Here is a 288,358-nt window from a genome sequence, read left to right as displayed (position 1 = left end):
GCATATGCACAACAAGGAGAAGGGAAGAGAGAGACACGGCAGGTGCGCGAGGAGGATACCGCGGGGAATAGCATCAGAGGCCGAGGACGTGAAGAAGATTCCCACCGGAGTTGGCGAGGCAGGGGACGCCACACGGAGCAGAGAGATACCCCCTCCCAGTGGCAGGAGCCTCAAGCTTTGCTCTGGCGGTGGGGGGGCAGGGTGTAGTGCTGTAATCATAAAGTTCAGGGAGCGGAGGCGTTCAACTAAAATAGTCGTAAAGCGTTTTGAAGAGGTCCTATAAGTTTGAGATCAAGTTGCGTTACTGAGAAAGAGAAGCGACAGGGTTTTCTCATCCGCGAGGAATAGAGGGCGCTAGAGTTGGCCATGAATCGGAATCTCTAATTAGTGGCACAGCGGGAAGGTTCTGCGGAGTTGATACAGGCGTGTGGACCGGTTTCTGCATTAATGATCTGGAAAACACGGAGACGCGCTAAACGCGCAGTGCTGCGGGGGATGACGCCGAGGTGGGTGGGTGTCCTGTCCCCTCTCACATCCCAGCAGGCCAGTGAACATGTTACAGTAACAAGAGCCTCCTAATTAGACCCCGACAACTCGTGAGGGTCTGATATTAATATTAATCGACCTCTGTGCACTGCAGTTACATTTGTGGTGCGTATGCAAATGGAGAAGGAAGCCACCTAATACAAAAGTGATGGGGCAGGAAGGTAAAGAAAGAGAAGATTACGATAGATAGAGCACTCCAGGGGTATCATGCCACTTATTTATTGTAGGGTACATCACTCCTGGTTTATATTCAAAGCTCAGACTAGATGTTCTATAGATCTATATTAGTGTCGCCGTACAATTTGGTTGATTGTAACACCGTTTGTGTTCCGTTGGGATAAAGTTCATGAGTGACTGATTTCCAGAAGGTGTTATTTAATTCAAATGAATTTGTGATTCAGTGATTCTGCCACAACATTGAATACTTCAAATACATGTCAGGGGTCTTAAGTATGGGTGTTATACCCTCCTAGAGGCATTGATGACTATGTGCATGGCCTCACAACTACAAATATGTCAAATGTGAATTTTGATTGAAAACAGAATGAAGTTGTGATGTTCAGGTGCTACAGAGCTAGAAAACACAAAGACGAGAATGGGGCCTTCTTGCAGTTGAGGAAGAGGTGAAATAGTGTTAAATGCTGGTGTGAAAGTTCATGAAAATTCTTAACGTAGCCTGCGGGTGACTTGTAAATGAATCAGTGAACAAAAACTGGTGTTAGAAAAGGTAATAAATTATATAGATGTAATAAAACTACATTCATCTCAAGTAAAAACTAAACCGCATAAATTCATTTTCAGGCAATAGCTCACCCTCCTGTGCTTCCGAACCCATTTGAACCAAAAGACATTATACACAAACAGTAATCACTTTTGCCATATGGACAAATACAAAAAGAGAGAAAACAAATGATACATCCGTAGAAACGTCTTAAAGACAAATAAATAATGACACAATTTTCATTGTTGTCTGAACCAACGCTTTGAAGCAAACTCTCCCTGTCTGAGGACACAAAGCACATGTGAGGGGACCGGGGTAAAAATCATTGTGCATTCCAGAGAACCACAAAGCCGAAAAACCAGACAGAAGATATGGGGGGAGTTGGCAGATATTTGGTCCCAGGGAGAGTGCTTAAAGACAGTTTGGTGTCCTTAGTCGTTGGACATTATTGTCAGGAGAATGCATACCTGAAGGTGAGTGGGATTTGAGCTGTACAGGAAAGCAACTGTTGTTATGGTGGAGCAGGCTGTTTGCCCCGCTGGGAGGTCTGGTGCACAGGGTACTTATTAGTCTAAGGACGAGACTTTGTGGACAGATTTAAAAGCTTCAGCCAGGATGATTCGCATTGGTGCCAAGTAAAGCCACAATGTAATTAGTGAACCTCAGAGGAATGTTCTTGATGTGGCCCAAGGTAGTACAATGGCCTCTTAGATAGATGCCGAAACATGCTCCTGCACTGTCCATGCATGCACATACAGTACCGCTGCGATCAGCTTCACACACTCGATCTCTGTCTGCCACGGTGATACACGCACAGACGTGCAGAAAGGACAATTACTCCCGTTAAAGAGGCCCAGATGCTTCTGTGATTACATTTGACCACACATACAAAAAGGAAAGCAAACCGGCGCACATGAAGGGCTCCCGGGCATATGTTCTGTAGGTCGTATGTTGCACGTGATGGGGCGACAGGAGTATGAAATTCACAGCTCAATTTGTGTGGGATAGATTAGCTCTTAAACTTTGTCATGTTAAATGGATAGAAGGGTAAAACTGACCTCAGTGGTCTATAGCGTAAGTGTGCGAGAGGAAACAGAAAGAGAAACAGTGAGCTTGAATCAGTGAATCAACCCATAACCTTTGCACTGGTAACACAAACACTGCAAAACTGCAACAAAGAAGGTTTATGGTGAGGATATAGAGCCACTTGTTAGCCGGGTGTAATATAAACCTGGAACTGACTTGGAAATGCCTTTGTCTGTAGACATCAATAGTTTGTGGTTGACAGTATTGAACGTTGCAGACAAATGCAGAATAATTAGTATGGAGTTAAGCAAGGATGTTTTGTCTGATGTGAACGCCTTAGAGGCTCGTAGGACAGCTCCACTAGATAAGGATGTGTTGACAGCAGAGAACAGGTTAGGCAGAGGATCAGAGGACATCACTTTGATCAGAGAGGATAGGGTTGATGGGAAAGATTTTGCACAATGCTCGGCGAGAAGAATATTGTTTTATTCAAGACTACAGTATATCGGAGATTCCGTTTAGGTGGGGTGCACCAGTATCAGTAGATATAGAAAGAGTTGATGGCATGAGGGGAAACTTTAAATGCAAAACTTTTTACAATTTTGCCCATAGTCAGTAGTAGAGATATATCGGCCAATAGTATGTATCGGTTGATAAAAGCAATTTTTCAAGCTATCGGCCAATAGTTTAAAAATAGCCTATTATAAGAGATGACTTATCCTGTCAATCAAAAGAGGACAATAATTCATTAGGAATTAATTACATTCAGAAAGTTAAGAAATATTAATTGAATCTTCAGAAACGGTATCGGCAGATATTGCTCTGAATAATTGTCTATCAGTACCAGTGGAGAAATGTAGTACGTGAGCATCCTTAGTTAGTGCTTTGACAATAAAGTCAGATTTCTAACCTATTCAACAGCTGCATCATTAAATGTACAAGTTGTGGACCACAAACTAGTTTTTGATTTAGGAGTATCTTTTGAGAGTTTAGATCATCAGCTTACCTTTTTAAAGTTATATTTAAGGGGTTGTTTATGTGTTAAATGGGATAGGACAATGGAGATGCGTATGTTGCATAAAAGAACATAATACTGTCTAAATTCATCTTCCCATAATCAACCACTTTAAAAAAATCAGGCAAATAATATCACACAAAACAAAGATTTGTCATATATCAAATGAAATCTCTCACTCTCAGGAACATCCCTTCACACTCTAAAAATTGTTGGGTTATTTCAAACCAACGGTGCATCAAAAATGGACAAACCCAACCGTTGGGTTATAAATTAACCTATGCTTGTATCAACCCAAAATTCTGCATTGTTTTTACCCATTGCTGGGTCAAATATTACCCTATTGGATAATTGAATCCAACAGTTGGCTTTGTCTATATTTGACTCAGCGATGGGTTGAAATAACCCAACATTTTTTAGAGACTACATTGTACAGATTTAATACTTGTTATAGAGTTGTTATAGACTAGCATAGCAATGAAAATAGTAGTCAAATTGTTTTGTCTATAATACCAGACCATGTTATCAATTTACTCAAATGTATGTGGGTAGACCACTCTCAAATTCAGTTATGCCCAATTCTGTAAGATCACAAAATATCCACCAGAGCTGAAGAGGTTAAATCTGCCATATACGCACAATTCTGTACTGACTTCCATATTGATTTCTTAACCCGTATTGTCTTAATAGCTCCTAAACTGGGGGCACCAAAACGGATCCAGGGGACCCACAAATTATGTTTAATAAAATATAGAAATTTTTCATAGATCTTATTCAATCACACATAAGAAATATAAGACTACCAACCAAAGTTCCTGCATTGTATAACTGAATATGTTTTTGGTTTAAAACAACTGGTGAAATTCTACGTTTAAGATTATAAGTCTCTATTGAGGGGGCCGCAAAGTGGCACACTCTAAACAAAGGGGGCTTAAACTGAAAACTTTTGAGAACCACTGCTTTATAGACTCAATAAGGCCATCAATGATTGTACGTCATGGTTGAAAATGCAAACAGGCCAAATCTTCTACAATCTAGGCCATATCAATGAACTGATTATCATAAAGTGAAATATTTTTGCTAGAGTAATGACGTAACTCAACTCCGGTCTCTCCAGCCCTCCTGAAGCGTCACATTTAAAGTTGTCTCCTTCAAATTACACAATTTACCCATGCCTCATTGCTGCATTAAACACCAAAGAATATAACTCCCAAGCTGGAGTGCTTTTCAAGTTAGGACTCCATTAACTTGGCAAGTGGCAAAATGAGGTTTTATCCCAGTTCTGCTCGGTTGAACTACAGACCGTTTGAAGCTCTGAGTGAATGAGTGTTCCTGCACTCACAGAGAGGCTCTATTAATTACCCCGGCTGTGTTGAAGCTCGGCTGCGCCAGGGGGTTCAGGAGCTAATGCTTCCCGTTTGACCGTGGATGCTCTGTCTAATGCTTCCCCCGAGAGGAGTTTCACTAATTAATCCACCGTCTTCAGTAAGACGATGCCCCCCCCCTCTCTGAACAGATCTTTAGGGAGTGAGAGCAGGCAGGACGGAAAGCGATTTCAATTATGCTCATACAATACTCAAAATCTGGAGGTGTGGCTGTGGAGTGGATTGTGATCAGAAAATCAGAGAGATCTCTCGACTGCTGTAATGTTAAAGCAGTGAGAGGAAAGGAGATCACTGGTACGCAAAATATTATTTTTTCACGCTGTTTTTAGGGTGTATGTGGATGTAAAGATCATATTATTTTTTTTGTTTAATGATACCAAAAGTTAAAATAAAATGATGCACTACATATTTTCGAAAAACTGATCTTTGAAAATATTAAAAACGAGTTGTGAATGAACATATAATACCAACATTTCAATTGAATAATAATATTGTTTTAAAAGGGTATTTTTTATTTATTTACTGTTTATAGTATTTGTGTATATTATATACAATATATGTATATATATAGTATATTATTTGTTTAGGTAAAATGGTAATTGTTTCATTCTGTGAACTACTAACAATGTTTCTTCAAAATTTGAGAAAATAATTTTGTTTATATTTGCATTTATTTGCTGAAAATGAAACTTGAGAACCAGGTCAAAGTAACAGAATAGATGTTCTGTACTTTTTCAGACCTCAAATACTACAATGAAAACAAGTTCATATTCACTTTTGAGCAACACAACAGTTATATTTTTATGCGATAACCTCACCGTTTTTATGTGTCTTGTTATTTGTCAGCCTTTCACATTGCTTTTGGATGACTTTGTGTCACTCCTGGGGTTTGATTTTGTTGAAATTCAACAGAAAACGAACTGAAATAACCACAATACATCATAAATGGTGATTGGAATTGTTATTTGGAATTGTCTTGGCTATATACTGTATAAACTATAGGATAACATCATAGGATATTACCAAAAACATAAAATTATAAAAAAAAATCTAAAAGGACACCTTAAAACTACAACTTTAATACTTACAGATTTTAAAACTCCCAGAATGAGTGAGCCTTGTACAAAATGAAGATGTGACAGATTTGACCACAGTACATAACCTGTGTTTGTGTTGAATCTTGGTAAATTCCATCATGTTTAGTCATGGTAAATTATCAGAAATGATGGCCTGGATATGGTGACTGTGCATTCCTATGAAGTGAGCAAATACCGTTTGGACCTCCAGCGTGTTTTGGCACGAGGACCATGAGATGGTGCCAGTCGCTTAATAGGAGAACCCAAGCGTCTGGCCAAAGCCTGAGGTAACAGAGAGGACAATACCTACTTAATTTAGAGAAACACAATACAGAATAAAGGGTAAATAATGTCAATGAAATGCATGGCAGTCAAAAGATTACTTAACTCAATTCTTTTAACAGTTAATTCAGAAAGCAATTGCTTTGGTCTCATTTGATGTGACACAGCGAATGTTGCATAATTTGCTTGTTTCAACCAACTCTGGGTTTCAGTGAATCCCAAATAAAGTCCAGCTCCACTGATCTGTATTGACAAGAAGCCAAATATAGCTTTCTAGGAACAAACACGTCAGCGCATCATGAAGGAATTTACTTGAAAGTTGCAATTTGGAAGCATAAAAGGAGATAATAATCTCATAGTAATAACAGGAGCTTCTGTGAGCAGCTGGGAGTCACATCAATAGAGTAGACTGTGGTTTAACAGCAATAAAGCTGGGGCTATTCCTAATAACAAGTCAGTCAATTCAGCTGGAATTATGTTTCAAGTTGTCATAGATGTCAAATGTTCTTGCGATTTCTTTTTTTATCAAGAAATCGTGTCATTTAGGTTATTTGAAGTATGCATGCCAGCACGCAGGCACACATGTTTCTTAAGGCTAAAAAGTGAACACAAATAGAAGGAATAGAAAAGTCTAAGTGTCTGTCATTACTGAGGTCTTGGACCTTTTTGGTTTTTGGAGTCACTAAAGTATTCTTCCCATTCAATATTTTCATAGAGATTTGAAAAAAGATCGCTCAGTAAAGACTTCAAAGCAGTGAAACAAATTAACCTGCTTCAGAATTTTTTAATATTACGGCATTCAATTTGATGCCAAAATTAAGGCATTTCATTTAAAACAAAAGAGAAAACTATGAGGCAAAGACATATTACTGTACATTATCTTATTGTCTAATATTGTATGAATGCATGAGCTACTCATGCTATAAATCATTCGAAAGACATACACCTATGTTATATTATTAGACAATACACAATAAAAACAATATAGTTATATAAAATTGAATAAAAACCAATGTGCTATATAAAAAACAACAGTAAAAACAACATAGTTTATATTTGCATTTATGTTTTAATTGCTACTACTTTCATTGCTGGAAAGTCGCTCAGAATTATAGGTGACGTGCTTGTTTTACAAAAACCTTAACAAAAGAAAAAAAATGTGCATCTCAAACAGTTTCATCAGGTAGTAAACCATTATTGTGTGTGTACGAGTTTGGGCACTGGTAAGGACCCCGGCTCACACGTGCCTAGACATGAAAATTTGCTGTTTTCACCACCACTGGTACTTTTTGACAACAGGCAAGAGACACTATCATGCTTACATTCATTTGTCTTATTTTTAAAGTGAAAGATACTTATTATACCTCGACTCCCTAATCTGTGACTATACTACTGAACCCAGGGTGTATTGAGGTGTATTTATAGATTTAACACCCTTGGAACTCATGGTAGGTCTGTCTTTATTGAGTTATTAATTGTTATTAAGATTGAAAAAAGATTGAAAAAAGAATTTAGAATGGTTGGGTGCTTGTACTTTGGTGTATACACCAGAATTGTATTACCTATTATTTGAATCACCTTTTGATGTATGACCACATTGTAACTTTATTTTCCTCTGCCGATTCATTCAGATGCTGATTCAAGTTATTAAACAAACTGGAAATGTAACCAAAATGATGTCAATATTATCTTTTTGTTATTTGACCATTTAAAATCACTAGTATCTAACAGACTTGGATTTTTACACACAAAAAAAGCAATAATCCCACGTTTTATTGCTGAAGCAAGTGGGCTGGTGGTATCGCAGCATCAACACTTAATTCACAACAGGCTTTTGAAAGGTCAGGGCCCAGTTATAAAAGCCATGCCCCTTAAACAAACTTTAGCTATAAACACTGTGACGCCAGTTAATTGTTGGTTGCTCTCTCTCTTTCTCTCTCTCTCTCTCTCTCTCTCTCTCTCTCTCTCTGTCTGCCTCTCTCTCTCTATCTTTCTCTCTCCTGCTCTTATTATGATGCTCTGATCGCCGTGGTGCTGCCCATACCCAGAGAGCAATAAAAGAATGCCAGGTCTTGCGTATGGGAACCATTAGTTTGTTTATTAAAAGCCGTTCTCTCTTCTCCAAGGCACTAAACCACAGACTTCTCTGCATGGGCCTGAAGACCCAGATGCTGGAGGAGATGAGAGGACTCTGGTTAGATCACAACTTATTATACTAACAAAAAAGTAGCTGAAAGTAACATTACATGGTTTTGGACATGAGACATAGTAAGATTTTTGAAAACCTTGGTGTATTTCCATCTGCTACTATCACATATCATTTTTTTGTAATTGTATCGTATAGTGTATCGTGTCACACAAGCCTCTCGCTTCATTAATCTGATAATTGTGTAATATTTTCAGACAACCTTTATCTGCATTCCTACCTATATGGAAATTACAGGCCATTAGGCTATAGTATAATTGTTCATACATCAGGGGTGATGTTGCAATATATGTTACATAAGGCAGTATATTATTACATCATATATTCAACCTCTGGGTATATGAAGATGTATGTTTAAGACATACCATTGGTGTCATTCCGGAACCTTGGATGTGCACTTTTTAAAGGAAGTGAACACCAAACTGTTGTTTTTAATTTATGAAATACTGTGTTGTCAAAGTTTAGAAGCACTTTTTAATACTTTTTATTGGTAAGATATTTGCTAAACCCGGGTCAAACCCAAAAGGTGGCTACTAATAATGATTTATGGCTAAAAATAAAACGAACTATGGAGATTTGTGCAAAGTGAAATTTGTGAAATAATAAACATTTATTAAAAATATTTATATGATTCATTTTAGTATGGTATTATATGATGACTAGGTATTGTATATTTTGATAATTTCTATATGGTATTGCATAACATAGTCTATGTTTCATGTTCACCAAATAATAAAACCGTTTATTCTACTGCAGAACACAAAAGGGGATATTTGAAGAAATTTGGTAACCGAACAGCACTGGACCTTTGATTTCATTTCATGGATACAAAACCAATGCATCTGAATGGGGGCCAGTTAACAACATTCTTCCAAATATCTTATTTTGTGTTCTGTGGAAGAGAGAAAGTCACAGAGGTGAGTAAATAATGAAAGAATTCTCATTGTTGGGTGAACTATCACTTCAAGACCATATGTTAACAATATATGAATAGTTTATTTTAAATCATGTTTTTCACGATTTTATGTTCTTATTGTGTTTTATTTTAATTATTATAACTTAATCAAAACAACCCAACTGCAGTTTGATTCATATTAATTGAAATGCACAATAAAAAACATGATTTGTAATTTTTCTGTAAACGGATCTGTTTTTGTAAATGATCACTTCATATTTTTTTATGTACGTTTATTAAAATTACATGTATGCCTAAAAGATACTGTTACTCTATACATAAATAATTTTTCATGGTTTCAATTAAATTTTGAGTGAAGAAAACCTATGGCTTTGGCATATATGTACATGTATTTCATAAATGGCTATTGAATAGTTTTACAAATATTACATTAAATGTGTTAAGCACAACTGTAAAAAAATATTAATAATTTTTTTTCCTGCAAAATAACAGGATATAATAAATAGTTATCCCTGTTTTGCTTGTAAATTTGCTGTCTTTTCTGTCATTTTACAGTTTATGACCGAATTCAAACATAAACTGTAAAAAATTAAATCTTGTTGAAGAACACTGCGCCAGAATTAAACTGTAAAATATCTGTAACATGACATGATTTTGCTGCTTTTCTGGTATATTTGCGACTTTTACGTAGTATCACGTTTTTTGACCAAATTACTATATTATTAGTAGTAATACACTGAGATGCTATAAAGTTCACTTACTTAAAAAAACAATTGTTCCGACTTGACCTAAAGGCAAAATTTGTCCATTTGTTTGACATTTGTATGACAAAGACATAAGAGATTGAGGACTCACTCACTGCGGTGTTGTAAAATTACTCTTGCATATCCAATTACGGTACATTCTTAAACTCATCGTATTTGCATGTTATTACACTCATGACCCTATCCCTAAATCCACCCTATCCACAAATCTCCCCAGATCAACACAGTAGGTGCACAATAAGTGCAATATATCAAATGCATGCTTCTTATGCAAGTATGCAGTTTTAAAGGCATCTCATATAAAGCGAGTCTAAAATTGACTTGTTATGAAACTACAGGGAGAAATACAATGTTATTACACAAATGCTAATATTTTCTCTGATTTGAATATACACACAAGCGTTATTTACTTCAGTACTTCAGTCCTATTGCTGCTGGCAGCATGACTCCAGATGTGACGTCTGAAAAGACTTTCCCTCACTGAAAAGCGTTACAATGTTATGACTTAATAATTTCATCAGCAAAACCGCCACATACGTTATCTTTGACACCATCTTGCACATTCTGGGGTAGATTTCACGATAATCTGAACAGTTATTCCACATGACCACAGGCGGTTGTAGCGCATTGTAGGGCAATGTATCACAACAGATTTGCTGTCATGATCGGTCCCCCAAAATCATGCATTAGGTCAAATTAGCCTCATTTGACACGTTTCTTTCTTTTAGATAAGATGCTAGATTGCCTGTGCAACATTGACTGCCAATGCATTTTTATTCACATGGTGAGTTTTCTTTGGATAAAAGGATAAATGTACATGTAAACTGCGACTGGGAAGCTTGTGCCGGGATTATTTACTTTTGCTGGTTTAAATTTTGGTTCAGCCACTGGCCATCAGATCGTACAATCTGAATGATGTGCTTGAGGTTATTGCTTTAAAAGCAAGCTCCAGCACCACAGCACATGTGGTGACCAGACCAGAGGACGATAGCCCGCAAAATTGGATTAGCCTGTAAAACAAAGATATGAATCTATAGGAAGATTTCCATACTAGATAATAGACAGAGAACTGCTTTCAGTCGTCTGAGGCGGCACGCGGGTGGTCCTGGGGGGCTTAATTGGTTGAGCTGAAGGACTTTACGTGTCCAGGGGTCCAAGTTAAGTGTGACATGGCGCTGTTTGTGTGTCCTGCTCACTGATCCACTTTAATTGGTCATCATTAAACCCCTATTAGCCACTTTGGCGATTGCAGGAATGGGCACCAGACCGTGGTGGAGAACAGTATGCTTTGCCAGATCTGAATTACACAACTGTAAGGCCACAAAATATATATTGCTGTGGCAGCTAATGTTCAGAACACGGCCAATGATGTTTACATCAATGAGAAAATTTGAGAATAGCGATCCGAGCAACTGAAGATTATTATCAGAGAAATTAGCTGTTTAATGGGAGTTTTTTAGGGATATGGGAGTCTATTTCATGAATGTGGTACTGTAGCTTTACCGTCGCTGAAGGTATAATCAGCAAGAAAAATAAATATGTGATTATGTAAGTAGAGTAGGCACTCCAAAACAGTCGTAGAATAGGCACTTTTTACATGACGTCATGCATCTTCCGTTCTGCCGTGAAGCAGTGTAGCGTTAATACGGCCAAATGGTATACAACATATTGCAGACAATATTTTCGCTTACGACAATATCAAAGCTAGATAAAGGATACTAATTCTTTGTTGAAGAGTACCTGTTTGATTATGAAGGTAAGTGTTTTGTTTTCTTTTTGTGTTAGCGATAGGGCTAGGATAAGTACTTGAATCCGTGGTCTGTCAGTTTTATTTCAATGTTATTAAATTCCAACGCGACAGTAAATGGAAGTTCTTCTTCTTCTTGTCCTTGTTTATTGCAAGACCGATGTTACAATACACTGCTTTGCGAAAAGTCAAAAGTTAAGATACGTCATTGTGAAAAGGGCATATTAATGAGGGCTTTCAGACAGAAGACATCCACAGCCTTAGCAGCAAGTGAATTGTTATTTAATTCATTTGTGTTAATTCGAGACCTATTAAAATAGACTTTCAAACACAAAACATGGAAAATGGCTGAATAGCATTTTGTTGACATGTACATGAGTAAAGTGTTTCAGGTAAAGCGGTCAATCCCTATAAAATTGTAACAAATTTATATGTGTCAATTGCTAAATACAAAATTGTTAACATGACTTGCATTAAGTTAGTACTTAAATTACTCGTATTCATTTGTGTACTGGTCAGGGGCGTGATCAAAGTTTAATTAATTAAAATATTTTTAATTAGTTTGACATCATTTGAAGTATAGATGCACGGCAATAATCTGTATCGGACGATAAAAGTATTTTTCAAGCTAGGGGCCGATATATCCTCTTTTTCGAAAGAAACAAAGATGCTTAAATAAAGGCAAAACGGTTGAACCAACAGCTTCGATTCTTAGATTGTAAACTTGTGTACGTTGTGTCGATCAGTGCAGACATTTAAAGCTGGTGAAAACACAACCTATCAGCACCATCTTCATTCTATGTATCTCACGAGTCATGACCCAGTGGTTGGAGCTGTCAGATAGTGATTGAAAGACTCCACACATGACAAGACCAGGCCCTTGTTTCTCTTAAAGAAATGAGCTGACCCAGAGAGCAGGCTGCCTTTGAGCGGAGGCCAAACCATCTGAATCCACTCTCTCCAAATGAGAGCTTAACTTTCAAAGCAGATCCACCGAGGTCAGGCCTCAGCATCCCCACACCATGTGAGCGAATGAAAGGGACCATGAAGCTTCTAAGTCATAATAGATGGGATACATCATTTTGCTTGATGCTTGTGTCTTCATCATGATATCTGGATGTTACAGCATTAAATGCTAATTCAGCGGGTTATTTTTGTGGGAATGACTTGTTGAAAAATGTTAGTTTACGTTTTTTTCTGGCACCACAGATGCCAGAATTGTATGGTTTTACAGTTTTTGTGTAAAAATAATTAAACTATTGGTTCACTGATGTAATACTTCCTGGAAAATGAACATGTCACTACTGAAAAATACAAATATATACTTTGGTATCTTATGATTTTATCACTACGTGTTTCTTGGGGATCTAATTTTCTGTGATGGTCATGTTATGCTCTACAAATATGAAATTTATAAATGGGTATTTGGCCACAAATTACTCTAGCTAGACTCTAACTGAGTGATAGTTTAATTTAAGCTATATTTGCAAACTTTCCTTGCAACTTTACTGAAACCTATGCTATTTATCAAACAAATCAGAATATTCGGACGCAATCGTACAGCTGTATCTATCTTTTATAAATGTGATCAAAATAAATACTCTTTGAAGACACGACGTATGCAATACTACTCTATAATATGAGATTTGCAGATACCCCATGTGTTAGGGTCGCTTTAAAATTGTGATGTTTTGTCTGATATTGTGAGTTTGAGATATTTTAAAGGGATGAAATGACATGATTAAAATCATCAACTTGTGTTTTTGGCTTTAAGGAGGAAAACAATTTTTCACATACTGTACATATTGTAGCTCATTTATGCCCCGCCTATCTAACACATGTCGATTTTTACAAAAACCATCGCTCTGAAAAGCAAAGTGTGCTCTGATTGGCCAGGAGACCAGTGCATTGTGGTCGGCTGAATACCTCAAGCTTGTGGTGAAAATGTACCATAACTGCAAACTTCCAGGACGAGGCCGATTGTCAATTCATCTGACCTCTTACTAACAGTTAATAAAAGTTGCAGAAACCTTACGCCAATAACAGCAGTGTCAGTTTAAATAATGAAACAAACAGATCAAAATCCCATATGCAAGACAGTCCAGACATTGTGTGAAAGCCCAGTGCACGCATCTCTCATATCAGGAACAATCATCCGTTCGCCTCGCCACCCACTTGAAGTGGATTTGCTTCATAACGGTTATAATAAATATGCAGGGTGTTAGAGGGAGAGATGTTGCACATCAGAGCGTCTGTGATGTGGTCTGGCTCCTAGTTCACAAGTCAATCCACACATAACACTCATTTATCTCCAAACAAGACGGACGCAAAGGAAACTTAGGCGCATGCAGTTATGCACATGAAGGTCTGCCAAGCGCTGCAGATCACATAGGCATTGGCTTTGCAGTGATGCTGATCTCGTCACATCTGAGGTGACTCATTGATGTGACAAACCCAAACAAATCAATTTTCGCTCACCGTGCCGCTTTTGGCCTCTCAGCGCTGAGAGAATGTGCCATATTCTTGTTTTCCAACACTTTGAACATTTTGTGAAAGATTTGTTGTCAGAGGGTTGAGTTCTGAATGTAAGAGGCAGTCAAACACCAGGGGATATGAGAACTGAAGAGGCGTAGCCATGTGGTTTAAATTATTCTGCTCATTTTTCTTTTAGATATTATTTTAATTTTTTCAGCATGCATTTTGCAATTTCTTATTAATTAACTTGTTTATTTATTTTACTAGAATGTTTTTTCTTTGATGATTGATTTCTCCCCCATAGAAAATTCGGTAAAACTGTACACTATTACAAGTTTCGGTATACTGTACAAGGGACACTGTATGAAGCATGTATACATGTGTTCATTAATGATTAATAAGTAATTTACAAATGCATTATAAATTAGTTATACCTACATGAATAAAACGGGGGATTCTAACGAAATACCTCCCAAAAAGTGAGCAAAAACAACATAACACCCTACTGTGTCCAGTCTGACAACCCATATTGCAAATAACATCAAGATAAAAATGAATCCGCTTTTCGAATCGAATAAATACATTTATTAAGCATTTATAACACTAATAAATGGTTCACTGTTTGGCAGGTATTTTATTAGAATCCCTCTTTTTATTCATTAAGTTATAACTGCTTCATAATGCATTTGTAATTGATTTGTTAATCATTAATAAACACATTTAAAGTTTTACCGAAATTCCTTCTGTTTTGAATCTGCACTGTTAATGCAGTTTTGTTATAGTAGCATATGATGGGCAATTTAGACTACAGTTTTTTTCTGTGAAATGCTTAGCATGTTATGCAAATTCACAAATTCCAGACTACTGTACATTACAGAACTTTACCTACTGAATATCTACTGGTATAAAGAAATGTCTTGCTTGTATAATAACGTGTGTATTAAAGGGACAGTTAATCCAAAAAAATAATTCTGTCCTCATTTACTCATCCTCAATTCCAATAGAAAAATAACAATGGCTTCTGTGAACAGTAATTCACAAAAAGCATTTCCTACCATGGTAGTCAATGGTGGCCAAAACCTATTCTTTCTTATAACTTTCTCTGTGTTCAAAAAAAAAGATTATACAGATTTGGAACAACTCGAGGGTGAGTTAATAAAGACTGTCCCTTTAAGACCAACCTAACTAACCATGACATAAAACATGAAAAACATACTGATCTCATCTTTCCATTTTCAGCTTTTTGTTATAAACTTTAGCAGACCTATAACACATTCATTTTTAAAGACACACTTTTACTGTTTCTTTTACTTAAAAATACTCCCCACACAAACAAAGAGACAGGTGTCACACCCACACTGTGCTGTGTGGCGTAGAGCGCAGGCAGCCGGGTAGATAAAGTGAGCTCTCTTCCTGTGTGAGGTTAAACCATGAGCCTACATTGCTCTAACCACAGCCAGTTGTCTTAAACACTGGTTTGGGACCAGTATCTCCCAGCCAGATCCTAGCTTTAACCACTACAAGCAAAACTATGCAACAGGTCACAGATCAGCATGTAAGGATAACATCTAACAACATCTCCACATGTCGGCAAAGCGACATGTGTGGTTAGACGCCCAGGTGCCTCTAAGTTCGAGATGCTTTGAGAACCTCCGTAAGTCTCTGGTCTCATGTGTAAGCAGGTTACATGTCATCTCAAGGGTTGAGGTATTGCCGTTGAGACGGTGGTTTAAAATTGTAATCGTTTATGTTTCTTCCCTCTAAGACCCAATGAGGTGACTTCTTATCAGTTAGTGGCTTTATAAAAACAACAGTGCTATTTATATGACCTGATCTTAAATTACCTAGGTTGGCGTAGATCATGAAGTAATATCACACATTTGGTCCTTTGAAGTTTAAATGACACTGGTGGATGTTGGTGTAGAATGGAAAATTGCTTTCTATCACCATAATGAAGGTAAAGGTTTTTTTACTGTTTCAAAATAGCTTTTATGTCATTTAGCTTCCAAGAGCTGGGCTTTGATTGCAGTAATCCTTTCTTGAATGTGGTATTCATTTCGCATTCTGAATAACAGTTAATGAATTGAACTCATTTCAAGAGTGTTATTGAGCATATGCACACAGCTAGAGCTCAGGCATGACCACAAGGCCAAACATTCCAGGTGTAACAATACCTATCACCACGATGATAGGTATTGTGCTTAAAAAATATTTTACATGGGGGCAGGGGAACTGCAGACTTCTGACAAATAGCTTCCCCTTTGGATGGGACTTTACAGGTCACAACCAATCCCTGCAATGACACTGCAATTGTGGCAAATCAAATGTGCATCTATTAATAATTTTTCCAGGGTTCCTTTTGGCAGAGGTAAGTGTCTTCCTCATGTCAAGGAGTGTGTGATAGAGCGTCGTCTTTATCCTATACAGTGTTTCTGTCATAGCGATAAACAATTTCTATAGCACTGTGAATGAAGACCTTCATTTTAGACCTCTTGCTAAATAACTTTCTCTTTTTCTTATGGACAATTTACATTAGCTTGTTATTGTAATTTTTTTACTTTTTCTGAGGTTATATAAGTTGACTGGTATGGTGTGACCATTAGGTTTGGAGTGCCACAAAGCTCTGTTTTAGGTCCTTTATTGTTCTCTTGCAAATGCTTCTAATAACTGATATTACTAGGAAACCAGGAGTTGAATAAGCTTTAAATGTTATGCTGATAACATCCATATTTCCTCCAGACAATTTTCATAGTTTCCGTTCATATAAATGTAAAAGTTTCTAATTCCCAAAGAACACACAAACTGATTAGATAAAGCTTAAATGTGATGTTCTTTAAGTTAAGTTTATATGAATGAGCAGGTTAATATCATAGTAAATAAAACAAAAATCTTCTATGAACCATTGCTTCGCACAGTGTTTGCTATCCATTGGTTTACTATATCCTCTCAAAATACAGTTAATAAAAAGAAGTATAATACAGCTTCTCCAAAGTGGCAAATGACAGTTACAAGATGAATTATCTGTAAATAAGCAGATACAAATGTATGGTAAGTGGATAATATATATATATAGAGAGAGAGAGAGTTGAGTGTAAGTCTCGGAGGAGGGAAAGAGGGAGTGCCCTGGGGTTGTCATCCTTTTTTCAGGCCAGCAGTCATGGGAAATATGTGGTGGCAGCAGGATCAGCGGGTTGAAGTGGGACAGGTCCGTGGCGAGAGACGCTCTGCCATGACAGACCCGACAGAGTGAGAAATGTGCTGCACACCACCAAGTCCCACAAACATGCCAAATTGCTCCGCCTCTGTCTCTCTCTCTCTTCCACTGCCTTACCCTACAGTGCTTCTCTGTTTGACTTGATATCTCTCGTTGTCTGCATCCTTCTCATTTCCGTTGCACTGGTATAATGTTTATATAGTCATTAAACTTGTGAGACGTAATAGTGTAATTTGTCTACTTACAGACTTAAATGTTGCAATTTATGAGAAAGTGGACTCAAACACTGACATACAGTAAGGCAAAAAATGCTGGAGTTCATCTAGCTACGAATCCTTTTTAATGAGTACTTGTTATAAAATGAGTTTGGAAATGGAAGCGCATGTCGCAATCTCCGCGTTGCCACATGGGGCACTATAACGGTGATTAGCGTAAAGTCTGCTACAGTCAGATTCCTTTTAAAGGGGAATTACGGTCATACCAGACTTTGAAAAGAGAGTTGTACTGTAAGTGTATCGTTTAAACTGTTCTAAAATGTTGATACCTACACATGGTTTATCGGTGCACTCAAGTAACTTATTGAGTGCTGGTTTAGTGTAAACAGAAACATTGCACAGTTTAAACTTGTTCGTCATTCATATCTACATTTGCTTACTTTCATAAAGTATGTGAGGTAAGTATGTGAAGTATGAAGAATATACAGCTATGAAATGTGGTTTGCATAGCTCAGATCATTCGAACTTGAATCTTCCTGACATTTTTAATATCTTTAAAAGACTTTTAATGGAAGACTGTTAACAGTTTAAACGTTGAGGCAATCTCTTCATCCTATAGACTTTTTTTACACAGTTCATTTTTTACATATCCAAACCCAGTATGGGTATATTTACCCTCACATTTACAGTACTGCACATGTATTTGATTTCTGGTTGGCATTCTGTTGAGTGTTTTTTACTTCTTTAGATACTCATTATAAGAAAAATGTGATATTTTTCTTACATTTATATTGTTCTGTTTCACACTTTCCCCTGACGCATGAGCTCTGACTACAAAACTATGCAACTGTGTTAAAAATGGCACACATTCCCAGCATTGCAGTAATCATAAAGAACAGATGTTTTAATATAACTGACTCCACTCCTTGCGTCCCATATGCAATTCTGTTCGACATGCAAAAACTCGATGGACGAAATATAGAAATTGCTTTATGCATATTGAAGACACTTGTCATCAGCATGTCACATAAAGCGTGGAAGGACAAGAGGCAGCGTCCCTCTGAGGCCTTTTTCTTCTCAAAAGTATCAAATTAGATTCGAGGAAATGGCCTTGTGTCGGCATGCAAAGCGGAGCGTTTTTGTGTGCTGTTTTGCATATAAAAAAATGGGGACCATGTAAATGGTGCTCGATACACAGACAAATTGGTCATTCCGGATCGGAATGAAAATGACACTTGAGTGCAAACAGGAAATGGAGCCGTGCACCGTGAGAATTAGAGCCGTTAAAATGTCACGCCTTTCAGGTGTCCAGATGTATGGTTGAAGGAGACGCTGAAAAAAGAGAGATGTTGATGATGGTGACATATTACTGGTCGGGAAAATGCGCCGGCCGGAATGCATTGTCTGTTAGAAATGCTCTAGGTGGGCTGCAATTTGTACCCAATCATCAACATCACTAAACAAGACATGGTGACACTGAAGGGAAGGCCACGCTGGGTACGCGTTTCAATTGTTTCCATATTTTTTAAATCATTCTCGCATCTCATTTAGGGGTTATGGCAATCATTCCAACCCGAGTCATAATTCACGACTCTGTTTTTCTTTTTGGAAGCAAATGATATCCGTTCTCAAGACAGAAGACTAAATGACCCCTTTAACTCCCACTTTGTGTTTTAAATGAGTCACTGTGGCAATTTGCCTGTTCAAATGGACATTACTGCAATGTAATGCCAAGCTCAACAACACGGCTGCCCCGTTCACGCTGAGCCAATCATCATTTGGACATTCAGGGGTCATGGAATGGAACGCGGTGGAATAGAGATATTTTCGCAGACGGAGTGTGCATTCTGTCTGTATGCAAGCGAGGCGGAAATAAAAGGCTTCTAAATGTAATAATCCATATTCAGTGCATTTTAAAGTGTGTCAGCACAACATTGGCAGCTCCGACTACAGGCCCATGGTCTACTAATCTCGAGGGTCTACCCATTCTGAGACCCCCGCCCGAGGGCTGACAAATGACCTTAATGAAATTGGACAATTCAGCACACATGCATAAAAAGGGACCTTAAATATTGATGCTGTAGATTAACCTAGTCCTGGATATTCTGACGTTTAATATTTTAAGTACCTGGCATTACCCATGTGATAAATAGAGCTGAGTATAATTGTCTGGTTTAAGTTTTTGCAGGCCCCGGAAAGTGGACGATACGTGCATGAAAGGATGTTGATGTGTGATAATTGTATCTCTTCGGCAATAAAAAATGAGTATGCACATATTCTTTAGAACCACCGCGAGGCATTTACAAGATTGAATTAAAGCAATAGATTTGCACCAAGAGCGTGGACAGATCTTTATTACAGAGTTTCATCAAAAGACAATACAAGCGTGATTGTTCTAAAATCAAAAATCGTGATCTACTGAATGATGGTCCCTGATGTCAAGGAACCACAATCTTCAGTTGCTTCAGCTACTCTAGATGTGCACTCTGTCAATTTTATCACGCTTATTACGGTTTGAATTGTATCAAAGCAGTTGTAAGAGTAAAAAGACACAAAAAAAATGTTAAGAAGAAAACTATACTTTTTTTATTACTTTATCTACTTCATCAACATATTTACAATTTTTTTATATAAGGTCAACCCTGCTTGGGGTTAATAGTTTAAGATCCTGATCTTTGAAATTTAGCACAAAAAATAATCAATGAAATAAAAGAAACTCATATGAGAGCAGTTTCAAAAATACCCCAGAATGGGTTGCAAGTAACAGGGTTGAATTTATTTATTCCGCTGATATTTGTTACAAGTCTAGAGCAACCATGCTATAATAGGTGAATTAATCATTTTCTTTACCTAAAAACGCTCCATAAAAAATGAATCAAGTGAATGTATAATACTGCCAGAAAAAATGCCTTGGATATAAAAAAAAGAAAGGAAATAATGAGAAAAATTAAACGTGAGTAAGATTATCTCCTCTGCTCCTGTCACGGCCTCATAAAGATGACATGAATAACAATTATTCAAATTCACTCTGATCTGGGTTCTCACAGCAATCAGTTAATGTCTTAAAAATCAATTTCAGTCCCACACGGACTGCCGTTGAATGCCCTCGGAGCAGGCAATTATTAAACACACACACAGACCAAAGCCATAATTAGGGGAAGATCATAATAAAGCGTATTCACTGAGAGCGACTGGCGTTAATAAGTGAACGCAGAGCGGTACGCATGGGAAGCACAACCAGGCCTCATTTACTCACTTACGCCAGGGTACGTGTAATAGTGTGAACTTGGCCGAGGCCCAATAACAACATTTAAAATATGACAGGCTTAAGAGTCTTTTTTTGTATTTTCAGATTTTTTGGCATGCTACAAGTAGCAGCTTCAAACAATTCCAAAATAGAAATCTGGATAAAGTGGAGATTTTATTTTACTTATTTTTTACGCTGTAGAAGCCAATCAAATCAAATCAGACAATATGTATTAAAATTTATATTTGTGAATTTTGTGAAACTCTCAATAAAACGTTTTATATTTTTGCGAGAGGACCTGGCAACCCTGATTTTCTTTCCTGGCACAGCTTGTGGGCACCTCCCCCTGCCCCGCCACTCCTTCAACCCCCACCCCTGCGGACCGCCATAACAGTGGTGGTGACGCTCCAGAGGGATGACCCTGACAATCTCATTATGCATGTACCCAAAGAAGCCTCCGGCATTTGCATACAGAAGACAGACCAAATAAGGTCATAAATCAGTATCCCATATTCAAATGAATTTGGGGTGGGTGAGGGAGACCCCTGGCTTGCACTTTAAAGACCTATATGCCACATACAGCGTGTGAGGGACTCATTCTCATTAAGAGACGAAGCCCATCTGACCAGCAAGCTTGTTTATATCCTACTCATCACATTGCCCAGGGACAAGCCATCTCCCCTAAACATCAATACTCAAACCCAAATGCGACGTAATAATTTCACGCCGCTTCTGTCTTCCGCTGAGAAGTGAAGGTCATGCATTTTTGTATGGAACAGAGAAACACTTTGGACCTCTCGGGTTTTCTATTCACATTAGGCAGCATGTGTTTTGAGTCACACTACAATGTGATACACAGTATTAAAGGAAGCGCATCTGCGTTTACTGTAAATTTCTCCTAGTGTCAAGGATAATACAGTTGCCTCATGCATACCAAACACTTAAAACACAAAATATTGAAGCTGTGGTATTGAAGTCATCAAAGCACTTTAAACATACAAACACAAAAAAGAGGCACGTTTAAATGCTTTTTATTCACGACAACGTAAAGCAAGACAGATTTAGCTGTCAGCTAACTGCAGATAAAAGTGAGAATGTTTACATTTTACAGACAGTCTATACTTGAAACAGAATTTACATACGAGAATAAATCTCTCTAATATGACTTTCTCCTTGTCTCCAGGTGGGGATGGGCTTCATTTTTTTTGTTACATGTAAATAACTATCCATCAGTCAATTCGGAGCTTCCAGATCCACCATCGGTTGAGCAGAGGCTGCGAAGTGTGCGATTCAACGCCAACAAAGCACAATCCTCAGAGATTAATTCCAGACCTTGCTCTATTGCTTAGTTTGTGTAACTTGTTTCGAAACCAAATGTAAGATGCCCTCTTATGAATCTCTGCACAGAATTTGCTTGTTCGACATTGCTGGTCTTGATCCTGTGCAAAACAGGAGGCAACAAACTCTGCCTGTTTTATTACCGGCCTTGAACCGGCTGACAGTATCATTATTTCTTTCCGAACACATCGTGATGCAAATGTGCTTGCTAATAATGCAGGTTGGAGGCGAAGATCACTTTATCTACATGTGAGGGAATGAACTGAAGACTAACCGCAACAACAGGCAAATGGAAATATTACAGAACTGGTTTCCTTTGTAAGTCCATGTTTTTTGTGAGGTAATGCTGAATACAGTGGTAATGGGTATATAGTAACGCTCGATAAATCATAAGATTCAACATTTATGAACTGTTTATTATAAAGAACTACAGTGATTTGAAGCACTAGCCGCTTAGTCCATGATGCTAACCCTGTTTCTGATCCTATCGTCAATAGAAACTGAGCCTTTGTGGCATCATATCATTACCATTATTGTTCATATACACATATGAAACTCTGGACTACAAAACCAGTCATAAGTAAAAATTGAGATTTATACACCCCCTGAAAGATGCATAAATGTGCTCTCCATTGATTTATGGTTTGTTAGGATAGGATAATATTTGGCCAAGATTTCTGGAATCTGAAGGTGCAGAAAAATTTTAATGTTGAGGAAATTGCCTATAAAGTTGTCCAGCAGAGGCACGGTAGCAGGCTGTTGCTAAGAAGAATTACAGGTTTGTGTTAATGCTCTCTATTGGCATACTGCTGTAATGGCATTGTGGAGAGTAGATGAACTCGAAAGCAGACATTCTAACCTTTACATAGATACCAAACTTGAGTGGGTAATTCCTAGATAGCAGGCAGCAGCCAGTGAAGTTCGTAGGCATGTTTCCGACCATTTTTGTTTACAATTTTGTTGCATCGACTCACAAAAATAAAGTTTTTTTATATTTTTTTTTTTACAAAATATCTTCATGCAACATGATCTTTACTTAATATCCTACTGAATTTTGACCTAAAAGAAAAATTGATCATTTTGCCCCCCAAAAATATTAATTTATTTATATTAATACAAATATACCCATGCTACTTATGGTTTTGTGATCCAGAAAAACAGAAAATTAAGCACCCCTTCAAAATTTCATCTTAAGCAATGAGAAAAATAAACAAAAATTATAGACACTTAAATTAAATAACATTTAATATGATGTATGTATGATATCAACAACAAAAAATGTAGGATTAGGACGTAGATCCAGAAGTATTTTAACTTACATGTACGTCACAAATTGTAAAAAAACACGTTCACAACCTCTGTTTCATAATAACTTCAAGTCAAGTCAGTTAAGATGACGTTATTATAACTGATTTCAGTGCATTTTTGGGGTTATTGAGTAGTGACGGTCTGATATCGTGACAACCCTTGTGGACTTTTCCACACCAATTAAGATCATATTCAGTGAATATGATCACTTACATATCAGCAGTCTGAAGACTGTTCAAAACAATCTCATAGGAGTTCATAACTATTTTACAAGGCTAATTCGTTCAATCTTATTTGTACAGTTTATTACGATTCAAATTCCCTGCAGTCACATTAGGTTTAGAGGTGGGGTTAGGAGTGTGGCTTCCGTATTGCTTTTTTCTGATAGTCTAACATTTTTGTACGATTCACATAAAACATATACATACAAATTAGCCAACCCTTAAAATATTTTGTTTTCTTTCTAGATTTTTTACTATATAGATTTCCTGTGAGATTAGATTGGATGGTTGAATTCTAAGGTAAGACGTTTATTTGAGATTGACACGTAGGATTGCAGATACTGTGACGGATAAAAAGATTGTGGAATAAAATAAAACTTATTAATATGATGGAAAATAATGGCAGATCTTTCATTTTTAGTGAATCGTTCCTTCGTAAAGAAACAGAGTGACAGGTGGTCCATTTTCAAATACAATTCTTGCGAAAGTTGAAACACAGAATTCAGATTTCACACCAGGTTCCCAATTATATCTTGGTAAACACAATCCCAACTCCAAAAATGTATGTAGAGCCAAAGGCCCTGAAGTTTACTCAAAACCTTGAATCTCGTTTTTGGAGAGAACTAAATGAAAATGAGTCAGAGTAAACAAAACATGATTAAATTTCTCTCTGTCAATTGAAGAATGTCTTCCTCCGCTTGAAAACCGAAGATCTCTTGAACTAATAACTTGTGACAGAGAGCAACTCAAACAAAAGATCAGTCCAAAGTTCATTTGGATATTCAAATCCTCTCTATAAAAACCCTGCATGATCCCTAAACCTCTTCCCTGATTTGGATTTTTTAGTGGAGGTATTCGTGGCTGCAGAGGTTACGAGTGGTTGAAACCTTTACGCGTTTGGCCTAGTTAAGATCCGTTGGCTCGGACAAACAGTTTGACGTTCATTTGTTTAAGGATAATTCAACAAAGCATCAAAGAGGTAACGGTGAGCAACCAGGCACAAACCGACATTGTGATGTATGGCACCCTCTCATATACTAGGAAAAGTATTATTTTGTGTACTGATAGGCTGAGAATGGGAGCATTTGATAAATCGGTGACTGTGACGACTGAATCACTCTGTTTATTTAAGGGGTATTTTGAGCCAACCTTTCAAACCAGTGTGCAAGTTAAGCAACGGTCCTTAGCTAAAACAATTAAGCTCAGTAAGTGGTGGGGTTGACTACGACATCCCCTGTGCGTGCTGAAAGGTATCAGCTCTCAGATGACTCGCTTCAGTGGTTTAGATGTTTAACTGTGCAAACATGTGTCTCCTTTTGTTACGTCCTGCTTAACAGTTAATTTAGTCATCAGATGTTCATGGCTAAACTTCTGTCACTTTTAGAGAAATAAGTCTAGATAAATCACCATCAGATGGCTAAAGTTTTTAGTAATTGCCTGAGAATTTAAGTCCTATAACCGTTCATGTAGCTTTAGCAAACATACATAGTTTTTTATTGTTAAAGGGGTCATATGGCATGAACATGTGTTTTACGTGTCTTTGGTGTGTTATAAGTTTCCCGTGTATGTATTAGACACGTAAAGTTGCAAAAAGGAAAGTGTCTGAACAACAGTTGCATTCTATCTAAAAGCGAATGCTCACCCAGACCTGTCTGAAACACCTCCTGTAACCACACCTCCACAAGTCTATATCAGTTCGTGGTATGATTTGACTAAGACCGCTCAAATGTCTCCTTAAGTAAGGTGGCGTACCTGTCAGTACAATTGCTTTGGAACCTGATAAAAATTTGGTAAGAGGCGTTACATTTCCGTCACACGCTTGCAATTTTCGACCAATCACCACGCACTGATTATCTGGCCAATCATAGCACACCTCGCTTTTCAGATTGATGAGCTTTGTTAAAAATCTGTGCATTTCAGAGAGGCGGGGCAAAGAGGAGTACAGTGAAAATACAGTGTTTTTGAACCTTAAATTGTATATAAACTTTGAATTACATCTAAAACAAATGATAATATTCGTTTAAGCAGTGTCATATGACTCCTTTAAAATGTCTACCACATAAATGTAATGTAAGAAATCTTTTCACAGCTTTTCCCTTATATAACTGCTAACAGTGACCATGGCTGATGGTTTCTTCAAGAGAAATTCTATCATTAGTTAGACATCTTCATGTCATTCCACAACCGTAATACTTCCATTTATCTTCGCAACACAAATTAGGATAGTTTGGATGAGGTCAGAGAGGTTTTTGACCCTCATTGACAATAACACAGCGTCATTAAAAATAGTCCATGTGACCACAGTGATTTCACCTTCATTGTAAGGAGCTACAGCAGTACTTTTTGTGTGCAATTAAATAAAAGTAGTTTCTGCCCTTCCGCATTAGTCACCAATGTCCACTTTTATTTTGTCATATTATTGATCGGAGCAGAGCACAATCTTCCTGTCTGCATAAACAATACTTCAGGATGTTCAATTAGTTTCGCTAAAGGCGTTAGGCATCTGCCATTAAACCGTAGCTTCAGGGCGCCCAAGGCTTCGGTACTCATAAACAAATGATTTATCTGAAGTTTCCGCATCAAAAATCTACTACTTAATTATTCGGCGGGGCGGGCAGATTCATCTCGAGCTGAGTTATGGAGTGGCTCCTTTATGAGTGAAGTTGATGGAATATCTAGCGCAGAGTCTCGCCATAAATCCTCAATAACGCAAACGTTTGAAGAATCTCTCAAAATAAAAATGCAAATGTGATTAAGAAACGGTTACCTTGCGCTGATACGGCAGCTCATTTTCAAACCCCCGCTGCCTCGTACGCCGCTGGCGCTAAGGAGCCACGGCGTAAATATAGCATCAGACGCGCGATAACATCTGCTTTTACTATGCGCAGCAGAGAGGGCTCGCTGAAAAATAAAAGTGTCCCGCATTTTTAATCTTAGACGACTGCTTCGTCTAATGAGGGGGCATAAACTTTTAGAGGGGTTGCGATGGAGTGCAGGCTCTGACATGCAAATGGAGGCCGTTTGAAAATGGCATCTGTACAATGTGGCGGCTTGTTAGTGAGCGAGAGCCAAACACTGAGGACAATCAAGACACCTCGTCACTTCCTTTTTATCTCTCATCACTCGCAAGATGAAAAATCACTATGAATCCGCTACATCCCTCCACATTAGCATAACAAAGCCCCAGAGGGGGGAGAGAGAGAGTGAGAGAGAGAGCCAGGGACAGAAAGAGAGGGAGAAGGCAAAAAACCTGTCTTTTTCAAATCTCCCAAAAGTCCCACCGACATGCTTGAAATGAGCAAACTCTCTCTATCTGCTGCCTTTCTTTTTCCCAAACAGACGCGCACGCTCGTAAACGTGTATAGAGTGCAGCTGTCTGCCAGGCACCTCGACATCTCCCACCGCAGCTCCTCACCAGTGCTACGCTGTCAGCACAATAGATTAGAAGCATTAAAGACAGCCGTTCCTGAAGAGGAAGAGAAAGAAGAGTAAAACACACGCAAAAATCCCCGCCATATCTTTTTCCCTTCCCCATCGCCTGTTAAGACACTGGGTGAAGAAACATTATGCATATGAAGATATGCTGTGATTTACAGTATATACGCGTAGCTTACACATTCCATTATGGGACACCAAGGCTCAGCTCCAAAATCTAGTGAGCTAGCTTGCTAAAAGGAGCACACAATAAGTCACACAATAAGTAAAAGGAAGGCAAACAAAGGTTTAACTTTGGTTTTAGAAGTGGGGGGGACACAAAATTGGGGGAAATGTTTTTGATTCGAATCCTATTGCAAATTCAAAATACCTATATTTCGCGTTGTTTTTGATTGTTTGAATTTAATAAACCATGAAAATCAAAATGTGTTTTTACTGTGTAGCAAAACTTGATGTTCATGAAGTGGGAAAATGCAAGTATTGACTGAGAAATGGATGACTTTCAAAAATGCTTAACGAGGTTTAACATACCTAAACAACAACCAGGGAAGCCCACGTTTCTGTCAAGCCTTGTCATAAACACTGACGTTCAGTGATCTATTTCACGTGACGCGTGCATCGAAAAAGGCAGACTCTCTGTGTCCTGCTTGGTCCTAGTACTTCCCCATGGAGATGACAGCGAGTGGTTAAAAAATAATTGCAAACTAATTTTAAATTGAGGGGGACAGGAAAGGGATTTTGAAAAATGAGGGGTACATGTCCCACCTGCCCCCAATGGAAATTACGCCCCTGCGTGTCGCGCACATCCTGAAAAGTGAGTCCAAAGCAATCTGATCGCTCCCTTTTGACTATAATCCCCGCCCACTCCATGTAAACTATCTGGAATCACAACAAACAAAAAAAAATTGCACTTCAAATATATTTTTGCCAAAGATCATTTATGTCATTTTAGTTCGTTCGTATCACACTGATGTATGTTCAAGTTCGTTTTACTAATTAGTTTGGTTGTAGTCATGTTATACAAATGGGCGTGGCAGAAAGATTTTTTCATTTACGATTGAGTCATTAGGACACATGGATGAGATCTTGATACCGCGGCGCCCAGCACTGCGCAGCCTCTGGTTCCAAATGACGTCAACGTTTCTTAGCCACTTTGGGTTCATTTTTCTTTAGCGGAAGTGAGTGGGGGCGTATCATCCATCTTTTCTACGGTTTTGTCTATCACAGCTTGTTGCAATGCATTCTGGGATTGTCTACACAGGAATAGAATCAGTATGTACAGCGATGGACAAGGATGGCCTTGTGCTTGTGCCGTCTAGGTAGGAAGCTCAAAACATTTGGGAACATAGCCACAGCTTAAACGTCTCCTCATTTCTCCTCTGTGTGCACTGGGCCACACTGATCCAACCAGTTCTCATTATTTTTTCAAAGCAGGTGAAAAAGAGCAGTTTATATACAAGCCTTAACACATGCCATCCTCAGGGAGAGGATCTGCTCCAATCTGGCCAGGTTTAAACACGCATTAGTACGTCTGTACATAACAGCACGACCAGCCAACAAAGCGCGTATCGCTCGCTAATTCTCACGCACACAGTCTCGCTGACATGTTTGGTTTGTTAATCACGTTATTGTGAAGATGAGGGACAGGTGGTTTAGGCAGGGAAAATGCAGTACCTCTCCTGCTTCTTCTCTCCAGCCTCCAGTGATTGAGGTCAGGCAGCCATTTCCTTTCTGGCCAGCTAATGTGATTGCATCTGAGCAATCCTGCTAAACCACATCCTGCTCTGATCTGCATAGTAATTGGCTGTGCTCTCCTTGGATGTGACCTTGGTGAGGTGCTCTGTCACTTTCCCCTACACCGCCAATCATGCAGAGACACCCAGCTCTCTCTCCATCTCAAGTCTTATCGTTTTTTGCTCGCTTCTTTTGTTCTTAGACCCCCTCCACACACGTGCACACACACACAAACACACTCCCAGAATGCACTTCTTCATTTTCAAGACATCAGGCTAACAAATTGGCCCCGGTCAGTAAGACAAATCCATCAAACATTTGACTGGAATTGGAGGCTAATGGCGGCTTTGCTGATCGGCTGTAATATTTTATATTGAATGTGGAATTCAAGGTTTCACTCAATTGTCACGTTAACATTTATGACTGCAGTAAATATAGGTTTATTAATAAAGGCATCACAGTGTGATTTTTTCAGACACCTGGCAGTGTGCGGCTGACCCGGGTTCAAATCCTTTGGGTAAAACTTTTCTTGTTCTCTGAGTCAAAATGTATAACTAACAGTTGATGGCAGGGTGCATTTGGTCTGCGTCAATCGTCATTTTTACTCTCTTCCACAAGCTTCCACTTCCCCCTAAAGGCGTACAAAAATGACACGGCATATCTCTCCGCATAGATTGAGGCGAACTTCTAAATCTCACTTGTTTGTGTTCTTCAGTGAACGGCTGGCCAGTGCTCCCTAGTCCAATTCCTCCAACGTTCCTCATGTTCCTTTAGCAGTAGTTGTATTTATGATTGATCTTTAGTAGAGACCGCAGTCATATTTATGTTTTATGAATGTGAGCCTCTGGAATGACTTCCAATACACCCCCCAGTCGCACATTTGAAACAAAGGCCTCCAGATTCATACGTCCCCAGATGTCACTGACGAGGTACGTGGCGTCTTTTTTTGCTGATTTGATGTGCATTTCAAACAGAGAACTTCACAATGCCAACGCTGATTTGCAATGGAGATTCTGCTTTTTTCCATTATTCTCTCCTTTGGAAGCAAAACAGAGTGTCAAGTGAGTGACAAGTTTGTTTTCCTGTAAAGATTCCTACAAACTCTCAGCCCGTTGTGTTTTGTTCTCTCCGTCAGTTTGACCTAGTTGTAGTCGAATGCAGCGCCTTTATTTTCTCTCTCCATCTTACGCCTTGTTGGGTCCCCAGTGCTTTACGTCTATTGTTTATTAGAATACAGATGACTGCCAAACAAACAAATAAATGACTCGATACCACTGGAAGTGATGGGGAATATGTTAAATCGATATCCAAAATATTTCGGCAACTGTGCCAACTACGGAAAAAATTCAGTCTTTGGTCTAATGCGCATTTTTTTTTGAGGAACGTTAACTTATTTTAATTGTGTACAAGTGATGTCCAATTTCATTGTAAACATTATGCATGAGGCCGGCAGAGGATGCGTTTTATTAGGTCCCAGAGAAAGATGCTGCTGCCAGGGGACCCACACGCCCAACGCACCCAATGGATTTAGCTGGAATGTTCTGAACCGTATGCAAAATGGAGGAATGCTTTGTTACGAGAGCAAACTGCATCCCCTGGGCTGTCTCTTAGCATAAGCCAAAGGCTGTGATGACTTTTCTCACACCAAAGCAGCACCCCCCCTTCTTTATCTCTTTCTCTTCTTCCGTCTATCGCTCACACTCAGAGCAACAGTGGCATAATTGTGCCACAGGGCTTTAGGCGATGACATATTTGTCACCTGGAGATGTGCCATTGCAGTCTCAAAAACAAGGCCCTTCTTCCTGTTCGGGCTCTCAAAGATAAAGTCTTCTTGTTGACTCGAACTCTCTTTCTCTCGCACACTTTTCTTTTCTCTTTTGTTAGAGCTCTGAGGAAAGTTTTCCTCCAAGTGCTTCCGTGCCAGCACGGGAGCTGTCAGAAGTCGACCTTCTCCTCTGAGACCCGGCTGGGTGTTAGTTACATTTAAATGCATCTGCTTTTTCATCACTGTCTTGGGAAAATTGTTTGTACACGGTTTGTGCAGTGATTGAAAAGGTCTTACACACATCTCCCTTAATTGAAACATCTAAAACTAGGATTGTAGCCATAGTTTTTTCTAAATGTGACCATAGACCATCTTGGTCCAAACGGTTCAGCAGGGTGTGGTTTCAAAATTAAACTAGAATTTCTTTAAGATTATGTCGTCATATTGGATCACATAATGAGTTTATTTTTCAGTGTCATTTCAATTAATTTTACATTTTTACAAAAAAAATTAAGCAGTGTTCCATTATTTTTAAGGCAGCGGCTATTTGCTCTTAGTGTTAATAGTGACAGATGCTATTTACACTAAGTTTAAATAGTATTGTGTGCTATTTACACTAACCGAAAATAGCTGTATTTTCTTTGGATTAAGTAGAATAGTTAGATGCTATTGGTACTTATATTAGTGGCAGATAACTGTTGAGTAGTTTATAGTTATAGTAACACCATTATTATAGAATAAAAAAGTAACATAAATCAATAGTAATATAAATTAAATATAAAATACATTTTAAAAGTGAAATGACACTAGCCACTAGCCAGACCGATTAACCAAACGCAGACCAGAAGTTAACTTCGGGCAAGTCACGTGCATGTAAACCGTCTTTTTTAACATATAAATTGGCACTAGTTTTTATCATAACTATTCCTGCCACTATCCAATAATATCCCTAGCCCACAACACTTGTATCAGTGTTCTTATAATCTGCTAAAATTGATCAAATTAGATTAGAAAACATTGTACTTTTACTGCTTGTTCATTTTAATGAAAACAGTTATCTCCCAATCATCTCCCACATTTTGCCCACCGTGTTATTGCATGATTCGGATAAATTTATGACTCCCTATTGTACTCTTTGTGCAGCATTGTAACAAATAAATAATCCATTTTTATTTTTTAATTGGGACATAGACTGCATTTGTTATTGTACATTTAGGATCTATTTTGAGGAAAATTGTGTAACATCCAGTAGCAAGGGGCCTGATAACACAGGAGCTATAATCTGTATAATAGTTTCAAACACTATAGTCAGTTTTCAATGGTCAATATGGATTACAGCAATCTGACTGCCCGTTTTTAGCCATCTATCATACTGGTGCCCTCCAGATTTACCTCTCTATGCAATAAAAGCGTGCAGAGTACTCGGTGGAGAAGGTTTAAGCTGCTCTGTTTGGTGACCTAATTGCATCCAGTCTTATCCTCCTGTTTGTGCTCCGTTCCATCACTTCACATGGCTTCATTTCTTCATTCAAGTTATTCATCAGGCATTCAAGCGTTTGGGTTTAGTTCTCCCCTGCTCTTTTAGTTTCTGATACCTTTGGTGTGCTCTGGTGGGATTTCAGCAGAAGAAAAAAAGTGGTTCTTTTCTCCTCCCGCGGTACGTTATTGTTGAAACACCTTAAGTCCCAGGTGCGAGGGGGTGCATGCAGGACTGACAGACATGCCTGGCCTATTTAAATGCTTCAAAGGAGGCAAGCAATGAGCATCTGTGTGCCATAACCCTCAGTATCATCATACATGTGATTTATTTTCTCTTTCTGTCTATAAGAAAGTTTCATGTGTTACCGGGTAACAAATTTGGCAAGACCCTTTGAGACACACTGGAAATGTTAAGCAATTAGCTTAATGACTATCGACATCATGCAGGTGTTTAGGAAATGTCTGTGAATATATCTTTAAAACGGCAAGCACGATAGCAAACTTCTATTGTTTTTGTTTTCTATTATTGGTAAACCATTCTGTAAATATAGAATAGCTTATTGGAACAGTTCACCCAAAAGGAGGCTCCTGTCATAATTGTGTAACTCTTTTCATTCCCAAAGATATATGTTGTATACTGTAGTGGATTTTTATTCATTTTTTACGATTGAGCTCCTAGTGATCAATGGTTGTCACTGTAAAAAATGTGTGATCAAATATTCCTTTATGATATAGCTTTTCTTACACAAATGGCCATTTTGGTCAGTTCCTAACACGAAGTGTTTGCATGGCAAGAGTTGAATAAAGTTTTTTTTCATTCCTTTTATGGCTAAAAAAGGCGTTTGGTACGACTGACAGAATTGTCATTTTTAGGTGAACTGTTCTTTTAAATAGATAGTTGGAACAAGCACACAAAACATCACAGAATATTGTAAGGGCCAGGAACGTGTATGCTGTGCCAGACAATTGAAATGTCAAACAGACAAAACAGCCACACGCATAATCGTGAGTAAAGTGAGTGCCAAAGGTGAGAGAATAATCTGACATACTCTGCAGCATGCTGGCTTATTAGTATGCACCCTATTTATTGGCACACTGGCTCAGGGTTGGGCTCGGCACTGCGACCCCGCAGGGGGTTCTGGGAAAGCGAAATCCACAGCGAGGCGGGTGACAACAGCTGTTGTGTGGCAGGGGACGCGTGTAGCACTGCTCATCAAATCCTGTCACTCACATTTTCCCCTAATTAACAAGCATCTGCTTCCCTGCTTCATTTACACGCTTTCCAGCGACCCCTGACCTCGGGAGAGGCTGCGGTCGCAAACGGCACTGTGTCAGGAGAGACCAAAAACAACTTTCAATCAAAGTCCACAAAACCCGCAGGTTCCAATGAGAGTATTTCTTACTAGAAAATGACTGCATAGGTGTGACAGATGAGGTGGAGCTGTATCTGTCTTCATCTGTGTCAGGTGTCTGCTTCTTGACTATTCAAAAATTGTGTGTTTTATAAATAATTGTTTGAGCTGAGTCAGTGATATTCCTGACCAACAAAAAGGAAATACTAACAAAAGGTCTTATTTTATAATAAAAAATACTTTTTTGTTTGAGTGCACGTACAGCCTTGCACATTTGCAAACTTAAATTGCACAAAATGTATATGTATGTGGGTAGATAACAAATAAATTGAACGAGTGTTATACGGTGTGACAGCAAAAGATGTACAATGAAGATAAATTAATATATACAGTACAGTATATATAGAAAGTTATATAATTATATATAGTTATATTATATATAGATTATATTTATATTTACACTTTTATAAATATAAATATTAATCACATTTATTAACCATATGTTTTCTCAATTTTTCTGTCACACCATAGGACACATGGTACGGTTTATTTGTCAGCAACCAATGTGCTTTGAATATTTTACTACATGTGAATTAATATGCAAGATTACTGATGTATTGGAACTGACAATAAATAAGACATAAATGTCATGTTTGAAAAAGCAAAGGTGGCGGCGTTTGAGTTTTATTTTATTTGAAGCAAAAAAAATTGACTTGATCGCATTGTTCCTTTTTTTCCATTCGTCAAAATTGTTTCGCAGCCAAAAAGTGACTTGATTGAAGCTAGGATTCATTAAAACTTAATTAATATGCATCATTATGTAAATGAGGGTGCTGTTAATGAGTTTTTAAAAGAAGCATTCCTTAATTAGTTCACTTTTAATGGCATCACCATTTATCTTCCTCTGCTTTGAAGCAAAATGATGAGCCAGACCAGACAGTATCAAAATGCTAATCTATATTTTATCATTTGGCTATCTCTGATTTGGTTGCGATTGGAGGGGTTGTTGCGACACGCGCTGAGGAACCACATTATGGAGCATGAACTTGAAACGTACCTAATGACAATTTTATTATTTTTAGTAGCAGTTTTAGAGCAGCATCCTAATGTAACCAGCTACAAATAAAAAGCAAGTGTAGTTTGCATAGAATAAGAATAGAATAGAATAGAATAGAATAGAATAGAATAGAATAGAATAGAATAGAATAGAATAGAATAGAATAGAATAGAATAGAATAGAACAGTTTTTTTCTAGTTGTGTCTCTGTTGAGGTAAAGCTAGGGCTCATTATGCTCACGAATATCAAGAAAACAATTAACAACATGTACATCTTTGCTACTCCTAATGGCTGTGAAAAGTCATCAACAGCTCCTTTTAAAAGAAAGAAAACAAGAAAAAAGAGAAAGAATTTCCATTGGCCCTATTGAGAAGGTTGGTGTTTTCCCCCTCGCATCACACCATGTACCTGCACCTCATCTTCCTGTGAAAGCCCATCAACTTCCTGTCTGAAAACGGTGTGAGCTAACGCTCTTAATTGCAGCTGGAGATCCGTTCTGATCTTTGTTCATTTTGTTCTTTGTGTATCAATCACTACACAATAAGCTGTACACTCCTCCTATATATGGGTTGGCAAATGTTTTCAGTGCATTGTCAGGTCTACAGACTATGTTTGTAGTGTTAATAATATGTTATTTATCTAAAGCAGAAGTTTTTATTTTATAAATACCATTTCATTCATTTCTGATGATGTCATTACGCCTCTCAGTATTTGTACAGTGACTTATTATTATTAAATAATAGTATATATAATACTATAATAATATTAATAATAATTCTTATTGTCATTATTATTATTATTGTAATTGTATTATTATTATTATTGTCAAATTCCATCACAAGTATTTCGGCTTGTGTTATTTACATATGCATGGCTGCAGAACCTATTCTGTGCGACACATATAAATTACTGTTTAACGAGAAGCCGTATTCCATAAATTATTCAAAACACCTGGGATTACAATATGAGATCAAATGATGGTAGAGGAGCCGCTCTCTTCTGGGAGCCGCATGCGTTCTGCTTCACATCCTCCTTTTCATCTTAAATAAGAGGAGAATTCGGCGAGGCCAGAGGAATGAATGACACGGGCACACCTTCACAGCAGCTTCTACAGGACCCCAGTTCCTTGAATCCCACCTGCAAATGTTTCTTTTCTTTATATCAGATTTTACATGTTTGAAGATGACATATTTAACCGATGTAAGAACGTTTCTGTAGGGATGAGCATTTTGTCCCAGGATGGTGATTTTTAACTAACACATTTCTCATTTTATTATTTGAAGGTCATAATAACACTTTCTTAGAAACGTTTTACCATGTCTTCATCAATTATTTTTGCTACTTTTCAAATACATTTTTATTTTATGGATTTTGTATCACCTGAGGCTCATATGAAATCCCATAATAAAATGATTGATATTTATTTTTTATTGTAAAGATCTAAACCGAAATGTATATAAATTAGCAATATTGTGTACATGATTTATCTTAATTTTACACATATACACAATCTTGACTCAAATATAATTTCCAAAATGACCAACATGAAAAGTTTTTTATGAGTTACAGCTTATAAAGTTGTCAGTGACGTCTGCGATGAAGTGTGAGATTTTTTATGTTTCAAGACAAAAAATCACTGTAAATACCCCCTGCGAACAGAAAGTTTATTGTGTGTCGTTTCCAATCAGGCTGTAATTTTGTCAAATTATGCAAAAAAGCATGAGAATGTTATCAAATAAAATGCTAACTACAAGATTAATCATAGTAAGACAAATCAGTCTGTCATTTTTTACAGAAAATGTTTTTAAAGCTCATTTCCACCACAATGTTATCAAACAAACTATTTAATTTGAAAATGACATTTGTTGGTTCGATAATTGATGGTTTACAAGAAAAATTGTCCTGTGAAAGTCAAATGCTGATATTTATTTTCTAATAAATGTCCCCTTATATTTGTTATCAAAAGAAATTACTATATTTTAACTGAAATAATTTGTCTAATCGTTTTGCTTTATCTCATTTATTTGCACCAACACAACACATGAGTCACAAAATATAAATATTTATTGTATTAAATCAAAAACAAAAATTCAACTAAACCATATCACATTTAAAAAATATATTTGAATGCATGCATAAAACAGCAAATTGCAATATTATAAAAGAAGTAAGAAATACCAGGGATATGACAATAAAACAATATAAATGAATTAAAATACATATATAAATATATATATATATATACAATGTTTTGTAAACAGTTAGTAGAAAAAGCTAAAGTTTAAGACTGTAACTGCTTTTGTGTGTGAGAGGAACTCCTCACCTGACAACGGGCGATGTGCAGATTGATAATGAGAAAGCATAAGAAAACTGGAGGAGTTATGTGTGTATATGTGTGTGTTCGTGCGATGGTACTGTACACAAAAATCAACTGTTTTGCAAGATTTGCATCATACTCAAATGATGTACTTTAGCGCCCCCTATAGGTTGCAACAGTCTACATTTGTCACAGTTGTATTCCACACTGTGAAGAATTTTGATAACACAGCTACTAGGCCCTTTTCTTGTAACTTTCAAACACTTTCCCCAGTTTTCCCAGTTGGCATCTCCGCTCAGTAACACACACAGAGCGCAGCTTCTTTGGCTAAAGGAATAAAGTCACAAAGCATGTAGAGATGCTTTTCCGTTGTATTATTCATCCCAGGGACAATAGCCGTACTTCCTGTAGGCCAATGTACCCCCACAATGTCACGTCAGGGGACTACACATGACACTGAGAGTGAATTAGCAGCATAGCATTAGCCATCTGCATATGGGTAGGGGCCCAATTTCAAGGACGACACTGACAGTAATGTTAAACTGATTTCCCATGGGATAAACCGGAGCGCAGTTTACAGAAAGCCAATGAGAAAGTTGTGGAGATGAGATGGGGAGATGGCCGGGCAGGATTATGATTATTGTCATTTTTGGTACTTTTTTGTTTATTCGGATAAGCAGGGTGGTTGACAGAGCACTAATAGACTAATAGTTTCTTCAATACTTTTAAATACACTGATGTAAAGTTCATGACAGTTGTTTAAATAAAACATTTGATTGTTTGCTCATCTGCAATATATGTCTTTAAAATGTCTCCTGTCAGATGTCATATAGACATCAAGAAGATGCCTGCACAATGTTCATGATTTAAAATGTAGGCTATGTAAATCTGCCAAGACGTTTGTAAGATGTTTTAACAGCAGATGTTCTCCAGATCTTTAGCAGACATCTTACAGACGTACCTCTGCTATCTTGGATGGCAAGATTATTATTGGCAAGTAGCCCATACTGTTGTTAGCAAATTATAAACAAATAAAGAAAATACAACATTTCATAATTCAAATATTTCTAAAAGATGCAGCAATGGGTATAGACTTTCGGTGGTCATTATAATTCTGTGCAAATCTACATCCGTCTAACTATTCTCTATTAAATCTGTACAAAAACAAAATAGGCCTAATTGAAAATAATCTTGGGTTACAATTACAGAGAACAAACTGGCATGTGTGATTATTTGCAAATGAAAATCTGCATCAAATCTTCACCTTCGCCTCGCCATGACTGTCATTGTACATTCAGTCAACACGCAAGACACGAGCTCTGTTCCTTCTGTGCGGGTTTAAAAAGTCTGACCAATAAAAACCTTCTCATGATACATGTTGCCTCTACTGAGCCTCTGCTTACAATTACATTCGTTTATGAGATGGTCCAGTCAACATTCGCGTATTGCTGTGCTCGCCTAACAGCGCTGTCACACATATTTATCCTTCGATGTTCAGAGGATTTCTCCGAAAACGTGTAAAAAACGAGGCGCCGACAGAGAAAGCGGGGCCGCATCGCGCCAGCGAATGACAAAATAACTGCAGATAATTAGAAGCTTTTGTAGCGTGAGCATCTTTCAACAAAGACACCTGCATTTCCTGCGACACACACGGTGATTGTCATTTTTAATCTGCCTCTCCTGCGGGGCTCCCTGAGTGGCTGCGGGGAGCCTGGTGGGTGTGTGAGTGCCGGGACGAGACGAGAATTCACACAGCGTTCCCGAAGCGTTCCGCTCTGACAGGGCCCCTGCTGATGGATTAATCTGCGCCTGTGCGCGGTCCACGATACCGCTGCAAAGTCTGGAGCAAAAAAAACAGTAGGGTCAGCTGTTAAACTGTCATTTCAATGTCTTTTATTTCAGCGTAACAAATTAAATTAGCGTGGAAATACCCCAGGAACGTTTTAGCGTTTTTCCAGCTAGGCTAGGTGGTGGGAACGGTTTGCTTTTCTTGAAATTGTCATGTTACAATGTAATGAAGCGTCAATAAAATAAACGTATGGTCTGTTTAATGAGCAAGTCATTTTGTTCTCAGCAAACGTGGGTAAGGAAAAGCGCTTCCACAGCCCAGGCCCGAAGCGATCTTTACCCCGGGAAATTAGCGTGGCTTGCTCTCCTTCATGTCTTCTGCTGAATGGAACTCCGTGTCTGATCGCCAAGCCAATTTGCCAGCCCATGTGGCACCCCGCCCCTCCCCAAATGAAAAACATGCCGATATGCACGGCTGCGTCCGAATGCCCGTCTCTGGCATTGTCAGGATCATTTTGGCTTGATTCCAAACGTATTATATTGATCTCTCTTTCCACGCACTTCAATGGATTCAGACAATGCAGATTTCCAGCAGACATATTAGGCAAATAACGTGAGCCCAGAGGCCGGCGCTCGGAGACCTGCGTCCTTAACATCAATGCCTCAGTCTCAGCCTGCAGCTCAGAAGCAATCAAGACGCTGTGCTCTCGATTCCATCACCATTCACTGCAAATTCTCCACTTCAAATCACGTCTTGTGTTTTGAAAAGTCTGTGCAATTGGGTGTTTCGCCAGCTATGGGAACTTTTGACCCCATGGATATTGAGAACATAAAGTCCTATAAAAACACCTTGGTTTGTTTGCTTACAACATGAAATAGAAATGCGTTGGATGCAAATTCTGTTTTGGCACAAAACAAACAAATGGCATTTGCATCGTATCTTAAGTTATAATGTTTGTTATTCTTTATTTAGCTACGTGTTTAGGTAAAATTATGATCAAAGTCAAAGTCTGCTTTATTATCTATTCTACAACACTTACTGTAGGCCTACATATCCTACATATAGGCGGTTGAAATTGCATTACTCTCAGGTGCATACAAATAACACTACACTGAATAAAAAATATAGAAAAAATACAGATACATTTAGATTAAACATGTATTTCAAATACAACTATTGCAGGGTTATTTAAAAAAAGAAGCTAGGTAATGGCAGATAGAGTGCAAACCTCATATTTTTGTTTCATTCTGTGATCTTACTTTTGTACCAAATTTTAAATATTTTTTTTCTATTTGCATTTATTTGCAAAACTTGAAAACTGGAGATGCTCTTTATTTTTTCAGAGCTCAAATAGTGCAAAGTGCATATTCTCTTTCAAGCAAAACAACATTCACATTTCTACACGTATTTATGAAAAGTTATTTTTTTACGATAATCATTTTACCACAGTTTTCATGTCTCTTGTCATGCTGCAGTCATTCACGTTGCTGTTGGTTTGATTGTGTTGAAATTCAACAGACACTGGACTGGAATGCATGCACAATAGAAATGCAATTAAATTCAAATTTGGAATGGTCTCTTAACTTTTTTCTTAAAAAAAATACTCTAACATTAGATAAAACTTTAGAGGACCAAATGTTGGCTGCTGTCCAAATGCCATGAATGTGATTCTGTAGCAGAAAGTAAAGAATTCATTTAGTTGGCTTTTTAAAAAGCCTCTTGTTGAACACAATTCTTATAGTCCCAAGGAATTCTACCCTGCTGTTTCGGATTCTGTTGTCTCTGTCGGCTTTTAATGACACTTATCGGCTTCTATCTGCGAGCAGGTCCGCTGGGTGTCCAGTTGGCATGGGGGTCTTTGGTTCTTTTGGCACGCTCCAGTCTTCAGTGCTTTCCAAAGCAAACGCGCAAGCAGCCGTCTGCTTAAACTGGCTGGGCACAATACACCCCTTAATGGGTTTGTCTACGAGAGCATCCCCCCTGCTCCTGAGAGATCGGGGTAACATTCAACGGGAATCCTCAACACACTTGGCTTGCCAGCCTGGCAGCTAGTTACATCCGTGTCTCGTGCCTGCAAATGTGAAACGAGTAAGCGTCGGAGTCTTTTTGACATGTTTAACGGGCGTCATATGCCTGTGATTGGCAGAACTGTGATGAGTTTGCTTTCAGGCAGAAAAAGGCCAGCCTTTGACTATCATTCATAACATGTGTATGTGTGCTTACGTTATTTCCTTTTGTGAATTATTTAATTTGAAATGAAATCATTTTTTCTCAGGAACTGGTTATAAATAGTGTATATATTATAAAAGTTTTTGTTTATCCTTTTTGTTTATTAAACTGGCTGTAGAATTGGCTGGTTATATATTTATTGACTGATCTGAGTCGGCTGTATTTTTTACCCATAAGATGAGATCTTTTTATAGCTCAGTTATTCCTCCTGGACATCAATGAGATTAAACAAATGGGCACATTTGCTTTACAGTAGTTTAGTGTGGAATGAGCTGATTATGAACTTCTAAAATGAATAAAACGAGTTGCTAAAAATGATACTCTATAATACTCTGTTATGTAAAAAATCAGATAAAGATCGATTTCTGTTTAATACAGAATTTAAATGTGATATACAGTCATTTATGTTACACAACATTACGGGCACCACATGGTCTGGTGGGAAATGATGTGGAATAAGTGGGCTAATAAAAGACTGAAAGAGAAACAGTAATAGCATTAGACATAGATTCATTTGTCTTAGGTTGAATAAGTATTTGCGCGATTCATTATTTATTTAATTGAATGTGTGGACCTAGACATTAAGACATCTGTCTGCAGTTAAACCGTCCAAAATGAATTAATTTATCAATTAACTCACCTTGTCGGAATCAATCACTTCCCCATTAGACGGTGGTTTCCTTGTCTAAGTCTTCATGGTCAACACCTCTCCGACTTCACAGAGGACACACATGTGGGATTTTAATTCCGAATTCATTCGCTCAGCGGCTGGTAAGGGGACTCTGGGGAGCCCTATCACAGCTCTATATGCAAATGTCCCTGCACCTGGGCAGTGGTGCAGGCAAGCTGCAAGGTTATTTATGCAAATCTGAGCGCAAGCACACAGACACTGGCGCTATGATTTTAGATGAGCGTTCTCCGGTTCGGACAGGACGGTATGGACAGAGTACATGCAAACACAAAAAAATGATTTCTAAAACATGCAGTGGAGTCCCGGGGACTTAAATGCGCCTTAAGTCGAATGTGACACTGTGTCGCAACCAAATGTGAGGGGACACACATTTAAAAATGTATCTCAGATGTTACCCTGGATCACAAAGAAAATTAAATTGAGATGTATAAATCACTATAAGCTTTCCACTGATGTATGGTTTGTTAGGATAGGACAATATTTGAAAATCTGGAATCTGAGGGTGCAAAAAAATCTTCATTCAATCGCATTTTTTGTCCATCAGGGGCGCTGTAGCAGGCTGTTGCTAAGAAGAAACGTTGTTATGACATAGTGAAGAGTAGATGAACCTGGAAGCGGAAATGCTAATATTTACATAGATACCAAACTTGAGTGGGTAATTCCCAAAGAGCGGGGAGCAGCGAGTGAAGTTTGTATGTGAAGGTTTGTTTCTGGCCATATTGTTCAAGATTTTGCATCTTCCACTGGCAAAAAATCAATTTTCAATCTATTTACGCTATAGGAAATCTTCAAAATATCTTCATGGAACATGATGTTTACTTCAAAGCCTAATGATTTTTGGCATGAAGTGAAATTGATCGTTTTAAACCATATAAAGTATTTTTGATTATTGCTACAAAATTGCAAATATACCCGTGCTACTTATGACTGGTTTTGTGGAGCAGGGTCACATCGCAGAGTTTTTGTCCTAACCAGCCGCGACAGCGAAACGCGGTGGACGATTTTCTATGTTTGCGACAAAGGCTTACAGCTCCGGCCAAACAGCAATGGCATTTGATTGAAGTTTTTTGCACCTCATGAATATTCATCATGTAACATGGACAAGGAGAGACTGATTATATAAATAAGAATGTGAAATATCCATTACAGCATAGTATCCGGTAGGGCATCATGGAAGTCACAATAAGAGGATGCATCTCTGTACAGTATACTGTATATACAAACAGAGACTGTTCTTATTGTCTGTGTTTTGTGATTGATTCCCGCAACATTTTTTCACGTTTCATCTAGTCTCTGGAATGCATTGTTCCACATTTAGTTAGAAAGGTGGATAGGAAGAAAAGGAAAAACAACTGTTTTATTGAAAATGTACTAATGACTATGGTATTTTTTACATTTACAACATTCATAAAAAGAAAATCATGGTTATAAATATTGTTCAGGTTGTGAAAAGCGTTTATTTTTTTACATTAAGATAGGATTTAAGAAAGTATTTGAACATACTGTATATATTAGCACACAAAATATTATTGTACACACAGCACGTCAACTAACCAAGTATCTCCCTGACTTACTGTAGTCCGAAAACAAAAACCACAAACTAATTTGAGCTTGTCAGTAGACACAAGTCTCACTTTCTCTCTGAATGATGTGGTCATGAATGTGTTAAAGCAGTGGGTTGTAAATGAGGACAAAACAAATGATCAGCACGCGCAGTTGGAACGCCACCCAACCGCGTACCACTCCTGTGAAAAACATCACACAGGAAATGTCTTTTTAAAATAAACAAGCTCTCACAGCAGACAATGGGCAAAATTAATGTGCAAATGTATGCAAGAAATTAAAAGGCAGAATTAGGCAGGCAAATGAGGAAGCTACTTTCTCAAATTGTTAGAATTACGAATGATTGTGGCAAATTCACCGCTTCTAATATGACTTTTTGAGGTGTAAACAAAAGCTTAATTGTGGAAATTCATAGGTGATTGTGAGGGGCCTTGAATTTTCTTCCATAACTACTGATGACAGTAAATAAAGGGGACAATCAAAAGTTACTTGCTACTTTTGCCAAAAGGTAGTTAAGACAACTTCGGTTATCATTTCTGACTCGTCTTTAAGGTCAATGAGGGCTGTTTTACATCTGGTCCGATGACAGTGACCACGTTTACATGGACAACAATAATCCTATATTAACACGATTAAGGCAATACTCTGATTAAGAATGGACCATGTAAATAGAGATTTTTGATTAGCTTAATCCGTCTAAACTCGTAATCGTAAACTTGTAAACACAAATCAAATTAAGACGGGTGGAGTACTCCTATTTTAGTCGCATTATTGCATTGCGTATAGACATGTACACACCTTAATCGCACTATTACCGGCGCGTAGGAACCTTCGGTTACACAGGTTACACACACATGCACGGCAGTGGGGAGCTGTTTCATTTTACGGCAAACAACATGGCTTTAAGCAAGAAAGCGCATTTTGTAAAAACTGAATGTAGTACCATGGCGAAGACAAACTATTTGTTGATACATGAAATTATGGAGGAAACTTCGAACGGCGTCACTAATGGACCTAATCCAACTATGTAGTGTAACATGTCATACGGGAACATGAAAGGTACATCTTAAAGCAACTCATGTAAACACCTTTATCATAATATTAGCTTACTCAGAATAAGGAAAATAATTTGATTACTGACGTCCGGTCAATCTCCTAAAGTTGTCCAGACTTTTGTCTTCGCTTCTCAAATAGCGCCTGTGGGTAGACCGGCAGCTTCACCATCTTCACCATCAGCAGGGCGTTTCATCTTAACGTAGGTAGAGGTAAAAGCAACACCGATCCTTGCGTTTTGATTGACTGCGTGAGCTAACAAACTCATGGTTGCAGGAGCGGCTGTCTGAGAAGTGATCGGACGATTGAACATTAGAGGAGGATAAAGAAGAACGGGAAGAGGTGTCGTGGAACTCTCCGGAGACTGTGAGGTGCTGGTTTCTTTTTATGTGGTGCTTGACAGACCTTAGAAGTGCTCACAACACGCCGTGCCAGAAAAAGCCTGTTATATATGCGTGTATAATGCATATAAATCATTCTTTTGAGAATACATCATTATTGTGTGTACTGGTGATTATATGTACCAAGACAGGTCAAAAGCATATGGGTGTCACCTTATGGACTGCTTGTACAACTCGTTCTGCATCGCCTTTTAACGCGGAGGGGACCCCTTTGCCGTTGTTTTTCAACGAGCGGAGTATTCGGTTGCTTTGGATTGTTTGCTAACACTCCAGACTGAGATATATTAAATTCGTTGCATTTGTAAAAACATGACTGGTTTCATAAATATTTATGGTTTCAAAGATATTTGAAGAACCTAACCCCACCCTAAACCTAACCCCTTTTCAACCATATAAATCACAACAGACAAATAAAAGTACAGTCACAGGTATTAATTGCACACACGGACCCAAAAAGTATAAAAATATCACAAACAAACAACCGCGTTGCAGACTTTTTGCCATACGACAACTATACTGAGAACTCCGCGTTTGTGAATGCATGAATACAGGAAGCAGCGCCAGTTGAAACTTAAATCAGAACGTAAGCATGACGCAGTTGTTCACAGGAGCCAATACTGTATCACGTTTAAAGCAGACACAATGATGCAATCGATCACGAGCCACACAGGAGCCAATGATTTTGTACAACAGAATTGACGTGACTCTTTCTTCTTGGCGGCAGTTTTTGAACATCTGTTCACCGGAGCTGAGATGGTGATCGCTTTCGCATCTGTTCCTCATACTCATCAGTCGTATGGCTTTGGTACACTTATTTGTATATATATCTTTTTCGAACAACACTGTGACTGCTTGTGTCTTGTGTTTTTTTTCTTGTGTTTGTATATTATATAATAAATAAACTGTTAAAGAATGGCGTCCAGGGGCGCCAGAAGGGGGGAGGATTATAACGATTCCAAGGGCCCACGCACTTTGAGGGCCCCTGCCAAGGTCTGTGCCGTCTGCACTGCGGTCGTACCGAAACACAAGTGCACGGACGCCTGGAGACATAGCAATGGGGCAGGCAATTGCCTGTGGCGGCGCTTTTGAGGGGGCCGCCGAGGGCTGACCATTGAAACAGTCAGAAATTGTGATTTTAACATAACGCGAAACAACATTTCGGCAACCCCCTTTGCTGAGCCCTCTCTCCCGCTATGCTCGTTATGATATCCGCAAAACATGCGTAACGTAAAACATATGACAACAGTTTCCCATCCACTATAAAGTTTTCACTCTATTCACCCCTCATGAACATATATAATTTTACCTTCGAATAAATCTATTCACATCCATGAAGGCATACTTTAGAAAACGACCCTGATGCTCTTTTCATTTTGATTTAAAATATTTTATTCTGTGTGTGGCATTAGATGAGCTCAGTCTTGCACAGATGTGACGGACAGCTTATCAGAGTGAATGGCAAAAAATATATATTTTCCTTACTGATAAATAATGACCCAGCAGCTGATTGTGACATTTATTATATTATGACAGGGATTTATGCTTGCCATGACCCTTTGAATTAAGAAGTGTGTTCAAAATAATGTGAAAGTGGAATATTAAGATTAATTAGTTAGTCCATCATCCAAAAATGAGCAATTATATTTAAGAAATACATTTAATGTAAATATTTGGATTTTTGACAAACACACATTTTAATGTTGTAAAAGTAAACACTTACTGTTTTGTCACATGTGTTTTGACTACACTTTTATTTTAACATTGCACAAATTATATTTTTTGGACAATATATCCGTCAAAAATGTCTGTGTTACGGTTGACATTTGAGGCACTCTCAAAAGCTTATGAGCCGGAACGCAAACCTCTGCATTCAAGTGGTTCTCGAAGCTCCTCAACAACAGTGAATTTCGAGATTCACACGTACGAGTTCCACTGAAAGGACAGAGCGGCTCATTCTCACTTTTCCACTCTTTCCTCAAAACTGACAGGAAATAGAAACAATACAAGATGAAGTGAAAACTTTGTAAGAGCTAGACAGCAATTAACAGAGTGTTAATGAATTCTGTTTCATTATCCGTGAATCAACAGGCTTGTGTTAATTACGAGCAGAACAGGCTCTTCTCCTCCACAGCTCTACCCTGAGACATAAAGCACACTCGGCTCGTACCTGGAGCCACAGGTGGTCCTCAGATGAAATGATGTCCTCACTCAATTTGACTTGATTTACCTTCATCATGAAACAAGAGCCTTTGAACCTGATTGAAGTTGAGTGAGAAAATTGTGTGTGGCGTACAGAGCTGCTGGGGCGCGAAAGAGACACACTTCCACTGTTTTCTTTTCTTTTAATGAAGGGGTCGGTATGCCATCACCGTTAAGCTTGGGTGTTGTTGGTTTAGTGCGCATCATACTGAGGGAACACAATGGTAGACACAGCTAAGGAAAGAATTTACTATCTATAGGTTTGTATTTATGTAAAATTATCGTTTTTGCCTCATTCTGTGAACTATTCAAAAAAATTCTAACAAATGGCACACAACAATATTTTTTGTATATGTTTTTATTTACTGAAAATTCAAACTGGAGAAACAGGTCAAAAGAATAGAAAAGATGCTCTGTATTCGTTCAGACCTCAAATACCTAGAAATGCGTATTAAATGAACATTTGGAAAGGTCTCTTAATTTTTTCCATGGCTGTATGTTACATAGTAACAACATGTGTTATTACATAGTAGTAACATGTTAATTATGTATTTTACTCCAATCATGTTATAGATAAGTCTGGAAAATTATTTTTATAATGAGCAAAGCAATAATCAGATAAACACAAAAGATAACTTTGTTCCTTTCTAGACCTGTGTAAGTGTTATAACACAAGTGTTACTGCAAAGCACATGTGAGAATTGTAACAGATTTTAAAGCAAGACTTGAACAGAACCTAAACGTTTGTTTGTGAAGCGCTTTAGTAGCCAGCTGGAAATTCCATAGTCACCTTCTGCTCTGGCTTCTTTAGTTCAATAGCTTTATATTGAAACACTTAACGTTTCAATGTTTCAATGTTAAGAGCTTGCCGTAATTGTCTTTAATCATCAAGTAGGCGGCCTAGCGTCACGTGATGAAGAAACTTTTCAAATTTTCCAGTCTGAATAGTGACCATCATTATTCTGTCTACAAGCCCTCAAAGAGACTGCATACCTTCCCATATGCAAATCAGCAACCTTGAGATTTCTGACTCCTCTATTGGCTATTGAAATCTTCCCACAAATAACATAGACAAAACAATTGTTCCCAAAAGACCAGAGAAACCTCTTAGTAGAAGGTCAAATCATTTGTATTTGACCATCCGATCAGAAGGGTTTTTTGGCGCATTTGTCAGGCCAGCTGATCCAAAACATTTCAGAAAGTCACTTTGCTCAACAAAACATTTGCGTCCCGCCGCTATTTTTCAAATGCAAAAATAAGTTGCTAATTTTGTCAGTGCTCTTTCTAGACAGTGCAGGTTTAATTGCTAATTGTTAACTGGGAATGAATGCATTTGCATATTAATTAGGAAGGCCATTTACATTTTTAATTTGCTGCCTTCAAAGGGGGTGAGATAAAAGGTCGCACAATTTTAAATAATTTATGCTTCACCACTGAAAAGAAACTGAAAAGAAGAGCTCAGCTCATTTTAACCCCTGAGAGCTTTTACAGAATAAGGCTCTCCAAAAATTGTTTTTACAAATCTAATTAAACGGAAGATGGCTTGGAGCAGACAGGAACTCAGTTGCATGTCGGTATGGCGGGTTTTGAAGATCTGTGTGATACTTTTATATGAGAACTTTACTGTTTGTTTTATTAACTTCAAGGTCTTATATGAAGTATCGGAAGATCGAGGCAATCGTTTTAACACTTTATACATACAACTTTATTTAGTGAGAGTGCTAATAAGACTGTTACATAACTATAATACATCATACAATAAGAAAACACAACTATCATGTCTCTAACAGTCCTTATTATTTAGAAATTTAATGCAAACCTTAAAATGACGTTTTTTCACGATCAGCATCGCAAAGTGGATAGAAGCATATGTCCTTTTTATTATGACATATAGACTTCATCTCCTTTGAGCAAACTAAAGCAGCAACATACAGTGCATCCTATATCCATTGTTCTAAATATATTAACATTTTTTTTGACATCTTTTAGTTTTTTAAGAAAATACTAAAGCTGTTTTTTTGAAGATTGCACATGAACCTACATGCTCTAGGACCCTGGTTGGAGTGACGTTGGAGGAAACTTATGAATGAATGACATATCGTGAATTAAAACAACAGAAAACAGAAAATAGGCTATCGAAAGTGCCGTTAAATGCAATGTTGCAAGAATTTGACAATAATTCGATCTGAACGTATTTATTAGTAAACATCATTACTCCACCAACTGTATGGCGTCATCATCTATTGCTGAACCAACTTGGTACAAACGATTGATCTCCGACAGAGTAACTACAATTTCCCCAATGATGCATCGTTCTATGGTGGTTAACCATCATGTTCGGGAAACACATAGGTCAGATGTCATCATTTGGTGGTTTAAATACTCATGTGAAGTCTCTACTAAAGTATTTAAAGCTCTTTTTATTTGTCTTTTTAAAGTATAGTTTTCCATATTCAGGTAAGTGAATTGTCACATGCATAACAGAACTGTTACATACATAACCGTCCACATTTCTCATAAATGGGCACATTAAAAAAAAAAAAAAAATTGTGGTCCATGAGGTGCCATCCCTTCCCCTGTTGCTGGGTATTATTGCTTCTGGTTAATACATTTTCATTCACAGAAATCCTACAAATTATCTCATCTTTCAAAAATGTGCATCCTTTTTTGTTACATCCATAACTTAAAACAAAATAAAAAAGCTCTTCCATAGACTGATCTTTTTCTGATGTCTGGTTCACAAATATATAAACAGATGGCTCACCATACTGGTAATAAAAACATTCTCAGCTAATTTCAAGCTTTCTTCGAAAATGTCACATCAATATCGCTACAATTTCACAGCAACACTTTCATATCGATCAATATCGATAATACTTGATGTTGTGTTATCATGACACCAGTTTTGTTCAACTATATAAAAAAATCACGGTACTTTCGTTTTGAACCTTCAAGTCTCGAACCTTTTGTGGGCAGGCTTTTAATAGCCTAGCCTATTAAACTATGTGTGTTGGTGCTTTGAAACACTAGCCTATACGGTCTGTGGCGTGCGTTCATTTCTTTCATTCGGTGCGATCGTTCTTCCTGCGTCTGAAGCACATTGTGATTTTTCTGATTCCTTTCTGTACCACTGATCCTAATTACACACCCCAAATGAACCAAGAGCAGCTACGTTTAAAGCCGAATACATCTTCATTGTCTGTTTGGCATTCGCTTTCTATGCCCATGCACTTAAATTACATCCTGACAATCCCGGCATGCATTAGAGGACTGGGAGTGAGAAAAGAGAAAGGGTGCGCGTGTAACTTGTGTCATGCCTCTACGAGCCAGATTCCACGAAACGTCCGGTGAGGAGAAACGTAACATTCAACTGAATTTTGGGTGTCTGAAAATGAAAGGTCTCTCCAGTCATTCTCACCGGACCTGAAACGAAGTGAAGAAACTCCATTCAGCAACTTTTGACTGAAAGTGAAGGAGGGGTGCCCTCTTGATTGAATAATTGATTTTCTGGAGCGGACTGTGTTTAAGAGGGATAAGACGACATCCTTCAGGCTGTAATGATTGTAATTACTGCAATGACTGGTCATGTCAAATATGACACTGAAAGGACTGTTATTAACCTTTATTATCCAGCCTGAGAAATTTGGGGGGGAAAGCGACTTCGGGTTCTCTTTGGGTTGCTCCGAGACCCACCTCAGCTGAACGCGTGGATGAACCGATTTGAGATCAGCTCGTTGGCACTCGCGTTCACCGGCTGGTTAATTGACTGTGTAGACGGAGTCACTGAGCTGTCCAAAGTATTGATTCTTAATGTGTCCCTCTCCATTTTAATCAAGCATGATCGACACTCAGCGGGGTGGAACTTCAAAAACAGGTTCGCAACGATTCAGTCGTCAATATGTTTCAATATTTATTCGTGCAGCGAACCAGAGGTCAGGTGACCCCCGCCATCTGATGAACCCAATGATGCTTTAATCGGCTGGTTTTGGGCCTGTCGAAAGCTGTTTCACCACCGAACCAAAGCTTCATTGAGCTTCTAATGAGTTTTAGGAAAAAATGCCACGCTTTGGCAGCTGTGCTCATTTACATATTCAACCACTAATTAGCCCTTTGAGCAGAGGGGAGTGCGGGACCAGGGGGCATCGGGCAGGGCAGTGGGGGGCACACTCACCCAGATGAATGGAATAAGGGTTGGTGGGCAAGTCCTGTGCATTATGTTTTTTTGTGCTGTTATTTCTATAAAAGGATATCACAGACTTACAGAAATACACTCAGAAATATAATCAAATACACAAATAGTTATTGGAAGTTCAACATCAAACCGTTGATTCCATCCATCCTTATCCTATACTGGATCGTGGGCTCAAGGCTGTAACCCTCTGTCCATATGTGGAAGAACAAAGAAAATATTGTTTTTTACATATAATCATTGTATTTTATTTTACTCTTCTTTATATTATTTTATTTAATTAACATCAATGTAATTGACCCTATGCATTTATAGGATCAAAACAACACTTCGAAGTACCAAACTAAAACAGCTGCCTAGTAATCAGCTTGAAAGCGACGAAGGAAAAGGAATAAAACACAAATTTTGCCTTAAATTTAAGCAAACAATTTAGTTTGAACTCCAGTTGGCAGTTTTTCTATCAAACACAGCCATGCTGCAGGATGTTTTGCATCTAAGTTCGACTGGGGAGGGGGGGGGCGTGTTCCGGTGGGAAAGTGATGCAATCACAGTGTCTGTACCTTTGCGAAAAGCAAACTTGAACTTGTAAGCCAATCATATAATGGCCCTGGTGTGATGTCATTGACTCGCTATATGAAGCTAAGTGTTTCCAGATAGAATTGAATGTGTAGTGCCATAAAACTTTATATTTTTTCTTATTCATTTACAAGCTGTTTGCCCAGAAAAGTTCATTGAACATACTAGAGCATCTCATTGATCGAAAATGCCTATTTTGTCCCTTTGCCAGTGTACTGCCACATTACATTTGTTTTGCTGACCTTGGTGTCACCTAAGAAAGCACATAACAAATATGAAGTCACTTCCTGCAGGACATTTTTATATCTTTATTTCTAGATAATAAAAACGATTTAAAAATAAATTACAAAAGTGTGTGTAAATTGATATTGAGGTCACATGAAAAAATCTATAAATGAATCAACAACAAAACAATATTACCAAGAAAGAATAATGTTTGAACAGTCTCAAATAGGAGGAAGAAATTTTAAGCGAGTAGTTTTTCGTTTCTTTTATCCTTTTTGTTAATTATTGTGCAAAACATCGAAAAATGGCAATCTGCCCGAGCCACCGTAGTTCATTACAAAATGTTCCGTCCAATCATCACTGATTGTGATGCAATCAAACAAGTACAAGTTGTGGTCCAGAAACACTTCCGGTTTTATTTTAATGACATTTTAAAGATATTCATTAACCTTTTTTATGGGTTATATATGTAATGTTGGTCGTTTTTGTTAAAACGTTTGTGTGGTGTAAAAAATTAATCCGGATGTTTTTATAAATGTGTTCTTATTTTCAGGCTTAAATGATGAGGACCGGAAAAATCCTAGTCTCACACCTGTAAAAATGTGAAAGCAAACACACAAAATAAAAAAGCTGTTCTATGTTACATAGATCAACAGCTAAAAGTCATTAGAAATACAGACTTTGAGAACAGTTTACCTGCACCAGTGACGATGTATGTTTTACAGACCACCCTGTGTCCTTATTAAGAACTTTAATACTTACTTATAAAGCCCCCTCAGTCAAGCTCACGCGACACCTCACTCCGGAGACTGGCGTTCAAATGCATCACGTGCTAATAAAGGCCAATTTGCATGACGTGTGAAAAAATATCCAATATTTGCAAACAGAAAATCATTTGTAAGACAAAAGTCTAGTACTGGGGTTTGTTTGTGGGTTTTGAACATTTCGACAGCTAACTGAAAATTATAGAAAGTCATTTTTCTTTTACATTTTCGCTGAAGAAAAAAACATAAATTAGCAGCAGTGCAAGGAGCCTGGCAAATGTGAAAACAACAGCGACACCTACGGGTGGTATCATCGCACTACACACTAATTTCTGTCCCATTTTATTATGACATTTTTGTCTAAACAAGGCTACAATAAACAATTTAATGTTAGGTAAATTCTTAATTTTGAAGACTGCTAATGCTTTTCCATACATGAAGGCAATAACGAATGAAAGAAATTGTTAGCCTATTTTAATGACATGAGGATAGATTTGTCCTTTTGGAGAAAACTTCAAAACAATGTATGGCCAACAAATCAAACCTCACTATTATAGGGTTGAGTGCTTGAGAAAATACCAAAATTATACACATTGAACTCGCAGCTAAACATTGCACTTAATATGGGAAAAGACCTCAGGTCTTCATTTCAGTCGGTCTAACTTGATAATGAAACAATCCCCTCTAGTACCCATAATGCTTTGCTCTCATTAAAAGCGCATGTCTTCGTGACACAGTGTGTTTTTAACTTCTGAAGGGTTTGATCTGAATGAGAAGACAACTCTCTCATTTCATGAACATGGCATCTTACTTTGAATACAGCAATGTTTTAGCGTGAGTGCTTCATTAATATGAAGGTTACGCTTTTATCACCTGTGCTAGAGCTGTCAGCAACCGAGAGAACAGTGAGGTGGATAGACAAGCTTACTGGAACAGAAAAAAAGAGGTTCACAGAGTGAAGTGTTGTGTTATTGAGCCTCACAAGAACTCTTCAGCACTTACAAAAGGGAAAAAGGGGAACATGCTCCTCTGACCCGTTTGCTAGCTGACTAGGACCAAAAGTTGGTACGCAGATCCAAACCTATAGCAACTATCCTGTCACTTGAAAAACAGATTTCATAAACGGTAGCATTCACACTTGTATCCACTAAAAGTTCATTTATAAATCTGCCGTTTTCTGAAGTGTGGCTAAATATGGAAAAGTTTGAAGTGCACATTAAACAATACAGCCTGACTCACTCGACAGCAGTTCTTTCAACGGCCGTTATCACGTCAAGTTAAATAATACATTCAAATTAAATTATGGGTTGATTATATGTTTATTAAATTTGTTAATGTTTTATAGTTTCCTCGTAATCATGTAACATTGTAACAAAAATGTAAAATTTAGCAAACATTAAATTGGAGGACAGACGATTTCTGAAGGACACATGTTTAATATTGCCGGGAAAATGTGATCCAACATTTACAAAGGAAACATTAATTTTTTTATATTTCAAAACATTGAACATGTTCAACGCATTAGTGATGTTTCCCATCGTTGTTGGTCGTACTAAGATTAATTTATTTTGATTGTTTCATTTATCTTCAACAAACTCATATCTTGGCAGCTCGTGCTTACAAATGGATAAAATCACACCTTGGATTTTACGAAAACATGACAGTTTGTGTTTTTGTCAACATTAACTCACCCACTCTCATTCCAAACCTGTGTGATTTTCATTTTTCCGCAAAACACAAAAGAAGATATTTTGAAGAACGTTGCTCACCAATCAACAACATTGACTTCTATGGCACAAAACCATTGAAAGTGTAGTGGTTACGTGTTGTTTGGTTACGAACATTCTTCAAAACATCTTTTGTGTTCTGAATAAGAAAAGTCTTACAGGTATAAATAATAGGATGAGTAAGTGATGACAAAATTTCCCTTATAATGTAATCCAATGGTTTTATTCTGCACGCTAGTTTTTACAAACAAAAGTTAGGTTACCTCTCCAAATTATGCAAACACAACAAACTAAACAGTTTTGCAGTTGTTGAAAAGCCACATACATTTGCCAAACTGAAATCAAAAGCTTTCAGATCTTTATCCCCTGTGACACTACCACCAGCATTCCCTATACATTAAGATTTATTTTTGTTCTTTTCAACTTGCGTAAGCACACTCGCAGCAGTTTTTAAAACTTTCATCTGAAATCCAAAGAGACATAATAATGAACAGATCACACAGTGAGGTTTCTTTTGCAACCATGTAGATCTTTATTTGTGAAAAAGTACAATACCTTGTCCTTACAAATAAGCGTATGAAAGAACGGAAAGAACATCGCAAGGCCGTCGAAGGCGTTATACAGACGTGAATCTGTGCTGTGACAGTGCTCCTGGGTCGGCAGATTTACTCGTACACAAATCCACAGTTAACACAGACCAACAAGACAAAACGTGTCTCTGACAAAATCAGCAAAACAGAGTAAGAAAAGTTTTCAAAATAAACGAAATCACTCGTCGGCCCCAAAAGACATCATTACAGCTAAATTCAAATTAAATTTCTCACATCCACAACCTCAAAATCAGGTGAACGGTAATAAGTTGAAGTGCCATTTTACCGATGTTAGTCATTCAAAATGCACTTTTGATTCCACATTAGGGATAAAACAGCATTTTAATAGGAAAACTAAGCACATAAAACTGTCATTATTTATTATTTAGATTTCCATGAATATATATATAATATATATATACATACACCCGCCATCTAAATTAACAGCCAGCGCTGGTCAGTTAGCGGAGATCACTGGAATCCGAGCATCCTGGGAAAAGTAGCTATCCCACTCCTAACAACCTGATCTAATGCCAAAGGCAAAAAATGACACGAACGCTAATCTCAGCCTGATCTGGTTCGATGCATTTCTCACGTCAGATCAATATCGTCATTAATTCACGCTGATTCAATGCATCTCCACCTACCGAGCGCAGTTTGATGCTCATCTAACACCTTCAGCTCTGTACAATATGATGGACTGGTCGCCAGTGGACCGACTGTACCCTGGAATAAAATGACAAGCCTCTTTATTGATTTACCAACAAAAAGAGAAAAAAGCAAAGCGTCATTGTCTTTAAGGTCGAACAAAGGGATGTGGTTGATTTACAAAGCATGTGCACCTAATCACACGAACACAATTATGAATCACATTGAGGTTGTCGGGTGTGACTTTTTTTGCATTGTATCGGGAAGGGGGAGGAAGGGAGAGGGCACAGGGAAGTTTGTGGAAGAACAGAGCTGCCCCCTAGTGGAGAGCCGCGTCGAACGTGGCCGGAACGCGACCAAACGTTGGCCTCCTGAGTATGAGAAGCAGAGGACTGCAGTTCTATCTGCTGAGTCTCAGCTTGATAGAGTTCTTCACCACAGCGATGGGGTTCGACGGGAGAATCGGAACGTCCGACAGATCCGCATTGGCTGCTTTCTGAACAAAAAAACATCATCACGTCACACAACTGTTTGACGGAGTGGAAAGACTTAAACCTGTAAGACTAACTTCCTTCTGTAGAACACAGAAGATGATCATTTGTAGTGTGTTGGTAACAAAGCCGTCGGTCCCCGTTGACCTGCATTGGTTTTGTGTCCATACAATAGAAGTAAATGGGGACCAACTGGACCGAATTGGTTTTTGCTTACTGAATTTCATCTTTCGTGTTTTGCAGAAAGAAAATCACACAGGTTTAAAATGACTTAATCATGACAGAATTTGAATTTTCGGGTTAATCGTCACTTTAAGTGTGCTTTGTTGCACCTTTGTACTGATTTTAGCTTCTAGTTGAAGACAAAAATGTTTCTTGATTTTAAAGGCAAGGCAACAATAATGAAATAAAAATCATTGTTCGATACCTGGCTGGGAGTCATCATCTCTGCTGTGTTCATCTCCTAAGCGGGACAGGAAATGAGATCAGCAATGACCCATGCACCCATCAAAGTATCAATGTTATGTACAATTATTTTAAATAGTAGAATTCTTCAGATTTCCAGTGATTATTTACCGTTACTTCAGTCTCCATTGTGGGTTCAGCCTCTGAAGGATCCGTTTCACCCGTCTATGCAAACACATTAACAATACCGTAATGATAGAAAAACACTAAGCTATGGATATTATGAAAATACAGATAAACTCTACAAATTCAATTACAAAAGAGAATAAAATGGAAACAAAATGTAGTGCAGAGAGCTTATAAAGAAGGAATTACCACTGGATCCACTGCTACGTGGCAGTTAGCATCACCGGAGGACTCTTCTTCTAGTGCTGAGTGCTGGAAAGGATGAATTCATCCATTAGGGAACTTTCCATGTTGAAAAATGACAATACAACCTAAAGGTCCAGTGTATGAAATTTAGCAGAATTTGGTGGACTGGTTGCGAATTGCAACCAACAGCTCACTCCACCCCTCCCTTTCGAAGCACTACAGTTCATTATGTAAGCTCTTTATACGCCTCTGAAATCATAGTTATGTGTATTATATTGCATTTTCAATAGAAAATTACACATTGGATCTTTAAATACACTAGTTATTTAAAAAGTCTAGGTAGAGGTCCGGCCCAAAATTGAGAACACAATTTAAACACATAAAACACATAGGGACTAAACACTCCTGCTTTGCAGCACAACTTTCTCCATAAAAATAATAACAGAACGAGAAATAGAGACCCATTCTTTCCCTAAATGTCCCTAAAATGAAAATAAATAGCATGTTAGAAAATGAGCGTGTTGCCTTACGTCCTCTGCTTTGGCTTCCTCCGACATCTTATTCTCGAGGGGTGAGTCAGGTCTCTCCTCGGCAGGTTCAGATGATAAACAGGGACTCGACTGAGGGTTCTGCTCTACACTGTCGTCCACTTTGGGTTTCTTGCTTGCAGTGCCCACGTTGCCATCCCCTAAAATAAAAAAAAACGATCTGTTGGGAAAATGTCCACCATTTGTTCGCTCTCATTCAAAATCCATAAAGAACAAACAGATGGTCCCCAGATCAAAGAAATGTGAGTAAATGACAAAATATGATTATTAATTGATTTCTTGTACAAAAACGAACTATTCAGAGCAGAATAAACAACAAGTTGTTACAAATCTGTATACATTTTACCATTTCACTAAACACAAAAAAAGATTTTTGGAAGACTTTTTGGAAGCAGTTCTGGGTCACCATTGACTACTATAGTAAGAAACCAAACTACTATGGCAGTCAATGGTGCCCCAGAAATGTTTGGTTTATCCACGTTCTTCCAAATATCTTCGTGTGTTCAACATAAAAAATTACTACAGATTTGTAACAACTTCAGGCCGATTAAATGATGACAGAATTTTTATTTACGAGAGACCTGTCTTGGATAAACATACCAGCAGCCGGCTCTGTGCTTCCACTCAAAACATCAGTTTTACCCTGCGACTCTGAGGCGCCTGACACGATGGAGCTATGTTCAGAGAAAAAAAACTCAGAAGTTATGTAATGGAACAGCTTCACAGTTAAAGTGAACAGATGAGGCGATGGAGATGTTTTACCCCTGAGGACTGGTGGCACGGGCACACCTGGCAGTTGAAGCTCCAGTGGGGGACGGCACTGACATGCTGTTGTCACTGTCAACCGATAGATCGAGACTGCCCTCATTCATCGCACGCAGGCCATCAGACAAATGCTAAAGGAAACTCAGTTAAATAAGCATTACATTGGAATTTTATAATGTATGATGAACTCAAGATTACACTTCCGAAAAACTGTTTTAAAGGGATAGTTCACCCAAAAAAGAAAATAATTTCATTATTTATTTACCCTCGTATCATTACAAACCTGTAAGAGTTTCTTTCTTCTGCAGAACACAAAATGAGAAATTTTAAAAGAAGCTTAATAATCGAACATCACTGATCCCTATTGACTTACATTGCATGGATACAAAACCACAGAGACATTTCTCAAAATATCTTCTTTTGTGTTCCACATAAGAAAGACGTGGACAAAATTGTCATTTAGGAGTAATTTATTCCTTTAATATAGTTATGACGCTTGCCTTTCTCTTGCCCCTGGGAATGGAAACTTTGGGCAGCAGCTGATGGAGTTGTTTTCTCTTCACATGCATGGCTGTGATTTTCATGTCCTGTTCAAACATCTTACTGGTGATGGCCTGTCTGTAAACTACAGCCATTCAGAAACAACACATGATCATTAATAAACCTGAATATTATATTTTAAAAGTGTGCATTGGAAGTATATCCCTGTGGATTAATGATGTCATTAGCGAACCATAAAAAATAGAAAAAAGACTTGAATGCTTGATGATGGTGGGATGCAAAGAAAAAGGTCTTACCTGTGTCTGTAAAAGACTGGATGTCAAACGTCAGATCCACGTTAAGATTTTCTGATCCCTCCATTTTTTTGAACACAATCCCTATTACCCACATTGTAGTGAACTCCTCCCTGTACACAAAAACAAATCAGACCTTCGTAAAGTAGCCCTGATCCACCTTTTGGATCCCATCCTTATGTTGTTAATTGTCAATAAAGGCATCCAGACTCACTTTTCATTTCCCTCTTTTGCTCCCGGGAACGACTGCGGATTAACGTGGGCAAGTGTGATGAACTCATTCTTCTCCAGGCTTCCCACCAGGATTCGGATCTTTGACTCCACGAGGCCCACCCTGTCAGGCAGAACGCAAGTTCAGTTCTAATCCCGCCACATTGCGAGTCACGCAGGGGACACGAGCACAACACTGATCCCACAAAGAGCGGAAGATATAATAGGAAAATCTACTCACCATTCTAAGTGCTGCTTCTCTGTCTGTGCACTTGCTAGCAACACTATATAATGCCTTGGGACATAAAAGACAGAACAATGCCATTACATCTTTTAGTCTACAGTTAATCATTCAGACCCGGCAAAACCTACAGGGCCGACCCGCCCCATCTCAATGACACCGTACACTGTACACCCCTCCACAGACACATACACACAGATTCATACACATTTGAGATCATTCAAATCCTCTTTACTCTGAAACTCGACAGTTTCAGATTTTCTTTTTTAAAGGGACAGTTCAACCAAAAATGAAAGTTCTGTCTTGATTTACTCCCGCTCAGATTGTTACAGCTAAGCACAAAGGAAAATATTTGAAAGTATAACCAAGCAGAACTCATCGCCCATTGACTCCTATAGTATTTATTTTCCCTGCTATTACAGTAATTGCGGATGAGATCTGTTTGGTTACTGACATTCTTCCAAATATCTTCCTTTGTGTTTAGCAGAACGAAGAAATGGATACAGATTTGGAACTACCTGAGGGTGAGTAAAACATGACAGAAATTTTGTTTTCGGATGGAGAATCCCTTAAATGCCGATGAATTATGTCTGCTCTTGTCGTCATACACTGCAAAACAAAAAACTGTGCATTTGCCTTAAAGAAAATACTTAAATCGACTAAGAGACAGTGAGGTGGAAAATATAAACGCGACAAAAAAAAAAGTAATTGGGAATTTCGTTTTTGCAGTGTAAAACACAAACTCCTTCAAAGAAGATAATGAAGCGATAGTTCAGCCAAAAATAAAATGACTTCTAAATAGATTATTTAAAATCATATCATTCAAAACCTGTATGACTCAATTTCGATTGAAAATGAAGGAAAATATTCTGAAAAAGTTTTTGTGGTTTAGTGACCATACAATGAAACTCAATGGAGGTCAGTGTTGCTTGTTCTGCAGAAAGGTTTGGAATGACATGAGGTTTTCGCGATCTTAAAACTTAGTTTAACATGCACACCACCATCAACTTTCCATTTATACAGCACATTGCCATAAATACTTACATACTTATATGAATAGGTATATTGATATATTCCACATTTTGACCACAAAGCACATTATTTTTCTCTGATTTATTTGTGGCTTTCTTTACGGAGCAGCACACATGCGATATTGACGGATTAGGTGCTTGTATGGACAGAATGAATGTTTCAAACCTTTCTATACATTTAAACTCAAGTGTGTTAATCCACAAAAAGTGTTTTTCACATTCCTGTAACCTACTGTAATCTAATGCTGCCATGTTGGAATATATTGATAATGTTTTATAGATGCAAAGCCAAATTGTTATAATTTTATTTTACAGACATCATCATAGCTTGGTTGTAGTAGTCTTCGTATTCAAGGCCGGATGAAGTATTCTGGCATCAAAAAAAAGTTTCAGTTTTATAGAAAAAAGTTGGAGCGATAATTAATCCTAAAAAATATTCTCCACAGAGTCACTGCAACTCTGTGTTTAAAACGATTATTCCGAGGGGTAAATAACAACCCACATCTAACCCACCCACAAAGAACTGAGCATCATGATTTTGAGAAAGTGGGTCTTCAATAAACAAATGGCAGCCACACAAAAATGTTGACTGGCAAAACGTCAAGCAATGTGAATTTAAACCTCCTTTATAAAAATATTTAAAAAATGCGCGAAAAGATAAAACTTCATAACGCTAATCTCAAATAAAAGAACAAACACATACAGACTTACTGCTAAACATTGAGGGGAAGTTGAACATAAAATAAAATTATGAATACTATAAAAACCACAGACTAACAAGAAATACATTGTACGAATTGTGAACTAAAACATTTTATTTTTGAATTGAATACAAATTAATATGGCACAAGAAAACCAGTAAAAACCTTTTAAATCAATCAATATTAAACTAAAATACCTACCTTTGAAAATGTTATAAATGTACCATCTCAACAATGTGTTACGTACATTTCAAGCACACTCTACAATTTTGTTTAGCCAGACTATTACACACAAACTTTAAGGCATTGTTTTGTACTCCAAATCAATAGACTGCTAGTATGCAAAATTCTGCTTTTATTTCAAACTGATTGTACCGATTACATAACAATATCAGAATGAATGTGGGTGCGGTTTTGAAAAATAAATCTTTATTGAAACGATTTAATCTCACCATGTGTGTCCAACAGGATAAGCAGCTTAATACATACTTGTATTTCTGAAAGAAGTTTGGTGCTTCAAATAGTTTGGACCAATCTGCTTTATTCAGCAATATTTCATCGGTGATGGCGAGACCTGTGGAGAATTCAACAATCGGATATGCGAGTCAAACGACAATGAACTTAAAACCATTTTGATTCAAAATAAAAGAAAACTCTGGCATCATTCTTTCTCCTGCATGTCCTTCTAAACTGGTGCGACTTTCTTGATTGTTCTATCAAATGGACTGAAATGGTGAAATAGTGCCTGAAGGATTTTTCAAGTAGAGATGCAATACTTCATTTCTCCACCCATCCCGATTATTCAGAGTGATATCTGTCCAAACGGATTCTGAAGATTAAATTAATATTTCTTTAACTTTCTGAATGTTATTAATTCAGATAATGACTATTAATATTAAGCATCAAACTGGTGATGTTTCTATACTTTATCTATATACAGAGCACAAATTCACTGCATATTCCTATATCGGCTCTGGTCATCGGCTGTTTTCAGACTATCGGTCGATAGAAATTGAATTTGTCGAGTGATACTGATTATTGCCATCTGTCATCTGTCCATCTCTAATTTCAAACTGTGACGGAAAGATTTGAATTAAGATTATATGCTTTCAGAAGACACCAAGCATGCTAATTTAATAGGCATGCGTGTCATTTTCGGAGCTTGATATCAGTTTGGTGAGTCTATATGGCTAAAATGGTTCTGCGCTGATAGGTTTCACTTCAAGCTTACATTTCTCAAACGGCAAGAAAACTTCCTTTAAGTAAATCACATGTACGTGTTGCAACGCGTTGACATGACACGAGGAAGAGTAAATAATGCCAGAATTTTCTGATTTGAGTAAACTACGACTCTGATGAGAATGTGTGTCTGAAGATGTTCGGAAATGAGACTGACCACGCTTGAACTCTTCCACCATGATGGCTCGGGTGGACGCTGAGACATTGTAGGTGGAGTTTTGCTGGGGATAGGCTGGTGTTATGATCGGCATGAGGTGGTACCGGTCACTAGGGGTCACCTAAAATGTAAAAAAATAAGAGGCTAGATAAATAATGACAGTCATATAGACAAAATCTGAGAGCACACTTAAAAAATTATTTGTGTTCTTTTTTATGTTCAATTATTTAACCAGATTATTGCTTTATTTTACTTAAATTAAACCACTGTTTGTTTAAAATTATTTACATCAATAAACAATAAGTACAACTAAAGTACCCTCGGATCCCAGACTGGCAGGTTGAGATTGCAGTCTTCAGGCTGTTTCAGAAGAACTGGGTTTGGCCATTCCCTATAAAGGCGGGAGAGAAATAGGTTTAAACAAGTCTGACTCTCTTTTACTAATGACCAAATTGCTTTAACGTGAAATGCTTAGTTTGTGGAACTCACCACTTTGAGAAAACCAAGAAGAACTTATGGACCAGGGTGGCGGCCACAGCATTGGGGTAAAGTTGGCAGGTCCTTGCAACCAGCATAGCCCACGACACGCCGCCCAGAAAACCCAAGATGTTCGAGTAGATATTGTGACCTGTAAGAGTTTCAAATAGTGTCTGACGTTCAAAATGCAATAACGTAAACACGGCAAAATCCGGCTTACAATTATAAATGTCCATTTATTTCAGTCATAGGTCACATTCAGTTTTCACAAGTGTCCACTGTCCAATTGCACATCTCAACTGAAGAATCACATGCAAGCCAAACCATTTTGATGAGGAACAATGAGCAGCGTTGTTTCTTTGAACAATCTAACAGCCCACAAACACAGCACAGCAGGTCATGAAAGGTCACTCTCTGGCTTGTTTTCATGCTGGCAATTCACGTTATCCATTTAACCAACAACAAAATACAACGAAAGGCTGACAGAAAGTGTCTACTCACGTTTGGCCCACAGTTTGATGGCTCTGAGAGTCAGTCTGAAGTTCTGAATGTTGGGCACCAGATGTAGAATCTCATCCGTCACTCTGCAACCTAATGTGACACGATAGATATGAGTCAATATATGATCAAATGTAACAAGAACACCAAAGAACAAGAAATATGCAAACAAGATCCACTGAACTGAAATAATACAAATAATTACCGTTCAAGCTTCGAATGCAGCGAATGTCCAGGTTTCTTAATAAACTGTCGTCTCGCAAATCCAGGTTTTCTGGAATGGTTTGCAGCGCCAGCCGGGCAAACAGTATGTCAATCTGCCACAAAAATATCAATATATTACAAAAAACACACCAGAATTTCCAGAGAACTCAACAGCAAAAAGTACATAAAAGTAGCACTCACTCATGCACAATATTTACAAAAATTTCATGTAACATTAAATAGTTTTGTATGTTTTTTTAATTGTTGGATGAAATATTTCTTTAAGATAATATTCAAAAATCCCTCAAAAAGAGTTCCAGGAAACCAATTTCTGAGAACTTGTAATACAGCGAAGGGCTTATATTTTATGCACAACCTTGACAGCCCTTGGTCACCATATGCCTTCATTACACACAAAAAAGTGAAAACATTCTGCCAAGTAGGGCTGGGACGATATATTCTGTCATTTTTATGCTCAGTTTCTCAATGAATTACGGTTGAATTCCGCCACATCTGAAACCCATAGACCTCTCTCGCACAGAAACTTTGAATATGGGACACAGAAGAAGAACGATTTACACCCGTAGTTCCAGGAAATTGCAACATTCATTTTCTATCGCTGATGATGTTTGACAAGTGTTGCTTTTTTAAATGAACGTTATAAACGATTCTATGTCGTAGAGACTTTAGATCGAGCAATACTTCAAAGAGCTGTATTTCACGGTAGAGCTGTGCATAAAACACAGAATCGATTTCAGAAATGACCTACACAGGTATACTTAGTTGGAATCGTGATGTATATCGTCACAGCCCTACTGCCAAGCACCCCTCCTTAATTTTCAAGAAAAACCGTTTTGATTGAGAATAAATAACATTTTAAAATACCTCGATGCTATCAAAGCACAGCTTTATCACAGGAACAAACGCTTCCTCCACCGCCTAAAAATTAAAAGCAAGTCAGACGAAAAGCAGCAGTGACTGAAAGAACAGTATGGACACAATACTAATATTCTGATTATACCCTCAAATCTTTGACTTCTTCCTGCTCCTTCAATTTGTCATAAAAGGAGGAAAAGAAATCTGTTCTTTCCACATGACGGGGAGTGACGCACAGAGCATCGATATCAGCACCTATAAACGTAGACATATTTACAGATATTTATATAATATACTATAAACATCTGTCTATATACCTCAACTGGTCTATAAATTATTCTAGAGTTATTATTAAAACTTACCCTTGGTATGAACTCCAAGCCTATAGGATCCGAAAGTGAAGATTTTTCCGCCAACGTTGTCAATCGCTGCAGCTGGAATATTCTATACATGTAAAACACCAGTCAGTATCGATGAGTGGTAGATCATACATTTCGATATTACTGTTATTTTATATAATAGAAAAATAAGTATACCTTAGCTTCACTGACTTCACAGATCCACTCCTTAACCAGCGTATTTAATTTTCCAAGCACTAGAATTCTACGGGGGGAGGTACACAATTGTATGCAATACAGTAGACATAGAAAGGGCTGCACAAGATTAAAAAAATGCAAAGTTCAATTTGCAATACACTGCACTATTTACTTTACAGTTTAAATTGTATTATTAATTAGGTTATTATGAAATATCATATCCAATACACACATTTCACATAATTTGCTAAAAGTTTGCATCCAAAAAGTACATGTTGTGACGCATAAACATACATCTCACTCATTAAAGTGACACACACACTTACCTTCGCTGAAGCTCCAGCTCTTCCTCAAAGACTCCGAAAGGTCGGAGCGTCTCCGTCAGCTTCCGAGTGAGGACGAGATCTGCGTCTTTCGGCTGTGCCAGGCTGATGGGAGATGTGATCCCATAGTGTTTCGGGATCTGCTGGGCCGTTTGCACCTGATTGGTTATTGGACTGCGAAAAACAAAAAATATTTCCTTTCAGACTCTACTATACCTGGGAGACTTTTAACATCAGATCAGCGAATCCTGCAACAGTTTTCTCATGACTATAGTAGAGAAAAGGCTGCATCTTATTCTTAAAAAACATCTTTTCAGTTTCATAAAAGATAGTCAAGGTGAGTAAAAAATAGGGATGCAGGAAAATGTATCGGCCATATCGGTATCGGCCGATAAATGGTCATTTTTCCTGTTATCGATATAATAAAATTAAAGCTGAAATATTTTAGCCGATAAACTATGAACCATTTCCTCTGGTTGAACCACTTCAGCTGCACGCTGCTCACGGTTAAAATCCAGTAGAGTACTGTCTTTCTGTCATGATCATTTATTTACTGCTTGTAGCAAAACATTGCTCTGGAAGATCATCTTTACTTTGTTTATTAAATAAACATCATACCAGAAAATTATACAATTTATGCATTTTTGGCAAATATTGGTATAAAGTAGCCTTGCTACATGATTTTCAGCAGAGAAAAATAATTTCAGAAAATGTTATAGTAATATTTAGATTTACTGTACTGTATATCGGCAAATATATTGGTTATCGGTTTCCAATGTATTGTAATAATTTATTGTTCAATGGTATTATAAATGGCAAGGTATATCAGTCAATTTATGAAAAAACAACTTAGAACTTAAAACAACGCAAAAGACACTGACCTTGTTATGGGTAGATATTTACATTAAGGGTTTATTTAATATTTGTTTTTTGCTGTTAACTTGTGTACATATATTTCCTATTCATGTTTTTTCAGTGATCGAACAAAAACTCGTGATAAAAGACAAAAAACCAGGGACGATAAACGAAAATCAAGTTTATCGAAATATACACAGACTAATCGCACAAAAATCACAATACTATCGTGACGCACATGTTGATCGAATCGAGTGACACATTCTTGCATTTATCTCTGCAAGACACGGTAACTTACAACAACTGAGTGTTTGTCCAGACTGTTTCCTTTCATTGTTTACGACGCAAAGGTCACGGGTTCAATTACAGCGATCACAATAAAAAACAGAAAAGTGTGTTTATGTCCACACGGCCGTCTGTGCACTACACGACTCGCCGTTTTTTACCCCTTGTGCAATAATCCAACATTTTTTAAGGCGTGAAAAGTATTTCCCACTTTTTTAAAAGCGTTTCTGGACGTCCTGTTGCGCTCGCTCAATCGAATCGAGTTTTAACGCGTCACGTGAGAGCAGCGTTAACATTTTTCATTGATCAACATCAGCACGATGTATACAACTGATCTCAATCTCTAAATAAAGAGCGCGCCCAATAAAAGCAACCTATACATCATATACGTTATACACGCAAGCCGGCGTGATTACTTTCACCTGAATCTTCTCTTGGTCGTTTTATCGCATTACCAGTGACATACTGATTAACGTGAGTTAAAACAAACACACGGCAACTAGTTAAACAACGTAGTGTGAACATGTAACGTTAACGTTATAGTCTGGACTGATTCGTGACATTAGGCCGTAGACCTGGCGTTTCCACAAATATCATCCACGTTAAAACTCCGGCGACATACTTACAAAGGCATTCTGGAAAGCTTCGGTTTATGAAAATATGAGAAGCATGTTATATTCCGCCATTGTTTTCCTGCTTGCCGTGAATTGTTATGAACCCATTAAAGTTGTTTCTTTTGTTTGTGCTAACATGGCGCTCCAGTAACAACGGCTTCCAATTGGAACGGGAAGTGACGCCATGACGCACGCCGTGCTGACGCATGGGTGTTGTTTTTTTAACGTGAACCTGGGAAACTCGTGCCATCTATTGGACACGTAGTGTTAACCGTTAAACTTATTTGAACAAAATCATATTTTTTACTGTGGATTTATAAATAAAATATTGAACTACACCCATTTAATACCTATGAAATGCCCAGACAGGTATCTCTTTATAAAAGACACGGGATGGATTTTTTTACACAAAATGATTTAGATTTTCATCGGATTCAGTGATTAATTACAAGTGCGTAAATAATACTGTGAGATTAATGCTTTAAATATAAAATTATGAACAAAGAAAATATTAAACGTTATAGGCAAATAATGTGAAACTAAAACCGCCAGCAGGTGGCATCAAGTTATTATGTTAGCCATTTATTCAAACTATTGTTTTAGAAAGACAAGAAGCAGGTGAATGTGTTTACACACACACGCGACACAGATGTGTTACATTGCATCCTGTTATGAAGTCATAGAATACACAGTATCAGGCTATAGAGCTCTGTGTTTAGATATTATAGTCAGAATAAGAACCTTGAAGCACGAAAACACTACTGAGAAACATTCAATGACTGGTAGGAAAGAAAACGTTTTGCTTTACACATTATCTTGATTTAGAGAATTTCTGTACTGGAAACAAGACAGACATACCAATGTTTTTTGCAGTTTGAGACGAGCTCCGATTGACACAGATATACAGTATGTGTCCTCATCAATCTCACTCCATTCCTCTATCATTCTATTATTAACAATCTATATCTCTAACATTCTACCAAAAGATTGCCGGTTCGATTCTCAGGGCCGGCGGGTAACAACTGAGGTGCCCTTGAACTGCAGTGATAGCTGCCCACTGCTCCGGGTGTGTATGTATTCACGACTTGCAGTGCATGAGTTCACTACTCACTGGACGGGTTAAATGCAGAGGTCACCAAAGCTGACAAATAGGTCACTCTCAGAGGCCAGTGGTGCAGAAAAAAGAAGCCAACGGCTGTGGTTTAGACTTATGTTTTTTGATAATGGGAAGGAAAGGTAAGTATGCTATGTATTTCTATAATCATTTATCCCCCAAACACAGAGGATGCCTACCCGACCAACCGAGTGATACCTCAGACCTCCTTTCCACTATCCATATTCTTGCAGCTTCACCCTGTCATGCAAAAGGCGTGGGAAATGTCCTATTGGGGAATTCAACTGTGCTGAAATAGTGAGATTATAACACCTAGTCCTGTTGAACGAATCCAAAGTTTTATACTATTTACTTGAATGAATTTAAAGATCCGTTTCATGTCACTTAACTAAGGAAGGTTTATATTGTATATAAAGTAATTATTAGTAAGTAATTAAATACTTTTTGGAGAGAGTCATTTGTACAGTAATTTAAAGACACTATTGAGTTTGTAATTAGTAACAGTTTTCAGTCTGACTTACCCAACACTAAACACGTTTGACTTCAGACATCTAAGCATGGACCACAAAGTAAACGCACTTATCTGTTCGTCATTATGTCTTTTTCTGCTAAAGATTGCAAAACACTAACAATGACACAAATAACAAAGGCGTAGCTTGGTGACGGTGAGAAGGAGAGTGGAAAGATGGGAGTTTTAGTCTTCAATCTTACAAATCAATATGATGAGACTCACAAGTCAGTGAGGTTCATTTCAAGCCACTTTGCACCTTGATATATATCATTGTGATTATAACACAATTATTAATTACAAAAACAGCCTTTTTTTAAAAACTTAATATAAATTAACGAAAACACAATTAATTACATTGATAATTATTAATTAATTGACAAATAATGAATCAACAAATCATTTTACATGTTTTATTTGTACATCTTCACTTGCTAATCTTCAGAGATGTTCTGGAATAGATATTCAGCCTGAAAAGGAGTGAAAGAACACCTGGAAATCGTTAATAAATAGTTTTATGGTGAAATTTTACGAGTACAAGTATTAAGTTGCTTTGAGTGAAAGCACCAGCTAAATGAATAAATGTAAAGATGTTACCAAAAACTCCACGGGGTCATCAGGCTTGACCTTACAGCAGTCCACCAGTCCTTGTATAACAGTAGGCGTAACATATTTCATAAGGTAGTGCCTCATGGGAACAGACTGTGCCTCTAAAATCTCATGTTCCTGCCTCTTCACCTCAGCCAGGTTCCTGTTCTACACATACACATACACATACACAAAGACAAAAACAAAAAATGAATATTAAACTTTATAGTAGTTTCAAAATCTGTGCTTGGTTGTCACGTATTGTATTTCATAGTAAGTACACTAGATATTCACGATACATTTATAAAACGAGAGGTATATTTTCCTTTGTTTCACATTTTCTGTGAATCTTACCCATTGCTCCAGAAGCGCAGCCATTTCGGCATTGTCCCCTGTCTCCCTAAGTTCATTTTCCACTTGTTTCTGTTTCAGCTCCTGTTGAGACATCTCTTCCTTCTTCTTCCTCACCTCCTCTTTTTCCTCTGGAGTCAAACCGTAGTTCAATGGCCTTCCCACTGATTTAATAATCTTCTCCAACACCACCATATTTTCACAGTCATCCACACTGTCAATCACTGAAAATGATGGCACCAAATATTAGTGTCTATATACGATACTGCTTCATAACAACGATTTGATGGAATGGCATTTTCTGTGAGACCATAACAATATTGGTTTCTGTTCCTTACCGATGTGTTCAGGGTGAATTTCCAGCTCATCAAAATAATCAAACACAGACTCGTCTTCTGCCAAAGCTTCTCTGAATTTTGCAAGACTCTCTGTAAACTCATCTTGAGTCTGGTGCTTGTCCTCTGCCACACTCTGTGGAAGATTTCTAACACGCTCCTTAAGAAATTCATCTGTGGCATCAAGTGAGAAGATGAACTCTGATGGGGAAAAAACAAAGGCTGATAGTCTTCATGAAACCGCATTTACAAGCCGTTTGATTTCCATTTTGAAGTTAAACAAGAAAAAAGTAGTTATATTTTTTTATCCATTTTATACTGGAAATTGATTGCTTTGGAAATCTAATAAACTGTCATCAATACATTTACGTACATACGGTACTGATATTGGATTGGACATGCATGACTAACAAGGTTATTTGAGTTTACTAAAATTAAAAGTTTGAAAGCATTTTTGTTTATTGAAATCAAATCAAATATTGGCTTAAAAATTACTGGGGGCAAAATTAATTAATAAAAAAATAGAAAATTCACTTCAGAAATAAACTGAAATAGGTTTAAAACACTGCAATTATAATAATAAACGACACTAAAAATAATTAATCTTTTATAGCATCATAAAACATAAACGAAGAAATACAAAAATGACAGGAGCATATAACAAAGCTGCTAAATATTGAACATAACTAAATGAAAATGAAAAAATCTAAGAATGGAAGCAATTTTTAAAGATTAAAGAACGAAATAAAACTTAAATCAAAACTATAATAACGAACTGACTAATACCGCCCATGTCTTTCTGTGCATGACCAACCTGGAATTAACACCTCACTATAACTGGGGATTGTTGATCCGGTATCCTCTGCCTCAATGTTTTCGTCTGAAAAACATTATTCATATTTTTAGGTAATAAAAGTTTTCATTTTGTTTAATTTATTCATTCAATGTGTTGTTTGCCGACCACGAAAAATATCTTTAGCTTGCACATAGGTGTTTGGGTAGCCGTCCAGAACAAATCCTTTATTCCTGCAGGGCATTGAATTGAGTTTCTCTCTTATGATATTAATCACTTGTTGCTCATCCAACTTGCCTGCAAAAAAACAACACTAATTTTAAATTTGTTACACATATCTGTCAACTCCTATTTCCTCTATAGGGAAGGTTTCCTCGGATGCTCATTTCTGGCTCTAAGTTTACTGTGTTTGGATATAATAAAACAATTTATTTTATATTTCATTTGTTATTTTATTGTATTTCACTGTTTTAAATTACATTAAAACTACTCAACCGTTACTGATTCTTCACAAAGGTCTACTGGACGTTAAGTTTTGACCACATTATATTAGTTTTTCTATAAAAAAAAGTTGTTTAAAACAATCAAACAAAAACATAGACTTGTAAGTCCATAAAGTAAAGAATGATATCAAATCTTCACTCAATGAATACCGTCATTCTCAAGCATGTTGTTCGTAAGAGTTTCAAGCTGATTTTGAGCATCACCAAGCATTTCTTCATTCTCGCTTGTCTTCTCATTTTCTTCAAGTAGTTCTTCCTAAAAACATGCAGTCAGATACTCAGTATGCCCTTCCATATGCTTGAATCCGATATTCAAACTGTTTTTCATTTAATTCCACTTGATCTAATAACTTTAATATGACATTCATACATTTTCAAAATGCAAATTCTCACCTCATAGTTGTTCCAAACCTGTAAACATTTCTTTGTTCTGTTGAACACAAATAAAGAAATTTGATATTTGGTTGTCAAAGGTGCCCCAGAACTGTTTCCTTCAAACTATTTACATGGTGCCCCAGTAAACCAAAGTTGCTAACATTCTTCCAAATAGCTTTTTAGTTTTCAACCAAACAAAGAAATGTAAACAGGTTTAGAACAAATTGAGAATTCATGACAGAATTTTCATTTTGTGGTGAACTATTCCTTTAAGAATTGGCTTAACTGTCCAATGACCTTTCCGACCCATTGCAATATACTATCTGCTATGCAGCTCTTACCAGTTTTCTGATTTTCTCATCGATGGCTTCCTGCACATGAATATGTTGAAGTTTGTAATATTTGCACAGCTTTTCTGCCACTGAACTTTTGCCAACTGCGGGGGGGCCGAGAAGACAGATCTTTTTTGGCTAAATGCAAAACAAGAATAAAACGTTAAACAACCTCCAAGCAGTCTAAAACCGCATACTCAAGAAGTGTGATGACTATATTAAATAACGAAACAAAAATAAAACAACTAAACCTAAGCAGTATTGCTCACCAACAGTTGCCTTGTCCGTTTGTATTCCTCCACCACAGTAAATATGTTATCGACTATTCCAGTTTCACAATCCCAGCGGAGGTTAAATCTGTCCTTTAAGAAAAGGGACTCGGCCAGAAGGTTGACACTGAGGTAATGCAAGTCAGTTTCCTGAAAATACATTCACAATGTTAGAAAATCTCTATATTGTCTATAATGAGACAAAATTGTGTTCAGCAAAAAGCATACCGTAACTTCCTTTGTCACACACGCTTCCTCTTTTGGGACCATTTCTGTTTTTCCAGAACCCAGAGCAGATGCAATGGCCTAAGAACACAGATTCGTTTTTATCAATGTGTGTTGTTCTTCTATTATTTTGTGTTCTTGCATATTCTGTACCACGCCATTGACTAATTGCATTTAGGGCACTATATAATACAAACAGAAAAAGTCAAATGATTTTATACTTTCACTATGTCTTCAAAAGTGTTCTTGGATTCATCCACAGCAATGAAGTAATGTGTTTTTGGTCGGTGATCAATGATGTTTTGTACCACTCTACAAAAAAAAATATAGACAAAATATGAAAATTATTTTGTGATTAAAACAAAACATGAATCGACACAATTGTACCACTGTAACATTAACCATACTAGTCTCGAACATGTAGTTTTATCAAACCTTGAAAGGTCGTTGATGTGAATTGTTGGAATGACATTTGTGCCGGCCCCAAAAATTGGAACGCTGCTGCGCTGTCCAAGCCAAGCTGCCTGAGGGAAAGTCAACAGGTAACAAACTGTGATTTTACATTATGACAAACAATTATACTGTACTCAAACTATTGTCATTTAAGTACTTTGAAGAAAAAGTGGAACACATTCTCGCCCATGCCGTACTGCAGCCCTGCTGTTACAACATAAGTAGCCAGCTTTGACTTTTTCTGAAAGACAAAATCAGTAAGTTGTGTTAATGTTGAGCTATGCTAAATAAAACTTACAACAGGGCCCAAAATTCAAAAAACGCTTTTGTCTTTTAACATTAAAATATCACTAGAATAGTTATTGCTGATAATATAATTAATAACAAATGAAGAGTTTGTTTCCAAAATGCAGTTGGTTTGTTTTGATTTAGCCATTTTGATTTAGCCATATAACTTAAAAATTACTGCTAACTAACATAATAAAAAACATGTTTTTTGATTTTTTGGAAAACAGTGTTATCTCATTTTGGAACAAAAAAAGAAGCAGTTTCACTTGTGGTCTCACGCTTTTGGACCCCACAGAATTTATGATGTAGGCATGGTTCTGGATTCATATTTACAGTTTTTCCCAGTTTAAGCACAAGTTTCTCTGTGCTTGTGTGTTCTTTAAAGTTTGGATGTGGTCTTCTTCTCCTGTAGTCATCTTCACTCAAAGGAATCTCAGGATCGTCCTTGATATAATATCACATAAAGTAACATCAAGCCTATTTATTCATGTTAACTGTAATGGAAAATCTATGTAAAACGATAAATATTTGTCTAAAACTAAAACAATAATAATTGAACATGATATATAAAGGCACTTACAGGATCAGCTGGTTTGGTCATAGCCCATGTCATGATGGGTGACAGTAGGATAAATATTTTGGGGGCACCAAAATGTTCGATTTCAGAGTGCAGAGCTATGTTAAATACAGAAATAATACATTTAATATATTGTATTGATAAAGAAAAAAGTAAAAGTTCTTCTATGAATGATGAAAAATGATATGAAAATTCAATAATCTATTCACCTTCATGCCGTTTGAAATTTTGGAGGGGAAGATTATGGAGGGGTAAACGGTTATCACTGATACATTTTGCTCATTTTAATCTGTTCCTCAGATAAAGCTATAAAGCTTAAAATATCCTCAAATGTTCAAAAGTTGTATAGACTATTATTTTGGGGATTTTAGTCTATTTTGGAAAGAAGCAACCCAGCCAATCTATTCATTTTCTTTGTATAAACAAAAATATTTTCCTAAAAGGTTTGGAGTGACATTAGGGTGAGTAAAGAACAGTAAATGTAATTGAACTTGGTCTTAGTGAGCTATTTTATTGACACAAAAGAAAGGTTGTCACCTGATATGGCCCATGTCGCCTCATCTATCAGATCCGCGTTTTCAGTGATATTATACACAATAACATCACACTGCATTAGACACCGCAGAAGCTCGTCTCGACTCAGAAGCTGAAGATGACGAAACATCAGAAGCTGGTTGTCTCAAACATGGCGAGACAGTTTTTAAATGCATCCTGACAGGTTTGACATACCTCTTGCTTTTATTTAGTAATAATATGTGTATAACCCACAGAACACAAAACATAGGCTTTAAACAGATTATGTAGTAACATTGCAGTGCTGAATGAAAACAGTCGTGATACATGAGTGCGCGCGCATGAAGAACTTTCTGCATGTGTTGGCATCACACGTCACATGTCACACAAGGATGACACGACCAAACACGCTGAACGCAGTGTTAACACAATCGGTTTTAAGTGATAAAAGTCAAAGCCTGCAGTCTTGAGCTAAAGTGTTGTGTAATGTTAAAATATGCAAAGAATACAAGATTTACTAACTGAATATTTCTCCGACGCGAAATTGAGCTTTTCTCCATCTTTATCCACAACTGTTCCGATTATGCTAAAAGTGTCTTTTGAAGACGCAGGATGTTTTTCCTCTTCTTCATCAGCATCATCCAGAGATTCCCCGACCACACACGAGGACAAGAACTGAACATAACATAACATTAAACAACAGCACCCTGTTTTTATATATAAATATATTTATTTAGTCGGTAAAGTCTTTTGTTTACCTGAGCGATATATCTGGACGAGTATGAGTCGATGTTGTTGATAAAGACTCGTTTCGTGCTGCTCGCGCGGCTGTTGGCCATGTTTGTTTGGTTGCTATAGACAACAAACACGAGCACGTTTCTTAAATGGTATTTTATTTAAAAATCACGATGTAAAATCCATTTTTATTTAAAAACAATTATGAAACATTTCATTAGTTGACATATGCTACAGTGGACATTGGACTGCTGGCCTCAGACAAGTTGTTGACTAAAAGAACCCACCGGTGACCCTCACGAATATTACTCATGATTTTACCACAGTAACCAGTTTAAATATTGTAGCCTATTGTAACAACAGGAACTACACATATAACACAGTTTAAAGGCAAACTTCACCCAAAAATGAAAATTGTGTCATCATTTTCTCACCCTTGAGTTGTTCCAAATCTGTAAGCATTTCTCTGTTCTGATAAACACAGAGAAAGATTTTTGGAAGAATGCTTATTACCAGACAGATTTTGCCCCCATTCACTACCATAGTAGGAAAAAATACAATGGTAGTCAATAGTGCCCCAAAACAATTTGCTGTCCTACATTCTTCAAAATGTATTTTTTGTGTACAACAGGGGTGCCGCCAGAAATTCTGGGCCCTATGGAAACCAAAATTTCTGGGCCCCCTTCAAATAGGAAAATAAAAAGGGGATCTGCTCTTCTGGGCCCTAAATCAGCCTGGGCCCTTAGAATCGTCCTAACCTTCCACCCCTTTACGGCGCCCATGGTGAACAACAAAACAAAACAATGATAAAGTAATGTTTCCTACTATGGGAGTCAAAGTGGGGTAAAATCTGTCTAGTTATAAGCTTTCTTCCAAATATCGTACTCCATGTTCATCAGAACAAAGACATTTCTACAGATTTAGAACAATTCAAAAGTATGAAAATGAAAGAATTTTCATTTTTGGGTAAGTATTCCTTTAACCATGATATTGGTCATAAACTACGGTCACCAAAACGTGACTGCATTTTTAATATAATAAAATCATGGTTAATTTTCCTTAGAGAACCACACATATTATACCTATACATCATCTGCTTTGACAATGAGGGTCATTTGCACATTCGTTGTCCCATTGCAAATTAACAATCAACAATATAATCATTCCAGAAAAAAGTATCAAAAGACAAACACATCAAATATATTTTCTTCAAAGTGTGTTAATCTCCAATTAAATAACAAAATACAGTAGGTGAATTTTCCCATAATGCAGAAAGTGTGCAATGATCATGTAAACATGGGTGTGAAGACTCAAAGTGATCAGGAATCGACAAGCACTTGAAAATTATCAAACTGCGCATATTCAAAGGACAGAGTTCCTAGTGCCGCCCAACCTCTCTTGGGCTCGAGGACGACAGCGTTCTTCCAAAGTGGGTAGCCATTCAGCATCCCATAGGCAAAATATCCCTGCAGACCAAAATATGCACAGTTTAATGTCAAATTATTGTGTGTAAAATGGCTACAACGAATAAAATAAAATAAGACACAAACGTTACCTTGACATGAAGAGTCATCGAGTACCATACACCTGCCCTTGTTCCTGAAAGCCCTTCAGCAAGAACTCTTTGTCCACCTTTATTATGGACAAAAAAAATTTGGTAACACTTAATGAAATGGAAAGAAAATCAGTCACAATAGTTATATAAAAAAATGAAATAATAATCTTTTAAATTAAGTTAACTATCTAGTAAAAATAAACACAATTAAACAGGAATATTAATTTAAAGGAGTAGTTCCTGACAATTGACTTACCCCTTGTCATTCAAGTCTATGTCTTTATTTCATCAGTCCAAAAAAAATTAAGGTTTATGAGAAAAACATGCCTAGATTTTCCATATAATGAACAGGGACCAATGGGTTTAAGTTTAAATTGGTCCAAATTTCAATTTCATCACAGCTTCAAAAGGCTCTACACGACATCAGGCGGTAAATAAGGGTGTTGTCTAGTGAAGCGATTAGTCATTTGGAAAAGTCATTGAAAAAGTCACACATATGATAGGATGTACCGACCTCATGTTCACGAGTCTGGAGAAGGAAGACCATTCTATAGTTATTGGATGTTAAATGACACGTATCTAATGTCTTAGACAATATTAAACAATAATCTTGCACAGTTCATGTGCGTATCCAGATGTTTAAATATTTTGAAATCAACGTCAATCGTGATATTTCCAATGGGATTACGTAATACGCAATTAGTTGACGTGCATCACAGAAGTAGTGCAAGCCATGTATTTGTAGTTAAAAAGTACATCTTTTTTTTTTTTCATAGAAAATAACAAATCATTTCGCTAGACAACACACTTATTTATCAGCTGGTAGTACAGCCCTTTGAAGCTGCGATAAAACTGAAATTTGGACCTTAAACCCATTAGACCCCGTCACAGTCCAATATATGGAGAAAAATCCAGGAATGTTTTCCTCAAACCTTAATTTCTGTTCGAGAGACATGGACATCCTGAATGACATGGGGGTGAGTAAATAATCACATGAACTACTTATTTTATTTCTGTGCAGTTAGAAAAAACGATTCTAAATATTGTCTATAGACCAGTGGTTCTCAACAGGGGGACACCAGCAGGCTTCAAAGGGGGGCTCAGGATGATTCATAATTTTAAATTAGACTACATGAGTATTAACGTTTTGAAACCACTAAAAAGATATTTCTTATTATTTGCCCATTTTTACATTGAAAAACCAATTTTCCAGTTAATATCAAGCTCACAAATATTTTATTGGGTAGAAATTTTGTGAGTGGAAGGGGGGGTTTGAATAGTGTTAAATACAGTGTCAAAAAGGTTGAGAACCTCTGCTGTAGACGGTTTCATTGGATAACCACGTCTGGCCCGAAGTCATCTTCTGGTCTTTGGTCGCAACATAATAATTTATTGTTTATTTAATTTATATGAATATCACATTATAATGTATATAAATTTGATTGAATTAAAACTCAACCGTTATTGTTTTTTTGCAGTTGTCTACCGGAAGTTAAGTTTGGGCCACATTAAATTTATGTTGTTGCTGCTGAAACGATCTATATAATGAGATTCCAAAAAGCGGAATGGAAAACTAATGGTTACCTATGTCATTTGAGACCTTATAGGTTCCATTTGCATAAAGCCAATAAAAGACACCCTTTGCTCGTCTGATGGATTCTCCTCCTTGATCAACCCTGGCTGCCAGGAACACGCCTCCAGTGTTGGGAGTTTCAATTAGCACATCAGAGGACACATTGAGGTCTGTCCTGTTGAAAAATACAGACAATACAGTCAGCTGATAGAGATTTTTTATGTGTTGTGATCTGAAACCAAGCAGAACACTAGAGTCGACATCTATATTCATCCAGTTGAGATAACATTAGAGTCTGAATATTTCAAGACCGCACAATTCCTAAACTGCAACAGAATAAATCTGGCTGGCATATACCTAATAAATGTGTGAACAGCTTTGCTGAATGTGTCCAATTCAGTCTCACTTATAATGCAAGTCTAACTCTTAACATTACTCCTGATGAAATATTTAATTCATAGCACAACCTCAGCACATTATGTTAAAATAATACATTAATTACAGATATATAGCCTAAACAGCTACAACCACTTCTATCAGCAGTATAACACCTTTTTCATCAGTCATATAATATCAAAACTCATGCAATGCATAAATAGGTCATTTAAATACGACAAACACACCAGGCGTAGTCCCCGATGATGCTGATTGTCTGGTCGGCATCTGTAGCCCAGCAAATCGGCCGCTCCGTGATCACCTGCCGTAAGGTGAACCCATGTGGGCCGACGTCTGTGACATTTCTGAAGTACTCGAACACGCCGGTTTGATCAGCAAAATATGGAGCCTCAGAGAATGGAGGGTTATCTTAGTTTCAAAAGACAGTTGAATTCTGTTAGATATGTCAATCAATTTAAAGCAAGAATACTGTATTTTGAAACAATATTCCTTGAAGCACTTACCAACAGTGAAATCATCCGAATAATTCTTTGGAAACAAGGATGGTTTGGGGGGCTCAGCGTAGAAACCTTTCTGTCCAGTAGTGATGGATGTGATTGTGTAAACTTCATCCACGTCTAATTTTAATGTAAAGGAACCGTCATAGACCTGCGTAAAAACAAGAAGAAATGTTCCTATTCTGAAAATAAATGAAATGGTAGGCTTTTATTTGGCCCAACAAACCTCACGGTTACATTCATGTCTGTATAAACAATGCACTGAAAATGAAATACTTTGCATCAGAGGTTTGTTCAAGTCTATAACCGTAAATGTTACATTTCATCAGCAAGCATGACCGATGTCGAACTGATTTAAAGTTACCTTAATAGGTCTTCTTTTATTTAAAAGGGTATCGTTTTTGGTCGCAAAATCCAGTTTTGAGTACCACACTTGAAGTTCAGTAAGATGTGCCTAAAAAACACATACAATTTTATGTTAAGCCTCAAGGTTTACAAATAACCGCATGCAAATGTAAGGTCAGACAAAAGTCAACTTACAAAAGAAGCTTTGAGCTGAAAAGTGACTGTTTGGGGGGATGCATCAAACTGCGGTAGAGGTGGTCGGATGCACTCCGAGTGATTGTGTGTCTATATATTAAAAAGAAAGAGGAGTATTCATCGTGCACTAGGGCTGTCATCAATCGCATCCAAAATAAAAGTTTGTGTTAACATAATATATGTCTGTGTACTGCACATATTAATTTTGTATTTGTTAACAAACACAAACACGTATACATATTTAGGAAATATTAAGATGTATTTATTTATATTAACCAATTATTTAAATTATATATAAATGTTTATGTATGTGTATATATTTAGAAATAAAAAAAAATTTTAGAATGAAGATCAAATTAACTGAGTAACTCAACAAGTGACCTTCACATGACCGAAAAATATAGCAGCCAATCACCCACCATGGTTTGAATTACAATAGTCAGATTCCCTTTGAGGTCTGTTAATGCCACGTAACTTCCTCCATGGGTGAAATTGCCCACGGTCTGCAGATAAAACCAGCCTGGTTGTGCAAATTGCGTTGTGTGTGCTAGAAGACAAAGTGTAAGAATTCTTAAAAAAATAACATCCAAATATTTCCTAAATATACATACATTTTATAAATACAAAATAAATATGGACAGACATATATTATTATGTGAACAAAAACTTTTTTCTGGATGCGATAAATTATTTTCTTTAATCTGTGGCTAAAAATGTCATTTAAAGCCCAAAAGTAAATATTTTTTATCTCCCAAAGCTGCATGTTAGCTTTGTTTGTGATTTATTAGATCTACTAAGAGCCATGTCAAACATTATTATAAGAGAACAATGACTTAATGGGTGTGTTCCTTACAGAAAGCAATAGTTTAAACTGAAAATTAAATGAACATTTTGTTAGCTCTGGTCACTGTAATGTTTTCATGTGTATGTAAAAGACATTTCCACAGCAGAAGAAAACAACATCAGGGTGTGTAAACAGGGACAAATTGATCATTTTTGGGTTAACTTTACCTTTACAAAAAGAATATAATGAATTAAACACAGTCTATTCGTTTGCAAATGCATTACCAGTTATCCATATTGGAGAATCCACTACATAATGTCCACTCCAGGGCTCCTCTGCTGTCATCAACCCATCTCCACCAAAAGACAGATTCTCGTAGTAACTTGCGATCAGATTCCATGAAATTGTCCTAACAAGACACAACGCAATCTGACCACATGAACATGAAAAGTGCTTCAACAGAAACAAGAAAACTGCTTACGAAGTCATTCTGCCGTTCACATAGTTCTGGTTTAGAATGCGAGCCCAGCATCCAGCGCCAATGTCATTGTTAAACGTGCTGTAATCTTCAGAGGACCAAAGCTTTTTCTGAGTCCACAGAGCTTCCTTCACGGTGTTGGTGCCAGGATAGTGGACCCTGTAGGATGAACAGAGCTATGTTGTGGTGTGCATTTATTTAAACATTCATTATTTAGGTTTAGTTTCTTTTGTATATTTTTTACGTTACACCATAAACATTCCCTTAATATTAAAGCTGTTTGTTCACCAATTTGTGTTTGTAAGACCAGATGTACCACATTCCTCACCCTATCACCTCAACAGCATCGTTCAGATATGGATCTTTAGCCATGACTGTAGCAATTTGCCAGTCCCCATCTGCAGCGATGATCCCGACATTTGTTAAATTATGTTGGTCCAAAGTGTCCCGCAGCACCTGGTTCAATGACAAACTGTGTTATATTTAAAACTCAAACCCGTTAAGTCCTAAAGTTAAGACCTGCAAATGAACTCTCTTACCCTTATGTACTGTGCATCAAAACTTTTTTCATTCCATATCTAAGAAAAAAACATGCAAGGAAAACAAGGAAAGTTAAAAAAACATGTTCCTCTATAACAGCAGTCAATAAGCAGATTGTGCACACATACCCCAACATAGTCAATGTCCAGGTTATGATGCTCCTTTGCACCAACAATCCAGGAAACAACATAGTTAGCAGTAACGTTAGGAAAAAAGTATGGCCATTGCGTGCCCTGACCGATCCATCCTGGAAATGCCCAGGGAAGACCTTCAAAACCAAAACATTCGTTATGTTCAATACGTCTGGGGTGTTTTCCAGAAAGCAGGGTTAATTCACCACCAGCTTAACCCGAACTTTCGTTTGATTAACCCAAAACCTGCTCACACTGATCAAGTCGGTTCTAAAACACCTGAGGAGAGTTCGTTCAATCAACCTCCCGAAAGATACCCAGAGTTAACGCACGCTCACAGAAACAACATGAAGACAGTGTCAATGGATCACAGAATTCATGAGTCACCATGGAAACGGCCGGGAAGTTGAACATTTTTGACTGTAAAACAATGTTATAAATCAAATTTTAAGTGTTAAAAGTGCGGGATGAAAATTATTTAAAAATGTTTTTAACTATGTGTTTATAAAACTATAAATGTATTATTTAATTAAGTATATAAATATTTTAAACATATGCACTGTTTTTATACTATATATACTGTTTATACTATATATAACCTGAGATTCGTTAGGATATTTGTAACTGTTATTTTAACGTGTCTACCAAATATATTTTACCACGGTATTTTGCTGTGTATATGTATTTGATCACATTGCGAATTTTGAAGTATAAAAAAAAATTGTACCTTCTCTGTATATTCCTTATAAAATATACCTTGATTTGGTTTTCTTTGCATTGTATCAGCATTTTTTTCCATAGTCATATGCAGTCATATTGATGGAGACTCTTTTAATTCTAGAAACTACTACATTGGTCATAATTTTGAATTAAAAAATGTGTAATGCTTTTCATTACACTACACTATGTATGATAATTAATTTGCAGCAGAGGATGAAGGTTTGGTGTGACAGAGGTAGAGGTCTAAAATGTTAGGCCCAGTCACATGTCCAATATATCATGTAGCCTATACATCCCATTCATACACACATACTTTTTAGTTTTTTTTGTTGATGGCTAAAAGGCCATAGCTTTCCAAATGTTAAAAGAGGTGGAAACGCCCTATCCTGAGAGGCTAATTGTAATTTGGAGAAAGGCCTTTCAATACTAAACTGTAGGAGGAAGCTGAGGAGCAGAAAGACAGGTGACCTCCAATGGGTCAGCATGAAAATCCTTTTCATGTATTTTTTATGAAAATGGATAAAAATTACAATAATAAAATATTGCCTAATAAGTGTAGAAGAGTAATGAAATGCAATTGCTCTGAAGTTAAAATACTTCACTATTAATATCCTTTAACTTTTGGAAATTGTAAGCTGTGTATATTTATCCAGTGATATTTGGAGATGTTTAAATAAACCTAATTCAAAGGATATACAGTATTTCATATAAATACATAAAGTTTAACAATAACATCTTACATGCTGAATTGCAATGGGTGAGATTGGAAATGTAATTGTAATATTGCTGATAAATTATAATATATTATACATTACCGGTGCTTTCACGCCCACTTGACGCTCATCAAAAATGCACACATGTGCAGACAACCCTTAAAGCTTTGTTATTATTTCCTTAAAATGAACTAACCCTGGAACATAACCTGCTCCCGAGAGAGTGAGTTGCTATGGTTACTTACATACCCTGCATGTTATGTTTTTTAGTTATCAGCTGACTAATTCTTAAACTGGGTATGTCACATAACCAGCTTTCTGGAATACCCCCAGGTCTTAATGTTGCATGCACTTTTTAGTAGATGTGAACAAAAGTTTATAATGTAAAAGAAATGAACCGCTTACCGATCAGCTTGATGTCTGGGTTTCTTTTCTTGGCTTCTTTCATAAGCCACCACTCATATCCACGGAAAAAGTTTAAATCATCTTTAGTGTGCATGTGAGAGGGCTCCGTCCCGTCTGTCAAACCGTGAAAACAGTGACGCAACAACACTTGGTCAGTTTGGTAAATGTATGGTTTTATGTTCAACTTGTTTACATTTACACATTCAGCTGACACTTTGATCCAAATTTGTTGAAAGAAGAATTTCACTCAAAGTGGATAGAATTACCGTTTTCAGATCACAAAACCTAAGACCTAAAGATATTAGACCTTATAATAAAGAAAATAATTATTAAAAGACCTGTAGTTTGGGCATCGCCTCCTATTTCCACCTTTAGGATATGCAGCGAAGCCCCAAAGTTAGGCTGAATGAAACAAACCAAACCAACAATAAAAACAGGTCACTCAACATCATGTGATAAGATGTCATGCATCAGTGTTTTCTGAGACAGACTAAATTACCTTAAACAAGAAATCCAGGATTTGGCCTCGAAATGGTTCTTCATAATTTATAAGGAGCCTCGACGTGGCCTGTGTACAAAATGACAGTTTTTAACCACAATCTCTGACATTAGACAAACACATACAAACTGACAGTTAGTAAACATGACTTCACGCTTGAACTTCCCTTCACATTACTTACCCCTCCACCGCTTAATCCTCCTATCCCATCAAACTCTCTTCCTAATCCAATCCGATCATCTATAACATAAAATTCAGCAAAACACCTGAGACTGAATGAGATTATGAAAAGTACAGAGTGTGTATACATGATCGAGTGCGCTTGTCTCAATGAGGAAAAGCTGCTAGGCTCTCACATTTTAATGGGCGTGTTGACTTTAAAAGGCAGAGAACTGCGCAGCCGATCGGCGAATGATATCGCGAGAATATATCATGATCGTGACTTTCGATTCGCTCTCGCGATGCTTTGATGTTTTGCGCAGTTCGATCTGCGAAGACCCGGTGAAGCACGCGTATGACGTACTGAACAGTAACTTCCGTGTCACGAGAAATTCCAGTGGCATTGTTGTTTATATAAACACCTACTCCTGTAAATACGAGGACTCGTACAAAATAAAGAACAATGAATTCAAACGTCAAAATTTATTTAATTTATCTAGTTTATTTAGAGTATTTCTCTCAACGGATGTTTTCCCTTGCCAGAATGCAACTCACTTTTTAAGTAATAAAGACTGACAACTCTTTTTTAAGTAAGTGTTTATTCTATAAATCGTTTGATCAAAATAAAAATGGAAAAGGGACGACATAATTTTGTATTCTATGCAAAACCCGGAGGCGAGTTTTTTAACACTTCCGGTTCCATCGCCTGACTACAAATGAAGAGTTCGTTTCCAAAATGAGATTACTCTGTTTTTAAAAATCAGGTTTTTTATTGTGCAATATCAGTCAAACTGCAGTTTTTTTATTAAAGCCATAATAACAAAACAAAAATAAAGAAAACTAACTAAACTTTTCAAATATACGTCAGCTCTGATTACACACTACGCTATCACATTAGCTAACGCCTACACCTGCCTAAACCTAAAAAAATAATTAAGAAATACCTAACCTTACAATAATAAGAAAAATAGTAATGAAGTGTTATATAATATAATGCGCGTGACCAGTGGAGGTAGCTGTAGCCCTTTTAGCCACTCCCACACACTCGCGGAGGCGAAGAGGAAATCGAAAGTAAAGCCCAGACTGTATGTTTTATTTAAATTGTCTGTTGTTAAAGAAACATTTGTCTATACAACATCGACAGTATGGCAATCGCAAATCCGAAACAAACAATACAAAATCCAGTAAGTTTTACGCTTTTCATTGAACGTTAGAGATCATTATTTACGTAATCTGAAGTTCATTATAATCCGTTTACATACCCACCATGTAATGTGCTTTATGAGTGATGCTGTAAAGTAGATGCTGTAACGTTAGAATTATCAGGAGTGTTAAACTTGGGCTTTAATTCTGCATATAGATGATCCCTTTTGCCACGACCATTCTGGGTGGACTGCACTGCGGAACAGTGGTTCTCATTCAAGGCAAAGTACCTAGTAAAACTGACAGGTGAGGAGAAACCCAAACTCAAATACTCTTTATTAATATTATAATCAACCCCTTTCACTTGAAATGTTGACTGAGTAGTTGAAGGGCCGAAAGGTGGTCATCAGGACACTTCATGCACATTTTAATATTTAAAAATGTCCCTAAATGTCCTATGCATCTTATTTTTCAAAAAACAAAACGCTTGAGGACATTTGAGGCATCTTAGGTCCATTTATAAATCCACTACCGGCTTTGCGACAGTTAGTACTAATTTGGAGAAAAAATCTGGTGTCCAAAATCTTTGGGGGGGGGCCACTGAATGTCATTATGCATCAGTTATGTTTATATGCTGAAATACACTGTCACAATTGAATCACATGTGTACGTCATATTTGAAATTTCCTCATTAAAAGAGTGACATCTCTCTTGCTTTTAGATTCCAGGTTGACCTGACCTGTGGGAATAGCATAAAGCCCAGGGCAGATGTGGCGTTTCACTTGAATCCACGCTTCAAGAGCACCCCGCACATCGTCTGTAACACCCTCAAACAGGAGTGCTGGGAAAAAGAGGAGCTTCACTACCAGATGCCCTTCAAACACAATGAAGCCTTTGAGATCATCATTCTTGTAGAAGAAGATTTGTTCAAGGTTATAACCAACTTTGATTCAGCTACATTTACAGTTTGCTCATTGTCAATATCAAGCAAGCATCCCAAAATCCACCTAAAATAATGTCAAATGAAACCTTATCTTAACCTGTAAATTATTATGTTCAAACTTTGTTTTAACTTCTCCCAGGTGGCGGTAAATGGCTCTCACCTGCTAGTATACAAGCACAGGTTGGAGCTCAAGAAGATAGACACACTGTCCATATCTGGAAAAGTTGAAATTCGCGCCATTGCATTTATTCCTGGTTCGGTGAGTATTTAACCATTTAACGTCATTTTTTGTGTGTAAAACACATTACGCTGTGCTTGTAGTTTGTAAGCATATGTAAAGTACTTGAGGTTGGTTTAATCAGCACACTGTTAAATCATAAATAAACACACAGTGTTGCTGGTATTGCACTTTGTGATTTAAACTTGATGATGTCATCATTTTTAGAGTCCCATCAAGTCACCAAATAAAGCTGAGAAATCACAAATCACATCTCATGTAAGTTACAACAATCCTGTCTCGTTTGTATTGTGTTTTTGGATCCTTTGTCTGAACTGTTTCCCAAGTCACTCTTTTAAACTGCTCAAATACAAAACAAGTAAACCGTATATTAACTTAATATAATATTATGTTTCTTTAAAGTTTAAAGAGTATTGCTGAAACGGTTTTAATAATAACAGGTCCTCTTTTTTGTTCGATAGAAAACCATCAAATCGGAGTCAGGTGACCTGGTAAGTACACGGAATGCTGCCACATGAAATTTCTTTTGATTGCAAGACATCATCATAATGGAAATTCTTGACCGAAATCAGGACATTGAAGCTTTCTGGTTAAGCAGGGCCCAAAGCCTGGAAATAAAATAAGAATTTTTATTGGTGGAGTTTGCTTTAACAAACTTTCCTATTATTGTTGCTCATAGTTAGCACAGATACATAAGATTGCATCCTTGATATTCAAAACCTCACCCTTAAGTTATTCCAAACGTTTATACATTTCTTTGTTCTGTTGAACACAAAGGAAGTTAGCAACTGAGATTTCTGGGGGACCCATGATTGCAAACATTCTTAAAAAATATCTTTGTGTTCGGAGACTGCATTCATTCATTTATTTATTTAGAAATTAGATGTTATTTATTAGAATGAACTTACTCGTTGTATAAATACCATGCTCTGTGCTGTTTTAACTTATCTGTTTTTCCTGTTTGCCCCTGTAAAGCTGCTTTGAAACAATACACATTGTGAAAAGCGCTATATAAATAAACTTGAATTGAATTGAAGTGTTCAACCAAACAAAGAAATGTATACAGGTTTGGAACAACTCGAGAATGAGCAAATGATGACAGAATTTTCAATTTTGGTTGAACTGTCCCTTTAAATATGATGTTTTGTATTTCTCTCTAGAAGCTTCCTTTTAAGAGCCAATTTGACAAAGGACTGAGACCGGGAGATACAATTATTATGAAGTGTCAGATCAGCGATTCTCCAATAAGGTAAAGGAGGATAAACATCATAAATCTTGGTAGTCATAATCGTTTTGTCCAACAAACTTGTATCTACTCATATGTATACGACTTTCTCTGTCGCTGAAGTTTTGCTGTAAACTTGCGAGTCGCTGACTCGGAGGACATCGCCTTGCACCTAAACCCTCGATTCAAGACCAGAGTCTTTGTCCGAAACTCTTTCCGGTCTGGCTGTTGGGGACCAGAAGAGTACTCCCTCCCCGGCTTTCCCTTCACTCCCAGACAATACTTTGAGGTATTAAACTTAGCTGTAACTCAGGAAGATATTTTAATCAAACTCAAAATTAACACATTTTGACTACAACTGAACAAGAAAATTAAGAACCTTTTTGGCTGATGTCTTCTAGGCCTTTAGATGTTGGGTATTGCATCACATTACACAATCGAATGAGATTTTATGTTGAATTTAAAGTCGGATAACTTGGTCTATGATGTCTTCATCTCATGTTTATGGCAGATGATCGTCCGATGTGAGGCTCAGCAGTTTAAAGTGGCAGTAAACGGAGTCCATCAGCTGATTTACAAGCACCGTGAGAAGGATCTGTCGAGGGTGAACAAGCTTGAGATTCTGGGTGATCTAGAACTGGTGGATGTTAAGATGTGGTATGAAGCTCCAGTCTGAGGACCAGATGACAGTGGTTCAGAAATATTAAAAGCTATATTGCCCTTAATCTAACTAACTGCACTTATCCAATGTATGCGTGGACTACAATGCTCAACCTGATGTTTATTTTAGCTCACTGAAGTGTTTACAGTAAAGATGCTTAACAGGTTTTTCAAAATGATTCTGGGTGTTCTAAAACTGGTGGATGTCAAGATGTGGTAGGAAACTCCAGTCTGATGACCAATTTCCAACCAGTACATTCAGTTAAGTTAAATCTATGCTGCACTAATATAACTCACTGCACATTGTTACATGTCGTGTTTGCTAAAAATAATAGTTGACTTTGAGCTACCTCAGTGCTTAATATATGCGATAAAGATATAATAATTGTATGCGTTAAAAAATTTACACATTAAACAGGCCAAATGAAAAAGGCAAAAATCAAAAGACCTTCTAAATGCAAATTCAGTCATATTTTACTCCTGTCGTCATTTGAAACCAGTATGATGTTATTTCTTCTGCAAAACACAAAAGAAGATATTTTGAAAAATGTTATCAACCAAAAACTGTTGGTCCCATTGATCTCTGTTGTATGCACACAAAAGCAATGCAAGTCAATGGGGACCAGCTTTGTGTGTGAATGTATAGAAAAGTCCAAGTTAACTGCGTGGTCACAGTATTTTTTTAGAAATTTTAGAAATATGTCTTTGAATGACATTCCTGTGCAGTCCTGATAGTAAGCATTTGTGATATGCAAATGAGATATACCAGACGCCAAGTAAAGAGATGGTACAAGTTAATCTTTACTGACTTGCTCGAGTTGAATGTAGTAAAAATGGTCTATTCCTCACTCTTATGGTTCAATATAATTGGTCTTTCCCTACTTCCAGCAATGTTAGCCATTTGTTTACAGAATCCTCCGAGGCTAATTCCAGGCTTTCTGGAAATTGCAGATTGTGGTAAATCAGATCATTTTATACTATTACGTTAAACATGCCCATTCTGAATCAAGTACAAATAACATTTCCTCACTTGCCAAAGATGTGATTAAATCTTTACATCTGGCAAGCTAACGCCCGGAAACTGTATTTTTCATTTCTTGATGAATATGATTATAAACAGTTTTTCAGTCTTTTTGACATTACTTACGTCCTTTATAGTAACTCTTTATTTTCTTCCTTAATTGGTGTTGATTATGGTATCTTGTAGTCATATTATATGAATATCAAATACATTTTGTTGTAAAGTCTTTTTGAAAGAAAACATGAAATAATGTTCCAATAGTCTGCTATTGCTTTGGGCTGTTATTACTACTGTTAAGAACGATATAATTAAGCAATTTACATCATTAAAATATTTTAAAACAATCTTTTATCTTCTGTTTGACAATGTATGCAAAATGTTCATATTTGGCATTGTTTTATTAATCCTTATGTAGTATACTTATTGTGAGATTTCTTAATCTAACATCAATGTTATGCCCACTAGAGGGCACTAAAAACCATTATTGATGTTGTTTATGTTAAAGGTATAGTTCAACCAAAAACTCAGAACCCTGTCAATTTAAACCTGTATGACTTTGTATCTTCTGCAGAACACAAAATATATTGTGAAGAATGTTAGTGGGCAAATATATCGGTGCATCTCTATTTTAAACTGCAAAGATCTTTTTTTTCTTTTTGTAGAAATATAACATTTTGTTCATTCAACCACTAGACCCACTTTGTACACATGCAGTGATTTAATTTCACAAACGAACAAATCACTCACAGCACTTCTTTAAGAAACTGTGAATTTATTAACATCCACAATATTCCGCCTTTGCGAAAAAACAGTAAACTGCTTTTTTTGGCACAATCACATATCACCATAATGTGTTGGCACCTGGTTCAAATCGGATGCAAGAAAAACCCAAATATTTAACGAAAGCATCATTATCATAGATAATACCACTGAAGTTGTCCACAGAACCCCAGAGACAGATGGCAGTGACGTTGCATTATAGTCTCTTCCATTATGTGACCAAACTCCAATCACAGGCTGTACAAACAATCGTTGGTGTGATTCTCTGATGTCCCAACAGCTCAGGTAATGTTCGAAGACCACAAATGAAGAGATATAGTATGAGTCACATAGGAACAATGTCCATACAAATAATCCCACCTGTGGGCTGAATGACATCTTGTGAAAGACGCCCGCCTTGCGTCCACCGCCTATAGTGTACACCAGTAGGTTCCACATGTAAAAATCCCGTTCATGTTCTCCATACAGAAATAATGTATAATAAACAGATAAAAAAAATAGACAGTGGGTTTCTAAGTCATATATACCGTTATATACAGTGTGCCACAATTCATGGAACACGTGATTAGAATTTGCTTTAAAATATTTCGTTTAAAGGGATACTCCACACAAAAATTAAAGTTCTTTCATCATTTACTCACCCTCGAGTTGTTTCCAATCTTTATAAATTATTTTGTTCAATTAAGCAAATGTTTGTAACCAAACAGATCTGGGGCACCATTGACTACTATAGTAGGTAAAATGACATTGGTTGTCAATATTCCCCAAGAACTGTTTGCCTTCATACAATTTTCAAAGTATCTTAATTTCTGTTCAACAGAACACGAAGTATTTTTATGTACTATGGTAGTCAAGTTTGTTTATAAACATTCTTTCAAAGATCTTTGTGTTCAGCAAAACAAAGAACTTTATAGATATTTGGAATAACTTGAGCGTGAGAAAACGACGGCAGTTTTGGGTGAACTATCCCTTTAACACCCAAATTCATGCATGAAATCATAATATATCATCATAAACCTAATACCTTCATATACACTTTGGCTTGAAATTCCAATGGAGAAGGTGAACAGGAAAAATACTTTCAGAAAACCACTGAAAAAGTGTCCGGTCACTAATGCGTTCCATTAGTGAAGCTGCTTCTGTAAAACAGCTTGGTTATGTGATACCGGAGCTGGAAGACTTGCTTTGGTCCTCGCTTAGTCCTCAAGACATCAGTAAGTGCTGCTGTCTCCCCACAAAGTATTAGAAAGGCCCACCAGAGGCTGCTGTACATATATGGCTTTCGGTTCAGTTCGGCACCATTTAAAACACACTGTTCACACTGAGCTGAGCTTCACCAAACCCCGCACAGAATCTTCATGGAGCGAGTCTTGGCTGACGGGGTTGAAGAGCTGTGCCGGGTGGATGTGGTGGCCCAGGTGCGTGGCGCAGGGCAGGGCTGCAGGTGGGGAGGGCGTCTCCTCTGGACTGATGAAGTGTTGATGATGCAGGTGATGGTGGCAGTGCATCTCTGAGTCCCGCAGGGCCATCAGCTCTCCTCCGCAGTTGAGGCCGGGGATGGAGGAGGGCAGCGTGGGCTGAGAGGGGCCCAGAGTGGAACACGGGCCTCCCAACGGGGTCTTGGGTTGAAGGGTGGGACCCCCGCTCAGAACCACGGGCTGACTGTGGAGAAGCGGGTTGGTGGCGGCCTGCAAAACGAATTTGGTGCTCTGAATGCACTGGTCTTGAGCACACTGGAAGGAAGAGGGAAAGAGAAGGAGAGAGAGGATAGGCAGCAGGAAGTCAGACTTAACAAGGAAACATAAGAATCAAATGTAAGAAAAAAAGAAGTCGCAAGGATTCAAACTGCAGCAGAAATGGTCGCCAACATGTATAATATAAATGTCTTAATAACATACATAATATTATATTTGCAAATGATTATAGCAAATTGGCTATTTGAACGTTGTTTCTTACCTTAAAAATGAAAGTAAACAGCAGGTAATATGAGCCAAAATATTTCAAATTCACATTTCATGTCAAGTTTTTGTGTCATGAGGCAAGTAGCCTTGTAATAAGCGGGATAATGTTCTAGTTATCCCGAAATAAGCCCTGCGATAACAACCAGCTGCGTCCCTTACATAATGATCCTGCGAATGTCACGACATTGAAGCGTTCCAACAAGATGTTTTATCTATAATAAAACGCTAGTGGGTGCTGTAAATCAAAATGGTTCTTTAAAGAACCTTTGACTGAATGGTTCTTTGTGGAATCAAAAATTGTTCTATCATGGCATCGCTGTGAAGAACCTTTTAAGCACCTGTATTTTAGAATATATGGTTAAAAATGTTCCAAATTTTTTATTTTGTTCTAATATAGCAACTGAATTCATAACAATTATGTTGTTGTAATGGAAATGGTCAAAAGTGCTGTTTAAAATATTACATTGAATTGAAAATGTCTGGTTTTGGAAGCAGTCTCTTTTGGTCAGAAAGACACATTTTTCCCAGACTAAAATGAATGTTTGAGGTTTCCAAGTTTAAAATGACTTGCCCTGACATATCTTGAAATATATCAGTTCCATTAGTTTGTCTCAAGATGCTCAACAGAAATGTTTTTTTCCCAAGGCATTATTATAAAAGCGACTATCTTAATGTTACTAAGGCATAGTCCTGACTCAAAGGAACATTCGGCGTAATAATCAATGAAGTTTGCTGCCGTAACATGGCCGCAGCATATTATGAAAGATTAAAAAAAAGTTCAGCGGACCAAAAGTGTAAAGAAATACAGAAAAACAGAATAAGAACAGAATAACTATTTTTAAATGAACATTTTAGTCTTTTTTGTATTGATTTAAATCTAATCAATGAGATGAAAATCACCATGTAATAGCAAGTACAGAAGAAAACTTCTAAAGAAACATACGAATGAGATCTGGGCGTGTTTTAAGGCAAATTATCTGTCTATAATCTATAGATGGATGAATTTTACCAAAAACATACTGTTTTGCTAAAGTTTACAAGGGGTTATTCTAGGACATAATACATTGCAAACTTATAAAAAAACACTGCCGAAAAATCCCACGAGGGAATGAATAATTGCCTTTAAATCAGCGCCTGACACATCAGAATCCAGCAGCCCACACTGTCCCAGTCACTTTAATACTGCTGTGCGTTACAGAATGAATCAATGTGATCCACGTTCAGCATTTCATCCAATTCAACAGATTTGACATAAAATCAGAGTTGTATTTTATCTTTAGTATTCTTATTTTTAATCAAGTACATTTTTAAAGTATCTGTACTTTGTTTTAATTTTGGAAAAAATTACTGCACTACATTATGTAGCACATATTAGTTTCACTCTTTGACCTTTAATACAGTACTTAAGTACTGTAGTAGTTTCCCATTTTTACAAATACAGCCGCATTAGTACGATTCAATGACATACACACACACACAACAGAGGTCTGAGCACAGTCCACCTACCATATGACTCTGAACCTGATTGGAGGGACAGGCGCTGGTACCGTTCGTCTGGGCCACAGGCTGCGGGGTATCTGGCTGAACAAACCCTCTCCTGTCAACCAAACTGCAAAGAGAAAAAAACAAGCTAATACATTCTGATGGAGTCAGGAAATGTGGGCGAGGAAGCCGGAGGATCTGTGTGTGGAGTCCTCCTCCGGCTCAACATGCCCCCACACACACAAAGCAGATGGCAGCTAGTGATGCTGTGTGCCCACTTCTGCTTTATGTTCCTTTGCTCCACGTGAAACTCATTAACGGTGTGCCGAGCTCTCGTGTGGGTGTGTGAGCGTGTTTTGACGTCAGCAAACCTCCCCGCTCACCGAGACACCATCTAAACTAATTTAAGATGTGCCTCGGTTATCGAAGTAAATCCCATTTACAGGAGTAAGAAAGCCAGTTTTGTTTTGGGCTCTCGTATTCGTAAATGAGTTACAGAACTGCAGAGGTCACTATTCTTTTTACAAGATCAGCACGAAGCTCTTGGCTGATATCGCGCCTGGGTAATGATTTGCTGATGGAGTTCCAGTCGATAGACATCTTTAAAAAAAAATATCTGCAGGCTGGCTAATCACATTATTTGATGAGAATACAAGGATTTTGTACGCATATGCGGTTAATAGAGCCTTGGAAAATATAAAGAGACTCTTTCAAAACTATCTTCAGTTTTTCTGAATTTACTATTTACAGGTCTGTGTTTAGGCAAACGTATCATTTGTGTTTCATTCTGTGAACTGCTAACAATACTTCTCCCGAATTTGAAATATTGTATCTATTTGCAGAAAAATAAAACGGATGAAACAGGTGAAAATAACAGAAAAGATGTGCTGTGTTTTTCCAGACCTCAATTACTGCAAAGAAAATTCCTATATCATGAAATTCAAGTTCATATTCACTTTTAAGGAATTCAATAGAAACATTTGTACATGTATTTAGGAAAAGTAAAAAAAAAAGTTTATGTGTGATAATAGGCAAAAAGCCTCACCCCCCCCAATTCACAATAACTCAAAATTTCTACCCAAACAAATATTTTTGATATTAACAAATTGTTTATTCATTTTTTATTTTCAAATATTATTTATCTCGAGGCCCCTTGGAAGTCAGCTTGGCCCCCCGTTGAGAACTCTTGCCTTAATGTAAATGTTCATTTTTGACCCTGCATACTATTATTTGAAACATTAATGCTATATTCAAAAACAGTAGGCAGTACACAGTACATATAGAATACCATGCAGTCTCTCAGTGTTCAATTCTAAACACAACCAAGGAAACATAGAAATGAATGGTCTTGCGTTTACCTCGGCGGCAGAGGTCCACACAGCGCCGCGCAGCAGTTAGTGATGAAGTTTCCGTAGCTGTAGGGGTTGTAGTTGCCTTTGCCTCGTTTGGATGACCATGAACCTTTGATCTGAAACATTGAGAACTACAGTAGCTGAGAGGGACAAGCTGCAACACGAGAGCAGACAGCCAGATACTGAGAGAGCCTGAGATGAACGCTGTTCTCAATACAGCCTGGCAGTGGGATTATGGAAATGAGACTCATTATCTTGTCGGTTCTTCGAAGTGTTGTCAGAGAAAAATTCCCTTGGACTGCTTAAGAATTCTTTTCCTTGTTTAACTTTCTCGTTCTCTTATTTGTTCCTAGTTCATGGCCTCATACCCAGGCGAAAGATTCAACAAAGGTTTGTGACTGTATTGCCATTATTAGCAATGCAAAATTAATTTCATTGGTCATTTTTTCGTATAAACGTTGGTCCATTTAAACAACATCATGTTCGATTATTTCATTACTGATGAAGTAATAAATATACAGAAAAATGGTGGCACTCACATCTTCATTGGTGGTCTGGTTGGAGCTGATCAGGTAAGTGTGAAATCCTGACAGACCTACGATGGACCAGACGGAGAAAAAACACACCACCACTTCCAGAACAGTGCACGTGTTAAGGACAAAAGAAATCTATATTTGTATTAAAGGGATACTCGAGTAGTTCCAAACATGTATCAAGAAATTAAGAAGAATGTTAGCAACTGAAAGTATTAAAATTAAAATGTTAGTCAATGGTGCCCCAGAACGGTTTGATAACTACATTCTTCAAAATATCTTTTGTGTTCAAAAGAACAAAACCAATCTTCAATATTTTTTTCCAACTATGGGAGTCAATTGTGACCCAGAACTGTCAATTGCGAAAATTCATCCAAATATCTTTTGTATACACGTTTGGAACAACTCGTGGTTGAGCAATTCATGACATTTTTGGATGAAATATCCCTTTAACAAACACTTACAATATTATGAAGGGAAAAATGTACCTTTTAATTTACCCTCATGCCATCTCATGTGTATATCTATGACCTGCCTATTTCACAGCTCTCTGAAAATCTGGAATTTTTCTTGTAAGATATACCCGCCTTATATAAGATATAAGTAATGCTTAACTTAATACTGTTGTCCCTGGCAACCAGTCTCCTACACTGTGTCTCACATATCCTATCACACTCTTTCGTCTCACACGCTGAAATAACCTCCATTTATGTTGCACGCAGCCTCATAATAAACAGAATATTGTCAAATCTGATGATCCTTATCCCCAAATAACCCCTCATATTACATGATCAAGGAAATTATTTTTGTGTGCTCTTCGGATCCCATCAATGTTGTAACTAAGCATCCTGTATTGACATGCTTGTTTATGTGCTTGAGTCCATCATGAAGCAATGAATGTTGCTTGACAAGCAAATAATGACGCGTGTGAGCAGCGAGTGTGAACACGACAGCACCCACCGCAACACAAATCACTGTGATACAGACTGAGGGGAGATCTCGCCGATCCCAGACCTGCAAAGACTTCCCACAGACCGTATTAAATAACATATTTCAATGGTATTGAAAAGAGAGCGGTACGGAGACTTTCAGAGCCAGAGAGAGAGAGAGAAGAGTCATTGTGGCTGATGTGCTTTTCTGCAATTGTGTTCTGGAGGTGTGAAAACCAGAAATAGCCGCTTCCCACACGCACACACTTCAGTGAAAGGATATCTAGCTGGGCTGTCTTTGAGAGCGCTGAGAAAGCCAGTCCTGTTGGATCCTGCAGGAAAAGAACGGGTTACGTAACAAACAAAAGCTGTCATAGAAACAAGCAACTCGTATATGAAATGGCAGTCGGCGTAGTGAGAGCTGGAAAAGGAATTTAACCAGCTGCTGTTTCACAGACGTCTAAAGATGCTTTTACAGATAGAGACGCAATGCCTAGATGCTCCTTCAGTTCCCCATAGACACTTAAATATGGCATTAGCAGCTATTGGAAATTATGCAATATATCAAAAGACTCTCTTGTGATTTGATCTCAGGTGTTGCTGAAGACTGACTGAATTTAGAAATAACTTGGAAAAATATTTATTTTCTAGAGCTGTGTCACAATATACCACTATTGACAATAACCGTCATATCGGCAACCACTATAGGGCGGCAAGATTAATTGAAAAGAAACCGCATGCAATTTGGCGGATGGCTGCGACACTTTATGCGCAGCTTGTTAGTGAAATACTGTTGAATGCAGCTGCATCCGAAAGCCAGAGGGCGCACTCTCACAGAAACTCCAATGCTCTATAGAAGAAGTACCACCACACGTAGAACCAGAAAATTCCGCCTTCCTATCTGCATCTGGCATCTGTCTGTATGATAATAGAGTATATTTATAATGATAATGTTTGACGGGTGTTGCTTTGTTAAATGAACGTTTTAAGCAAATTAAACGCGCAGTGCTGTCAGATGGAGCAGCATTTCCGACAGATCAGAGCCGTGTTTCATGAACAAGCTGCGCATAAAACAATATTCGCAGCCTTTGCTATTTCACAATCGCAACAGCAACATCGATTTAATCACGATTTGAATGGGAATTGGGATTAAAAGTGCAGTCCTATACCATGATAATTGATATAATATCCCAAATAAAGGGATGATAAACTCTGTCATCGTTGACTCACCCTCTTATCATTTTAAACCTGTATGACTTTCTATCCTTTGCGGAACACAAAAGAAGATATTTTTTTAAACGTTGGTAATCGAACCACTGGTGTACCCATTGACTTGCATTTGTTTTGTGTCTATACAATAGAAGTCAATGGTTACCGCTGTTGTACGGTTACCAACATTCTTCAGAATATCTTATTTTGTGTTCTGCGGAAGAAGGAAAGTGATACAGGTTTGAAATGACATGATGGTGATGGGGAGTACTTGATGACAGAATTTTCATTTTTAGAATTATAAGTTTATTGATATCGCAGATAACTGTGTATTGAAAATCTGATATTATAACATCTGAGAACGCAAATGCGAGTCTGTAGATGCCATAACTTAACAAGTGTATCAACTGGTCTGTTGGTGTTCTGAACACCTTTTAGGATCTCACAGTCGTCTGCTGTCTTAACGCTAATGGTTTCCGGGGGGCGTCTCAGGAGAGATTGGTGAGTAAATAAAAGCACACTGAGTGTGCCCTGTCCAATAAACATCTTACAAGAACCATTTGTCACTACAGCAACCCCAGAATGCCCCTGTCCTCCTGGCCTGATTGATCAGTTTTTCAGTGCAGTAAACAGCGTTGGGTTCAGGCTTACAGACTCTTCATCACTCCCCCCGGGACTAAAACTGCTTTGTCAGCGTATTCCTGGCTACTTGCTGCCAGTCAAGGGCCAACAGGAGCTAATCGATGGGAACCATACTGCACCACAATGAAACACAAGCGTTCAGACTTAAAGGGACAGTTCAACCAAAAAATGTAATATTCTGTCATCATTAACTCACCCTTAAGTTGTCCTAAACCTGTGTTGAAAACAAAAGAAGATATTTGGAAGAATGCTTGTAACCAAACAGTTCTGGGGCACCACTGACCACCGTAGTATTTTTTCTACTATGGTAGTCAATAGTGCCCAAGAACTGTTTGGTTACAAACATTCTTCAAAATATCCTTCTTTGTGTTCAGCAGAACAACATACTTTATAAAAGTTTGTATCCACTTGAGGGTGCGAAAATTATGATAGAATTGTAATTTTTAATGAACTTTTACTTTCAATAAAAACTGGTGATTTCAAACAAAGTTAAACGTGATTGTTACAGTAGTAGTGAGTGCGCAAAAAACATGTTCTTTGATGTTATTTGTATCTTGTTTTCCATCTAAAATACTAAAAATTTACAAAATTAAATCATTGTGAAGCAAAATTGCACGTTACATCTTATACATGTTTGATCTTTTTATTATCTTTACTTATTATTACTTTTGCCATCAAATAAATTAATATTGGTTTAAGAATGTTTAAAGTCGCCATGAACCAGAAGTTGCGATCGTTTTTACTTCCATATTCAGACGCATTACCGTGTGGGCGTGGCTTGTGTTTTCTATTGCGATTTAATTGGTTGTAATAAAGCTGGAGTTGCATTTTGAAAATGAACCGGCAGCAGACTGACAGTTGGAGGGGTGGAGTTAACGGATGCTCCGCCCAAGCCGTCTAACTTGCATCATTTGAAATGTATAGCCAAGATTCTCAGTCATGGTAAAGTGCAAACAAACAACATGGTTGTTTATCTGAATACCATTGTAACTTATATTATTAAAATTTGTATGTATTCTGGAACCGAAGAATGATATTTCATAAGGAAGTTGGCAGACGCTCTTACTCAGTATGACGTGTGTAATGACGAAGGCAAAGATGAAAATGGTGAGGAAGGATAGAGACAGAATAAACAGGTAGAAGAAACGATAGTTCCTCCTTCCCACGCAGTTGCCCACCCACGGGCAGTGATGATCGAATCTCTCTGAGGAAGAAAATCACATGTTAGAATCCTCGCAAAGATGCGCCATCAAAAAACAAAAACATGCAAATAAAACACTTTTGCACACACGCTTACCCACGCAGTTGTCACACAGGCTGCAGTGTGAAGCCCGCGGTGGTCGGAAGATCTTGCAGGTGAAACAGTATTTTAGCTTGACTGTTTGACCGTTAATCGTCACTTCTCTTGTTCTGGGTGGCGGTCTGTAGCCTGGACCGCTCGGCCCGTTGGCTGCATCTGAAACATAACACAACAAACCCGAGGTCAACTCGGAAATTAAGCCCTTAAAGAAATACTATTATTATAAACATTTAAAGCTACAATCCGCGATCATTTTGTGGTAAAAATAATTAGAAATCAATAATTGAGTAAAATCAGTGTTCAAAACGATTGTCTTATCTTACCTTGATTCACAACGGTAAGCTTATAATAATGATTTATAATTTGCGCCGTTGGTCGCCCCATGCAGGAAATTGGAATTTGGGGGAGTAAGTCTTAACGTTATTACATCACGTCCGTAAACCCAAAAGAGAGGAACCGGCTAGTTTATCAAGTGTGTGTGGATGGCGCTGCAGCGGCACTGCAGCGGGTGACCGAGTTTTGTTCATTCTTATAAAAGTAGCTTAGAATCATCATCATCTAGATGGCTGTGTTTAAAAGCGATCATGTAAACATCTCAATTTATTAAGATCTGAGGCTAATTACATCTGTGGAATCACTAATTGTTTATAATAAAGTAACCTCGTGCACCGGAGAGCCAAAGTGACAGCTTCGTCCTAAAGAAAACGCTGCTTGAAAGGGATTTTGAGACTTGGCTCCGACATCCGAAAGGATTGCATTAACAGCAGGCACAGAGCTTGATTCATTCGCGCGGTGCAGCAGTGCCAAAGCACAACCCACGTAACGAAAATACCTCTGCATTTAACTGCAACTGGATGTTTAAAACTGTGATGGCAACACAGTGGCCAAACTGCCAGACTGCAGCTTTAAAAAATGTGATTTAATTAAAATCGAGTTTAAAAAGAAAAATATAATCAGATAAGAAATTTGCAGCCTAATTATTATTAAATCCAAAACGTTTTTAATATATAAAAGCGTGCATCTAGTAACTTTCTAGGCAGATGTATTTCTGGTAATCTATTTCTTGAATTGTTGCCATTCCAGTCCAGTCTCTGTTGAATTTCAATAAAATCAAACCTAAGGAGTGACAAAGTCATCTAACAGCAATGTGAAAGATTGACAGCATGACAAGACAAATACAACTGTGGTAAAAATCCAGATGATTACATAAAAATATTTTTTTATCTAAAAACATGCACGAATAGGACTGTTGTATTGCTTAAAGGTGAATATGTACTGGTTTTTTTTGCAGTATTTGAGATCTATTTTAATGTTTTGAGATCTATTTTTAATGTATAAGTAAATGTTTTAATTTGAAATTTGGGAGAAACATTGTAAGTGGTTCACAAAATGAAACCATTGTATCTCAACACATTCCTATGAAAAGAAAATTCAGAAAAACTGAAAATAAATTAGAAATTGGTCTCTTAACCTACTTTGACTTTATGTGATGCCATCATCGCATTTTTGTTGTGCATTTTATACCTTCTCAGTTTTTTAAGATGGGGTAACATGCTATGTTGGCTTCCAACATGCTGGCTTGTCAAAAACGAGCTGGACATATGACATAGTATTTCTGTAGTCGACACACTACCAACTTGTTTCGGAAAGTTTTTTAAAAATATTGATCTCCGTTTCGTAACAGGGATCCCATTCCTTTTTTAGGCCGTTTTCCCGGAAAAGCACACCCACGTGTCATCCACCGACCAAAAGAGCATGCCCACACATCAACCAGCCAGTGTGAGAAAGAGAAGCACGCCCATTAATGAAGCTTCACTCAGAAGGTCAAACTAAGTCATATGGTTTTTTTTTGGCAAATTGGTGCGTACATGCATAATGTAAACAACACAAAGAAATAATCCTATGATGTGTTGTGTGCTCGTGCTGTAGTTCTGTCACCCCTGCCTGCCTCCAGCAGACCAGATTGGTCTTTTCCTGGAAATAATCGTTCAGCTCTATCTCTCTTTAATAAATCTTTAAATTTCAGTCTGCTCATTAAGAAAAGCAAATCAAAAGAACATGCACAACTCCTACAGACTACTTCATTGATATATTTGTGCCCTGTGGGGTTCCACAGGGTTCTATTTTGGCTCTTTTTTCTCCCTCTTGGCTCAAATTTTTTAAAACATGTCTTTTATTGTTATGCGGATGACATCCGGGTTTATTTGCCCATTTTAACGCAATACTGTGGGTCTCGAGTCTCTTATGGCAAGTTTGGCGGATGTGAAGGCTTGGCTCTCATTAAATGTTTTAATTTTAACTAAAAGAAAACTATTATAGTTAAAAAAATAAAGAAATGATAGTTTTAAGTGGCGGTCGGGGACAGTGCCCTTGGACTGGCAGACGGGGTGGTGGTCCCTCTTTTTAAGAAGGGGGACCGGAGGGTGTGCTCCAAATATCGGGGATCACACTTCTCAGCCTCCCCGGGAAAGTCTATGCCAAGGTACTGGAGAGGAGAATCCGGCCGATGGTAGAACCTCGGATTCAGGAGGAACAGTGTGGTTTCCGTCCCGGTTTTGGAACACTGGACCAGCTCTATACCCTCTCCAGGGTGCTGGAGGGTTCATGGGAGTTTGCCCAACCAATCCACATGTGTTTTGTGGATTTGGAGAAGGCATTCGACTGGGTCCCTCGCGGCATCTTGTGGAGGGTGCTCCGGGAGTATGGGATTCGGGACCCTTTGCTAAGGGCTATCCGGTCCCTGTATGACCGGAGCAGGAGCTTGGTTCGCATTGCCGGCAGTAAGTCAGACTTGTTCCCGGTGCATGTTGGACTCCGGCAGGGCTGCCCTTTGTCGCCGGTTCTGTTCATAATTTTTATGGACAGAATTTCTAGGCGCAGCTAGGGGCCGGAGGGCGTCAGGTTTGGGGACCACACGATTTCATCTCTGCTCTTTGCGGATGATGTCATCGTGCTGGCCCCATCAGACCAGGACCTTCAGCATGCACTGGGACGGTTTGCAGCCGAGTGTGAACCGGCTGGGATGAGAATCAGCACCTCCAAATCTGAGGCCATGGTTCTCAGTCGGAAAAGGGTGGCTTGCTCACTTCAGGTAGGTGGAGAGTTCCTGCCTCAAGTGGAGGAGTTCAAGAATCTGGGGGTCTTGTTCACGAGTTAGGGAAGGATGGAACGGGAGATTGACAGACGGATCGGTGCAGCTTCTGCAGTAATGCAGTCGCTGTACCGGTCTGTCGTGGTGAAGAAGGAGCTGAGCCGCAAGGCGAAGCCCTCGATTTACCGGTCAATCTACGTTCCTTCTCTCACCTATGGTCATGAGCTGTGGGTCATGACCGAAAGGACAAGATCCCGGATACAGGCGGCCGAAATAAGCTTTCTCCGCAGGGTGGCCGGGCGATCCCTTAGAGAAATGGGTGAGAAGCTCGGTCACTCGGGAGGAGCTCAGAGTAGATCTGCTGCTCCTCCACATCGAGAGGGGCCAGCTGAGGTGGCTCGGGCATCTTTTCCGGATGCCCCCTGGACGCCTTCCCGGGAAGGTGTTCCGGGCATGTCCCACCGGGAGAAGACACCGGGGAAGACCTAGGATACGCTGGAGGGACTATGTCTCCCGACTGGCCTGGGAACGCCTCGGTATCCCCCGGAAGAGCTGGAGTAAGTGTCTAGGGTGAGGGAAGTCTGGGCATCCCTGCTTAGACTGCTGCCCCCGCGACCCGGCCCCGAATAAGCGGAAGAAAATGGATGGATGGATAGTTTTAAGCCAGTCTGAATTTTCAAATTCCATGACATTGGATTTGGGTGGGATGTCTCCGTGTTAGAAATCATGTGTAAAAAACATTGGTTTAATTTTATGATGGCTTTAAGTTTGACCGTCAAATAAATTCAGCTGTTAAAGCTTGCTTTTTTTCAGATATGTCTGCTCTCTAAGGCAAAACCTTTTCTTTCTTTAAAAGATTTGAAAAAGTGACTCATGCTTTTATTTCATCTAGACTGGACTGTTGTTACTCACTTTATTTTGGGATTAGCCAGACAGCTTTATCCTGCTTGCAGCTTGTTCAGAATGCTGCGGCTCGACTTCTAAGTAGGGCTAAAAAGAGGGAGCATATTACTCCTATTTTAAGCTCACTTGTTCATTTTAGAGTGGATTTTAAAATCTTGCTCTTTGTTTATAAATCTCTAAATGGTTTGGCCCCTGCTTATCTTGTGAGTTACTGATGGAGAATCGACCCACTAGATCCCTTCGGTCTTCCAACCAGGATCTACTGTTTACCCCTTAGTCAAGTCTTAAGTGCAAGGGTGATTGTGGTTTTTGTATTGCTGCCCCCAGGCTTTGGAATGCCTTGGCACTATTAGACAAGCTGGTTCTCTTAAAATATTTAAATCCAGATTAAAGACAAATTTATTTTCTCCAGCGCTGTGGCTGATGGGCTATTTGTATAATTTTATAATCTTCTTGTTTGTGTTTTTACTGGAAAGCACATTGGTCAGCAGAAGTTTGAATTAACTATGCTATACAAATAAACTAGTCATTCTCATTGTCATATTTCTTAATATCGACTGTCTAGTGTTTAAGCCTATGAGAACATAAAAACGAAAATTCCAATCCACGTTCATTATATGAAAAGCCCCTTTTGTGTTGTGCAAAATAAAGAAAGTCATACAGGTTTCCGGACTAACATTAGGGTGGGTAGAATTTCCATCTTTGGGCGACAATCTCCAGCATCTTCTAAGCATCATGCCGAATCCCTGGGGTTTACAGCAGTGTTTACTTGCTACTATATTATTAATTTGAACAGCAGGGACACATACAGTAAATCCAAGTCCTGAGCTGAAGAACCAAGTGCACTTCGAAGGCTAAGACCCAGTGAATTCCATTTCCCATCCCTTAGGGTTCACTGTCCAAATGTGGGACAATCTCATTAGAACCCTGAAAGTGACCACATTAAGTAATAACAAGCATATTCATACAGAGTCTGAGTGAATGAGATCGATTTGTGGTCCTCGCTGGCTGCTTTAATAACACCCTTAAGTACTCATGAACAAGTGCCAACTCAAAACTGATTAAAATCTCACACCGAAAAACGTGAACGAATACTTTAAGAGACTTGGAATCTTCGTCAGGTATAAATATTTTAGTAGATTTTATATTACTCCAGGCTGACAGCAGCATGCATTATTCATATCACACGCAAATGCGAACAACATCAAAATGCTTTGGCTTCACACTGAGCATTCTCGGCAGAGACCTGAACATTCAGCTCCATGTGAAAACAAACAGGAAGAGCTATCATCTCAGCATTTCCTCTCACCTATCTGTCTCTCTATGTCCGCCGCTTCCTCTGGTGTGGCCCTGGGCAGGACGCCCGGGTCGCTAAAACTCGCACGGAGCAGCATTCCCATCACAAAGAAGAAGAGCACTCCTCCGATGGCCGGAATGGCTGGAGTCAGGTTTGACGCCAGAAACGGACAGCTAAAAGAGAAGGAATGGAAACTGTATAAATTAAAGCTGCTTGTGTGTTGCTAAATGCAATGTTACTATATTGCGTAAAAATGCAGTGTTGACTTTAAACTTCAGTTTACATCCCTTCCCTGCTGAAAAAAACAATCGAAACTATTAAAGAAGTTGTAATGGTTTTAAAGGGATTTGTATGGAAACTGTAAGGGTGTCTACTGGTATGTGGTGGATTCTATTGGTGGGGTTTTAAATCCTACTTGAATAATGCCCAAAAATGAATTTTATATTGGTTTTAATGGAAAAAGCAATTGGGTTGTAAGGGTATTCTGATGTAAACTATTGCAACTTTTGTGTGTTTCTGTGTTTTTTCAGCAGGGTTTGCTTTAGTTACGTTAAAAAAGTAAATTTGTTAAAAAGTTTTTAATGACTCACAAATTACATCTTAAAATAAGCCACGTTCCTCAATACCAAAACCTGAATACAAGAAGGACAGAAATATAATCTAAAACGTAATTTATTACACCCAACTAGGGATGTAAGGAGGGTTCGCTGTGTTTACAGCAAACTTGCTTTACAAGGATCTCAGTTTATGCCAGCAAATGTGAAAATGCTGATAAAACTGTAAAAAATCCAAGCTAGGAAAGGCACAAAGTCTTTGTTTATATTAAAGACAAAAGGCTTCTTTTAATTTGTAATGTATTAATCATTTTTTATTTAATTTTTGAATTTAATTTTATTTTTTTGTTATCTGACATTTTTATTTAACAAAGAAATGTGCAGGATTTTAAAAGGGCACTGGGTATTTGTTCATTTCTAATTTGTCAACTCATTTTGGCAAAAAGGAATCGTGATTCATGATAAATCGTATTGTGAGATAAGTATCATGAAACGAATCAACATTGGAAATTGGAAAAGCATTAAAACCCATTATAATATACATTTTTGTCCACACTGGATGCAGCACGGTGCGACAAACCAAATAAAACCCATTGTGTCGCGTCCGATGTAGACATGGTGTAATATGTTTGATATGTTGTTTGTATGTGTTACTGTAATATGTTACTTTAATAGTCATACCGTTTTCTTTAAAAATGTCAGATTGCCTGAATGCAGTCATGTGATTTGTTCAAGGTTTTGTGTTATTTTTTCTTACGGTCAGCTGACCGACTCTCTCTCCTCCAGAGGGGAAGCACTTTTCTTGGCTTGTAAGCATCTTTACAATCGCACACACATGAACGTGTTTTCACATTTTCGACAAAAATGTAATGAGAGATTGTTTTTCTAGTTCTTAACTAAGAGAACACGAGAGCTCCAGTGATAAAACTGGGGGCTAGAAATCTACAGCTTCTTGGAGACGACCCCCAAACTTTTTCTTTTCGTCTGTTGCAAACAACGAGTACAACTAGATTACACTGAAGTGTGTAAGAATGTTAAAGTTTTAAGAACATAAATCTCAGGATGGATTTAATGAAAACTTTGTTGAACTTTGTCACTGATAAGCATTGGTAGTAAATTGGCACATGACATTCACATTTTGGTGTCAGGGGGCATTGTTTCCTTTTAAAATAACTTGACACATTTATGACGTCACTTTACAAACCTATTATGTTCAAATACTTTAAAAAAAATGTATATGTTGAATTTATGTTTTGGCAGGTGGTACAACTGTCCGTACAATTGACCAGATTAAGATTATTTTAAAAAATAATATCTAAATAAGACACTATAGAATTACTTCATATTTTGAAGCTTTGCTGTGAGCAAATTTAACAAATTTCAGTAGTTTTAAAGATGTTGAGATAAATGAAAAAATATTGTACAACAATTTTGATGGTCTTAAACATAGTCCTTTTATTAAAGGGATAGTTCACCCACAAAATTAAAATTCTGTCATAATTTACTCACCCTCAGGTTGTTCAATGAGATCTGTTTGGTTACTGACATTCTTACAAATATCTTCCTTTGTGTTCAGCAGAACAAAGAAATGTATACAGGTTTGGAACAATTTAAGGGCGAGTAAATGATGACAGAATTTTTATTTTGGCGGTGAACTGTCCCTTTAAGAAGTGAAACAGTATTAACAGTCTCCATGATACTGCATCATTCAGAGGACCCCAGATGATCCTTCTGGCTGAATAAAAGATTTGTAGATAAAAACTAGAAGTATAAACGTGGTAGCACATGCAAAAGCTAATACAGGCATCCAAATAGAACTAGGTTCACTGTAATTTACAATAATCGCAAAAGTCATGTGTTGCACTAAAAATATTGACTATAATTTACTTTGTTGCACCACATGAGATACCCTTTAACATCTAAGGCACACTTTCTTGCAAACACTTCAGCATGTTCAAAATCGTCATTTGATTGACACGTTCTTTAACAGTCTTGCCTGGAAACAACACAAAGCCGTCTGAAGAGGTAAGCTGTTGAGTGAAAAAATCATCAAGATAGACTTAACGCTAAATTCCTAAAACTATGTGAGATTCACGGTTCAAATGACACAAATATTATTGTTTGTTTTAGATGTAATGCAATGTTTATACACGATTTAAGGTTCAAACTTTTCCACATACTGTTTATGTTTGTATCTCCTCTTTGCCCCGCCTCTCTGAAACACACAGATTTTTCACAAAGCTCATCACTCTGAAAAGCGAGATGTGATAGGTTTGTGATTGGCCAGTTAACCAGTGAGTAGTGATTGGTCGAATACCGCAAGCTTGTGACTAAAATGAAACGCCTCTTACCATATTTGGAACATCAGGTTCTAAAGCAATTGTACTGACAGGTACCCCCACCTTTCTTGTGTATACATTTGAATGGTCCTAGTCAAATCAGACCACCAACTAACCTTGATTTGTGGGGGTGTGGTTACACAAGTCATTTCAGGCAGGTCTGGGTGAGCATTCGCTTTAAGATAGAATGCATCTTTTGTTCTGACACTAAATTTTTTGCAATTTTACATGTCCAATACATGCACGGGCAACTTATAACACAACAAAGACACAGAAAACAGTTTCGCACCATATGACCCCTTTAACTTTTGACACGTCTGTTAATGTACACCGCAGTTTCTCTGGGGACATTCCCACGCCTCAAAACATGACGCGACACAAAACGAAACGTGATTGGTTGCTGCCAGTCATATGGCCTCTTGACCTTCAGTTAGAATGTCTGGCTATTACACAAGACTAGACATACCCTAACCAGTCAAAAAGCCTGTGAAAAATACATTTACATGTAGGGAAATTTTATTCACGGAGTAATGATGACATTTTTCTATATGAGAAACTTTAACCATTAAAGTTAAAACGTTTTATTTTGCAAACTGGGTTCAATCTGTCTCCACTAGTTGCTGTTTTCTTTTGCAATTTGATGGCTGTTAAATTGACTAAAACAAGGCATGGCAATTAAATTAGCCAAAACGGTCAGATGTTATCGACTGGCATGTTAAAACAGCTATTCACCGCAGGGGATTTTAAGAAAGCCTTCCCGTGTTTACCACTGCTTTTAGACTTTAGCATGCTGTAGTTTACTCTAAAGCTTCATTGTAAAGTCCTCTCCAGGAAACAGTTATGAACACATTATGATAGACTGAGAGGTTGTAAGGGGCCGTTACATCCTGACACACATAAGGACTTTCATTCTGGCCACCGTTTAAATTACGTCGTACTTGTACTTTGTAAATGTAGTTTCTCAATTCTAACACACATGTTTGCATGGCAGACTTTGGTATGCTTTTAAAAAAACGTCCTGCCCCACAGACGACCGCTGTAAGTGCATTACAGGAAACTCAATGTTTATGTGATTTTACAAGCTTGGGTACGAGTCGAAAAGATTTCCCATCTACCATGACCGTGATATACGAGCTCACTGGAGACAGCTAGATCATTATTTACGCCTTACAACGGATTCAGAGTAAACAGGCCGCACTAAACTGCGCAAAAATGCCAACACAAATGTCTTTGGCGGACGATGTGATTTCCGAGATCTGGCCTTAATGGCTTTAAAGGCCTCTGTAATGACTTTCCAAAAAGCAGGACACAATTAACCCTAAAGCACAGAAAATAAAACTGCGGGCTGGGTCGTCCCGTTGTTTCCTAGGAGACACAGCCTGTTCCAAAAGCACACAAAGATCGAGAAGGGGAAACCGTTGCCATGGAAACAGGACCACACCACGTCTATGTTTTGGAAGTTGTGGTATGGAATGTATGGGCTTCGGAGAGATGGGGGATGGGACGCATCCTGTGCAGCAGTCTCAGGACAACACTGACACGTTCTTCAGCAAAGAACGATGGATGAGCGGACGAGCGTAGGATGAATTTATTGCGACCACCTGACACGCTGGCTAACAGTGTAAAATGCTCGCTTGTTTTTTACCAACAGTGAACCCACACAGCTCCGAGCACAAGGCTCGCTTGTGTCCAGTTTGTCGGAAGTGTCCGGAATCCAGAACGTTATACATGTTACTACATCTTCATCTAAGCTTAGCACAATGAATTGTGTCATAAGTTGAAATGTTCGTAAGCTTACTGGCTTGTTTTGAGTGCGCTCCAAAATGTGCATACCATCTAAAACGCCCAGATAGCAGCACATGTAAGATGTCTGCTAAAGATCTGCAAAACATCTGCGGTGTAGAAAAATCTTATAAAAATCTTATAAATCACAACTTGCATCTTATACGACTATATGACATTTGACAGGAAATCTTCCAGATGTAATGCAGACATCAAATAGACGTCTCCCAGATGCATATGTGCTATCAGGGATATCTGACACAAAAACTCTTATCAAGGGCGATCTCAAAAAACAAGGCGAACTAGGCAGATCTGTTTATCCAAGTTATCTTAATTCTACTCAAATAAAAATGAATCACCCCACGGTGTCGTATTGTCTGGAAAAGAAAGTGTTACTTCAGTACCCTCCTAATACACTTACTCAAAAGCAAAGAAGAGGCCACTAGTCACCAAGATGAGAACCATGGTAAGGTAGAAAACCCCCGTCTGCTTTGCCATCATAATCCTCCCGTTGCAATAAAACTTATTTCGGCCAGGAAAGGCCTGCCACTTCCTTTTGATCTTCTTTCTGGTGTGAGGGGTCTCTATAGGCAAGGAGTTGTGTGTACAAATCTGATTGTACTGGCACTCTCTGATGGGCTCCTCTCCTCCTAGATGCATGTTGCCTGTCATTGACCCCCAAAACAGGCTGGAAAAGTGAACCAGGAATTCAGACGTTCTCCAGTGAAAAAGGAACAGACGAAACAGCCGGATCCTGGAGGAACATCACTGATAAAGAAAGCATCACAACACCCAGTCAAACCAAACCAAGCAACCATTTTCGTTGCTGCATGTTTTGAAAGGAATCTTCAGTTTTTAAAAGCAGTGGATTGACAATGACATCCGTGTGTTTGTTTGGATAACTGATTCATTACAGATGTCTTCACAACAGGATGCGCTCCAGGAGGACGCGAAGGCATGTGGGCATCACGTCCAGAAATGTCGCTTTGTTTCCTTGTCAAACACGCGCTCCGATGAACTCAAATCCACAGAAAACATTCAAACGCGTCCTTCCGACGTCCTCTCATATCCCGCTCGTCAACGGATTTGTGGCGCGTGAACCGCAGAAGAAACGTTATACCGATGTCGCGAGGCGAATATTAAAACATCAGACAGAGAAGAGCAATGAGAGAGTTTGTCATCTGTGTCGAGAGAAGCTGATGTGGAGGGAGGAAATCACCGCGTGAACTGCGCGAGCTCTGAGAGCGCGATGACCCTATAAACGGCGGTCGTGTCTCAAACACTAGCGAGCTGACTTCCTACATAACGTTTTTTAAGCATGAGCGTCAAACCCCAGCGCGAGCTGAAGTCAGTCATGTGAGCTTCCTTGACTGTATTTTACGCACGTGCGTCAAACCTGGTGAATTGTGATACTGTTGGCTTTCGATAGGTGAGCTCAGAGCTGACTTGTTCGACGTCATTTTCTTCCGTTTCTGAGGTGGCGATTTAGGAAACCGTGTATTCATAACCTAATAATACAGGTTAGTTATGCTGTAAAATAGTACAGAATACTCAAATAAAAATGGTTGTTACATTAATTAATATATACTGTAGCACATGGAGTTCACAAATGCCGCCCGTGTAGGCAGCTCAAATAGGTTTTGACACACAACCAATCTGATTATTTACTCACATAAACATACGAATATTTTCGACAGCACTAAGCCTCGAGGTTAATTATGATTTGTAAATCAAATATTTCAATTATTTTTGTAGAATTATTGATCTGTGTCAAGTTGGCATTGTGATACATCAAAACCCAGTCTTGTATTTAACGTTGTATTTGGTTTAATAAGTTATGCAATTTTCGTATAACGTATAAAAATACGCTATACGTCTGAATATAATTACAGAACTGCTTAAAACGAAAATTCGTTCAATGACACGTTATTAACAAACCCTCTTAATATTTGTTTTGTGGGATGTGAAAGGTTCCGCCGGACAACATGTTTCCAGCGGACGAGTTAGTAAGTGGGACGCGTTAAAGATGTCAGTTCACCAGGAGAACACGAGTGTGAATGTTACTGCAGAGAATGACAGGGATAAGGACGACAAATTACTCTTGATCAAAGGTTTGTTGTCATTTAATAACGTGTGCAGACACTATCAGAAAGTGAGGGCAGCTCTTATTAACTGTTGCACGATGTCATTCATGAAGCAGCTGTCGGGAGAACCAACCTTAGGTCAGATGGGTCACATCAAACAAATGTAATGTTGTTGTACGTTTGTTATCTTTCGGCCTTTTTTAAAGAGGTGGTATAGCAAAAAATCTAAAATATCAACCGGTTGTTATTGTTGACGTTATACTGTTTTATTATTATTATTATTACTATTGATGCAGTTGTTATGATACTAGAAATAATAATAATAAATAAATATAAAATTTAAAAAGCGGTTGAATTGTGGGCTGCTTATAAAAATATAAATAAATCACAATAAAGCCCAACAATGACCACCAAGTTATTTGGCTGCTTTGTTTATAAAAGTAATTTTCCCCATTATTTTCTCCTTTAAAAAGCAAATAGAAATTTAATCATAGTCAGCAGTTTTATGCAATTTTGTAAATGGTACAGCAACTTCTGATTGGTGGAGTTTATGGGTAGTGTAGTTCATTGGGCATTTATCTTGACAATATGTTTGCAATTTACAACCTCAAGGCAAAGGTTCTGTATTAAATTTGGATCATTAAAAAAATGATCATAATAAACATAATTGTATTCTTTTTAACTAAATACGCTAGCAAGTGTTCAAATAAAGAGTGTTGTGCAATAGCAATTGTAGTTTACATTTAAGTGTTTAGGAGATGCTTTTATCCAAAGTGAGGAGGATATCGAATGACGCACTTAAACATATAAGGGGAATAACATGAAAATGTGCAGTTCGCTTTCATTTGTATCAGCATGTTAACCTGTGTGTGGTGTGACTTGTTTATGTTATGCAGGTAGCGCTTTTCTCACTACCCTGGCCACTGCAGGCATGATTGCAGGGTTTGGTACCACCCTTGCCATGGCTAAGAAGAAGAGTCCCAATTGGTTCAATAAGGTATCGGAGTTTTCAGTAATATAATAATAACATAGTACTAATGTCAGTTAAACCAGTGGTTCTCAAACTGTGGGGGCCCCAAGATGGACCCAGGGGGGCCACAGATTTTGTGACATTTTATGAAATATAGAAATGTATCATAGATTTTATGCAATAAAACATCAGAAAAATAAGACCACCAACCAAAGGAATTGATGTTCCAACTTCCAGCTTTATATAACTGAATATGCTTTTGGTTTATTTAAAATTCTAAGTTTAAGATTATATTAAAGTTTTTGGACACTAACTTATGTGTTCATATTTTAGTCATATTTTAGAATAATAATAAACTTATAAAAATCTAAATGAAATAAAACTTAGGGAACTATGGGAATTATGTAAAAAATTATGTTATATTTGATCATCTTCACCGTTTGACTAGAATTTGCAGAAATCTTTTCCTGTCATTTTATTAAGCAGCTTCTTGAGGTGTCACGCTGAGATGCTTTTAAAACCATTTTAAAGGAGTTCCCATCTATTCTACATTTACATTTAGTCATTTAGCAGACTATTTTATCCAAAGCTACTTACAATGAGTTTAAGGAGCAATAAGCGATATGTCATACAGGAGCAATAATGCAATAGGTGCCGATACAAAGTTACTGGTTTAAACAAAAAGCTAGACCACTACCTGTTGAGAGAAAGTGAGGGTTATTTTTTTCTTCTTCATTTGTCTGTCAAGTCTGTGCTCTTATTGGCTGCTCTTTCTTCATTATTAAGTCAAAGTCATCCATTTCAAAATATAATAATAAGTAAATCTCAGACTGTCCCACATCCCCTATGCCCTTATTCACTGCTCCCTAGATTACATCATTGAAATGGTCCACTTAAAGGATGAACAAGCCAATTCGGACGGCAAATTGCAGTGCACCGGAAGGGATGCAGGCTGGGTTTTTTGCAGATATGTGGGAATTTGTTCGGCCTCACAACAATCAATAGAAGCTAGCTGTTGAGAGTTCACTGGTTTACACTTGTTGTTGCAGTGCATCATGGGATTGAATGAATACACTTCGTATGTCCATGTTGTTTATAGAGAACAGTGCTTTTTGTCCTGATTCTTAAGAAACATGCCCAAAAAGAGATGATTCCAGAACATGATGCTCTGTTCATAATGTTTTTCGATGTCTGCAGAATGCAGAGGTCAAATAACAGCTAATCTAATATGTAGAGCACTGAAGAGATAAATGACATTAAAGCTGGTAACATCATTAGTGTGTCTGTATCAGGAAGTTTTCTTGACTTCTCTACACAAACAACTAGTTTAGTCGGCATGTGCATTAAAATATGTGCATTAAATTACACGGCATTGTGAAATAAAAATGGACATAAAGTATTTTTCTGGTCTTATTACTGTGTGCATACAATGTCAATAAAGATTCATGCATTCATTATGTCAAATTAATTTAAAAAATTGTAAAATTCTGCACTTGTCTGATTTATAAAGTAATGTCATCTGTTAACTTGACGACCATGCTCCTGTTTGACAAAGGTCAGATTTTCTCGCTTCCACAAAGTACGAAATATGCTTATTTAAGTATTTTAAAAAATGTTAGAGTAACAACGTCCTAGGAGTTGGGAAAATTGTAGGCCCGGTTTCACAGACACGGCTTATCTTGAGCCAGGACTATGCTTTAGTTGAATCAAGATATTTATGTGGCTTTTATAAAAGAATACATTACTGGTGTGTAACTTAAAAAAAAAACAATGGCACTGTTATATTTTAAAGATATTTCTGGGCAAGTTATGTTCAGTTAAAACAGATCACACATTCATTTTAGCCTCAAGCCTTGTCTGTGAAACTGGGCTAACGGCGTAGAGTCTAGGCCAGGTTTACTGCATGCTACCATTACAGCAGAAGAGGACAAGAAAGTCAGTATCTTTAACATTTTACGCTGATAATATACTTTGTAATAATAACACAAGATGCATTTTTGTCTCCACATGTTCAGGGTATAATGGGAAGTGCTGCGGTTCCAGAAAGTGGCGCTTCATTAGCGTTGCGAGCGCTGGGCTGGGGTTCACTCTACGCCTGGTGTGGTGTTGGCCTCCTCAGCATCACCATATGGAAGGCCCTGGGTGTCCACAGTGTACGTGTCTCATCTCGTCACTTCATAATTCCTTCTTTAATATGCAGCTGTGGTTAGATATGTACCATTTCTCTATTGCAGCTGAAAGAATTTCGCCAGAAAATGCAATCCTTTTTTCCCGCCATCCCTAAAAATGCAGAAGCTGCGGAGGACTCTGCTCCGTTCGACTGGGATTCCATCTTCAAGTCAAAATGAGCAGAAATCAGACTTTTTCAAAACGCAGTCTTAAATAACTGTATGGACTTTATTTTTATCAGGTGGTCTGCCCTTGCGATAGTCAACATTCATTTGACTACTTTTGAGCAACTGTAGTTCATATACTGTACAGGGTCACAGCGTTGTGGAGAACGCTGTTGAAGACCAGCCAGACTCAGTGGGATTGTGTTTGACTTCATTTTGTTGGAGTGCCAAGAAGAATTTTAGAAGACAAGAGCCATTCATTCCTGGAGTATAACACAATAATCACACATTTGTAATATTGTAAATATGTACTTAATATAGTATGTATACTCGCACTTTTGACAGTTGAGCATTTTCAGCTCATTTGTGTGAGCCTATTGAATAGAAACTGCCATTTGACCGGCGTATATTTCTTGCAATTACTTGAGTAACAAAATAAAACTGTGCTCTTGTGATAATGTGGCATCATGTGGCTTGGAATTCATAATAAAAGCGTCATGCAACTTTTTTTCTCCGATAACTGCTTTCAGTGTCTTTGAAAAGCACGACTTCCTAGAAAAGTAAGCCAAAGGATGAAACTATTTTACAGCGCCCTGCAGTGATAACTGAAGTTAGAAAAGCAGCAGTTATAAATGCACCTGTGTTGTCTGCATATTTACAGCATGTAATCTGATCAAACCGATGTGTGCAATACATGCAAAAGCTGCAACACATCAACCAGAGTGTGCATATACCCTCAACCTGTGCTTGTTGAAATAGTGCTTTGACCTATTGTTTTTGTGCTGTCAGTTCATCACGATAAATCGATTCCAAATTAATTGTATTTTGTTTGTATAATATTTGTGTGTGTCTTGTGTGTATTTATAAATGCACACACATTCATATACATATTTAAGAAATATGTGTCATATTTATACATTAAATAAATTATAATTAGGACTGTAAAACGATTTATCCCATCCAGAATAAAAGTTTGTGTTTACATTATATATGTCTGTGTACTGTGCATATTTATTTTGTATTAATAAACACAAAAATATACATGTATATACATTTGGGAAATATTAAGATCTATTTGTTTATTTTTACCAATAATTGAAATTATATATCAACGTTTCTTTGTGTTTTTTTCTTATGCATGTATATATGTTTATAAATACATTTTTGCATTTTAACAAATAGAATTAATATGAACAGTACACAGACATATATGACGTAAACACAACCATTATTTTGAATTCGATGAATCACAATTCATCTAATTGACACAACTAGAATTTATTACTGTAACAAAACATTTTTTGGTATGTTTAGTGTTATGTTTGAACCATTCCACCTTTTAAAGAAACAGACAACACTCAAGAACAACATTCACAGTGGTCGACCAAATTTCATGTACATTTACTTTTAACATGTGGAACATGTATAAAGACTTTATACTGAATAAACAATGGTCATCAAATCATAAGAGCAAAAAGAGCTTACATAAAGAGTTGTACATACTTTTTTGTTAAAATCATAGAAGTCATATTGGGGTAACTTTCATTTTCACATTGAAGTACATTTACGCCAGCAGACGTTCAGTTAGCCTGTCATTTACAAAATCTAAGGCCATTAGAGGGAGCCATTGCTATTTCTGTCACACAGACGTCCATTACGGGACACACAGGAAAGTCCTAGGAGGCGTCCACATGGAATGCGTTCTTACAGTATAAAACAGGAGCATTTATTGATGCACACCTTCCCATACAATATTTTCTCACATACACAATAACTTAAACGTTAAAATCCATTCCCAAGATTGATCTGATTGGTCCTTTACTTTAAATCTGACATTGGACTTTTGAACTATTCTACAACCTAAAAATTGCTGTTCCGTCTATCTGGCAAGTGTACACAGACCAAAAATGTTAGAAAATTCCACATGAGAACGTATCCCATGTGAACAGCCTCTTACATGTCACATGACCACCCTCACCTGAAAATTACGATTTTATATTATTTGGCAAAATGTCAATAGCATGTAGCATTTACTACTCACTTTGTATAATACTACATCTCTTGGAGAAAAAAATACATGAAAAGGGGCCATTTAATGTACAGTTCCTATATACAAATCGACCCACATGTATAGAACAGAGAGGAGGGGTAACCGAAGCACTGAGTTCACCGTCAGAGATACAACCCTCTGCGGCTGCACTAATATGTAAGCAAGTCAGTTCACAACCAACACTCACTTGACCCTCAGATACTGGTGTGGTGAAACAGTGCAACACTGATAGTCCTTTCTGAACACGGCCTGTGGCGATTCACATTTCATCACGTCCTCTCTGAGCCAGCTAAAAACTATTGCACAATGCTTTTATCAGAGCTGTATACATGTACGTCTTTAAATCAGTGTTTTTTTGTGTTTTTTCTTTTATCGCAACACATTGCAATATCTACAACGTCTCACAATTTAAATAAACCTGCATTCCCCGAACAAAGTCCCACAAGAAAACAAAATCAAAAACACACTGCGTCAAAACAAACATTCTGAGATCGAAATACTCTTAAAACTAATGGTATCAGATGCCGACTTTGGTTAAACGAACAAAATCAAATACATGGATGAAACAAAATCTTAAAAAAAAACGAAAGAATAGAAAAAGACGAAAAGACTAAGTATTAAATATTTGTATTAAAATCATTTAAAAATCCAAAATGAAAACTGGGAAATGGGGCAGAGGAGCTATATATATTCTCTATATATTTATTTGTATGTAAAAACATTTTTGTTTGTGTTCTCCTTAAATAAAAATATAACACCGAAAGTTCTGTGTGATTTCTGTGGCTCAGCTCTACCGGCTGGTTCCGTGATGGCTCTACAGGCTCCTGCTCCTTTGTGCGTGTCACGAGCGGCCGAGCTTGAACAGTACCTCACACAAGATGGCCGCCACGCCAGAGTTCAGCACAGAGGACAGAGAGATATCGAGCAGCCTGCTCTCGTAGAGTACAAACTCGGGCCTGTTTTCCTCCACCTGGGCCATGGCTAGCAGGGCTTTGGCAGCCCGGCACATCATGTTGATGCTGGGTGGCTCAGAGTGGGTGGAGTGTCCCATGTGCAAGAGACTGTGAGGGCTTTGTTGATACTGTGCCGTGGCAACGCTGTCCTCCAGGAAGCTTATCAAAGCTCCCACACTGCCTTTCTGAAGGGTGATGGCTCGGGCAGCCGCAGGGTCGCCCTGTGCAAGGTTGGAGAGAACCGCCACGGCCATCTCACGGCAAACCTGACTCTTACGTTCACCCACGTGGCGCACCAATGAGGCGAAGATGCGCTCCTGTCTGCTAAAAGGGGGTGTGGCCAGCAGAAGGTCTACGTTAGAGTCTTGGATGCTTAGCTTGCACAGACACTCCAGGACCAGTCTCTGTGGCGTGAGCGAGGAGAAGCCGTTGGCCGTGCAGAAGGGGTCCTGGGCCTCCGCAGAAGGGCACACCAGCCAGTGGAGCAGTCCGTCCAGGATAGGAAGGCAGATACTTTCTGGATAAATGGACAAGTCAAGCTGTCCTGAAATGTTGGCTAGCGTGACCAAGGTGTTCTCACGTAAGGCACCGAGACAGTCCCACCACCATTCATCCTTGCTGCAAGCCAGACCTCTCTCTTCCTCGCGCTGGTACGTAGGCGGCATCCTTTTTCTCATGGGATGCTCATGGTGCAAAAGCACAAGCTTGCCAAGAACAAGCACCAAACCTGGGTGCCGAGCTATGTCGCTGTCATTACCAGGGACGAAGGAAAGTCCGCGAATGATATTGGACACGCAAATGCAGCGCCTTGCCAATTCATCCTGCCAGCCTTCTGCTACCGAAAGAGGTGCTTCGTCCCAGCACCGGGGCTCATCCTCGAGCAAAGTGATGCTGCTCAGCTTCTCTCTAGTGCGGAAGGGGAACATCTGAGTTTCACCTTCTGCTAAAGACCCGGGCCGAGAACTTAACAGGTCATCAACAGTGGCGGTGACAATTTCCTCTGAGGGTCCTGGAACATCTCTTTTCAACTCCTCTTCCCCGGTGGGCTTCTCTTCAGATGTGTCTTTTGCATGCTCCTCCACATTTTGCTGATTCTCCAAAGGCTTGCTTTCTTCCTTCTCTTCACATCTCTCAAAGTACGTCTGGATGTGAGTGGTGGAGTCCCCTCCGCCAGCCTTCCAGTGCAGCAGGCCGCTGGTGAACTCCCCAACCAGGCCTAGCATCTCGGACCTATCCTCCACTAGATCGGCCACGGCCTCCCTCTCCTCAACCTTAATGGGCAACTTGTCAAATTTACTGGCTTGCTTAGGTCTAGGCTCCAATGGAGAACATGGGTAATCTTTTACCTCCGTGGATCCCTGTGTCTTCTCCACGGTGTCTGCTGTTGCTGAACTGCTGGACTGAGGTTTCTCCAAGTTAACGTCCAATCGCTTGTCCACCTCTTCAGATTGGCTTTTTAGGTCTTGCCTGGAAGGTTGATCTTTCTCTGTGGGATCTGAACAGGGACCAAGAAGAGTTTTCTGACCCTCTGTGCCAACTTCATACTCCTGCAGGATCCCAAAGATCTCTATTAAACATCTTCTGAAATACTCAACGATGAGCTCCAAGAAACCGGGCAACTAGAAGATAAAAAGACAAAAAAGAGAGTCTACTCATGAAAGACTTTCACAATCATTTCCGGGCATTAGCATACAATAAAACACAGTGAGATTTGCTCTGTAAAGGTTTTAATCAATATCACGCTTTATAATAACTATACTAAATAACAGCATTAAATTACTAGAGGTCATCAGGTTACTGTACTGCTGATTTTTAGTGGATGTTCTCACTTGACTGCTGTATTCGATTGTATCAGAAAACATCTAAATTGTTTGTACTCTTATTGGTAGCTACTGCACCATGTCTCTTCTAATTAGCAAATCATTGAAAAAAGGAATGGCTTGCTGGCCCTAGCCGTGGAATTGCACTGTTGGCATACTACGCTGCGTTAAGAACTTACCTGGGATAAGGTAAAGGAAGACACTGTGCTATCATCATACAACAAGATGTTTATAGTATCTAGGGCCCATGTGCTCTCTGCGAGCAAACCGGATTTCAAAGACATCATCACACGCCAAGCCTCCGGTGTGCCTGTGAGATATAACCAGCGAGAATCTTTTCAAAAACAGACCATACATAATATGCTTCCTACAAAGCTTTTTATTTCCAAGTCCCACTTGTAAAAGCCTGTATGGAGCACTTACCAATGTCTTTGGATGTTAACCTTCGACGGGGTTTAATCTGGGGCTGCGTAGCCTCCACTGAGTCCATCGGAAAACTGACCTCCCGGTGGATTGCTGGGAAGCCATGTCCAGGAAGGCCACCACCCTGAGAGCTTGGCATCGAGCCCGGGCCACCGGGCTTCTGCATCTGCTTCATAGAGGTCATCATATGAGTCTTATTGGGTGACATAGAACCACCCACAGGCCGAGGAAATGGTGCAGGGCTTGGGACTCTGGATATGTGGTTTGGCATAGTTGGAGGAGATTGGTAGGAAGATGACGGTTGCCGGCTAATCATGGGGCCCATCGAACTGGAAGAGGAGGAAGAGTGTTGTGGGTATGGGGATTGGCGCTGAACAGGCCACTGACTGTCCTGGTTGATCCTGGCATCTGGATCATCTGCACCGGACATGGAGCGGTAGGGTGGCCCGTGGCCTTGCCGGCCGGGGTAAGGGTAGTTCATGTCGGGCCTGGTGTGCCACATGTTCCCCTGGGGTCCACCGCTGGAATTGGAGCCTGGGGGTGGTCCACCACTCATCATGCTGTGCTGGGGAAAACCTTGCCCGCCAGCCTGCATGCGATCACGTCCATATGGGTAAGAGAATGGGCCTTGCATGGGCCTGCGATCTGGGTAGCCATACTGGCCATACATGTCAGGCTGCTGGCCACCGTATTGCATTCCGTAGGCTTCGCTCTCATGCCGCTTAGATGGAGGTCCATACATCCCTTCACCAGGCCGCTTGTAACCCTACAAATCCAAATATATACAGTGTCTAAAACTATAGCTTTATTAGCATGCAAATAACTTCTAGGCAAGACAGTAGATCACTGACCTGCTGCTGGGGATACATCCCGTACGCCATGTTGTGTGGGTACTGCTGCCCATAACCGTCATGTCCATGTCTACGATAAAATGGCACAAATACTAATCTAAAGATTCAAACTGCAAAGTATGTCGATATATGCTAAACAACGGTTGTCACTTCTTACCTTTGATGGGAGGGGTATCTACTGCCTGAGTACATGCTGGGATCACTGTTGGAAGGCACCAAGTTGTTTTGATTTCCAGGGGGCACAATTCCACTCTCTGCACCCATGACATGGTCTGGCCTATGGACATAAACGTTACACACTGATTGATATGTTTGTACTGTTTTAATGAAGTGAACAAACAGTGGCAAACTGTCCTACCTCCTCTCAAAGCCAGGGTTGTAGGGATATTGGGGTCTTGAGCCCATACCCATTCCTGAAGGTAGTCCACGTGGATACATATCCTGCATGTTACTGCCAGGCATCTGCCCAGTCATGTAGGGGTCAGAACCACCTGAAAAAAAGAGCACTTTAAACTTCATAACTCATTTGGAACACATTTACCTTAAAAAATATATTTGATGTTGAAAACTGGATATTCTGTTCAGCATCTTTTCTATTGAAGTTGACTTCGGGGGGTTAAAAAAATTGTCCCAGGAACGGTTTATTTAAGCCTCTGCTAGTTGGGGAACCAGGATGGTGACCAGGACACTGAGGCTAAAGGCTAGGTTCACTTTCAGAACTTAATATAGTCAAATACAATGCTTTTTATTGTCTTTTCTAAACTTGCTTTAGACAGTTGTGCTCCCAAAGTGTGGAATGCCCCACCACCTTCTGATTTTAGGGAAGCTCAGGGTATCGTTTATCCTTCGCATTTTGTTAGTTTGCTTTTAGTAAACTACATTTTGTTAGCTTTCCTGAAGCTCAGTGGTTAAGGCATGGCGCGTGCAACGGCGAGGTCATGGGTTCGATCCCAGGGGATTGCAAATACTCTGATACAATGTGTAGTATAATGCAATGTAAGCCGCTTTGGATAAAAGCGACTGTCAAATGCATAAAATGTAATGTAAATGTATTTTAATTATGTTCACGATAAACTGGCTATAACATTTGTGTGTTCCATAGATGTGTTCCATAAGATTTGTTTACCTTGAATAATGTTCACCATAAACTGGCTTTAACAAGTTTGTGTTTATAGATGTGTTGCAGATGATTTTTTTGTCTTTTATCAATTTTAGCATTTTATACAGTATGTGTTTTTATGGGATGTGTAATTGCAACCAATATTTGATTATATATAAAGTGCTTTGAACTGCATTACATGTTTAAAAGGTGCTATGTAAATAAAGTCTTATAATTATTATTTAGAACTTTTATAAACGTTAACTGGCATTAAAATACTGCATTAACATTTGGATACATTTTGTGCACCCTGGCCTAAAACATACCCTAAGTAACCAGAGAGCACACGTACTTCTGTAAGATGTCTGCTAAAGGTCTGGTAAACATCAGCTGTGTAAGAACATCTTACATAAACGTTTTACATTCATTCTAATTCATAAACATCTTATAGACATTTTTAGATGTTTATATTAGGGGTGGGCGCGTCGGTACGGACATTTTGTGCTTGAACGGATATCGGAAGTGGCGGGACGAGCCAAAATACGATCCTGTACTTTACGAAGATTGAGCTATTAGCAAACCGCTGTAAGAGTTTTCATGCGCTAAATTAAAGCGCATCATTCTGGACCCTAGATGGGCATGGGGCCTTTTGTTCCATTTTACATTAGTGCAGAGATGTTCAGTAGTGAAGCATTTTCACTTTTTAAGTATCTTTACTTACTGAGTGTTTTTACGTTGAAAATATTTATATATGCTTTATAATGTTGTGCAATCATTTTTTTCAGTCAACTTTCATAAATACGTTATAGTTTTCGTTCAATACAATAAAATACATGCAATTATACACTGATCAGGAAAAAGTAGGACTAGTATCGGATCGGCATCAGTATCGGCCGATACGTACAATACAGGTATCGGAATCGAATCGTAAAGGAAAAATTGGTATCGGCCCATCCCTAGCCTATATGACATCTGACTGGAGACATCACAGAAACATTTTGCAGGTGTAAATGTAGACAATTGATGCCCCCAGATGTATCTGTACTATAAGGGTAGTTGTCTATCGATTAACATTGCCCTGCTCAGCCTTTGAAAACTTTTAACGATTTTTTAAATGTAATTTACATGCTCAAATGAATCACGTCAACAGAACCAAGAGCATAAATCATTTTAAAATAATTGTTATGTATTGTCTGTAACCTGCTCATCCACACTAGGGGGCAGCAGTGTCTAAACAATACTTCCACTCAACAGTGTTCAAGGAGGCAGATGATCAGACTGCCGATGTAAAAATGTAAAACCAGACAATAGCTATTTCACGTACCTTTTCTGGGGGCTCCATAGGGCTCCTTACTAGGGTCAAACTGCATTCTAGAGCTGGCATCACCACTGCCACCATGCATGGTGTTTCTCTTCTGGAAGGCCGGGTCACTACCTTCAGAAAAGGGGTCTTGTACACTCACCCCACTGCTTCTGGAATAAAGCATGCAAATCATTACATGCACACAGCAAAGTAACAGACACAAAATATCACACAATACACATGAACGGAGCACACCTGCCACTAGGCTGAGAAGTGGCTTGTCCGTGGGGTGTGGTAGCGGGTGTGGGAGGCTTTAAGTCCCCTGGCATCTCTGTCATAGTGCTGCTGCCGGTCGATTGAGGAGTCTGGGGGCCCTGAAGAGAGCCTGAGTTTGCTGTCAAACAGAATTAAATATTGTTAGATTTATAAAAAATAAGAATTATAGACAAAGATGCTCAAATTAAGGTACATTTTGCTGCAGCTGTGAAAAAAAACCTTGGAAAAGGTGGAGAAAATAATGACCTAAACAATTTCAATTTACAGATTTTGTAACGTGTCATCAAGCGTGACGATTGTTTGTTTTTGCATTGCAATTTCCTGACCCAAAATGAAGTTGTTCATTACAAGATAAAGATCATTAAAAAACTGCAAGGTTCTCTCATAATTTTATTTTTCTTACTTTTCCTGAATACATGTTCAAACATTATTATTGTTTTGCTTAAAAGAGAATATAAAACTGTTCTCTTTGCAGTATTTGAGGTCTGAAAAATACAGAGCATCTATTCTGTTATTTTGACCTGTTTCTCCAGTTTTTATTTTCTGCAAAAAAATGCAAATAGAAGCTAGGGGTGACCATGAAAAGTCGAAGATTCGATAGGAGGAGCCTGATTCAACTACCAGTCTCACAGCCGAATCTTCGCAGAGGTGTTATGCGAAGGGGAACATGCCATTTTGGTTATATGGGCAGTGGCATAGCAGACGGGCACGCACTGCGCCGCCAAAAATATTATTTAAGATTTACTATTTGCGGCTTGTGTTTTGAATATATGTTCCCCTGCATTTCAGACATTTTGCATAAACACATTCATTTTGCACATTGTGACTTGAATCTGGCTTATTTCGTGTTGTAGTTTTATTTATTATCAAGGTATATTCTGTTCTAAACAAATTCTGTAAATTAATGTTTGATTGTTTTTTGGTGCATCAATGTTGTGCTGCACTGCACTTTGCGCTGTACCTTTGTTAACCACCTGGTGTCGTCCCCGCACACACACACACACACACACACACATGCGATTTGACTATCAGTCTAGGGAAGATGTTACATTTCTGATTCAAATATGTAAATCCTTAGTAAAGGACGCCCCTAAAAGAAACAATATTTTTCTTTGAAATTTGGGAGAAATAATTGTTAAGAGTTATCAGAATAAAACAAAAAAGAAAATTTTATTTATACGCATAAATAGTAAATAAATTTTTTTTTAGAATAATTTTGAAAACGTCCCTTAATTGTATATACTGTATATATATTTTATAAGAAAAATAATATCATTTTGTTCCTTGGAAGACATTTTATTCTCTGGCATGTTAAATCTTTTTGAAGCTACAAGAAAATAATCCAGAGACTAATCAGTTCTTCCAGCTCGAGGAAAAGGACCCAAAAATCGTACAATTCCCAGAGCGCATTTCCATAATCCAATAACATTTGAATACACTAGTTATTAATTTCAATAGAAATTCAATTGCATAAAAGGACACCATCCTAATAACTTCTGAAATTTTCACGGCTCGGTTGATGCAAAGTAATAAAACCAATTTGCATTTTCCTCTGCAGCTCGGAGCGCTAAAAAGAGCTTCAAAAGATGTCAGCGCTGAGAAGAAAGCCAATAGGGTTTGAGGGAATGAAAAAGCGTCTGCTTTACGAGTCCTTGATCTGCTGTCAGCCGTGAAACCTTTTTTCAGCGCCAAAAATAAACAATATGCCGTTTTACGCCGCAACACTTCCAGTTAGAATGACCCCTGGTGACCTCACACATATTCACAGCGATAGAGAGAAAGTGCTGGATCACTGGTCTGCAGTGAGCGAGGGGTCAGGCTGAGGTCACTTTTGTTTTCATCCCACACTCCTCCCCCATTAATCTTCTCTGAGGGAATCCCTCCCTCCCCCGCTGTTTGACAGCCCTCTCTCTCTTCCTGTGTGACATCATCAGCCATTCGCCCGAGGAGAGGGGAGATCCTCAGCTGGCTGCTTGACAGCTCTCTCTTGCCCCACCTCCCCGTTTTTTTTCGCTTTCTCGTTTGGATTCAGTCACCTGTCAGATATTTATAGCTCTGTCTACAGAAGCTTTGAATTTATTGTATGGCAGGCAGACCGCAGCGACATGTGGGCGAGGCAGACAAATCGTGGCAAGCAAAGGAAATAATATTATACTCCAAAGGCATCTTTGACAGATACTTCAGAGCGCCTTTACAAATCACGACAACTCATCCAAGTAATTGAGAGAAAAGTAGAGAAACATTTTCTGAAGGAAGTGTGATGGATTCTTGCTGCACTGAAAAAGTTGGTGCCGGTGTTGGTGGATGCAAGGGTGAAGTGTGTGCTTGCCTGATTCGAAAAAACTTTTAAAACGATAAGAATTCATGTTTTAGTACATTGAACACAAACAATGGTGACCCCGACTGAATGCTCAGCCAATAAGGTCCTTTACCAGGTGAGGGTGGCTGGATCTTGGGCTGTTGCGGTTGCTTCTTGCTCTCTACCGTAGCGAAGACTTCAGGCGGAGGCTCTTCTCCGCGCTCCACCTTGCACTCATAAGCAAACAGGTATTGGATGTATTGTTTCTTCAGAGAACTGGCTGAACTGCTGGACATCCCCACATTCAAGTGACTGGACAGCTCTTTCCATTTCTTGTTCTTATTTACCTATTCAAGAGGAGACTTTCAGTCAGACATACGTCCACCCGGCGTTATGGATGTGACATTTTCAGTCAAAACGTGAATCATACATTTTCAGAGAATGCATTTATTACAAATATATTAAATCATCTGTTCAGATTTGACTAGACCCTTGATGATAGCATGCACACATCAGAAATATGTCAGTCTATGCACAAGTTTTCTATTTTATAAGAAGGAAAAATTAATGCATTACGGATCTGACAAAAAAAAGTTTTTGAGAGATGACATTTCTAGCAGCAATAATACCCAACAAATAGAGAATGGATGGCAATTCTCAGATCAAAAAATAGCTATTTTGTGCCAATTCATAAGGAATATAGACTCTTGTTTATGTATCCGTTCCGTTATGGATGACAATTCACCTCTTTGACTGTGGAAAACTATGCTTTGAAAACGAAAATAAAACGCTATGAAAAATGTATTTTACCATGAAAGCATGTGTAAGGCTATTTGTCTAAAAAAACACACTAAAGCTATCTGCAAACAGGTGCAAAGGTACATTCTTTGTATATTTCCTCCTTGTAAAATTTCTCCTTGTGACATTAGATTGATGGTTGCGACAGATCCAAGGAAAGGTCACAGTGGTCTCATTGTGCTTCAGGACTTTATTACGTTTTGAAGAAATCTTACAGGCAGGAGTAATAAGAGACCGTCTGGCCTTTACTCACCATTGCCAGGCCACCGATCTCTCGAACACAGAGGTACAGGCGGCACAGATCCAATGGCTTTTTTCCCACCAACGGAAGACTGGGAACAGGTGTGCCCCTCTCATCCATGAAGGCAATGTAGCGATCCACCCAAGCCTTCCTCTCCTGCTCACAGCCCATGTCATAGAGTCGTGTTATCTTCTCGCCCGTCATGTTCCCCGAACTTTGCTTCTGAATAACATGAGTAAATGAGATGAGAGTCAGATGTATCGCCGTGTGTCCGCCTACATACGGTTTGTCCCAGGAATCAATGTTGTCTAATGTCCAAGGGAACGAACACACTTCATTTTCATATTGTATGGCCTTTTACTGTGAAATGCTCAACATACATTTTCATATTCAAGGTATGATTCAAGCAAGAAAACCTTGTGTTCAGAAGTCAGTGTCGGCAATATAATGAAGTTAATAATAACGTGAGCAATCGTATCCAGAATAAAAGTTTGTGTTTATAATTGTGCACTGTGCATATTTATTTTGTATTTATAAACATACAAATACATGTTTATATTACGGAAGAATATAAAATATAAAAACGAATAAATTTAGTATTGTGTATAGATATTAATATATACTGTGCATTCCAATATTTCCTAAATATATACAAGTATGTGTACATGTGTTTGTAAATATGCACAGTGCACAGACATATATTATATAAACAAACTTTTATTCTGGATGCGATCAATCATGGAACAGACCTACATTAAATCCTACTTGAAAACACGAAAAGCTGCACACATGACATTATGTCAACTACAGGCAGCTAAATTCAGCTAAATATGAATCAAATTGAACAGGAATTTAAATGTGAGTTCGGTTCCAAAAGGTGATAACTCATGTTTTTATCATGTTACCATGTTTTTATTTTATTTTGTTATTTAGCTGTATTTTTTTGTAATTATGGCTTAAATCAAAAGTCAAGATTGTAGAATGAGCAGCCAATGCCGATAATAAACAAAATCGAAATATCGACCCCATATATCTGTCACTAATATCACTAATCATTTTTACGTAAGATTTTTTTTACATATGATTATTTTGTAATACTGTTATTCCCAGTTTCCAGTCTCCTGTCAACCAAGCACAATTTTCCGGTTCAGTTTATTTATTAGTTGACAAGAGACACCACAAAAATATCCCAAATAAAAACTGTAGTCACCCGATATGGTTTTATTTAACTGTGGATACGGATAATGATATTAAAAAAGCACTGAGGCCGATTGGCCGATAAAACACAAATGCAATGACATGTCAAGAAAATTGTTGAAACCAAACACCCAGATTTTTTTTTAAACTAAACTAACAATTATTGTGTTTTTGATGTGGCTAGTTAGTAGCATGTAGCTTATCAATTTCTCAAAATGAGAGACTCAAAAGTATTATTTATGGTCAAAACAAAAACAAATCAAAAGGAATGTTTGAAAAAAGAGATGTAAGTGAAAAGAGTGCAAGGCACTTACAGGGCTGCTGGGGTTCTTTGGCCAGGCAGGGCTACTAATGCTATCACTGTCTTCGCCCTGATAGGAGGACAAACTGGCTGGGCTTGGGGACAGAGGGGACGGGGTGGGAGGCTGGGACACGCACTGAGAGCCGTAGCTGTCCTGTTAATGAAAACAGAGGGACAAAATGTTAACTCACATAAACACAAATTCGTAAAGGAGATTTATTTCAGACGTAAGTGAAAAGTGCAGCACAGCAACAACAGAACAATTATTGTGACATGTATTGACAAGCTGCATCACGTTATACACAAAATAGTTTCATTTTACAGTTTTTACAGAAAACCACAGTTTCAATTTGTCTTCATAGTCTTCATTTATCTTTCTATGACCTCAGTGTGTTAAATTCTAATACTTGTTAGGAAAGTGCACACACAAAAATTAATAAAAGCGGCACAAAGCTTGGCCTCCCGTGTTTCCTGTGATATTTTCAACCTGATAAAACCACAAATCTGTGCTGCCAGCTAACGGCAAGAAAGAAGAGACACTGAGGTACAAGTGCACATCTAAAATGAAGCAATGATGTGAGAGGTAAGATCAGTTCAGAGTGAACGTTCTGCGTCATATCTCAACCAATCAAAAGGAAGCAGAACTTAATGACACAATAAAATTCTGATGAAAGTAAAAGCAACGGCTGAGGGAGAAAAATCTATACAGAAGTATAAGTAGAAATCAAGTCTCAAAGCGTTAACATGGGCGTTCATGAAAACACGTAAGATAATTTTTTCCTTTCGCTTATTGAATAACATACAGAAGTAGAGCAATATTCAAGAGCTGACTATTAAATTTAGGTTGAGAGAATTAAATGTGTGTTCTAACAAAGTTTTGTTTAGATTATACATTTTTTAATAAATGATAACCGAATCAGTAGATTGGTTCAAATTGGCGTTATTTTTTTAAGCTGCTATGCGTAACTTTAGTCTTTCTATCACATCTCCGTTTAAAACATAACCGCTGGTTCCTATACGTACACAAAGAATGGATCAAAGTATGAAAAACACCAGAGCAAAGGATTTGAAGTAGATGCATCAACACTAAATAGCCGAGTGATGTCTGCCGATTTTATTATTAATTCATTAAATTACTATTTATATTGACCATCAAACTGGTGATGTTTCTTAACATTTTCTAAATACAGAGCACAATTAATTGCAGTTTCCTGTCCTCTTGTGATTGACAGGATATGTTGCCTCTGATCATTGGGTGTTTTTTAACTATAGATAGCCAATACTGTGAAAAATTGCTTTTATCGACCGATGCTGATTATTGGCCGACAAATCTAATTTGAATACAACAAAGAAATTTGCGAATCTATCTTTGTAAATGAGTTTAATGTGTCTGTTGATACCTTTGGCTTGGGGGGCTCCGTGGTGGGTGTGCTGCCCTCCTCCTTGTGCTCAGTTCTCTGTTTGAGATCGATGGGATTCATGGCATCTCCTGAGCCCGTCAAGTGCCCTGCAGATGATTCGTACACTTAAGATTGCAAAATTGATAGATCAGCACAACATCTGAACGTGTTTCTCCGTATGAAGGCATATGTATGAACAGGGATGTCTTACCTGTGGGGGGCATGGTGTTGTAGAAGGGCCCTTGAGGGGTCATCCTGGCTGAGCTGTTGCTCGGTGGATGGTTGTACGGACCTCCGGGGCCCATTCCATGAATATAGGATCCACCCTGATATCCGCCTGGCCTGTGGAAAATAACACGCAATCATAAGAACACAAACATTTTACTTCTATCTATGATGTGGCCAGTTCATTGGTAGATTGGTTAGAATCTAGTGTCTTATTTCAGCTGGAAAGCAACAAATACGCAGGGACAGAGAGGGTTAAGACATTCAGCATTCAGCAAGTAAGCATCGGTTGTTTGTACCCAGCATTTTAAACATTATAGGTGGAGCAAGGTGTCAGTATGATTTACTCCATCCATCAGTTCTAGCATTTAAGAGTAAATGTTATGGATGTGTACAGAAACCCAGTATTAAACAGGCCCTGGGGCAAAATTGTGAAAGACCGGAGCATCGATAAGCTCCGCCCTTATTGGTTCTAATTCGGACCTCAAGAGAAAAAAACGTCTATGTTATTGCTACGTTAACGTTATCATGCACATTTTATCTCAACAATAGTTTCTTTTTTTTAAAAACACCAATAATTTAGTCTTTGGCACATGCATATTCGATTTTCCCATTAGAGCGCACAAGGCGGCACGTAACGTGTCTCTCATGCAGTTTGTCTATACACAGCGTGCACACACACAAACAGCCACACAGAAGAAAGACACTCTTTATTCGCTACGATGGCGGAGAGAACAAAACGTTCAAAAGTGTGATTACACTTCACCAAAGTTGATGCTGACAGTGACAATGCTTGTTGCTAAGAACTGTGTCTATGCTCCATCTGTGTTGCTGTGTCTAGTGGTCATTTGTTAAAAACATTGCTGTTTCTTCTAGTTAATAATAACATTTTACATATTTCGGTAAATTCTGATTAAAAATGTTAATACAGTTCTTTCTTTTTACGTTCACTTGTTCAGAAAAAAATTGAGTCAATAAGAAGGATTTCGGAATAACTTATTATTTATTTTGTTGTAAACTGTTTATTTTATTTATCTTGAATTATTTATTTATTGTTAATTATGTTAATTCAAATAAAGCAATGTTAATTATTTTCCTAATTTGTTTCTTTTTATATCAAAAAGTACCGAAAAGAATACCGTACCAGACAGATAAGCAGTATCGATAAGAGTAGTAATACCGTTAAAATCTTAAAGATACCCATTCCTAGTAAATGTGGTTTACACTTTTTTACTATTTTAATGAGGGGTTAATGACCCTTTCTGAGGGTTAGGTGGTAGTTCCCATAAGAGTGAGAAAGCAGTTGGACTTCATAAAAGTTTTCCCTTTTAGTTTGTGCTTCAAAGTTAAATTGAGGTCTTAAGGTTGTGGAACGTAATAAGGGTGATTCATGAAATGATTTTCATTCTTCGGTGAACTATCCCTTTAAGGCTCTTAGATCCAGACAGTGAAACCGAATAAATGACAAGAATTAAATTTTTTGGGGGGGGAGGATCTATTGATAGAAATGTAATAATATACATAACTATGTGTTGTTCAGAGGTGTATAAAGACCTTACATAATGAAGTGACATGTTTTTATTACCTTAGAATGAGCTATTTCTATCTACATACACCACAGGTCCCCTTGCATGGAATTCACCATGTTGTTTTTACAGTAGCCCTAAAGGGACATACTGGTGTACAGAACGCACTTGAAATATGTTATCTACACTGGCAAAGAAGTGAAAATGCGACAATCTTAGTCCTGTGTCAGCCACCGTAGTGCATCGAAAGGGAGGGGTGGAGTGAGCCATTGGTTGCATTCGCCTATAAATTTCATACACTGGGCCTTTAATAGAATCGAATAATAACATTCAGAAAGTATCACTCTGAATAATCGGCTTTCGGTATCGGTGAAGAAATATAATATCGGTGCATCTCTAGGAAATTCCACCATTTTTTTTTCACCATCCTGTCACTCTGTGTGACATCCTTTTATGATAAAAACAACTGATACGAAGCTAAGTAGATAAGAACAGAGTTTTCATTTTAGGGTGAAATATTCTCTCTCTCTCTCGATTTGCACAAACACAAGTCGATTTTCATCTCTGCAGGCTTCAAACGTTCTGCTGGTTTCCCCGGAGAATTCTTCCTTCTTTAAAGCTTAAAGCGTAACACAGCCACAGTAAAGAAGAAAGAAAGCTGATACAGACGCTGAGTGTGAAAGTGAGCTTTGTTACTGGCAGACACGAGCAGAATTAAGCAGAGTAAAGCCGTCCAGCCTTTCACAGCAGGCCGCAGAGCTTCAACCTACCCATACTGCTCAGAGTGTGGCTGCCCTTGGCCCTGCCCAGAACTGTAGTGGGGGTGATGGGGGTGAGGGGTGGGGAAGGAAGACGTCCGCCCCCCAGGCCCACACAGGCCGGGTACACCGGGGATCTGGAAAAGGGAGGCCTGAAGCAGGGGAAGAGCACAACCGTCTCTATGGTGCTTACTCACTATTCATTAGAACTGACACCCCAAAAGATATCTGGCCCTGTACCAAATACTGACCTCCTCGCTTTGGTTAAGTAAAGCTGTCGGCTAGCATCCCACCAGTGCGGGCTCAGCAAAAAAAATGAGAGTAAGCACTCTTCCAAATCATAAAATGACAAATGGGACACAACACATCAAGTGCACTATTTAGAACAGGGCCTTTCTAATATACAGGTTGTAGTTTACTTTCTAAAACAACTTTATCGTAAACAACCCACCCAAAACACAAAAGTTTCGTCTTGTTAAAATGTACTCCATAATATAAAAAAGGAAATGGATAACATTTTTTAGAGCTTATTAGAACATATGGTTACATTATCAACATAACTATGGCTGGCACAGATTTTTACTCGTGGCCAAAATAATTCACATATAATTGACTAATTCATCTTTAATTTGGCATTTTCTCTTTTTCTTAACCAACCACAGTCACAATGTGAGTGGGTCCAAACCCTCACCGATATATTTGTGAATATAGAAAACAAAACCGATATATTGTGACACCCCTAAGGATGACATTTATTGAAATCAATTGAAATTTGAGTCTTCCATGCACTCTATGTATGAAGTGCTATTTGTATTTCACAACATCTTAATCTTCCCTGTATAAGGATACATTTTTTTATTTTAGCCAAAGCCTAATTGGGCATCTGCCCTACTGTTATGTAGAAGAGACCATCTTTGTCAAACCCACCAATATGAATTTATTCATTTCTTCAAGACTATTCATTGCTAGTGTAGTGCAACTATAAAATGAGACCTTGTACTTTTTATTGTTGCCAAATTTCCCATCAGTTTAATGGGATAGTTTCCCCAAAAATGAAAATTGTTATAATTTATTAACCCTCTTGTCATTTCAAACCTTCTTTGTTCTGCAGAACACAAAAGGAGATATTTTGAACAACAGCGGTTCCCATTCACTTCTATTGTACGGACTCTAAACCAACGCAAGTCAAAGTCTGTTACCATCATTCTTCAAAATATCTTTATTTGTTTTCTGCAGAAGAAAGTCATTCAGGTTTGAAATGCCAAAAGGGCGAGTAAATAAAAGCAAAATTTGACATTTTTGGGTGAACTATCCCTTTAAATAATTTGCATAGATATCTTTTATGTTTTTAATATCTTTTCATCTGCGTTAATATGGGTCACCTGTAAACCCCTTTTAATTTAGACTACACAAAGCGTCAGAGCCTGCTGAAGCAGGAAGCCACATGGAACTTACAGAAACATAATTAAAGCTGCAATTTACCTGGGCTGGCCCGAGGGCGGCGGGTTCTGCTGGGCAGGTGCGGGGCCGCTCTCATGCGGTTTGCGGCTGCCGTTGGGTGGAGGGGGACCCATCCCTGGGCCGGCAGACTGAGGCATGTTAGGAGAGGTTGGAGCCACGCTGCTGGATCCGGCTGGGTACGGTCGGCCTCCGCTTGACTGCCCCGGTCCTCGAGCTGTGGTTGTGGACCCACAGGGTTGCCCGGGACCCTGCCCGTGCATTGGACTGCTGGCATTCATACCGAGACTGTTGTTGGCACCAGGTGTCCCTCCGTAGTTAGGAGGCCGTGGGAAGTTTCCTAGAAATATGACAGGAATGTCATTATCAAAACAGCGAAAGTTAGTTGCACATTAAGTGTTATCGTTTTTTTATCTCCCCAGAATTGGACTTTTAGTTCGGATTTATGCAGACCAAGTATGTACAACATACAATGTATACAACAAATTGCATACAATTCTGGCTTGGAATCTGAATCTGGCTGAAAAAACATTCATTTTCAGATTTATGTGCACTCTGAATCACAGGAAGGAGAAAATCACAGCATTTATTAATAAAGTAAATAATTATATTTTAAAACTGTATGAAAAGATGCAGAGATACTAAATTTAAATACCGATCATCATAGTGATATCTTCCAATACTGATACAGATTCTGAATTAATTCATATAATATTGAGAATATCGAATATCAAACTGGTGATGTTTCTTAATATTTTCTACATACGTGCACAAATTCTTCCGATAACCGAAATTGCTTTTATGAACATATATCGATTATTGGCCGATATATCGGTGCATCTCTAATCAAATATAACATTTTTACTCAATATCTTTATTCCTCTCCCTTAAATCAATTCACTATTCAGATCTTTGTGTGGGGCAGCACACAGTTTTTAACTTTCCATATAACAAGTGTGAGACCGAACCCTCAGCAAGAAATCAGAGAGTCTTTACTTAATGAAGTGGGTCTCCTCGTGACACGTTTCAAAAGCATCTGATTACATTCAGCCTGACACCCTGACTGGACAACGGATGTCTCCGGGGACGAACCATCATGCTCACAACCACGTGGAGTTTTTAGTCTAGTGCGCTGATGTGCATAACAGGCATAAATTTAATCGTGCCCAAGTCGGTGGTTGGCAGGAAGACTTTGCCAGGCATCGTTTGAGTCACAATTAGAACTGGGATTTCCACTCTTGAAGCCGTCCAAACGCAGAGATCTCTGGCTCATTCAGATTTCATGAGTTCCCAGTGGAAATCAAAGTGTCTTGGCATCGTTTCCTCTTTACCGGTATAAAAAAGAGAAAAATCAGGCTGAGAAGGAAGGAGGGGGAGAGCTGGCTTTTTTGCCCCCGTTTTGTAGTAACAGCGAATGGAGACCCTTAACAAGCTCCTTCACGGTGGGGAGATTGAGCCCTGCAGCCTGCCAGGATGTAGACGTGGACCTGGAGCAATGCCAATTACACAGAGATGCTGTACCGCTGTCAGACGCTCTGCGGTGACTTTCCTCCAGCCCTGTTAATCCCAACATTCCCTCGGGTGAGGAAATTGGGAAAGGTGCCATGAATCTGAAGGATACAGGTGGCTGCTCCGCTGACAACCCCTGGAGCGATGCACAGATGATGGAGGGTGTTGGACACAAGAACACAAAGTGAAGGCTTCTGTGAGCTAAAAAGATGGGCGTACCTCACCTTGTTCCAATGACCCTGTGTTTCTGTGAACCTGCTACATGAAACACCCTTGCTTTTCTGACAAAACAGCACTCATCTTCAACCAGAGTCAAGGGATAGTTCACCCAAAAGTCATTTAAAATCTGTGTTTGACTTTTTCTTCAGTGGAAGACAAAAGAAGATATTTTGAGAAATGCCTTTGTGGTTTGGGCCCACGGGGGCCAATGTTGTTCGGTTACCAACGTTCTTCAAAATAACATCTTTTGTATTCTGCAGAAAAATAAATCATACCAGTTTGGAATGACATGAGCGAAAACAAATGACTAAAGGATTTCAATTCTTCAGTCAGCTGTCCGTGTGAAGAAGAAAATTAGTAGGGATGCATGGATACAAATTTGTAAAGACCGAGTACGAGTGCCAATTGTTTTTTAATGGTACTTGCCAATACCACTGCCTGTAACTGTATTTGTTGGTGAGGTGGCCATTTTATTTTCCTGGTACAACACAATGAGACTAATAAAAATAGAAACGCTTCATAATTACAAACAACTCCATCTCAAACACAAAAAACAATAATTTCATGTGCTTGTCACAAACTTTTAAATTTTAGTCAGTTCATAAAGTTATGTCACATGATGTATCGGTCTTTGGAATGGATGTGAGCTGCGACTAATTTGAGAGTCATTTGAACGCTTTGTATCCGTGTAGTCCACTAATTTAAAAACTAATGGGCCAGAAGGCAGACCAAAGACTTTGCGTAGGGCCTATGAAATCAAACTGTAGCTTTAATGTAGCTAAAACAGGCATATGTGTTCCTACCCGTTACAGTACCTTGTAATTTCTGTGTACGAGTAATAATACCGAAATGTATAAATGTGTTAAAATAGTTTTTTTGTGAGTGCAGGCAATGGTAAAAAATGTATGTGATTTTCGTATTCAGCAATTTAAACTTCTGTAAAAATGAACTGTAAAAATTAAAGCCAAACAACATTTTATTTTAAATTGTTGCATTGTGTACTTTAAACGATTTACATGGTTGAAGGAACTGCAGACCGCTGGGTAGGAATGACCAATCAGAATATTTTAAATATGTAGTAGCTACAAATAAGTAGCACATGTTAGCGTAGTTTATTTCTGCAGTTGGCTAACTTTTAGCTTGGTCATTGATCATTCCGAGGTGACGTGTTGGGTCAACCTACTTTGCTAGTATGCAACTTTTGGGCTTGTAATGTTTCCTCATTTGTTTGTGGCTTTAGACATTCAATATTTATCTAATGAGCCCGTGTAACGCGTCTGTGTTGGATCGATCGGATGACTCCGGCCAGCTCCAATGCTGTTGTCTTGAGCCAGCTGTCAGTCATTTGAGTGAATACAAGGCATCAGGGACTATCAATCAGCCAGAGCGGAGGCCACAACATTATAAAAGCACGCTTAGCAGCCATTCATTTATTTCACAAGCACGCCATAACATTTATGATGAATTACTGCCGCGGCCGGTTAATGGGCTCTTTTCACATGCACACACACAGCGGAAAAAAAAGATGCTTCACAGAGAAGTTCCCTCAGAAATTAAAATCATATTGTTCCAAACTTTTCTCCTTCCAAGAAATGATATGCAAAGCCAGTTTATATAAGCATTAAAATAAATTGCTTCTGTTTTAACATTGAAAGCGCTTTTGTGATGTGACAATATTTATTTGATAGACTCTTAGTTTATATTTCGATGTGCAACACAGCCAATTTGTTTTATCTGCTCATGCAAATTATCTGCTAATCATATTTAAGGGCGATTACACTGACGGGATTCTGTCCCAAAGCCATTACAGGTCTATTTTACATCCTATATTCACAATGTGTAAGTGGGCAAGTATCCGGAAGAAAGAAGGCCACAAATCCTCGTATAGACCACTTTGCAAGATGCAAACGCTGTTTCAGAAGCACTTCCTGATTAATTTTTTTGATCTTACATATATAATTAAAGAAATTATTTTGACATTTTGTTTATTTATAAATGTTCTGTTGGTTGTATTTTGTACATTTGTGCAGCGTTGTTGACTTGGTATATACTGTAAATGGTCTCGCGAGCAGAAAAGCTAACTGATATAAGTGGAGTTACCTGAAGGGCCATACTGGCTGCTCTGGGGACCGTATGAAGGGGCCATCTGATAGGAGCCTGCACTGTGATGCATAGGGCCAGTAGGACAGGAGTGTGGGGACATCGAGGGTCCAGGCTGCTGGGATCCGTACTGAGGACCAGGTGTGGTGCGCTGCATGTTAGGTACAAATCCTAAAGCACAAAACAGCAGGAACAAGAGATAAATCTGTGATAGTTTCACACACCCAAACCTTTGAATTAGCTGCATAAAGTCTGGGGCCGGATTCACCAAACTGTGCTGAGGATAAATGATAGAAGTTCGAAAGAATGGACAATTGTTGAAAGTGCAATTCTAGAAAGATTTCTTTAATCTGTTAATAAAGGAAAATTATTTGTGTAATAAGCACCTTGCGACTCCCATTCTAACATTAGCTAGCATTATAATATTATGATACTTTTATTGTATAACAAATACATTATAATATTTGTGACCTTTTCCAATGTTAAGTTGCTTTGACCTAAAATAAATGTTTTCAAAAAAGAAGGCTAAATATTGGTAAAGGTTTGGTAAACATTAAATTCATCATTGGCAAGTACATTTATAAAACCTCGTGGCTTTTAAGATTTATATTCATATTTATTCATAGATATCCAGTTAAATGTCCATAAGAGACTTGAAGCCACTATTGTGACAACACACACACTAATAACTAATAATGTTTTTGTAGGTTATGCTCACAGCTTCAAACCATCAACATCCCACATCGCTCCATACTCAGAAAATGGCAGCGTCAGCACAGCTCATGAAAAAAAAGTTCTGCAGCGTCATGTGGCAGTCATCCATGAAAGGAAAATGAATCCATAACATTCATTAATATATGAGCCCAGTCAAACATGACTCATCTAAAGTCACTCTGGCCAGTGTGAGACTATGGGAAATGGGCTTACCTCTGTCTTGAGACATGGGCGACTGACTGTGGCTGGAGCCTACATCTGGAACATTCCCTGGAGTCTGAGGGGCCATCTGTGTACCTGAAAAACAAACATGTTTGTGTAAACCAGAGCTGCTTGAGTACACAAGATTATGATTACAGCCGGCACGATTACATCCCTGATAGCACAAATACATCTAGACGTCTATTTAAAGTCTGCATTTAAGACGTTTTTTTATTGTTTGCTCATCGGCAATACGTCACTGGGACGTCTCCTGTCAGATGTCATATAGACATTTAGAAGATGTCTGTAAGATGTTTATGATTTAGAATTTAAGCAAACAGCTTTTTCTACGATGTTTATCAGATGTATTTACATAGCAGATGTCTTCCAGATCTTTAACAGACGTATCTGTGCAATCTGGGAGGTCATGAAGTGTATATCACAACATTTACTATCTCTGCATTAAAAATGCTTTGTCGCAGTGAGCTTTGTGACCAATCAGACACTCTTGTTGTGTACATAAACGCAGCGGCCAATCAGAGGGCAGGGCCAACTAGTCCTCACTTAAAAAACAAAATCTCAGCGGTTATTTTAGATTCTTTACCATAGACGTCGTGCTGCTAGCAGCGCAACACCCATTATCCACCGAGCAGCACAGAATAATCTGAACGTTCCAATTATAATCAAGCAGACATACACACGGTATGGAAGAGATTTATTGTGCAGTTCAGACAGCTTTGTTGATTATAATGGGAGCGTTTGCATAAAACTCTGCGCAGTCGACCGGTGAGCTCATGCCAAACTGCAGGGCTCAGACGGTCACCTCAAACTGCGTAAACTTGCAGCGAGCGACAGCTTTGTTGATTATAATGGGAGAGCTCTAGTATTGTTTCACTGTGTAATTTATTCAGATTGGGCTTTATTCAGATTCAGCATCGCTTTTTATGCTGCTATAAGAGGGCCAATGAGCAGATGACCGCCTGATATAGTCTACTACTAATTTAAGCACGCCGAGTTCAATAAGCTGAAGAAACTAAAACGAGACGGTACGAAGCAGCTAACTTTGGAGGAGACAGCGGAAAGAATTCAGAAATTTCCATCTAGTAGTGTGAAAGCAGCGAAAATCATTGAAAGCATTTTGAATTTCATGGTAATGGATTTGCAACCGCTGTCCGTCGTTGCGAACAATGTCTTCAGACTCCTTATAAACCACCTGGAGCCGCGGTACGACATTGTGAAGCGTAACTGAGACCTGAACTGTACCAAAAAGTCTGCAAACAAGTATACGAAAAAAATAAAGATGTTAATGCGCTGAGTTTTGGGGATAATTTGACTTTGAATTTCTATTTGCACCGACTAAACTATTATATCTTTTTCCGTTTATTTTTACATGTGCAGCACAAGCTAGGGAAGCTAGTGTTTTGTTTATCTTTCGGTGTTGGATGTTAAATTTGATTTCCACTAAACTTTAGCTTAGTTTAGTGGACTTTGCTTTAATGACTTAAGCATTAAAAAGAGCTGATTCCTGTTTGAATATCTAAAGCAGTGAAGCTATTGCTTTTTTGCTCAATTTCAGCTGCTTTATTGTTTATTGTGCATTGATTTTTTTAAATTATATTTGCACATAACAGTTATTCAGAGATTTTGTTTACATTAATTTATACCTGTTTATCAAGCTAGTGAAGCTGTTTTTTTATTCAGCTGCTTAATTTGCACTTTAATTTTGAATTTCAAGTTTAAGATAGTGAACATTTTGTTTTATTTCGCTGGTTTAATAAATAATTCACAAAATTTGTGAATCATTTGTTTGTTATTTTGTTTTACGGGGTCAGGAAATTAATGTTAAGTCGAGCTTGATGTCTTGCACAGCAATGCACACAGTTTATTAAGTAATTGTGCACTTTAAAAATGTTACCTTAGTATCGGATCGGTACTCGGTATCGGCCAATACTGAATCTCAGGTATCGGAATCGGTATCGGAAGCAAAAAAGGGTAGTCTTGAATAAAATCAGAAATGAAGTATTTCAGGAACGGTTTTTAACCTGGATATGTAGAGTACATTAATAATAAAAACGTCTGTTAACGGAAGTCAAGCCACTCGGCAGCCATGTTTTGTAACACCTCTGGGCAGTGCTATCTAGCTCAATGGGGAAGACAGATAGTTCTAAAATTGCTGGCAAAAATTACAAATGAATGGCATATTTCCCACCAACAATTAAACTTGACACAAACTGTACCATAGGTTTTGTTTCCTAAGCATCACTTTAACAAAATAAAGGTCCTATATAGCACTAAAAGGGCAGTAGTCGCCTAATGGTTATAGAGTCGAACTTGTGACCGGTTTGATTCCCAGGTCCAGAGGGTAACGACTGAGGTGCTCTTCAGCAAGGCACCTTATCCCTACTTGCTCCCCGGGTGTTGCAGTGATAGCTGCCCACTGCTCCGGGTGTACGTGTGTACACGACTTGCTGTGTGCGTGTGTTCACTACTCACTGGATGGGTTAAAAGAAGAGGTCACATTTCGGGTATGGGTCATCATATCTGACAAATAGGTAGTGAAGTGAACTTTCACTTCACTAAAAGTGGTTCTTGGCTTGTAATCCTGGGGAACCACTTTAAGTGCCATATAGAACTATAGCTTGATTATTCAGTGGTTCCTCAAGGGTTCTTCAGGGGTTCTCTGGGATGATAGAGGTGCAACATAGAACCGCTAAAGAACCATACAGGGGCTTAACAGGTTCTTTATAAGGAAGCGGTGCTATCATCCCAAACCTCTGAAGAACTACTGAAGCTCCGAGATATAGTTCTATGTAGCACCTAAAGTGGTTCCCCTATGATTACAAGCCAAGAATTACTTTAAGTGCTATATAGAACCATCTTTTAGAGTGTTAAATTGAGCTTAAAAACACATTTATTTAGGATGCTTCAGCTACCCAAGTAGCAAGTGGCAAGTGCCTCATAAGCCTCTGTGTGAAGTCCCTGAGAATAGTCAGGATTTGTCGATCGGCTCTTTTTACTAGAAGGCACGACTTTCTTCCCTAAAGCGGCCATATAGAGTACCCCACAGATGATGTATTTTCGAAGGCAAAACCCGGAAGTTAGCGCCGCACTGGATCCCTTGACCAAAAGCCAAATTTTCTCATAAACTTTTGAAAGATCGCAACAAATAAGATCTTTGATTAACAAAGTTTAATGATGTTTATACGTTTTGTCTATCAAAATAATCTTTACAAATTAATACAACATTTTTTACTTTTGAAGCCAAAATACAACTGCCAGAAATAAAAACCTAACATGAGGCTATAAACAAGACTACACTACGATCGCTCAATATCAACGTCACAACCACCAAGCCTCTTACGACTTTTTTAAGCTTTATTAAAAACGTGTTCACTGGTAAGTAATTACTCCCGGCATACATCATGCATGTTTTTATAGATTTTTGTCTATGTTACATTATTTGTGAGATTTATATTTGCGATGACATGTAACGTCCCCGCCAATAGTAGTAGTCGCAACCTGTTGGCGACTGCAGTTTTTAAGACACAACAAAGCTTCAAGAATAAAAATCACGAGCGGGTTATAAACTGGTGTGTTTTATGTCATAGATTAAAACGTGAAAATATTTAGTGCTGTTAAACACAGACCTTATTTTAGGCATTTCAACAATAAACATTAAAGAAACCCATAAACTTTGCTGAGATGTAACCGAAGTGCTAAAATGCTAACACGATTCCGGGGTTTGCATACATCTCTGCCTCATCTCTATGTTACTATATTTCCAGTAAAAACACACAAAACCGCAAATACAGTTAGGCGTCTCGACAAATGTCAGACAAATTAGCCCAGAGGGCAGAATATCTAACCGCAAGTCTCATGGGAGGTGTTTAAGGCAAATTTCCTCTCTCCCAGGAGCAACTTGTGTGTGCAGGATATTCAATGTCTGGTAATGGCACCGAGATCATATGTCAGGGTCAGTCCTGCATGCGGCTAATGGCTGTCAGTTCTCCCAGTAGGCATGAGGCAGTTTTGTGTGCAGCGGGGTGAGCGCTCTCCTGTGGACCTTGTTAGTGACATCTAGAACGAAAGAGGAAAAACAGCAGCTTTGGCTACACAAAGCCATCTGCTGCCGGGCTATCAAAGAAGTCCTGCTAACAATGCAGCTCACAGCAGGACAGTAATTGTGTCAAAGTGACTCCAAACTGCTAACACACTTTCAAAACTATTTTAATGACTGGGTGACTTTTTCAGAGTCAGCTTGAATCTTGTCGCTGACCCACTGCTGCCCAGAGCTCAAATGCGGGATTTTTCTCCCCTCCAGCATTTCCAGAACAATTTAATGTGGAAAATTCTACAAGTATGTTCCTAAATTTAAATATATATAATTGAAATATATATAAATCTATAATGTATATTATGTTATAATATATTAAAAATATAACTATTTACAGTAAATTAGTTTTCAAAACGATTAATCGCAATAAATCATTTCAAAATTTGTTTATATAATATATGCGTGTGTGTGGCGTGTATATTTATATGTCTACTGTATATAAATACCCAAAGAAATGTATATTTTAAGAAATATGTGTACATGTATAGATAATATAAATAATGTTTAAATTAAATGTTTAAATTTAATCCGCCGGGTTTGCTTCAGGGAATATTAATTTTAAAAAAGCTTCCCAATGGAAACATCGACAAGACTAAGGTTGTTTGCACCTTGTGCAATGCGGAATTGGTTTAAAAAAAAACACTTTCTCTCAACAGGTAGTGGTCTAGCTTTAGTTAAAATCAGTAACTTTGTATTGAGATCTAATGTATTATGGCTCCTGTATGACATATCGCTTGTTGCTCCCTCACTCTTTGTAAGTCGCTTTGGATAAAAGCGTCTGCTAAATGACTAAATGTAAATGTACTGTAGGAGCTCTTCGAGTCTCAAGTACCACCTAAACGCAAAGAATCCCTTAGCTAATGCGGAAGTAAACACAAGTTCATTTTCCATCCATCCATTTTCTACCGCTTATCCGAACTACCTCGGGTCACGGGGAGCCTGCGCCTATCTCAGGAGTCACAAGTTCATCTTATTGAACATAATTTAATTTTCATCACCAATTATCATTTATCATAGCTTTCTCAAGCAGTTTGTGATGCATTTTGGAAACAGGAGATGAGCCCCTGGTCTAATGCGCCACCTGGCTTTAGACACCCGTTCTCAAAGACTTACTTTTAGTCATTATTTGGGTAGCACACATTCTGAATGCCTTCGGCAGAATTCAAATGAGCCATTTTAATCTAGATTAATCTAGATTAAAAAAATTAATCTATGCCCACCACTAATATATATACTGTATGTGTGTGTGTGTGTGTATATAATATATAAATATTCACACAGTTACAACACATATGTGTGTGCATTTACTGTATACATACATATAAATATACACAATACACACACACACACATATTATATAAACAAAAACATTTATTTATGTCAATTAATAATCGATTATCGATTGATCGATTTGATAGCAATAATATAAATGGAAAATACAATTAGCCAAAATCTATTGGTCGTAAACGGCAAATTAAGATTCTGTATCATCTGGATTTTAGACAGAATGCAAATTCTCTACTATTGAATGATAACAATAAAATAATCTATAAGGTTACATTTAATTTGAACAGCAATAAACAATGTGCAATATTTATCACAGAAAAATCCACAAATATTTACACAGAATCTCAGGTAAGTTTCTTACCTGGCCCGCTGGCAGGTGATATGGGCCCAGAACGTGATTGGCTGGAACCAACGGGTGAGCCGACCGGTGAGGGTGAAGGCCCGCTGCGCATGCTGGGGACTCTAGGAGAGGCGTGGGGTGAAAAAGGTGACTGGGCAGGGTTACTTTGCTCGCCCTGGCTACTGGTGGAACCCGAAGCGCTGACGGCCGAGCTGAGACCGGCCTCTGTTCCTGTGGGGAGGTCATCGATAGAGCCAGACAGATCCTGAAAAATAAACAGGAGAGGATTTTGTCAAGACTGAGATTGTTGGTAAAAGCATTGAGTTAACATTGCAAGGTTGTAGGTTCGACCCCAGGGAATTGCACTTATTTAGAAACAAAAATGTATAGGATAATGCAATGTAAGTCTCTTTGGATAATAGCGTCTGCCAAATGCATAAATGTAAAAAGCAGTAACTAGTATTTGATAGATTTGACTGCACGTCGCAATGAACAGCACGGCTCACATTATTTCCTAAATGCTGAGGCGATAACAGCTTCTGGCCCGGATTTCAGAAAAGGAACTTTGGTTTATGTGGTTGTTTTATGAGCTCCAGGCAAGCCGGCGGTTGTCGGGTCTCAATGAGCACTAATGTTTAATCCCTGTGGTATCAGAATGCAAACTGAGGGAAAACGGAATGCACAACATCAACGGCACCAGCAATCTTCTAGTACTACAGAGAGCCGAGGCAAAATAAGAAAAAATATGACAGATTTCTTTTGCCATGTAGCACAAAATCTCAAGAGTGCTGAAAGACCATGGAACAAAACTTTCCTGCAAGTCCACAAACTCCACAGCACATCTGTCCGAGCTCACACAGAGCGCTTCATGGTCTTAAATGAATTATCGTGATGGAAACTCAGTTGGTCTTTGGAAGGGGCTAACTACACGTTGCAGACTTAATCACGATGACCTAGTTATGGATGAAGAGGAACATATGTTGGGCTTTACACAATTCCGCATGTTGACCTCGATGACAGAGCGTCGTGAAGGGAAAGTCTCCACAGGAAAGTCTCTGCGTTTCCAGTTGCGCTAGACAGCTTTTTAATGGTATCGTGGACGTTTTTTGCCACATAACCCAAAAGACGTTTGGTCTAATGTCATCACGTTGGGTAAAAATGGCATAAAAGAGAGCCGGTACCTTCCATCTTAGCAGAAAAATCTAAAAGAGTTATTCCAGTTATTAAAAGACATAACCATTCAAAACAAAAAGGGACAGGTTTTCGTTTTATTACGTTGAAATTATGTTGGAATTTGGTTGCTCTATGGTGGGTGGTATAATATTCTGCTGTTGTAAAGCAATACACTTTATCTTTTGTTTTTAGGGTAACATCTTATAATTCTTACATTTTTCTAGAACGGACAGTCAAAAAAAGGCCAGGCTATCGAAATTATCCTTATAGTTAAGCCCCATCTTTTAACGTTTCACGCCTCATACCGCATTCATACCAGCACAAGCTTCAAAAACACCCAGCCGTACACGTCAATCCACTTCAACCTTGCAGAAATTAGCCTCGACTTCAGCTTGCTTGATTTATGCCCATAATTAGAAATATTCGTTAAGTCTCGGGCTTCTTTAATTGATGAACATAATTATTCAGGCTCATTGGTCACTCAAGCTTCCTCTCTTTCCAGAGGAGCGAAGACAGAAACCCAAGAAAAATAAATGAATGCAGCGTCTCTCTCTTCTGATTGGTGGGACTGAGTAATGCAGCCCACCCAACGCTCATCCTTCATCATTCCACATGACAGCCCCTGTACGAGCCAATTAAAACACAGAGGAATTATGGGAGTTTAACTGGGGAGCCAGGCGTGGCAATACTTTATAAAAACTCTGCAGTCTTTAAGAGCTCGGACCAAGTTCAACACCTGGATTTATGTCCTCCGTCGAAGCTGAATGTCAAAACGAATAATGGTTACAAGACTAATGGCGATAAACCATTTTTTTAAAGAATGGTTAGACAACATTTACTAGCCTTAATGCTATCCCACGTGTACAAGACTTTCGCTTGGATATTTAAAAAAAACATGGCAGCACTCCTTGTCTTTGAATGCCACTGGATAGTCCTCAATTTTTAGCAGCTCCAAACAGCAGCTACATCCATCATAAAAGTGAATTTCAGTGGGTTAATAAATGTCTTCTGAAGCAAAACGCCGGAGTTGTGTTAGAAAAAATGTTAGCTTTGCCCTAACATGGTTAATGCTGCTCACTCCGACAAGCTTCACAGAATATTTCACAGGAATGAACGCAAGATTTCCATAAAGCCTGCTTTGGTAAAGCTCAGATATGAACAAAAACACTTTAATAAATGAATTGTTCAAATGTGTGTGGAAATATTAAACTTGGAACAAGAGTTCTTACTGATCTTGTAAAGGGATAGCTAACTTAAAAATCAAAATTCGGTCATTATTTAATCACCCTCATGTCATTCCAAACCGGTATGACTTTCTTTCATCCGTAGAGCACAAAAGCAGATATTTTGAAGAACGTTTTTAAACAAAGAAAGGTGGTCCCCATTGACTTGGATACAAAACAACCGGTACATTTCTCAAAATATCCTCTTTCGTTTTCCCCAGAAACGCAATCATACACAGGTTTGGAACAACAAGAGTGTAAATAAAGGATAACATTTTTTTTATTAAAACATTTTTTTTGTTTGAGTGAACTGCACTTTCAAGTTCAGTTGGCTATGAAACCATGCTACTTTAAACCAAAAAAATTATTCACTGTAAAGATTAATTAGAATTATTCAACATAGATGAACCGATCATTAGTAATTTATTTGAAAAAACTTATCGACATTCGAACTTATTACAACTACATGAACATTTTTTGAACGACTGTGTATATCATGAACCGTCGTGCAGCCACTGCTATTGACTTGATATTAGGAGGCTTCAGTCTGTGCTTTTCAGTATTAATCGAATCGATTAATCAATCTATTACTTTAATAGGAAAGTCAAAAGATTAATTGTGATCAATCACATTCAAAATAAACGTTTGTGTTAACATAATAGTATATGTCTGTGAACTGTGCATATTAATGTTGTATTTATAAAAACATACACACACATTTAAGAAAAGTATAAAAATGAATAAACATTTATATATAAAAATTCTTGGTAAATGTAAATAAATATGTGTGAATATTTCCTTAATATGTATACGTGTATGTGTCATAAATACAAAATGAATACGCACACTACAGAGACATATATTAAGTAAACACAAACTTTTATTCTGAATGTGATTAATTGCGATTTACAGATTGGACAAAGTGCCTTACCATCAGATTTTTGTGATAATGTTCATACCGATAATTGTAGAAAACACTACCCAACTAAAATCTACATCAGAAAAGAGCTTGTTTCATAATAGTCGACGGCAAAAGCTGGAGGACGAATTTATTAAGGAATAAAATGACAATGTTCTGCCTGACAATGCGAGAATGTCCAACAAAGCGATGCCATTTGGGCCAGCCAATCACACGAAGGAACAACAGATAGGTGCATAACCGCGAGGGTGAGGGCTGTAAAGCGATATGAGTACACGTGACACGCACACAATGCCCTGATGGAGGAATTCTCTTCAACTGTTTGTGATGCCTGACAATCTGAGGAGAGAGTGACATATTGGGTTTGACGAGAGCACTCCGCAGACGCCGAGAGCGTGCCGGAGCCACGAGTGGAGGTGGATTAGGCAACCGCAGCGGAGACATGGGAAAAATGACATTCTTCTGACAGGAGAAGGCAACCATAATAAGTCTTCATACTAAAAACCACTGTGGCACAGCCGGTCTAGTATAAAAAGGTCTTAATCTCACACAGCTGGTGAGCAGGTAGATGCAGTTACTTGGAATATATGGAAGATTAATGAAGTGACACCACGACTTCAACCACAAAGATTTGGGAAATAACAAGGTCAGAAAAAACAGTCATGCTTTCGAAAACACTATTCACACAAAAAAAGCCTTTTGTTCTTCTGAACCCAAAACAGATTCCAACTCACGTCTCTATTTATTACATCATTTTAAAACTACGAAGGAGATCCATAGGAAAGTACAGATGATCAGATCATTACAGCTTTACTGCAAGAAATTGTGTTTGTAGAAGGAAAAATGAATGAAACCGCCCCCCTTTAAAGACAAAGATACAACGAAAATGGATGGAGAACAAAAGATTACTTTACACCCACAATGTGAAAATGAGAAACGCTGTGCGTGTGTGTGTATAACAGAAGTGTTTGAGGGAGAGGACGTCAGGTCTTTCTCCCGTCACCTCATCACATCTCGTCTTGTCAGCGGTAGCATCAAAGCGCTGTCTGTTTGAGCATGTAAAATTTCTACCACCGGCACACGTACACACATCACCGAGTGAGGCTCTCATTCACAGCCCATTAAACAGTGAAGTGTGACAGTGGCTTTCTGTTGTGGCTGATGTCAGTTCTTCAGCTGACAGCAGTGATAGCAGTCGTGTATGGAGGATCAGACTCGCTCAGCAGGTGCCCTGTCAAAGCCATCCCAGCCATCCCATCTCACCAAGTACGTCGCACGTCGGCCTTCAACCAAGAAACCCAAGCTCTGTGGTAAAAGATATGGCTTTCAATACGCTCACAGTAATTTATCCTCTTAGGATGTGTGGCAAAAAAAAGTTACTCTATGGTCATGTCTTTTAAAGAAAAATATCTGATTTCAATTCTTTCATTTTTTTCTTAAGCACTTGAGCTTACATAACCCAAATGAGCATTACTGAGGCAGCTTTATGGACAAATGTTAAAACTAGTATAAGTAGAGATGCACCAATGCTACATTTATCTACCGATAGTCGATCGTTCAGAGTGATATCTGTCTATACATTTCTGAAGATAAAATTAATATTTCTTAACTTTTTGAATGTTATTAATTCATATAAAGACTACTAATATTGAATATACATAAAACTCGTGATGTTTCATAACATTTTCTATTTACAGAGCACAAATTCATTGCATTTTTCTGTCCTCTATCATCAGCCCTGATCATCGACTGTTTTTAAACTATTGACCGATAACCGATTACACATTGTAACACAATTTTGATTCGACGAGGATACGTTTTGTGGGCAAACAAACAAACTACGATATATCGGTGTAACAAGATTCAGACATGGAAGGAAGGAGGCAGGGACCGGCAAACATTTAACAAAGTTTTAATATAAATAATAACAGCCGGCGGCCCCTCACGGACGACCGCTGGCGAACAAAACATAAATATAAATACAAATACAAACGTAACAAAAAGTTCAGGCCTGGTCCTCTCTCTTCGACGGTCCGGTCGCTCTTTCCTTTTATATGCTCCCAATCTCCTACGTGATTCGAGCCCGGTGTGCGCTCAGCTGGCGCTCATTCACAATTACTCACCGGACTCGAACCACGGTCTCGCCCCACCTACTCTACTACAATCGGTATGTTGCAAATAACCAAAAACTGTACAAATGTTATCATATTTTTAAAGACTATTTTCCAATTGTCACCTGTCAGAAAGTTCTAGATAATTTTATAGCGATGAAAGATGGGATGAAGAGATGATAGGTGACTAAGTCTGGAACTTCGTGTGTGAGGATATTATTAGTCATAAAGACAAAAGCGATCAAATGTTTTACTTTTGCAGTTTTGAACGACTTATTATTAGTAACTGTTATGAGTTGTTTTGAGCTCAGTGTTATGCCAGTACCTTGTAATTTTTGCACACAAGTTATAATACCGACATGTATAAATGTGGTAAATAAAAATATGTGGATTTTTGCATTCACCATGTTGAACTTCATAAAGAAGCAGTAAAAATTAAAGAAACATAAAAAAAAATGTGATCGACAGTCTATTATTGGCCGATATATCGTTGCATCTCTAAATGTAACCCAACAAAACCCCCCAAAAAGTCACTAGTTTTGTTGTTTGGTTTGGTTTAGTCAGTGGCATTTGAAATAGCCCTGCAAGATATATAGATTAAAATATTTGTAAAATATTATATAAAATATAGTAAAAAATATCATCAAACGATATAGATTTTGATGAGCTGTAACTATGTTTTGGTTTTTACAGGGAATTTAATCGTCTGCTCTCAGATCAGAAAAACTGTCTCTGATGAAACCCACCCTTCACACTTGGAGGTGACATTGAGTCAGCTGGAGGTGTTGTTTGGTGTCTGATAACGATTGCAGGGAGTCTAGTGAGGGGAGATGAACTACATCCAGGGCTGAACATCAACCATTGTTCACTTAAATGAGAAATGGAGAATCTTTTCAAATTGTGGTTCACCTTGATGTATAATGATCATTGATTGACAATCCTGGATAAAAACATTATTTCCTCAGATATTTCAGCAAATGTCCTATGTCATAGAATATCTCAATTTGGTTTGAAATGACAATAAGGCTCTCCCGCTGCCAGGGCAAGAAGTTGGCACACCATATCTCCAGTCCGTCAGGACACTATAAAAGATGAACTGCCACAGAAGAGGCCTCCTGAGTCGGGCCTGAGCCCTACCTTAAATGAACCAAATTCTCTTTGCACATCCTGACCTTTCACGTTCCCTATTACCACGGTGTTACCAGGACTTCTTTCAGTTGTTACCGTATTCCACATAGACACTTTATTTCCCAGATTTTAACGTTCAGAAAATAAAATGCTTTCTTTTGGCCACAGAGGGTACATTAATTTATCCCGTAGCAACACAGTAGTAAACTGATGGAAGACTAAACAGACAAAGGCGGCGAGCACACTTCACCTCAAGTGCATCGCAAATTCAAGCTCGGCTGCTCTGAGAATTTACCACTACGAGCTTAAAAGACGGGGAATGAGGGACATTCAAGAGCTTCCCTCTGTAACCCTCGAATCCGATCTTTGTTAAAAGCAGTAATCTTTCATTCCCTGTCAAAAAGCCAAGAGGTCCACAGAGTAAAACTACAGCAAGACTAAGCTCCAGCTTCTCAGCGGCCGAATGACCTTCTTGTCAAGGTCTTGGCATATGATCCACTGGGCTTCGAGCGAGAAAGTGCTTAGTGTTTGGAGTTCCGAACCGTACGAGGAACGATGGCCCTTCACGGTCGGTTTTATATCTCCCCAGACAATCTGAAAGAAGGTCAAAGCTGAAGCACTCTTCCGTCTCCACTTTAACTTCAATGGTGTTCGCTTTGACAGAGTGCCATCAATCTCTCCGTCTACGGCGGATCACGAATCCCTTCAGACATCATCAATTAACAAAACAGCACTGTTTGAAGCCTACAACCCAAATTAAAAAAAGAATTGGATCCACTGAACCAATTAGTGTTCTTAATATGGGCGACGAGGCTGCCCGAAGGCGCGATACAGCTCCGAGATTATCTTTCCTTATTGACAAGCCGGGGTAGGCTCGTTATTTATTTGGAAAGACGCGAGCGAAGGGAAATAAAAGGACAGATAAAAGATTTGGGCGATATGTGAAAGAGCTTCCTTCGCCTCTCATGCAAGCAGTGACTAATGCATGCGTCTCCGGAGCGAGTCAGATGCGGCAGACAGCGCCAAGGCTGCGCTTGATTTGATGAGCTGTTGATGAGAGCGGCCTGGATCCCTGCAGAGGCTTCGGAGAGAAAACGAGAGCAAGACGCACACACACGGGCGCTCTAGGCCTCGATCCATCCTTCACTTCCTCCCCGAAGAGCAGCTCCAGCCAATCGCATGGCAGACTCCCATCCCCCCACGCGTCCCCTGCCAACGGCTCCGCCAATCGCGCGCCTCTCTCGTCTGCTTCATCAGCACGGCCCCGCTCTCCCCTCCCTCATTTTCCATCTCCTACGTGCTCGTTCTAATTATGGAGAACAAGTCACGGCGCTCCGAGAGAGGGAGTGGAATCAAAGGAGCACGGCAAGATGGAGTGGAATGGAACGTCGGAATGGTGGGGGAGAAGGGCGCATTGACAGGATACAGATCAGCCTGCAGGGCTCGGGGATACACAACGCTTCTTTCAAGTTCACAGTAAATTAGAGCGCTGCGGAACGGCTGCGAGAGCGAGTCGGCCGTGTCTTTCTCGCTGCAGCTGAGCTCTTGTGGGAGAGACACCATTCTCCCCCTTCCAGCTAGAGTGTGACGAGAGGATGGGATAGGCAGAAATAGAGCAAAAATGAGTGAACTAGAGACAGAGGATGGAAAACGAGAGGGGGTAAAACAAGTGAGGACAAAGAGAGAGTTGCTTGTTAAAGAGAAAATGATAAAACCCAGCCGAGATCAGGGTAGCGGCGTAAGAGCCTGTGAATCCCCCCTTCAAAAATCGAATGAGCTGCCTCCTTAAGAATTTAAGGTAGCCTCACATTTTGAAGAAGGCACGGGAAAAAATCTAGTTTGAGGTAGTTTGCTGATCCTCCTTGAGTTTGGTTTCAACTAATTTGATGGTGTTGGAGGTCTAGATCACCTGAAAACCAGCTTGGTCAGGCTAAATCTAGGCTGGTTTAATGCGGTTTTTCAACAGGGCACTCGTAAAAATTTATAAACCATTTGTCCCCTGTGCACAACATTTGCATGACATACAAAGTTGGTGCGTATGTAGAGCGTTTCAAATCGGCCACTTATGAGGTTTCATTTCAATAATCATTCTGGCATTAAAGGTAGATGGCAAGCCACCTTGTTGTGTTTTGGAACAACTCTTCAAATCTCTCTCTCCTTTTTAATTCCAACCCAGATTTAGTCGTGCCATGTCTGCCTCTTATTAATGGTGCTGAATATTCAGCTCCTGAAGGCCGCGCTGAGCTCTCATCCGCCTCCCCAGCTTTTCCTCATTAACTGCTCTAAATTCTACCTCGCTCTCACACAAACATTGGCCGGCTAGACTGTGTAATTCAAAAACTCAGGACCAAAAGGAAAAGGGCTGTGATTGAAAGAGTGATTCAAGAACATGCAAACATGTCATCAACCTCGAATTTGCTGTTTTTGAACCAAGCATTTTCGATTTGTGTTAAATGTAAGATTTTAATGGTATGTAAGTCAAGACCTTTTGTGGAAATACATAGGAATCCCTCCAGCATTAAATGTATATGGAACAGCCACTTTGAGAAGCATGACTCCATCATGCATATTTAAGCTTTAATCAACACAAACAAGCATGTTTGGTGCTACAGCTGGAGGTGGACAACAGCATGGCAACTGGCTGATGAAAACAGCTGGACAACCGAATCCACAAACACCCACAATCATTAAAACTACCACCCACTGTTTTAAAATAAATACATTTATCACAGGTTTACATGGTTAGTGACTGTTTGACACGGTGAATCAATTACACAAAGGCACAACAGCAAATACAACAGGTCAATAAGAACAACAAGAACATCTCTTTCTAATGGGACACAGGTTTACCTTTTAAACATCTCATGATAGCAGCTGTTGTTTTATTCCACAGATTCCTCAAATTGTGAAGGTCAAGTGACGTGTGAGAACCAACAGCTTTTAGCATGGCTTACTTTAGACCTTTCGTTACTTGAGTGTATAATATCTGAAAGTACGCAAATGTTAACAAAATGTAATCTGCAATTAATATCAATATTGTGATGGACACAGTAATTTTTTTTACCTTGTGCCATTCACCACATGGGAAATAGTAAATGTAAGTGGGTTTTTTTGGCGCACGCAAAAGACTTTAAGTTTTGTTGGCTTTTATCTTCTACATACAAATGTTTGTGTCATTGTTTTGAAACACAGCAGATAATCTTAAAGCTAACATACACTTAATCTAAAGATTCACCAATATGTCGACCAATAATCGGTATCGGGCGATAAAAGTAATTTTTCACAATCGAATACCGGCCGATAGTTTAAAAGCAAACGATGATCAGTATGCAGAAAACATTAAGAAACATGATCAGTTTCATGTTCAATATTAATAGTGGTATATTAAGTAATAACTTTCAGAAAGTTATGAAATGTTAATTTAATGTTCAGAATCGGTATTGGCAGATATCACTTAGAATTTTCGGTATTGGTTAAGAAATGTAGGATAGGTGCATATCTACTAGAATCTACAATGCTTTTTCATCTCCATGGGACTTTAATAATCTCAACGACATGTAGGACACCTGCTGTGTTTTGCAAAAAAAGAGGACTCGTGTTCACATGTGAACCAACAATTCTACGAGCTATTGAAAAGGAGTAGCTGTAATCCCTAAAAGCTTCCCTAAAAACCTTCTTCCACCAATATAAAGCCTCCCAAAAACAGAATAATTGACTAGGAGAGACCAAAGTGCAGCCAATTACATCTGCAAGGTCCAGCGCATGTTTATTTGATTCTTCTCTTAAAGGAAGTGCTTGATTAAATAAATAGAGGCCGGAAAAGCATTTCAAATTCTCTTTAATGGGAGATGATGAAAAGGCTCCAGGCGAAGCGCAAAAACCCAGCGCGAGAGAAACGCGGGCCATCAATCTCGCTCGGTCTCATACACGCCGCACATCCTAATGTTTTCCCCAACCGCACGGCATTGATGTTTTGAACGCAGGCAAAGACAAAGACTTTGAAAGAATCAGGTAAAAGGGGGATAAACTGTACAGCGATTCCCGCCAGCCGGTGATACCCAAGGCACGGAGAGAAGTTTTAAAAAATGAAGCAGAACACCAAAGCAATATTTGTTCAGAGAGAAATCTGACACAGAGGGAGACATGAATAAAGTGTGTGTGAACATTTGGGCTGCGCTGCCGAGACGAACCCATTTAAGATAACAGCACCACAAATGCTGCCAGAGAAACAGCGTTTTACCCTTCACAGAGGTGAGCGCTGAGCAAACCGCAGGTGACAGTAGCTTTGATACGCAGATAAACAACACCGAAGCATTTCTTTCTTAAACACGGCAGCTGTGAGGTGAGGTCTTACATGCTTATTCCCGCTCTCATAAATACAATTCATCTTAGCACTACTCATCATGCAAACGGAGAGATGTGGTCAAGTTGTCCTGTCCATCCAAATCGACTGCATGGCAAGGAAAAAAGTGAAGAAAAACTGTGACAATGATTCACCCGTTCAAAAGCATTGTTCTCTCATTAAACTCAGATTGAAGCTCTTTCTTTCTTTGACGCACTTTCTAATGAAGTCTCTGGAGGTAGAAAACTGTGTCATGACTTTAATGTATGGAACATTTCAACCTCCTCTCAAAGAATCCATTATCAGGCACGTCAGGGATGACAAAGCTGATGGCACAGGACCGCCAAATAGAGCTGAGAAAGACACCTTGAAAAGCAGACGGAAAGGAGTGTCCGTAAAGCAACATTTATTTTTGAAGAAATAAAACTAAGGAAATTAGTCAGTGTATTCAGCGTACACTTGATCATTTTTTTGTGTCTCCTGAACCCTGACTCTGAAATTGCTACTGCAGCTAAATGTTTTACTAGTTAAATTATACCAAATATTAAAATTCATCAATATAATCTACTCCGCCTGATGCCATCCCAGATGTATACAACTTCCCTGTCCTTCTCAACTAAACAGAGAATTTTATATGAAAATGCTTATAGGAATTTACATTGCGCAGCTTCAAAAATCACATGCAAATCGAGCAATAATAGAGCAACCGATATGTCGCTTATTGATGTAAGTAAGGCTGCAACAACGATTTAATCGATTACTAAAAGAGTTGGCAACTAATTTCATGATCGATTCGTTGTGTCGTGCGACACGGAGACAATTGATTATAAAAAAAAACTTTATTTGAGCGCAGAGCGGAGTGAACACACTCGGTCTCTCTCGCGAACTGATGCTAGCAGAGTTCGACGCCTCATAGACAGGGCGGAGCAAAAATAAAAAAACGTGGAAAGATACATGGCGGAGGCAGAGAAATCCGCGCGACCCAAGTCATCCAATGTGCGGGAGCATTTCACACTAAATAAACAGAAAAAGTGTGTTAACTGCAAAATATGCTAAAGAGACATGGCACGGGAGCACCACGGCAATGATCCAGCACCTGAAACGCAAACATGTTGGACTCTTTGATGAGGAGGAAGAGAGTTCAACAGCAGGTTAAGTCATTACGGAATCCTACTTTTGTTCCGTTTTGAAGTGAAGAACGTTATGTCCCTGGTGCTTATGTTTACTCGTTATCCAGCATGACAAGTTAGCATTAGCACGTTAATAACAGAAGTAAAGCAGGGGTGGTATAGTTACTTTGCATTGCAAGAATAAAGACACGTTTTTATTCACTAGCCTTTTTTGAACCATTCATTTATCAATCAGTTATCATGTATAGTTACACTGCAAAGAAAGCTTTTCTTCCTTAGTAATTTATTTCTCGTTTCCAGTCCAAGTATCTTAAAAAAATCAAGATTACTAGACAAGAAAAATGGCATGAGCTAAATTAATTGATGCTTAAAACTTCTGTTTGTAATTATATCTCATTAAGATTATTTTTCGTACCCCATTGGCAGATAATTTTGCTTGTTTTAAGCAAACAATCACTTAATTTTGAGGTGTTTTTTCAGAAAACAAAACATAATATCTTATGCTATTTCATGTGTCTAGTAAATGTATTTTGATTTAAGATTTTTTTGATATTTGGACTGACAACAGGACATCTACATTTAGACATTTACATTTAGACATTTAGCAGACGCTTTTATTCAAAGCAACTTACAAAGAGTTTAGGAGCAATAAGCGATAGTTCATACAGGAGCCATAATACATTAGGTGCCAATACAAAGTTACTGGTTTCAACAAAAGCTAGACCACTACCTGTTGAGAGAAAGGGTTAGTGTATTTTTTATTTTTTTTCATTTGTTTGTCAAGTATTCACAGAAGAGTTGGCCAGATTTATGGCCAGATTTACTAAACTTAGTAGGACAAAACTACTAAGTTAGAAAAGCAATTTTTGCAGTGTATATTCTGTGATTTGTCCCATATAGGTTATTATTGACAAATATATTTGTGTGTGTTGTACTTTTTAATTTAATTTTAAAGTTCTTTTATAGCACTGTGTCATCTTAAGCTTTGTTAAAATGTGGTGTATAAATGAAGCTTACACTTACTACAATGACGGTAATAATTTAATGAATAAGCTTCATGTGAATTTGAGAGAGAGTGTGTGTCAGTGTGAGAGTTTGTGAGTGTGTGCGTCTGCAAAAGTGTGTGCGTCTGCGAGTTTGTGCATCTGCGAGTGTCTGTCTGCAGTGTAGTGTAGAGAACAAGTTCTGACAATCAAACAAATCCTGTCAAATTTTCTTATTTGTATTGTTCTTTATTTTTTTATGAATTATTTATTGTTCTGGCAGCTCAGGTGGCACTTTATTTAAAAAAAGTCTATATATTTGGCAGATTTAAAGCATACATCTGTATGTTTTTTGTGTTAGTCCATTTTTATTTTATTATTATTATAACAGCTCAGGGATGTTCAAGGAGCAACATGTTTGTGCAACGCTTTTTTGAAATCGCCATCTCATACTATTTTGCCCTGTTTAGTAAATCTGGCGCATTTCACACTCCATGTACATACCATTCTTTAAACAGGTAGTTTTCCACATAAAAAAGTAAAATGTTTCTTTGTAAGATACTTCATTAATGTCTTATTGTGTCTGATGAATAAAAATGTAAGCAAAAAAGCTTAAGCATCATGGCTTCGATTTTATTTAGTCAAACATGATATGGGATTGACAGTTTAAAATGGTTACATTAATGAGAATTTGAAGGCCTTTTTTGTGAAGCATGTTACATTTTGTAATAAACTGCTTTTACACATGTCATAACTTGTTTTTAATGAATCAAAAGGAATTTTTTTAGGAAAATAATGTCTAACACCAAGATTTCGATTGAATCAACCAGGCCCTGAATTTCAATTCTTGTTTTATTTCGATGCTTCAATGGTGCAGACACCAGTCAAAGACAGCTTGGTAACATGCTGACAACTTCCTGTTTCTACAAAATACTGAGAATGTCATCAGGACAGTAAACTACCACAATCCAATCATCTATACAGCAAATAGAGGCACAGTGAGAAATCAGTTTACAATGCAGCACAAAGAGAAACCTACACCAGAGATGATTCTAAACGTTTGTCAGTAATACAGTTTAAGACTGTTTAAGAAGTTTAAGATTCAGCTTCACACCTCCAAGGGCACACCCAACCGTGTCAAAGGCCACATCTTGCTATCTTACCTTATTTACAATGTTCAAAGACTTCTGTAGTCGGGAAGCATAAGAGTGGATTACGCCGTGCAAAGCTCACGCTGCTTTGGTGCCAGTTAAGTGGATTACACTGCGCTTTCGTAAATAAGAGACAATTAGCCAAATCCGTTTAAAAATCACGTCAGATTTTATGGGGATTCTGCAATTAGGAGCACGACCAGGTGGAGAAGACCGAAAAAAAATTTGCTCTGGAATCTGACGCACCTCCGAAACGTTCCTCATTTCACAACATACATTATAGCTCGTCGTCCTGACGTCGGATTGATCCCGGTTTAATTTTTCCATAAATTCAATGGGAGGAATAACTGATATGACAACAGTGCACGTTTGCAGGCCGCTGGTCGAAGTGTTGCTACGGAAACGCCACCATCAGCACCGGGGCTTCAAAGGCACAGCGGAGACGCCAGATGCACACTGAATATGAACTAGCAGGCTAACGAAAACAGCTTAATGGATATCCTTAAATAAGCATAACATCATTTCTTCAAATGTGGATGAAACCTTACTGAGTAAAACATGACCATGCATCTCTCTGGGGTGATTTTGACATTTTAGCTTGATTTCCCATTTTACAACTATTCAGGTTGTCATAAGTATGGATTAGTACCTGCCCAACATAAACTATAAGATCCGCTTAATAAATCAATTCAATTTGTTTACTTCGACTATGCTCTGGATCACATTGTGGTTTCTAAGCACCATTGACCTGTTGTGATTTTTCACAGTCTGTGTCACTTAGATAATTATCCAAACACACACACACACACACACAGGGCAGAGCAGAGCATAGCAGCCATTCATTATGCTGTTCTTCACTCTGTCCTTGCCAGAGTTCACTGGGCCATTGTGTCAGAACCATTTAAAAATAGTTCTGCCGGCATGATACCAGCGGCCGCCTGAGGCTTTTAAACAACGTTACCTCAGTCATCAAACCCCTGCGGAAAAGCCATCATGACAGCATGAGAGACTGCAGCTCGGTCTCGTGTATACCCAGCATCCCCCCGACTCCCTGCAAACACTAAGAGCATTACGAGGGCCTCAGGGTTGGATTACAATGTTAGGAAATGGACAGTAACTGGGAATTCCTCTAAATAATTTGTATCTTCAAAGAGCAGGACTGTCATATTTAAAGTGATAGTCCATCAAAAAAATGAAAGTTCCGATGACTTATCCTTGTGCTGTGTGAAAACGCCTCATCCCAGGTTTGACATCAATGAACAGCAAACGCAACATGCAGTTATTTTGTAGTAACCAATCACTATATGCACCAGTAAGAATATGAATTGGAAGACTTGAAATTGAAACTTCATATATTGAAAATAGTTTGGAAGACTTGAAATTGAAACGGGCCTCACAATTTGTGACAAAAATGAAATTGTGTCCAGCAGTGCTAAAGTCAACATAAAGTTCTTACATCTACTTGAGGACTGTGGTTTAGAGAATAGGGCTGGGCGGACCGCGGTCTGGATCTGGACCTTTGCATCTGGACCCGAGAAGTAGGCTAATAAACCATTTAAATTTTCACTATTTGGTGGTTTAAATTGAGCCTTGCGTCTTCACAACAGAGAATCACATCACACACACTGTCAGGAATATTTATGTCATTGATATTTTGCTGCTATATTCTCTAATATCTTTATTTAGTGCCAAACGCACTTCGTTTTAACCCTTTCCGCTCCGCCCGCGCTGCTTCTCTCCCGCCAAAGATGCACCGCATGAAGAGCAGCAAACACATCCTTATTTTAACAACAGTAGTGCAGACACGCACAGCAGGTAACTGGACACACGACAGTAAACAAAATGCAGCAAATATTAAAGCCATTTGTATTTAAAAACATTTGTATCTTCTAGTCTGTTTACTGTTTGCTATATGTCTCCAACCGTTCCACAATTTTTTTTATATTTTATTAACAAACAGCGTTTTAATCTACATTTAGCATCCGCATTATTGCTCATTATAATTTTATTTTAATTTTATATATTATTATTACTTAGCATGTAAACATTTGTGACCCTGTGAAAACCCAGGCTAAAGTCTCATAATCAAATTGATAATTAGACAACAAGCTTTAAAGATTAATTCCAAGCATTAATTTCACTATGATTTTGGTAGTAATCAGTCAATGTTGAAGATATTGTGATTTTTCACAGAATATTCTGTAGGATGATGTTATAAAGGACATTTGATGGGGTTTTCACAAGCAGGTTCACATTTTGTAATGAACAACGTTTTAAAAGAGAAATTTAAAGATAGAAGTTGTTCTGGTATGAAAGTGAAAAGGAGAAAATGGCATGGTGTCTAATTTAGTAAGTAACTTTGTATTCTGTTTATGATTTTAATTTTTATATAGCATTTCAATTCTTATATCACATTTGTGGTTTGCATGTTGTCAGTAGTTTTTTATTTATTTACAAATATTAATTATCAGACTTCTATGAAGAGGGCATTCCCCTAAAGCCACAGAGCCTATACATAGATATATCAAAATGTAATACAAATGGCATTATAAAAGATCATATTTCTTATACAGTATTATCCAACTGCGCTAAATTGATAATGTTGGAATGTTTGGAATAAAATATAAAGACCGGACCTCTTGGAAATTTAGTTGAATACCCCTGATCTAGTGTATGAATTTAAGAAGGGTATTATCTACCATAATGGAATACTTTGCAGTTTAATTCTAACAAACGGTTTCACAGAAAGGGTAAAATGACATCTGTTTGATAACATCAATAAAAATCAATTTGTAAATTTGATGTAACTGTGCACTTCTATTTAGGAATGTTCAATGTGAACACACTATTTACACTATTTACACAACAAAATGGCTTAGAATTGTGCATAAATGCCTTTTTGTGTAGGTATAGTTACAAAGTTTAATAGTGTAGCAAGAGTCGGCAGCCTGTTAAATTAAATATTAATATTTATAAATAATACATTTGGTTTATGAGTAAACTCCTTTCTCGTGACTTTGTAGTATGTTCACAATCGATTAGCTCTATTTATTTTCTTACGCCTGAAAAAAAATACTGTGGCACATTACATATGCTGTCACTATAAAAATGGGACTTCAATTGTACTTTTTAAAATAAAAGTTATGCATTTTATCTCAATCATAAATTATGTAAATTTTGGCTGTTAGCGATAACTGACAATTATTTAATGTTCGAAGCCGATAACCGATATATTGGCCAATATACAGTATGTAAATATTAATGTAAATTTGCCTAAAACTAAAGTCAAAAGTGTAACTACCTTTATTTTAAACATTTCAGAAAACAAGCTAACCGTACATTTTTTTATTTTCCGAGCCTACTTTACACTAGTTAAATATTCTAAATTTTTTAATATTCTATATTATTCTATGAAGGATACTTACCTTCCCAAAAAAAACAGAACATCACTCACCAAATGTCAAACTTCCTGTTGGTTAAACAAGCTACAGAGCAATTTCTGTGTCTTTCTGCTCAACCCAACCGTTACAGAGGAACCATAAAGAAGAACCTGTCCTAAAAGACTAGCCCTTTTATAATTAGTTTATAATTCGTGCCACTAGTGGCATCAAAGTACAAAACTAAAGGTTCTTTGCCAAACTGGTTTCCAAAACAAGAAGAGGTGTGTAACGACTTACAGGGAGGCTTGATGGGCGGTCCTGTTGAGCAAGACCCATGTCATCGTGGTTGGGTTTTCCAGGTTGACCCCTGCTGCTGCCGTATCCCTCCTGCAGGGCATCCTGTGAAGACAAAGATCCGGTTTCAGCGATTTTTTTTTTTACAAAATGAACATAGAAACGAGCGACCCCTGAAAGGCAAATAAGGGCTGTGTTTCTCATAAACTAACAGCCCTTGACTCACACGGCTATCAAGTAATTAGACAGTCTCAGACAGCGTGATGGTAACACCATCCCATCATTTCTCCTTGTTCAGAGCCTCTGTGATTCACACGAGCTGAACGGCCGTTCACGCAGAAATGGAGAGGCATGCCTGATGCCTGAACCAACGTGCACTGATATCAAGCATTAAATAACACAATCCACATGAGGGGATCAACAAAACAAAACAAAAATATACCCCAAAATGATTGATTCACTTTTATGTTGTTCCGAACCCATGACTGACTGACTTTGTTGGAGATGCTAACCACGGCATCTAGATAAATGAACAATGAATGCTGTAAAACTTAACCACTGGACTACATTTCAAATGTTCTGAAGCCACAGACATATATTCAACTTATATTTTTTGTGAGAAAGTTACATAAAAACATGCCTCTCAATAATCTCTCTTATTTCTAATTTGCCCTTGCCACTAGCGATATTTCTCTTCTCAGCTTGTGGGTTAAAGTGCGAGCAGGGTTAGGTGAATGTATTAAAGATGGGATAAAGCCTCGATCAAACACCCGGTTGAAAGCTCCTGGACATAAAAAAATTCAAACTGTTTCAAGTGCCAATGGTTCTCACATCTTAACTCATTGAAATCGAGAACAGTAACTAAATTTAGCTAAATGTAACGATAACGTTATTTTTATTAATTCCTGCTTTAGTACCTCATTTAAGTCAGTGACTATAACAATATGCAAACAATATTTGTGATATACTTAGGGATGCACGATAAGTAGGGTCGTTCTGATATAGATATCAGTTTTGGAAATGCCACTGATACCACATAAAATTCTGGCATTGGAGGAGTGCTTTAACCCATGTTCCGTTCAGATACCATTTTCTTAAAGGAGACATCATATGAAAATCACACTTTTTCTGTCTTTAAGTGCTATAATCGGGCCCCCCGGTTCATCTAGCAACCCAGAAAACGTGATAAATAAGAACCCAGTAAGTTTGTTTTGGTGTGTCATTCCCTGCAAGCATGTGAGTAATCGAGCCGTTCAGATGTCCAAAGCGGATATTATTGTAATGTTACCACCCCTTATTCTAACAGTTCCACCCACCACACTCCGCCATTATTGTTTTCACAAGCGACAGCGGTGTATGTGAGTGACGCCATCGATAAAGTTCGTGGACAACATGAAATGTAGCCGCTGCACAGAGTCCAAACTTAGGAGGAGACCGCAGTGGATTTTTCTTATTTTTAGTGGAAATCCCTCAGAAACCATAAGTAAAAACCTGCGTGTTTTCGCTTTTTCAACCTGGGACAGCACAAGCAGGATTAGCTTCAAAGTTGTTCCTCAAGAGGGATCGAGACCAACTCAACAAGACAAAACTACCGATGTGAGTAATATTTATCAACAGTCTGAATTGATGTAAATGTACCCTATATACAGGAGGACACCGTTAGCATATGATTGCATATGATAGCATATGATTTAGCCCGTGAAGTCAGTCACAGGCTAAAAAGAACATTCAATGCCAGTGTTAAACTTACTATATATAAGTGCAGATGGACACATGAAAAACTGCTGTTTTTAACAAGGCAAGAAGGGTTTTGTTTCCACAGCCATTGAGTGTTTTAAAGCAGAATATGTTCTAGACATTTCATGAAGATCCTAATAAATCATACCAACTTGTTGAAAGTGGTCGTATGAGGCGACCTTTAAACAGGACCTAGTTATGCCCGTTAGCTTTGCTTTATGCTGCAAATAGGAAATCACTTCTTCTTCTCTGCTCAGAATGCAAACACAGTGTCGTCACAAGCAACCACTGTTATGAGAATCGAAGACGAAATGAAAACGTGCTAGCTGTATGTCCACTGTTTGGCAGTATTTCAGAGCGGACCAACCAGAGTAAAACTGCAACTTAAGAAAAATTTATAATATTACTGTCAAATTTAATTTAATCAAATATGTCAATCAATTCATGCATCACCTAATTTCATCATAAGCCTGGCCTACAGTTTATGGTTAATCTGTCTAATATTCAGTTGGTTACATTGATTTATTGATTTTGTATTTTAAATAATACAGAAGATAAGGTGCCCGAAAATAATCGCACAGTAAATTGCTTAAACGTTCAGCCATATCTATTGCATTTCTGCCAAAAAATGACAGATTGGATCTTTAAAGGGGTCATATGAAACAGATAAAACGTATATTATTGTTTGTTTTAGATGTAATGCAGTGTGTATACACGATTTAAGGTTAAAAAATGCTGTATTTTCCATATACCATGCATGTTTGTATCTCCTCTTTGCCCCGCCTCTCTGAAACGTGCGGATTTTGAGCAAAGCTCATCGCTCTGAAAAGCTAGTTGTGCGACGACTGGCCAGTTAACCAGTGCATAGTGATTGGTTGAATACTGCAAGCATGTGACGGAAATGTTACGCCTCTTACCATATTTGGAACATCAGGTTCTAAAGCAATTGTGCGGACAAGTAAGGCAACACTTTACTCGCGTATTCATTTGGGCAGTCATAACACGAACTGACCTAGATTTTTGGGGGTGTGGTTACACGAGACGTTTCAGGTGGGTCTGTGTGAGCATTCGCTTTTAGATAGAATCCATCTTTTGTTCAGACACTTAAAATTTAGCAATTTTACATGTCAAATACATGCACACGCAACTTATAACACACCAAAGACAAAGAAAAACACGTATTCGCGCCACATGACCCCTTTAATTATACATACAAGTACTAAAGTAATAAAAACTAACTACATGTACTTACAGTAGAGTAAGGGTTAGGATTAGGGTGTGGTTTAGGATAAGTTACATGTAATTGGGCATAATATATATTAACACTATAGTAAAAACATGTAACAGGTGTAAGGCACGTGAAACAAAGTGTTACCAATATTTGTAAAACGTTCCTCAAAACCATTTTCAGCATTTCACAGAAAAAAAGACTTGAGGGTAAATACATAATAACAGAACAATCATTTAAGGGCCAAGCACTCTTTGTAAGTCTTTTGTTGGGTTAAGAAAACAGAGTGGATAGGGAAAATTTGAAGTAAAAGTGGATACTTGAAATCCCTCTGCAAACACACTTAAGAAAGGAAAACAGGCTCTGGGAAAAAAAAAGAGTTTGAAAGTGTGCCAGCTAAGGTCGCCCTGCCTGTAATTCCCTCATGTACACAAACATTACCAACAACTCCCTCTCCGCTTACTTCATTCAAGAGCGCAAAGAAAAAAAGCGGGGCATTCCCACGCCAGACGGCCCGTTTGTGTGTGTGTGTATTGACTCTGGGTCATGGCCAGGCCACACACACAGACGGCTGTTTACAGTCGGGCCATTACATCACAGCTCAGACATGTGCTGAATCAGAGGCGTAACAGCTGTTCCTCTGCGATAACGGGCCAGTGAGACCTCAGAGAATCACAGCGTCTCAGCACAACTATGTGTGATCCCTCCCTTGCTGAGTGTGACATGCCTTTTCTGTTGAAGACTCGAGATTCAATTTAACTCTGCCTTTTACCATCAACGTCACTCGGCGTTTGAGCTCTTAGCGTTGCTAACAGATCTTCGGAAAATGTCTGGCTTGAAGAAAATTCCATCAATAGCTTTTCCGTTGCTGTAGAACTTGGAGCTCTAGGAATGCCCATGAATTTTTAAGCATAAAAGCCAGTCCGAAGAAGGTGTGTTGGAGGTTTGCTTAGTCTCCATTCCAGCAAATGTCCTCTTTCTTTATACTATACAGTCATGTGAAAAAATTAGGACACCCCATGAAAGCCTGTGAGTTTTTAAACATATTTGGATATATGGATATTTAATATCAATTTAAGCCAATACTAAGATATTCAAGAAATATAACTAAACAATTAAAACTGAAGAAAAGACTTTTAAAACTTTTCTCAAAAATCTGCTTTAAAAAAAAACAATTTGTGGTGAGAAAAAATTAGGACATCCTGACAATTATTCCCACTTAAAATGGCTATAATCACATACAGGTGATACACAAGATTAGGACATTGTTACTCAGCTTTTTGAAGGAAGCTGGCCCTATTTAAACCACACACATTTAGTTTGGTGTGCTCTTGGCTGTTGAAGTGAGAGTAAACACCATGGTGAGATAGAGAGAGCTGTCTGAGGCCTTCAGAAAGAAGATTGTAGAAGTTTATGAGTCTGGAAAGGGATATAAAAATATATCAAAAGATTTTGAAATCAGCCATTCCGTCCGGAAAATAGTCTACAAGTGGAGGACGTTCAAAACAACTGTCAACATGCCCAGGTCTGGCCGTCCAAGCAAGTTCACCCCGAGAGCAGACCGCAAGATGCTAAAAGATGTCACCCAAAACCCTAAAATATCATCACAGGAACTACAGCAGGCTCTTGCTACTGTTGACGTGAAAGTGCATGCCTCTACAATCAGAAAGAGACTACACAAGTTTAACTTTAATGTGAGGCGTGCAAGGAGGAAACCCCTGCTCTCTAAGAAAAACATTAAGGCCAGACTGAAGTTTGCCAGTGAGTAGGTAGACAAAGACCAGGACTTTTGGAATAATGTTCTTTGGACAGATGAGTCTAAAATTTCATTATTTGGACACCGCAACAGAGGGCATGTTTGGCGTAAACCAAATAAAGCATTGCAGGAAAGGAACCTCATACCAACTGTGAAACATGGAGGTGGAAGTGTAATGGTCTGGGGGTGCTTTGCTGCAGCAGGAGCTGGCCAGCTCACCATCATAGAATCCACCATGAATTCTACTGTGTATCAGGGGGTGCTTGAGGAACATGTAAGACCATCCATAAAAATACTTAAGGTGAAGCGGAACTGGACCCTGCAACATGACAATGACCCAAAACATACCAGTAAATCCACCAAGAACTGGCTGAAAACTAAGAAACGGAGAGTACTGGAATGGCCTAGTCAAAGCCCAGATCTGAATCCCATTGAGATGCTGTGGGGTGACTTGAAACGGACTGTACATGCAAGAAACCCATCAAACATCTTGCAGCTGAAAGAATTCTGCGTTGAGGAGTGGGGCAAACTTTCCTCAGACCGATGTCAGAGACTGTTAGATGGCTACAAGAAGCGTCTCACTGAAATTATTTCAGCCAAAGGGGGTAACACTCGCTATTAGTGGGCAGGGTGTCCTAACTTTTTCCTCAGTTAGAATACACATTTTCGTTGAAATCTTTGTTTAATGAGTAAAACATAGGTTATTTTTAGTTGTTTACGTGCAATTAAATCACTTTATTTTCCAGACAAAAATAAAAACAACATAAGCCAGTGATATGTAAAGATTTCTTAATAAAGAACAGAAAATTTTTGGGGGTGTCCTCATTATTTCACATGACTGTTTATCTATTTTCTAATGCATACATTATGGTCCTGGATGCTAATTGGATGGCTTGCTAATCCAATTGGTATAGGACAATCAGCATATATAATAAACAGAAGATTATTATTATTAATTAATTGCATGAATGCACTTGTTGTATAATGTCTGTATAAAATCAAATATGAGTTCATTTTTGAATGAGGATATGTACTGTTAGTAAACATTATAACATGTTTTTGTGGGCGGAGTTTAGGTGGAGCACAAAGATCCCCCTGACTGCATAGGTAGCACGTTTTGTTTGCTTGCTTTTTGACAATGACAAAAAAATCTGATTAAATTTGAGCATGTAAGGTCACTCACCATCTAGAACCGCAATTGTTTTTGAAAAAGTTAACTTTAACTCTCTTTCAATGGATCCAGGGACGAACTGACAGGATTGCGTCCAGTTGAGTGGCCTGACATGTACACCCACCAGACAGAGAAACCACTAACAGTGGCAAACGTCAGCAAATGCATTTCCTTGAACACAAACCTGACACATAACATGAGCCTTCTCACTGTTCCTCTCCCTTTATACCAATGCAATTGTGACAACTAAAGAAAAAGAGATGACAAACAGTTTCCTTTATGTTTAGTTTCTGGCCGATGGTTAACTGCTAGTTTTATAACTAACAAAGTTAGCTAGCACTACTCTATGCATTCAAAAGTGAACGCTTCGTGAAAAATATCCTTGTTCCACAGTTTCCGATTAAGGCATACGTGAGACCTTTGAGTAAATGGTTGAGTTAAAGGAGTAAATTGTTCTTTGGGGAACCAAAATGTTCCTCAAGGGCATTACTGTAAAGAAGCATTTGTATCACGTTTGTTTAAGGTTGTAAGTTTAAGTAACCAGTTACTAAGGCACTGAAATTATCCATACTAATAAAAACATTTGTAAAATCTATAAAGAAATCCGAAAGCTAAATATTTCCATTTGAGTTTAAAAGAAAAGAAAAGGCATTTATTCTGATTTCTCTTTTTGTTGTTCCTCTACTTTTATGCAGATGCTTTATAAGAACAAAAACATTAATAAAACATCATTAAAGCAGCTCACGTTCCCTCAGGAAACATGTTTTACATCAATACGTCTTGATTTAAGTCAGAGCTTTCTGCACGATTCTATCATGTAATAATTGTTTTGCATTTCTGTCTGACTCTGAATTCAAGCACTGTGTTGAATAAGATGCAGAACCCTTCTGAGCTGTTAGACAAACCCACATGAGACTGCCTGAAAAGATCAAATACTTTCAGGATATTAGAGATCCTAAAATATCTTTCTAAATCTCTCTTGACTCTGGAGTTTCAGCCTGTTCTTTACGGAAAGACCAAATCAAAACGTCCCTCGTGTGTCTTTCACAAGTTGTAGTGATGACACATCTAGACCTGCACTGGTGTGATCTTTAGTTCCCATGTGAGGGATGTAATCTTTGAAGACGACAGTGACCCTATTTACTTGTCGCTGATCTCATTGTGCACAATTCCTCATTCTCCTTATTGAAAAGAAAAACCATTTGTTTGCATAATCTTTCATTAATATGTAATTTCTTTCTATGGCTCTATAATGACTTTTCTTTTCTCCTGATTATAATCAAGGCCGTGTGCAGCAGGAAAATTAACCGGTAATATTACGGGCGCACAACAGCAATCCAATCAAATCCCGATGGATAATATTAGGTCCCGCCCTACATTATAACCTACGAAATATGGATGTTAAATGCATTGCGGACTGTGATAGATTTATATATCAGTCATACCAATATACACTTATTCTTTCATTCTCACAATGAGCATTGGATATTTAAAATGAATATAGGCAGACATCTAATTGCAAGTTGTGTCTTTAACCCACACACAAAACTCAAATTTGGTTTTGAAAGCACCCTGGCCCTTTTAGAAATAAAGTGGCCAGCAGATGTTCCGTGATGGGGTCGGCTAGCCACGCCTTTCATGACCGACACACGGTACTTATTGACGATGTCAGGCAAACGAAGAAAAAAGTCAGACCGGGGGTCAGTAAGAGGCGCTCTTACAGAGCTATAATGAAAGCCAACCTTTGATTTCAGAGGTTGATTTTAACCAGAGACAATGCAATGATGTCTCAAGAGATGATGAGAATGCCTGACATAAAACAGGCCCCAGGCCCAATTCACATTGATTTCACAAGTATTTTTCCAAGTATTATGCAAGATTAGGTTAGTGTGTCCCAATGTTTGTAACTGTGTGCAATGGTGGCCAGATGGAAATGGTTCCTTCGAATTTCTGAAAAGTGCACACTCAGGAAAATTCTGACAAGCCTTCGAAAGACACAAACGCATGAAAGTTGGGTTACTGTAATATCGAGAGGGAGTTCGGCAAATAAGATTTCCAAATGTGGGTCATTCTCAGGAAAACACAGAAACACGGCAGTAATGATTGTAAAAATAAACATAAGATTTAGTTAGTAACACATACAAAAATATATGTGGTTTAGACCTTGAACAAAGAACATTTTAACATAGGATTGGATTATTTATTTAATCTTACTGCATTTTCTGCTAGAACGAAACTATCATTAATGCGTCCAGCGACGTCTGAGTGCATGACATGCTGTGATTTAAACTATTCAAGTTAAATTAAAATATTCTGAAATAATAATAGGATGTTCTACTAGATGTTCTTAAATGACAAAAAACTGACAGAATATTAGTGTTTAATAAAACCTTTAACCAAACGGTTCTGGGACCCCATTGACTACCACAGTAGGAAAAATTACTTTATAATTTTTTTGTTCAGTTCAACACAAAAGAAGATACTTTGAAGAATGTAGGAACCTAGGAAACCGTTTTGACTTCCATTGTAATTCAATGGTGGCCAAGAACTGTTTGGTTACAAGCATTCGTCCAAATATATTTCTCGGTGTTCAACCAAACAAAGAAATTTGTACAGATTCAGAACAACTAAAGATTGAGTAATTCATGAAGGAAGTTTCTTTTTTTTGGGGTGAACTATTCCTTCAACGCCTAATTATCTGTGAGGAATAAAAACGTACTTAGGCATGGAGGCTTCTCTTTTCCTATAGACATTTTCAGAGGGTTATGGTTATGACATTTTGAAGGTCTTTTTTAAGTTTGTAAACAGGTTTGTTTTTTGACAGTTTTAAATATCATTTGTGACCTTTGTTTCCAGGTCTAGAAAGGAAACGTGTTGATGAAAGTATTTTTTAAATGTCATTTTTGTTCAAGTTCGAATTTAGATTTTTGAATAAAATATTTCGAGAACCTTGTGTTTCTCCTCTGCATTCGTGTGATACACAAAAGGAACTGATTTGTAATCTTCTCTAACAGAAACTTTAGTGTGTAGCATTTTGTCGACACCAGCAACGACGTCGATACACGCCAAGCTACAATGGCAATCTACAAGAATCTCACACTTTTACTTTAATGACAGCCAAAAGACGATTACTGAAAACTAAGAACAAGAGATCTATATTTCTACCATGGTTCAATCCCAAAAATCGAAATGGTAAAACTTTGTTTATCACCAGATTATTTCTAGGTTCAATGTTGCTGATGTGTTCATCTGCTGTATGATCTCTTTTGTCAGAGCCATTGGAAATCACAGCACAGAGTAAGAAAATGAAAGCGTTTTTTCTCAATTAGCTTCAGTGTCATAAAAGAGAAACTGAAAATAATGCCTTTAAGGTCCAGGGAGTAAGCAGGGAGTCTGATAGCAATATGAGACTCACAGCAGTGATGTCCACACTGATATTACACACACACCCCAGAGAGATCCACTCAAGGCCAGTTTCTTATTACTGTCATCTCCAAGCTATTTGTTTGTGTATCTGTGTTCGCACAAGCTGTGTGAAATACAAAAATCAAGAACAAAAGATGTGGGTGTACGTTAAAGAGAGAGATAATCAATGTTGTGCAAATTCATTAAGCAAACAAGTTCTCTATTAATCATTAATACATATCTTTGTAGAGGGTATTTTTGCTGGATTCCCATTTTTTTTTATTCATTCTGTATTTGATTTTGGGGGAAAATATGACCCGGATGTCTCTTTACCCAACACTATCGAAACTGCTTACAAGCCAGTCGTGAAAAAACAAGATGAAACAGTTTAAAGGTTTTTTGTTCCAGAAGGTGAAAATAACAAACTCAAAATTGTGGGGGTATCCAGGACCCTCATCATCTCCAAAGTGCTCACCTGCTGTGCTGGACCCCGCTGCTGCATATAAGGGGGCTGAGAGGGGGCGGCAGGCTGCTGTTGTGGGGGGCTGAAGTACGGGGGCTGACCCTGTTGGCAGTAACCCCCTATGCCTTGAGGCCCATACTGCGACGGCATCTGCTGAAAGAGACGAGGCAAACACATGAGACCCACCCGAACATTCACTTCTCAAACGCTATACACGGCATGTCACGGCACAGAGGACAATTATTATTAATTTATGAAGTATGTTAAATGGTGATCCTCCCCAGAACATTACCTGTCTACCTTACAGTGTTGTTTAGAAACGTTGACATCTGGGGCGTGACACCTACAGTGGAGACTTAAGGATTCTCAAAGTGCTGGAAAACCGATGACACGGGCTACAATCACAAAGTTCTGAGTGACTGAGATTTGAATGTATATAAAGTTGTTTTTGGTGTGAATGGGTGTCGCCACATGCATGAACCTCAAACTGAATAATGGATAAACTGAATAATGTTAGTGTGAATCGCATGGAGTATTAACTTAGGCATACTTATAACATCAAACGTGGAGATGCACTAAAACTAAACCTTTAGCCGATTATTCATTTGTTTATTCATTTATTATTATTTGTCTGCCGATACCAATTCTGAAGATTAAATTAGTACTTTTAAACTTTCTGAATGAAAATTGCTTTTATCAACAGATACCGATTATTGACCGATATATTGGTGAATATCCTCAAAAAGAGAATGTGACAGTTCTAACATTTGATTCATTAATGTGAATCAGTCAAACTGACTGTCTTAATGTTTTTTTGAACTCTGACTTAAAAGTTTTGAGATAAATATTGAGATTCACTAAATATTGTCCAAAACAATATACAACTGGGCACAAGTAATATCTACTGTGAAGGATGAAGATGGTAAGTATCCAGTGTTCCAGTCTTTTGTTTTGGATCTTTGGAGATTTAATTTATTCTGAACTATTTCGGGGAGCTCCTGCTGCTTTTATCCTCTCAGATACGCAGCCAAAAAAATCGCATTCGGTCCAATTAGTTTTATCTTTCGCCTTCATCCAAATGCATAGCTGGAGCCTTGTCTTGTATTACAGCCACACCACCCCCTTTATTTTCAGGCACTTTTTATCCTGAGAGGCCGGACGCCCGAACTTCACATTGAAAAACGATAGAAGTCTGCAACCTACTCCGGGATCAATTTACACATCACACATCAACCGAACGCTTTGAAATTATCAGTCCCAAAAATTGTAGCAAGATCACAATTCTCACTCTCGCAACCTTGTGTGAACCAAACCGTGCTATACGCCCCAAACAATAATGACAGGCGTATTTCGCTGTCTGAACGCAGCCAGCGAGGGATGATGGGAGACATCCGAGGGTCCCGGTGGGTATGTTTGCGCCTTGGTAATCCACAACTGTTCCCCACGATTCAAATCACGACAAGCTGTTATTGTGACGCTCTTACGTAAGTCTTTCAAGGCAACAGCTGTCACAGGCACGCTGCGCCCCCCTTCATCCGCTGTAATTCTAATTTGTCATTCACAGAGAACCGAAAACAAATCCACGAACCATGATGATGTGTTTTTCCTGCTCATCTCTGAAATATATGCAGAAGTGTGTCAGCGAGCGTACGCACTCACACGCGCACGAGGGGCTCAGATGGGAATTGAATGTAAGAGCTGTGTTCTCCGAGCGCTTTTTAAAGCTTCTTTAATGAGGAAGCGCGAGTCAAGCAAGGACAGACCCGAAACAACACAGCAAAAGAATCATTAATTAGCGTTTCTTGTAGTTCAGTAAAAATAACTAAACATCTCCAAAAAATAAGTATAAGTTAATGTGTAAGATAATAAAGTTTAGTTCAAGACATATTTTCTTTAAACAGACTCATTGTAGAATAAGCTAATGAGATTTTATCCGGTCTTGAACAGAACAGTCAACCGTTTTTTGTACTGCTCTTGGTGACAGGGCAGGTGAGTGGCGTGTGGTCAGATGGCCAGTGCAGTGCCTCAGGGAGTCGATAGTTTCTGCTGACTGAGCCGTGATAGGACACATCGTCCCCTTACTGAGCCAAAACACCTGTCAAGACCTGCAGCCCCTGTCACGCACCTGCTCCTTATCCACACATGCATTAAGACACATCCACCTCTTTTTATCACAGTCTGAACACACACACCACATATCTTTGCTGGAACAGATATACCCGCTTCAAGTCACTGGAATTCGTAACTATTTCACAAGGTGGCAAGTTTGTAAATTCATATTAAGTAAATTGTACAAAAATGTTTAACTATTTGGAAGAGCAATTACAGAGCTACACCCCTAAACCTCACCATCACTAGCATGAATGCTACAACTACAACTGTGGTGTTCAATCGGCAGATTTGTTTTATCCGGAAAACATCACAAACCAATAAAAACCTCTGACCTAATCATCTCAAATACACTTACATTTAGCAGATCCTTTAATCCAAAGTGACTTGGGGTCAACAATAGAAGCAATTGGAACAACATAAGGACAATAATAAGCATAAGTGCAGTAAAGACTGGTCTCATATAGCCCATATATATAATTTATAAGGATAGAACGAGTAGAAAATAAACAGAAGTCAGTACTAATCGGTCACTTTAAAGACACATCGATTGTCTTTTATTGTATCATTCAAAACATGAGATAAAGTGCAATTACTTTTTATCTTTTTATCTATGTACTAATCGGCTCCGTAACTCTGCCGCTTCTCCACAATAAGTTGTTGTGTGGGGGGCGTTCTGGCCCAATATGGCTGCCGTCTCATCATCCAGGTGGATGCTGCACATTGGTTGTGGTTGAGGAGATTCCCCCTTTCCATGTAAAGTGCTTTGAGTGCCCAGAAAAGCTCTATATAAATGTGACTAATTATTATAGTTATACTATCTAAATCAGTACTAAAAGTTTCATAAAACATTTTACATAAAACATGTGTGTGAAATGTGCATATTTATTATGTATTTATAAACACATACACGTACACATACATGTATAAATATATATTTAGGAAATATCTAAATGTATATATTCATATTTATTTATGTAATTATATATTAACATTTATTCATTTTTATAATTTATTTAAATATATACATGTGTACTGTGTGTGTTTATAAATACAAAATGAATAAGCACTGCACCGAGGAATATATTATATAATCACAAACTTCTATTCTGGATCCGATTAATTGTGACCAGCCCTGTGGTACAACAAACTTTTGGCCATGTAGTGTACATCCAAAAATAAATAAATCACTTTTATAGAAGTTCAATATTAAATACATAAAACGACCTCTACGGAACAGACAAATTTCCCATGGTGTCCTTTTCTTTAGTTGTTCTTTCACCTGAATTTTTTTTAAGCCTTCCCTTCAATTTTTTGCAGACAAGTTTTCACGACAAAAAACAAAAGCGGCCGAAAGATCGATATGAATAACCCAGCAGGGTTCCCCTGGTATCAGACCAAATGAAACATCCAATTTCAGGTAGAGTTGTTAAAAAATGCTGTCCTTTGGCCATTCAGGGCCCCCTGGTAGATAAAAGTCATTACAGGTCCCCTTTCGGTGCAGCTGTATGGATGCATTGCACAAGCCTCAGGTTAGAGATTACCCAAAACCTCTCTCCTGTAATGATCTCATTACGTGCTGGCCGCACTCGGTGATGTCTTTCTTGATTAGTGCCTCTCCCACATTCCACCGCGCCAGGAGGAGATTGCTAATTCTGATCTTTACTTCGAAAAGGTCACGTCCGTACCCACGGGCAATCACGGGAGTAAACTGCACAGGACTGCTGACCGAAGATCAGTGCAATGGGATCTGGAGGTAATAAAAAGTGGCTGATGGCCGAGATAGCAGCTGATGTTTCTGTGCTCGAGTATGTGTACACAATGGGTCTCATTCACTTAGCATGCATACTCACAAATTTGTGTGTGAAACCTGCGTACGAACGTTTTCACGAACAAATCATGATTCACTAAAACTTTCGTACTAATATTTATTTCTAAATATAAGAGTAAAGATAGGAAGAGTTGCAAAATTACCAGTCTCTTTCCTTCTCTCTCTCTTTCGCACTCCAAGACAAGATGGCAAAATGTATGTTTCATATTAGGATAATAGTTATGCCTATATAATTTAAATAAGATATGTATTAAAATATAATTACACGTAGATGTATATATATACATTTTTCTTATTTCATCATATCCAGTAAAGAGAAAGAGTGAGAAAGCTGCGTAAGACTATAGCTCGAGTTGCGATGTTTCTCTGAATAACTGCGCTTCCACAGCCGGCTAACGAGAACTCCGCAAACTGCGTGTCTGTATAAAAAGTGTTGTATTGTGTATGAACTGACTTTGAGGACTGTGCACTTGAAATTACTTGCGAGAGCGCATCTGTAGACATTTCACATGGGGTTGCCTCGAGTAACTTTGACTTAAGTGACGAGAGGTGGTAAAGGAAAAGATTGGCGCTTAAATAGGGATGGACTGGATGTGTTTAATGCAAATAAATAAACTGGTGAACGTGGCCACACATTTAGAATACTACAAATTCACTGACATTAGGAGGCTCTCACTAAATCCTTGGAATTCCAAGTCTGACGTCACCCCCAAACAATCATAGGTAGTTTAGATGCTTAGAGTAAGGTTAGGGTAAAGGTTTCGTAATTTAGTTAAAACCAACAAGCCACGCCCTCGAAACACCATGGATTTAGTGAGAGCCAACGGAAAATCTACGCAATTTTTAGTGAATGAGACCCATAGCTTTTAGCTTTGCAACCTCAATTTACACATTGTTGTGTTCTGAAAGCACAATTCCTAATGCAACACAACAAACGCGTTCCTAGTAATACCACTAGGGGCTCTAGTTTTCTCTCAGTTCAACTTTCAGGAAGCAAAAAGCGGCTCTTGGATTGTTTACAACATTACTTATAAAGTTCAGTTTCTTGCACAAAGTAATCGTTTCGCTTCAAAGGATGCCATAAATAATCCACAGTCTTTTTTTTTGTACTTTCCATGACATGACATCTAAGAAAATGCATTTTTATCAATCCCCAATGACCACAGTTTCAGAATTTGTTTTTACTATTTTACAGAAGAGACAATGATGAGTAAATAAACAGCAAATTTCTATTTTCCAAAAGCCATTTACTGTCATCATTTACTCACCCTCAGATTGTTCCAAACCTGTATACATTTCATTGTTCTGCTAAACACAAAGGAAGACATTTGAAGAATGTCGCTAACTAAACAGATCTCATCCCCCATTTACTTCTATAGTATTTTTTTGACCTATGGCTGTAAATGTGGGATAAGACCCACCAAAATATTTCTAAATGGAAATATGGGGAGAAAACACACATTCATCTTCTATAAGTAGAAGAGTTTTTATTTTTGCTACATAGAATAAATAAAATTTAAGCTGTATTACCGAACTATGTATGTGGAATGGTATCTAATGGTAAAATATCAAAGCTATTGTTATTGCCTGTCATTAACTGGACTAAACAGTTTTTTTGTGTGTCATTCAAAAGCCAAGTGGATTTCCACGACCCATCTCATGCCCCTCTGCGACCCACAGTTTGAAAATCCCTACTCTATACAATGAGGAGCAGGGAGAAGCAGCACCATACGGCAGCCGATTCATTGATAAAATAATACAAAATGGAGTTTCCAAACACCTGTAACTGTTATGTCAACTGTTTGGATATATAAACATGAACACATTTAATCTGTAAAATAGCACATGACTACATATATAGAGGCTACACGCTGTGTTGTAGCCCATATCACTGCTCTTTCACCTGTGTGTGGTGATTTTGTCAGACTATGACTGAAACAGAATCATAAAATATGAAATGAGAACGGCCTTTTTTGGCCACAACCTTTATTAAAAAACAGAATGTTCAGAGAGAAAAAGGAAAACGGTCTCAAAAACTATGACTGTCGATGACGTCACAAAATGTTAATTAGCGTGTGACATCACCACATGCCACAGTTCCACAAAATCCTAGCTGAAACACTGCATATTTGTGGCTTTTAATTCATTGGTATTAATTCACCATTGTAATCTAATGTTTACTGTTCTTTTTTTAAAATATCTATATGATTTTATCTGTGTGCATCCATTGAATCGAATCGAGAATAGAAACCCAGCCCTAGCACTGTGTATATTTATTTATTATTTATAAAACAAACTTTTATTCTAGATGCGATTACTCAAGATTAATCGTTGAACAGCCTTACTGGGGGGTGAATGTTTAAAAAATATTTCGGTTAAAACAACAAAAAAGATATTCTGTCTTCATCTACTCTACCCATTTGGTTCCAAACTCGTATCTCTTTCCCAAAAGAAGACGTGCTCAAATTTCTCTTTTGCAGTGATGGGAATAACTGCTTTATAAATAAACGCTGTCACTAACGCCGTTAGTTTTTTCAGTAACAAGTAATCAAACAAATTACTGTTTCCCTGTTACAACGCCGTTACCGGCAATAAAATGCAGCTTAATATAATTGAGCTCACTGAAGTGGTTTTCATCCGAGAAAACTCTTATCAGCAAAAGGACCTGATTTTTTTCTGGTGTTTCTGTTGGGGGGTGGGACACATAACTGATGATGATGATTGGAGTAAATTGTCATTGTTTGTCGACCAGAGGCAGAGTAGGTGGGTTTTCACACACAAGCACAGTCGCAGCAACAATTTCAAATGTAGCTTTAGCAAACTGGAAATATAAGCACTACTTTCCCTCAGGAAGAACGAGGCTCCTCGTTGGTGGCAAGTAATTCTTATGTAGCACCTCATATCCTCCTACGCCGCCACAATTGAGTAGACCTTGTCCATGGGTTTTCCTTTAAAAATTGATTTTTCTATTCTAAATCGCTCTTCGTTCTACCCACACTAAAACATGCTGAACAGATATACACATCCATGTACTGTGCATTAATAAAATTGACGCTTCAACCTGTGTCGTTTTTTTCAATTGTTTGTTTACTTTCTGCCTTATTATGTCATGGCAAAGTGAAGCAAAGGGACTTTTTAAATGGAAGGAATGAGGTAGAGATTCTGCTACGGGTTACACACACCTATAAAGTTACCAAAACTCTTAAGTATGCATGACTTAACATTACCATCATCACACCTGAAAGCAGTCAAAACATTGAGAGCACGTCTTGTTTATATCTTCACTATCACAATTAAGTATTAAACATGTCTCGTCTTCAACTATTTCCCTCAAACTGTCTATTTATAAACATTAAATAATGTCCAAAGCTTGGAACAGGGCTGACCAACTGTTGTGTTTTTAAACTAAACCACCTATCCTTCAGGGATCCGGGCCATAGTGAGTACCAGCCGATCTGTGGTGCTGAACTTAACTCAGTCCAGCAGTCCGGTCTAAATTTAGTAGTGCAGTCTGTACCCTGAATAGTCTGCCCAGCCCGAGCCGACAGCCTGCCAACCTCCACTGACAGACTCGCGGCGCATTAGACTGTCAACATCTCTGGTACACTGGGAGCAGTGTCGCTCCATGCTGACAGGCATAACAGAGCTGTTCCCTCTGCACCACACTCTGCGCTTCCCCTCGGGCTGTCAGTGTTCAGACTTGCAGCCTGTGGGACATTTTAGTTTTCCGTTGACTCAATAGCGTGGAGAGCCCCGTTGCTATCTCTGTTTGAAATCTGTGAGTCAATGTTGCTAATTCTAATAGTCTAAGATAGAATATATCGAGGAAGGACAGCCCACTGTGGATGCAGAAACCATCCGGCACGGTAAAAACTAAAGCATTATAACTGGCACTATGTCATACATGCACACTTCAGAGTGGCATTTCATTTTGTGAGTTGTGCTGGCACATAAACCAAGATAAGTTTTATGGAGATATGTGTGTATTACGCACATTTGTATTTGTGTATTTCTGCTTTCCTGCTACCTAGCAACCGGGTAAAATTGACCTTCCGTGATGCAATCTACATTGCGTGACAATTTCAACAGTGAAAGACTGTTAGAAAACGTAGTTCTTACCTGTTGCTGAGGATACTGCATCCCTCCCAGGCTGACCTGGGCACGCCCCTGAATTCCCATCGGGTATCGATGAGGGGTGGGTGATCCGTACGGCTGTCCTGGATAAGTGCCGCCTGACTGAGAATAGGGGCTGTTGCTCATCCCGTACATCTGAGAACGCTTCATGGCCATCGGATCCATAGGCGCCACCTATTGAGAGGGGTGTCAACACTTTAGCATGACAGAATAGCAATCCTAACGTACAGCAGTGTGAAAACATTCATACGATGATTATGCCTGACCAGACAGGAACATAAATAGCAATCATAAGGCTCAGCAGTTCAGTAAATGGAGAGATTTAGGGCAACATGCCATCAACTGAAAGGGGTTGGGGGGGTCAGGTTTACTCTCGAGTGTCTCATCTCTGCCAGAAAGACTGAGAGCCATCCAAGCTAATCTTCTCATGTCACTGCCAAATTCAGGCCAATTGAAGCACCACTTACAGAAAATGTGACCAATTTGAGAAAGCCTGGGAGTGCACTATAAATGAACGGTTTGAGCGTCAGCAGTCACGCCAGAGCGCTCCACAGATGCACACACACATTTTCGATCACTATATTGTCAAATTAGAGTTACTTTACGAGGATACTTTCTCTTATCTTGAAATTTTGTGTACTATTAGGCCATACCCAGCTATCCAGGGCATTCTAACATAATGTATCTGTTAGGACAAATAGTACTATTATTATAACTTTACCATTATTATAATTCACTCATAACAGTTTATTAAAGGAACACTCCACTTTTTTGGGAAAAAGGCTCATTCTCCAACTCCCCCCGAGTTAATAAATTGAGTCTTACCAGTTTGGAATCTTTTTACCTGATCTCCGGGTCTGGCGATACCACTTTTAGCATAGCTTCGCATAGATTGTTGAATCCAATTGGAACAGTATCATTGTGTTCAAAATTGACCAAAGATTACAATATTTATCCTATTTAAAACTTGATTCTTCTCTAATTATATCGTGTGCTAAGACCGGCGGAAAATTAAAAGTTGCGATTTTCTAGGCCGATTTGGAACTATACTCCCATTCCAGCGTAATAATCAAGTAAGTTTGCTGCAGGCGCAGTGATATCACGCAGCGCATGTGGAAATAGGCTTCTGAATTTACTTTTTATAGGTATATGTTTAGGTCAAATATATTTTTTGTTTCATTCTGTGAACTACTAACGAAATTCCTCCAAAATATGCTCTGTTTCTTTTCAGACCTCAAATACGGCAAAGAAAACATATTCACTTTTAAGAAATACAACAGTACCATTTCAACATGTATTTAGGAAATTCTACAAACATTTTTTGTGTGATAACCTGGATTTTTATCTGGAGCTTTCATGCGTCTTGGCACGCTGCCAGTCTTTCACGTTGCTGATGGATGACTTTATGTCACTACTGAGGTTTGATTTTGTTGAAATTCAGCAGACACTGAATGGCCACAATACATTCAAAAATGCTGATTAAATGAAGATTTGAAAAAGCCTCTTCTTTTTTACTGTATGTATAAGAAGTTGGAAGGGCAAATTGCATATTTTATACCTACCCATAGGTGTCCATAAAGTGTCGATACGTTGGTTTATGGGTATTTTCAAATAATATTCAGTAGTGCGTAAACTGTAACTTGCTGGCCATTCAGGCTACGTCGCCAAATGTTTCGCTGCTAGAGAGTATATTGTCATTTTTAGCAAAGCTAGAACAATATATTGACAAATGAGAATTCAGACCCCAAACACTGTTAGAAAGCAAGTTTAATTTCATCAAACTTTCTATTTAAATTAACTCTAAATCTAGCAATTCCAATTATTTGCAACCCCTTAGCTGGTAAAACTGAAGCACTATAGGCAATTACTCCATGTCGACTGTGGATGTTTATGCAGAGCAAGACACAAAAATATTTCCCAGAATTAATTGTAGTCAAAACAGTAAATCATTTTAATTACTGACTTCATTAACCTTTATCATCAACTGTATTCATCTGAGGTGTGGAAGCACTAAATGTTAAGTGCCTCTTGCCAAGTAACATCCAAAACCCTTGAAGTGCCTCCTAGTACTTTTTCCAGGAGTGAATGGAGTGCATACGGGGTATCAGGTGTCTTGGCATCTGTTCCAGTCATGTTGTGTGGGCAAGCATTGGAATTACCCAGGGCAATACAACACAAATGCTCTTCATGTGCCACTATTGGACGGAGCACATGGCTAATCTGCATGTGTGAAGGTCAGGGCTGCTCATCCATACAGACAAGGGCCTTAAGCCAAAAAGCATCACGTAAAATGCAGAACTGCACAACAGACTCTTCAAAGGAGCGAGCCTTTTGTGCTCCCGGTGCATGGTATTATATGCAAAACTATTACAATTAATTCACCTGCTTTCTTTTTAAACATGTATCACTAAAATGATTCGGAAGACAGTCTCTCGGGCAGCTGGGCAAGCAAATTCAAGATGATATTAAGATCTATCAACATATCTAGTCATGTTGTTTCAAAGCCTACTGACGTCCATGCTAAGACTGTTTTTAAAGACTGTATTTCTTAAGGAGCTGCCAACCTTGACAGCATTTTCAGACGTATTCACAAAACATAGGCAGGAATTCTGAAGCACAGTAATCTGTCTACTGACAAACATTCAATTGTAGACAGTATTTTTGGGTCATATGTCTGGGGCACCTCACTGAGTTTTAAAACAAAGCCTCAGTCGCTGTCTTTTCATTAGACTTCATCCTCATATCGCAATTGATTGTGTGCAGACGAGGCGCAATGGCGCTAACGCCAGCTAACGCAGCTAAACGTCAGCGCTCAGCGACGTCTAAACATTCACCGCAAACAGACAATGTTTACAACGCGAGATACAATGAAAACTACTATTTTATATATATATTTTTTTAAACAATCCACACTCGCTTTATTTAAGCGACGCATACGTTCGATCTTGCGAAGAAAGCGCGCTAGCGGAGAATTTCACATCATCGGAGTGCTAGAATCTTCCGTCTTCTTATTGTTACTGAACCCATTTCCTTATCGCTTCCTTATATACTAACTTCACACAGACTGCTCGGTTAGAATGTTACATTGTTATATTGTTCAAAAATACATCCCGTCCGTCACATTTGAGGGCGGTATCGGGCATCTCTTGATGCAGAAATGAAGTCTCGGCGCAGGCTAACTCGAGCTAACACCATTAGCACAGTCACCTTGGGCAGAACTTGACATGTTCTTCCGTCTGTCAATACGTGCAAAAATAACACACAAGCCCTAATACGCCCAAACAACAATAGATGAAAATAAAATATATTTTAATAATGCTATTCTACAACCGCTTATCTATATCACGTGAACTGAATAATTACTAAAACAACTGAACTGAAAGCTAATATTTCGAGTAGCATCAGGCCACGGCGGGACCTGCTTTCGAAACGTGATACACGCAAACTGGCGAAAACGGTTACCTGAGCTCTGCCGTTCCCGTTATTGCCCGGGCTCATAGCCGGGTGGCTTCTCAGTTGTGTTCCCCAGCTGTGACCGGCAGCAGGACTGTACGGGTCTTTCCCCAGACCCATAGCGCTCTGCTGCGGCTGAGGGTTACCGTAATCTTGATAGCCGCTGCCGTATCCCCGCATCATCGGACTCGGGGATGTCAGAAGCTGATTCAGGGTGGGTGTCGCTCCGGAAGGGTGCTGTTGGTTCTGTGAAGGAAACCTCTGAAAGCCCCCGACATTAGCACCGGGAGCCGGGGTGGTGGAGGCCATAGCAACCTTGCCATGGCTAGCAGCAGTAGGCGAAGTGTTACCTGGGCCCATCATGCTCCCCTGCCGTGACGGGCTCATCATACCGTACCCAGCCCCAGCGTACCCCTGCCGGTAGTTGGGATAGTGGTTGTACGGATTGTTATGGTACCCGTCGTGGGAGTTTTGCACTTGATCCATGTTGCCCTGTGCCGAATGCATTAAAGCAGTCCGAGGGCTTTGTTGTCCGCCATGTTGATCAAAGCTAGGCCCTCCTCTTCCATTCCCGTAATAATGATTAAACTCAGAAACAGCGCTGTTACCGCTTTGGGACGCGTTGCCACCGCCGCCGCTCCTGCTGCTGTTGTTGCCGCTGCTGCTCGTCGGTCCAAAGTTGGAGTGCTCGTACCTGCTGCCCATCCGATCAAAACCGATCGTGGGCGAACGATCCTCCTCGTCGCTTGTATTCAGCAGACGCTGAGGGTGCTCGACTCGTTTCTCCAAAGCGGCGTCCTTCCCTCCATGATGTCGATTTCCAAAATCTCCTCGCACGGGTGTCGGGCTGCCGATGCTGTTGTTGTTATTGTTGTGAATGGCTCGGTGCTGCTGCTGTGGCTGATGATGGTGCGCTTGCGACTGTTGCTGTGGAGGTGTGCGACGATGAGGCGAAGGAGGGGGATCTCCGCTTCCAACATTTTTCACTTGGTGATTCGCCACCAGACCCGTTTCCATGCTCGAAAGCCGACTTAAATGAGAAGAAAGCGATGTGGGTTTCTTTCTAGCGTCCGTGTTTTCGCTTAGGGAAAAGACTTTAGACGCTACGGACTCCGATGCCCGTCCACATCATTCATTCTGCATCATCTTCTGCATCATGCATTGCCACCCATCACGCGGGTTCCGATAGATTTGGGCTTGTGTGTCGCGAACGGATCCCATACCATCCCTGTCCTGTCACGAGACGTTCCTTTTCTGGGTGCAAGCTGTGAAGAAAATAACTAGGGCATTAAACAGACGTAGATGACTTGAGCGTACGTAGGCTACGCGGAATGCTTGATGTGTCAGAGACGCGAGTTTTAGCATCAGTTAGGATTTGTTTTTTGCAATAACACTCTTTATTTTCAGAAGGTGACGTTATGGTGTATTGATGTAAATAAGACCCCAGTGAAGCCCCCGTTATTCCAGCACGCATGGCATTATCAAACATCTCCCCCCAGCTCTCCACTGCGCTCGGTCTGGTGGAAAACACGGACCGGTTACTTTTAGCAGCCTTCCATCAGCCTTTTTAATACTTCATGGATTGATAAAATACAATAACGTTTTGCTAAGCTTCAGTTTTAAAAGCTATCACATGATTTTTTTTCAGTAGACAGGGCTCAACACAAACTCATTGAACAGAAAGAATGACTCATTTTTTTTCTGAGCCGATACCCTTGTGGGCAAGTCCTTCGACATTGCAATTTGGGTGACGCAAGTTCGAATCCCAATCTGTGGTCCTTTCCCGATCCTGCTCACCCTATCTTTCCCACATAACTTCCTGACCACTTTTTTAACTGTACTACATAAAAAAGGAAAAAAAGTAAAAGTGACTCTAAAAAAATGTCATATTTTGACCCAACTATTGGGCTCAAAACAACAAAGCAAGTATCGTTTCAATCCAGTGGCTGTGGTGTTGTTTACTTACCCAACCATGTGTTGACATTACCTATCTATCTGTTTTTTTGTACATTTTAGCTACAAATTGTCGTAAATGTGTTTATTTAGCTTAATTAATATCCATAGTATTAACACAATATCAGTAATCACATTCTTCACAGGGTTATTTACAATAATATGAGTCCCTATATAGTGACTCGTAGGTACTTTTATTCAATTTGATCCTGGGAACTGGACGACCGACAAAGTATACAAAACACACTTTCTTAACATTTTTTTGACTTTTCCTGCGATTTAAACTAATGACGTGTTAGAATTCAAGCATAAGTCATAACCAAGCAAATATTTAGTGATTTCGGTGAGTGGACCTTCATTTTTGTCTTCTGATTAACTTCTTTCAACTGCTCAAACAGACATTATTTTTTAACACCGCCCGCTAACAAAACACGCAGATTGTGGATGTCACAGACGGCAAAGGATATATCTACACTGTCTTCAAAGATGTGCAGATAAAGGTGTAAAAGACTCAGAAATGCTCTTCATTATGTAAAAATGTGTATCTGTAACACAGTCATTGCCATTACAGCAGAAATCAATCTCTCCTTTAGTACTGCATGTGGCAAATCCAGGCCAGATTTTCCTAGATGCTGTAGAAATGTGCGCGATCCATTTCTCTGCAGCCCTACACACACACATGGATATAATAATTTTTATTATTCTGTGCTTCAGACAAGTCACAAATAAAAAAAATCGTTCCCGATTATGTTTGATTTGCAAGGAACCAGCTCAATTATTTGCAGTAACTAATTCTCTTAGATTTTTGTCTCATCATTGACAGCCAAAATCATTTCATATACAAGTATTAAACATAAATGATTATACATAATGACAATACTTTGTTGTCATATTTTTAGCCACCATTACACCTATTAATATTGTGAGCGGTGGACTCTGGGGACGCCCCCCCCCCCCCAGCAGTGGCAATAGCACAAGCGCAGAAACTGGGTCAGATAAAAAAAAAACTCCACTGAGGCAGTCAGACTCAGCTCAGTGAGGCTGACACTACATGCTCTCTCTCTCTCTCTCTCTCTCTCTCATAGCTTAGAAAAAAGCTCTTTGCAGAATACCTGAAGGCTTTTTAAGGTCCTGAAAATAATGAATTTATTCTGTATTGTATTAATTTGTTCTTTATTAGTTTCATTGTGTATTATTGAAAATGTGTACATTATTTATGCAGACTGATATCAAAAGATCATGTCAATTTGAATTTAAGTATTTGAAGTGTAAGGGATACTGTTTGGATTCCAGTGAATAAAGGTGTTTTTTCACTGGATAAGTTCAGGAACAAAGTCCTGGAACTAACTTGTTTGTGAGCTAATGCTATGTCTAAAGTCGACTACTTCCAACACTATGTAGCCTAGTAGGCGAAAATGAGTAGGCCTATGAGTCATGAATAGTATGTCTGAAACCATTTTGCACAAGTAAATCACATAAAAATAAAGTAAAATTTAAGGCAGGTGTCTGTTTTAAAATGTAAGTACAGATAAATACATTTATCGTGACTAAAGTATGTTTTTGCTGGCACCTAGGCACAGGTTGTTGATAATACGTCATAGGTCAAAGGGCATACGGGTCACATGACATTAAAATATGGCAGTATGTCCGAGATCAATTCAAACTACCTCATAACATACTATATAGAACGTATTGTTTTAATGGTAGATAAGTATTTAATTAAATCAGAGCGTTCTGTCATAGTATTCGATTTCAGATGCAGCTGAACCATTTTGAACCAAAAAGTGACAACCGAACTAAAATTCCAGCAAAAATTATTCTAGGGAACTATGAAATCGTTAACGGCTAAACGCTTATAAGCACATTCCTTACAATTTAATGCTTTGCTCAAAAAATGCCTTCCACCCAAAATAGAACTGGCCATTCAGTAGCATAGTAAGGGCTTTTATCTATTTAAAGACATAGACATAAAGGAACAGCAATAATGTCAAAAGTAACGTAAAATTATTAAACAATTGTTTTAGTAAACATTATTGCAATAAATGGTATAGATTAATAGCCTTGATATAAAGTGCAAAAATATGATCGTTTTTAGGAAAAATATTACTAGATATTTCATACCAACCTACAAATCCAGATATTTTCCTTACGCTGTAAAAAACTGAAAGAAATGAACATTTTAGCCAGGGCAGCTTGAGTGCCAGAAATGTATTGTAAAATTCCATGTTTTTCCATGTAAAATTCCTTGTTTTTCTTGTAGAGTCTTTTTCTGTGATGACAGTTTTTTGGACATTATATGTAAATTTCTGTGTAAAAAAAATTGTAATTCTATAAAATTACATTTCATTTAGTAGTTAAAAACTGTAATTTAAAATAAAACAAATTGTTCACATAGTTTTGAAATACGGTAAAACCGTCCAATTACAGAAAGACTCCAAATCTACAAGAACAAAATGTAATTTTATGTGAGCTTATTCCTGTAATTTTACAGGATTTGGTTTACAATGTAGTTTAGAAGATTTGATAGACATCTTAGTTGTGCTTCTTTCAAGTGTCAATTTAGTCTGAGATGAGAAAAACTGATGAAACAAATGAGGCAATCAACGAATGAGGAGGTGTAAAATAAAATGAAGTCAAATGGATTTGGGTCATTTTGATGATATTGTTGATATTGAGATCCTCAATAACATTGACTTTCTATTGCAGGCTGAGCTCAGTTTGTGACATTATTATCATCTTATCTGTGGTTGAGAACAAATATGTGCCAAGAATAGCTTGCATTATTGTGATCAATGGCAATGACAATCTTGTACCTATTTACGTTGTAGGCCTAAGCATGCAAAATTTCATTTTTGAATGAATAATTTTTTTAATTGGCGTATAGCATGAACCTTCTCTTTATCTGTATCTTTCTGACTTCGTTTCACACAGCAACACAAGACAGAAAACCTCCTTCGATAACACACGGTGAGAGACGTACGTAAAAGTGAAGCTGGCACAGGCCCAGACAGCATTTAAAACAAGGCACGGATGTCGCTGATTGCTTTTTTCCTAATTAAGCCTCGTCTGACCTTGGCAGAGGCAAATCATTAGATTCCCATTTTAATAATCACGCCGCAGCGGCTCTATTCCTCTGGGTCTCCGGCTGCACTTACGCTAGTCTAAGCTTTTCTTAATTTTCTTGTTTACAAGGGGATCCAACTTTACAGCAAGATTAAGTCGTTTTGTTGGTGGATATGATCACATAAATGACTCTCTAATTTAGCCCCACATGTATGTTTGAAGAACAGATTTTTTTTGGCTATAAAAGCATTTCATTTAAGTATGCATCTTGGCAACGGTAGAGATATAATTTGGCTTTAGTCATTTGCTGCAAAGGACGTGAATCATTATTAATTACTACTATTAAGTAATAATTTGACTGTCCTCAATTGCGCTAATGGATGGTTACCTAGCAACCAGTGTTACACTTGCAAGTCGTCATTCGACGCACTGATGTCATTAAAAATGCAAAACAGAATTCTACAGTTCACAGAATATGTGGTTAGAAAGACAGAAGAACATGTGCTTCTATAGCAAGTGAATTATCACGTCCATAACGGCCCATAATCCTCATAAACGGACACATGAAATTTTTAATAAAACTACTTTCTAAATCCTCTCTTTATTTGTTGGGTTTTATTGCTTCTTATTTGGACAAATTCACAGAAATCCTACACAGAATGTCATCTCTCGAAAACCCATGAATCTCTATTCTAAAATAGAAACTGTTGTCGAGACTTTATCATCAAGGGTCTAGTACAATCCGACCAGACTATTCAATATATCGGTAATAGGCGAATTGTATTATCTGATAATTAACATTTCAACGTTTTGACTGAACATGTCACATCCATAACGCTGGAATTCGTTATAGACTTACTAGTTAAGCATGATTGCCGAGCACAGACAAATTCAACTGTGTTGTATCGTTTAACGTGCAATTTCAGTAAATCAGACATGGTCTTCTGTCTATAAGAATCATCATTCATCATTAAACCAGCGGAGCACTGGGTCGAGTCTTCGGTTAAACTGGTCTGGCTCACCGTTAATGGGTTCATCCTCCCTGAAAGTCAGTGAATTATTTATTAGATGGGAATGACAGGGATTTATAATGTGTTTAATGCTTGCTCATGAAGGTTTGACAAGGTTTATTCTCTCTGCATTTACTCTGCTTAAATCATTCATCAGACAGGAGCCAAGCGACGTGTGTAGATTGCTGTTATTGAGTCCCATGCATTCTTTTCCACGAAAATGCTACAAAACAAGCTAACAGGTGTTGAGGAGAATTAGCATTCTCAGTAAGGAAAAACGTTGTGTAAACCAAAGTCATGCGAGAAGGATTCATTATTTTGACGCATTACGTTTTTCTGCAAATGTATTGGAAAAATGTGGTTGTTTGATAACAAAAGCAAAATGAATACAAAAGAACAGTGATATCACACATAACTCTGGCTTATGTCGGTTTGACGTCTGCATTTACATCTGCAATACGTCTCGGAGACGTCTGCTGTCAGTCATCTATAATATTTTACACCGCAAATGTTTTCCTGAGACGTGCCGACGTCTCTGAGACGTTTCGCAGATGAGCACACTATTGCAGATGTCTTGCAGTTGTAAATGCAGACGTCAAATAGACATGCCAGATGCAGTGTGCTATCAGGGAAATACATTTATACATTTGCTTAAAGTAGATTAAACCACCGGCACACACCCCAACATATCTAATGTGTAACTTTTCACCCATCTATCTACAGTTTGAAACAGAGATGTTCTGAGACCACTTTCGACCATTTGCATATTTCTTTGTTATGTGTGCTGTGTTTTGTAATAAAAAAAAGAAAAAGAAATTAGCAAGGAGAAAAGGGTGATATTTTGTCTTTATTTGGAAAAAAATGTAATATTGGTCAAAACGCATAAATATGCAATAGCACAGGTTTAAGATAAAAACACACTGACGATGGTTATGCAAGTACTGCCCTCTGCTGACCTGCAAGAGATGAGACGCCGTCACTTGTTGAAACTGAATAAACACGTTTATAGATCATTTACTTGTTTTTACAATTCTCAAAATTTTCACTGTTATTATTTTTATTTTTTTTGCATTTAGTTATGGTTTCTGGTAGCTTCTGGGTCGCTGTGAACAATGCTGTTCTTGTGGAAAATGGGTGACCGATACCATCCGTAACAATCATATTGCTAAAACCTTGCACGGGGAAAAATGAACGATCTTAATAGCCTAACTAATGAGAGCTCCATGAATCACGTGACTGTGACGTTGAGATCAAAGTTGGTGGCTTATCACAGAAAAATCACTTCATATAACGTTAGATCACAACAGAGTAACTATATTTACCAAACCTTAAAACTGATTCTTTTAATATAATTATTTTAAGATTTGTTGAATACAACACTTCCTGCAGTAACGGATTATTTTAAGGTACATCTATACGCCATGGGTCGCAACAAAATGAATCATCTGCTCTTCTCTGCCACCTTGCGGCCGTGTTTCAGTCAGGCGCAGAAGACGCTTCAACAAAGTTATGATTGACAGGTGCCACTCCATTTTTCATGATAACATATGTGACCCTGGATCACAAAACCAGTCTTAAATATCCCGGGAACATTTTAAGTTAAAGCCAAAAATGTATGGGTCAAAATTTTGTTTTTTCTTTTATGCCAAAAATCATTAGGATATTAAGTAAAGATCATGTTCCATGAAGATATTTTGTAAATTTCCTGCCCTAAATATATCAAAACTATATTTTTGTGAGTGGATGACCAGTAACAGTGCCTCTTATTAACAACTTCAAGGGCAATTTCTCAATATTTTGATTCTTTTGCACCCTCAGATTTAAACAGTTATATATCCGACTGATATGATCATATCCTAACAACCCATACATCAATAGAAAGCTTAATTATTCAACTTTCAAATGATGTAAAAATATTGATTTCGAAAAATGTACCCATAAGACTGGTTTTGTTGTCAAGGGTCACATATATAAGGCTTAAAATATTATCCATTATGACCGCAACCCTGCAAGTGATTTGATGCGACAAATCTAACAAATGATATAAAAGCACCAGTTTAGCTTTTTTTTGCACAAATAAATTTGGCTGCGATGTTGTACGTCATGTTTTCTTGAATATTTGTCCTCTTTGTACAAAATACACTCAACAGTATTCATCCTGTTATACACTCCAGCACGAAATTATTCTTACCCCTGGCAAATTCTGACTTAAAGTTACTTTTATTCAACCAGCAAGTTTATTTTGACCGGAAGTGACAAAGGCTTCTCCCAAAAGATAATAAGATGATGTACAAGAGGCATCATTGTGGAAAAACATATTTCTCAGCTTTTATTTACATTTGAACTAAAAGTGGCATTATCCAAAATTATTCATACCCTTCTCAATAATCAATAGAAAAGCCTAAATTGACTATTACTGCAATCAAATGCTTCCTATACTTGCATGTCTCCACTGGTATTTTTGCCCATTCATCTTTAGCGATGAGCTCCAACTCTTTCAGGTTGGAGGGTCTCCTTGCCATCACCCTGATCTTCAGCTCCCTCCATAGATTTTCTATTGGATTTAAGTCAGGACTCTGGCTGGGCCACTGCAAAACGTTGATGTTTTTGTCTGCTAACCATTTCTTCACCACTTTTGCTGTGTGTTTTGGGTCGTCGTCGTGCTGAAATGTCCACTGGTGCCCAAGGCCAAGTTTCTCTGCAGACTGCCTGATGTTGTTGTTGAGAATTCTGATGTATTGCTCCGTTTCATGGTGCCGTTTACTGTGATTAGGTTCCCTGGTCCACCGGCTGAAAAAAGTCCCCAAAACATTAGGTTCCCACCACCATGTTTGACAGTGGGGATGGTGTTCTTAGGGTTGAAGGCTTCTCCTTTTTTACACCAAATGAAGGCTACATCATTGTGGCCAAACAATTAAATGTTTGTTTCATCGGACCATAAAACAGAAGACCAGAAGTCTTCTTTGTCCAGATGAGCATTTGCAAAGGCCAAGCAGACTTTTGTGTGCCTTATCTGGAGAAGTGGTGTCCTCCTTGGTCTGCGTCCGTAGAACCCAGCGGTGTGCAGTGTCCGTTGGACTGTCTGCCTTGAGATGTTGCCACCAGCATAGCCCAGATTCATCAGGATAGCCTTGGTGTTGATACTTGGATTCTTTTTTACCTCTCTCACTATCCTCCTGGCCAGCACAGGTGTCACTTTTGGCTTCCGACCACGTACTCCGAGATTTTTAACAGTGCGGAACATCTTGAATTTTTTAATAATACTTGGCACTGTAGTCACTGGAACTTCAAAACATTTAGATATGGTCTTATAGCCCTTTCCTGACTTGTGAGCAGCCACAGGTCATCAGTGATTTCCTTTGTCTTAGCCATGACTGTCCACAAACCAACAGCAGAGAGCTTCTGTTTTTCACCTGTTGAGTTGATTAAAACAGCTGTTCCCAATGAATCAGGGTAATTAGGATGCTTTAGAACAGCTTGGACTATTGGGAATGGTATAGGATTTGGGATTATACCATAGACTGTGACAGTTTGCAAAGGGTATGAATAATTTTGGACATGACACTTTTTGTTCAAATGTAAATAAAAGATGAGAAACATTTTTTCCACAATGATGCCTCTTTTACATCATCTTATTATCTTTTGGGAGAAGCCTGTGTCATTTCCGGAATAAAAGTAACTTTAAATCAGAATTTGCCAGGGGTATGAATAATTTCGGGCTGGACTGTACATACATTTTACATCATATTCCATCTCTTGTAGGTAGTTTGCTATGGATAAATCAAAGTCTTTAATCTCAGACATGTTCTCTACTGTCCCCCCGAGAAGAGATAATGTACAGATTATTACTGCAAAAAAAGATGATCAGAACCCATTTCTTTGCATCGGAGTTCTTATATAAATCTCTAACCTGTTTAAGGACCATTCTCATTCAACCTTGATGACATGTTTGATTTTAAATACCTGCTGATATTCTAAATCAGGAGTTTTTAATCTGGTGACCCCCAGAACATTTAAGGGAATTTTTTTAAAGGTCTACAGAACATTATTGGTTCATTTTTCGAGTGTTTATCTCTTTTTACCTTCATCATTCTAATAAGTTTCTCACTATAGTTCCCCCTTTTCACACTCAATTAAAGTTGCTACAGCACAAATACATTTGAACTGAAAATGTCTCTTTGGGTTTATATACATCAAACATGTATAGGCAATTATTTAAGTTTGGAAACAAAACGTTGTCTTTATAAAATCACATTTACATTTATCGAACCATGTTTAATTGTTTCTTTAAACATATAAAATTATATTCTTTTATTTGGGGTCATGGGGATTATAAAATTCTAAAAAACCCTGTTGTGGATTATATCAGTATTTAAATAAAGTACCCACAGTTACCGAAATGACTGCACAATTCAATGGAATGGTATAAAAGTTAATAATAAAAAAAAAGTTTCATGTATTAAAAATTTGACAGTTGTGTATGATGATGCAGAGCTGACTGCCACATTGTTGAACTACTTCGGAAAAAAGCGTAAGATTGTGAGCCAGGCCTTCTTGTTCGACCTTATTTCTTTCTAAACTATGGGATGTTAAATTCGTTGGTGTGAATTGATGGAAAGAATAAATTAGTTGGACACAGAACTCAAATGTTAGAAGAACAGTTTAATCATACATAGTCACAATTCTGCTTCCAAAAAAATGAGTTATTTTCTCCTCGTCTAACATCTGGAAATGTACATAAGGCCACCTGAAAATGTACATGACTTTGACAGTGTGACAAAACTCATATGTTCATATTTATATAATTGACAATATCTTACAATTATTTCACTTACAAGTTAGTGGCTGTTCCAAAATACAGCACTCCTTTATACAAAAATAATTCTTGTTGTGTCCTGTGATATTTCCACGGTAGCAGGTAGGACCAAAGACAGCTTTTTTATCAACGAATTTTTGATTATTTTACTCAACTGCCACACGTCAAAATGAAAGTGTCGACAGAAGGTGTCGCTGCTCCAGGTACATCGAGAGGCAGACCTTTTCCGAGAACGGATTAAAAACAAAACCGCCTTGAGATTGTGAGGCCATAAAAAGATTTTCATCCTTAAAATAACGCTTGTTCAAAGAAAACTGTATACATTATATTCGAGGGGAAAGGAGTGATGAATATTCACACATCAAAATGCACATTTTTGCTCATTTTTTTTTCTTCCCCAAAAAGTGTAAAAGACATTCCATTTACAGCGTTAACGTTTACAAATGTACAACTGTACAGACAAAATAAAAGCAATCACTACGCGATTTAGCAAGGCCTGTCCAACATCACAACTAGATACTTTTTTTCTTCTATTCAACTAATAAACTTACACTTAATAACTCCACATATACTACATGTATTCTACATTTATTCATATGAAGCAAAAGAACAAAAGCCATTAATATACTAGCCATACAGAAAGGTTGTGTGGCAGAAGACGGCAGCACCACGTCCGATCTCATCCCGCGCATCTTCATTCTCGTCTCGCGTTTAAAAAAGTTCATCCAAAGCTAAAAGTCCTGGGATGGCACCGCGGACGAGGTTGTCGCCTGCCCATCTCGGCATCTGAATGCCATCTAAAACTCGAGCGCTGCCCCCCTTCCACCCCCAACCAAAAAAGAGCAACAATTTCATATTTACTTGTACATAAAGATGCTATACATTTCGCCTAAGCTATTACAATGTAAAGAGATGATAATCAGTACATAACCATACCGTTTCTAAGGCAGTGTTTAAAAACTACTCGACGGATAGATGTTTCACAAACATGATGACAAAGAAAAATCATTCCATTAAACATTAAATCCAGACGCGGCATGCCATACCCCTACCCGGCCCCCCCCTCCCGAACCTCACGTACCTGCCCCACCCGAACGGAAAAATGAATTCCAGGTTTCCATCATGGTACAACTCGTAGCTGTGCTCCTCCGATTTAAATCTATACGTCCTTCAAAACGGCAAAAGTGAACCAAGACGAGATCTTGGTCATTGGTCAGAAATGGTCATGGTGGGATGTTTGAGCAACCGCTCAAATACTCTCTACTCCAAGTTGGGTCATTTAAGAAAACAAGCACTAAAGATGGAGCACACAAGGAGGAAACGAACGAGACTGCCGGCACACCAAACCACCATTGACGCTCTTTGATTGGAACCCTTAAAGCCAACTCAAGAGCCTACGAGCAAGTTTCTTTGAGATCGGCTGACTGGTTCATTTCATCAGCAGCTTTGGCATGTGCCCCGTCATGCCAAAACGAGCCTTGAATGTGCCACGCTGCCGTTGAGAATTCTGGCTAAAAAAACTCAAGAGAAAGGAAAGACGATTAAAAAGGATCACCCAGTTTGGCCTTATAAAGTCACTTGCTGGTGTTAATTGTAAGAATTTGTACGTTTTCAGCAAACGTCTCCTTTTCTACAGAGAATTTACAAGGTAAAAAAAATGTACAAGATATTTACTAGAAAAGAAAAAGTAAACAGTCAGTTACATCAATTACATCATAAACAAGAGTGTTGTGCTTTACCCAGAAAACAGCTTCTAGACCATGCACTCTCCGGTGGGGGGACACTGGCGACTGCGCCAGGAACGGCAAAAGGGCACGGTCAGACGTCACAGCACTCTAAGGTGAAGCCCACCTCACTTTTATTTGGTAAAACCCCTATAGGGTGACGGAGAACTCCGCGGTGGAGAGGAGATGCCCATAACAGACGTGATTTGAGGGGAAAGCGGGCGAGGGTGGGGTGTAAGCCCCCTACATGAGGCCGTTGGGGGGGCCCCCGATAGGCCCCAGGTCTGAGCCGCTCTTCATGTAGTATTTCTCCAGCTTGGCCAGGATGTGTTTTCCGTACGTGTATTTGCGAAGAGTGGCGATGTGAGGCCGAATCTGAAATAAGCAGCACGATCTCAGTATGAGGATACTGCGTATTAACAAACAAAAGACATCATTCATAAAACCAACGGGATTTATACCTTGTGCATGATGATTTTGCGCTGGGCTGGCTCTGCCATGTCAATCATTCTCTGCACCACGTAATTGGCGTACTGGTCCTTCATCATGGTGTAGAGGGCGCTGTGGGGGCCGTCCTTCTGACAGCAGACCTCATCTATAAGCAGGGCCCTCTCCGCACGAGATGAATGAATTACGCACTTCTCCACAACATTACTACAAGACAGATTTTGAAAACACATTAACCAAAGCGTTCTCACAAATTTCAAGTGAATCTCAAAACCAGTAAAAAAAAATGTCTCAAATGACCTTGCAAATTTATGCTGACTCAGAGCCAGAACCTTCCCTCTGACTTCTGCCACTATCTTGCTCTTGTCTTCGGGACGCCCGTGCTCCAAAACATGCTGAATAACATAGTTACCATACTGATCCTGTAGATGGAGAGAAAGGGGAAATGACATTATCGCAACAGTCCACTAGAAAAACCCCACAGTAAAACATTGCTAAGCAGGGCCATTTTTATACCATAGAAGCTGAAAATCCAAAACCGACTACCAATCGCCACTGATGAATTAATAGGGCTGGGTCAAAAATATCTATTCTTTGATATTAACCGATCTTCAACTTAAAGAAACGATATCCATTTGCGAAGCCCGAATCGATTCTTAATGCACCTCAAGAGAATATCATCTGTATTGCAACTCTCGACCAGAGGAGGACGCCATTACTCAAGTTGAGTTTTGAAATCTGTTTAAAAATGTTTCAAGTTGTTCAAGATTTCACTGTTGCACATTTACAATGTTTTTACTTTTTACAGTAATGTTAGTTATTCAAGTTAAAGTAATTTCAAACAATTGTGTGGGCTATATTATGAAAGTGTATTTTATTCATTTAGCCGAGTAGGGGGGTTTCAGTTTCCAGCCTATACACTTAAATATGGATTCCATGTCTGCAAAACTAATATTTTAAATGAAATACTGATAACTAAGTTATATGGTTTCAATATTTATAAGAATCAAATCGCCAAAATGCTCTCAAAACCCAGCCCTATGAATTAAGACTTTATTAGCCCCCATATTTTCGAGGCAAATGATTGGCAACAAACATGCCAACAATCACTGTGAAGGTGGCATAAACCCATCAAAATCTCTATGAGGACGTGCGGCATTTGGTTTGAACCCTCCTGCCCGTCTTAACATAAAGAATTGAGTAGTGACTACATTTTGTGTTGGTTCAGTTGAACAAGATTAGTTCAGCTATTAAAGTGATAGTTCACCTAAAAATAGCTATTCTGTCATCATTTACTCACCCTCTGCTCGTTTCAAACCTGTATGTAATTTACTTTTGTTATATGGACAAAAAAACAATGCAAGTAAATGGGTACCATCGTTCTTTGGTCACCAACATTTTTCAAAATATGTGACCCTGGATCATAAAACCAGTCTTAAGTAGCACGGGATCATTTGTAGCAATAGCCAAAAATAAATCGTATGGGTCAAAATGATAAAAAAAGCCACTGAATATAATCTTTTTCATATATAATAAATACTTGCACAAGCAGACCAAACACAATAAATACGGTTCTATTGTGTAAACGCAGTCACAACAGTTCTGGAATTACAGAAATACTTTGATGACTTTGCAAAGGCATTTCAGATGATGTGTAACTAACAAGTACTCTGGTTAGTCAGGTTGACTCAGACTGGTTTGTCGGGACCACAAAACCAATCTTAAGAAGCACAGGAATATTTGTGGCAAAACCATACAAAACATTGTATGGGTGAAATTTTTTGTTTTTTTTTAATGCCAAAAATCATGATGATATAAAGTAAAGATCATATTCCATGAAGATATTTTGTAAATTTCCTGCTGTGAATGTATCAAAACTTTATTTTTGTGACTATATGAAGCTAAATTGCTAACACAAAGTCCAGAAACACGCCTCCAAACTTCACTTGCTGCTGCCCGCTCTTTGGAAACTACCCAGTCAAGTTTGGTATCTATGTAAAGCTTTGACTTCCCACTTTTGGGTTCATCTGCTCTCCACAACATCATTGCAGCGGTAAGCCAGCAGAGAGCGTTAAAACTAACCTGTTTCTTCTTAGCAACGGCCTGCTACAGCACCTCTGATAAACAACTTTAAAGGCCATTTTCTCAATATTTATATATTTTTGCATCCTCAGATTCCCGAGTTTTAACAGTTGTATCTCGGCCAAATATAGTCCGATCCTAACATCTCAATACAACAAATTGACCCATAAGACTGGTTTGTTGTCCAAGGTCACAGATCTTCTTTTGTCTTCTGTGGAAGAAAAGAGTCATACAGGTTTAAATTGCCAAAAGGATGAGTAAAAGACAAAATTTTCATGTGGGTGAACAATCCCTTTAAGGATGCCCGCTACAAATCAAAGGTGTTAATCAGGGATGCTCAGGAGTGGAGCGGAAAAAGAAAACAATTGTGAAGCAAGCAGGTACAAGACCAGAAACGTGAATTGCTAAATTCAGGAAAATATCAGGTGAAGGAAAGAAAACAGACCATAGTCAGAAAAGACGGCATATTAAATTTGATGCAAATTAAGGCTGTGAGGGTAAGAAAGAAAGTGAAGAATACGTTGCTTAAATGGTTTAGTGTCTACTTTCTGCACCACTGATGAATTAAATGGATCATCAAAAGAAATTTCTAAAGCGCTCCATTCATCTACTAAGTTGACACTAATATTCTGAAATAAGTGCAATAAAAAGTGAGTCAACTCCCATCCAAACACACAAGAGGTCAAAAGCACTTCTTGAGTTAAAATGTGCCTCTGTGTATTAACGTAAATACACTAGGTGCACCTGAAGCGGAAGTAGGCCCTGAAAAAGATCTGATTTAAAATACTACAAATCTATGCATTAGGCTTTCTTAAAGTGTGTCCTAATATAGACCCATCACTAATTCCATTTTCTTGGGATCTGTTTACTCGATTGAGTAATGTTTAACTTTAAAATCATTTCTCCATTTCAAATATTAATATTTCTCTTTTTAATAGAGCATGTGCAGTAGAATGCGTAATAATCTTTGAAACGCACTTGTATTAATATAAGCTACAGACATTTCGGTACCGTGACACTCACAACCTCTCAGGTGCCAAATGAAATATGCCATCTACTTTTGAGGTCTGAATTGTATTAAAAGTGGATTTCAGGCAGACAGAAGAGCAGTAGGCAGCCATGAAGAAAGGCAGGCAGGCGGGTGAAAGAGGACAGGAACCCTTCAGAGCAAACGGTGACTGGAGAAGAAGCGTCTAAGTGTTAGACAAAGGCTGTTAAGAGGGAGACGAGGAGACGCCAGGAGGTTTTTATTAGGAGGAGGAAGGCGCGTGACTCTGACCTTGAACAGTGCATCGCTGGACACTGTATAATACGTTTTGGGGGTCATCTCCAATGAAACGCCTTGATACTTCTAGATAAAATAAGTGGGGGTCAAGGGGTGGGTGGTGTTTTGCATCAAAATCCATCAAGCACATCTAACTGGACACATGAACATCCTTCACAGCGACTGAATAAGTTACAATAAAATTTGCAAGATATAAATGCGTACATCGGTCATGCAGAAAATGTCATGCAATTGCCTCCCCCCGAACCGTTCTCACGGATCTCTTCTCATTGCGTGGCCTCTCTTCCATTCACCCAACATTTCACACATTCCTTCAAACCACAACTGTTTATAGATTTAAAAGAATGAGAAGAGAGGCCACCCACTACAGTAAATGTGGTATACACCCGAGAGAAAACCGCACCCTTTCTGGATGGCGGTGTGGTGAAAACGTACCTGTCCCAGCTGCTCCGAGTGCTGATGAAGTTCTTCAAGGATGGGCAGGGTCTGCTCCTGGGTGCAGTGCTCCAAGATACGCTGGATCACCCTGCAGCCGTACGGGTGAGTGGACAACACAAACACCTACGAAACACGCACACAAACAAACATCCATCAAGTCATTCAAAACATTAATAGTAGATTATTATACATGTAACGTTTTTAAATGCAGAAAACGACATGTATCAGTAATGAGGATCATAAAATTATGTACACAGCATGACAACGGAATATGAAGCTTTAAACTAGTTTTTAATATTTAATTATATTTTTCAGAATATTTGATATTTAATCCGTTTAATTTACAGCATGTGAGGCACGGTAATGAGAATGTTAACCGAAAAACAATTAAGTACAAAAATAATTCCTTTTATCTGAAAAGTATACTTTGTGCAAGGTAGAGAAAATAATTATGATTATTATAACAGCTTTATAACGTTTCAGTGGTTTCATGAGAATGAAACTCCTCTTTTTTTATAAACCAGTAAATGAAATACAAAACCCAAGCTATTTCATCTATCCCCATCTTGTGCCTAGCCCTAAATGAAATAAAAAAAATAAACAAGCTTTAAGTCACAATACCTGGCCCTGGAAGGCGTCAATGATGAACTGAAGAGCCTGGGGCTGGACACACTCGATACATTTCTGCACCACATGATTCCCATTCTGATCCTTCACACACTTTAGCACATGGCCGTCCAATTCCCGCACAATGTCACTCTAAAAAATAGATAAGTAAAGAAAAACAAAGCTTGAAAACAGTTTCTGTTGATCCCTCCATGGCTAAATTTGTCCTCTTAGAATAAATGAAGGCTTGAATGGTGACTTAATTGTAAATTGCCAGAACTGATCTTGAGTCCACTGAAAATCACATTTATAAAATGCAACAGTTACTTTAATTGTGTCAAGGTGTAATATGCAAAGTAAGCAAAAGGCAACTTACAATTACCTGCTGGTCGGAGGAGATGGATTCCAGAGCTTTCTGAATCACTCGACAGCCATACATTTGCAAAGCCAGTGGCAAAACATGGCCGCGGATACGAGTCGCCAGAGCGAGTTTCTGATCAGCACTACCAAACTACAGCGAAGATGAAAGGTACAGTTCACTGAAAATACTGAAACAGGTCTGACAGTTTGGACTATGAGTGACAACTAAAACCGTGCCAACAGGCTAAGACAAGTTACCTCAAAGAACTTCTGGATGACATAGTTCCCAAAAACGTCAGTCATGAGCTGATACGCAGCTTGCAAGATCTCCCCGAACACCATCTGCCTCTCTGCAGGTGTAGCACGCTCCAACTTTTGCTGGATAAACCTGAACATTGAAAAAAAAAATGGTGTTACTTTGAATCTACGGGAACGCTTAACAAAACCTTTGAAAAAGTTGGTAGACGTTGGCACCTTGAGCCGTGCTGGTCTTGAGAGAACTCCACCATGTGTCCAGGCAGGTCTCGAAGCTGCAGGTTTGGGAAGCGATTGTTGCGAAAGTCCTCTAGCAAGCGGCTGCGTCCTGAAGGCATGACGTCCGAGCGGCTGTAACGGGCTCGTGGTGGGGGGAAAAGCTGACTGCTGGAGCTGAACAGACTGGAGGTGCTGCCCGAGCTCCTGTATTTGGCTTCCGCTCCCGGGGCAGCAGAAATAAAACGGCCGCTGCCATTGGTCAAACCACCTGGGAATAGCAATAAAAGAAATTGTGGTTTGAGTTTGGAGGAGATTTTTTCATTTTTAAAGCAAATATAGAGATTCTGTTGCATTATGTTCAGAAGGAATGGCTAAAATAAAAGGCTAGTATTCACAAATCATTTTTCCTCTATAAACAATCCCTGCAGGATTTTGAAATCGCAGAATTTAACACAATCAAAAACAAACAAATTGCGCCAACTTGCAAGATTTAGAGATTGTCTCAGATTTTCCACATAATTTGGCCAAAGACGCACCATGTGATGTCATCACTCATCACATCATGCATTCCATCAAAACCTACTCCAAAAGTTAAGCTGAGATACTATAGAAGGGAGATAGAAGGGTCTGTAACACTCACAATTTGCAAACAACTACCATTGCCATCTTTTAAAAAAAAAACGAGCCTCTGGTCTCCTTTCCTTCGTTCCGCTGAAGGCATTAGCATTAGCTGCTACGCTTTTTGGCTAATGTAGCAGGCTAGTGACTGAGTCAAGTTAGCCTCACCGATGTGTGCGTCATGTTCTCAAACAACACACTGGAAACATCAAAGCCATCTGCTCTATGAAGAAACCTGTCATGTTTTATTCTGCGATTTCTTAAAAGTATGCGAGTTTCATGGCAAAAACTGATAAACGTTATCGCAGAGACATTACCACAAACATGAAGCGGCATGAAACTAAATGCGATTGGCTGTTTGACCTGTCAATCACAATGGCCTCTTGGGCAGCCTTAAACTTCAAGCGACAGAGGTTTCCAGACCTTCAGTATGAATCAGCTGCACGCCTTTTAATCACAGGAAATGGATAAAATAATGTTTTCACAGGTGGTAGTTTTACTGAAGAACCCTATTTGCCAATTCAAGTAGTGGTTTAACTTCTGAAGATAAAAACCCCCGCAAAATTTGAATAAAGCCGCTGCAAAATTAAGGATTTTAGGCAGCAGAAATCACAAACAATCCCGTGGGGACTGGTTTGTTCAGTAATACACTACAGTAAAGAATGGAGGATCTGAAGGGGCAAGACACAAGACCATACTAAGCTCTGACAAATGACAAACCGGTTTTACAGGGTCTTAAACTGGCGGTATTGAATGACGCTCTGTTGCCAACGCCTTGTGTGTTTCACAATGCAGCCAAATAGCTTGTATTTCAACCGGTTGGATCAACCGACTGATCCAAAAAAAACCTACCCAAGTGGAGACTAGATGAGGAGCCATGGGAAGAAGGCAGAGATGGTGGAGGTGTCAGAGGTGAGTGGCCAGGTGTCAGGCCGATAGGGCTGGGCGAGGAGGAGTATCCCAGGCTGTTGTAGAAAGGTTGGCCGATGGGAGTCAAACTGCTGCCACCTCCACGCTTGTACAGGTCAGAGCTGGCCAAAAGCGAGTCCCGGCGATTCACGCTGCTGCTGGTGGAACTTGACACTGAACATGGAAATAGAAAACAAAAAAGGGAAACAAACCCTCAGTGTCTTAAACTTATTTAAAAAAGTTGCATCATGTAGTTTAGTCACAAGGTCAGCACATGATCATTAGGTTGGTCTACATCTCAGTGTACCACAAATCTCTGTTCTCTATAAATCTGTAATTTAAAGGTGCAGAAAGCAATTTCTGAAGAAAATTTTGATAAAGACCCAAACTAGTTGGTTGTTAAAAGCGAATGTTCACAATATCGGCCGAAAATCTGAAATCTATACTTGATGATGTACTAAATATGAACATAAACAATTATCTAATCTTTGAATTAGAATTTAGAATTTATTAATGCTAGTTAATATACCCACCAAAGTATCGGCCAATAATCGGTATTGGTAAAATACAGATAAAAGTGATTTTTCACAATGTCGGTCAATAGTTTAAAAACAGCTGATGATCAGGGCTGATGATATATTAAATATTAACATTAACTAATTCAATCACAAGTGTGTACACAGTCGCACACATGGGGCAGACAGTCAAAAAGACTTGAGGAGATCTACTGTGTTATCCTAATGAAAAGCCAGTTCGGAATAGTAATCGACTTGTGAAAAACAAAGCAGCGCTTAAACAAGAGACATTGTCTTTCATTGCTCATTTGGGCAAGTGTATTTTTAACGGCCACATTATGACATGGTTCACATATCAAGGGTTCTGCTTACCCTTAACTTCGTCATAACAGCTTGTAACGTAAATCAAACAATTATAATTGAGGACTTGAAGTATCTGCTTTATTGATTTTAAAAATTTACACTCCAATTATTATTTACATTGTAATTTCAATGTCCAAATGTTATAATAAAATGTCTTTGTTCTGTAAAAGGGTGTACTTGAAATATTATGTCATTACTTATATCACTCTTTCTTAAACTTTTTTAATTATTAGCTATCGGTATCGATGGAAAAATTTAGTTTCAGTGCATCCCTAGCCAAAGCAAAAACATTTTAGAGTACTTGCTGAACAAATTCTGCGAGCAGAACAACGACGCAAGAAGCTATCTTTCTTAATCATAGTGGTACATTTGTTTGGGTGTCGATTTCAAATATCGACAGCGTTTCTCAGAAACCGTTCGCAGCTCGTTTAAAGTTTGACAACAGACCTGAGGAGCCAAAGGCACCGAGAGCAGAGCCGAGTCCGACGCCCAGAGATCCGCTGGTACCGCTGAAGCCAAGAGAGCTGCTGGGTGGAGGTGCCGCGCTTGTGTGGGAGAAGAGCGAGCTGCTCTGGGAGCTGGGTGCCACTGAGCCAGAACCATAGAAAGAGCTGGAGGGCAGGCCGCTGGACGGTGGCGGCTGCTGCTGAGGTTGAGGCTGCTGGGGCTGTTGGCAGCCCATGGAGCGGTACAGGCCGTTAGCTGGACCGGACATGCTGTTACCAGAGCCTGAGGCAGACGCAGCGGCGGCTAAGAAACATTCGAATTTCAGATAGTATTGATAAGCTTGGTGTAATTGAAACATACATTCCATTTAATATAAAATCCTGAGAATTATTTTTTGTTTAAGGAACTGGTGATACTGACCAGCCTGTGCAGCTGCTGGATTGATAAGAAGTGGGGTCTGGACCAGTCGGACAGGTCCACCCAGGCCAGTGCGAGCCCCAGGACCCATTACAAGTGCTCCGGTTGGATCGTAATACGCTGTTTGTGCCAAAAGTTGATAACCTGATTCAAGCATAAAAAAAGGTGTGGTCAAAACAATTCCCAACTGAAACTTCTTGACTTTTTGAGATCTTGGTCTAGAAAGCACAATTTTAAAGACTTCACATGTACGTTAAAAGGTTACGCTCCACTAGCCAACGGCTACACTTAAGTCAGTCATATCACACCTACTAACTTTTTGCCCAACTCTCCCTGTCTGAAATGAAGCTGTCAAGCACTTACACCGTGTTTACACCGGACACGACATGACAACCTGCTTGTTCTCAATGGGTTTGCCGCTTCGCTCCACATCCAGTGTGGACAAAATGTTTAATTATAATAGGTTCTAATGCATTTATAATGTCTTTTGTCGTGTTGCGTCACGCCCTGTGTAGACACGGTGTAAATGGCTTTAATGGTCTGCTTAAAATGGGACATTTCTGTGACAGAGAATCAGAAGCAAATGTCAAAGGCAAAGCTTGTTGAAGTAGTTATAGAAGCATACAATAACAACACACCGAAAATTGAGTAACAAACAAGGAATAGAAGAGTCCCTACCTGGCATGCCAGTGAATGCCAGTGCCTGATTGCCTGCGGCTGCAGCAAGGGATTCCTGTTGACTCTGCTGGCTCTGGCCAGGGGTCAGAGGTCGCTGGTTGTTCCCTGCACGCATCACCTAATTGAAGGAGGAAAAAGTTAGACCATAGAGACTAAAATAATCAACAGACTTAAAAAGTAACACTTTTCCTCGAGTGTTCAAAGGTTAAGTTATAAAAAGAAATAAATAAAGGTTTAAATGAAAAACAATGTAGTGGGCCCTGCCATAGAAATAAATTACTAGATGTTGCATAAGCATTTGTTTTATGGTCAGCTATACGTAGGTCGTCCACCATATTGGAACGTTGCGAGCCGGTCCGTTAACACTCAAAATTAAGCTGAGTGTGTATGATTATGAAAATATATTTTTGTTGTGTAAACTCAAACATTAAATCTGCTACACTAACAAGAAAACCACGAAAGGTTATCCCATTTTTCAGGAATTTAAATCCCTGTGGCCATGGCTGTGCAGCGTTGGGGCATTCTAGTCAACTGTGAGTGCCGTCAGAGGACCGTTCCAAGATGCGGACATGTCTTCGTGTCATGAGCGCTTAAATGCAGCATCACATTATTTATATCTATGGTCATTGCGTTCAACAATATTGGGAGCTGAAAATAATATAGTACGATTTAAACAAATTGTACACAGCAACTGAATATAATTTAATACAGTAACATATATTGAACTGACTTTGTGTTACTAATGTTACTCCTGCATGCAGAGTTTGCTCCATATGAACAGATTTATACAATATTTTGTCGAGACACTTTCTGGTATCTGGTATCATTGCTGTTTGCTGGATTACAGAGTTACATCATCATAACAACAATTAAAAGATTAGATTTGACCAAAGCATTAATGGATTAGATCATTCTAATTCTAGGCTTATAGACGGTTTCATCAGACGCACACACCTGGCCCGAAGTTAACTTCGGGTCTGTGTTTGATTATAATACAACAATTTATTTTATATTGGATTTCTATCAATATTAATTTAGATTTGTATTTTACTGTATATTAATTCTATTCAATTAAATTAAAACTACTCAACAGTTACCGATTCTTTGCGGAGGTCTAGAGGAAGTTAAGTTTGGACCAAATAACTTTGTTTGTTTATCCCTTGTTTGTTTATGTTATTCCTGCTGAAACCATCTTTATGCACATGATGTCATTCACCTGTTGTCCTGGCCCTGGGCCTTGATTGGATGCCTGCTGGTTGGCAGAATGATTGGCGGCAGCGGCAGCAGCAGCCTGTTGCTGGAAAAGGTTGGCTGGATACACCCCCCATGGGACACCATAGTACTGGGGAGGGACCACTGCTGGACCTTAGGGAAAACACACCGATTTAGATCAGCAGTCCCAGCATTCCCTCTGTTATAATTGAAAGAGCATACACACGCATGTACCTGCAAGCGTTGCAGCGGCTGCCAGGCCTGCGTACGGGTCCGTTCCAGGAGGTCCAGCATTGATGATGTAAGGGTTTGGCACAAATGCAGGTGCAAGGCCTACCGGGAACATATAAAGTCATATAGTAAAGAAGAGCAGTAGATTCAAAGCAACACCGGTGAAATTAATAGTAGGGATGCTCCGATCCACCCTTTTTGCTTCCAAAACCGATACCTGAGATTCAGTATTGGCCGATACAGAGTACTGATCTGATACTAAAGTAACAATATGAAGTGCTGAATTACTTAAAGGGAAGATTTTTTTCAACTTTCACACAAAGGTAAAATAAATCTTAGTGGTCCACAGAATGTGTCTGAAGTTTCACTCTTAATACCCCGCATATCTTTTATTACTGTATTTCTGCTCTAATTGGCCAGTTTTGCATGCAAGGAGAAACGCAGTTTTGGCGTGTCTCCAAGTGAAAATGACTTGATAGTCTCCACCCCCCATTTCAGCAGAAAACGCAGCCAGGGCTATGAGCCGGTGCTTCCAACAACAAACAAGGAGGGGTTACAAAGCGAATAAGAAACGCTATGTCTCGTTGTTAAACACCAAACACATTGTTTTCTGTAAGCACACCCGTTTCCACCGTGGCCATTCGTGAACGCGCTCTTGAGTCGACAGCTTTCAAGAGTGAGACCTGGGATCACGTCACGGGTGAAATAACAAAACAGGAGGGTGTCGGGAAATGGATGTGAAAAACGGGAGTTTTGACAGGTATGTCTATAAGCGAAAGGAGCTCTCGTCTCCTGTGAGGCTGGGAACAGTTATCTGTGGTGGTCTGTGCAGCTAACAACAGAACAGTTAACATGCTTTGCTTACTTTTGCCATGCTGTTGGAACTAATTCACATACGTCGCTTGCGAAAACAAAAGTTGCATAGCTGATGTAAAATACCTCTAAACCGCAGATGTTGTTTCTCGCTCCATGCTGTTCGTTGCTCAATGCTCCACATGTTAGCTTGTTCACCTGCGTACAGAACACGTTTCTAGTGTATAATGTCTCACCACTGCGCACAGCACATTTGAATTCAGATCGGGCCAATTGTCACCGTTACCCGATCTGGAATTTTATTTAGTATTGACATAGTATAGGACAAATATCGGACCGGAGCATCCCTAATTAATAGTTTCATAAATAAACAAAGGGAAGATATAAAACCTTTTGTTGCGTTATCCAAACAATCGCAAATAAGTGCAAACCGCACACGCAATATCAAAGGTTTGTAGTAAAGCACCTATCTGAGTCACTAAAGGAAAATGAATGATGTGTGTCCAAGGTGCCATTACCAAGATGCTGCTGTTGGGCCGCAGCGAGAGCGTACTGCTGTTGCTGCGCTGCTGTCAGCTGCTGAACGGTGAGATGACCGGACCTCTGGAACAACTTAAACACAAAATATTTGTAAATATTACATCACCCATCACCAAACATTTGCCCTTTTACGTGCTACTTTGCATATATCATGCAAATTGTAGAAATATCACACAAAATAGTCATTCTGCCATTATTTTCTCAACCATGGGTTCTTTTAACCAACATTTCCACCGTAAAAATGTTGAAAATTCTTTATTTGAAGAATCGCTTTGCAGCTTATGCCATAGTTTACTACCAAGCTTTTGTGGTAATCATTTTTGGATTTTTGCTAGGTTTCAAGTCAAAAGCTTTGTGCAAATGACAACAGAAGACAAGACATATGCGTTTCTTTTACGCCTCCTGGCCCTAGATGCATGGATGGAGAACTATTTTACTATAAAATAGAAAACGTCCTATTTCCTATGTAAAAGTCATTTCGAAATAGAGGAAGCAGTTATACCTGCTGTTGGGAGGTGTAGTCAAACAGGCCGACTGTAGCATCAGATGAGTCCACCTGAATTTGGTTCCCAGCATAATCAAACTGGAGCGATTCCATGCCTGTCTGCTGCTCCATACCACCCATGTTCTGGGGTTCCTGGTTTTGGAAGTCCTCGGTGGGAGGTTTGTTTGCCACAGGGTTCGGTGGCTGCATAACATGCGGGTGGTGCTGCCCCATCATTTCCATCCCAGACTGACTAGGACCTAATCGTTCCACTGCTTCTGTGGGCGACTCCTGCCGGCTGCCTGGGGTATGGCTGTAAGAGATGCTTTTAATCAAAACACTGCTAACATTCAAAACTGCAAAAATGCTGATAAGTGAGAAAAACGGCTCACTATTTTTAAAGGGCATTTCTTTATATGCCATAAACTTTTCTATTAAACTATCTGCAAACAAACTTATCGTACATAAAGTCTTTGCAGTCACGGTCCATTCCATTCAGTAATCCTCTAGCATTGCCTATAGAGGGGTCCCCTTCTTCTCCGAGCTTCATCTCGGGGCTTTTGTCTTCCTCGAATGTAGAAGCAATTTCTGTCGGATCACCCTTTTCCCTGCCATCTGCATCTGTATCTCCACCACCCTGAAATCATCAGAAATCAAAGTTAAATATACCAATCTCTAAGAGAATAAACCTTAAAGTCTTTGTGAAGAGAAAACTAAATTGTAGCAATTTTTGGTTAAATGTATTGACAAAAAATATATATTTTCCTCAAATCATCATAATACATTCAGCTGGCATCCGTGACGTATACCAGACTAATTTTTTGAGTGTTTTCCCTCACAAAGAGTCTAATGAGCCATATGTGATTAAAACTTAAAAGCACACAGCGGCAGAGTGAGTTAAGAGACCATTACAAACTTATTTGCAGTTTTTCTAACTTTAATATTTATAGGTATGTGTTGAGGCATAATCATCAATAAAATCATTTATTCTGTGAATAAAACAATCTTCCTTATTTTCAATCAAAAATATAGTTTCTATGTGCACTTATTTGTAGAAAACTGCAGAAACAGGTCGATAACATGTGATTTTTTGTGAGTTTTCATGCGACTTGTCATGCTGTTAGTGTTTCACATTGATGTTGGATGACTTTGTCACTCCTGAGGTTTGATTTTATTGAAATTCAATAGACACTGGACTGAAATGACTGAAATGCAGATTACATAAAAATGTTGAACTTTTCTGTGGCTTTGCATATGATGTCAGACACTTTTGCCAAAAGAAAGCGTTATCATATTATTTGTGAATAACTGAGAAGTGTTGTGGAGTAGCTCGGTTACTCACATAGCCTCCGTTTCTGTAGCGATCATCCATCTTGTCTCCAGGAGAGGAGCTCAGTACGTACTCCACCATACTCACACCCAGACCACCCCCCTCTGAGCGTGGGGAAAGCACTGAACTTGCATCTGCGTTACCGTTGTAGCCCTGGCCTGGTCTCCTCTGCACCATAATAGGCTGAGATACTGAATGATCTACACATAGCCAAGAAAAATACCAATGCCATTATAAAAATCCCTTAAAAAGGATTGTAAAAATAAAACATGTATTTTAAAAATTCAGGCCTTGACAATAATAGAAAACGTCTCAACCAGTTGTTGTTGTTTTACTTCTAAAATACAGTGAAAATCTGTATTTAAAAACCCTCATGATTATGAAATTTGTCCACCGATATTGGAGTAATTTAACGCCATCGGCATCTTGGGAATAGCATGAAAAAGGCTGATACTGATGGTTTATTAATGAACTACAAGGAGTGTACATGTCTGAATAATAACACAGACTTAATTTATGTTTTTTAAAGAAATGTTCAATGTTTAGTTAAATATGTAATGTTGTCATAAAAGATATATTGGACAGCAAAAATCCCCTTTGAAGATTGTCATATTGTCTTATTGTATTTTTATGCCTCTCTTACAATGTTAAATGGATCCAATTCATGTTAACTCAAATTATTTAAATGCAGAAAAGACTAGTTTATATTGTAAAGTACCATGCAATTGAACAATATCAGTAACGGATGATACTTATTTGTTAAAAACGGTATCAGTTTTGGCCCAAAAAATCCCATCAGTGCATCCTTAATTATTTGTCCATCAAATAATAGAGATTTAATAGACTGCTTGTCTCCTCAAGGCCGTTCAACAATTAATCGTATACAGAATAAAAGTTTGTGTTTAAATAATATATGTCTGTGGACTGTGCATATTATTTTGTATTTATATAAACATACACGTACATATATATTTAGGAAATATTTATATGTATACATTTAAATTATATATAAACACTTATTCATTATTCTCTTCTTATACATGTGTGTGTATTCGTTTATAAATACAATATACATATGCACAGTGCACACAAATACATTAACACAAACTTCTGGATGTGATTAATAGTTGAACACATAAATATCTTTCCAGGTCAATTTTCACATTCAACATTGACAATAATGATAAATCAAACACTACAGTGGTTTAAAAGAACTTACGGGAAGAACCCCAGGCATTGTCTCTCCATTCCTCACCCAGCATCATCCCTTTACGGCCATCTTTTGCCAATTCATCGGATTCCCACAATTTTTTTGCCGGAAGTAGCTGAAACAGAAGTCAACATATCACTTCTGAACGTGTTTAAAATAAACTGAGGAAAAATACACAAACAAAACCAACTACAAACTAAAGCACTTTATTAGATCAACCTATTTTATTTTTAAACCTAATATTGACCTTTACAGGATTCGGACAGTAATACAGGCCAATGGAAGCAATGCTATATCATCTAATCACATACCTCGCCCATTCCACGAGACTCCAGAGCCAAGGCTTGAAAATCATAATTCATATCATCCACCGTGCGTACCTACATATAGAGAAAGCATTTATTATATCCGCTGGCTCTACACGTTTTCATTTTCACCAGTATAAGCAAAGAAAAAAATAGTTACACGCAACAACAAAAACCCATAATAGTGTTACTGAATTCCAAGAATGTGTTACACATGCATTAGGAGCAATCTAGGTTTGTGATTTAAAGACTCCATGAACACACACCTAATGCAATAGGAATTTGAATATGATTGGAAAACAAATTCAAGGTTTCCAGAATGACCCACGACCAACCAATCAGAGTGAAGCTCTTCAGAGGGTTATGTTATAATAAACTTCAAGAATGAAGACTTATCTAGACAAAAATTAAATCAATTGACGTCAAACTGATTTAAAATAACAATGAAATGTGTCCTCAGACTACGGCAGCTGAGGTCTAGCCTTCAGATTATATTGCAGATGCAGATCAAACGTAAAATCATCCCCAAGCAGATGTCAGTGCGTTCAGAGTCACAGTCATACCTGGTCAACATGGTTTCCATCCCCAGTAGGCCAGCGGTGTTTGCTAGTAGTGCATCCACCCAGCTGCTCCCCAGGTTGCCTTTGAAAGAAATAGCCCACAGTGGCATCATCTTGGGAACGGCCACTCAGGGGAGGCTGAGGGGTGCCGGGGTTCGGATTGGCCCCACGATCCATCCCTGGCAAAGGGTGTGCACCTCCAGGCCCCTGCCCAGCACCGCCTACGGTGGCTAAAGAGCCTCCTGCAAGGACTCGGACCCCTACGGCCTCTGGTGCACCATTTGTGTGCAGCATCCCGCCTCGCGTCTCCTGCCAGGCCACGTCATTCATACCTAGGATGCTGCATGGAACGCTCATTCCACGGGGAAACCTAGAGAGAAATGACCAGTTTATGCACATTTGCCAATAAAAACCAACCTGCTTGTACTGCAAACATTTTATTTACAGAATTACTTCTACTGAACTTTTTGGTCTATTTTGAATATCTGGCATCAAAGTCAGACATGGGTTATGCAAAACGTTGCCTTGCTACCCTGAAAAACTTGCTTTACCCATTCAATAAAGACAGACATATGTAAACAGCACTAACATTCCTGTTGATAAAAAGAGCATATGCTGGTTTAGTATGTTTTGATGCAGGTTTAAGGTGTGCTGGTCCATAGGTGGTCGAAACTGGTCAAACATACCTAACCCAGTATATGCCGTTTTTTTCAACAGTGAAAAAATCTCCAAATTCTTTAGAAAAAAGTCTCGACACATGATTCTTTAGACTCACGGAAAGAATAAAACATAACGAAAACATTCTTGACCCGCTTGGAACTCCATAAAAGTATCGTGAATATAAGCGCCATGACATTAATTTTAATACAAACACATTCAAGTATCATAGGAACGAAGCTATAATTTTATACGATATTATGAAAATGTTATTGTGCTGGATGTTTTTCTAAACAAACAGACCCGTTTATTTGTTCAACATTGAACTATGAAAATAGCCATGCGTTGATATCAAAGAGCTGATGAAATCATGCGTTTCTGTGTGGATGTTTTGGGTGGACACAGCTAGCACAATGCTAATGGCTAACCCACTGAAGATGGACGGAGGTGAAGTAAAGCTTCATATTGAATATAACTTAAATGGATACAAGGTTGTCGTTGATTGTGAAGTTGTAAAATTCCCATATTAAAACGTTTCTTCCAACTCGTTTTCTTACTTAATCCGAGTGTGTCTGTTAGCATCACAGGCCCCGTGACTCCGCCAGTTAGCGCCTCGCTAACACCAAGCACCAGTAAGGAGTTGTGTTAGCAAAAAAACATATTTATTTATACGTAAAAGCTTCATACAACGATTGAAAATGTAAAAAAAAGCGTTGAAGTAAAAAAGCTTATCTAAACACGAAGCTAAGATTCAGAGGAAATATTGCTGTGCTACGTGTGTCTCTGCTAATGTGTTAGCTCAGATGCGCGAGCCGCTTTGTTGATAAGACAACACGCAGGCCTCTCGCTTCTAAAAGTTCATTTGACAATCAACGGATGTCTTAAACACTAACTTTAAACAAATACACACCACTTTGCGTTATCCACGCGGTTACAAACCCAATATCGCGACTAACTGTTATATGTTAGCAATTATTAAATAAATCCCCATGTCTGCTGGTTGATGGACTCACAACATGGCCCCCCTACACGAGCCCCTAAACAAAAGGGGCAACAATTGACGCTCTCTCGCCAATATATCCATCACATCTGCTCAAAGATACTCACGCGCTGTGTGTGATGATGTTCAAGGCCGATGCTCCGAGGTTGTGAAGGACGCAATACTGTGTGTAAGTTTAGTTTCCGTGGAGATGTGGTGTGTGTGTTTTAATGATTAGGTGTTGGAGGCGCTTGTGTAGGAGTTTGGGAGGATTGGTGCCCTCCTCCCCTGTGCACACACTCGCTCGCGCGCACACATAGGGCGCATCAGACATCAGACCTGCGCACTAGATCACGTTATTATCACTCTTCCTTATGCAAACCAGAATTATTTCAATGCATTTGGTGATGTTTGATAGAGTGAAGATTAAATATGACGAAGTGTTACTTATATTTTTGGAAAAGGTGTGTTCAATCAACGTTGATGTGCAAAAAACAAGACGCGCGTGTGTATCCTGAAAATGTTTTACTGGTTTTAAAACGTCTATACGAGCATTGAAGCGAAATAGAATAATACACAAATCCACTGTAAATAATAGTATAAGAACATTCCAGTAAACCCAGAATAACGTCCCCCTAACGTAAGCACGCAGAACGTCCTGGGAACCAAAAACTATCCTTAAAAATAACGTTCTGGGAACCAAACTGTGATTTAGTATTTTAGTTATTATGACAAAAACAATTTGATCACTACATATCATAATTATCTTATAGTTGTGACGACGACTATTATAAAATGTGGCATTCAATAAGAATGAGTAAGCGTTTCAAGGTGTTAAAGTCAAGTCTTTATCAAAATGTTTCATGCACTGTATCTGATAACGAAAAAGAGGTCATCCAAAAGTTCATATTTCCCAGAGTGCATTGTGTTGATAACTCCTCCCTCTGGTCAAGACCCTTCTGACTCAATCAGTGTGAAATAAGAGAAAAACTGTCCCAACAGCATTTGAGTCATCATGTTGAAAAAGTGAGCACCTCCCTGATTGGACAGCTATATTAGGAACTCACAGAACGCTTATAAAGTCCAGCACTGACACACAGTGTTTGTTAAACAGCACTGCTTGCGCACCACTGAGCACTACAGTCTTTAGTCGTTGTTTTGCTGCATACAGTGTGTGTATCTCTTCACAAATGGCAAGCATTCGTAAAAAGCTGGTGGTGGTTGGAGACGGAGCGTGTGGAAAGACGTGTCTCCTGATCGTTTTCAGTAAAGACGAATTTCCAGAGGTTTACGTGCCCACTGTTTTCGAAAACTACGTGGCGGACATTGAAGTGGACACAAAACAAGTTCAGCTGGCTTTATGGGACACGGCGGGGCAAGAGGACTACGACCGCCTACGGCCCTTATCTTACCCGGACACTGACGTTATTCTCATGTGCTTTTCAGTGGACAGCCCGGACTCCCTGCAAAACATCCCCGAAAAGTGGGTACCGGAAGTGAAGCACTTCTGTCCTAATGTGCCCGTCATTTTGGTGGCGAATAAGAAAGATTTGCGAAACGACGAGATCGTGAGAAGTGAGCTGTGGAGAAAGAAACAGGAGCCCGTGAAGACGGAGGACGTGCGCGCCATGGCTGCGCGCATCGGAGCGCAAGCGTACGTGGAGTGCTCCGCCAAAACCAAAGAAGGGATTCGGGAAGTATTTGAGACCGCTACGCGAGCTTCCTTACAGAAGAGACCCAGACCGTTGACTGGTTGTTTAAACTGTTGTCGATTGATGTGAATGGCGGAATCATGCGGTCACAAACGGATGACTCAATGGAAAGATTCACTTTGAGAGGTTCGAGGCAGCACTTCTTTACTTCCTCAGGTTGTAGACTTCTCAGGATTGCTTGTGTGGGTGTGGAGCTGAAAATGACTTGATTCAGAGAAAACTACACTTCACTTTGCATTGCTGTTCCTAAAGTGGTCAATATTTGAAGTCGTCAGAGCCAAGGAAAAGAAGGACAAGTTGTGGCTGGCTGAACGTTTACCTTTTATATGTGAATGACTTGATAGTGCACTACCAATGGGGCTGTTTAAACAGTCTTCAAGTTTTGCATAGATCAACCGTTAGGCTACAAAAAACCTTATGCTTGTATTGTGATACTTTGTTTTTATTTGCCCAGTAAAGAAATGGCTTTTGGTTTCCTGAACCTTTCTCACTGTGGTTTTATATGTAAGCAGGGATGAAAATGGAGAAAGGCAGGTGGCAGTGTCCAGGAGCTGACATTCATTGGGTACGGAGTTCCACGTCAAAATGTGAAGGATGTCCATCTTTTATTCATCCAAGTAGTTTCTAAATGCTCTTTAGATGCACTTTTAATGCACTTTTAAATCATAAAAATTGAAGTTTTTGAAGCTATTCTTTAAGAATATGAACAAATACCCAACCAGTTATTCTCTCCAATTTCCATTACTGACTATATTTATCTACTAAAGAGATAAATTAGTAAAGTTCTGTTATAGTTTTTTAGATTTTCTGTCTACATGGTTCTTATTTGATTCATCTACGACTGGTAAAGGTTATATAAACATTTTTTTTTAAAGAACAAATAGTCTAGATTTGATAGACGCAAAGAAAGTAATATGACGTACCTGTACTGTATTTATATATTTTTCAAGCTGCTCTTTATATGACAATTGAACTATGTTTTAGATGGTAGGATAGTTAAACACGGTCAACTGTTAATATTGCAGAGTAAAATAAATGTTTATCATGTGATGCCATTGGGGTTTAAATTTGCATAAATGGGTCAAATGAATTTTTTGGACCATCCAAGTAACATGTCATGTTTATTGTCACATGATGGTTGGCGAACAAGTAGGCTTCTAAATATGTTTTGTTTGGTAACAAGAATAGTCTTAGACCATTTTAAATGTGTTTAAAATTAAAGAAATTGGTTTACTCTGCTTTCTGAGACATTTGCTTTAAGATAATATAAGAAATGGGAACATGTGTATTTTTGTTGATAAAATACATTTCATATTAAATCATATTCTTTTTAAACGAGGACAGTGTCTTAGAGTATTTAGCACACAGTTTGACTCTTATGAGTTTTACCACATCTTCAGTGTATTAATGAATGATTAAGAATACAAAAGTGGGACACCTCCCACCCCCCAGCATATTGTAAACTACTTTGTGGTGGTTTAAAAATGGGCATTAAATCTTTTGAATTTATTAAGTTGTATTTTTGTTCAGGGTATGTGTAGCCTAGAATCTATTTACATATTTGGAATCGCTCTTATTACTCATTGGAAAAGTTTATTTATATTCGTGTAACACGGTGTCCTAAACTAACGCGACCCCTCGACGCGCGATAAAAGGTATCTTTTCCATGTTAATCAGAGGTTTTGTCCTAACCAGCCACGACAGGGCAGCGCGACGAGTGACGGCCATTTCAATTTTAGAGAAGATTTTATTTCTCTGACGTCGCGTCTGACAGCTCCGCCCACACAACGATCTCATGTTCTTTCCCTTTTATTAATCGCCAAACATGGATGAAGACGGGCTTTATGAGTTTGATTACATACGTTTAGATTCTAAATTATAGCATAACGTCTGGTGAGGCATAACGGCAGCAGAGAAAACCTGTTCTGATTGGGTGTGTCTTGTGATTGATTGTCGCGTCCCGCCCTTTTTTCGCGTTCGGTATGGACAAACAAATTGCTTATAGCAGGAATCTCATCGCGTCGCGTTTGGTTAGGATGCGATGTAATCAATGTGAGCTGGCAAAAATGTTCAACTTGCGCGGAATATTCGCCTCATTCCCATCGCCTGACTCCAGTTCGCGTCTATTCGCGTCTTTGCATTCACTTTGTATGTAATTTACTCGCGCAAATCGCTTAATTAGTGTTCTGAGTGTAAATGTAAATGTATAACCTATGTGGAATGTCCTCGACAGTACTGTCAGACGCAAGTTATATTATGTAAGTGTCTGTATTCACTTATTTTAACTCACTTCTTCCTCATAACGTGGTATCAAATGTCATACGCTATATAGGGAATAGTGAAGGTGTGAGCGAGGAAGCGGTTTCAGACACAGCATGAGTTCGATGCATCCTTGATCGAGAACACATCCGTGTTCTTTCATGCGTTCTCTGTTCTTGTGACCTTGAGTATTTGAACGAACTTTGAAGGTTATTGATGGCGTAGAGCGAGAACACGAGGACACAAGACTGCTGAAGAACGCATATTGAGAAATGGCTTTAAATTTATTGTCATTACAAAATGTATTTAATACATTTATATTTTACAAGTAGCATTTTGTAGTATAAGTTATGTTAATATTGCTGAAGTTCTACATTTTTACTGTAGAGTATAAATGTTCGCATTTTATGTGCTATTTGTTAACTATTTAACATACCTGTTTCATAGTAATTTATATGTATTGCAGGATCTGCAACTTTAAGAAATAATTGTAATATCAATATGTTCAGTTCTCAGTTTGTCTGTGCAACATAATCAGCATGCAGGGATCGTATGCCGCGAATACTTGTTTTTCTATGTCTTTGGTGTGTTATAAGTTGCCCATGCATTCTGTATATTAGACACATAAAATTGCAAAAATTGTATTGTCGGAAGAAAATGTGCATTCTATCTAAAAGAGAATCCTCAGTCAGACCTGCCTAAAAACACCTGTGTAACCACACTCTCACAAATCTACATCAGTTTGGGGTATGATTTGACTAAGATCGCTCAAATGTATACTCTAGTAAGGTGGGCGTACATGTCAGTACAATTGCTTTGGAACCTGATGTTCCAATAATGGTAAAAGGCGTTACATTTCCGTCACATGCTTGCAGTATTCGACCAATCACTACGCACTGGTTAACTGGCCATTTATAGCACTAGCTGTTCAGAACGATGAGCTCTGTAAAGAATCTGCACGTTTCATAGAGGCTGGGCAGATACAAACATGCTCGGTATGTGGAAAATACAACGTAATTCAACCTTTAATTGTGTATACTCATTGCATTACATATAAAACAAATGATAATATTACAAGTGTGATAAATGTGTGAACAATCTTTAAATGGGTTATTAAATTGAAGGGAAAGAAAAGTCCCTAAATGTTTCTTTGGGGGAGAAAGAGATTTCTAATATCAACTGTAAAACTTACAGCATATTCAATTTTTAATATGGAACATGAATGGAAAGTCTACATGGAAAAATAGGCAGTTAGTTGGAGTAGTTAGTTGATCAATCTAAACCACTATTCCAAGTTTCATAGCCATTTTGAATAACAATAGAATAAACAGTGAGTCAGCAGCCTCATGTCAGCCGCTTACCTATGAAAGGGATGGGACGGGCTGTGACCTCATGTCTGTGAGCTATATTGAGATCTACAATTAGACTGGATCATGTGTTGGGGTTTCCAGCTGGGTGACTTTGTTGGAAGAGTCACCACATCATATGAACATTATGAATATATATTAATGCATTCATTTTTAAAGTAAAAATTTTATGAGTTCTCTTTGTGAGATTTTAAAATGTCCCCTTTTAAATAGAATAATTAAGTTTATCTGACTAGTAATACATTTACATTTACATTTAGTCATATGGCAGACGCTTTAAGCGACTTACAGTGTACTTATTACAGGGACAATGCCCCTGGAGCAACATGGAGTAAAGTGTCTTGCTCGAGGACACACTGGTGGTGGCTGCTGGGATCGAACCAGCAACCTTTGATTTACCAGTTCAGTGGTTTAACCCACTAGACCACCATCTCACCATGTAATATCTATCTGTTCCTTTTAAAGTCGGTGATCTTTACTTATAAATGTAGATTTAAATATAAATCCCCAATTGGATGGCTTAGTAGAGATTTTAGTCATTTTTCTCTGATATACTAAATTGGATGTATGAATACCTAAGAAAAATGATTCACATGTGTTGTGAGTGTCTTAAAGGCGTGTCCGATTTCTCTTAGCCATTGTTGATCTTCAAAACAGACACACACCTTCCCCCATCTTGCGCTTTCATCATTGCTCGACTCAACTAATGTCCGTCCTGCGCACTGTGCACCTTACTGCTGATTAGCTGCAAGGTCGTTTTGTTACTCGGCCCGACTTTGTCTAAACAAGCATAATTCGAAAATCAGTCACCCTGCTTTTAAGATCATGGCAAGAACAGCATTTTATTTATAATATCAAGAACACAAATATTGCAGTACAAATGTTTATTTTTGTCATGGTTCTCGTGGCAAGACATGGCAGGAGAACCCAAGTGCAGGCACAAGACAAGGCGGATGAAGGGGTTTTAACAAAGGTATTTATTTTACAAAACAAACAAGACTATACTAAAGGCAAAACAAAACCCACGTGGGGGAAAACAGGACAGGGTAATGTATATAAGTAAAGACAAAGACACTGACTAATACTAAACTAAGAAAACAAACACTTGAAACGAACACTAAACTACAAAAACTCTACACACAAGTAAACATGACACAACACTGGGAAATATACCATTCACATCTGTGTCAAATTGAAACTCTACAATCAAGTTTAAAATTGAAGTTTATCTGACTAGTAATTCCTAACATTCCATTGTCAAAATGTAACTCTGATGACCAAATGACACATACTTGCATCATATGCATACACTTTCAGATCAGGGGGAACACACTAGTCTAGTTTATATAAAACACTGCAGTCTTTGATTTTCACTGTTTATTCAGAAGGCATATTTTCAGGAGACACATTTTCAAACAACCAAAAAAGGAAATAGGCCGAATCAATATTGAACATTGCAGTAACAAGAATTCAGATAAAGCAAAAAAATAAAAATAGAAAAAACACTATACTGTAAACACAGAAAATCATGGCAATTGTGCATACATGGGCTCATGAATCCCGCCGTCTGTTGGGGTCTGGCCACAGGATCTCATCGACATTGCAAGCAATGTCTTCTCGCGCTAGGCACCGGGGAAAATATCCCCTTGCATGTCGAAACCATCCATGGATTGCTGTCACCTGAATGTTGCAGCAGGCCCGTTCCATGCCTGCAAAAGAGGCATGTGGGCATGTGGTTGGCGGTCATATACACACCATCTCCAAGCCAAAAAGAATTCCTCTATAGGGTTTAAAAATGGCGAGTAAGGGGGAAAGTATACCACTTCAAATTGATTGTGGTTGGTGAACCAGGCCTGGACCAGAGCAGACCGATGGAAACTGACATTATCCCATACCACCACAAACCTGGGCTGATCTGGTCTGTTCTGTACAACTATATTATGGAGAGCATCTAGAAATGTTCCTCCTCCTCCTCTACCTCTGCCTCTTGCTCTCCCTCCATCGTTCCTTAAAAAGTTCTTGAAATGGCTAAACTGAGGGCTTTTTGTCAGTGGTGGACGAAGTACACAAACCATGTACTTGAGTAAAAGTAGAGATACCCAAGGAAAAATATTACTCAAGTAAAAGTAGAAGTGCTGCCTTTAAACTTTTACTTGAGTAAAAGTACAAAAGTATTTGCCTTCAAATGTACTTAAGTATCCAAGTACTATTATTTTGATTAAATAAAATAATAAAATATATTTTATGTGCTTTTCTTTTAACATGTCATAGGTATATACAGAGTATATTATTTTCAGCATAGGCTTAGTTAGATCAGTCTTTGGAAGCTTTTGAAAATAACAATACCTGTTAATAAGGAGAACTCCACTCCACCAGTCAACTGTTTTAGCATCATACATGCACCAATGCAACATTTTCTTATAATATAATCATTGTGTTCCTAACTTGTAATAATTACTTTAATTAGCTCATTGTTTCCTTCTTTAAATTATTACACGATGTAAGCTATAACAGCATGATTTGTATTATCTTAAAACTGTACATTTAGATAACTTAGACAGTCACCTCTCATAACAGATCACTCAAAATATTTATGTAGACAAATTCAAGCTGCTTTGAAACTATATGTATTGTGAAAAACGCTAATACAAATAAATGTGAATTGAATCGGTGCAGCCTAGTCAAAATATAATTAATTTAAATTCCAACATAAAATGTTCAATTCGATTGATTCCCATTTCACAATATCAGAGCACTCAGCTTGAAAAGTTTCAAATTCAAATATGAAATAAGCTTAAACAGCTAAGTTTACGAGGCTGACGACGTGTACAATGTTCATGGTAGCGTAACAGTCTATATTTGTTCTGCAAGCTACTGTTAGATTTATATCTCTTTATTTTAAATGAGTGAAATTAAAATTGCTTACCTCTATGCGTTCCCTTATTGGAAGGAGAATTCTTGTATGAAGAAATTGTACAGGACCGAGGCAGGCAGAGAAGGCACTTATAAATGAAAGACTCATTCTTCTTTTTTTCTTCGATTTCTTCGATTTTTAAAAAAAATCGCGTAAATAAGTCCATGGGTTTTGTGGCAAGTTCGATTCTTCAGTTTCTTTCATGATTTCACTAAAGATATTAGCATGTTATGTTGTTGCAGACAGTTGCACTGAATCTGATGTGTTTAATCGTATTTTCGCGCTAAGTAGATGACGTGACCAAGGCGACAACAGGGCAAAACAAAACAAATTCAAAATAAAGCGCGCGATGAACTGTGATTGGTGGCTCGTTTTACCAGTTAAGTTTTTACTGACTTACAGTTTTTCTCAATTGTTTACACACAAATTCTGGTACTTGAGACACAATGACCACAACATGTAACTAATTCACCAACCCCATGAACCAATTCTGCTAAACTACAAGCACAGTTCCTTCTTTACACTCAAATTGCAGTTCTAAAACACACTTTTTTCAAAACACTACACACAATTCTCTGCTTTTGGCACAATTTTCATGCAGAAAATATCTTGTTTTCATAAGGAACACACTGCCATTCAAATATGCACACTGACTTATCACAAGGGCAAACACCCGTCACACAGATTTACAATTAGCAATCAGAGCTTTAGCATAAAAGGGCAATATGTGCGCTCTTCTGTTTTGGAGCAATGGATACCAACATTGGAAACAGAGTCAGAGCCTGAGGAGTAAGAGTAAGAGGAGGAGGAGGAGGACGGGGAGTACAAGTACGAGGATGAAGAAGGCCAATGACCGTAATCTCTGATGAGATCCGAGCCACTTTGGTTGATCATGTGGTCAACCATGGTCTAACAATGAGGGAGGCTGGGCGAAGAGAACAGTCACATTTGAGCAGGTACACTGTAGCATCAATCATATGGACCATGTCTTGCGCAGAAATCATCTCAGGATGAAGCAGGTCTACAGGGTGCCATTTGAATGCAATTCATAAAGAGACAAAGAATTGCGATATAACTATGTGCAAGTGAGTCCCACAATTGATGCATACTCTCAACACTGTATACAGTAAATTCTTCTGTTGTTTTGTATGTAGTGTGTGTGCAACTTTATGTTGGTCGGGAATGGGACGAACTGTGTACATTGTTTTTGCGGGACAAATAAACTACAATTTTACCGTGTATTTGTGTGTTCTGAGTATAAAAACAATATTCTCAATATTTTACAACACACTTATGTTTGTACTGTCTGCAGTAAGTGTAACACTATACCAAAAGAAGGGCTAAGTCATTATGTTGAATGGAGAAGAAGTGTTTTAAATTCATCATAGTGTTTTACATTGAGCACATCAGTGTTCAGCTGGTTCTTATAAATGTCTATACATATGATGGTTTGTGTGTGTCATTTGAAAACAAACTCCCATTTTGAGAAGAAATAACATTGTTTTGAATGTAAAGTTTCATTTTGCAGGAGAATTGAGGGGTTTTAGCCATTGTGTGTGTTTTTTTGGATTTGTGTGTAGAGTTCTGAGAATATGAGGCATGCTTTCAGAAAATGTGTGTAAACAATTGAGAAAAACTGTATAAATAAAAAGGAACGACTGATTTTGAAAATGTAGTAGAGTAAAAAGTAAGATATTTGACTTTGAAATGTAGTGGAGTTAAAGTAAAAGTCTCCCAAAATTGAAGTACTTGAGTAAAGTACAGATACACAAAAAAACTACTTAAGTACAGTAACGAATTACATTTACTTCGTTACTGTCCACCACTGCTTTTTGTAGCTGGCTGATTGGTGTTCAGTTTTGCAAATAATGCCTTCAGGTGTGTATTTGAGTGATGGCAATTACCTGATGTGTTTTGTATTTTGGATATATGTGTTTTCCAAATGGCACCCTGAGATTTCATTTTTGAACGAAGTGTCTTATGTATGAAATAGAGTGTAGTATGCAGGACCAAGTGTGTTGCATAAAGGAGTCAGTGTGTTACAGAATTGCAAACAAAGTATAAAGTTGACAATGTGTTTAAGCTATGGTTACACTGTGTTTAAGTTATGCTACAAGAAGTTAGGGTTTTGAGGCTTTGGTGTAAGCATTTGGTTTTAGTGTGTAAGCAATGGGCAAAAACTGTAAGTGACACACAATTCAGAGTGTTTTCGTTAATATTTATCTGTAAATTATTTTGTAGCATGCTTAAATCATTTGTTATGTACACTGTCTTTATGCTGTTTTATAACTATATCTATTATCTATTCAAATATCTGTTATAGAAATGACTGTTTATTTATATAAACCTGTTCCAGGTTTCTTGAAGCTTTTATTATTTTGACAGTTGTTGAAGAAAAAAAGATAATGTTATTGTGTACTGTTTTACAATAAATGAACTGATTTTGAGTATGCATTTGTGCATTTGGGTATTATTACATAATCTGGTGACCATACTTTTGTTATGACAACGTAATGTAGTAACGTTGTGACCACTGGAAAAGTGCAATTCCTGGATTCATTGCCACAATGTAACTTTGTGATGTTGTCAGTAAGTAACTGTGACATTGTGATAAGGTAGCATAAAAACACTATTAAACATGGTAAATATGCAATTGTTAGTTGCAGATCTAAAGGTTTATTTCCGAACAGTTATAAAGGTAACACTGTACAGTCGTGGTTTTTAAAGCCTTTTCGTGGTTTTATTTTAACCGGTTCCTACTGTTACTGATTTTTTCTGGGCTGCTCTGGAAGAACATCTATAATTTGTTGATTAAATAAAAAATATACAAGAAAAGTCTGAAGGTTAAAGAGTCGTAAAGTAGTCTTGGTACATGATTTAAAGGGGAAAGAATGGAACCAATGATGACCTTGTTTTCTGCAGTGAATGTATTCAAATAAAAGCAGTTGTCCACTTTGTGCCTTCTGTCTCAGTCTTAGAGAACTTTATATTAATATTTGGACAATTTTTTTTGCCAATACCGCTGTAGAGAGTTAATGTGTTCTTTTGCAAACTTCAGGCGTGCAGCAATGTTCTCATGAACAGAGATGTTAGCAAGTTCCAATGATGTCTTCAAATCTTTGGCCGTCATTCGGGGTTGTTTCTTTACCTCATTGATGAGTCTTTGTTGTGCTCTTACTGTCATTTTGACTGGGCGCACACTTCTTGGTAGAGTAGCAATAGTCCCAAAGTGTTTCCAATTGTAGATTGTTTGCCTAACCTAGACTGGTGAATTTCTAAACTCTTTGATATAACTTTGTAACTTGGAACATGGACACAGGCTGGGGTCTGATCAGCCTCGGTCGGGTCGCCAGGGCGATGGATGATGTGTCCAAGGTCGTGCATCAGAAGATGTTTCTGTAATCTGTAACCTGTAACCTTTGCCAGCTTTATGTAAATCAACGATTCTTGATCGTAGATCCTCTGAAAGCTCTTTTGGTGAGGCATGGCCTACATAAGCGTGTTCTTCTGGTGCAGAGCAAACTCCAAAAGTTTGAGGGGTTTTTATGAGTCGTACTAGCTGTAGTCCACACCTCCAAACATATTATCTTAAAGAGTCTCCAGGTGTGCTGAAAATTGGCTCCAATAATCATTTTTGAGGTAATTAACTCAAGGGTTCACATACTTTTTCCACAAGCTCTAAACATTTTTTTTGGTTTTTCTCAATAAAGATATGAAAGATCAAAAAAAAATTATATATTATTTAAGACACATTTTATACGACAGTACCCTCGACTTAGACGAAGATCAGATCACAGTTTATTACAAATTTATTCAGAAAACCATGAAATTCGAAAAGGTTCACATACTTTTCCTTGCCACTGTACATTGAATTCTAAAGCTCTAAATGGACAAACAACTCTACAACGCACGTTTCCTCTCCCTCTCCCCTATTTACATTTTATACCTTTCCTCTTTAACAACTTTGTTCTGCTATAATGCTAGTGCTAACTGTTCACACACTTACATTCGCTGTAAGCACAACATTTTCTGTTACCAGAGTATGGAAATATTTTATATTTTAAAATTAAATTTATAAATCAAAATCACAGGGTTTGTGGCAAATTGCTGTCGGAAAATTTTTGTCTTCACTTTTGTGATTTTATTCCAACACAGATTAACATTCTTTATTCACTTTTTTCCACAGACCACGAAAAATCCACCAAAGCTGCCAAACTCAGAAGAAGCTGTTCTGTGTAAATCATGGATGAAAATTATGAGTTTTAGACTAATATTTGAAAAAGGCTAGGACAACTGTCTTTGTCAACTCATACCTGGAGTGATGCTAGTGGTGGAACTAGTGGTGGATCTCAGCATCCTGCAGGTTTTTAGTAGTCAAAGGGGGGTAACTGAAGATATTGACTTTGACAAAGACTTAGTTGCAGCTCCACGTATACCACCAACCCCTATGGCAGAAGCAGAAGAACTCCATGCAGATACCCAAATGAAACTATAATCAGTCCCAGTAGGCCTACTCATAATCTAGTAACATTTTCAGTCCTTCTACCAGTGAGGTTGGAGATTGAGATGAGATACTTGACAGAGTACTTTATAAATATTCAGATTTCATCCTCACTTCATTTTTTTATTTTCTAGCTTTATTAGAGTAACTTTATGATTTTAAATTAATGTACACATATGAATTAATTTTTTACGGGCTTTCGATTTTCCGTAACCAGCAATACAATTCCGTCAATGACGGAGGATTTTCGGTGAACGCGACCTCTGTTCAGGTGTAAGTGTCGTAGCGCTCAAGGGGGGCGTGTCCCGGCGGGAAAGTGACACCAATGCATACTGAGAAAAAGAGAACAACTGTCCTAAAGGTATTTGAGTCATCATGTTGAAAAGGTGTGCTCGGAGTGCAACTCCCTCACACTGATTGGACAGCTATATTAGGAACTCACAGAACGCTTATAAAGTCCAGCACTGACACACAGTGTTTGTTAAACAGCACTGCTTGCGCACACCTGAGCACTACAGTCTTTAGTCGTTGTTTTGCTGCATACAGTGTGTGTATCTATTCACAAATGGAAATGATTCGTAAAAAGATGTTGGTGGTTGGAGACGGAGCGTGTGGAAAGACGTGTCTCTTATTCGTTTTCAGTAACAGGGGATTCCCAGGGGATTACGTGCCAACTATTTCCCATGGCTACGGGGCGCATGTTGAAGTGGACACAAAACAAGTTGAGCTGGATTTATGGGACACGGATGGGCAAGAGGAATACGACCGCCTACGGCCTTTCGTTTACCCGGACACTGACGTTATTCTCATGTGCTTTTCAGTGGACATGCCGGACTCCCTGCAAAACATCACCGAAAAGTGGGTACCGGAAGTGAAGCACTTCTGTCCTAATGTGCCCGTCATTTTGGTGGCGAATAAGACAGATTTGCGAAACGACGAGATCGTGAGAAGTGAGCTGTGGAGAAAGAAACAGGAGCCCGTGAAGACGGAGGACGTGCGCGCCATGGCTGCGCGCATCGGAGCGCAAGCGTACGTGGAGTGCTCCGCCAAAACCAAAGAAGGGATTCGGGAAGTATTTGAGACCGCTGCGCGAGCTTCCTTAAAGAAGAGACCCAGACCGGTCACTGGTTGTTTAAACTGTTGTTGATTGATGTAACGTTAAATGGCGGAATCATATATATATATATATATATTGCCCCAAACTATTTAGGCTACTATAAATGAATGATTTACAAAATTACTATTTCCCTTTTTGAATAATTCTTACATCAAGTATTAATATTGTATAACATTTTCATTTTTGCATTCTTATGTATATATTTACATGTTTTATTTAAAAAGAGATATTCATATCACTAACATTCACAGTATTAACTTTCTGCTCATTTCATAGAATTCTGTCACAAACTGATCCATGTCAAGTCCAGTCAATGCTTTTTCATTAGCTAGAAATAAAAAAATCCTCTCATGAAGCATTGTTTGGTGGAATGGTTCAAATATTTGATTTAACGGGTGTAATAATTTTTCATGTGTTATTTGGAGTTCGGGGATTAATACGCGCAGGAGAAACGCGGATCAGAAGCCAAGTCTATTTGGACTAACTTCAGGTGATGCGAAGCTGCTTTTAACCGGTCCTGTGCTTATTTGTGTTCAAGCGCTGTCTGAAGAGCTGGTTTCTAAGCGCACTTTGCATCGTCGAGCATTGTAGCAAATCGCGTGCAACTGATGGACACCAGCCAGCTATAGTGAGGACTCGATCCTCTTATAACAATTTAAATAAACATTTTAGCTCCTCATGCTCCTGATCCGTTTTCTGCATTAAGATTTGTTTAGCCTTGATGGCAGCTCATTTAAAAAAATCACGAATCAAATATAGAACAGCTACTATTCTAACAATATTTTGGTGGAATCACTCTTGGTAGTCTCTCCAGAAAATTTTGTTACTATTTAAAGTCGTTTGAGCCACGGAAAAGAAGAAAAAGTTGTGGCCGACTGAACGTTTACCTTTATATGTAAATGCCTTGATAGTGCACTATGCTGTAACGATGTGTTAACTTTACTTGTAATATATGTGCACCATTTTTGATTGGTTTTAAAATTGCTAGATAATCTTTGTTGCGTTTACACAAATATATCAGTTCGCTTGACATTCCTTCCTTAAAAAATGATGTAGCATGAGTTCAATCAACTTACTATGCTTATGTGGGCTTATATTTTGGGCTAAATATTTCATTCATTTACCTAAATGTTCATATAGCATGGTGAAGTATATTATTATAACAAACAGTTTTGAAATAATTGATGACTGATTCGATGTCAGTCATTGAATGATTCTCCACAGAAGCATACAAACTACTGCATTTCTGATGTGTGTCTTCATTATTGTGGTAAGAAATATGATGGGTTGATTGGGGTCTATGCTTACCAAAGCAAACACGAATCACCTGAATGGTAACTTCACAGAAAATGACTATTCACTACAAAACAACATCAATATTACTAAATACATCTTAATTTCCGTTATACATCATACTAACATCTAAATGCCCCTAAAGTGCTTTTGATTTAAAAAAGTGTGAATAATCAACCTTTTCAGGCGCAATGGCTTATGGGTATTCCATAATATGAAGTTCATTCACTCGAAATGCATGTAAGGTGTCCTTAATTTTAATAGTTTGCACAACTCAAATTTTTCCATTAACTTTTGAGTTTTCTTGTCATTTGTATTTTTGTGTTGCATGAACAAATGATTTTAAGGTATGCTAGAAATCTTATACATTTGTTTATTTTTATGTAGAAGCGACATAATACAATATAGTTGTTGAGACAACAAATCACTTTTTACAGTATACCAACAGGGCTGTTCAAGTCTTCAAGTTATGCATAGATCTACATTTGTTTGTATTCTTATACTTTGTTTTTATGTGCACAGTAACGAAATGGCTTTTGGTTTCCTGAACCTTTTTGGAGAAAGATAGGTGGCAATGTCCAGGGCTGAAATTCATTGGGTATGGAGTTCAACCTCAAAATGTGAATGATGTCCATCTTTTATCCATCCAAGTAGTTTCTAAATGGTATCCACTTTTAATACATAAAATGGAACTTTTTGAAGCTCTGTTTTAAGAATATTAACAAATCCACAACCAGTTTTCTCTCCTATTTCCATCACTGACCATATTTATCTACTAAAGAGACATATTAGTAAAATTCTGTTATTATTATTATTTTTAGATAGATCTTATTTGATTCATTTACGACTGGTAAAGGTAATATAAATGAATAAAAAAATTTAAAAGAACAAATAGTCTAGATTTGATAGACGCACAGAAAGTAATTTGACGTATCTTTACTGTATTTATATTTGTTCAAGCCGCTCTGTATATGACAATTGAACCTTGTTTTAGATGGAATGGATAGTTAAACACACAGTCAACTGTAAATATTGCAGTGTAAAATGTTTATCCTGTAATGCCATTGGAGTTTAAATTTGCATAAATTTGAATGTATTTTGTGGACCATCCAAAGATTAGTCATGTTTATTGTCACATGATGGGCAGTGAACAAGTAGGCTACTAAATATGTTTTGTTTAAAGTTACAAGAATAGTTAGTCTGATTTTTGCTTTAAGATAATATAAGAAATGGGAAAATGTGTATTTTTGTTGATAAAATACATTTCATATTAAATCATATTCTTTTTAAATGAGGACAGTGTCTTAGAGTATTTAACACACAGTTTGACTCTCTGAGTTTTACCACATCTTCAGTGTATTAATGAATCATTTAGAACACAAAAGTGGGACACCTCCCACCCCCCAGCATATTGTAAACTACTTTGTGTGGTGGTTTAAAAATGGGCATTAAATCTTTTGAATTTATTAAGTTGTATTTTTGTTCAGGGTATGTGTAGCCTAGAATCTATTTACATATTTGGAATATCTTCCTGAATGTATTTTGGAAGACTTCCATCAAACTTAGCCAAATGCTGTGTTAACACAGCGAACGATCGCGGTCCTCGCTCTTATTACTCATTGGAAAAGTTTATTTATATTCGTGTAACACCGCGTCCTAAACTAACGCGACCCCTCGACGCGCGATAAAAGGTATCTTTTCCATGTTAATCAGAGGTTTTGTCCTAACCAGCCAAGACAGGGCTGCGCGACGAGTGACGGCCATTTCTATTTTAGAGAAGCTTTTATTTCTCTGACGTCGCGTCTGACAGCTCCGCCCACACAACGATCTCATGTTCTTTCCCTTTTATTCATCGCCAAACATGGATGAAGACGGGCTTTATGAGTTTGATTACATACGTTTAGATTCTAAATTATAGCATAACGTCTGGTGAGGCATAACGGCAGCAGAGAAAACCTGTTCTGATTGGGTGTGTCTTGTGATTGATTGTCGCGTCCCGCCCTTTTTTCGCGTTCGGTATGGACAAACAAATTGCTTATAGCAGGAATCTCATCGCGTCGCGTTTGGTTAGGATGCGATGTAATCATTGTGAGCTGGCAAAAATGTTCAACTTGTGCGGAATATTCGCCTCATTCCCATCGCCTGACGCCAGTTCACGTCTATTCGCGTCTTTGCATTGACTTGTATGTAATTTACTCGCGCAAATCGCTCAATTAGTGTTTTGAGTGTAAATGTAAATGTATAACCTATGTGGAATGTCCGCGACAGTACTGTCAGACGCAAGTTATGTAAGTGTCTGTAATCACTTATTTTAACTCACTTCTTCCTCATAAAGTGGAATCAAATATCATTCGCTAAAGGGAATAGTGATGAGGAGTGAGCGAGGAAGCGGTTTCAGACACAGCATGAGTTCGATGCATCCTTGATCGAGAACACATCCATGTTCTTTCATGCGTTCTCTGTTCTTGTGACCTTGAGTATTTGAACGAACTTTGAAGGTTATTGATGACGTAGAGCGAGAACACGAGGACACAAGACTGCTGAAGAACGCATATTGAGAAATGTCTGTAAATTTATTGTCATTACAAAATGTATTTAATACATTTATATTTTACAAGTAGCATTTTGTAGTATAAGTTATGTTAATATTGCTGAAGTTCTACATTTTTACTGTAGAGTATAAATGTTTGTATTTTATGTGCTATTTGTTAACTATTTAACATACCTGTTTCATAGTAATTTATATGTATCGCAGGATCTGCAACTTTAAGAAATAATTGTAAAATCAATATGCTCAGTTCTCAGTTTGTCTGTGCAACATAATCAGCATGCAGGGATCATATGGCGCGAATAGTTGTTTTTCTATGTCTTTGGTGTGTTATAAGTTCCTCAAGCATATTGTATATTAGATACATAAAATTGCAAAAATTGTAATGTCGGAACAAAATATGCATTCTATCTAAAAGAGAATCCTAAGCCAGACCTGCCTAAAAACACCTGTGTAACCACACTCCCACAAATCTACATCAGTTTGGGGTATGATTTGACTAAGATCGCTCAAATGTATACTCTAGTAAGGTGGGCGTACATGTCAGTACAATTGCTTTGGAACCTGATGTTCCAATAACGGTAAAAGGCGTTACATTTCCGTCCCAGGCTTGCAGTATTCGACCAATCACTACGCACTGGTTAACTGGCCAATTATAGCACGACTAGCTTTTGAGAACGATGAGTTCTGTAAAGAATCTGCACTAGAGGCTGGGCAGAGGGGAGATACAAACATGCTCGGTATGTGGAAAATACAACGTAATTCAACCTTTAATCGTGTATACTCATTGCATTACATCTAAAACAAATGATAATATTACACGTGTGATAAATGTGTGAACAACTGGTTATTAAATTGAAGGGAAATAATAGTCCCTAAATGTTTCTTTGGGGGAGAAAGAGATTTCTAATTTCAACTGTAAAACTTACAGCATACACTGTAAAAAAATCCTGTAAAATTTACAGTAAACTACTGGCAGCAGGGTTGCCAGCCAGTTACTGTAAATTGTACAGCTACAGTACTGTAGTTTAATTTACAGCCATTTACTGTAATTGCAGAATACAGGAAAAATGTCATTTTGAATAGCAACAGTATAATGCTGTATTTTTTACAGCAAATTGCTTGATTTTAATTTACTTTATTTAGAAGAAATACATAAATCACTGTATATCTAGTACGTTTTGCATACTGGATATACAGTGTTTAATTTTTTTTAATTGATACAAAAATACATTACAGACGAATCGTGTACGTTGTTGTACATGAAATAATTTTATTCAGTTACAACTTCATAGTATCCAACATGGCTCTTTAAACATTCATGTTTAAACAACGCGTTAACCAACATTACCATCATGAAACAACATTGCAAAACAAGGCCCGAATGAGTCTGTAAAATGGTCCACATCTTGATCCATCAGAGCACAACAAGTAGCTGGAACTATGGAAACGAAACAAGAGAATAATAAAATGATGTAATTCAATGATGAGATCTGTGTGTGTGCGTGTGTGTATGTGTGTGTGTGTGTATGCGTGCTTCTTACTTTTCATCGATTACACTGAAAATTCATCATTGTGTTTAGAAGAGCGGCGACATGTGGCTTCTGTATCCTGGCATTTTAGATGACGCTTCTTCTTGTTCCACTCTCTGGATTAATATCTACAAAGAGTCAGGAAAAACAAAATGTTATATATTAAATGTACAAAATATATTATATTAAAACACATGAATTAAATCATCAGCCTGCTAGTGTTAAATAGGGGAAACTTCTAAATAATTTGCCCTAAAAAAATCTATCTCTCGTTGAGAAATGTTGTTTTAAAGGTCTTAACAGGTATATAACATTAACATATCTATAAAATGCAGGTATGGAAGTTGTTCAACTAATACCTTTCAGTGGACTCAAGATACACGCTGCCCCATCCTGGTACTCAAGATTGAATATGTAACATGTTACGAACAGAGTGGGAAGGCCAGACATGAAGCAGTGCTGAGCACCGTCACACACAACCTAACCTTCAGTAGTCAGCATCCAGTGGCCTGCATGGCAAAGTGTGTCCTAAAACAAACAATTATACATGTGACAATAGTTAATAGTTACTATAGACTTTTATCTTTAAGCTTTTTACATTTAAACTTCATTTACGTATAAGGGGCTCTACAAACAAACTCTAAGCAAATTACACAGAGTAATTTACACTTAAAACCGTACTTATACAGAAATGTAATCCAACAAACGTTAGGTATGTCACGGTCAAGAAATTGTCACACTGGTATTTTGTAACGGGTCTCACTCCTGTGGAGTATTGGGTTTTATTATGGAAAGGGGGTTTTACTATGAAGCGTACCGGAACTACTAGGGGCTGGGGGTCAGGTGATTGAAGGTGAGTTGTAAATAAATGAGGCAATAATAAATGCTGTTCATTTGCTCTATAATGTGTCGCTTGAATCTATGCCCAAAACCACGACAACTCACCCCCTCCAACGGTCCTATTTGGGAGACAGGCCTGCTATACAATGAGGGTGTTGCTAACGTCTTTTGCTACAGCTCTCATCTGGCCTTCGATACATAAACTGTACATCTTGCTGGTTATGTACATTAATCACTTTACCGGGCTATCCTCCGCGATTTACCAGAAGCTTTGGTGACTCGTTTTAATTTGGTCTCTCAAATTTAACGGATAACTGCATTTGCAAATTTGAATTACACCACGTCTACGGCGGGCGCGATGTTCAACATTAAAAAAACAACCGTCAACTTACTATTACAATGAACTGTAGCTCGTCACATACCGACTTCGCTCCTGATTTGTACAAAAACTCTAAATAACATGAACAACTTCTGTCCTCAGGTGCTTTAGTGACGGAGAATGTTTGAAATCTTACCTCGTCGGCACTGCTAAAACCCCGCGCAAGACTCCTTCGGTCCCCGCGGATGGAGGTTGTATCCGGGTTACCAATATGAAACGCGAATGTAGATACATCTATATAACGTTTCCAGTATGATAGTTGCCAAATATGGAAAAAAAGTATGGTTTTAATATGGTTAATAAGTCACTTACCACAAGTGAGAATCACTCATTTTGCGCACTACCCCAATCTCGACTGTTGAAGATCATCCCGCCATTGTAGATTTGAAATTTACAGCAATATTCTGTATATTTGAGTTAATCCGTCACATGACCCCAGAATGCTTTGCACTTTACAGCAATATTCTGTATTATTTAAAAAACAGTAAGCTTCTGTAAAATAACGCTGTAGTTTTTACAGCAATTCGTTACAGTGTATTCAATGTTTAAAATGGAAAGTCTACATGGAAAAATAGGCAGTTAGTTTGGGTAGCTAGTTGATCAATCTAAACCAGTATTCCAAGTTTCACAACCACTTTGAAGGCGTTGTGTTTGTAGTTTCAACAATAGAATAAACAGTGAGTCAGCAGCTTCATGTCAGCCGCTTCCCTATGAAAGGGATGGGAAGGTGTGTCAGTGAGCTATATTGAGATCTACAGTTTAGACTGGTTCATGTGTTGGGGTTTCCAGCTGGGTGACTTTATTGGAAGTCACCACATCATATGAACATTAAGAATATGTATTAATGTATTCATTTTTAAAGTTAAAATCTTTAAGAGTTCTCTTCATGTGATTTTAAAATTTCCCATTTTAAATAGAAAAATTAAGTTTATCTGACGAGCAATATGTATCTGTTCCTTTTAAAGTCAGTGATCTTTACTTATAAATGTAGATTTAAATATAAATCCCCAATTGGATGGCTTAGTAGAGATTTTAGTCATTTTTCTATGATATACAAAATTGGATGTATGAATACCTAAGAATAAATGAGTCACACGTGTCGTGAGTGTCTTAAAGGGGGGGTGTCCGATTTCTCTTAGCCATTGTTGATCTTCAAAACAGACACACAACTTCCCCCATCTTGCGCTTTCATCATCGCTCGGCTCGACTTATGTCCGTCCTGCGCACTGTGCACCTTACTGCTGATTAGCTACAAGGTTGTTTTGGTACTCGGCCCGACATTGTCTAAACAAGCATAATTCGAAAATGTATAATATCAACAACACAAATATTGCAGTACAAATGTTTATTTACACAATAAGACACTGATTTCAACATTGAGATATTAACTTTGAAGAACACTATACTAAATTTGTAATTTACAAAATTCGAAGGCACCCAAAGCATTTTAGAAATGTTGTTAATGCATAACACTTTTAATCTTGATCATTTGCTAAATAGTTTACCCAAGGAGTGTCTTGATACAAGGATCAGAAAAGACTCTATTGTAGAAATCCCGTATGAATGGAAGAGGAATGTCAATGTTCATCTCTGTCTCACTCACTCTCACGTATAGGATTGAACATTCTTGGCGGCATCTTTAATGGTCATGACGATTTGATTCACAAGGAATTGCAGACGTGTCGTAGTAGCATCAATCCAGGCATTGATATCTGCAATCACTTGTTAAACTGTCATCTCAGCAAAAATGTCCTGATCTTTACATTTCCATTTAGTCATTTAGCAGACGCTTTTATCCAAAGTGACTTACAAGTTTGGTAAACAATGAGGCAGAGGCGTACCTGGGGCGTGGTGTAGAGGGCAGGCTGGCCAGAAGGCCAGGACGTGGCTGGCGGGCAGGTCTGGAGGCCAGGGCGTGGCGGGCAGGTAGGCAGGGACCTGCTCGAAGACCACTGCAAGGCAGGACGGGACCGGCTCGAAGACCACTGCAGGGCCGGACGGGACCGTCTCGGCTTTACTCTGGCTTGACTTCCATCTTGCGAGTGGGCTCTGGACTGGCGGCCGTGACAGCTGGAGACGCTGACTTGGTGGCCATGACGGTTGGAGACGCTGACTTGGTGGACATGACGGCTATAGACGCTGGCTCGGCGGCCATGACAGCTGGCTGTGGGCTGCTTTGCTCAAAAAAGTATTTAGGAGTATCAGTCTACTGTAAGTGGAGAGCCACAAAATTGTAAAATAAAGTTAAGAAATTGTGCCTGGGTCCTCATCAGGTAAATTAAAGCTGATGTGCTGATCTAATCCAGACCACAAACATTCCTTTAAAACCCCATCATCAACAGTCACATATTGGCAATGCCAAAGAAGCTCGTTGCGACCAGCTTGAAATATAGAACACAGTTTCCTCTACTGATTGTAAAAAGTGCCTGCTAAAACCTTAATGACAGCTTTATTAAAGGAGATCAGGTACAAACAGGCAATGAGTTCAGGGTAGGCAGCAAACAATCAGTGCAAAGTCCAAAAGTCCACAAACAAGGGGTAATCCAAAACAATGAGAGAATGCTCAAAAAATGCAGTTGAAACAAAAACAAGACTTTGCAAAGAAGGAACGAACAGACCAGGCTTATGTAGGCAGAAGTGACAAGGATAACTACAAACAGGTCAGGGTGATCAGTGTTCAATGAGTCTGGGTAATGGGTAATGAGAAATGTAGTGTGCAAAGACAGTCAGTGTGATGAGGGGAGTGCCCTCTAGTGCAGGGTTCCTCAAATCTTACCCTGGAGGGCCGGAGCACTGCAGAGTTTAGCTCCAACCCTGATCAAACTTGCATACCTGTGATTTTCTAGTGATACTGAACAACTTGATCCGCTTGCTTGTGTTTGATCAGGGCTGGAGCTAAACTCTGCAGTGCTCCGGCCCTCCAGGGTAAGATTTGAGGAACCCTGCTCTATTAGATTTGAGAGGGCACTCCAGCTGGGGACTGTGATAGACATCAGCAACAAAGTCACTGATCTTTTTGTAAACGTCAAGTCCGGATAGTTTCTCGGCGTATTCGGGAAGGCTGTCCCTCATAAATGAGATGGCTGCACGTTTCGATGACTATTTATGTATTTAAAACGAGTACTTAATTTTGTGATTCCATCTGATTATTTTATTATTGGTTAAACGCTTAATGCTGTGAATTTGTAACAAAAACATGGTAAAGCCTAATATAATAGAGTACATAAATAATAAACAATACATAGCGATCTATTCCAATTCAGCGCATTGTTTAAAAAAAAAATGTAAACATGCATTCTTGCGTTCTGGGTGATGTATTCATGTTCACTCAAGATAAGCCATTCAAGATACGCTGTAAATTTTAAATCTTTATCTGTGACCTCGTGTGATTTAGAAACTACCTCCCCACATCTGTATTTCATGTGGCGCGAATTAGTGTATAAAATGTTCTTTAAGCAATTATAAGGCAATTATTTTTATATTATTTAGCACTGGTGGCTGTTAAGAGTAGAATGACCATGGCAACCGGAATATGAGAAGACTGAAGACTGAAATCAGCAAAATAATGACCAAAAACCAACAACATTAAATTAAGTAACACTCATTTCAGAGTGTTTTCGTTAATACTTATCTGTAAATTATTTTGTAGCATGCTTAAATCATTTGTTATGTACACTGTTTTTATGCAGTTTTATAATTATAGCTATTATCTATTCAAATAGCTGTTATAGAAATTACTGTTTATTTATATAAACCTGTTCCACGTTTCTTGAAGCTTTTGTTATTTTGACAATTGTTGAAGCAAAATATAAAATGTAATTGTGTACTGTTTTACAATAAATGAAGTGATTTTGAGTATGCATTTGTCATTTAAATATCAATACATATTAATTACTATCTGATGTTGTCATACCGGTATTATTACATAATCTGGTGACCCTACTTTTGTTATGACAACGTAATGTAGTAACGTTGTGACCACTGGAAAAGTGCAATTCCTGGATTCATTGCCACAATGTAACTTTGTGATGTTGTCAGTAAGTAACTGTGACATTGTGATAAGGTAGCATAAAAACACTATTAAACATGGAATATATGCAATTGTTAGTTGCAGATCTAAAGGTTTATTTCCGAACAGTTATAAAGGTAACACTGTACAGTCGTGGTTTTTAAAGACTTTTCGTGGTTTTTATTTTAACTGGTTCCTACTGTTACTGAATTTTTTCTGGGCTGCTCTGGAAGAACATCTATAATTTGTTGATTAAATAAAAAATATACAAGAAAAGTCTAAGAGGTTAAAGAGTCGTAAAGTAGTCTTGGTACATGATTTTAAGGGGAAAGAATGGAACTAATGATGACCTTGTTTTCTGCAGTGAATGTTTTTGTCCACTTTTTGCCTTTTGTCTCAGTTTTAGACAACTATACAGTTGAAAGAAAAAGTATGTGAACCCTTTGGGCTTACTTGGATTTCTTCATAAATTGGTCATAAAATGTGTTCTGATCTTCATCTAAGTCACAACAATAGCGAAACACTGTCTGCTTAAACTAATACCGCACAAACATTATACGTTTTCATGTTTTTATTGAACACAACATGTAAACATTCATAGTGCAGGGTGGAAAAAGTATGTGAAACCCTAGGCTAATGTCTTCTCCAAGAGCCAATTGGAGCCAGGAGTCAGCCAACCTGGGGTCCAATCAATGTGATGAGATTGGATGTGTTGATTAAAGCTGGCCTGTCCAATAAAAAACACACACCAGTTTTGAGTTTGCTGTTCTGAAGAAGCGTTGTCAAATGTGAACCATGCCTCGCACAAAAGAGCTCTCAGAAGACCTACGATCAAGAATTGTTGACTTACATAAAGCTGGATAGGGCTACAAAAGTATATCTAAAAGCCTTGATGTCCATGTGTCCACGGTAAGACAGATTGTCTACAAATGGAGAAAGTTCAGCACTGTTGCTACACTCCCTAGGCGTGGTCGTCCTGTAAAGATGACTGCAAGAGCACAGCGCAGAATGCTCAATGAGGTGAAGAAGAATCCTAGAGTGTCAGCTAAACACTTACAGAAATCTCTGGCACATGCTAACATTATTGTTGACAAATCTACAATAAGGAAAACATTAAACAAGAATGGACTTCATGGGAGGACACCACGGAGGAAGCCACTGCTGTCCAAAAAAAACATTGCAGCACGTTTGAAGTTTGCAAAAGAGCACCTGGATGTTCCACAGCACTACTGGCAAAACATATTGTGGACACATGAAACCAAAATTGAGTTGTTTGGAAAGAACACACAACGCTATGTGTGGAGAACAAAAGGCACAGCACACCAACATCAAAACCTCATCCCAACTGTGAAATATGGTGGAGGGGGCATCATGGTTTAGGGCTGCTTTGCTGCCTCAGGCCCTGGACGGATTACTGTCATCGATGGAAAAATGAAATCCAAAGTTTATCAAGACATTTTGCAGGAAAACTTAAGACCATCTGTCCACCAACTGAAGCTCAACAGAGGATGGACGATGCAACAGGACAACGACCCAAAGCATAGAAGTAAATCAACAACAGAATGGCTTCAACAGAAGAAAATACGCCTTCTGGAGTGGCCCAGTCAGACTCCTGAACTCAACCCGATTGAGATGCTGTGGCATGACTTCAAGAGAGCGATTCACACCAGACATCCCAAGAATATGCTGAACTGAAACACTTTTGTAAAGAAGTATGGTCCAAAATTCCTCCTGACTGTTGTGCAGGTCTGATCTGCAACTATAGGAAACGTTTGGTTGAGGTTATTGCTGCCAAAGGAGGGTCAACCAGTTATTAAACCCAAAGGTTCACATTCTTTTTCCACCCTGCACTATGAATGTTTACATGTTGTGTTCAATAAAAACATGAAAACGTATAATGTTTGTGCGGTATTAGTTTAAGCAGACTGTGTTTCTCTATTGTTGTGACTTAGATGAAGATCAGAACACATTTTATGACCAATTTATGAAGAAATCCAAGTAAGCCCAAAGGGTTCACATACTTTTTCTTTCAACTGCATATTAATATTTAGATACTGTATATCAGCCATTATATCGGTTATCGACTTTCAATGTTAAATATTAGATATTCTCACATTATCCTGAAGAATTGTCGGATATACTTGAGTTCATCTTCTCTCAATGATTCCAAGCTGGCCAGGCACTGATGCAGCAAAGCAGGCCCAAATCATGATGTTTCCTCCACCATACTTTACAGTTGGGATCAGTGGCGGCTGCTGATCTTTTAAAGAGGGGAAGCTCATTTTCGGCCTAAATCATAAAAATTGTCCATTTATTTATATGTAAATTCTGCCCTATGTTCCTTTTCAAGAAAATGCTTTGTAACCCATGTCAAGAGACATGGCCAGCAGTACAGTTTCTTTTTCACAGCACTTCCAGTCAGCCAGCTAACTTTGTCACACCAGGAGAGCTGAAAAGACCTGTTACTTTTCCCTATCTTTTGCACTAAATCAATCTTAGGTGTTGATCTGCCCTGCTGTTTAATTCTAAGTTTCTCCTCGTAAGGAAGACTTTCTAATGGCTTTGTCAATATCAGGTCGACAATATTAGCACTGTCTGCCATCGTGTGCAGTTTGCTAGCTGGCTTGTTCAGGCTATATGAATTAATGAACAAACAATCTAATATATATATATATTTAACTCAACGGGAGGAAATGTGGGAATTATGTTAAACTGAAACAATGAATGTGGTGTGAAATTGTGTGAAATATACGATGAAGGTTGCAGCAGTTTGTCTTTCGACTACACATGCAAAATCCGCGATGGGACTGAGTTGGAAATGGAGACACAGAGTGATACGCGTCATAACCTGAAGACCACGCCCACACCAACCGTCTCTTTGCAATGCAAGAAGCTGCCGCCTCCTTGTCATTTATGATTTATAACAAAAAAAAAATGTCTAAAAGCTGATACGTGACAATGTGTATAGCAAACGAACTAAAAAAAAAACCAAGAAGTACGTTTTTATAAGCTGTCGACCCCAAAAAACGAGTGTTTTAGGACATAAAAGTGGATTAAAAAGAGATGACAGACCCTCCAGACTTTGAAAAGACTTTGAAAAGACTTTGAAATAACTTTTGGAACTTGGACACAGGCCGGGGTCTGATCAGCCTCAGACAGGTCACCAGGACGAAGATGTCTGTTGTAAAACCCGAAACACCCAGCGACTTCCGGATACAACACTGATGATGTGTCCAAGGTCGTGCATCAGAAGATGTTTCTGTAAACTGTAACCTTAGCCAGCTTTGGGTATCTGCATGGAGAGCTTCTGCCATAGGGATTGGTGGTATGCGTGGAGCTGCAACTAAGCCTTTGTCAAAGTCATTATCTTCAGTTACCTCCCTTTGACTACTAAAAACCTGTAGGATGCTGATATCCACCACTAGTTCGACAACTAGCATCACTCCAGGTAAGAGTTTACAAAGATTTAAAAAACAGAGCAACAGTTGTCCTAGCCTTTTTCAAATATTAGAATTAAGAGTCTAAAACTCATAATTATCATCCATGACTTACACATTATGCTTCTTCTGAGTTTGGCAGCTTTGGTGTTCTTATCGTGGTCTGTGGAATAAAGTGAATAATCTATATTTGAATAAATATACCCAAAATTTTGTCTATACCCACTTTTGTCTATAGACAACGGTAACCTATAGACTTTTTGTTAGAGTATAAAATCACAAAATTGAAGACAAAAGTTTTCCGACAGCAATTTGCCACAAACCCTGAGATTTTGATTTATAAATTTAATTTTAAAATATAAAATATTTTCATACTGTAGTAACAGAAAATGTTATGCTTACAGCGAATGTAAATGTGTGACAGTTAGCACTAGCATTATAACAGAACCGAGAGAACACACTTACCAAAAAAGTTGTTAAAGATAAAAGGAATAAAATGTAAAGAAATGTGTTACAGTGGGCAAATTGTATAAATTACTTACATAAAACTAACAGATAAGCCAGCGCATAACGCAGTTTAGAGGCAAAGTTTTTGATTTATAATGGCCAATAGCGATGTATTATAGATTTGCAACAAATAGCTCAGTCCAAACAAGACACCATACTACAAAAGATGTTGTTCTCATTTTGACGCAGGGAAGAGATCTTGCGGGCATTAAGAACGTCTGTAGAAAGAGCGATGCCTCATTTATTTAGTGACAGAGTGGTTTTGTGCCTCATGTTTATCTGGATATATATTGTTCTCGTCCAGATACTGGAGAGAGTGATAGCACGTTGGCACTTAAACTTTAGAGAGAGCGTGTTTTACTCTCTTACTCAATGATGAATAAATTTACATTTAATCAGTAAATCACATGAATTCCCAACCGTAGATTAAGATCCACAGATCACGGATCATTCGCGATCCTTTTAAGCACTATACCACAGAGGAGAGGAAACATGCGTTGTAGAGTTGTTTGTCCATTTAGAGCTTTGAATTCAATGTACAGTGGCAAGGTAAAGTATGTGAACCTTTTGGAATTTCATGGTTTTCTGAATAAATTTTTCATAAAATGTGATCTGATTTTAGGGAGCTAATTTTATTGGTGAAACTGGCAAGCCACCCTGGTTTTACCAATTTATCGAGCATTATCTACAAAACAACGAAGTGGTAGGACAACGACTGCATATTTTTGAATCTTTTGAATGCAGTCCGTCTGCATTTCCTACAACGCATTCAGTCACATGGACACTGACTGTGAAACTTTCTTTCATTGCCTGAGTAGTTGATTCAGGAAGTTTAATTGTGTATAATTGTGTATGTATCTGAAATTCATTATAATAATTATTATTTTTGTTTATTTGGTTGTGTATTGTTACCATTCAATTTCTATGTCAAGCTTTCAAAGCTGAACATAAAGTGCACTTAATTTCCATTTGTGATCTTGCTTTGAGTGTTTATTTACCTCATCTTACTGCAACATTGACTCCAGGGCGAATTTAGACTTCTGATTTGGCCTATTGCGAATTTCTCTTTAAGACTGTGGTCTGATCCTGACTACTGGCAAATTGTCACATGGTGTTATGTGGGTTACACTTGCTGTTAGTATGGTATGGCCATGGGCATAGGTTTGGTCTCAGCTTTGGTGGGGACATCCACCCCTCCCCTTGGAATTCTTTTGTTGTAAGATACCAGTGCTTTAATGGCGAATTCCTTTTATATTTTAGACTGTTGGCAATATAGAATATCACAATACAGAAGTGAATCTACTTGATCTTATTGTATTGTATCCTGATCCTGATACGCCATCCTGTATAGTGTCCCTAAAGAGCTAGTAGAACTGTATAATCTCAAAAATGCATTCTCAAAAACTAAAAACCTGAGACTGTGTAATGCTGAACAACCAAACATTTTATTAACAAACAAACATAATTTACTATGTACATTAGTAGCCTATATATACTTACAAAAAACATTGTTGCAAGAGGTAGACTTGGAGAACTTTTAGAGCATAATAATAAACCAAAAAACAAAGCAAAAAAACATCTTCATTATGGCTACTTTCCACATTTTACTGCATTTTCTTGATTCCTTCTTTTTATCTAAACTTTCCAAACAGATGCCTACGTCTGTCATTTACAGATACAAACTGTTGGCCTACATCGTTAAGGTCCACTTTGTCAAGGGCCTCTTGATGTACATGACATACAGTTACATGATTAAGGCGCTGCTGAGACATAGTAGATTTTAACCAAGTTTTCAGCCTCGTCAGTGCACTGAAGCTTCGTTCAGCTGCAGCTGAGGCCACAGGGACGACCAACAACAACTTAACAAGCTTCTCAACCTCATCAAATAAGCCTCTCACCTCATTTGGCATTGCTTTACGATTGCATGCTACTTCATCACTTGATGTGATTGTATGCTTTGAAAGAAACATTGGTAGCTGAACCTTCAAAATGTCCCTGTTTATTTCTGGGTACTGTACAACCACATCATCCATCTGCCCAGTGAGGAGAACATTCTTGATCTGTTTCAGTTTCTGTAAGTCTGGATGGTTAAACCGTTACTTGAACTGAATGCCCAAACTGTCACCTTAAAAAATTGAATTCTATAGTATTCTTCTGATGTTTTTGGCTTATGCTGACTTGCCCCGCCAGTGAATCTTTTGGGGGGATTTCTTTGAGGGAGTTGAATAGCTTAAATTCCCATGGAGTCTACCATTGACACTCCCTTCTCAAAAACTTTTGCAAACTTTTCCTCACTCCTTTTTTCTTGAAGAGTTGAACTAACATAGTCAACAGCAGCTTGCATGCCTTTAATTGTTTGGGACTGTTATTGCAAAGATTTGTTTAAGCACTCAAGCTCTCCCAAAACCTCTGATGCTACCAGCAGTCCAAGAACAGTATTACCCTTCTGGAAGCGATCTAGGAGACCATTGGCTCTAGTGCCATTTTGAGAACCAACAGATGCCAATTCCTCCAAACTACACAACACAGCTTCATACTGTCTAAGAACTGTATCAACAGCTTGACCACGCACTGTCCACCTAGTTGGACACAGAGGTTTAACTGTTTTGGTAGGCCCTTCAGATGTTAGATGGCTAGCCAATACCCCTTTGAATTTCCCTGATTGGTTGCTCAGAGTTCCAAGCTCATGGACCCACTGCAATGTGTCACGTAGTAAGGTAGAGGCACTGCAAGCGCTTTGTGTTATAAGATTTACACAATGTGCAACACAATGCACATAAAAAGCCAATGGCTGTTCTCTCTTCAACACTGCCTGTGCTCTTGAGAATTTCCCTGACATATTGGCTGCTCCATCGTAGGTCTGACCTCGCAAGCCAGAGATTGGAATATTCAATCTCAGGAGCACATCAATAGCTAGCTTAGCCATCTGCTCACCAGTTCTCCCTAGCACCTCATACAATCCCACAAAGACTTTCTGCGGCACAAGGTCTTGATCCACATATCTGAGACATATGGAAACCAGCTCTTTCCCCTGTATATCCTGTGTACCATCCATTATGATTGAAAACTGTAGCACAGACAAGGACCTGATTGTTGAGGCAATTTCCCTCACAATTGTGTTGGCAAATAAAGCTAAGTACTCATTTTGGCACTGTGGACTGATATAATCATGGCAACGTTTGAGCCAAGAGGATAAAATAGGGTCCTTGGTTTCAAGGAATTTCACAAGATGGTAAAAATTACCCCCATTAACCTCATGTCCTCGAAAGGCAACTCCCTGCCTTGCTAGATATCTCAAAGAGCCCATGATTTGCTTGAGACAGTACCTCGCCTCCTCTTGTAATCTAGCCATTGAACTGGATATTTGTGTGTGCACTGGAGTTTTCTCCAGTGCATTGACAGTAATGGCATGATGGTGGGCTTTGCTTCTCTTGTGGCGATTAAAGCAGTCTACGGCATGTTCCCAATTGTTAAACCCATTAGAGCAAAAGGCAGGGTCATTTCTTTTCTCTAGAGTGGTCTTTTTGATGGTGTATGCTTTGACACACTCAAAACAAAGAACTTTCTGTAATGTAGGACTATAATGCAGCCATGGATATTGACTAAACCACTTTGCATGAAACCTTAATTTCTTGTTTCGAAGTTGCTGTACTTTTATGAATTTTGGATCAGGCTGGTATGGCTTAGTTCCCAAGTCCAGGACACTGCTTCACTGACTTGTTTGAGGATCGCTGTTCCTCTCACTGACTGTTTCCTGAAGAGCAAACAAGACATACCCTGTTTTTATCCTCACTGATATTCTTTTATACTAGTACCAACTCGCTTCACTTTCACACAATAAGACAGGTAGACTATATTTATATTTAATAATTTGCTATTAATCAATAGTAGTATATCTCATCACAGAATCACATTAAGACCTTCTCTTTAAGACGATCTATCACTTTAAGACCTCACCTGAAGCCCTGAAGGTCCAGCTAATTCTTCCTCAACATTCTCTATGACATCTTCACAAGATTTCTGACTTTCCTATATGTAATTCAATAATGAAGTAATGAATCAAATACACGCATATCTGTATGCATTCAACGCATCATGTTATAATTCAGAGCAATTTTAATATGAAGGGGACATGGTTTTTAAAACTTTTAAAATGCATGATTTCCTTTAATCACGCTTTAATAATTCATTGTCATAAAGACTTTACCTGAAGCCCTGAAGGTCCAGCTACTTCTTCCTCAACATGCTCTGTGACATCTTCACAAAATGTCTGAGTTTCCTATATGTAATTAAATGAACTAATGAATAAAATATCATAGTATGCATTCAACACATCATGTTTATACCAGATAGTGTTATTTGGATATTATCAATCAAATAATGATTCATTATATTTGAATAACCAACAGTGTTGCCTTTTTAACATTGCCAACACGTTTTTCCAGCACATGTGTCTAGCAATGACAGTCCTTCATTAAATTGTGCGTGATTTCCCTTTTATTTCTCTGCATGTAGGGTAGTAGACTACACTCACAAATACATAAACAGAATGTAGAAACGAAAAATGTCTCAGATCCACTGTTTATGTTGACTGCAAGATTCTAAGTTAAGGTAGGCAAATTAACATTCAGTGACTTGCTAATGTAGCCTTCTATCATCATGGGTAACACATAATATCACCAGTTAATACTATTTTCCACAGTAGAATCTGCATTTGAACACCTGGTCAGTCACTACTACTGCTAGTTTATTTGTGTGGCTAGTTATTTTGGCAACTTACACTCTGCTTTATGAAAAAGCTTCGTATGTCGCCTTTCTTTTTCCTGGGTGGCATAGCTAATCTACAAAGAACAAAAATGGGGCAAAAAAACGTAATATAAAAATGTTTTCCTCTGGTCCTGGTAACTTAGCGTCGGCGTCGTCAACACGCACACACACACCAACCGCTCGCTCGCTGTCAGTGCAAGCACCGAAGTAGTCCCGGCCCGCGCGTGTAGCCTGTCAGATACGCCGCCGCCAATTAAATTACGGCGTTTCTTGTACTGTCGTCGTCCTGGCCGTTGGAATCGATCCAAATAGCAGCGCAAAGATCCAAATAGCAGTTTAAAGGAATTTGCTAAATATTGGTGGGGACAAATTTTCATCTCAAAATATTGATTTGGACTAGTACCTAGCGTCCCCCCCTAAACCTACGCCCATGGGGAGTGACAGGTCCGGTGACAGCTCTACCCTTCACGGAAAGATTTTACTCCCTCTCCCCATGTGTTTGGCGCCTAGCTGGTGTGGGTGTTTACTGACTTTCCAGTGCAGCTGGTGTCTGTCTGGAGGTGCGAATCATACTGCGTGAGGGTTTTCCCTGTACATTGCTGCTGTAGCTCCAGTGTAGAAAAGCGAACCGATCGCACACACACGTTGTGCTGCGAGTGACTGCCGCTCTACTCCTCGTTGCGTGAGGTAGGTGTTTGGAGGCCATAGCTATGGGCTGGCATCTAGTGCTTACTAACTTTTCCATGCAGCTGGTGTCTGTTTGGCGGTACAGAGTGTATTGTTCGAGGGTTTCCCTCTACATCGCTGCGGAAGTTCCAGTTTTCTAAATGAGATTTGATCACACGTGTAACACTGCGTGTTGGGAGTGACTGCTGCTCTTCGGCTCGGTAGGTCCATTGTATGCGGGCGTGGGATTGTAATTATGTTGCATGTGTATGACCCGGGAATTCCTCTGAACAGTAAATGGGAGGAAGGAATGGTTTGCCGGATGCTTGAACGGAAGTCCTGCAGATCGCGGGTTAAAGTCTGCGTTTGATCACGACGCTGGTTGGCCTCAACGCTGTTGTTTTGCTTTTGTTTATTTGTTTTGGTTATACTTTTTTATTTTCTAATTGTTATTTTTTGTTTACAGCCGTTTCCGACAACTGCCTTGCTTACACCTGATTTGAACAACTGTTTTGCGTGCAGCTGTCGTGTGCTTGCGAAGTTGTGGGCACGGTGTCCTCATTGCGGGCTAATTTGAGGCCTAGGGATGTGCACATCGATACTGCAGTATCAAAAGATGCTTTTTAGGTATCAATATTTTCAGAAAAGTATCGATTATCTGGTTAATTACATTAATAGTTTCAGCGTAACTAAATGTTGTTAGCTCTGTGCATGCCGATCAGTGACACTATGTTATGAAAGTACTAGCTCTCGCGACAGTTTGACGTCACACACAGATCGGTCTCCGGCTGCGCAGCGCGGTCACATGTATGGCGTTCCTAAGGGTCCAAATACATGACTTTGCAGCACACATTCGTCTCACTGAACGTCTAACTCCACGTCTTAACTTTTTTTTATTCTGCTATTTATTGCATTGAATTCAAGACGCAGACGAGACGTTGACGTGACGTAGACGTCACGTAAATCACGTGCAGCAGTGAAGCGTCCAGTTAGGCGTCACGTGTCATTCACGTGTAGCAGTGAAGTAATTTGTTGTCATTTTTTATGGCGTTCCTAAGGGTCCAAATACATGACTTTGCAGCACACATTCGTCTCACTGAACGTCTAACTCCACGTCTTAACTTTTTTTTTATTCTGCTATTTATTGCATTGAATTCAAGACGCAGACGAGACGTTGACGTGACGTAGACGTCACGTAAATCACGTGCAGCAGTGAAGCGTCCAGTTAGGCGTCACGTGTCATTCACGTGTAGCAGTGAAGTAATTTGTTGTCATTTTTGCTAACACGTGTTGTAACACGCTCCTATACACGGTTCAATGCAGTGTGTCAAGCGTCTACTTTGTTAACTTTCACTTCACTCATTCCTCTCACTGAACGTGACGTCTGCGTCTGTCCTAGGAACTAATGATCATCTGTTGTTTACTTGACATTCTGTTAGTTGTGTTACACACTGGTAAGGACCAGCTGTAAATCTTAGTTTATGCAGTTTGTAATGCTTTGTGTAAAGTGTTCGTGAAATACATTTAAGTCCAAAACCATGGTTATATCATTATATGTTGGGCATGTTATTACGACTTTCTGATGTTTATATTGTTCTGATGCGATCGATTATTCCTGCCACGTTTTCTGATATAATTCAGTATAACAAATAAACACCACTTTAAAATGTGGTGACCACTGCTGTGTACAGTTTATTAGTGCTTTTTGTGCTTTATAAATAAATAAACGCTTGCATTTATTTGATCTGTGTTTCACTCTATTTCCAGTAGGTGGCATAAATGCAATATTAAATGGTTTGCCAAGCCATATCTTTTTTATGTTAAATAATAATAATCTTGTGTGTGTGTATTTGCAAGGTTTTACTAATTTACTGGACAATGTCATATTATTGTATTTTTGTTTATTGTATATACAGTGTTGAATATAACAAATTAAATAGTATTCTGTGATTATGGTTATAGGCAAGGGCGAAATTTTGATTTTGACATTGGTGGGGACGTAAATAAAATTGGTCTGCCAAGCCGCATTATCGCAAAAGTTTAGAGCAGTTTCCTTCACTTATTTAAACAAAATAATATTTTAAAGCTTTTTTTATATTTGACCTTATTAATTTTACACAAGTCAAAAACAACTAATATACAACAGGTCCACTTCATTTTATTTGTGTTTTATTTTTTACTCTTTTGTGATGCCAAGAAAATTCTGTCAGGGTAAATAAAAACTAAAGCAGAAGATTTCCTCCAAATCTGATAAAGCAGAAATGAATATAACACAATATTCTTATTCTGGGACTTCAAAGTCCAAAACATCTTCAAATCTACTGTTTTCTACATTGTTTTCAACCATAATTTAATGCATAACAAATGCAAAGGCTGCTTCTGCCATCTGATAAAATGACAAAACTGGTGATGCAAGGCATTGAACAATTCAAAGCTCTCATTTTAAACCACACTTAGAAGCTATAATCATTAGGTATTTTCAATCTAACATTTGTCACAGTACAGAATTTATTATTACATAAATAAGTAGTTTTTTGGCATCCTCTGATTTTGATAGCTGTTTCTCAGCCAAATATCATATTGTTAATTTAACTAATTTCTTGAATTAGTACTTATTTGTTTAGTACTAATTCAACTGCATGAAAGGTGCATAGGTGGAAGAATGAAGAACTGGTTTAGTCTTTGATTTCTATTGCATTGTGCTTCTCTTTGAGCCACTCCTTGGTGGTCTTAGCAATATGTTTTAGGTCTCTGTCATGTTGAAGGCCGATCCACTACGCATCTTGAGTGTTCTTGTTGAGGTGAGGAGGTTCTCGTCCAAGATTTAACAGTAAATGGAACCGTCCCTCACCTCCCCAATCAGGTGAAGGCATACTGTTCCCATAGTAGAGAAAATGCCCCAAAACATAATGTGCTTGACTAAAGAGACAGTGTTCTTGGGGTCATAGTCAGCATTTCTCTCCCTCCAAAAACAGAGAGTTAATTTTTGCTCCATCTGACCACAGCACTTTCTCCTAAGCCTTTTCTGGATCATTTTACTGTTGATTTCTTCTATTTCCAAATAATCACACCAACAGTTGTCTCCTTCTCATTAAGCTTCTGTATGTAGCCCAAAGCATTGTGTCAGTCTACAATCTTGTCCCTGATAACCTTTGACAGCTATTAATCTAGTCTTGACCATGGTGAAGAGGTTGCGATGGAATATACAGATTGTGATGGCAGGCTTCTTTTTTAAACCTAACAAACTGACATCAGGAGTAATTTCCTAAAGTGACAGGAGTTATTTGTGTAACATATAAGCACATAACCTATACCTATTAATACAGTATATAATCAGTGGGAGCCAGATCAAATACTAATTTTACTCACCGAATTGCAAAACAATTTATAACCTTTTTTTAATGTTTCTTTTTATGGATTTTTGATTGATGTTCTGTCTCTATCCTTTAAAGTAAAAACTACCATAAACATTATAGAAGCTTAATTTCTTCATAAACAGGTAAACTTTCAAAATCCGCAGGGGAACAAGAAATGTTCCCACTGTATGGAAGTGATGCAAGAATATTAAATCTCAGTTAAGGTACTCATAAGGTTATAAAGGCTGAACGTTGGGTTATGGTTTCTAAAGATGTCAGTTATGTTATTTACGGGAAAGAGAAGTTGAACAATGTGGTCAAAAGTATGGAAAGTGTAAAAGAGTTAGAAATGTAGGGTTATGGTGTGAAGAGAAATGTACATGGAAGACTTATGTTCAGCCAATTAAAACAATATGCACGGTGAGCAGAAAAACATTCACTACTAGATATATAATATGTACATTATTATAGCTTATATAGCAATTTTCTGATATCCATGGAGGGATCTAAAGATCTGAGGAGAAAACAGCTTTTCAAATTAAACAAGAAGAGAGAACCCAATTATAAAAATATTGAAGATAGTGATAAGAGTACAAAGGACTGAAATAAATTTATATTTTAGCTGGGTCCAGTCTCACGTTGCTGCCCTCGAAAGTTCGATAATTCCCACTTATATCCGTAAGTAACGTCTTGATTTAGTAACATTAAAAGTGTTTAGTAACATTAAACATTAATGTTACATTAAACATAAATGTTACCAATAATTAAGTAGCATTAAAACATTACATAATTATCTGCTAACAGTAATACAGCAACGTAGCACTATTTCCAGGGCCCGGTTTTTCAAAAGTAATCCAGGATTTTGGATAACGGATTGGATCAAATCTTGAAAATGTGTTTTTCAAAAGAAAAAACAGATTACATAATCGGATTAGATTACGTAATCCAATCTTGGTTTTGATCCGGATCAAACCTTTAGTTTAGGTTTTTCAGAACTTTTTTGTAGGATTTGGATCACTTTGTTCCAAAAAATCTGGATTAAACTGATCCCATCAGAAGGGTGGATTCAGCATGGATTCAATGCCCAAAATGTAATGAAAACTTTAAAAATGTATCAAATAATACTATATTTGGATCATGCAGTATCTTACAAGATATCCTATTTATTCATAAGGTTTTAATTTTATTTGTTCATCCGTCAGGCTACAGTGATTAGGTTGGCTTTAACGTATTCAGCCTTTCAGTAAAGGCCTACAGCAAAGTAGAAAGAGTTTGGCCTCATAAAATAATCCTCCAAACAGCTATCAAAATTGACCACAAACAATACATTTCATTCTGTCACTAATTGATATATATATTCATCACAATCGAAAATATTTTTGTTTTTAGAATATTTATTAGTGATGCATGCAATGATTACAGAATAAACCAAAAAAATGAAGAATGGCAATCACTGATTTTTGAAATCCAAAACATATCCAAAAGAACGGGATAATTTGAGTGAATACATTTTCCACGTTGACCAATCTCACGTGTAGGGCGAACGGGAGGGGACATGCTCGTTTCACTAAGTTTTGTCGTGGCCATGAGATATTACCCCTTGGGAATGTGATAATATGTTGTGAGCAAGAATAAGCAAGGTCAGTGTGAGATCAGTCAAATGATTACAACATACTCAAACTTTAATTTACTATTCCAAAAAGAAAGAATTCGCTTACTTTCAGTTAATAACTGTTTAAAGGTATTGTCAGTATAAACACATAAAACTGGTTGTATGTTCAGGCAGACGCAGACGTCGCGTTCAGTGAGACGCAAACGTCACGTTCGGCAGTTGGGCGAGTCAAGCAACAGACGCAGACGTCACGCTCGCCAGACGCAGACGTCACGCTCGGAAGACGCAGACGTCGCGTTGAGTGAGACGTGTGTGTGCTGGGTAGTTATTGTTTTGGACCGAAAGGGACGCCATAGACGTAGCTTTGAAAGCTTTTTTTTTCAATGCGTGTGACAAACGTCTGGACAAACGTTCGTGTGACAAACGTCTGTACAAACGTACGTGTGGACAAACGTCTGAAGAAACGTCAGGACAAACGTACGTATGGATAAACGTATGTGTGGACAAATGTGGTAATTAAAAAAAGCAGGTTGTTTTTAAATCATTTATGCATAACGAAATACTATTTGAAAAGTTCTGTCTACATATTTTGTGGATTGTAGAACAGTGTACACACTATTTGTAGTAAGTGCATAAATACATGTATTTGTGTATATAGGTGTTCCAGGTGTTACTTTTATGAGAGTGTTAAAGGTTATTTACACTCAATACACATAACCCAATTTGTTGGAAAATCAAAGACAGTCAGAACCATTCAGCATTAGTAGTTACTCAAGTGGTGTAAGACATTAAGTCTTGTTTACGGTGTGTGAGAGACCGGAGTTCAAGGCTGCCTACAGCTGGATAAGCACTTATGTTTTTTTACTACTTTAAACATCATAATGGCATTTGTTTTCATTAAAATTGATTCAAGACTTAAAATTTACTTTTATTCATATCTCACTAAGTTGCCATACTTTTTATATTTTTTTAAATATAAAAAATATTTTATTGTATATTTAATATTAAATATTTTATAAATAAAGATGTTTTGTAGTGTTTGGTGTGCCTTCAAGAACAGCTCTAAGAAATATTGACGTTGCCTTTTTATTGGTAAAATACAGAAACTGAAAATGTGTACAAATAAGGAATACAATCATGATTTAAAGCGCAAAGTGAGTTTACTGTATGTAAAATTCCTCTCATCTTACATCAAGTAAACTACCTTTGGTCAATCAATCAATCATCATCAGTCATTGCATAGGAATGAAATACATTTTCAGAGAACACACACAGAGGTGTTACAATACGACACAGAGGCACTACAATATGATAACCACATACACATAAGACACATAAGCTCATCACAATCCATGTAGGAACATGAATGATGCAGTTAAGACATTAAAGTTCAGGTTCGAAGTACAAAATGATTGCCCGGTCAATAAGGATTAACATAAATGAATAGTGTTTTAATTGACCTGTATAGCCTTGCTGAGGGTAGGAGGAAAAACAGATTATGATGATGAGAAGAGTCCTTATCAATGTATATTGCTCTGGAGGTACAGAGTGTTTGCAATGTCCTTAAGTGAGGGGCGAGGGCGGCCAGTGAGGTTCTATGCAGTGTTTATGACCCTCTATAGAGCTTTTTTGTCAGCTCCTGAGAACCCACCATACAACACCGTAGGGCAGTATGTTAAAACACTCTCCATGGCTGAGTGTGTTGGCCTTCTGAAGGTGTAGTGTATGTGTGACATACTGTACTGAACAGCACTGGACCCCATTTCAATTAAATTTTATGGACACAAAACCGATGCAATGGAATAGAGGCCAGTTTACAACATTCTTCAAAATATCTTTTTTGAATGTTCACCAGAACAAAAGTATTTCTACAGGTATGAAATTACATGAGGGTTAGTAAATATTTATTATAACGGTACACACTGAGGACAGACAAGATGACAACCTTGATTAGTGCAAATCCAGTTTATGGTATTCAATAGTGCAAACAATAAACATCCAATGGAACAGAATCGGAATACGTCCACAAAAACAGAATTGCTGGGTAACATATATTTATTGCCAGAGTCCGAGGGAAACAAGTTTACAATTACTTAATTATTAAGGGACAGAAGAGAACAGTCAATGAGGAGTGATTGTGTGAAAAGGAACGTCCTGAGCAATAAAGGGAAAACAAGACTAGGGACTAACGGGAGTGACACAGTACTAGGTAGTACTATAATTGCCGGCCACACCGGAAGCCTCATGTCCATAACGGCTATCTTGTCCCTATAGTGCCCCTCCAAAAAATATTTGGTGCGAGTCCAGGGGCTCTTGGCATGCTTTGGGACTGGGCACTGGGGAAACTTGGGGACTAAGCATTGGGGAGAACAAGACTAGGGACCAACAGGAGTGTTACAATGACAGAGTTTTAAATTTTGGTTGAACTATCACTTGTCTGTGAAACCGGGCATACACTATAAGTATTTGTATGTCTTTAATGACCCTTGAACAACAAGGACTATAGACAAAACTATATTTCTTCTGAATCATGAACCAAGTCATTACATGTTTTATTTCATTTTGCTATGAATTTCTTCCATTTACGTGGATATTTTTGATATTACAGTCAGCAGTTGTAACATCTAAAGATATGTAATCTGAGTGGCTTTCCATTATGAGTACAACGACAGTCATGTGTATGTGATAAATATAATAAAATATTATAATTTACAAAATATTTAATATTAAATATACAATAAAATATTTTTTACATTTAAAAAAATATATAAAAAGGATGGCAACTTAGTGATATAATAAGGCCCTAAATCTACCTCTAACCTTATGAATAAAAGTGAATTTTAAGTCTTAAATCAATTTTAATCAAAACAAATGCCATTATGATCTTTAAAGTAGTAAAAAAAACATTAGTTATTTTACAGCTGGAGGCAGCCTTGAACTCCGGTCTCCCACGTGCCGCAACTAAGACTTTATGTCTTACACCACTTGAGTAATTGCTTAGCACCGAATGGTTCTGAATGTCTTGAGTGTATATAGACACGCCGTACATTTAACTGCGTTTACTAACTGATTGTATTACACGATTTCTGTTCACAATCATCTGCTTGCTGCAAGATTTATTTTACCTTTTCCTAGCCATCTGCGTTGTGTAATATAAGTGTTTTTCTGCATTCCAGTACTCGAGTCCTAATATACAAGCATTATTATTGGTTATTTTTTTGTGGTAACAGGCAGAAAGTGAATTCAGACCACACAGCGCAGACATCGCGTTACTTCTCATGCGTTAGGCGAGGCGACGATAGTCAGACGCTCCTTATCACACGTCATTGGTCACGACTTTTTGACACGGCAAAGTGCGCGACGATCGACACGACTGATTGCTTTGTTTGCAATGCAGTATGGCTATGGCGTTCCTAAGGGTCCAAATACATGACTTTGCAGCACACATTCGTCTCACTGAACGTCTAACTCCACGTCTTAACTTTTTTTTTATTCTGCTATTTATTGCATTGAATTCAAGACGCAGACGAGACGTTGACGTGACGTAGACGTCACGTAAATCACGTGCAGCAGTGAAGCGTCCAGTTAGGCGTCACGTGTCATTCACGTGTAGCAGTGAAGTAATTTGTTGTCATTTTTGCTAACACGTGTTGTAACACGCTCCTATACACGGTTCAATGCAGTGTGTCAAGCGTCTACTTTATGGCGTCCCTTTCGGTCCAAAACAATAACTACCCAGCACACACACGTCTATGGAAAGCCGTTTGGGTCATATTTCGCCATCAACCAGACGCCTGGTGTTCAGAAGACGCCTGCATTTACGGCGTTTAAGACATACAGACGCCTGCTTTTACGGCGTTTAAGACATGCAGACGCCGTAAATTACGGCGTTTAATACATACAGACGCCTGGTGTTCAGAAGACGCCGTAAATTACGGCGTTTAAGACATACAGACGGCTGCTTTTACGGCGTTTAAGACATACAGACGGCTGCTTTTACGGCGTTTAAGACATACAGACGCCTGCTTTTACGGCGTTTAAAATGCAATGTGAAACGCCGTTCATTTCGGCGTTTGAACTTCCATAGTACGCCGTAAATTACGGCGCTTCCGTGTAACTAAGACGCCGTAAAAAGCGGCTTTTTCTATAATATTAAAATCAGCCCCGCCTTTTCTACACAGTCCCGCCCCTCCACTGAACAGAAAGACATGTGTAGTAGAATGTCGATCTGAATAACGTTTCCTGTTTTTAACTTTATTGCGAATAATGCTTAGACTTTCATAATGTGATATTTTTCCATTGGACGCGTTTATCCTCCTTTTCGTTTATCATATGTGTACGAGCGGCATACTTCAGAGCGAGTACGTTCATGACACTTCGTGCGTTTATGTTTGTGAAATCAATTGACTTCGTGCGCGTTGTTGTCATCCTCGGTGGCGTAGTGGACAGCGTGAACAGTCTCCTCCATTTTTAGATTTTTGATCGTCAAATTTTTATAGGGGTTTATACTAAATGCATGCAGCATGTGCAGTCTATATGTAAATGGAAATACAAACGGGTTCGTAGAAGGGAAATCATTTTTAATCAATAAAAACATACTCACAACAGCCACAGTACAGTAAGCAGACTTAGCCCGCAGCTGTTGCATGCATTAAGGCCTTAGACCGTTGGCTTGTAATAAGCGTTTCTTGTCATTTAATAAGTTGCCATCAACAGGTAGTGTTCCAACATTTAAAGACATGACTCAATAGAACAATTCAAAAGGAATGAAGAACATTGTCGGATCGCGGAGTCGAACTCCAATCGTTGAAAGAGATGAAGTTCCGCTGCAGAGCACGCTGTCCACTACGCCACCGAGGATGACAACAACACGCACGAAGTCAATTGATTTCACAAACATAAACGCACTAAGTGTCATAAACGTACTCGCTCTGAAGTATGCCGCTCGTACACATATGATAAACGAAAAGGAGGATAAACGCGTCCAATGGAAAAATATCACATTATGAAAGTCTAAGCATTATTCGCAATAAAGTTAAAAACAGGAAACGTTATTCAGATCGACATTCTACTACACATGTCTTTCTGTTCAGTGGAGGGGCGGGACTGTGTAGAAAAGGCGGGGCTGATTTTAATATTATAGAAAACGCCGCTTTTTACGGCGTCTTAGTTACACGGAAGCGCCGTAATTTACGGCGTACTATGGAAGTTCAAACGCCGAAATGAACGGCGTTTCACATTGCATTTTAAACGCCGTAAAAGCAGGCGTCTGTATGTCTTAAACGCCGTAAAAGCAGCCGTCTGTATGTCTTAAACGCCGTAAAAGCAGCCGTCTGTATGTCTTAAACGCCGTAATTTACGGCGTCTTCTGAACACCAGGCGTCTGTATGTATTAAACGCCGTAATTTACGGCGTCTGCATGTCTTAAACGCCGTAAAAGCAGGCGTCTGTATGTCTTAAACGCCGTAAATGCAGGCGTCTTCTGAACACCAGGCGTCTGGTTGATGGCGAAATATGACCCAAACGGCTTTCCATAGACGTGTGTGTGCTGGGTAGTTATTGTTTTGGACCGAAAGGGACGCCATAAAGTAGACGCTTGACACACTGCATTGAACCGTGTATAGGAGCGTGTTACAACACGTGTTAGCAAAAATGACAACAAATTACTTCACTGCTACACGTGAATGACACGTGACGCCTAACTGGACGCTTCACTGCTGCACGTGATTTACGTGACGTCTACGTCACGTCAACGTCTCGTCTGCGTCTTGAATTCAATGCAATAAATAGCAGAATAAAAAAAAAGTTAAGACGTGGAGTTAGACGTTCAGTGAGACGAATGTGTGCTGCAAAGTCATGTATTTGGACCCTTAGGAACGCCATAGCCATACTGCATTGCAAACAAAGCAATCAGTCGTGTCGATCGTCGCGCACTTTGCCGTGTCAAAAAGTCGTGACCAATGACGTGTGATAAGGAGCGTCTGACTATCGTCGCCTCGCCTAACGCATGAGAAGTAACGCGATGTCTGCGCTGTGTGGTCTGAATTCACTTTCTGCCTGTTACCACAAAAAAATAACCAATAATAATGCTTGTATATTAGGACTCGAGTACTGGAATGCAGAAAAACACTTATATTACACAACGCAGATGGCTAGGAAAAGGTAAAATAAATCTTGCAGCAAGCAGATGATTGTGAACAGAAATCGTGTAATACAATCAGTTAGTAAACGCAGTTAAATGTACGGCGTGTCTATATACACTCAAGACATTCAGAACCATTCGGTGCTAAGCAATTACTCAAGTGGTGTAAGACATAAAGTCTTAGTTGCGGCACGTGGGAGACCGGAGTTCAAGGCTGCCTCCAGCTGTAAAATAACTAATGTTTTTTTTACTACTTTAAAGATCATAATGGCATTTGTTTTGATTAAAATTGATTTAAGACTTAAAATTCACTTTTATTCATAAGGTTAGAGGTAGATTTAGGGCCTTATTATATCACTAAGTTGCCATCCTTTTTATATATTTTTTTAAATGTAAAAAATATTTTATTGTATATTTAATATTAAATATTTTGTAAATTATAATATTTTATTATATTTATCACATACACATGACTGTCGTTGTACTCATAATGGAAAGCCACTCAGATTACATATCTTTAGATGTTACAACTGCTGACTGTAATATCAAAAATATCCACGTAAATGGAAGAAATTCATAGCAAAATGAAATAAAACATGTAATGACTTGGTTCATGATTCAGAAGAAATATAGTTTTGTCTATAGTCCTTGTTGTTCAAGGGTCATTAAAGACATACAAATACTTATAGTGTATGCCCGGTTTCACAGACAAGTGATAGTTCAACCAAAATTTAAAACTCTGTCATTGTAACACTCCTGTTGGTCCCTAGTCTTGTTCTCCCCAATGCTTAGTCCCCAAGTTTCCCCAGTGCCCAGTCCCAAAGCATGCCAAGAGCCCCTGGACTCGCACCAAATATTTTTTGGAGGGGCACTATAGGGACAAGATAGCCGTTATGGACATGAGGCTTCCGGTGTGGCCGGCAATTATAGTACTACCTAGTACTGTGTCACTCCCGTTAGTCCCTAGTCTTGTTTTCCCTTTATTGCTCAGGACGTTCCTTTTCACACAATCACTCCTCATTGACTGTTCTCTTCTGTCCCTTAATAATTAAGTAATTGTAAACTTGTTTCCCTCGGACTCTGGCAATAAATATATGTTACCCAGCAATTCTGTTTTTGTGGACGTATTCCGATTCTGTTCCATTGGATGTTTATTGTTTGCACTATTGAATACCATAAACTGGATTTGCACTAATCAAGGTTGTCATCTTGTCTGTCCTCAGTGTGTACCGTTATAATAAATATTTACTAACCCTCATGTAATTTCATACCTGTAGAAATACTTTTGTTCTGGTGAACATTCAAAAAAGATATTTTGAAGAATGTTGTAAACTGGCCTCTATTCCATTGCATCGGTTTTGTGTCCATAAAATTTAATTGAAATGGGGTCCAGTGCTGTTCAGTACAGTATGTCACACATACACTACACCTTCAGAAGGCCAACACACTCAGCCATGGAGAGTGTTTTAACATACTGCCCTACGGTGTTGTATGGTGGGTTCTCAGGAGCTGACAAAAAAGCTCTATAGAGGGTCATAAACACTGCATAGAACCTCACTGGCCGCCCTCGCCCCTCACTTAAGGACATTGCAAACACTCTGTACCTCCAGAGCAATATACATTGATAAGGACTCTTCTCATCATCATAATCTGTTTTTCCTCCTACCCTCAGCAAGGCTATACAGGTCAATTAAAACACTATTCATTTATGTTAATCCTTATTGACCGGGCAATCATTTTGTACTTCGAACCTGAACTTTAATGTCTTAACTGCATCATTCATGTTCCTACATGGATTGTGATGAGCTTATGTGTCTTATGTGTATGTGGTTATCATATTGTAGTGCCTCTGTGTCGTATTGTAACACCTCTGTGTGTGTTCTCTGAAAATGTATTTCATTCCTATGCAATGACTGATGATGATTGATTGATTGACCAAAGGTAGTTTACTTGATGTAAGATGAGAGGAATTTTACATACAGTAAACTCACTTTGCGCTTTAAATCATGATTGTATTCCTTATTTGTACACATTTTCAGTTTCTGTATTTTACCAATAAAAAGGCAACGTCAATATTTCTTAGAGCTGTTCTTGAAGGCACACCAAACACTACAAAACATCTTTATTTATAAAATATTTAATATTAAATATACAATAAAATATTTTTTATATTTAAAAAAATATAAAAAGTATGGCAACTTAGTGAGATATGAATAAAAGTAAATTTTAAGTCTTGAATCAATTTTAATGAAAACAAATGCCATTATGATGTTTAAAGTAGTAAAAAAACATAAGTGCTTATCCAGCTGTAGGCAGCCTTGAACTCCGGTCTCTCACACACCGTAAACAAGACTTAATGTCTTACACCACTTGAGTAACTACTAATGCTGAATGGTTCTGACTGTCTTTGATTTTCCAACAAATTGGGTTATGTGTATTGAGTGTAAATAACCTTTAACACTCTCATAAAAGTAACACCTGGAACACCTATATACACAAATACATGTATTTATGCACTTACTACAAATAGTGTGTACACTGTTCTACAATCCACAAAATATGTAGACAGAACTTTTCAAATAGTATTTCGTTATGCATAAATGATTTAAAAACAACCTGCTTTTTTTAATTACCACATTTGTCCACACGTACGTTTATCCATACGTACGTTTGTCCTGACGTTTCTTCAGACGTTTGTCCACACGTACGTTTGTACAGACGTTTGTCACACGAACGTTTGTCCAGACGTTTGTCACACGCATTGAAAAAAAAAGCTTTCAAAGCTACGTCTATGGCGTCCCTTTCGGTCCAAAACAATAACTACCCAGCACACACACGTCTCACTCAACGCGACGTCTGCGTCTTCCGAGCGTGACGTCTGCGTCTGGCGAGCGTGACGTCTGCGTCTGTTGCTTGACTCGCCCAACTGCCGAACGTGACGTTTGCGTCTCACTGAACGCGACGTCTGCGTCTGCCTGAACATACAACCAGTTTTATGTGTTTATACTGACAATACCTTTAAACAGTTATTAACTGAAAGTAAGCGAATTCTTTCTTTTTGGAATAGTAAATTAAAGTTTGAGTATGTTGTAATCATTTGACTGATCTCACACTGACCTTGCTTATTCTTGCTCACAACATATTATCACATTCCCAAGGGGTAATATCTCATGGCCACGACAAAACTTAGTGAAACGAGCATGTCCCCTCCCGTTCGCCCTACACGTGAGATTGGTCAACGTGGAAAATGTATTCACTCAAATTATCCCGTTCTTTTGGATATGTTTTGGATTTCAAAAATCAGTGATTGCCATTCTTCATTTTTTTGGTTTATTCTGTAATCATTGCATGCATCACTAATAAATATTCTAAAAACAAAAATATTTTCGATTGTGATGAATATATATATCAATTAGTGACAGAATGAAATGTATTGTTTGTGGTCAATTTTGATAGCTGTTTGGAGGATTATTTTATGAGGCCAAACTCTTTCTACTTTGCTGTAGGCCTTTACTGAAAGGCTGAATACGTTAAAGCCAACCTAATCACTGTAGCCTGACGGATGAACAAATAAAATTAAAACCTTATGAATAAATAGGATATCTTGTAAGATACTGCATGATCCAAATATAGTATTATTTGATACATTTTTAAAGTTTTCATTACATTTTGGGCATTGAATCCATGCTGAATCCACCCTTCTGATGGGATCAGTTTAATCCAGATTTTTTGGAACAAAGTGATCCAAATCCTACAAAAAAGTTCTGAAAAACCTAAACTAAAGGTTTGATCCGGATCAAAACCAAGATTGGATTACGTAATCTAATCCGATTATGTAATCTGTTTTTTCTTTTGAAAAACACATTTTCAAGATTTGATCCAATCCGTTATCCAAAATCCTGGATTACTTTTGAAAAACCGGGCCCTGGAAATAGTGCTACGTTGCTGTATTACTGTTAGCAGATAATTATGTAATGTTTTAATGCTACTTAATTATTGGTAACATTTATGTTTAATGTAACATTAATGTTTAATGTTACTAAACACTTTTAATGTTACTAAATCAAGACGTTACTTACGGATATAAGTGGGAATTATCGAACTTTCGAGGGCAGCAACGTGAGACTGGACCCAGCTAAAATATAAATTTATTTCAGTCCTTTGTACTCTTATCACTATCTTCAATATTTTTATAATTGGGTTCTCTCTTCTTGTTTAATTTGAAAAGCTGTTTTCTCCTCAGATCTTTAGATCCCTCCATGGATATCAGAAAATTGCTATATAAGCTATAATAATGTACATATTATATATCTAGTAGTGAATGTTTTTCTGCTCACCGTGCATATTGTTTTAATTGGCTGAACATAAGTCTTCCATGTACATTTCTCTTCACACCATAACCCTACATTTCTAACTCTTTTACACTTTCCATACTTTTGACCACATTGTTCAACTTCTCTTTCCCGTAAATAACATAACTGACATCTTTAGAAACCATAACCCAACGTTCAGCCTTTATAACCTTATGAGTACCTTAACTGAGATTTAATATTCTTGCATCACTTCCATACAGTGGGAACATTTCTTGTTCCCCTGCGGATTTTGAAAGTTTACCTGTTTATGAAGAAATTAAGCTTCTATAATGTTTATGGTAGTTTTTACTTTAAAGGATAGAGACAGAACATCAATCAAAAATCCATAAAAAGAAACATTAAAAAAAGGTTATAAATTGTTTTGCAATTCGGTGAGTAAAATTAGTATTTGATCTGGCTCCCACTGATTATATACTGTATTAATAGGTATAGGTTATGTGCTTATATGTTACACAAATAACTCCTGTCACTTTAGGAAATTACTCCTGATGTCAGTTTGTTAGGTTTAAAAAAGAAGCCTGCCATCACAATCTGTATATTCCATCGCAACCTCTTCACCATGGTCAAGACTAGATTAATAGCTGTCAAAGGTTATCAGGGACAAGATTGTAGACTGACACAATGCTTTGGGCTACATACAGAAGCTTAATGAGAAGGAGACAACTGTTGGTGTGATTATTTGGAAATAGAAGAAATCAACAGTAAAATGATCCAGAAAAGGCTTAGGAGAAAGTGCTGTGGTCAGATGGAGCAAAAATTAACTCTCTGTTTTTGGAGGGAGAGAAATGCTGACTATGACCCCAAGAACACTGTCTCTTTAGTCAAGCACATTATGTTTTGGGGCATTTTCTCTACTATGGGAACAGTATGCCTTCACCTGATTGGGGAGGTGAGGGACGGTTCCATTTACTGTTAAATCTTGGACGAGAACTTCCTCACCTCAACAAGAACACTCAAGATGCGTAGTGGATCGGCCTTCAACATGACAGAGACCTAAAACATATTGCTAAGACCACCAAGGAGTGGCTCAAAGAGAAGCACAATGCAATAGAAATCAAAGACTAAACCAGTTCTTCATTCTTCCACCTATGCACCTTTCATGCAGTTGAATTAGTACTAAACAAATAAGTACTAATTCAAGAAATTAGTTAAATTAACAATATGATATTTGGCTGAGAAACAGCTATCAAAATCAGAGGATGCCAAAAAACTACTTATTTATGTAATAATAAATTCTGTACTGTGACAAATGTTAGATTGAAAATACCTAATGATTATAGCTTCTAAGTGTGGTTTAAAATGAGAGCTTTGAATTGTTCAATGCCTTGCATCACCAGTTTTGTCATTTTATCAGATGGCAGAAGCAGCCTTTGCATTTGTTATGCATTAAATTATGGTTGAAAACAATGTAGAAAACAGTAGATTTGAAGATGTTTTGGACTTTGAAGTCCCAGAATAAGAATATTGTGTTATATTCATTTCTGCTTTATCAGATTTGGAGGAAATCTTCTGCTTTAGTTTTTATTTACCCTGACAGAATTTTCTTGGCATCACAAAAGAGTAAAAAATAAAACACAAATAAAATGAAGTGGACCTGTTGTATATTAGTTGTTTTTGACTTGTGTAAAATTAATAAGGTCAAATATAAAAAAAGCTTTAAAATATTATTTTGTTTAAATAAGTGAAGGAAACTGCTCTAAACTTTTGCGATAATGCGGCTTGGCAGACCAATTTTATTTACGTCCCCACCAATGTCAAAATCAAAATTTCGCCCTTGCCTATAACCATAATCACAGAATACTATTTAATTTGTTATATTCAACACTGTATATACAATAAACAAAAATACAATAATATGACATTGTCCAGTAAATTAGTAAAACCTTGCAAATACACACACACAAGATTATTATTATTTAACATAAAAAAGATATGGCTTGGCAAACCATTTAATATTGCATTTATGCCACCTACTGGAAATAGAGTGAAACACAGATCAAATAAATGCAAGCGTTTATTTATTTATAAAGCACAAAAAGCACTAATAAACTGTACACAGCAGTGGTCACCACATTTTAAAGTGGTGTTTATTTGTTATACTGAATTATATCAGAAAACGTGGCAGGAATAATCGATCGCATCAGAACAATATAAACATCAGAAAGTCGTAATAACATGCCCAACATATAATGATATAACCATGGTTTTGGACTTAAATGTATTTCACGAACACTTTACACAAAGCATTACAAACTGCATAAACTAAGATTTACAGCTGGTCCTTACCAGTGTGTAACACAACTAACAGAATGTCAAGTAAACAACAGATGATCATTAGTTCCTAGGACAGACGCAGACGTCACGTTCAGTGAGAGGAATGAGTGAAGTGAAAGTTAACAAAGTAGACGCTTGACACACTGCATTGAACCGTGTATAGGAGCGTGTTACAACACGTGTTAGCAAAAATGACAACAAATTACTTCACTGCTACACGTGAATGACACGTGACGCCTAACTGGACGCTTCACTGCTGCACGTGATTTACGTGACGTCTACGTCACGTCAACGTCTCGTCTGCGTCTTGAATTCAATGCAATAAATAGCAGAATAAAAAAAAAGTTAAGACGTGGAGTTAGACGTTCAGTGAGACGAATGTGTGCTGCAAAGTCATGTATTTGGACCCTTAGGAACGCCATAATGCAGATGCACAAATCACACCTCATAAGGGACGCCATACACATGAACGTGCTATTCAGCTACTTAACGTACACATACACAACACGCGTGCATTGCACACTTCCGCATTAAACAGAGGAGAGAATTACAAGATGGCTCAGAGGAAGCGCAAAAGTTAAGTTAATGTATGCACTGTTTATTTTGTTTGTAATTTTATTAATTGTATTAAGATTTTAGTTAGTTAAACAATATTTTTTTATAAAAAAACAGTGTATTACAGTACAAATAAAACGTTAAAGCCTAAGAAAAATGGCCTGTTTAAAAATAAGATTGGTGGTATTTTTGTTTATTTTATTAAGATTTATGTCATTTAATCAATATTTTTGTAAGAAGGTTGTTAAAACATTGTATTTATTTGTTTAAATTACCTTTTTAGCAAATTTGTTATTAATAGCTAGCACAAGTATGTAATTTCTCTTTAATTGTAAGTATATTTTTATTTTTAAAAAATATAAAAAATTAAATCCATCATCAGTATCGTATCTCATCAAAAAAAGGTGGTATCGCCCATCCCTACGCACACAGCTTAGCCTGCCCAGCTAATGGTGAACCCCAGCTCCATAGTTGCCAAGTCCGCTTATAATCCGCGACTTTGGGCTTGTTTTTTTATCAAGTCGCGGGTTGCGTTTTTTTGGGCTTATTTAAAAATAATTGTTGCTTGTTAGGAAAATTTGACAAGCAACTTTGTTTCTTAAAATTTATGGTCATCGTTTTACTCGCATGCATTGATTGACACTTTAAATTGCCAATCAATGGAGTCATATCAATTCTGTAACGTATTTCGTCAAAACATTCACCCCCCTCTCCTCCCCCTCTGCCCTCATTGGTGAAAAATCTAATTCAAAGTGCAGGCACGTGAGTGACGTTGTCCAAGCGCTGATGCCATTTAGATTGACATAAATAAAACATGTAAATTATAGCAAACAATGGCACCAACAAAGTGGTCCAAGTATGGGAAAAAATACAACACAGACTGGGAAAAGGATACAAAACTTAAAGACTGGATATGTCAAGTGATCGGTGATCAAAGCAAAGCGATGTACAGGTACTGTAAAACTGAGATTCGTGCTCACCATGGAGACCTCTTACAACATGCTAACACAGACAAACACAAGAGGAATGCCAAACCATTTTCATCAACACGTTTAACAGATATCGGGTTTACAGTGTCAAAACCTTCTTCTACAAATCAAAAGGCTGACCTTCAGCTAGCAACCTATATTGCTTGCCACACAGCAGTCAGTTCAATTGATCACTTGGGTGAATTAGTAAATTCGGCCTTTGAAAAGGATTTGAGCATCCATCGTACAAAATGTACAGCACTTATCAACAATGTAATAGCCCCCTGCATATTCAATGACTTGCTGAAAGATATCGGAGAGACTCAGTATTCACTGGTTATCGATGAGAGCACAGATGTCTCTTCCGTAAAGCAGCTGCGTGTGGTAGTGCGTTACTTCAGTGTCTCATTGAACAAAATAGTTTCAACATTTTTGGGCTTAGTGGATTTGCAGGGAGAGACGGCAGAAGCCATCGCGACAACACTGACTCAATTTCTCGACAGTGTCGGTCTTGATTTCAAAAAGTGCCTAGGCATCGGAACTGATGGCTGTAGTGTAATGGTTGGACGGAAAAACTCAGTTTATACTCACCTTCTCAAAAAGAATGAAAAACTACAACTGCTTAAGTGCGTGTGTCATTCGATTCAACTTTGTGCCAGCAAAGCCGTTGAAACACTGCCTCGCAATCTCAAGTTTTTAATTTCACATTCGCACAACTGGTTTTCTCACAGTGCTCTGAGGCGCAGAGAATATGCAAAAATTTACCAATTAATCAACCCTGGTGAAACGCCACTGATGCTTGTGCAGCTTTCAGGCACTCGATGGCTCTCCATATATGATTGCTGTGTTCGTGTATTAAAGCAGTGGGACGAGCTGAAATTGCATTTCCAGCTGTGCAAAGATGCAAAACGGTGCTATGATGCAGAAGTGCTCTACCAGATGTACTGAGATCCCTTGAACAAACTGTACCTGGAGTTTCTTATGCCTGTTCTACATGAGTTTTCTAGAGTCAACAAATTGTTCCAACTCGAAAATGGGGATGCATTTAAAATGCTTGACTGCCTACAGTCATTTTTTCGTACACGTATCTCAAAAGTAATCACACCTAGCGCCATTCCTCCTTCTGATTCCAAACTCCTTGATGTAAATTTGAATGACACAGCCCATCATCTGCCCGTGTGTGCAGTTAATTTCGGGGTGCAGTTTACTATTGTTCTTGGAGAAGTGAAGCTCGACAGCACTGCTGAAACAAATATGAAGATCAGATGGCGTGATTTTCTTCTGGAAGCAGCAAAGCAGGTGCAGAATAGGCTGCCAGCAAATATCAATACCTGGAAATCCATGGAATCATTCAGCCCATCCGTGATCTTGTCACAGAACAAACCACAGTTAGCCACAGTATCCATGCTGAAAATGTACGCTGGTGATCTTGGGGCCCTGGATACACAGTATCAGGCAATCAACTTCCAGGAGTGGAAAACAAAAGAAGACTGTCAAGCAGAACAGTTCTGGGTTGACGTTCTGAAACACAAGGACAGCAGTGGAGAGCAGTGTTTTAAACATCTGGCCCTGTTTGCACTGTCCCTTCTTGCAATGCCTTTAAGCAATGCCGATGTTGAAAGGGTGTTTTCACAAATGAACCATGTAAAATCTAAACTGAGGAACAGAATGGGCCAGAGGACTCTCAGTAGCATATTGTGCATTCGCTATGGCCTTAGAATACTTGGGATTTGCTGCAAGTACTTTGTTCCAAGCCAGGAGATGTTGCAGCGCTTCAGTGTTGGGATGTACAGAGATGGAGAGGAGACAGGGGAGAATATCGATGGTCCAGGGGAGGAGAGGGATGACTTTTTTTAATAGATAAAATTTTCAATTATTTTGTAATTAATTAATTATCACATGCTATAAATAAAAAAACAAGTTGTCATATAGAATACTAGTAATAGCAGATAGATTTGGTTCTAATTGATTTTATTAAGCTATAAATATGTGGCTGTGTTGCTCCCTTTAAGGCTCTTATCTTTTTCTTCTTTTCCATCTCTCCAACCCTATTCTGCTCACAGGTCATCGAGAGTGTTTAGAGTGTGCCCTCACGTTTTGTTGCAGTTTGCTGATTTAAAATAAAAGAGAATTTCCAGTTTAAATGTTGCAGACTCATTTATTGTAAAAAAAAAAAAGTTAATTATAAATTAGAACGATTGTAAATACATAAAATTATATTGGGCTTGTTTTTAAAGCTGAGGTTGCTTGTTTGTCTCGCGAAAGTTGGCAACTATGCCCAGCTCCGCCCCGAGAGTCTGCATGTTTGTGTACTGATTGAGCTTCGTTGCTCATCTACCACCAATGGCCTGGCCCGCTAGCACCATTGTTTTACTGATTCTAGTAGCCTTTTAGAGTATTTATATCAAATAAAGAAATATATTTTTCTGTACTTATTCACGTCTCAGTGTCTTTTGATCGTGCGAGAGAGAGAAACGAACATGTGTGCCCTTGTAGGGGTATTTCCTCAGCTGGTTCAATGCTGGGGTGGCGTAGTCGCATGGGCGTAAATCCCGGGGGGGACGGAGGGGACATGTACCCCTCTATCCGAGGGTTGTCCCCCCTCGATCAATTAAATTCGCTATTGTCATAAATATATTTATTTTAATCTAATCTAATTGTGTAATTAGTAGAAAATACAAAAGGAAAAATGCGTTTTAAATTTTGAAACTGTTGAGTTCCCAGTCCCCTGCCTCTCAAAATGGTTTGGCCCAATGCCTGCTCTCCACGTTCATCTCACATCTCATTTTCATCTTACAGTTTTGTGATGTTGGCACTTTATCTAGCGTCCACAAAAGGTGACCAGCTTTCATTCAGTTGGAGAGGATCGTTTTCTCAGCATCTATTGTGTGCAGTATGTGCGCGGCGGATAAACTAAACATTCAGTTTACTGAATCTCGGGCGATTCATCAACGAGTAAAACACAGAATGTAAGTTTGTTTGCGTACACGAACATGAACAAAGTTTGTTGGCGGAGATTGGGCACTACAAGGGAAAATAACAAGCACTCAATAATGTCGATGTACGGTGACTTTGTCAAACAATGTTGCAGTATAGATCAGGATAACGTTTAAGAAGTGTTAAAAAAGTGACTCAATGTCAACATGTAGTATCATGGGTAGTTCCTGTCTTCACAACAAAGATAAAACATATATATATAAATGGAAAAAAGCTTTATTGTTTTCAGTTCAGTAATAATATGACTGCAAGTCTGCATGATAAACCTATAAACGCAATGCTTGTTGTCGCTTAGTGTCGTAGCATGTACAATTTTAACTGTAATATTTGTGTCCCCTTCAAAAATTGCTCTTGAGAAATTTTATATGTATCGTCCCCCCCTACTGATAAATGAGATTTACGCCCATGCGTAGTCGTGACATATTATAGTTTTGCTATATGAGAGCGTGCTATCATCTACTCGTATTGCCACAGGTGCTTTCATTTTGCTTGAGGTAACGTTAACAAATAGTTAACGAGGGGTGAACGCACATACAACTTTTAAACAGTGGATGCGAAAGGGTCATGTATCGCCTCCACATCATATCTAGATGCATTTATAACAAAGAATGGCAAAAATGCAAATGGCATGTTAATGAACACACCTTGAACATTACTCTGCTATTGATGTTAACTCCAATGTGCTGCTGTTTGAACTGTAGAATGCGCTTAATAACGCAGCCTAACGCCGTTTTCATAATGAGAGTTTTAAAGGGGAATATAAAGCGATCTCTTATACAGATTACATTATTAAACACAATTTTATAGGGGGGCTAAGATAGCGGGGCTTTAGCTCCACTGCCTGTCTCACAACATTTGTAACAATTATGGAATAAGTAGAAAAAGTGTGTATACACATAATGCAATACAATTTTGGCATGAATTTACAACTGCTATCATATTAAAACAAGTGGTCATAATCCAAGAATTATTTAAAAAGGAATGGTATACATGACATATCAAGAATTAATCGTGCCAGCTTGGATGAGCCAATTCCGTGTTGGCCTCCGCAAGGTATCGGCTGCCGCAGCGGGCAGTGAGGACTCCAGTCTCCGGCGCGATTGCATTTAATGGAGGCGGGCCAAATGGTAAGGATCATGCAGGTAAGAATCTAAAAGGAACCGGCCCGACTGTCTTTGCCAACTAGTGGTCGTCTTGATTAGACACATATGGCTTGTCTTCAACTGCCCTCTTTGAAATCCGTCAAAATGACGGACGGGCTTCTGATTTTCCGTAACCAGCAATAAAAATTGCGTCAATAACGGAGAATTCTCAGTGAACGCGACCTCTGTTCTGGCGTAAGTGTCGTAGCGCTCAAGGGGGGCGTGTCCAGGCGGGAAAGTGACACCAATGCATGCTGAGAAAAAGAGACCAACTGTCCTAAAGGCATTTGAGTCATCATGTTGAAAAGGTGTGCTCGGAGTGCAACTCCCTCACACTGATTGGACAGCTATATTAGGAACTCACAGAACGCTTATAAAGTCCAGCACTGACACACAGTGTTTGTTAAACAGCACTGCTTGTGCACACCTGAGCACTACAGTCTTTAGTCGTTGTTTTGCTGCATACAGTGTGTGTATCTCTTCACAAATGGCAAGCATTCGTAAAAAGATGGTGGTGGTTGGAGACGGAGCGTGTGGAAAGACGTGTCTCCTGACCGTTTTCTGTAAAGGCGAATTTCCAGAGGTTTACTTGCCCACTGTTTTCGAAGGCTACGTGGCGGACGTAGAAGTGGACACAAAACAAGTTGAGCTGGCTTTATGGAACACGGCGGGGCAAGAGGAATACGACCGCTTACGGCCCTTATCTTACCCGGACACTGACGTTATTCTCATGTGCTTTTCAGTGGACAGCCCGGACTCCCTGCAAAACATCACCGAAAAGTGGGTACCGGAAGTGAAGCACTTCTGTCCTAATGTGCCCGTCATTTTGGTGGCGAATAAGACAGATTTGCGAAACGACGAGATCGTGAGAAGTGAGCTGTGGAGAAAGAAACAGGAGCCCGTGAAGACGGAGGACGTGCGCGCCATGGCTGCGCGCATCGGAGCGCAAGCGTACGTGGAGTGCTCCGCCAAAACCAAAGAAGGGATTCGGGAAGTATTTGAGACCGCTGCGCGAGCTTCCTTACAGAAGAGACCCAGACCGGTCACTGGTTGTTTAAACTGTTGTTGATTGATGTAACGTTAAATGGCGGAATCATATATATGTGGCCTGTGGGTTTGAGGCACTCTTTTCTCTGTCTCTCATCTCCCTCTTTCTTTGCCCCCGCTCGCTTTCACTCCTCCTCGTATCGCTACGTCATCTAATGTGGGTGGGAGAGGTCGGTAATTGTTAACAGGCAGGTGTATATATACCTGTTGTCCTCATCCGGTAGCGAGAGACTGAAGTTAGCTGCTAACGTGTTGGAGGCAGCAGTGTTCCGGGATGTGTTGGTAGCGCAAGGGGTTGCATAGTGATTGCCAACGGCACTACTGTTTGTGTGTGTGTGTGTGTGCGCGCGCTTCCGAAACGCGAATGGAATGTCTGGACTGACGAGCAAAGAGGAGCATTTGTGACGGGTGAATGCGTGAAGCGTCGGAACACTGTCTACTCACCCAATCGCTATTGCAGAAAGAGTCTTCAGCCAATCCGATTGTCTGCTGCTGTTCTTTTGAGTGTGTTTGAATGAATGGGCAGGTGCTGCTTTTTAGACACTTATTTGTTTTGTTTGTTTCTTTTTTTTTCACTAGCCGGTGTGCTACAATATCTGTGTGTAGTGAACTGACAGTGGCCACCGGCTAGCGGTTTATATATTTTTTTTTGTTGTTTGTTTGTCTTCACCCATTACATTAGCCTCGTGTGGGTTGGGCCCACTGGATAGACTTTCCAACGGGCTCCTGCCTGGTTTCCTTAGCGTGTTTCACTCATTTAGCACGACGTGTGCAGTGTACTGCTGTGAAGTGTGTATTCTTAGAAATAGCTCAAATAGCCTGGTTGTCATTGTTGTGCAGTGTTTGTAGTGTTTGTTCTACTCTAAAGTGGTGTGCCCTAGCTCACGTGTGGTACGGAAACTTAGGCCTGAGTAACTTGTATTTTGGTGGCCCACCCCCTTATGGCTTGGTGTTATGTCAAGTGATGAATTTGTGTGTTATTTATTGAAATCCAAAAGCGACTCAATGTTTTTACTGTAACAAAAATAAAGATTGTACTTTTCTACTTTGTTGACCAAGCCTGTGTGTGCTTGTAAAATATTCCCCTTGCTCTTACCAGTCTGGGCCAAGGGGTGGCGTAGTCACCACTGCTATAGCCGTCAGAGGCTACATATATATATATTGCCCCAAACTATTTAGGCTACTATAAATGAATGATTTACAAAATCACTATTTCTTTTTTTAAATTATTCTTACATCAAGTATTAATATAACATCTTCATTTTCGGATTCTTTTGTATATATTTAATAAAAAAATTAAAAGAGATATTCATATCACTATAACATTCACAGTATTAACCTTCTTGCTCATTTTTTAGAATTCAGTCACAAACTGATCCATGTAAAGTCCCGTCAATGCTTTTTAATGAGCTAAAAGTACAAAAAATCTTCTCATGAAGCATTAATGGTGCATATATTTGATTTAACGGGTGTAATAATTTTTCATGTGTTATCTGGAGCTCGGGGATTAATACGCGCAGGAGAAACGCGGATCAGAAGCCAAGACTATTTTGGCTCACCTCAGGTGATGCGAAGCTGCTTTTAACCGGTCCTGTGCTTATTTGTGTTCAAGCGCTGTCTGAAGAGCTGGTTTCTAATTGCAGCGCACTTTGCATCGTCGAGATTTGAAGCCAATCGCCTGAAGCTGATGGACACCAGCCAGCTATAGTGAGGACTCGATCCTCTTATAACAATTTAAATAAACATTTTAGCTCATCATGCTCCTGATCCGTTTTCTGCATTAAGATTTGTTTAGCCTTGATGGCAGCTTATCCTTTACAGAGAACATGTCCCCCCTCAAGGGGAACATGAGCAATATAGGCTATTATACACAAAATCAAAACACATGAAAATCAAAGCTCATTTAAAAAATCACGAATCAAATATAGAATAGCTACTATTCTAACAATATTTTAGTGGAATCACTCTTGGTAGGTTCTCCAGAAAATTTTGTTACTATTTGAAGTCAAGAAGAAAAAGTTGTGGCCGACTGAACGTTTACCTTTATATGTGAATGCCTTGATAGTGCACTACGCTGTAACGATGTGTTAACTTTACTTGAAATATATGTGCAACATTTTTGATTGGTTTTAGAATTGCTAGATAATCTTTGTTGCGTTTACACAAATATATCAGTTCGCTTGACCTTCTTTCCTTAAAAAATGATGTAGCATGAGTTCAATCAACTTACTATGCTTATGTGGGCTTATATTTTGGGCTAAATATTTCATTCATTTACCTAAATGTTCATATAGCATAGTGAAGTATATTATTATAACAAACAGTTTTGAAATAATTGATGACTGATTCGATGTCAGTCATTGAATGATTCTCCACAGAAGCATACAAACTACTGCATTTCTGATGTGTGTCTTCATTATTGTGGTAAGAAATATGATGGGTTGATTGGGGTCTATGCTTACCAAAGCAAACACGAATCACCTGAATGGTAACTTCACAGAAAATGACTATTCACTACAAAACAACATCAATATTACTAAATACATCTTAATTTCCGTTATACATCATACTAACATCTAAATGCCCCTAAAGTGCTTTTGATTTAAAAAAGTGTGAATAATCAACCTTTTCAGGCGCAATGGCTTATGGGTATTCCATAATATGAAGTTCATTCACTCGAAATGCATGTAAGGTGTCCTTTATTTTAACTGTAGTTTGCACAACTCAAATTTTTCCATTAACTTTTGAGTTTTCTTGTCATTTGTATTTTTGTGTTGCATGAACAAATGATTTTAAGGTATGCTAGAAATTGTATACATTTGTTTATTTTTAAGTAGAAGCTACTTGACATAATACAATATAGTTGTTCAGTCAACAAATCACTTTTTACAGTATACCAACAGGGCTGTTCAAGTCTTCAAGTTATGCATAGATCTACGTTTGTTTGTATTCTTATACTTTGTTTTTATGTGCACAGTAACGAAATGGCTTTTGGTTTCCTGAACCTTTTTGGAGAAAGATAGGTGGCAGTATCCAGGGGGGAAATTCATTGGGTATGGAGTTCAACCTCAAAATGTGAATGATGTCCATCTTTTATCCATCCAAGTAGTTTCTAAATGGTATCCACTTTTAATACATAAAATGGAACTTTCTGAAGCTGTGTTTTAAGAATATGAACAAATCCACAACCAGTTTTCTCTCCTATTTCCATTACTGACTATATTTATCTACTATAGAGACATATTAGTAAAATTCTGTTATTATTATTATTTTTAGATGGTTCTTATTTGATTTATTTACGACTGGTAAAGGTAATATAAATGAATGCATTTTTTAAAAGAACAAATAGTCTAGATTTGATAGACGCACAGCAAAGTAATTTGACGTATCTGTACTGTATTTATATTTGTTCAAGCCGCTCTGTATATGACAATTGAACCTTGTTTTAGATGGAATGGATAGTTAAACACACAGTCAACTGTAAATATTGCAGAGTAAAATGTTTATCCTGTAATGCCATTGGAGTTTAAATTTGCATAAATTTGAATGTATTTTTTTTACTATACAAACATGTTTATTGTCACATGATGGTCGGCGAACAACTAGGCTACTAAATATGTTTTGTTTTAAGTTACAAGAATAGTCTCAGACCATTTTAAATGTGTTTTGGTTTACTCTGATTTTTGCTTTAAGATAATATAAGAAATGGGAAAATGTGTTTTTTTCTTGATAAAATACATTTCATATTAAATCATATTCTTTTTAAATGAGGACGGTGTCTTAGAGTATTTAGCACACAGTTTGACTCTATGAGTTTTACCACATCTTCATAATGAATGATTAAGAATACAAAAGTGGGACACCTCCCACCCCCCAGCATATTGTAAACTACTTTGTAGTGGTTTAAAAATGGGCATTAAATCTTTTGAATGTATTACGTTTTTATTTTTTTCAGGGTTTTATTACATACGTTTAGATTCATACGTTAAAATTATAGCATAACGTCCGGTGAGGCATAACGGCAGCAGAGAAAACCTGTTCTGATTGGGTGTGTCTTTTGATTGATTGTCGCGTCCCGCCCTTTTCTCGCGTTCGGTATGGACAAACAAATTGCTTATAGCAGGAATCTCATCGCGTCGCGTTTGGTTAGGATGCGATGTAATCAATGTGAGCTGCCAAAAATGTTCAACTTGCGCGGAATATTCGCCTCATTCCCATCGCCTGACTCCAGTTCGCGTCTATTCGCGTCTTTGCATTGACTTTGTATGTAATTTACTCGCGCAAATCGCTTAATTATTGTTTTGAGTGTAAATGTAAATGTATAACCTATGTGGAATGTCCTCGACAGTACTGTCAGACGCAAGTTATATTATGTAAGTGTCTGTAATCACTTATTTTAACTCACTTCTTCCTCATAACGTGGTATCAAATGTCATACGCTATATAGGGAATAGTGAAGGAGTGAGCGAGGAAGCGGTTTCAGACACAGCATGAGTTCGATGCATCCTTGATCGAGAACACATCCGTGTTCTTTCATGCGTTCTCTGTTCTTGTGACCTTGAGTATTTGAACGAACTTTGAAGGGTATTGATGACGTAGAGCGAGAACACGAGGACACAAGACTGCTGAAGAACGCATATTGAGAAATGGCTTTAAATTTATTGTCATTACAAAATGTATTTAATACATTTATATTTTACAAGTAGCATTTTGTAGTATAAGTTATGTTAATATTGCTGAAGTTCTACATTTTTACTGTAGAGTATAAATGTTCATATTTTATGTGCTATTTGTTAACTATTTAACATACCTGTTTCATAGTAATTTATATGTATTGCAGGATCTGCAACTTTAAGAAATAATTGTAATATCAATATGTTCAGTTCTCAGTTTGTCTGTGCAACATAATCAGCATGCAGGGATCGTATGGCGCGAATACGTGTTTTTCCATGTCTTTGGTGTGTTATAAGTTGCTCAAGCATATTGTATATTAGAAACAAAAAATTGCAAAAATTGTAATGTCGGAACAAAATATGCATTCTATCTAAAAGAGAATCTTCAGTCAGACCTGCCTAAAAACACCTGTGTAACCACACTCCCACAAATCTACATCAGTTTGGGGTATGATTTGACTAAGATCGCCCAAATGTATTCTCTAGTAAGGTGGGCATACATGTCAGTACAATTGCTTTGGAACCTGATGTTCCAATAATGGTAAAAGGCGTTACATTTCCGTCACATGCTTGCAGTATTCGACCAATCACTACGCACTGGTTAACTGGCCAATTATAGCACAACTAGCTTTTCAGAATGATGAGTTCTGTAAAGAATCTGCACTAGAGGCTGGGCAGAGGGGAGATACAAACATGCTCGGTATGTGGAAAATACGACGTAATTCACCATTTAATCGTGTATACTCATTGCATTACATATAAAACAAATGATAATATTACACGTGCGATAAATGTGTGAACAATCTTTAAATGGGTTATTCATTTGAAGGGAAAGAATAGTCCCTAAATGTTTCTTTGGGGGAGAAAGAGATTTCTAATTTCAACTGTAAAACTTACAGCATACACTGTAAAAAAATCCTGTAAAATTTACAGTAAACTACTGGCAGCAGGGTTGCCAGCCAGTTACTGTAAATTGTACAGCCACAGTACTGTAGTTTAATTTACAGCCATTTACTGTAATTGCAGAATACAGGAAAAATGTAATTTTGAATAGCAACAGTATAATGCTGTATTTTTTACAGCAAATTGCTTGATTTTAATTTACTTTATTTAGAAGAAATACATAAATCACTGTATATCCAGTACGTTTTGCATACTGGATATACAGTGTTTAATTTTTTTAATTGATACAAAAATACATTACAGACGAATTGTGTACGTTGTTGTCCATGAAATAATTTTATTCAGTTACAACTTCATAGTATCCAACATGGCTCTTTAAACATTCATGTTTAAACAACGCGTTAACCAACATTACCATCATGAAACAACATTGCAAAACAAGGCCCAAGTGAGTCTGTAAAATGGTCCACATCTTGATCCATCAGAGCACAACAAGTAGCTGGAACTATGTGAGTATTGGGTTTTATTATGGAAAGGGGGTTTTATTATGAAGCGTCTTAACAGGAAGTACCGGAACTACTAGGGGCTGGGGGTCAGGTGATTGAAGGTGAGTTGTAAAGAAATGAGGCAATAATAAATGCTGTTCAGTTGCTCTACAATGTGTCGCTTGAATCTATGCCCAAAACCACGGCATGGTGTCAGAAGTCGGGCGGCAGTAAGAGCTTAATCGCCGGGGAGTGAAAGTAAGCTGTTCTGGGAGTGAAAAAGAAGGTTTTATCGGGAGAAAATAATGTCGAATACAGAGGGAGCGGGAGCAAGCGCACCGCATATGCTGCCTCGCAGGCTATCGCCCCAGCTACAGATAAACAGCGGCAACAATGCTAATGCAAATCCACCCCCGAACGCCACATTCACGATACAGCCTCCCGAAGCGTTTGATTTTTCTAAGCCTCAGCAATGGGAAAAGTGGATAAGGAGATTCGAAAGGTTCCGTCTAGCCAGCAATCTGCATCTTAGAGGCTAACCAGGCAAACACGCTCATCTACTGTATGGGGGATGAAGCGGATGACATTCTTCGAGGTCAAGCTTTATCGGACGTGCAGAGACAACAGTACCAAGCGGTAAGAGACACTTTGGACATATATTTCGTGCCCAGGAAAAACATTATCTACGAGAGAGCCCGGTTTAACCAAAGAGTGCAGCTAGTTAATGAGACTGTTGACTCGTTTGTCACCGCACTTTCTGCTTTGGCGGAAAACTGCAACTACGGTGCACTACACGATGAGTTAATAAGAGATCGCCTCGTTATGGGACTCAGAGACACTAGCTTAGCTGAGAGATTACAAATGGACAAAGATTTGACGCTGGAGAAGGCAGTAAATCAAGCCCGGCAGTCTGAAGTCATAAAAAGGCAACAAACAGACATTAGAGGAGAGAACAACACGGAATTAGACGCTGTGTCTGTGAAATATAGAAAACAACAGCATCCAAAACAACAGTATCCAAAATACAAGTCCCCAACTCAGCCAAAATTCACAACGAAGTCCAAAACACCAAACGAGAAATCCTGCTACAGATGTGGTAAAACACCTGCACATGCTAAAGTTCAATGTCCAGCAAAAGATGTGACCTGTCATACTTGTGGTAAAAGAGGACATTTCAGTAAGGTGTGTAAGTCTGTTAAATCCGTGCATGTGATAGAGACAGAGAAATATAATGACACACCCATGTTCCTTGGTTCTGTGGACGCATGTTCAGATCCTAAGTATGCGGATCTTACCATCAGAAACCACAAAGTCAGATTTAAGATAGACACTGGAGCAGATGTGTCAGTTATCCCAGCCCAGATGTACTACAGCATAAAACAAAATGTGACAGAGTTACGTAAACCAGACAGACCATTGTTTGGACCTGGCGGCACTCCTCTAAAGGTATTGGGTATGTGCAGAGAAACATTGTGCAAAGGTGAAGAAGAAATTGAGGAAAACGTATATGTTATCGAAGATTTGCACATAGCGCTGTTGAGCAGGCCGGCAAGTGTCAAGCTAAACCTTGTGTCTAGAGCAGATAGCATAGACATGAAAGAGTTAAATGAGAAATATCCGAAGCTTTGTCAGGGTTTAGGGTTAATGCAGCAACCTTATACTATTAAGCTGAAACCTGACGCTGTTCCTTTTTCCCTGGCCACCCCAAGACGTGTCCCCATTCCTTTGTTGGGAAAAGTGAAACAGGAACTGGAAAAAATGGAGTCCATGGGAGTAATCAGCAGAGTTGAAGAGCCAACTGAATGGTGCTCAGGTATGGTCCCTGTGCCAACCAAAAATGACTCGGTGCGCATTTGCGTGGACCTCACTCACCTCAACGACGCAGTGTGCAGAGAGAAGTACATCTTACCTTCAGTGGAACAGACACTGGGATCCCTGGCTGGAGCAGTCGTCTTCAGTAAGTTAGATGCAAACAGAGGGTTTTGGCAGGTCCCGTTGTCACCTGAGTCAGCACACTATACAACATTCATTACCCCTTTCGGACGTTACCATTTTAACAGACTTGCTTTTGGTATAGCCTCAGCCCCAGAACATTTTCAGCGGAGAATGTCAGTGATTCTGAATGGGCTACCAGGCGTGGTTTGTCACATGGACGACATACTCATTTGGGGTAAGGACCAGCAGGAACATAATGTCAGACTTCACACAGTGCTTCACAAACTGCAAGAGGCTGGTGTCACACTAAATATGGAGAAATGTGACTTAAGCAAACAGGAGGTAAAGTTCCTTGGACATATTTTGTCTGCGGAGGGAGTCCAACCTGACCCGGACAAAATCAGAGCAGTGAAAGCAATGAAAGAGCCGTCAAATGTCAGCGAAGTGCGCAGCTTTCTTGGGATGGTCAACCAGTTAGGTAAATTTATTCCAGGACTGGCTGAAAAAGATAAGCCCCTAAGAGATCTCCGTTCAAAGAAAAACCAGTGGGTTTGGAGCTATGCACAACAAAAAGCATTTGATCAGCAGCAAAGTGAACTGACATCGACTCCTGTTCTCACACTCTATGATCCAAACAAAGACCTTAAGTTGTCTGCTGATGCCTCATCCTACGGGCTCGGTGCAGTCCTTTTTCAAAAAGAAGGTGAGCATTGGAGACCGGTAGCATACACCTCACGCTCCTTAACTGAGACAGAGCAGAGGTATGCACAGGTAGAGAAGGAGGCGCTTGGATTAACGTGGGGATGTGAAAGATTTAAAGATTTCCTCATCGGGAGACACTTCTCCATGGAAACTGATCACAAGCCACTTGTAAGTCTGCTGGGACTACAAGCCCTAACCGAGCTTCCACCCAGGATTCAGCGGTTCCGACTGAGGCTCATGAGGTACAGTTACTCCATCACACACACTCCAGGCAAAGCACTCTTCACAGCGGACACCCTTTCACGTGCACCTGTCGAAATGGATTCAGATTCTAAAGCTGCAGCAGATCTAATGGCTGACACAAACATCTACATCGATGAAATAATCAGAAGCCTACCTGCTAGCCCAGCGTACATCACACAACTGAAAGAACAACTAAAGACAGACAGCACATGTTCTGAAGTCATGTCATTGTGTCAGAGAGGCTGGCCAGATTACAGCCATCTCACAGGTCCAATCAAAGCATATTGGCCTCACAGAGACACTTTAACGATACATGATGAACTGCTACTGAACGGCACTAGACTCGTGATTCCTACCACTATGCGCAACTCTGTTCTCATAGCATTACATGAGGGACATCAGAGAATGTCTAGGTGCAGAGAGAGAGACAGTGTGGTGGCCTGGTCTGAGTGGCCAAATCAACTAGCTTGTAAAAAACTGCACCACATGCATTAAGAAACGTGCCAATTCAGTGGAGCCTTTAATGCCCAGTGTGCTCCCTGAAAGACCATGGCAAAAAGTTGGAGCTAATCTTTTTACGCTTAACAACAGTAACTATGTTCTGGTCGTGGACTACTATTCCAGATTTGTGGAGATAGCAAAACTGATGCCCACGAGATCTGAAGATGTGGTAGTACACCTAAAGTCAATCTTCTCCAGACATGGCATTCCAGAGCTTTTCTACAGTGACAATGGACCTCAGTTTTCTAGCCAGCTGTTCAAAGACTTTGCAGCAGCATACGGTTTCAGTCATGTAACTAGCAGTCCGAAATTTGCTCAAAGCAATGGTGAGGCTGAGCGTCACCTCCAGACGCTGAAAATACTTCTAAAGAAAGCAAAAGACCCATATCTTGCACTTTTAGCCTTCAGAGCGACCCCATTGGCTAATGGATACAGCCCAGCGCAACTACTAATGGGACGGAGACTTCGTAGGCCAGTTCCTCAGCTTCCCTCATTGCTCACTCCCAGCCTGCCAAATGAGGCTACAATCCTAAAGAAAGAGAGAGAGAGGAGACTAAAGGACAGCTCAGTGTTCAACAAAAGGCATCGTGTGAGAGATCTTCCTCAGCTTTCTCCTGGACAACCTGTGTGGATCACAGACACCAAGAGTGAAGGGACTGTCATATCACCTCATTGTACTCCCCGCTCATACATCGTGGAGAGCCCTTCAGGAGTCATCAGGAGAAATAGACATCATCTCTTGCCATTACCTGAAAGCACACCAAAGGTTCAAATTCCAAGTACACCAGTCTGTCCAACTGTTGACGCCAGGCTCACACCGAACCGTTCAGAGTCTGCAGTTAAGACTCCAAAGGCAGTTTCCCTGGGTCCTGTCAGAACCAGGTCAGGTAGAAGTGTCATAAAGCCTCAAAGACTGGACTTGTAATACAAAAGAGTTACCGTAAAGGAAAGTGTTCAATAAGTTGTAAAAAGTAAAAGAAAAAAAATGTTTTCATTCATGCAGTAAATGTTCATTTCAGTCTGCATTCATCTCCTAGAAAGGGGGATGTGGAGTATTGGGTTTTATTATGGAAAGGGGTTTTTATTATGAAGCGTCTTAACAGGAAGTACCGGAACTACTAGGGGCTGGGGGTCAGGTGATTGAAGGTGAGTTGTAAAGAAATGAGGCAATAATAAATGCTGTTCAGTTGCTCTACAATGTGTCGCTTGAATCTATGCCCAAAACCACGACAACTCCCACCCTCCAACGGTCCTAGTTGGGAGACAGGCCTGCTATACAATGAGCGTGTTGCTAACGTCTTTTGCTACAGCTCTCATCTGGCCTCCGATACATAAACTGTACATCTTGCTGGTTATGTACATTAATCACTTTACCGGGCTATCCTCCGTGATTATCGATTTACCGGAAGCTTTGGTGACTCGTTTTAATTTGGTCTCTCAAATTTAACGGATAACTGCATTTGCAAATTTGAACTACACCACAAAATAATCACGACCGAGTGTGGTATGCCAACTGTCGAAGCATCTCACTTTTACCGAGTCTACGGCGGGCGCGATGTTCAACATTAAAAAAACAACCGTCAACTTACTAATACAATGAACTGTAGCTCGTCACATACCGACTTCGCTCCTGATTTGTACAAAAACTCTAAATAACATGAACAACTTCTGTCCTCAGGTGCTTTAGTGACGGAGAATGTTTGAAATCTTACCGCGTCGGCACTGCTAAAACCCCGCGCAAGACTCCTTCGGTCCCCGCGGATGGAGGTTGTATCCGGGTTACCAATATGAAACGCGAATGTAGATACCTCTATATAACGTTTCCAGTATGATAGTTACCAAATATGGAAAAAAGTACTTAATAAGTCACTTACAACAAGTGTGAATCACTCATTTTGCGCACTACCCCAATCTCGACTGTTGAAGATCATCCCGCCATTGTAGATTTGAAATTTACAGCAATATTCTGTACATTTGAGTTAATCCGTCACGTGACCCCAGAATGCATTGCACTTTACAGCAATATTCTGTATTATTTAAAAAACAGTCAGCTTCTGTAAAATAACGCTGTAGTTTTTACAGCAATTCGTTACAGTGTATTCAATGTTTAAAATGGAAAGTCTACATGGAAAAATAGGCAGTTAGTTTGGGTAGTTAGTTGATCAATCTAAACCAGTATTCCAAGTTTCACAACCACTTTGAAGGCGTTGTGTTTGTAGTTTCAACAATAGAATAAACAGTGAGTCAGCAGCCTCATGTCAGCCGCTTCCCTATGAAAGGGATGGGAAGGTGTGTCAGTGAGCTATATTGAGATCTACAGTTTAGACTGGTTTATGTGTTGGGGTTTCCAGCTGGGTGACTTTATTGGAAGTCACCACATCATATGAACATTAAGAATATGTATTAATGTATTCATTTTTAAAGTTAAAATCTTTAAGAGTTCTCTTCATGTGATTTTAAAATTTCCCATTTTAAATAGAAAAATTAAGTTTATCTGACGAGCAATATGTATCTGTTCCTTTTAAAGTCAGTGATCTTTACTTATAAATGTAGATTTAAATATAAATCCCCAATTGGATGGCTTAGTAGAGATTTTAGTCATTTTTCTATGATATACAAAATTGGATGTATGAATACCTAAGAATAAATGAGTCACACGTGTCGTGAGTGTCTTAAAGGCGGGGTGTCCGATTTCTCTTAGCCATTGTTGATCTTCAAAACAGACACACAACTTCCCCCATCTTGCGCTTTCATCATCGCTCGGCTCGACTTATGTCCGTCCTGCGCACTGTGGACCTTACTGCTGATTAGCTACAAGGTTGTTTTGGTACTCGGCCCGACATTGTCTAAACAAGCATAATTCGAAAATGTATAATATCAACAACACAAATATTGCAGTACAAATGTTTATTTACACAATAAGACACTGATTTCAACATTGAGATATTAACTTTGAAGAACACTATACTAAATTTGTAATTTACAAAATTCGAAGGCACCCAAAGCATTTTAGAAATGTTGTTAATGCATAACACTTTTAATCTTGATCATTTGCTAAATAGTTTACCCAAGGAGTGTCTTGATACAAGGATCAGAAATGACTCTATTGTAGAAATCCCGTATGAATGGAAGAGGAATGTCAATGTTCATCTCTGTCTCACTCACTCTCACGTATAGGATTGAACATTCTTGGCGGCATCTTTAATGGTCATGACGATTTGATTCACAAGGAATTGCAGACGTGTCGTAGTAGCATCAATCCAGGCATTGATATCTGCAATCACTTGTTAAACTGTCATCTCAGCAAAAATGTCCTGATCTTTACATTTCCATTTAGTCATTTAGCAGACGCTTTTATCCAAAGTGACTTACAAGTTTGGTAAACAATGAGGCAGAGGCGTACCTGGGGCGTGGTGTAGAGGGCAGGCTGGCCAGAAGGCCAGGACGTGGCTGGCGGGCAGGTCTGGAGGCCAGGGCGTGGCGGGCAGGTAGGCAGGGACCTGCTCGAAGACCACTGCAAGGCAGGACGGGACCGGCTCGAAGACCACTGCAGGGCCGGACGGGACCGTCTCGGCTTTACTCTGGCTTGACTTCCATCTTGCGAGTGGGCTCTGGACTGGCGGCCGTGACAGCTGGAGACGCTGATTTGGTGGCCATGACGGTTGGAGACGCTGACTTGGTGGACATGAACGCTATAGACGCGGGCTCGGCGGCCATGACAGCTGGCTGTGGTCTGCTTTGCTCAAAAAAGTATTTAGGAGTATCAGTCTACACTGTAAAAAAAATCCTGTAAAATTTACAGTAAACTACTGGCAGCAGGGTTGCCAGCCAGTTACTGTAAATTGTACAGCCACAGTACTGTAATTTAATTTACAGCCATTTACTGTAATTGCAGAATACAGGAAAAACTGTAATTTTGAATAGCAACAGTATAATGCTGTATTTTTTACAGCAAATTGCTTGATTTTAATTTACTTTATTTAGAAGAAATACATAAATCACTGTATATCCAGTATGTTTTGCATACTGGATATACAGTGTTTATTTTTTTTTAATTGATACAAAAATACATTACAGACAAATTGTGTACGTTGTTGTACATGAAATAATTTTATTCAGTAAGAACTTCATAGTATCCAACATGGCTCTTTAAACACTCATGTTTAAACAACACGTTAACCAACATTACCATCATGAAACAACATTGCAAAACAAGGCCCAAGTGAGTCTGTAAAACGGTCCACATCTTGATCCATCAGAGCACAACAAGTAGCTGGAACTATGGAAACGAAACAAGAGAATAATGTTAGATATTCAATTTATAGTCAGAGAAAAACAGAGGACAACATCTACAGTCAGAGAATAATAAAATGATGTAATTCAATGATGAGATCTGTGTGTGTGTGTGTGTGTGTGTGTGTGTGTGTGTGTGTGTGTGTGTGTGTGTCTCTGTGTGTGTGTGTGTGTGTGTGTGTGTGTGTGCTTCTTACTTTTCATCGATTACACTGAATATTCATCATTGTGTTTAGAAGAGCGGCGACATGTGGGTTCACTGCAACCTGTTTCTTCTGTATCCTGGCATTTTAGATGACGCTGCTTGTTCCACTCTCTGGATTAATATCTACAAAGAGTCAGGAAAAACTAAATGTTATATATTAAATGTACAAAATATATTATATTAAAACACATGAATTAAATCATCAGCTTGCTAGTGTTAAATAGGGGAGACTTCTAAATAATTTGCCCAAAAAAATTGCATCTCTCGTTGAGAAATATTGTTTTAAAGGTCTTAACAGGTATATAACATTAACATATCTATAAAATGCAGGTAAGGAAGTTGTTCAATTAATACCTTTCATTGGACTCCAAGTACATGCTGCCCCATCCTGGTACTCAAGCCTGAATATGTAACATGCTATGAACAGAGTGGGAAGGCCAGACATGAAGCTGTGCTGAGCACCGTCACACACAACCTAACCTTCAGTAGTCAGCATCCAGTGGCCTGCAAGTGTGTTCTAAAACAAACAATACCACATGTGACAATAGTAATAGTTAATAGTGACTATACAATTATCTTTAAGCATTTTACATTTAAACTACATTTTAGTATAAGTGACTCTACAAACAAACTCTAAGCAAATTAAACAGAGTAACTTACACTTAAAACCGTACTTATACAGAAATGTAATCCAACTAACGTTAGGGATGTCACGGTCAAGAAATTGTCACACTAGTATTTTGTAACGGGTCTCACTCCCACCCTCCAACGGTCCTATTTGGGAGACAGGCCTGCTATACAATGAGGGTGTCGCTAACGTCTTTTGCTCAAGCTCTCAGCTGGCCTCCGATACATAAACTGTATATCTAGATGGTTACGTACATTAATCACTTTACCGGGCTATCCTCCGTGAACATCGACTTACCTCAAGCTATGGTGACTCATTTTAATTTGGGCGCTCGATTTAACGGATGACTGCATTTGCAAATTTGAATTACAACACAAAATAATCACGAGCGAGTGTGGTATCCCAACTGTCGAAGCATGTAACTTTTACCGAGTCTACGGCGGGCGCGATGTTCAACATTAAAAAAACAACCGTCAACTTACTAATACAATGAACTGTAGCTCGTCACATACCGCCTTCACTCCTGGTGTGAACAAAAACTCTAAATAACATGAACAACTTCTGTCCTCAGGTGCTATAGCGACGGAGAATGTTTGAAATCTTACCGCGACGGCGCTGCTGAAACCCCGCAAGACTCCTTCGGTCCCCGCGGATGGAGGTTGAATCCGGGGTTAGCAATATGAACCGCGAATTTAGATACCTCTATATAAAGTTACCAGTATGATAGTTACCAAATATGAAAAAAAAATACGTAATAAGTTACTTACCACAGGTGTGAATCATTCATTTTGCGCACTACCCCAATCTCGACTGTTGAAGATCATCCCGCCATTGTAGATTTGAAATTTACAGCAATATTCTGTACATTGAGTTAATCCGTCACGTGACCCCAGAATGCATTGCACTTTACAGCAATATTCTGTATTATTTAAAATACAGTCAGCTTCTGTAAAATAACGCTGTAGTTTTTACAGCAATTCGTTACAGTGTACTGTAAGTGGAGAGCCACAAAACTGTAAAATAAAGTTAAAAAATTGTGCCTGGGTCCTCATCAGGTAAATTAAAGCTGATGTGCTGATCTAATCCAGACCACAAACATTCCTTTAAAACCCCATCATCAACAGTCACATATTGGCAATGCCAAAGAAGCTCGTTGCGACCAGCTTGAAATATAGAACACAGTTTCCTCTACTGATTGTAAAAAGTGCCTGCTAAAACCTTAATGACAGCTTTATTAAAGGAGATCAGGTACAAACAGGCAATGAGTTCAGGGTAGGCAGCAAACAATCAGTGCAAAGTCCAAAAGTCCACAAACAAGGGGTAATCCAAAACAATGAGAGAATGCTCAAAAAATGCAGTTGAAACAAAAACAAGACTTTGCAAAGAAGGAACGAACAGACCAGGCTTATGTAGGCAGAAGTGACAAGGATAACTACAAACAGGTCAGGGTGATCAGTGTTCAATGAGTCTGGGTAATGGGTAATGAGAAATGTAGTGTGCAAAGACAGTCAGTGTGATGAGGGGAGTGCCCTCTAGTGCA

The 288,358-nt window shown here is 38.5% G+C and overlaps 10 protein-coding genes and 2 long non-coding RNA genes across 26 annotated transcripts; 4 read left to right on the top strand and 8 right to left on the bottom strand.

Moving 5' to 3' along the window:
- Positions 1–54,755: 54,755 nt before the first annotated feature.
- On the bottom strand, positions 54,756–67,283 carry papola (poly(A) polymerase alpha). The gene is made up of 23 exons (XM_056764266.1): positions 67,120–67,283; positions 65,357–65,527; positions 65,031–65,097; positions 64,857–64,938; positions 64,640–64,749; positions 64,504–64,557; positions 63,620–63,731; positions 63,418–63,507; positions 62,929–63,067; positions 62,758–62,830; positions 62,440–62,560; positions 61,533–61,617; positions 59,312–59,365; positions 59,075–59,194; positions 58,864–58,973; positions 58,567–58,691; positions 58,064–58,197; positions 57,902–57,975; positions 57,284–57,441; positions 56,757–56,819; positions 56,553–56,606; positions 56,404–56,439; positions 54,756–55,981 (listed from the first exon to the last, which is right to left on the bottom strand). The coding sequence occupies exons 1-23, from the start codon at positions 67,125–67,127 to the stop codon at positions 55,886–55,888; spliced, it is 2,136 nt and encodes a 711-aa protein (XP_056620244.1). The 5' UTR covers positions 67,128–67,283; the 3' UTR covers positions 54,756–55,885.
- A 1,845-nt stretch (positions 67,284–69,128) lies between these two features.
- Positions 69,129–76,123, bottom strand: ak7a (adenylate kinase 7a). Of its 2 annotated transcripts, none has more exons than XM_056764652.1 (18): positions 75,090–76,123; positions 74,854–75,006; positions 74,356–74,464; positions 73,822–73,916; positions 73,575–73,685; positions 73,111–73,194; positions 72,936–73,024; positions 72,722–72,812; positions 72,504–72,581; positions 72,276–72,425; positions 72,016–72,144; positions 71,450–71,555; positions 70,965–71,093; positions 70,818–70,883; positions 70,007–70,204; positions 69,672–69,892; positions 69,327–69,485; positions 69,129–69,221 (listed from the first exon to the last, which is right to left on the bottom strand). In XM_056764652.1, the coding sequence occupies exons 1-18, from the start codon at positions 75,168–75,170 to the stop codon at positions 69,195–69,197; spliced, it is 2,076 nt and encodes a 691-aa protein (XP_056620630.1). In that variant the 5' UTR covers positions 75,171–76,123; the 3' UTR covers positions 69,129–69,194. The 2 variants fall into 2 exon arrangements, with proteins under 2 accessions (XP_056620630.1, XP_056620629.1); XM_056764651.1 differs by having other exon boundaries at positions 69,129–69,199.
- A 142-nt stretch (positions 76,124–76,265) lies between these two features.
- Positions 76,266–84,252, bottom strand: galca (galactosylceramidase a). The gene is made up of 17 exons (XM_056764653.1): positions 84,079–84,252; positions 83,898–83,966; positions 83,737–83,800; positions 83,399–83,512; positions 81,558–81,697; positions 81,429–81,467; positions 81,218–81,345; positions 80,893–81,048; positions 80,696–80,820; positions 80,047–80,174; positions 79,628–79,717; positions 79,452–79,541; positions 79,094–79,238; positions 78,818–78,998; positions 78,206–78,369; positions 76,622–76,698; positions 76,266–76,532 (listed from the first exon to the last, which is right to left on the bottom strand). Exons 1-17 carry the CDS (start codon positions 84,205–84,207, stop codon positions 76,386–76,388), a joined length of 1,986 nt encoding a protein of 661 aa, XP_056620631.1. The 5' UTR covers positions 84,208–84,252; the 3' UTR covers positions 76,266–76,385.
- Positions 84,253–85,076: 824 nt separating this feature from the next.
- On the top strand, positions 85,077–89,630 carry lgals8a (galectin 8a). Its single transcript, XM_056764353.1, has 9 exons — positions 85,077–85,240; positions 85,417–85,505; positions 85,921–86,131; positions 86,282–86,401; positions 86,588–86,638; positions 86,842–86,871; positions 87,541–87,629; positions 87,729–87,894; positions 88,117–89,630. The coding sequence occupies exons 1-9, from the start codon at positions 85,202–85,204 to the stop codon at positions 88,279–88,281; spliced, it is 960 nt and encodes a 319-aa protein (XP_056620331.1). The 5' UTR covers positions 85,077–85,201; the 3' UTR covers positions 88,282–89,630.
- A 408-nt stretch (positions 89,631–90,038) lies between these two features.
- On the bottom strand, positions 90,039–110,831 carry zdhhc14 (zinc finger DHHC-type palmitoyltransferase 14). 2 transcript variants are annotated; one of them, XM_056764020.1, is made up of 9 exons: positions 109,862–110,831; positions 104,778–104,938; positions 99,472–99,630; positions 99,241–99,378; positions 96,607–96,655; positions 95,401–95,503; positions 94,868–94,977; positions 93,534–93,636; positions 90,039–91,799 (listed from the first exon to the last, which is right to left on the bottom strand). In XM_056764020.1, exons 1-9 carry the CDS (start codon positions 110,110–110,112, stop codon positions 91,383–91,385), a joined length of 1,491 nt encoding a protein of 496 aa, XP_056619998.1. In that variant the 5' UTR covers positions 110,113–110,831; the 3' UTR covers positions 90,039–91,382. The 2 variants fall into 2 exon arrangements, with proteins under 2 accessions (XP_056619998.1, XP_056619999.1); XM_056764021.1 differs by having other exon boundaries at positions 90,039–91,754; positions 109,862–110,112.
- An 8-nt stretch (positions 110,832–110,839) lies between these two features.
- On the top strand, positions 110,840–115,347 carry tmem242 (transmembrane protein 242). The gene is made up of 5 exons (XM_056764022.1): positions 110,840–110,960; positions 111,411–111,551; positions 112,421–112,521; positions 114,510–114,647; positions 114,729–115,347. Exons 2-5 carry the CDS (start codon positions 111,467–111,469, stop codon positions 114,840–114,842), a joined length of 438 nt encoding a protein of 145 aa, XP_056620000.1. The 5' UTR covers positions 110,840–110,960; positions 111,411–111,466; the 3' UTR covers positions 114,843–115,347.
- Positions 115,348–116,212: 865 nt separating this feature from the next.
- Positions 116,213–185,745, bottom strand: arid1b (AT rich interactive domain 1B (SWI1-like)). Of its 5 annotated transcripts, none has more exons than XM_056764168.1 (21): positions 183,420–185,745; positions 179,943–180,131; positions 171,896–172,036; positions 162,127–162,228; positions 144,311–144,554; positions 138,561–138,644; positions 137,634–137,804; positions 133,830–134,145; positions 130,050–130,180; positions 129,839–129,963; positions 128,452–128,592; positions 126,953–127,162; positions 126,035–126,248; positions 123,582–123,720; positions 123,348–123,493; positions 121,283–121,415; positions 121,082–121,201; positions 120,925–120,994; positions 120,074–120,839; positions 119,830–119,960; positions 116,213–119,449 (listed from the first exon to the last, which is right to left on the bottom strand). In XM_056764168.1, the coding sequence occupies exons 1-21, from the start codon at positions 184,425–184,427 to the stop codon at positions 117,719–117,721; spliced, it is 6,312 nt and encodes a 2,103-aa protein (XP_056620146.1). In that variant the 5' UTR covers positions 184,428–185,745; the 3' UTR covers positions 116,213–117,718. The 5 variants fall into 5 exon arrangements, with proteins under 5 accessions (XP_056620146.1, XP_056620145.1, XP_056620148.1 ...); XM_056764167.1 differs by having other exon boundaries at positions 123,348–123,496; positions 183,420–185,744; XM_056764170.1 differs by having other exon boundaries at positions 123,348–123,496; positions 129,839–129,945; positions 183,420–185,744.
- Positions 185,746–194,078: 8,333 nt separating this feature from the next.
- pum2 (pumilio RNA-binding family member 2) lies at positions 194,079–214,262 on the bottom strand. Of its 8 annotated transcripts, none has more exons than XM_056763855.1 (24): positions 214,065–214,262; positions 212,304–212,670; positions 211,747–211,815; positions 211,445–211,550; positions 210,238–210,425; positions 209,360–209,532; positions 208,914–209,208; positions 208,390–208,483; positions 207,998–208,069; positions 207,062–207,160; positions 206,832–206,980; positions 205,616–205,733; positions 204,941–205,081; positions 204,521–204,823; positions 203,139–203,369; positions 201,669–201,936; positions 201,453–201,582; positions 201,217–201,345; positions 200,850–200,987; positions 200,226–200,351; positions 199,785–199,856; positions 196,724–196,845; positions 196,438–196,630; positions 194,079–196,351 (listed from the first exon to the last, which is right to left on the bottom strand). In XM_056763855.1, exons 2-24 carry the CDS (start codon positions 212,655–212,657, stop codon positions 196,220–196,222), a joined length of 3,702 nt encoding a protein of 1,233 aa, XP_056619833.1. In that variant the 5' UTR covers positions 212,658–212,670; positions 214,065–214,262; the 3' UTR covers positions 194,079–196,219. The 8 variants fall into 8 exon arrangements, with proteins under 8 accessions (XP_056619833.1, XP_056619831.1, XP_056619832.1 ...); XM_056763853.1 differs by having other exon boundaries at positions 201,211–201,345; positions 214,065–214,260; XM_056763854.1 differs by lacking the exon at positions 214,065–214,262 and adding an exon at positions 213,515–213,749 and having other exon boundaries at positions 201,211–201,345.
- A 710-nt stretch (positions 214,263–214,972) lies between these two features.
- LOC130434019 (rho-related GTP-binding protein RhoB-like) lies at positions 214,973–228,243 on the top strand. Of its 2 annotated transcripts, none has more exons than XM_056763861.1 (2): positions 214,973–215,688; positions 227,412–228,243. In XM_056763861.1, exons 1-2 carry the CDS (start codon positions 215,127–215,129, stop codon positions 227,834–227,836), a joined length of 987 nt encoding a protein of 328 aa, XP_056619839.1. In that variant the 5' UTR covers positions 214,973–215,126; the 3' UTR covers positions 227,837–228,243. The 2 variants fall into 2 exon arrangements, 1 of the variants encoding a protein (XP_056619839.1); XR_008908637.1 differs by lacking the exon at positions 227,412–228,243 and adding an exon at positions 216,161–216,986 and having other exon boundaries at positions 214,987–215,774.
- A 4,541-nt stretch (positions 228,244–232,784) lies between these two features.
- Positions 232,785–233,644, bottom strand: LOC130434023 (uncharacterized). Its single transcript, XR_008908639.1, has 3 exons — positions 233,539–233,644; positions 233,192–233,307; positions 232,785–233,088 (listed from the first exon to the last, which is right to left on the bottom strand). It is a non-coding gene; the product is annotated as an uncharacterized LOC130434023 (long non-coding RNA).
- Positions 233,645–271,675: 38,031 nt separating this feature from the next.
- LOC130434021 (rho-related GTP-binding protein RhoB-like) lies at positions 271,676–272,932 on the top strand. The gene has a single exon (XM_056763864.1). It carries the CDS (start codon positions 271,691–271,693, stop codon positions 272,270–272,272), a length of 582 nt encoding a protein of 193 aa, XP_056619842.1. The 5' UTR covers positions 271,676–271,690; the 3' UTR covers positions 272,273–272,932.
- Positions 272,933–285,474: 12,542 nt separating this feature from the next.
- Positions 285,475–287,803, bottom strand: LOC130434022 (uncharacterized). The gene is made up of 3 exons (XR_008908638.1): positions 286,545–287,803; positions 286,183–286,313; positions 285,475–285,971 (listed from the first exon to the last, which is right to left on the bottom strand). It is a non-coding gene; the product is annotated as an uncharacterized LOC130434022 (long non-coding RNA).
- Positions 287,804–288,358: the final 555 nt, after the last annotated feature.

This window comes from Triplophysa dalaica, chromosome 13, assembly GCF_015846415.1.
Source record: "Triplophysa dalaica isolate WHDGS20190420 chromosome 13, ASM1584641v1, whole genome shotgun sequence".
Lineage (NCBI taxonomy): Eukaryota > Metazoa > Chordata > Actinopteri > Cypriniformes > Nemacheilidae > Triplophysa > Triplophysa dalaica.
The sequence above is the reverse complement of the archived record's forward strand: the minus strand, read 5'-3'. Positions and strand labels throughout refer to the sequence as shown.

What these genes read in the sequence shown, in the direction of transcription:
- papola (XM_056764266.1), bottom strand. An exon ending in CATCAAACTGTGGGCCAAAC is followed by an intron (nt 63,068 to 63,417) that starts GTGAGTAGACAC and finishes AAACTCTTACAG; the next exon opens with GTCACAATATCTACTCGAAC. An exon ending in TTCTTGGTTTTCTCAAAGTG is followed by an intron (nt 62,831 to 62,928) that starts GTGAGTTCCACA and finishes CCGCCTTTATAG; the next exon opens with GGAATGGCCAAACCCAGTTC.
- ak7a (XM_056764651.1), bottom strand. Translation starts at nt 75,170, where the DNA reads ATGGCCAACAGCCGCGCGAGCAGCACGAAACGAGTCTTTATCAACAAC. An exon ending in TGACCAAACCAGCTGATCCT is followed by an intron (nt 73,686 to 73,821) that starts GTAAGTGCCTTT and finishes TATTATATCAAG; the next exon opens with GACGATCCTGAGATTCCTTT. An exon ending in ATGACCCCGTGGAGTTTTTG is followed by an intron (nt 69,200 to 69,326) that starts GTAACATCTTTA and finishes ACTCCTTTTCAG; the next exon opens with GCTGAATATCTATTCCAGAA.
- galca (XM_056764653.1), bottom strand. Translation starts at nt 84,207, where the DNA reads ATGTATACACACTCTGTACTTTTCATAATCTCATTCAGTCTCAGGTGT. An exon ending in TGGACATTGACTATGTTGGG is followed by an intron (nt 81,468 to 81,557) that starts GTATGTGTGCAC and finishes TTTTTTTCTTAG; the next exon opens with ATATGGAATGAAAAAAGTTT. An exon ending in CTATTGTAATTCAAACCATG is followed by an intron (nt 79,718 to 80,046) that starts GTGGGTGATTGG and finishes TTTAATATATAG; the next exon opens with ACACACAATCACTCGGAGTG.
- lgals8a (XM_056764353.1), top strand. Translation starts at nt 85,202, where the DNA reads ATGGCAATCGCAAATCCGAAACAAACAATACAAAATCCA. An exon ending in TTGCATTTATTCCTGGTTCG is followed by an intron (nt 86,402 to 86,587) that starts GTGAGTATTTAA and finishes CATCATTTTTAG; the next exon opens with AGTCCCATCAAGTCACCAAA. An exon ending in AATCGGAGTCAGGTGACCTG is followed by an intron (nt 86,872 to 87,540) that starts GTAAGTACACGG and finishes ATTTCTCTCTAG; the next exon opens with AAGCTTCCTTTTAAGAGCCA.
- zdhhc14 (XM_056764020.1), bottom strand. Translation starts at nt 110,112, where the DNA reads ATGACAGGCAACATGCATCTAGGAGGAGAGGAGCCCATCAGAGAGTGC. An exon ending in GGACATAGAGAGACAGATAG is followed by an intron (nt 99,631 to 104,777) that starts GTGAGAGGAAAT and finishes GTTATGTTTCAG; the next exon opens with ATGCAGCCAACGGGCCGAGC. An exon ending in CCTGTGTGACAACTGCGTGG is followed by an intron (nt 99,379 to 99,471) that starts GTAAGCGTGTGT and finishes TTTCTTCCTCAG; the next exon opens with AGAGATTCGATCATCACTGC.
- tmem242 (XM_056764022.1), top strand. Translation starts at nt 111,467, where the DNA reads ATGTCAGTTCACCAGGAGAACACGAGTGTGAATGTTACTGCAGAGAAT. An exon ending in GTCCCAATTGGTTCAATAAG is followed by an intron (nt 112,522 to 114,509) that starts GTATCGGAGTTT and finishes CCACATGTTCAG; the next exon opens with GGTATAATGGGAAGTGCTGC. An exon ending in AGGCCCTGGGTGTCCACAGT is followed by an intron (nt 114,648 to 114,728) that starts GTACGTGTCTCA and finishes TCTCTATTGCAG; the next exon opens with CTGAAAGAATTTCGCCAGAA.
- arid1b (XM_056764167.1), bottom strand. Translation starts at nt 184,427, where the DNA reads ATGGAAACGGGTCTGGTGGCGAATCACCAAGTGAAAAATGTTGGAAGC. An exon ending in AGATCGGTGGCCTGGCAATG is followed by an intron (nt 126,249 to 126,952) that starts GTGAGTAAAGGC and finishes CCTCTTGAATAG; the next exon opens with GTAAATAAGAACAAGAAATG. An exon ending in CTTCCTTTACCTTATCCCAG is followed by an intron (nt 119,450 to 119,829) that starts GTAAGTTCTTAA and finishes TTTATCTTCTAG; the next exon opens with TTGCCCGGTTTCTTGGAGCT.
- pum2 (XM_056763853.1), bottom strand. Translation starts at nt 212,657, where the DNA reads ATGAGCGTTCCATGCAGCATCCTAGGTATGAATGACGTGGCCTGGCAG. An exon ending in GCTACAGAAACGGAGGCTAT is followed by an intron (nt 209,533 to 210,237) that starts GTGAGTAACCGA and finishes TGATGATTTCAG; the next exon opens with GGTGGTGGAGATACAGATGC. An exon ending in TCATCCAGAAGTTCTTTGAG is followed by an intron (nt 201,346 to 201,452) that starts GTAACTTGTCTT and finishes TCTTCGCTGTAG; the next exon opens with TTTGGTAGTGCTGATCAGAA.
- LOC130434019 (XM_056763861.1), top strand. Translation starts at nt 215,127, where the DNA reads ATGGCAAGCATTCGTAAAAAGCTGGTGGTGGTTGGAGACGGAGCGTGT. An exon ending in GAGACCCAGACCGTTGACTG is followed by an intron (nt 215,689 to 227,411) that starts GTTGTTTAAACT and finishes ACACAAAACAAG; the next exon opens with TTGAGCTGGATTTATGGGAC.
- LOC130434021 (XM_056763864.1), top strand. Translation starts at nt 271,691, where the DNA reads ATGGCAAGCATTCGTAAAAAGATGGTGGTGGTTGGAGACGGAGCGTGT.